This window comes from Sphaerodactylus townsendi, linkage group LG02 (assembly GCF_021028975.2).
Source record: "Sphaerodactylus townsendi isolate TG3544 linkage group LG02, MPM_Stown_v2.3, whole genome shotgun sequence".
NCBI lineage: Eukaryota > Metazoa > Chordata > Lepidosauria > Squamata > Sphaerodactylidae > Sphaerodactylus > Sphaerodactylus townsendi.
Window position 1 is genome coordinate 12,195,204 of NC_059426.1, and position 286,599 is coordinate 12,481,802.

A 286,599-nucleotide genomic window follows, 5' to 3' on the forward strand; every position below is an offset into this window, starting at 1 on the left:
ACTCCTCCATGTGAGCAGCCAACACTTACCTGGTGAAAATAAACAAATGGAGAGGTCCATTAATAGAAAACGCTATTCATGCTGGAATGGACCAGCCTTCATTGACCTCTCCTATTAGCAAATCTATTTTTATCTCCTTTTGTCTTCAGAGTTTCCTCATTTCCTTTCCCTGGCAAAACCTGGCATGGCCAAGCTGTACCCAGTTGCCCAGTAGGAAACCCAGCATGGTTAACAGCGATGGACTCTTATCTGAAGAACTGGGTTTGTTTCCCCACTCCTCCACATGAAGCCTGCTGGGTGTCCTTGGGCTGAGAGAGCTCCAAAAAGCTGTGAATCACTGAAGGTCACCCAGCGCCTGTTCACATCCCGACTGCAGCCAGGACTTTCCTTTGGCTCAGTTCTGCTCTTGCCAGCATGGTCTAGCGGTTAAGAGCGGGCAACTCTCATCTGGAGAACTGGGTTTGAATCCCTACTCCTTCACCTGAGTGAGGGACTCTTATCTGGTGAACTGAGTTTTTCCTTGTTCCTACACATGAAACCTGCTGGGGTGACCTTGGGCCAGTTCTTCCAGAACTCAAGTGTTTTCAGAACTCTCTCAACCCCACCTACTTCACAAGGCATCTGTTGTGGGGAGAGGAAGGGAAGGAGTTTGTAAGCTGCTTTGAGACCCCTTACGGTTGTAAAAAGCACGGTATAAAACCCAAACTCTTCTTTTTGCTCAGTGCAGCACATGGGAGAGCTCTGCTTCTGCTGACCTCCAAGGTAGGTAGAAGAGATTGATGGTTGGGAAGCACAAGAGGTCCTCACCTCCAATTGTCCTCCCCTTTGACCTGCCTGAACAAAACACGATTTAAGAAGGTGTGGGGGGGGGGGGACCTGACCTCGTTAGGGTTGGAGGGTGAGGAGAGAGTTGCACTGCTATGGATCAAGACCTACTACTTGGGAGGCTAGATGCAGAAGGTTGGCCAAAGGTCCAAATGCAAAGTCTTGCCATGTGCCAACCGCAGAGGGTGCCGGAGCGGCTGCCGTCTCAGTTTTGAATGCAGCTGCCTGAATGGGGCAAGTCACCTCAACAGCTTCAGCCTTGTGCAGTCAGGGTCAACTAGTTTCACAGGAGAGGTGAAACATCTACAGAGTGCCTTGCCCAGACCTTGCAAATCGAGAAATCACGGCTTTCTTGACTGAGTCAATCCATCTCCTGTTGAGTCTCTCTTCCTGCTGCCTTCAACTTTTCCTAGCATTATTGTCTTTTCCAGTGATTCTTGCATCCTCTTCCTGCTGCCTTCAACTTTTCCTAGCATTATTGTCTTCCAGTGATTCTTGCCTTCTCATTATGTGACCAAAGGATGGCAGCCTCAGTCGAAACAGATTCAATGGTTTTAAACTAAAGTGTGTGGAAGACAAGGGTGTAGGGACTACAGATGTTTCGTCAGGCTGTAGGGAGATGAAGCAGGAATACAGGCTGCAAGCACAGCGCAAGCTGCTTCCTGTGTCATCTTTCAAAACCATTTCAAGACACTCACGTACGGAGTTGCCTTATACGGAATGAAACACTTGGTCCCTCAAGGCCAATACTGTCTGCTCAGACGAGTTGCCTCCTCTCCAGAGGTCTTTCACGTCAGTTCCTGCCTGATGCTTTTAACTGGAGATGCCAGGAATTGAACCTGGGACCTTCCGTAGGCCAAACGGAGCTTCTACCACTGAGCCACAGCCCCTCCACACCGTTGGTTCACCTAGGTCGATTCTGCACTTGCTATCGACTCCAAGTTCGAAGCTGCACGTTCGACCTAAATTGCTCGCGCTTTACAACCACTGGGATCGAAGCGTGGTTTTGTACCATTACCGCTCAGTAACGGTCCAATTTCCGACTCCAGTTGGGAACTACTACTTTTTCAGGGAACCACGCTCGAACTCAGTTCGATTCCAGTAAAGTGCGGAACCTCTGGTGCCAGGAGTCCCCCATTCAGCCAATCACAGCTGAGTGTTTCGGGCATGCGTGCAGCTGGCCAATCAAAAAACACCACCTTCGTCCCTCCATTCCTGAGGTAGTTTTTTTTATAACATGTGTGGGAATAGACGGAACATGGCCGTAGAACAGCAGCCAATCGGAACGGAGCGGCGAAGAGGCCCAGGATGATTCCGCCCTCTGAGCTGGGATCAAGCTGGTTGCAGTGGGGAACAACAATGGCTTCCACCTAGGCCAGTACCCTTCTCAGGGAACTGGGTCGAACCTATTTTACTCATGTGCAGAATCGCCCCTAGATCAGTCTTGTCTGCTCAGACTGGCTGCTGCTCTCCAGGGTCTCAGGCGGAGGTCTTTCGCATCCCTTCCTGCCTGATGCTTTTATCTGGAGGTGCCGGGGATTGGACCTGGGCCCTGCTGCAGGCCAAGCAGAGGCTCTTCCACTGAGCTGTGGGCTCCTCACTTCCTCAGCAGGCATCACTGACCAATCTGAGCCACGTGAAGCAACAGCCACCGGAGGGGGGGGAGAAACCCACAGATCAATACATCAGTCAAAAGGTGAGAACTCTCCCCAGTGACGTACTGGGCCTAAATGGCGCTCGGGGGCATGACCGCCTCCCTGCCCCCCCCCCCCGGCCTGGCTCCCTGCACCCCACTTACAGCAGGGAGGTTGTGGGAGGGCGGGGCTCGGGGGTGGGTCAGACAAGTGCTGTGGTGTCCTGCCCTCCCAGCCTCCCTGCAGGCCGGCTTCTGCCCTCCCCAGGGCCTTGGGAGGGCAGGAGCCAGCCTGTAGGGAGGTCGGGAAGGGGGCGGGGTCCGGCAGTGTGCAGCTCGGATACACGCCGTTTTGTCACATGGCCCCCCCAGGCGCACAAGGCACCCCCCACGTGACAAAACAGCATGTGCCCGGGGACATGGGATACCCCATGTCCCCATTAGCGGTACGCCACTGACTCTCCCCCTCCCAGCTACTGCTATTGTCTTATGCTACTCCCAGGAAGAAGCTATTGTCGCGGCTACGAGCCACGGGCTTTTTAATCCCCATCCCCCATAGGATAGCTTGCAGACCTCATATCTCAGACTCCTCTGTGTGTTATGTACATACACTGTGCCAACAGCACTCTGATTTCCAAAAATTCAGATACGCAACTGGTGCTCCTAACAAGCACCATGTGACACAGCTCAACTTGCAGTAAGGAACCTCACGCCAGCCACCTCGAATAAAAAGAAATATTTCTTTTTAATTGTAAAACTTTGGCATTGAAAATGACCGCATCAGATAGAGGCAAGATTCAAGTGCAATTCGCTGGACAAGTAAATTAAAAAAAAGAAAAGAAAAGAGGAAGAAGTTAAAACCAACATTTGCAGTAAACTACAATCTAACATAGGCTGTAGTGCTGAAATGCAACGGAACGTTTCCCCAACGTTCAGTGCGCCTCCCTTGCTTATGGGGAGGGTCACACAAATTGGGTTGTCAACCCAGTATATCTGACTTCTGGGCATGATGCCGCAGAAAAGCAATGATGCTTTCTTAAGTGCCTTCAACTGTGCCTCACAGAAGAGCCACCCCCTTTGCAGCAGTGGGGGGCTATTTTGAATGGGCATCACTGAGAATGGATTGCAATCTTGTGCCACAATTTGGGCGCCATCGTCTACACTGTCTCTAGAGGATGCAAATAACATTCCAGGAATCTGGAGTACGTCAATAACTTGGTTTTCTTTACATTTAGGAAATTGCTTTGTCTGTAATGTTGACTTGCTACACTTTTACTTCTATGTTATGTACTGCCAGGTACTCACGCCGCTCAGCTGTAACCAAGTGCACAGTTTTACGTCTGTGCAGTGCTTGGGGGAAAAAGGATTTTAAATAAGTTGAGGCTCCCTCAATAACTTGTAGTTGAAGGTGAGCGATCAAAATATTTTAAATTTAAAATATATTTTCAGAGAGTGGCCCCAGCAGCGTAGGATTTGGATTTCCCGGTCCTTTCCATTGTGAAAAAAAGAACAATGAACATTTAAATCGATTTCCTGCGTCGTCGTGTGAAATGTTTAGGTTTCCCTGAGTGGGAGAACTCAATAACTACAGCACGTTTCAAATATGCAGAGACTGATTCCTCACCGGGTTAAAAGGCCTACGAACACCCCTGCCACAGCGCCAGGTAGCTTTTCTGAGACTAGTTGAAATTGTTGCTTTGCTAGGTTTAAAAAGCATATTCCGTTACCCTGTACATGTGTTTGAATATCTGACACAACTAGTTTAAGATGCTGCAGTACGTGGATGATGTCGTTTTAAGATCATCCCTTTCTGAAGCACGGGAAGTTAGATTTCCAGACGGGGAAGTTTTTTTTCCTTGGAGCTCAGGATGAAAGAAATTGCCTTTGTGATCTCATTCCACCTGTCGAAAATAAAGACAAAACATACCTGCAGTAAATATCTGCATTACGAGTAAATATCCGTATTACGAGTCAAACTGCTACTGCTCGTGTGAGCATAAAAATATTTTACCTTGCGCATCCTTCACCCAAACGGGCTCCTTCATTGGCCGCTTCCTTTTCTGTCACCTCTGCTTCCTCGTGCCGCCGATTCCCGAGACAACTTGGTTGCAATCCGCCAGCTCTTCGGCAGACCTCTTCTTGTGGACTGCCTCGTGGTTTGGCAAACAGAAGGCAGCGGGCGAAGCACAGTCCGAGCCACTGCAGGGAGGCGCAGCTAAACTTTCTAGTTGTGCTGGCAGCTGCTCCTGGCCTATTAACGCTTCTGCTTCTTTTTCCTTGAGCGGAAAAATGCGACATTCCCACGAATCAGACTGAAGGGAACAAAAGAGAGACACTTAAGCTATTTAACAGGTAGGAAATGGCTGTCACTCACTATTGCTGAAAAAGGTTGTCAAATGTCATTGGGAGGAGAACAGCTTGCAGTGGGGCTTAACAATAGAACATAGTTTAACGGTCACATTCCTATCCACCCTTTCTCTAAAGAGGCTCACAGTTCTTGTCCCCTCTATTTCATCCTCACAACAGCCCTGCGAGATTGGGCTGAGAGAGGGGGACGAGCCCAAGGTCACCCAGTGAACTTCACAGCAGAGCAGAGATCAGTACTTGGAAAAAGTTTGAACAGATGGAGCTGGGTGGGGAAGGCTGTGGCTGAAATTCCCACAGCTGCTCAGGGGCTCTGCTAGACCCCCTTTGCTTCCATATGCTCAAAGGCCTTTTAAGGACAACAGAGAAATGGCTGTGTAGGTTCCTTGAAATGTCATGAGTGCAGGGCCTGTGGCTTCCCCTGCACTATTTTCCTGCTGTGGATTTCCCTTCCTTGCTGGAGAGGTTCTAGAGACCAGTGGTAGGGCACTTTGCACCAGGCATCTTCACAGAAAGGGCTCAGGGTTTTGGAAAGACCTTTCTCTTCCTTAACCCGTTCACACTTGCAGTGAAATCAGAGCAAATCAGGGGCTGGCAACTTATCTTTTTGGCTCAAGCACCAAAAGAAACACAGTGTCTGCTTGGGAAGGTGACAGTGTGCCGGCAAACAAAATGGTGGTGGGAATCTCCCAGTTCCAGTTCGACAGTCCCCATCAGGAAATCATCAATTGCTCACTCTGAAACCATCCACTCTAAGCGGAATCTGCTGTAGCACTTAAGTGGTGGAGCCAAATGCAGTGCATTCTTTAGGGCCAAACTAGATATCACGATATCCTCATGGCCGCCACAGCCATTTTAAAGTCACTTAAAAATGCTGTCAGGCCCTGATCCTCATCAGGCCTGCAGCGAAGTGCCCCATATCTTTTCAAGTTGCAAAATAGCCATGACATTTGACTAGCTCCTCTCCTTTCTGAGGTGACAGAACTTAATGAAGAATAAAAGTTTGCACTTATATCCCCCCTTTCTCTCCTGTAAGGAGACTCAAAGGGGCTTACAATTTCTCCCCCCCCCCACTCCCCGAACAAACACCCTGTGAGGTAGGTGGAGCTCAGAGAGCTCCAAAAAACTGTGACTAGCCCAAGGTCACCCAGCTGGAATGTGTTGCAGTGCGCAAGCTAATCTGGTTCACCAGATAAGCCTCCACAGCTCAAGTGGCAGAGTGGGGAGTCAAGCTTGGTTCTCCAGATTAGACTGCACCAGCTCTTGAACTGTAAACAGTAACACTTAACAGTAAATATTAACTTTCATGGGAAAACGATATGCTTACAACCCCACGCTGTAGAACTCAACGGAAAAGAGCCAGACAAGAATTTAAATGAAATTATTTGTTTTGCTAGTGACAAGAGGAACCTCAGCTGTTCCCATAAACGTCTCTATTGCAAAAAATATATTTCCACCCTTACTTCTTGGCTTTGTTCTAATGAACGTGGTACGCTCCAGTAGACAGAACTGTCGGATTCTGAAGTATCAGCGGTATTTTCGCCAAAATGGTACGCAAGATCAGAGTTGTCGTGCTTCAGCGATGTATCGTATCCCTCGGAATTTCTGCTGTATGTTCTAGAACGAAACAAAATAGAGCCTCTTGTCTCTTCCAAACCAGACATTGGATGGAAAGTAAGACGCTTCCTCTGTTTTAAGAGGATGAATTAGGATTTTTACGAGTCTGAAAGAGAAACCAAATACTGAAAGTTCCCATCAAAGAACGGAAAGCAAGTCTCTGTATTTCTGTGAGAACATAAAACGGAAAGCATTTGTGGAGGAGGGTATTCTGGCAAGGATTGCTCCAACTGGGTTGCACCACAGCAGGAGGCCCAGATCTTCAGCCAACTGCGATAACAGTTAATGATACCAAAGGTACCCCTGGCAAAATAAACTGAAGGAATGTTCCCTGAGAGTTTGCACTGGCAAAGTGGTAGGCCAAGCAGCTCACAGTTCAGAGGACCTGAATATTTGTCCTTGAAGGAACAAAACAACACCTGACAGTTATGCCAATCTGAAATGCCACCTGCCTGTTTCTTTTGGGCCACTGGCACTGTTCCCAGAGCGACCACCGAGCCCTCTCCTTCTCTTCGTACTTTGCATGCCGTGAAGAATAGGCTTCGTCAGACAGATCTTCCACCTACGTTTTTAGGGGAAGCGCGGTTATTTTTTAATTGTTTTTAATAAGATAAACAGGGAAGTAAAACTGAAAAGAAAACTGAAGCAACAACTACAATTATAACAAAAACTAGGAAAAAGTGTAACTATGATATTACAAACCATAATCAGATAATCAATAAAGAAGAAGTATTTGGATTGATACTCTGCTTTTCTCAACCGCAAGGAGGCTCAAAGCGGCTTACAAACCCCTTTCCCTTCCTCTCCCCACAGCAGACATCTTGTGAGGTAGGTGGGGCTGAGAGAGCTTTGAGAGAACTGTGACTGGCCCAAGGTCACCCAGCAAGGTCACTCATGTGGAAGAGCAGAGAATCAAAGATGGTTCTCCAGATTAGAATCCACCTCTCTTAACCACGATGGTGAAGTTAAAAACTATAAAGTATAATATAACATGGAATAGTAATTATAGCAATAATCTAACAAAAATAATAAAAATAAATAATAAAATAAAATAACTTATACAATATCTGATATAGCTGATGACATTAAACAGTTCTATATGATGGATTATAACACGATAAAATAGGTAATAAAAGTGATATTAATCATTATCATACACCTCTAAAGATATTGTTCCCAATTTTTTTAAAAAATCATATTTATTATTATAATTTGTTTGTAATATGTTCAAATGTTTTCAGACCCCCTTTCAAAATGTCTTATCCAGAGGATTAACAACAATTTATATATATATATATGTGTGTGTGTGTGTGTGTGTGTGTGTGTGTGTGTATATGTATGTATATATGTGTATGTGTATGTGTATGTGTATGTGTGTGTGTATATATATATATATATATATATATATATATATATATATATATATATATATATATATATATATATATATATATATATATATATATATATATATATATATATATATATATATATATATCCTTTCATGAACCTCCTTTTTGACTCCCCATTTTTAAGAATAATATAAATAATACGCTTTACATTTATCTTGGAATTCTTTCATTGGTCTATTCACAAAATTTGTTAGTTTGGGGGCAAACATTACTAAGACTGAAAAAGCAGTTTAAAAAAAATCACTTACCGGTAGGTGTCATATGCATACATGATATAACATTAATATTAGGACAACATACACAGTACCGTCAAAGGCTTTCATGGCCGGAATCACTGGAGTGTTGTGTGGCTTCCGCCCTGTTTGACTGTGTTCTAGTAGCATTTTGATGCCCCCATTTCTTGATGCCCCCATCTGGTTATGTCATCACCGACAATCTGTTGGTCCCCTCTCGGGAGTAGGACCGGAAGCAGTCAAATAACAAATCATAATTATATATGGGGTACTGCTGCTACTGGGTTTTTAGTGAATTTTAATGGATTTTAATGTATTATTTGATTATGTTACCGTATATACTCATGTATAAGTCGAGTTTTTCAGCACATTTTTTTGTGCTGAAAAAGCCTCCCTCGACTTATACACGAGTCAGGTGTATTTTAAAAAATATTTTAGGGTTTTTACTTTTTCGGCCGCCAGGGGGCACAATTTTTAAGCTAGCGGCACCAAAATTTCATGATACCAGCCAAATTTGGTAAAGTTTGGTTCAGTTTGGTTCCATAACTTTGGACCCCCAAAGTGGGTGCCCCATCCCCTGTTGTTTCCAATGGGAGCTAATAGTAGATGGAGCTACATTTTGAGGGTCCATAACTTTGGACCCGTTGAACCAAACTTCACCAAACCTGGGTGGTATCATCAGGAGGGTCTCCTAAAGATACTCTGAAATGTTGGTACTGCTAACATAAACAATCCTCTCCTGACAGGTTGTGTGAATGTTCCTTCCAAAATGACACCTGCCATGTGCAATTTAAAAAATATGTACACTAAAAATAACAAACTATTCTTTTAAAAAGCAGGGTTGTTTTGAGTCACAGTGAACAGGCATGTTCATTCCAGTTTTTATTGTAAGATCCATTGTTTAAAACCCTTCCTTACAAAACGAAGGTTTTTGTACTTTTAAAGTTATTGTTGGTACCATATAGTTCTTGTTGACCCTCTTTTCCACTTACAGAGATGGTTTACTGTTTCTCTTTGAAATAAATATTCAAAAACATTTAACCTACTGATGTCTCAATTAATGTAATTTTATTGGTATCTATTTTTATTTTTGAAATTTACCAGTAGTTGCTGCATTTCCCACCCTTGACTTATACACGAGTCAATAAGTTTTCCCAGTTTTTTGTGGTAAAATTAGGTGCCTCGACTTATATGCGGGTCGACTTATACACGAGTATATACAGTACTTGTTTTATGCTTGTTGTACGCCACTCAGAGCCCTTTGGGGGTAGAGCGGTATACCAAATCAAATAAATAATAATAATAACTTTCTCCTGGCGTTTTGCCTGCATCTGTGGCTGGCATCTTCAGAGGATCCTCTGAAGATGCCAGCCACAGATGCAGGCGAAACGTCAGGAGAAAATGCTACAGAACACAGTCATACAGCCCGGAAACCACACAACACTCCATACACAGTACTTATAATGTACGTATGCTTGGAAGTTATAATACAGAAACATCCTCTAAACAATCACATTTCTCATGCTAAGGTACTTTATTAACAGGCTGAGTAGCTCAAACTGGCCTGACTTTGTCAAAGACTGAAAGCTAAACAATGTCAGCTGGGGTTAGTACTTTGGTGGGAGACCACCGAGGAAGATAACAGTTGCAATGCAGAGGTAGACAATGGTCAACCACCTCTCCTCAACACTTGCCTTGGAAACCCCACGGCAGTGGCGTAGCGCCCACAGGGCGGCAGGGGGTACAAAGCCCTGGGTGCGTGCTGGTGCAGGGCATGTGCGTTGCGAGGCAGGGTGGGGGTGGGCAGCGCCACGGCAGGGGCGCAAGGGGTGCGTGTCTCCAGGCTCAGTTCCCCCTTGCTCTACCCCTGCCTCATGGTCATGGGATCAGCATGAGTTGGTTGTGACTTGACAGCCCGCAATCATCATTAAAGCACAAACTGACGACAAAGCAGAAGCAATATTACAATCCATCTGACGGGGGGCTGGGAATACAGCCTACCTTTTCTTCACCTTCATGGAGACTTCCCAAAGGCACAAAACTAACTGTTCTCCAGCTGTTGGTGAGAAAAGCGTCCTTGGTGAAGAGGATCTGAACAAAACTCATGTTCCTTTCACAGTACGAAAAACAATTTCCCTCAACCAATGCCCCTCTTCAGCAAATGAATTAATTAAAGCCACTTTTGTGGCTGACCATGAGAAAGAGCCTGCTGGATCAGACCAGAGTCCATCTAGTCCAGCACTGTGCTACTCGCAGTGGCCCACCAGATGCCTTTGAGAGCTCGCAAGCAGGATATGAAAGCAATGGCCTTCTGCTGCTGCTGCTCCCGAGCACCTGGTCTGCTAAGGAATTTGCACTCTCAGATCAAAGAGGATCAAGATTGGTAGCCAGAGATCGACTTCTTCATAAATCTGTCCAAGCCCCTTTTAAAGCTATCCAGGTTAGTGGCCATCACCACCTCCTGTGCCAGCATATTCCAAACCTGTGTAATTCAGAGCTGTGGGCCTAAGAACATAAGAACAAGCCAGCTGGATCAGACCAGAGTCCATCTAGTCCAGCTCTCTGCTACTCGCAGTGGCCCACCAGGTGCCTTTGGGAGCTAAAGGGAACTAAAGGGCCTAAAGGGAACATGATCTTCTCTCGGGTTTCTAGTGAGACAGCATTTTGCTTGGATGCAGGTGTACTTGTGATTTAACTGGATGAGTTGGTAGATGATGTCTTTGGGGGCCTTCCCCAAAAGGAGGGATGACCAAACACAGTTCCTTCGGGCTGTCACATATACCTCCCCCTTAACAACAACACTGAGACCACTGGAGTGGCAGTCATCAAAGCATATGGGGCTTTTTTCCAGAGTTGGGAAAGGCTTTATGATGTTCCTTCCCTTGCCTTGCCCTGCTCACCTTTACTTTAAAAGTGAATGTGTTCCTTGCACAACACAATTAGTCCAGAGAATGGGAATTAAACAACCGCACAAAAAGTACCTCGGAGTGAGAATCTCTTTATACTGCAACTTCTCCAGTTTCGATGGCGCAACCAGCGACATCGGGATCACGAAGTTATCGATGTCGTAGGAGCTCTCACTTCTCAGCCTCCGCCTTGCATTGAGCTATTTAAAAATGAGTGGAGATTTCCTGAGCTCGTGGCATGAAGACGGTGAAAAGGATATTCGATTGTCACAAAACTAGCCAATAAACCAGCTTTTTAAATGGTGAAATAAATTTGTTCATTTGTTATTTGTTAAAACATTTATCTCCTGCCTTTCCTTGTGGTTCAAGGCAGCTGTGCAAATCAATAAGCTGCTTTAGTTACAGTACAATATAATAAATCTCTTTTTAAGAATTATCTACGTGTTCTTTTTCTGTGAAGCTTTAACATCAGTTACTAGATTGTTTCCTAAAATGTGACCCTTTTAAACTGTTTTTAATGCTGCTATTATCACCATTTTTGCTTCATCTCAAAGCTTTGCAGTAAGCTTTCCCCACTTTTTTTGTTTAAGCTGGATTCTTCTGCTGCGAAGTATCCCCAGTCAAGATGATATGCCATTTCACTTCCTCGTTCTCTTCGTGCAACCTCCCATCCAGGGAGGTTGCTCTCTGCAGCCTTGTGTGGAGGTGTATGTGTGTGCTGTCTTGGGTCTAACATGATTTTGCTAGATCATATAAATTTCACGTAGATTCCACTTGTCTATTCCTGCAGCAATGGTGTTAAAGTGATTAAAAAAGAAAGCTCTTCTGATAGTTCTGAATGGCTGTCCTGAACAGTGGGAGGAACTGCTGTCAGTTGGGCAGGGGAAGGCAGGGAACAGAGAGAAAACCCAATGCAAGCCATTTGCATGCAGTCACCCTTCACTTTCCCTGCAAAGCGAGGGGGGAAAGTCACACTTTCAGAGGCGTCAGAAACCATTGAGATTCTCTGATCTGAAGCGTGGTGCGTTCGGGAGAAGGGAAAACGTGTTACAGAGAATCGAACCAAAAGAGAATGTAACACTTTGGACCATTTCTCAAAAAATCTGTGCTTTTTCACAACGCCACGACTTATGGCAGAAGCTTGCCTTCTCCTTAGAACAAAACTATTTATTTATTTATTTAGGCTTTTATACCGCCCTATCCCCGAGGGGCTCCGAGCGGTGCACAACACGTAAGCATGATACAATCATAAGATAGTTAAAAACCTTTAAAAGCAGCGATAAAAGCAATAAAAGCTAAGTATAATAAATATAATAAATACAGGTATAAATATATATAAGTGGCATCCAACAGCTCCATTTTCAAAGTCCTCTCCCCAAGAGGGAGGGAAGGCGAGTCCTATTAGGTGACAAACGGCCCAGATGTAAGGGGCCAAAAGGGGGGGGGGGCACCATCAGCGGCCGGTTCCTCCAAAGGCCCGGCGGAACAGCTCCGTCTTACAGGCCCTGCGGAACTCACCAAGGTCCCGCAGGGCCTGGACAGCTGGAGGGAGAGCGTTCCACCAGGCCAGGGCCAGAGCCGTGAAGGCCCTGGCACCGTGTAATGAGGCCAGTCAAGATCACCGAGGGGCCAGGGACCACTAGTAGGTTGGCCTCAACTGATCGAAGAGGCCGCACAGGGACATATGGGGTGATGCGGTCTCGAAGATACAATGGTCCCAGGCCGCGCAAGGCCTTAAAGGTCAACACCAACACCTTGAAGATGATCCGGAACTCTACTGGAAGCCAGTGCAGCTGACGCAACACACACTAGCAGCTGTATTACAATAAACTCAGATTTTAAAAACATCTTTTTAGGGCGAACAGTCTTCCTCATTTGCACTAACCTTACTGATTTAAACTACCTTGGCTGCTTAGCACCAGAACCATTCATAGATAGGCTTAGTCATTTTGCCCTGCCAAAAACACCCCTGGGTCAAGGGATCAATCAAATAGTCAAACCGTCAAGTATTGAAGCCAACTGAAGCCAATACTTGACTAGAAGTGTAACAAAAGAAATATTGGAACTATAAGGATAGCTTTAACAGCAAAAAAAAAAAAAAAAGGAAGAAAAGAAAGTGGAATGAGATAAACAAATCACGCCTGGGAATTATAAAAGACAAAGTCAACTATAGTTACTAGAAGGCAAGACAAGGAGTTTCTGGCTCTAAATAGTGTCTTTGCATTTCTCATCTGGAAGGGCTCAGAAATCAAAAGTCCTTATTCTTTCCTGAATTTGCTGTTAGATATCACCCTAATACACTAACGCAGGCTGCCACCTATGCCAAATGCATTCTTGACACAGACTCTTTGTCCATACCGTCAACCCAATAACATCCCAAATCCTGGTAGGATTCTGACAAACGTAAACACATCTATCACTTAGTCCTTGTTCTGAAGAATTTTTTGTTTAAGCGTCTAGACATTGTCTGGATGTTTCATCCATGCAGATAAAAGGTCAGTTTTATACACACAGGGGGCTATGGCTGTTTTTAAGGAAAATTATCTTTTTCATTCAGATGTGATCTCATCCATTTAAGGAAAATAAATATTGCACAGTACAGTAGCAAAACTGAATGTGGATTTTTTTGATGGCCTTTCTTGTGGCGGAAGCATTTTGAACAGCAGCGGGGCCCCACGTTGAAGCATTTTCGTGCTTATACTCCGAGGTTTAGACCAGTGATGGCGAACCTATGGCACGGGTGCCAGAGGTGGCACTCGGAGCCCTCTCTGTGGGCACGTGCACACAGAGTTTGTAATGTGGGGGGTGGAAAATCACCCCCCCCCCCAACACACACGCATCTAGGCTGGCCTGGGCTACTGAGCACGACATGCACGCACTGCGGTGAGGAAGGAGGACTCAGCTGGCGGGCCTGGTGCCTGTGCTCCAGGTGGCTGCTGCCCGAGGGAGGAGGGTGCAGAGGAGACAGAGATGCTAGAGAGGCACGGAGTGGTGCGCACGGGACTTGTTGGAGGCTAGAGCAGGCTGACCCCTGCTCGAGCAGGTAGGGTGGAAGGAGCCAACCGTTTTTTTCTAAACTAAAATTTAAATTGCTGGGTTGGCACTTTGCGATAAATAAGTGGGGTTTGGGTTGCAATTTGAGCATTCGGTCTCAAAAAGGTTCGCCATCACTGGTTTAGACGAAGGGCCGAGGGAAAACAAACTTGTATCATTTCTGCTGCAGCCACTGTGTATTTTAAACACTGATACAACTCCTCCTGGCAGTACTGGGAAAAACACAAAACTGGTCAAAGGCAATGCTGGGGTTGTCAGAGACCTAGGAAACCCATCTTAAAGTACAATTCTATGCAGATTGCATGCAGACTCTTACTAAAGTCTATTCGGGGGAAACAGTGTAGTCATGGACAAAGCTTGCGCATAAGGGGTGGAGGGGGAAGCCAGGCTGAAGGGGCAGAATGTTCGGCCCCCATGTGCCAGAGTTAGCAAACTGGCTTAGCTGTGGGCCTTGAGACCACGCTTTGCGCCACCTCACTGCCAATCCCCTGGTGCATTAAGAACATAAGAACATAAGAACAAGCCAGCTGGATCAGACCAGAGTCCATCTAGTCCAGCTCTCTGCTACTCGCAGTGGCCCACCAGATGCCTTTGGGAGCTCACATGCAGGAGGTGAAAGCAATGGCCTTCTGCGGCTGTTGCTCCCGAGCACCTGGACTGTTAAGGCATTTGCAATCTCAGATCAAAGAGGATCAAGATTGGTAGCCATAAATCGACTTCTTTTCCATAAATCTGTCCAAGCCCCTTTTAAAGCTATCCAGGTGAGTGGCCATCACCACCTCCTGTGGCAGCATATTCCAAATACCAATCGCATATTGCGTGAAGAAGTGTTTCCTTTTATTAGTCCTAATTCTTCCCCCCAGCATTTTCAATGGATGCCCCCTGGTTCTAGTATTGTGAGAAAGAGAGAAAAATTTCTCTCTGTCAACATTTTCAATCCCATGCATAATTTTATAGACTTCAATCATATCCCCCCTCAGACGTCTCCTCTCCAAACTAAAGAGTCCCAAACGCTGCAGCCTCTCCTCATAAGGAAGGTGCTCCAATCCCTCAATCTCCTCGTTGCCCTTCTCTGCACTTTTTCTATCTCTTTCGAGCATCCTTTTTTGAGATGTGGGCGACCATGGTGAACTGAACACAGCACTCCAAGTGCAGTCGCACCATGGCTTTATATAAGGGCATGACAATCTTTGCAGTTTTATTCTCAATTCCTTTCCTAATTATCCCCAGCATAGAGTTTGCCTTTTTCACAGCTGCCATGCATTGAGTTGACATTCCCATGGAACTATCAACTAAGACGTCCAAATCCCTTTCCTGGTCTGTGACTGATAGCACTGACCCCTGTAGCATACCTGTGATGATGCATTGTCACTAGCTCTAGACAGGTTGCCATTGGCAGCTCCTGGAAAATGGTTATGGGGTTCCTGTTCTTCTTGTTGGAAGGAAAAGGCTTCAAATCTGTTGTTGTTCTCTCCTGCCACTAGAGAGAGAGAGGGAGAGAGAGGGAGGGAGGGAGGGAGGGAGAGAGAGAGAGAGGAAGGAAGGGAGGGAGGGAGGGAGGGAGGGAGGGGGGAGGGAGGAAGGGAGGGAGGGAGGGAGAGAGAGAGAGGAAGGGAGGGAGAGAAGGAGGGAGAGAGGAAGGAAGGGAGGGAGGGAGAGAGGAAGGAAGGAAGGAAGGGAGAGAGGGAGAGAGGAAGGGAGGGAGGGAGGGAGAAAGGGAGGGAGGGAAGGAGAGAGAGAGAGGGAGGGAGGGAGGGAGGAAGGGAGGGAGGGAGGAAGACTTTTTATATTGGTAAATAACATTTTAAGCAACCAGTACAATAATATATGTTAAAACACATGGATGAGAGGATCTGAGAGACCCAGGTTTGAGCCCTGTCATGGAAGTTTGCTTGGTGACCTTGAATCAGCCACTCTCTCACAACATTGCTGTTGTGAGCATAAAACGTAGAAGAGAATAATAATAATGTAAATAGCTTTGGGTCCCCGTCGGGGAGAAAAACACAGTATAAATAACTATACAAATAAATGAAAATGGAATGATTTTCAGGTCTTGCAAACTATTATGTCATACATATTTGGCTGGAACACTGGGATCATCCGTTTCAAGTGGGCAGCCATGTTTGTAGTAGCAGAGTATAGTAGCAGAGTATTGTAGCACCTTGGAGCCAAACAAAACTTTTCAGGGTTGATGTTTTCGTTATTCGCTTTGTCTGATACTAAGTCAGTATTGTGCTTGGAGGCAGTAATGAATTGGTGAACAAGCTGAGACTTTATATGGAGCAGCAGTGGCGTAGGAGGTTAAGAGCTCGTGTATCTAATCTGGAGGAACCGGGTTTGATTCCCCGCTCTGCCGCCTGAGCTGTGGAGGCATATCTGGGGAATTCAGATTAGCCTGTGCACTCCCACACACGCCAGCTGGGTGACCTTGGGCTAGTCACAGCTTTTCGGAGCTCTCTCAGCCCCACCTACCTCACAGGGTGTTTGTTGTGAGGGGGGAAGGGCAAGGAGATTGTAAGCCCCCTTGAGACTCCTGCAGGAGAGAAAGGGGGGATATAAATCCAAACTCTTCTTCTTCTTCTTCTTCTTCTTCTTCTAACTGTGACAAGACAGAAGTTCTCTGAGTTACTAGAAAGGCAGACAAAGGACATCAGGTTTCTTCTGTTTTGTGTGGGGTTGTACGCTCCTTGAAAGGCCAGGTTTACAGTTAGGAAGTGCTAATCAGCAGAGCGGTCACCTTAGGAAACCAGGGAGCTGCGGTGGTCTGGAATGCTTTTGCCCAGCTTCAGTTGGTGTACCAACTGCATCTATCCCTGGGTTAGTCAGATCTAGCCATAGGGATCTAGCCTTTGTGACATCTAGACTGGAATTTTGAAATGAACTCTACTTGGGGCTGCCTTTGAAGAGTATTCAGAAGCTGCAGCTGATGCAGAATGCTGAGGCCAGACAATTGGTCAAGGACAGCTGCTGGAAGCGAGTCTTCAATACTACAGCAAACACTGGCTACGGGTGTTTGCTCAAGCCCAATTCAAAATGCTGGTTTTGTCCTTTAAAGACCTATATGGCTTCAGACTGGGGTATCTCAAAAACCATCTTTGTCCATAATTCCTGCCTGGGAATTAAGATTGCGGGGTGGCGCCCTTCTGACGCAGCCCAAGGAGAACTAAGAATACATCTGTGAGGATGACAAGCAGGGTCTCCTTGGAGAGAAGATTGGGGTACGAAGTTCTACCCTCCCATTCCCACCACACCACACAGTGAGTAGTATTCTAGATACAGGTGAGGGAGGGAAGGAGAAAAGGAGGCAGGGAAAGGGGAGGACATGGGGGCTGCCAGGAAAAGGAAACCGGGAAATAACGGGGAAGGGGGTATTGGGGAAATCGAGGTGCCTCGTCCAAGACCTTGAAGAGGAGAAAGTGTTGGTTTTATACCCCGCTATTCTCTATCTTTAAGGGGGCTCAAAGTGGCTTTGCCTTTCCTTCCTCTCCCCACAACAGACACCTTGTGAGATAGGAGGGGCTAAGAGAGGGCGTTTTCCCACTTACCTTTTGCTGCGCGCAAGTAGCACGGGGTCCCCCGCGCCTCCCCACTACAGGGGCGGTGACAACGTAGCCGCCCCGACGCTGCTGCTGTCGTGTCCCCTCAGCGCGCGTCACTCCAGGAGCCCTTTGCAACAGCGCCTTTTGATGACCCTGCACAGAGCACAGGGTCGCGGGGAAGCCGGGGCGCACGCCTGGAATGACGCGCGCTGAGAGAAGCACACAGCAAAGCGTAGGCGATGTAAGTGGGAAAACGCCCAGAGTTCTGAGAGCACTGTGATTGGACCAAGCTCACCCAGCAGGCTGCATGTGAAGGAGTGGAGAATCAAACCTGGTTCTCCAGATTTAGAGTCCATCGCTCTTAACCACTACATCAAGCTGGGTGTCCCACTCCGCAACTGGGCCCAGCTTGGCAATAGGTACCATGCAGAGTTTTCCCAGAGAAAGGGAATGAGGAAACTCTGAAGACAAGGGCAGATAAAGTAGGTTGGATGGTGGGGCAGGCAAATGAAAGTTGGCTCAATCCAGTATGAATAGTGTTTTGTATTACCTCCCCTTTATTCCTTTTATTATTTAGGGGGAAAAGCTCACCAATTGCTGTCTCGCTTAAATGTCTTTTCTTTCTTCCTTCTGGTAGCGGCACAGGCATTTCGCACAAAAGCCGATGGTTGGAACCGGACTGGTGGCCACAGCTCCACTGCTGCGCAGAAGCCTGGTACTGGCGACGTTCTGCAAGAAAAGAAGCGTTCTTTTATTACTGTTTCTTTCCTGTTAAAAATAAATACACGAGGAGGCTAAGAACAGGTTTTGTGAAGCCTCAAGCTACCTGCAACCAGAAATACAAACCCACTAACGCAGGGGTGTCGGAACTCATTTGTTAGGAGGGCTGGATATAACATAAATGTGACTTGGTTGGGTCGGGCCTTGGGAGGAGGAATGGCCTCCAGCAAGCTTGCCAGTCCAGATCAGAACTCCTTGAGAGGGCTTATCAGCTCTGAGAACCAGCTCTGTTCCAGATCAGAAGCGGGGCGGGGGGGGGGGATGCCTCAGCTGGCTCATGGGCCTGATCAGCCTTCTCAAGGGGCCAGTTCCACCTCCCAGACGGCATGTTCAACACCCCTGCAGTAAAGTATGTGTGGCATGGATAGACATCCATTCTCTGGGCGACCCCCTCCCGCTACACCTGAGGCGGGGCCCACCCCCAGCCCCACCCCCCAGCCCTGCTCCCTTCCGGCTGCCGGCTCCGAGCCGGTAGCTGGCAGTCCCTTCTGCCCTCCCCTCTGGGGAGGAGAAGCAACTGGAAGGCTCCGTGCTGGGGCCTTTGCTTTTATAAGCTCGGGGGTAGGGCCACACTCGTACGACTGCAAATTTCTGGGCTGGACAACTGCAACATACTATATGCAGAGCTGTCCCAGGAGACGAATTGGAAGCTCCAACCCATGAAGATTACAGCTGCCATTCTTTTAATGGGGGTGAGTGGCTGTGAACAGAAAACATTTGATTCGGAAATCTTCCGTGGTTGCCTGTAGGCTTTAAGGCTCGGCTTAAGTTGTTTACAGCCCTTCATGTTCTGGGACCTAGATACTTAAGGATAACATCTTCCCCTATATATGAACTGGGTGCCAATTAAGCTGCTACAGTCATTTCTTGCTGACAGCACCCTCTTCTGGACCTTGTGGTCTCCTCTGTTCAGTTCTGCTTCCTGGGCCCTCTGCCAGATAGAAGAGGTTAGGCAAGTCCCATTGGTGCCAGTTTCTAAAAAGGATTCCACAGCTGTTCTATTTCAAAGGGCCGTTGGCTAAGGAAGTTGCATGTTTAGATTCTGGCAACTGCATGGGATTGGTAAGAATGTTTATGAATTCTGTCATGCACTCAGGGGCGTAACAAGGCAAACTGTAGCCCTGGGCAAAACCTGAGTTGGATGCCCCCCCCCCCCCCCCCCCATGGGCAGCCACTCTACTATGACCAATTTATTTTGCACCAAGACATTGGTGCCTGCAGGGGGTGCATTTTTCGACATATCAGCACCAAAATTTCATCGTATCATCAGGAGACTGTCCTTATGCTACTCCCTAAGTTTGGTGAGGTTTGGTTCAAGGAGTCCAAAGTTATGGACTCCCAAAGGGGGTGCCCCATCCCCCATTGTTTCCAATGGAAGCTAATAGGAGATGGGGGCTACAGTTTTGCGGGTCCATAACTTTGGCCCCCCTGAACCAAGCTGCACCAAACCTGGGGGGGTATCATCAGGGCAGTCTCCTGATGAGACCCTGAAAGTTTTGAGACTGTGCCTTCAGAAATGTGCCCCCCCCCCCCCCAGCCTGCAACCCCCATTGACAGCAATATAGAAAACTCAATTCTTTGCTAAGGAGATGGGGGCTACCCTTTTGAGGGTCCAATAACTTTGGACCCCCTGAACCAAACTGCACCAAACTTGGGGGGTTCCATAATGACAGTCTCCAGATGATACCCTGAAATTTTGGTGATGATACATCCAAAAATGCACCCCCTCCAGGAACATCCCAGAAATTTGCCCAAGAATAGGATAAAACATTTTAATGTTAAAAAATACAGCTTTTTTAACGTTAATATTGACAGTCACTGAAAATCTTGGTATTCTGCAAAACTAAGGGGGGTGGGATGAGTTTTGGATATTTGTTTCAGCTGCAGTTTTTACTCTATCTCCAGAAACAAAATCTTTCTTTTAATAATACATGCTGCTTGTTATCTACATGTTATGTGCCCCATAAATTTTCATCAGTTCAGAACGTCCATGCGTGGGAAAGCGACAGCATACAAGGGGAAATGGAGAGATTGCACAGCATACCATTAGATGGAGACATTTCAAACTCCAAGCCAAGGGCAGAAGTTTCAAAAGGGTCATTTCTGATGTCACTTTTCCGAAGCAACGTTTTCAAGTGTACATGAAAAGGAGTATCTGAAAAAGACGGAGCGACGTTAAGTCGACAGAAATAAAATTTCATGCCAAATTCTACTTATATAGTAAATTGTACATGCTCTGAATATGTTATTTCATGGCTTTTCCCAAGGATTAACCCACAAATTGCCCTAACCTGGATGGTCCAGGCTAGTTTGATCCAGCCAGATCTCGGAAGCTAAGCAGATTTAGCCCTGGTTAATACTCAGACAGAGACCACCAAGGAAGCCCAGCCTTGGCTGAGACCAGACAAACTTCTGACAAAAACTTTGCCACTATAAGGCAACAATGAAAATTCTGACAATTTAAAAGCATGACTACTTTATCTGATTCAGTATAATCAATCAAGGGGTCTATAACTTGGGATAACAAACTGGATCGGAGTTCTTGGTATAATAAGCAGTTCAGGAGAATGTGTGGGATGGAAGCCAGCTGTCCTATGCTTCAGGGACAAAACCTTTTGTCGCTTGGAAGACCTTTAAATCTTCCTCTGTGTAGCGGAGATGGCATGATGTTAAATCTAGCCAGCATATAGGCTCTCCTGTGTATGAGGTTTGTGAGCGCTGTAATATAATAGGCTGGGTATCCCTGCATGAAAGGAATTGACATATTCGATGGCGAACAAGATTTATTTGCCAAGCTCTGCAGTTGTTGATAGTCCATTGCTAACAACCTCTCAAAAGTTTCAGTGAAGGTTAAGAAAAGCAAAAGTTTCAGTGAAGGTTAAGAACATAAGAACGAGCCTGCTGGATCAGACCAGAGTCCATCTAGTCCAGCACTCTGCTACTCGCAGTGGCCCACCAGGTGCCTTTGGGAGCTCACATGCAGGATGTGAAAGCAATGGCCTTCTGCTGCTGCTGCTCCCGAGCACCTGGACTGTTAAGGCATTTGCAATCTCAGATCAAAGAGGATCAAGATTGGTAGCCATAAATCGACTTCTCCTCCATAAATCTGTCCAAGCCCCCTTTAAAGCTATCCAGGTTAGTGGCCATCACCACCTCCTGTGGCAGCATATTCCAAACACCAATCACACGTTGCGTGAAGAAGGTTAGCATATTGAAAGAGTCACTGTCGTAACCCAGTCTTACTTTTCACTTTTTAACTGGAATTGTATTTTATACTACCATGTTATATGCCAGTAAAGGCTTATTGAAATTGAAATTGGCTGAGACCAAAGGGATCTCCACCATCTGACACTAAGAGCGCAGTCCAAGGGGAGGGAGGCCGAATGGAGCCTTGGAAGCGGCACAGGGTTGTGCCAACACGGGTGCCCACTCCACTGGCATAAGGTGCAAATACACCGACAGAACGGCTATTATGCCAGTGGCAGGGTGCTGCACCCAGAAGCTGCTGTCTGTGGCCCTCTACCACAGGAGCCCATGCTGGTGTGGGCGGGGCAATCAGTTGGTGTTCTCTGGGGTGGAGCCGACTTTAGAAACACCCCCTTTTTGTGGTGCAGACCTGCACCACCAAAAATGGTGGTGTAAGTCATTTTTGACAATAAGCTCCTCAGGAGAGCAGAAGTTCTTCTCCCTCACTGCCCATCACCGATTGCTTCTTTGAAGAAGAAGAAGAAGAGGAGGAGGAGGAGGAGGAGTTTGGATTTATATCCCCCCTTTCTCTCCTGCAGGAGACTCAAAGGGGCTGACAATCTCCTTGCCCTTCCCCCCTCACAACAAACACCCTGTGAGGTAGGTGGGGCTGAGAGAGCTCAGAAGAGCTGTGACTAGCCCAAGGTCACCCAGCTGGCGTGTGTGGGAGTGCACAGGCTAATCTGAATCCCCCAGATAAGCCTCCACAGCTCAGGCGGCAGAGCTGGGAATCAAACCTGGTTCCTCCAGATCAGAGTGCACCTGCTCTTAGCCACTGCTCTTAACCACTACGCCACTGCTGCTCCCCATCCCTGACTGCAGCTCTACTCTCCCTCCCTTTGAATTGGGCTGTAGGAGGTCTCGTTAACACGAAAGAGGGGATAAACATTTCTGATCAGCTGCTAGTAAACTTTTTGCACCAGGCTCTGGGTGGGAGGTTGGAGATTTCCTGGAATTGCCACTGATAGGCCACAACCCATTGTCATGAACAGATCCTATATACAGAAAAGATCCATTTTACCTGATGGAAATGATAAGATGGGATGGAACGAGGAGTCAAGTTCTAACAGAAGCTGTCTTCTGCACTGCTCATAGCTATAACAAGTGCCGGCTGGAGCAACCTTCTCTGTGTTAGAATGAAGCAAGGCGTCTCTCAGTGTCGCAGCCTGCAAGAAGACACACCGATTTAATTTTAAACCATGCCAGATTTTATTTACATATATATGTGTGTGTGTGTATGAAGAGAAATATGAAGTCTATTTTCATTATAAGAGCTGGTAATTTGGTCAAGGGAACATTTCATCACACCCTTTCTGGGGCTCCGGACTAAGCCATAACAAATTCTGCTGGTAACATTTTCAAATTCTCCTCAGAATGAAGAAATTATCAAACCATCTGGAGCAGGGGTCTGCAACCTGTGGCTCTCCAGATGTTCATGGACTACAATTCCCATCAGGCCCTGCCAGCATGGCCAATTGGTCGTGCTGGCAGGGGCTGATGGGATTAGTAGTCCATGAACATCTGGAGAGCCGAAGGTTGCAGACTCCTGATTCTGGAGAGAGAGAGAGAGAGAAAGAGAGAGAGAGAGAGAGGAAGAAGAAGAGTTTGGATTTATATCCCCCCCTTTCTCTCCTGCAGGAGACTCAAAAGAGGCTGACAATCTCCTTGCCCTTCCCCCCTCACAACAAACACCCTGTGAGGTAGGTGGGGCTGAGAGAGCGCCGAGAAGCTGTGACTAGCCCAAGGTCACCCAGCTGGCGTGTGTGGGAGTGCACAGGCTAATCTGAATCCCCCAGATTAGCCTCCACAGCTCAGGCGGCAGAGCGGGGAATCAAACCCGGTTCCTCCAGATTAGATACACGAGCTCTTAACCTCCCACGCCACTGCTGCTCCCCCCCCCCCCCAATAACCAATATGGTTGCTGTGACTCCAGCAAATGGTTGATTATGTTGACTCTTCAGGTCTCTAATTCTAAGCACAGAGAAGTCTCTTTCAACTGCTCATCTCCTGTGCTACAGAGGACTCTTCTGCAGAGAGCAAGCAATCTTACTATGGTTCCCAACGACCTCCTGGCCCTTCTCTGCAACCAGAACCCAGAATTTAAATTTTAAGAAACATGCTAGTGCATTAATTTCATATATAAACTATCGTCAGAAATTATACATACCAATTCAATTTCAATCCAATTTCAATAAGCCTTTCTTGGCATATACACGATAGTATAAAATTGCAGTTCCAGTTAAAAAGTGAATAGTAAAAAACTTCGCGTTTGTCATACATTCAGTTTACAAACTTCTGACAAAAACTTTGCCATTATAAGGCAACAATTTTAAATCCTGACAATTTAAAAGCATAACTACTTTATCTGATTCAGTATAATCAATCATAGGGTCTATAGCTTGGGATAACAGGCTGGATCGGAGTTCTTGGTATAATAAGCAGTTCAGGAGAATGTGTGGGATGGAATCCAGCTGTCCTATGCTACAGGGACAGAACCTCATCGCTTGGAAGACCTTTAAGTCTTCCTCTATGTGGCGGAGATGGCATGATGTTAAATCTAGCCAGCATATAGGCTCTCCTGTGAATGGGATTTGTGAGCGCTGTAATATAATAGGCTGGATATCCCTGCGTGAAAGGAACTGACATATTTGTTGGTGAGCAAGATTTATTTGCCAAGCTCTGCAGTTGTTGATAGTCCATTGCTAACAGCCTCTCTTTAATGAGGGCAAAAGTTTCAGTAAAGGTTAGCATATTGAAGGAGTCACTGTCATAACCCAGTTCCCCGATCTTTGCTGTAATTATTGTGCACCATTTTGCACCAATGTGAGCAACTGAATTTTGCATTTAAGCGGCTAGCCTTTAAGCTTAATTACCTGGCCCAATGGCTATCATCATCTAGTAAATTCCAAATTAATCTATTTGAGACTACACCGATTAAGGTATGAGAATTCAGACGCATTATTCCTCAGAGGCTACCATGACTTTGACTACTATGTCAAAAATATTCTGAGATTTCAGCACTCAAATCTAGCATATGTGGTGTCATACAGAATCAATTTTTCTGACGAACGAGAAATGCTGCGATTCAGAAGCAACACAACTTAAGAGATGAAGAGGAACAGTCCAAGAATGTGTTATTACAGAGTCTTCAGGGTTCCAGTTGGCTAGCTGCTGTTCTTAGTTCAAATAGAATTGGGATTTTCTGCAGATTCTCTAACCATGTTATCGCATTTGAAAATATCTAAATGCTTTAAAAAGAGAATTTTAGCACTGGAATTCCAAAAGTTATCCATCGCAGCGAATAAAACTTGCTCTCCCCTGAATGTAATGATCCCCAAAGAACAAGGACGTCTAGCTGCATATCTAAAAATCTTAACAGCGTTTACTTAAAGCAAGAACTTGAGCTAGAAAAATTCAACTGCATTCCTCGTGATCCCAGCTTTTTTATATTATCTGCGCTATGAAGCTATCGCTGTGACTGGATCTACACAAGCTGAAAACATGAATGCACACTGATGTTGAGGGAAGGAGAAATGCTGGCTGGGAAGGGGAGAAGACTTTCACCCATCTCGGAAAAACGCTTCAGTTTAGTGACAAACGTTCTACACGCCAGACAGAGTTGTAAACAACGCCTGCAGACAGTTTGAATGGTTTGGAAATAAACCGCTCGAGCCGGCATGTTGTACAGCAAAAGGCCACCGACGTGCTAACAGCGCCAAAGATTCTTACAAGCCCTTCAAAAGAGAAAAGCGGTGACCCTCTCAGTGCGGGCACGCCATTTTCCTTCTTTTGAATAGGGAACTGTTTGTGGTGGAAAGTGCAAATGAGTCACAGCAGATTTATGACCATTTATGGCACAGGTGTCAAACTCACGGCCCTCCAGATGTTCTGGACTACAGTTCCCATCATCCCCTGCCAGCACGATGCTGTGCTTTATGGTTTTCAAGGCAAGAGACCTACAGAGGTGGTTTGCCATTGCCTGCCTCTAAGTAACAGCCCTGGACTTCCTTGGTCCCATCCAACTAACCAAGCTTGATAATCTCAGGTTAGCCGGTGCCTGCCTACTATTGTATCCCCACAATCTCTTGTTGGGCTATGCAAGATTATGCACCATGGCAAGAACTCCCTGTCTAGGCAGGAAAAATACTGGCTAAAATGGATGCCAAGCCTGGACAGGAAGTGATGAAATTCTGTTTCCTGCCTCCCTGAAAAGGGGTGGAGAATCACCCACCAAGATGCCCTGAGCCTGCAAGAGAATGCCCAGAGAGTTGATGCCAGGTTTATTATAAACTGTATATCGTGTGAATTTTTTTTTTAATCTGAAGGAGAATTCAGCGGCCTTAAGGCTAAAAAGATAAATATGCACCTCTGATTTAGTCAGTTTCACGACATTTAAGACACAATGTTTATTATTTGACACCAGCTTCATTCAGCATGCTCAGGGCTAACCCATTTCTGAAGGAATTGTTCCACTCATGGCTATGATGAAAAGGGGGGGCACGTTGAACTAAGACAGCCAAGATTAACTTTAGCTGGAAAAAAAAGTTTAGATATACCGTAACAGGAGAAGGAAGAAGAAGGAAAGTTCTTCAGAGATTTCTGGAGACTAATTATTTTAAGCCTTTGTAAACTATGGAATTGCGTGGTTCCTGAATAAAACTGTGGAATGAAAACCATTATTTGGCAGGAAAGTGGTAAAGGTTTTGCATTGACATGTACATTTATGTGAAACTTTACAAAAGGTATTTCAGCTGCTACTTAGAAAAAAAAACAATCGACCTCTACGTTTGCTTATTTTTACTGCAGAAAATTCCAGACAGTTGAACTCTATTCACATCACATCCAAGTGACTATAGAGGGGGGCTTTTTATTGCCAGACATCAAAAACGGAAGGACTGCCACATCCAAGAAAGAAGCCGATCCACATTTAGAGACTCCTTTTTCATCCAAAACAGATTATTTAAACGATGTTCCCCAAGGCAAGTTACTGCTGTGCTGAAAACGATCAGCTTGATGAGCTTTGCAATTCTAGCGGAAGTTTTAACATATGGTAAGCTGAATGAGCATCTCACTGCAATTTTAAGGTGAAAAGAAAAAGTATACGTTGCTGCAATGAAGCTAAATACAAATTCAGCCGGAAACTACGATACTTTCCCATCATATATGCTCAACTCTGCTAAATTCAGGGAAACAATGGAGAATCTTCAAAAGGTGCCTTCAAGTAACCAGAGTTACAGATAAAAAGATAAAAAGGCTGTCCTTTCTCACCCAGTGGTCTGTATTAGTTCTGTACAACCCGTGACCCACCAAGCAAAATGCTGACCACATATTGTGGCTTGAGGGGCTAGATAGCTGCCAACTCCGGGGGGTGGGGGCAATGGTCCAAAAACAGGTTCCCTCGCCAGCCCCCCCTTAGCAAAGGGGGCAGAGGCGTGCCTAGGCAAACCTGAGCCCTGGGCAAAACCTGAGTTGGATGCCCCCCCTGGGCAGCCACCCCACCACGACCCAATTTTTTTTTTTTGCACCAGGTCATTTCTAAATCATTATCACATTATAGAAAATGCCCCAACTCACAAATCTGAACGCAGCAATGGTGAAACACACAGGTTCTTTGATAGAGACTGGTGAGATAAAAGGTACGAAAGGCTGAGAATCAAAGAATTGCAGTACCTGAAAGGGATTAACCCAGTTCAGGGAGTTACATTATTAGTCACAATTGCTATATGGAACCTTCACATTCAAAGGCAGTATGCCTCTCGGGGAGGCGAGGGCGTGGAGATGGAAAAGCGGACCCAATTAGTAACCCCCTCTTGGCACACACAAATAATTAGTAACCCACTCTCGGGAACTGGTGAGGACCTGCTGGATCCCACCTCTGGGTGGGGGGAGGAATTTCTGGAGATTTTGGAGTAGTGCCTGGGAGACCTAGGTCTGGGGAGGGGTGGGATTTCAGTAGGGTATAATGCCACAGAGTTCACTGTCCAAAGCAGTCATTTTTCCCCCAGGGAAACTGATATCTATCATCCGGAGACCAGCCAAAATTCTGGGAGAACTCCAGGCCCTGCCCGTAAATTGCCAATCCCATTTTCCAAATTTTTGTAATTCCAGCAAAAGCTCTTGTGGATTGCAAACAGCTGGGTGCAACACTGAATGCCTAGATCTCATTTACTTCACAATGCAGTGCTCTGTATATAACAAAAACCCAGGCTGAACACAGAAACTACCGTATATACTCGCAGCATAAGCTGAGTTTTTCAGCCCTGTTTAAAGGCTGAGAAAAGCCCCCTCGGCTTATACTCGAGTCACCATTTTCTATTAATCACAAGGAGGCTGGGAGCAGGGCCAGGACAACCTCCCTGCCCCCGGAAGCCGCTTGTTGCTGCCCTCATCGAGGGTGAAGGGGGAACCCCGAGGCACCCTGGCTGGCTGGGCTTCGTCAAACCCCGGGAGGCAGAGGGAGCTCCTTATTTGGGCAGTGACATCAGGGGGAGTCACTGCCCAAAGAAGGGGCTTTGTCAAACCCAGCCGGCAGGCAAAGGGAGCTCCTTCTTTGGGCAGTGACTCCCCCTGATGTCACTGCCCAAATAAGGAGCTCCCTCTGCCTCCCGGCTTCCCACCCTCGGCTTATACCCGAGTCAATAAGTTTTCCCAGGTTTGGGCAGTAAAATTAGGTGCCTCGGCTTATACACGGGTCGGCTTATACACAAGTATATACGGTATTTGTCTGGACATGCTAGAAATCAGGAAGTAAAGCAGGGAGGGCAGTTCAGGGTATGCCTGTAGTACTGGACAATAACTTGCAAAGAATCAAGTACAATCACACCATAGTTGTTTAGAGTATGAAACTTATAAAAACATGGCGGCTCTGGATATATAAAGTTAACCGGGCTTTCTCCTTAGTCATTTCCAGTGAGTGAGAGGCAGATGGTACAGCCATTTACATACTAAGGAAAGGTGCATATAAAGAAGAATGACAAATGCAGATTTCTTTAGCTTGGTATTTGAACCGGATCTGAATGATGAGTTAGTGTAAACCATAGGTGTCAAACTCACGGCCCTCCAGATGTTATGGACTACAGTTCCCATCATCCCCTGCCAGCATCATGCTGGAAGGGATAATGGGAACTGTAGTCCATAACATCTGGAGGGCCATGAGTTTGACACCTGTGGTGTAAACCTTTAACCTTGTTTTGCTAATCAAAACTTCCATGCTGGCACATTAAATGAGAAAAAAGGGTCCTCTTTGTTCCCACTGTCTGTAATCTGGGAGAGTGCCACTGGGGAACAAGACAGGGTCTTAAGCACGGATTAATAATCCAACTCCAGATTTGACTTTACAGATCAGCCCTTACGTAACAATTGGCAGCGCTGAGACCTGCAGTCCGCGGTTAGTCAGCTAGCCCAAGATTTTGTGTGATGTCTAAACTAAATCAATCTTTCTTTCACACGCAGTAGTCCAGTTGCATCGAATGCTAACACAGCGTCGGCATCACACAGCCCCAGGGATAGCTGATTCTGAGATATGAAATTATTTGCAAAGAGACTGCCTCGTCCAAAAAGAGACACTTCAAACACTATGCTCTGCCATACAGGCTTTCCATATAAAGTAAGGGCTTTTGGCCTGATCCCAAAAATGGCTAGCGACGTTAAGAGCAATCCTCATGGGATGCTTTCTTAAATATTATAATAATAAAACAGTGATGGCGAACCTTTTCGAGACCAAGTGCCCAAATTGCAACCCAAAACCCACTTATTTATCGCAAAGTGCCAATATGGCAATTTAACCTGAATACTGAGGTTTTCGTTTAGAAAAAACGGTTGGCTCCGAGGCATGCGTTACTCGGGAGTAAGGTTGGTGGTAGTCGGTGACTTTGCTTTGAAGCAACCGTGCAACTCTTCCAACGGGTGAATCATGACCCTAGGAGGGTTTACTCAGAAGCAAGCCCCATAGCCAGCAACCGAGCTTGCTCCCAGGTAAAGGATCACGCTTTAGTTCTTCTCATGAAAATCAGTGAGGCTTAACAGGGTGACCTATACTGCTCCCCCAAAACTAGGTCTTAGGTTTAATGCTAATAATCAAGCCCAGTGGCCCAGGCCAGCCTAGACGTGTGTGTGTGGGGGTGGGGGTGGTGACTCTGTTTGTGTGTGCCCACAGAGAGGGCTCTGAGTGCCACCTCTGGCACCCGTGCCATAGGTTTGCCACCACTGTAATAAAAGAACTCATCCAGCCAAACTGTTCAGCCATTTGCAATATACAGTGAAGTAAATTAAATGCTAGATATATTGGAGTTCAATATATTAATTGAAGATACAGTTAAATGGAAAAAAAACCTTTTTCTTGGATGAAGATGTAAGACGTAACTCTTTTACGAGATGGAATACTTTTGTATCGTCAGCCACTGGCTGAATCTGACTCTGGGGTCTGGCTGTAGGATATTGTTCATGTTGGTTTCAAGGGAAAGTAATTCTTATTCTAATCACAATTTGGGTAAATGAAGACCAGACCGGTGAAATTATACTGAGGTGGCATATGTATTCCTACGTTGGTAAAGCAAGAAGTTTGTGTTCCCCCCTTCCATTTTGATATTGTACCTGGGACATGTCGAATAGCCGACTATTTAAATATTCTCTCTGACCACAAGCTGAGATGAGTGGTCACCAGGGCTAGAACCAACACGCTTCCTCTCACGTTACCTCTAGAGAGGTTTCTGAAACTCGCACATCAGAAACGCGCTTACACTTACTGCCTAACTCTCGAAGAGTCGCTTGAGCGTACCCTGTTTGTTTGCCCGAAATTTATGGAATTCAGACCCAACTTTTTTCTTATGGCCTTTATCCTGGCAGGCCCTTGCTCTCGCAATTCTCAGTTGAACTCTCTCTTGAACAACCAGGATCCTAAGATATTGGAAATGGTGGCCAATTTTCTGCTTAATACTTTGAATTAATCATTTGGAGAGGGGTTTTTTTCCTGTTTATATTACCCTTATGAATGTTGGATTTTTTTTCCAGCTACTTGGTTCCCTGTTTGTCTCTGTCTTGCTGATTTTCTTTTTTGATGCCTAATAAAGGTTTCTGGTAAACAAATATGTTCCTATATATGTTGAGCCTATGTTCTTTATTTCATTTTTGGCCCCTTCCGCACACGCAGAATAATGCGTTTTCAAACCACTTTCACAACTGTTTGCAAGTGGATTTTGCCATTCCGCACAGCTTCAAAGAGCATTGAAAGCAGTTTGAAAGTGCATTATTCTGCATGTGCGAAAGGGCCCATGGACAGCCCAATCCAGATTGGGGCGGGGGGGGGGGAGAAGCTCTTTGGCGGCTGGGGACAATGCAGCGAAGGCGGTTCTGCACCACCTCCGAAGGGAAGTGCAGGAAGGAGGGAAAAACCTTCTTGCCATCTGAATAGTCCCATAGAGCAAAGAGGCTTATGACATGCTTTCCGGCGGTGTGCATCTGTACTGTGCTGCTGTAGCTTCAGAGAACCAGGCTCTTCTGAGTTAGGATACTGTGGAGCTGAGTTGTGCCCGCCTGTTGGCATCTTTGCACTATCCAGTGGTATAGGAACCATTTGTGCTGGTATGGGTGGGCAAACAGGCCAGCATGAGTCTGTGCTCCTCCCAGACTCGTTTTGCCCTCCCCCCCCAATTGGGCTGTTAGCATTGACTGCTTTTGCTTTATGCATATTGTACGAGGTTCTATTTTTTGTTCTATTTTTTTTTTAAATAGAGCAGCAGTGGCGTAGTGGTTAAGAGCAGGTTACTCTAATCTGGAGGAACCGGTTTTGATTCCCCGCTCTGCCACTTGAGCTGTGGAGGCTTATCTGGGAAATTCAGATTAGCCTGTGCACTCCAACACATGCCAGCTGGGAGACCTTGGGCTAGTCACAGTTCTTCTGAGCTCTCTCACAGGGGGTTTGTTGTGAGGGGGGAAGGGAAAGGAGTTTGTAAGCCCCTTTGAGTCTCCTTACAGGAGAGAAAGGGGGGATATAAATCCAACTCCTCCTCCTCCTCCTTAAGTAGGAGGTATTTGTAGTAACAGCAGAAAACAATAGTTTCCCAAATCCAATATTCAATTCAGTTTGGGTAATGCACAGCTGTTTATTCTGGGAAGAATTTTCACTTAGGGCGCAGTCTCTTAAAAGCACTGTGAAGACTTCAAAGAAGAAAGCTAAGCTAGTTTGGAACAACAAAAATGAGGGAAAGGATTACAGTATAGTATTTCAATTTCCCTCAAACGCAGAACTGCCAGCTGGGTAAGCTCTTCCAGTTAGACAAATATTAAGCGATTTTTTTAAAAAAAGAGTCAAAAATAAATAGAACTATGTGGTAACATATTTCCCCAGAAAGAAGTGTTTACAAAATCCTTTGCATTCTCCTCCCCTTCCTTAAATTCCAGAATGACGGTAAAACAAGGAACAAGAATGTTAATTGGACAACCAATATTTTTGCGGTTTAGGAGCTTCGGGCTTTTGACTTTTCTCCAAATGAAACAGATCAGCCCAGATTTGAGGTCTATGTTCAATTCAGCGAGGTTGGGGAAGGCAAACCCACAGACATTCCCTCAAAGACCAAATAATCACAAGTGAATACAGCTAATAAACCTCTCTTCCGGGGCAAGAAAAAGGCAATCTCTCTCTTTTAAAAAAAAAAATCTTGAGGAGGAGGAAGCGGAGGTCTCTCTCTCTGACGACCAAAGCTACTGCTTTGGTCCTGATCCCCTGTACCAATACCAGGGAGAAGCTCTCCTCCTCAACTATGTCAGCGATGAGGGAGCATCTGGCTTCCTGGAGCCATTCCTGGGTCTGAGTGGAACTCCCTGTGGTCCTCAATATGGGTGCATGTGTGTGAAAGAGAGAGATATGAATACCATACAAGCACATGCACACACAGCACCTTCTGGTCTTTTTTCACTCCTATACCCTGAGTTGGGATGCCACAGTGGTGGGATCCAAAAATTTTAGTAACAGGTTCCCGTGGTGGTGGGATTCAAACTGTGGCATAACACCAATGGGGCTGGGCAGGGCACGACGGGGGCGTGGCCAGGTATTCTGGGGGCGGGGCATTCCTGGGCGGGGCTGTGGCAAGGACGCAGTCGCTGTGCCGGTCCTTGGGCGGGAAACGAATGCACGCAGGCGCAGGCTGCCACGCACGCCGGTGCACCTCCTGCTAGACTGCTTCAAGTTCTGCGCACTACTGCTGAGAGGAGGGGCATAACTAAGGCAAAAATCACGTGGCAAAATCACCAATTAGTAACCCCCTCTCGGCACGCACAAATAATTAGTAACCTATTCTCGGGAACCTGTGAGAACCTGCTGGATCCCACCTCTGATGGACAGATGCTGGCTGGGTTGAATAATCGCAGAGAGATGGGCTTACCCTGGGCTCTGCCTTGTGAGGCAACCTACTCTTTGTGTGTGACTGTGCTAAGGTCTTAGCAAACTGTCAGGAACAGAGCCTGGTGTATGTAACTTGATTGATATGTAAAAGGGGCTTTCTCGTTTCCTTCCTTTCTCTTCTGAGCTTTATGGCTTTAACATGGATTGCAGATAAGTAGGCTACATGACCCTGGTGAACCATCCCCCAAGAGAAACAGGAAGTGCCTACTGCCCTAAGGGGAGGCTAACCAGGTGGCTGGATTTATCTCTATGCCACCTAAGCCTCTAAATAACTCTCTTCACACTTTGTCTGGGAAACAAGGAGGGGTGGGGTGGGGATCGATTGGGGAGAAAGGGCTCCCAGAAAGTCAGGTCTGGCACAACTGGCTTTCTCAAGCTAGGGACCTCGCTGCCTTTCAATAAAGGCTACTGATCAACAATCCAGTCAGGGAGGGGCAAAACCTTCCCAGAGCTCAAAGAGGTCCTGACTAGTGTTTGGGATTGCACTATCTTTCCCTTACCTTCTGTAGCTCCAGGGCAGCTGTGATGTTCTCGAGAAGTGAGTGTTCCGGGCTGTGTGGTAGTTTTTGCTCTGAATGCGTCACCCGAATCTACGCCTTGCATCTTCAGAGGCACGTCACGGTAAGATGTGTTTCTCTCTATGGTACATGCCTCTGAAGATGCCAGCCACAGATGCAGGCAAAACGTTAGGAGCTACAACTGCCAGATCACGGCTACACAGCCTAGAAAACCCACATCAGCCACTTGATTCTGGCCATGAAAGCCTTTGACATTACATCTCTCAGGAGAGCTCATGGGCTCATTTTTCCCTCGCTCCAGTAGCCAACTTAACACCCAATTCAGATAGTTTCCCCCAAAACATGGGCTATTAGAAGGAGGAGGAGGAGGAGGAGGAGGAGGAGGAGGTGGTGGTGGTGGTAATGGTTAGATTTATACCCCACCTTTCGCAAGCTGGCTTACAAACTCCTTTTCCTTCCTCTCCCCACAACAGACACCTTGTGAGGCAGGTGGGGCAGAGAGAGTCCCGAAGAACTGTGGCTAGCCCAAAGTCACCCAGCAGGAATGTAGGAGTGCGGAAACACATCTGGTTCACCGGACAAGCCTCTGCCACTCAGGTGGAAGAGTGGGGAATCAAACCCTGTCCTCCAGATTAGAATCCATCTGCTCTTAACGACTACCCCACGCTGGCGCTCAATATTTGGAATATTGCTTTGTCCTTACCACAAATCCAGTGACCCACCATCAGACAATGTTAGGAATGGCTTATCACTCCCACCTGTGTATTTTTCAAGAGGCATTCACAGCTCTTGACACAGAGTGTCCAGACTGAGGTTAGGGGTCAGTGGAAGATGGGAATAAAAAGATACCAAAAACTAGGACTCCCTTTCAATGCTCTAAAGTGCAAGTTAGTGTTCAGACATTATACTACATTTATAAATAAGAGGTTATTTACTACATTTATAAATAAGAGGTATAAAGAAGAATCTGATTTGGAAATGTTCAGCAGGCAGACTAACTCTTCAACTCAAAGCATTTAATTTAAAAAATTATAGCAGAGCACAAAATTATAGCAGGAGCACAGAAGTAAGTGCTTCAAGAACTCGGGGCAATACATTTTTAAGCCTATGATGGGCACATCAATCAACAATAGTGGCTTCTCAAAACTGACTACCTATGCCTTTTCCTCCATCAATTGTTTATTTGTTCATAGATTAACACTGTAGATTCCAGTGCTTTTAGCTTTTTTTTCTCATTATTTCAGGAAAATGTACAAAAAAGCTATTCTAAGAAAAAAAAATTGGCAACTGGCACAATATATTTACAACAAAACATTAAATAGGGTGATCCCTGGCCCCTCAATGATGTGGCTGGCCTCCACTCGGGCCAGGGCCTTTACAGCCCTGGCTCTGCTGGTGGAACTCTCTCCCTCTAGCTGTCCGGGCCCTGTAGGGTCTTGGTGAGTTCCACAGGGCCTGTAAGACTGAGTTGTTCCACCGGGCTTTTGGAGAGACTGGCCGCTGATGCAGCCCCTCCCCCCTTTTGGGGATCTCCCCTCTCTGATGGTCCTCATAACATCTGAGGGACCTACCATTCCCCTCTCGGGAGGGTTTTAACTGCCGGACGCGAGGCAATATATACTGTAACGCTGTGTTTTAACAGAGGTTTTAACTATTTAATCCTATAGAGCCATATATATGCTATTATAGTTGTATTTGTTATGTTTTAAACTGTGCTCTACTTCAATTTATATTTTGTGCACCGCCCAGACCCCTTCGGAGGAGGGCGGTATATAAAACTATAAATAAATAAATAAATAAATAAATAAATAAATAAATAAATAAATAAATAAATAAAATATTATATTATTAAAGTGTGGATTAATGTCACCATCTCTCTATATAAAAATCTATCAGTGCGTTTTCTGCTGACAGGTAATCTCCCAAATTACTGGACCATTTGCTTTGAAATTTTCACACGTCGCATTCGCCAGGTTTCCATACTGTTTCCACACCTCCTGTTGTGTACATGTCACAACTGTGCCAGTTATTGTGTACATGCCACACCTGTGACAGTTGGAACCACAGTTCTGTTCCGCAACAGCGCCATCTGCTGACCATCAAAGCAACACCCTCTGATACAAGGGAAACAACCATGCCTTCTTTGAAAACTGCTGCCATCTGGAATAAAAGGGATGGTCTTGCCATCTGGACATGGGCCACCCACCCTAACAGAGGAAGGGGAACATTAGGGAGGGGCGGGGTGCCATGCAAGGGAACGGGAGAGAGGGAGGGGAGCGAGTGGCCCCTTGCCCCTCCCCTCCCTTGCAAGTGTTGTTCAATTACACATGTTCGAACCATTTGCCTTCCCTTTTCTTTCTTTTCTATTTCACCAGACTGAAGCCACAGCAACGCGTGGCCGAGCACGCTAGTATATGTAGTTAATTAGTTACCATGTAATATTTCAAGAGCATAACATCTGTACTGTCTTGAGCTCCTCAGAGGAACGGCTGGATAAAAATGCCTCTCGGTCACATGGCTCTGAAGATGCCAGCCACACACGCAGGTGAAAAGTCAGGAGCAAAAACTACCAGACCACGGCCACTTAGCCTGGAACACCCACAGCAGCCAGTTGAATCTGGCCGGGGAAGCTTTCAGCATTGTATAGGTAACCCCTAGCAATCTATGACTAGCAGAACTTTTCTGATCTAAAATACCTGGCTGGAAGATTTGGATGCTGCGATTGACAGACAGTTTTGGGTTGCTGCAGTAATGAGATTTTAGACTACAGTTTTTATTTTCGTACTTTTTGAAGTCTATCAAAGGGGACCACTTCCACTGTGAGAGGAGCCACTAAAGTTGAAGGAAGGCCCTTTGATATGGAGGGATAATGTCAGACTTTGCATAATGGAGTCACAAGATACAGACCAGGGAGTTAGTAACAATATGCCGAGTCAATGATCTACATACAATTCTGTTTCAAGTGCAAAATCTTCACCCCAAGGATTATGTAAGGGAACATATATTCAACATGGTTTTTCACACTCCTTAAAACTTTGATACAGACAGTAAACCCAGAACCGCAGCAAAATCTGCCTTGGGGAAAGTGTTTGGACAAGCCATATAAACCATTTTTCATTCTTGAAATCACATTTAAAATTGCATTAATGGAACTGTCTGTAACAATTAACCTCTTCTCCTCTTATTTACCTGCTTCCCTCTTCTTCTCCTCTTCTCAACCAAAAGGGCAGATCCAAAAGATAAATGTAGGGTTGCCATCTAACCCCAGTGTCTTGGACAAAAAAGGTAACACAGAGCTATTAAGTCTAGGTTTCAATGGGGAAGATAACGATACAAGGAACAGTAATCCTGACACTGAAGGAATGGAGGCAGTTAATGGTTAGCAAGACCTCATCTTGGTCCCTGCTGTGCATCTGACCAGCGTCTAGTGCCTTTCTACTCAGACTACCGTCCCTCTTTTAGGATTTCACAGAACAGGAGTAGGGACACGTGGTGGCAACAGTCTTTTTAAGAAATAAGAGAAACGAGCTTTCACCTGCTGATCCAAATCAAATGCAGTCTTCATTTTGTACAGTTTTCTCCTCTGGAAACTCTGAGCCGGCCTGGTGCGAGCGGACGTGCTCCCCGCCGAAACGGAGGAAGCTTTCGGCCTTGGCTTGTCTTTCCTTTTCCTCTTCAGGTGCTGCTGGTCGAGCAGCCAACTGCTGGAAGAGGAAAGGTCCTCGCTCGTCTCTGCGCCTCTGAAATGCGCCAAACGATAAAAAATTATTGCGAGACGTCAAGAATGATTTAAAAAAACTAGCACCTTACATATGTAGGAATATCCTAGATCAGGAGTCCCCAAACTTTTTGAGCCTCTGGACACCTCTGGGATTTTGATACAGGGTAGTGGGCACGATCACAAAGTGGTCACTGCAGGAAACAAAAATACACCGGGAAAAGAGGAGAAAGAGAACAAAAAGCAATACTGCTGTGGCAGTTGCTGCCAGGAGATAGTCCTGTGGTGGCGAACCTTTTGGCACTCCAGATGTTATAAACTACAATTCCCATCAGCCCCTGCCAGCATGGTCAATTGGCCATGCTGGCAGGGGCTGATGGGAATTGTAGTCCATAACATCTGGAGTGCCAAGGGTTCACCACCACTGCGATAGTCGTTTCCATCTGCATATCCAATCAGATCTGCAGTGACTAGTCAGCAACCTAGATGGGCAAGTGCCTCACCTGGCCACGCCCACTTTCGAGAAGCACATGGCAGCACCAGGAAAGGTGTCAACGGGTACCACAGCGCCCACATGCACCATGTTGGGGACCCCTGCCCTGAATAATAGCAGTCACAGATATCAGCAAAAGCTAAAAAGCACATGTAAAAATTAAGATTGATCCTCTTTGAGTAACTATTTGATTAATTTTGACGTCAGAAGACTGGTAGTTGTAGTCAGGAAGGACTTTTGTGAGCCCACAGTGTTTGTCCCCTGACTTAGATGGCCCTGGTTAGCCTGATCTCATCAGGTCTGAAATGTAACCAGGGTCAGTCCCAGCGAGTACCTGGACGGGAGACCGCCATGGAATACCAGGGTCAAAACACAGCGGCAGGCAATGGCAAACCACCTCTGTTCCCAATAAACTGAAAAGAAACCTACCACACCAGCAGTAGCTTGCTTTATTTATTTATTTATTTATTTATTTATTTATTTATTCATTCATTCATTCATTCATTCATTCATTCATTCATTCATTCATTCATTCATTCATTCATTCATTCCACTTATATACCGCCCTCCCCCAAAGGGCTCAGGGCGGTTTACAACATGAAACAGACAAGTGGAAAGATAAAATACAATACTAAATATTAAGTTATTAAAATGCAGTGCTTAAATTCCTTAATCATTTAAAATGCAGATGGCGAATAACCATTAAAACTCCTCTGGGAGGGGAACAGCGGGCCTTTGTTGTTAACGGGCATATCAGCAGCCGGCCTCCCCAAAAGCCCGGCGGAATAGCTCGGTCTTACATGCCCTGCGGTACTCATTCAGGTCTCGCAGGGCCCGGACAGCTGGAGGAAGAGCATTCCACCAGGCAGGGGCCAGGGCCGTAAAAGCCGTTTCAGGTTATTGTTTCAGGTTATTGTTCCTGTTAGTCTCTTGCCTTGAAAACCTTACTGCACAGGTGTCAAACTCGTGGCCCTCCAGATGTTATGGACTTCAGTTCCCATCATCCCCTGCCAGCATCATGTTGGTAGGGGATGATGGGAACTGTAGTCCATAACATCTGGAGGGCCGCGAGTTTGACACCTATGCCTTACTGGGTTGCCACAAGTCAGTTGCAATTTGACGGCACTTTTTATGCGTAGTTTTTCAGTACGCATCCATTTACCTGTTAGTTCACTTCTTCCTTTTTAAAAAAAAACCCAGATTTAGTGGCAAAGGTGTCTGTCTCTTTTTCACAGCTCTGTGGCGTTTACCGATGTCATGACACTTTGTCAGTCGCTATTTTAATGGGGAAGATACTGGACTGCTGTTTGAGATGCAAAGATTTAAAAAAGACTAAGAGCATCACTTGTACTGTCTTTTTTTATTACATCCCTCAAATGCTAATAAGCTGCCGTTATCCTGAAGGACACCACAGTGTCACCTACAAGGTTGCCAACCTCCTGGTGGAAACTCGAGATCTTCTGGTGTTGCAACTGATCTTTAGATGACCAAGATCCATTCCCCTGGAGAAAATGACTGCTTTGGAAGGCGGACTCTAGGGCATAGGTGTCAAACTCGCGGCCCTCCAGATGTTAGGGACTACAGTTCCCATCATCCCCTGCCAGCATCATGATGGAAGGGGATGACGGGAACTGTAGTCCATAACATCTGGAGGGCCGCGAGTTTGATACCTGTGCTCTGTGGCAGTGATAGTGAACCTTTTCGAGACCGGGTGCCCAAATTGCAACCCAAAACCCACTTATTTATCGCAAAGTGCCAACACAGCAATTTAACCTGAATACTGAGGTTTTAGTTTAGAAAAAATGGTTGGCTTACTCGGGAGTAAGCTTGGTGGTAGTCAGTGGCTTTGTTTTGAAGCAACCGTGCAATTCTTCCAAAGGGTGAATCACGACCCTAGGTGGGTTTACTCAGAAGCAAGCCCTATTGCCAGCAACCGAGCTTACTCCCAGGTAAAGGATCGTGCTGTAGTTCTTCACATGAAAATCAGTGGGGTTTAACAGCGCTTCACAGGGTTACCTACACTGCTTCCCCAAAACTAGGTATTAGGTTTAATGCTAATAATTGAGCCCAGTGGCCCAGGCCAGCCTAGATGTGTGGGGGTAGGGGCTCTGCACGTGCCCACAGAGAGGGCTCTGAGTGCCACCTCTGGCACCCGCTCCATAGGTTCGCCACCACTGCTCTATGGTATCCTACTCCTGCCGAGACCCCTCCTCTACCCAAACCCTCCCCCTTTCCAGGTTCCACCCACAAAATCTCCAGGCATTTTCCGACACGCAGCTGGCCATTCCAGTCTCCTACCTGAGAGAGATGCCATTGACCGTGTCCTTCTGTTTACAGGCCTTTGAGGACAGAGGAGAGGATGTGGGAGAAAGGCTGAACGGAGCCATCAGACTGCTGATTATTTCGCTCAGCTGAGCACTCTGAAACAGTTTGATAGGGTAAACAGTTTTTACGTTTACAGCTTTTGATCATCCTCATCTGAAGAATCAAATTTGCCCTCGTGATTAAACAAAATTTGACCCGTCATCTTTCCCTTGCCATCAGGCCCGTGCCGCAAATGCTTACACTTACACCAAGGTAATATTACGTTGGTACCAGGTCATGGACTGAGGGAGCTACGGATAACAACGGAACTTCGCTCCTCCCCAGGTATGCCCACAGCACTAACCAGTTCTGGCCTCTAGACCAGTGTTTCCCAACCTTTTTGAGGTCAGGGTACCCTTGACCTCACTCTTCATATCTCACGGTACCCCTGCCGCCACCCTCCACCTTCCCCTCCCATTGCCCCTGCTTGCCACACCCCCCCACCTTCCCCTCCCAGGGTGAAGGGAAGCACTGGGGGGGGGGGTGACCTTGTGGCTGCTGACCTTGTGGCCTCCATGTCCTTGCTGGTGCCGGTGGGAGACACCACAAAATGAGGGGGGGGCGGTAGTGTTGCCGCGGTACCCCTGGGACATGCTCACGGCACCCCAGGGTACCACGGTACCCTGGTTGAGAATGGCTGCCCTAGACCAACACAGGTGCAGTGGCTCTATGCCCGTATGGAACAGGTGGAGACGCTATGCCAACGCAGCTCCACATTACGCCAGAATGAGGCTTAGCTGCTACTCTAAGTACCTTCACAGAATATGGCCTCTCAGTTACACTGTAAGGATGTGTGTGGCTTTCAAAGAACATGAGACAAAGAAAGTTCTCTTTTTAGCTCAATTTAGAAAGATGTTTCTTTTTATGATCTGTATAACCCAAGGATTTGAAAACAACTTTTTTTTTATTGTGCTTTCAGAGCTTTCTCGGCTTGCTGACATACATGTAGGTTTTTGTATCCTATACATGGCTGATACATTTAGATCCGGGTCCTATCGGAGACACACAGACAACTTTACATTTCTCAAGGACAGATATAAATGCCCAACTGGGCTACTGAACTTAGGATTTTTGAATTTGAACAGAAAACTGACTGAGGGCGCCGAGTTAGGAATTTAGTTAAAACAAAACATCTTGCCCCTTACTGGAATTCCGCACCACTGTCTTTTCTACTGTTCAGTTTTGAAACCAGTACTTCCAGATAGTCAAGGGAATCCAAAGAAAATCCCCCCCACCCATTTAATACAATTTTTAAGGCCAAACAAAAAAATGTGCAAGCTTTTGAGTTCTCGAAGGCCTGTTTCTGAGGTTGGATGTTTTTCACCCAGTCCTTGAGAACTCAAAACCTTGTACGGTGTTTTGTGTAATTTGGTCAGTCTTAAGGAATCACATAGATTTTGCATTTTAAACATGGAACAGCTACTTGATCCATTTAATTTTGCACTAGTTGAGGTGACATTTTATACACAAACACAGCAATAGTTGGTAGATAATACGTATTAAAATATACCAAGGAGAGAGAGCAGCCTGATATTGTTAGAAAGCTGACCTGCCATGCATTTTCCACCCCAGCAGTAACTATCCCAGTTACATAAACGCTGTTAGTGGAGATGTCAACAGAAACCCAATACTTTCATACTCCAGAGCAGGAGGTGAAAATCTGATTATGCAAAATGAAGAAACATCAATGTTAATGGCAATATATTTTGAACGCTAATGCGTAAATTTATTCACGATTTAATCAGCAAAATAATTGCCACAAAATAATGGCCTTCCCATTTCCCTCTTCTTGCTGGTGAATGAGTGGGTTCTGGTTTTATGGTGAGTTATTGCTTATTATTCTGATCTTTGACATTGTTTTATCCCCCTTGGCTGATATGAATGGCACAGGGATGTTGATGGGAACCCACTATTTGTTGATTTTATTTTTTTTATTGCAATTGACTGCTGTAAGCAGCCCTGAAGACAGGTCTATAGATCAAATCAAATAAATAGAAACAATGATTCAGAGAGTTCCTGACCAAGGGGACACAGTGGCTCATTCCGCACATGCAGAATAATGTACTTTCAAACTGCTTTCAGTGCTCTTTGAAGCTGTGCAGAATAGCAAAATCCACTTGCAAACAGTTGTGAAAGTGGTTTGAAAACGCATTATTTTGTGTGTGCGGAAGGGGCCAGTGACTCCTACAAAAGTACACTCATTAGTGCAGTGATTCCATTAAGAAAACAGAGTACCAGTCGTTTCAGCGCACACAGCTACACAGAAATATCAGGGAGGAGTGAGAGATTAGGACCCATGTGCGGAATTCTCATTCACTTCGAGGCTATACTAACTGGCTTTTTGTTTTGATTGATTCCTATTATTTGCAGTAGAAGCTTTATTATCTGGGGCTTGACTACCCAAAAAGCTGAGTAAGCTGGCATCGCCCAAAAAGCATGCGTCTTTCCATCAGCCACCATATGGCTGCGTCGTCAGGTGTGCCCAAATTGGACAATGAGGGCAAATGTCAGAATCCTTCTTCCTGATCAGGTGAATGTGTCCTACCTCATATTTGTTTCTACCCCCAAGAGAAGCTGAAACCACTGATCCCTCTCATCCATTATGTATTAGCGTACTGAATACCTGACATGGCCCACCTGCGGATACTTAAATCCATGGATGGCTGGGCTACACCAGAGGTCTGCAACCTGCGGCTCTCCAATTGGCCATCTTGGCAGGGACTGATGGGAACTGTAGTCCATGAACATCTGGACAGTCGCAGGTTGCAGACTCCTGGGCTACACTAAGAGAGAGGATCCCCCAGGTCTGCAGAAAAATCCCAAACGCCCAAAAAAAAAAGGGTGTAAATAAAACTCAAAACAACACTGACTGCCCCTCTGCCTCCTTTTCTCTGGCCCACGAAGCAGGTGGTGCTGCTGGACATGAGTGGGTAAGCAAGAAAGAACAGGATGTGCTGCAGATCCTCCCCCCAACATACCCAATCCAACCCTCTTCCCTTCCTTACCAAGGATCCCCAACAGCACCTCTACTCTGCCACCGAATTGCAACAAGAGCTTTCACGGCCCCCCACAGCTGATAAACCATTGGACTCACCAGAATGACAGGAGCCACTACGATGGCATGATCCAGATGGCCAGCCAGCTGGGTCAAGAAGAGGGAGGCATGCAGCCAGGGGGAAGGACAAGCTAAATTCCCCTTCTGCAAGCTTCATAGGTTCCCCCTTTTAACTACTAAGTCCGTTTTAGTTCCTTTCACAGACATTTACACTCAGATATTTTGTGACTGGATTTACACAGACCCTCTCTCCCATCCACCCCCCTTCCCTCACCTGTGTAATTTTCCAGCACAGTGAAGTAGATAAGAGTGACGGACTCTAATCTGCAGAAGCGGATTTGATTCCCCAACATGAGCGGTGGACTCTAATCTGGTGAACCTGATTTGTTTCCCTATTTCTACCCATGAAGCCTGCTGGGTGATCTTGGGCTAGTCACAGTTCTTCCTCTGAACTCTCACAGCCCCACCGACCAGACGAGGTGCCTCTTGTAGGGAAAGGAAGGGAAGGAATTTGAGAAGAGAAGAAGAGTTTTGGATTTATATCCCCCCTTTCTCTCCTGCAGGAGACTCAAAGGGGCTTACAATCTCCTTGCTTCCCCCCCCCCCCACAACAAACACCCTGTGAGGTAGGTGCTTTGTGGCTTTGCTGCTTTGAGACTCCTCATGATTGAGAAAAGTAGGGTATAAATCCAAAGTATTTCCAAAATGACTTCCTTTCCACATGTCTGAAGAAATAAGCTCTGACTCACAAAAACTCATACTAAGGTAAAGGTTTGCTTTTAAGAGGCCACTGTACTTAATTTTTTCTACAGCAGATGAACACAGCTCCCCCCCGCCACAAGCCTTGCCCCTCCTTTTATGTCTTGCTGCCAGGAGCTGGTTCTTTTGCAGGGCATCTCAGCAATTGGCCCTCTTATCTGCCTACAGCATAGGATGGCTCCATAACTTGGTGGGGATGGGTCCCGCTAGGAGGGGGGTGCTGTTTCCATACCTGTCCCAACAGGATGGGGTTTGGTCCCTGTAGGGGCGGGGCAGAGCAGTAAGCCTGAATATCCACTGTTTGATTAATTGGGAACCTTCAAGCCCTATGACTGCTGGATAAAGTTGTTGCTGCATGACCCAACAAAAATAACATGCCAGTTAACCACGAAGGTTATTACAATTTATTCTCAGTACAACCCCACAAAGTATATCAGAGAAAGCAAAAGGCGCGAGCAAATTTCACAAGCAGGTATTAGTACCAGGACTTCCTTGTAAATGCCCTACACAATCTTTACCCACGATTTGGGAATGTGTTCCCACTTACTTGGGAAAGACACAGCAGGTTCTCTACTGCAATTCATGTTGATCTTGCTCCCCGAAATGAAAACTGTTGTTATGATATTAATGAATTAGTACACATTTTTCAAATCTCACATAAACAACTCCTGTTCCCCTCTGAATACCTGTTTCTCTATGTTTCGGAGAAGCAGAGTCGGACTGCTTGGTGATATTTCAAAATCGTTTTCTGGCCAGGCGCCCTGCCTTTCGAGATGGGCTTGAGAATGCCCTGCGGTGTGAACCAACGCTTCTCCGCCTGTCAATTGTGTCGGTTTCTTCGGGATGTCTTTTGGAGTTGGCATTTCTTCCAAGATCACCATTCCCTAGGCAACAGCGATTGAACACAGTCAGCGACAACGGATTAACTGGCCCAAGTCAGCAATTTGCCTGAGTCAGCTGTAAATCTCAGAACACACAATTGAAGCTTCCCGGAAAACTTTAATAAGCAGCTCAGCACTCTGAGCATCAGCTGTGCTCAGACAATAGCTGGATAATCTCATCTAAAATTAAAGTGTTACATTCGTGTGGGGGTTTTTTTGCAAGAAGCTAACACTACAGTAACTGCCCACCCAAGTACAATACCTGGCATGCAGTCTTTGCTCTGTCTTCTTTAAAAAATTTAAGTAAACAACAGAAGCACAACTGAAACACAGCATACACATGTTGCCCAAACTAAAGTACTTTACTGATCAGGAGCAGGCAACAGGATTATGCAATATCTTCCTCACTTCTCTCCCTCGGTGCTCGAATTCTCTGAGCTCCCATTAAGAAGAAGAAGAAAAAGAAGAGTTTGGATTTATATCCCCCTTTATCTCCTGAAAGGAGACTCAGAGTGGTTTACAATCTCCTTTCCCTTCCCCCACTCACAACAAACACCCTGTGAGGTAGGTGGGACCCGAGAGAGCTCCAAAGAACTGTGACTAGCCCAAGGTCACCCAGCTGGCATGTGTTGGAGTGCCCAGTCTAATCTAGTTCATCAGATAAACCTCTACAGCTCAAATGGCAGAGCAGGGATTCTAACCCGGTTTCCCAGATTAGTGTGCACCTGCTCTTAACCACTACACCACGCTGGCTTAACCACGTCTGACAACTGATATCCTTATTTTGGAAACCAGGTTTTGACCACAAGAGGGGCAATCCCACTGTTTTGGGTGGCGTAAGCCCATTGTGCCCAACAGAGGACTTTTTGGAAATGGGAAGGTTTTCCTTCATGTTTTGCATCCCCACGCTGCCAAAAAGCCCTCTGGAGGCGACACGGTGGCACCACAGTAGCACCAGCACCGGGGCTCTGGATTGGGCTGTTAGCTATTCAAAGAAAAGAACTTAATGAAGTTTACTAAGAATTGGGAACCCTTGATAGAGTGTTTAGACAAAACAAAGAAAAAGATGGTTAGTTGTTTTGAAGGTTAAGGATTGTTCAAATGAGAACCCATAGAGAAAAGTGAGACTTTTATTAATAATGGTGCTAAAGATTTAATTTTATCTGGATGTTTAATCAACCAAGTACTAAAAATTGTTTTTAGGGTTTAAGGGTTAATATTTGTTGCAGAAGAAACTGGGCGTCTTTATGGAATCAGTGCTTTATAATTTGGTGAACTGTTCAACTCCGTTGCGTTTTGGACATTGGTAAGATTCTGAAGTGCAAATACAAAATTGTTACACAGAAACCAGAGAAAGCCAGCGTGGAATAGTAGTTAAGAGCGGGTGGACTCTAATCAGGAGAACCAGGTTTGATTCCCTACTCCTTCATTCCTGCTAGATGATCTTGGGCTAGTCCCAGTTCTCTCAGAACTCTCTCAGCCCCACCTACCTTCCAAGGTGTCTGTTGTGGGGAGAGGAAGGAAAAGGAGTTTGAAAACCACCTTGAGTCTCCTTACAGGGGAGAAAGGCGGGGTATAGACTCCTCTTCTTCTAGGGAACCTTGGAAAATAGAAACTATTGGATTACATCAACTACATCTATTGGGTTGGATCAACTACCCTGTTTCCCCAAATGTAAGACATCCCCTGAAAATAAGACAGTAGAGGTTTTGCTGAAGTGCGAAATATAAGGCATCCCCTGAAAGTAAGACATAGCAAAGTTTTTGTTTGGAAGCATGCCCGACGAACGGAACACAGAAAAATAAGACATCCCCTGAAAATAAGACATAGCGCATCTTTGGGAGCAAAAATTAATATAAGACACTGTCTTATTTTCGGGGAAACACAGTACATCTTCCACCTGTGAAAATGGGAGGAGTGGATCCCCTTTACCTCCCAAATGGCTATGGGGAGGCCCATATGTAACAAGGAAGGAGAAATGTAGTAAGAAAAACAAAAGGAATGAGATTGAGCAAAAAAAGCTCTCCTATTTGAAAAACCTTTTCTCCCCCATTTCTCAGAGACAATACCTTGGTGGCATGGATCTGTCTGTGAAGGTCCGTGAGCTGTTGGATTTTGTACTCCATCTCCGAAATCTGAGCTTGAAGCCATGTCCAGCGGCAGCCAATTTTAGCTCTGTCCACCAGCCATTGCCAGTCAGATCTATAATTACTGGAAAGAACACAGAACTCTGATTTGCCAACAACAACAAAAAGTATACCCACCTTCACAAAGGCAACTTCAATGTCTTCAGTGCCTACTTGTATCCCAGGAAATCTGGCATGGCATTCGGGTAATTCGCCAATACCTCAGCTCTAAGCAGAACAATTACTTTCCCCTCTAAGTAGCATACTCAACACATTCCCCAGGTCAGTTGGAACTAGTTCCATTTTTCACTTTAAATAAACTCAGTAATATTAGTGAAATCTGGAGTATGATAATGTTTTGCCACTAGCATAACCAAATGTGCTTCATGCTTTGGTCAAGTCTTGTTAATCCCACCCCATCACAAACCACTTTCCCTCACTAGCTATTTCAATTTGATGGGAAATCCAACAAGGAACTGTGAACAAATACTCTGAAAAATATCGTCTTGTAATTAATTAATATATTTAATGTTTAAAGGGGGGGGGGTCAGGGTAACTAAAATTTAGGATCATAGAATTATAGAGCTGGAAGAGACCACAAGGGCCATCAAGTCCAACCCCCTACAATGCAGGCACACACAATCAAAGCACTCCTGACATATGTTCACCCAGCCTCTGTATAAAAACCTCCAAATAAGGAGACGCCACCACTCTCCGAGGCAGCGAATTCCACTGTCGAACAGCCCTGACAGTCAGAAAGTTCTTCCTAATGTTTAGGTGGAATCTCTTTTCCTGCACCTTGAATCCATTACTCCGTGTCCTAGTCTCTGAGGCAGCAGAAAACAAGCTTTCTCCCTCTTCCACTTGACATTGCTTCAAATATTTAAACATAGCTATCAAGTCCAGTGGTGGGATCCAAAAATTTTAGTAACAGGTTCCCATGGTGGTGGGATTCAAACAGTGGCATAGCGCCGATGAGGCTGGGTGGGGCGCGACGGGGGCGTGGCCGGGCATTCCAGGGGTGGGGCATTAATAATTTCTCTGTTACTGTAAAAAACTCTTACTGTAAAAAAAAAGTTCCCAATTTCCAGCTGGCATCTTTTCTGTCCATAATTTAAACTCATTATAGCAAGTCCTATCGTCTACTGCCAACAGAAACAACTACTTCTCCTTTAATTGACTGCCTGTCAAATACTTAATACTTTCAAATACTTAATTTTGTTTCTAGAAATCAAAAGAAGGATACTTTCCTTAAACCAGGAACTTTACCATATTTCTAAAACATGTTTTTAAAACAGCCCAACAGGGAGAATTATCCCGTTTTCTACCTTCGCTAACCAGCCACATAGGAAACAACAGGACTTTATGATTTTTGGACCTAATGGAAAAGCAGACCCAATTTGTAACCCCCTCTCGGCACACACAAATAATTAGTAACCCACTCTCGGGAACTGGTGAGAACCTGCTGGATCCCACCTCTGATCATGTCCCCCTTTAACCTTCACTTCTCCAGACTAAACATCTCCAGTTCCCCAAGTCTCTCTTCGTAGGGCATAGATTCCAGAACATTTACCATTTTTGGTTGCCCTCCTCTGGACACGGTCCAATATCCTTCTTAAATTGCAGGGCCCAGAACTGAACACAGTAATCTAGGAGAGGTCTGAGGAAAGGCAGAATATCCACCCAGAAAATGTAAGGCAGAAAACGTAAACGACACTCTCAGCCTCCACCCTGGTAAGTATTTGGATGGGAGACCTCTGAGGAACACCAGGGGCATCGTGCAGAGGCAGGTGATGGGCAAACCACTTCTGAACATCTGTCGCTTTGAAAACCCTACAGGGCAGCCATTGAATTCCTGACGAGATCACTGGGCATGCCCTTGGGGTTTCTGAGCTCAGATTTCACCGCTGATAAAACAAAAGCTTGGAAGATTTATGCTTGTAAAGCTTGGCGTATATTGAAGTGGGAACTGTGCTGGAGCTCTTCTATCTCAAAACAAAACCAAGTTATTCATACTTTCAAGTGTATTAAATACTAATGATTGCAGACCACATGTTGCTGTAGGTTGTGTGAGTGAGATAGGAGGAATTTTAGTAGCAACAAATCAATTGCAAAGGCCAGAATTGTGATGCGATGCTCATGGAAGCATGCACCCTGATACTGTCACCGATGTCACTGATGTGTGTGCCCGCATTCCTTGGGGGGGGGGGGGGGGAGGGAAAGGCCCCCCTCCCACACATCTAGGCTGGCTGGTCACGATCCTTTACCTGGGAGTAAGTTTGGTTGGTGACAATGGGTGTCGCATCTGAGTAAACCCTCTGAGGGGCGGGACGCAGCCATTCAAAGTATGTCACGGTTGTTGTACTGAGCTTACTCCTGAGTGACGCGTGCCTGGTTTTTGGAACTGTAACCGCAGTATTCAGGGAATGTAGGCTGGCTGGCCCCTCCCTCCCCTCCCTTGCATGCCATCCCTCACTCTCTCCCCTTCCGCACTTCTCTTCCCTTGCATGCCTCCCCCTCTGTCCCTTCCATCTCCCTCCCTCTGTTCCCTTGCATGCCACCCCTCCCTCCTTTCCCTCTCCCTCCGCTAGGGTGGGTGGGTCATATCCAGATGCTGGGCCCCCTCCCTTGAATGCCACCCTTCACTCTCTCCCCTCCCTCAGTTCTCTTCCCTTGCATGCCTCCCCCTCTGTCCCTTCCATCTCCCTCCCTCTGTTCCCTTGCATGCCACCCCTCCCCCTCTGTCCCTTCCCTATCCCTCCCTCCAGCTGTCTTTTACATTCAAGCTTGTTCCATATGGGCGTGGAATATGGGTGAGGAAGTAGTTAAGTGGTGGTTGGATGTGAGAGAGGGCAGAGTGAGGAGTGTGAGGATGAGCTGAATGTGTATGAGAGTAGGTGTGTTGTGTGGTAGTAGTGGGTGAGGAACAGAGAGTGAAAGGTACCTGCATGTTGGGGGGGACCCCACCTGACGTCTCACAAGGCAACGTGTGTATGTTTCACTTCCAATTGAGGTATTACCTATGTACTGTTTTCACTGCTCATATCTGGCCATCTGAGCAAACATTCTAAGGGCACAAACATTCTAAGGGTGACAGTTACACATAGCCAGCTTCACGTCCTTCACCATGAAATGCCAGGAAAAAGGCATTTTACCTGGGCCAGGTGTGAAATTTCAGGTATGTGAACATCTAAAAGCACTCTCGCCTGGCTGACTGCAGTGGCTGGAAATTTTCAGAGGAATTGGCCCAGCAGTTCCTGTGCTAGACCATCAGGAACAAACTCACGGTTTGCTTTTTATGTATATAGAAGATGGCAAGTTGCTGCACTTTATAATGTTAACAAAGATATGTTGTGGTTTTTTTAAGCAGTAAAATAAGTTGTGGTTCGGGAAATCTTGCTTCTACTTCAGTTTCTCAGCTAATTCCTATTATTTTCCTGAACAAAAACTTTGTGGCTGGTGTGGGGTGGGGGGGAGGTTCCTCCAGATGGCAAACTGTACATATCTACACTACAAAGCAAGATGTTTGTCAGTTATGAATTCCAATGGGCTCCTGGGAGTGAGCAGCATTTAATAAAAAGGAACTGACCGGATAAACAATCCAGCTTTTCAGTTCCCGTCCAGTGACCACGATGCTCAAATCAAACATGACAGGTCTTAGAACACAAGCAAAACACACCCTTGCACAGACCTCACCTTCTTCAGTCAAACTCATTTTCAACATTCTTCAAGTCTTTCAAAGCCAAACCTGAAAATTTCACAGCCACAGAGTTAAACGCAGGGGTCACCTTGGCCAAGCCCTGCATGCAGCGCTACTGGTGATCCACTGCCTCTGAGGCTTTCTTGGGTTTTAGAGACAGAAGTTGTGTGCAGGGGGTGGGTGGCAGTGGTGGGATCCAAAAATTTTAGTAACAGGTTCCCATGGTGGTGGGATTCAAACTGTGGCGTAGCGCCAATGGGACTGGGCGGGGGGGCCACTGACAGAGGGCATGGCGAGACATTTCAAGTGAGGCATTCCTGGGCAAGGGCTGTAGCAAGGGCTTGCCCAGCCGCTTCATGGTCCTTGGGCGTGAAGCTGTGAATGCACGCATGGTATACACTGCCACACACGTCGGTGCACCTCCTGCTAGACTGCTTCAAGTTCTGCGCGCTACTGCTGAGAGGAGGGGTGTAACTAAGGCAAAAATCACGTGGCAAAATCACCAATTAGTAACCTCCTCTCGGCACACAGAAATAATTAGTAACCTACTCTCGGGAACCTGTGAGAACCTGCTGGATCCCACCTCTGGTGGGTGGCCCAAACTCTCCACGCAGCTCTCCTGGCTGTCCCACTGAATCTAAGATTTTGAGGTGCTGCGAGACCAGCCTGCTTGCCAGGGCTTTTGAGCGGTTTTGAATCGCAGGCCTCTTTTAAAGGAGAGGCATTTGGGGCATCTAATTATATCTTTGGTTTTAGCTAGGGATGTTGCTGGCCTGAACGGTACCACGCAAGCCGGTGCCTTTATGTGTTGACCTACTGCTAAGCCAGTAATGAACAGCCTTCCTGCTCATTGTCTCAGCGATTTCCCTTCACACAGCCCAGCAGAGGTGGCATCCAGCTCTCAAGAGCGCTATGCTAATGTTGCACTGCGTTGTCCGTAACAGCAGCCCAGCACGAACTTGGCGCAGTAGGGGGCACCCTACTGGGCACCCTTCAGCCAGGTTGGGATACAGAAGATTCACAGTCAGAATCTTTCTGACTCCAACAGGGGCAGCCGGAAACTGGGAAGGGATACTTTGAGAGATGCTGACCTGATCAAAAACATCCCTCTCAGCTAGCTAGTTTCACTCAGAGCTAAAGAAGAAGACATACTCGTTACGGTAGAGGCCGGGCACTCCCTCCCCCACCCCCCGGCCCCTGACGAAATGGTACCCAGTTTTGTCTGTCTTATTTGGAACCTGAGCATATGTCATATGTCACATGTCATTACACGCAACGCGTGATTGGTGTTTGGAATATGCTGCCGCAGGAGGTGGTGATGGCCACTAACCTGGATAGCTTTAAAAGGGGCTTGGACAGATTTATGGAGGAGAAGTCGATCTATGGCTACCCATCTTGATCCTCCTTGATCTGAGATGGCAAATGTCTTAGCACACAGGTGTCAAACTCACGGCCCTCCAGATGTTATGGACTACAATTCCCATCATCCCCTGCCAGCATCATGATGGCAGGGGATGATGGGAACTGTAGTCCATAACATCTGGAGGGCCGCGAGTTTGACACCTGTGCCTTAGCAGACCAGGTGCTCGGGAGCAGCAGCAGCAGCAGCAGCAGAAGGCCATTGCTTTCACATCCTTCAGGTGAGCTCCCAAAGGCACCTGGTGGGCCACTGCGAGTAGCAGAGTGCTGGACTAGATGGACTCTGGTCTGATCCAGCTGGCTTGTTCTTATGTTCTTATTACAGGATTGACAAACAGAAATGCCAACATTCGTTAACACTTACAGCGCCACAACTCTTCTGGAAATTTCCTCCTCCTCGTCTTCACTGGAGCTGCTGCAAGTAGCGTCAGAATCCAAACTCTTTTCCACGTGAGACAGTAACCCAGTCGCAGAGCGAGCAAATAACTGGACTTCCCCCCGGGCAACGGTGAAATCACGCTGCAGATGTTTATTCACCCTCGCCTCAAGATTAATGTTTTCTGGGCAGATTTCGGCATATCTTAGACAACTGCCGCCCGACATTCTGCTGGGATTGTGAAACGTTTTCATTCTCTGCAGCTGATGCTTCACAAAATATTGGATCTGCTGGTTGTAGTGCTTGACGACATGCTTTGCCAAGAGTATCTGCAAATGTTTCTGAGCCCTTTTGGCCCGGCTTAGCAAGGCCTGTTGCTTGTTGACACATTGGCATAATCGAAAATTCAACTCCTGCTCTTTACTGCTGGGATTGCAGCCCGTTTTTCTTTCCGGGGCGTTGTGATGAGCTTGGTGGAACACGTTTCCTTCTTTCTTCTCAGCAGTGACAAATAAAGACTTGCTTAAAAAGCCATTCTTCCAATGCCATTTACAGTTAGAGAGCTGCTTTTCTTCTACACTACTGGATTCAATTATACGTGGCTCCAGTGGCTTCCCCATTCCTGAAGAGCTGTGTGTGGTCACTGCTAATAAATTCTCCCCTTCGACCTGCTCTCTAGATGCTGGATTAATAATCTGATTGAAGTGTGCATTAGTGCTGTTACCCAAAGGATTCCTTGTCTTGGAACAATTTTGCTCTTCCAAGCTCCTCTGCATACAATGTTTATGGTATACACTGAAAGAAGAAGCGGGGTTTGTTAATACGGGATAATGTTTGGAAGACTGCGAGCCAAAGTACTTTAAATTAAAGAGATTGCTTTGGAGATGGGATGGTTGGGTGGGAAACCCCAACACGGAGTATGTTATCTGTGTCACAGAATCCTCCTTTGTCTTCTCTTTGATGGTTTTGGCATTTCCCAGGCCCAACGTTTCGCTGGACTCCATAGCTTCAGAAGGCAAGGAAGAGGAGAAACAGAGACCATGACCTTTCATGACTTTCTCTCGGAGAGCAGGTGTCATAGCTGCTCTAAGCAGTTTACGCTAAATCTGTGAAGAAAAACAAACAGCAGTTTTGAATGTAATATTCCAATTCCGTTTCAAGGGTATCATACAAGTTGGACATAATTTTAAATAATATTGTAAAAAAAATTGTTATCCAGCACTCCATTATCCAGAACAGCGATTCCTAACCAGGGTTCTGTGGTCCCCTGGGGTGCCGTGAGTATGTCCCAGGGGTACCACGGCAATGCTGCCGACCCCTCTCACTTTTGTGGTGTCTCCCGCCGGTGCCAGCAAGGACATGGAGCTGGCCTAGGAGGCAGGGCCTGCCGCAAGGTCAGCAGCCAATGCCCGTGCTTCCCTTCACTCTGGGAGGGGAAAGTGGGAGTGTGTGTGTGGCAGAAGCAGGGGGGGGCACCTCGGGAGGGGAAGGTAGGGGGGGGGATGGCAAGGAGTAACGTGAGATAATGAGAAGGGAGGTGAAGGGTCAAAGGGCGTACCGTGGGTGTTGAAAAGGTTGGGGAGACACACATCCAGGAACCTTAGATTAATCCAAAGTGGTAGGCCCTCCAGATGTTATGGACTACAGTTACCATCATCTGATGGGAACTGTAGTCCATAACATCTGGAGGGCCACGACTTTGACACCTGTGATCCAGAATGTTCATTTAACAGCTACAACAAAGATGGCAAGCGCCTTCCCCCACACAGCATGCCCCAGCTTCTTCAGGTATACGTGAGCCCCACTCTGTCTCAACAGCTGGCCTCTATTAAAGGAGCAGAACATTTTTTCCCTCCAACCCTACTCCTAATCAACAGTACTCAATGCAGCTTATGTCAAATAGAAAAGGGGAAAAAATCTCACATCAACAGCAATGCACAGATAAGAAAGCAATCCACAGCCACCACTCCCGGGTCACCAAGCATTCATCAGGAAAGCTCTGGTGTGCAAAGTCTGGGCCTGGCTCACGTTCATGGGCAGCCCGTTCAATACCACCTGGGCAACCGCTGAAAAAGCTTCAGTCCAGACAATAACAGTTCTAATTGAGTGGAGAAACTATTAGCAATTCCTCATCTGATGATCAGAGCTGCCTTGGGACCTGTATGGGTAGAGGTGGTCAAGAAGATATGGAAGTCACCGGTCATGAGGAGCTTTCAAGACTAATAACAGAATCTTGAACTGAACATGGGATCAGATTGGCAGTGGTCTAAACGTCAGATATGTTCGGAACACGTAACCCCTATAAACAGTCTAGTTCAGTGATGGCGAACCTTTTTGAGACCGAGTGTCCAAATTGCAACCCAAACCCCACATATTTATCCCAAAGTGCCAACCTGGCAATTTAACCTGAATGCTGAGGTTTTAATTTAGAAAAAACTGGTTGGCTCCCTCTTCCTCCGCCCCACCCGCTCAAGCAGGGGCCAGCCTGCTCTAGCCTCCAGCAAGTCCCACACACACCGCTCTGTGCCTCCCCAGCATCTCTGCCTCCTCTGCGCCCCGCCCCCCCACTCGGGCAGCAGCCCCCCGGAACACAGGCACCAGGCCCGCCAGCTGAGTCCTCCCTGCTCATCATGGTGCGCACACGTCGTGCTCAGTGGCCCAGGTCAGCCTAGGTGTATGTGTGTGTGTGTGTGTGGGGGGGGTAATTTTCTGCCCCCCACATGACGAACTCTCTGTGTGTGTTTGCCCACAGAGAGGGCTCCAAGTGCCACCTCTGGCACCCGTGCCATAGGTTCACCATCACTGGTCTAGTTACACAATTCTGAACCAATTAGAGTTCCCATGGTGTCTTCAAGGGCAGCCCCATGTGGCATGTATCATGGTAGTCCAGTCCTGAAATTACTGTAGTGTGTATTAGCGTGCCTTTGTCAGCTGAGCCCAAGAGAGGGGGCCGTTTCCATGTCACATGAAGTTGAAAAATATATTTGTGACTACCAGATTTAACTGTCTCTCTAGCAAAAGAACTGGATCTAATAGAACCCCCAGGCTTCTTACTAGCAGTGCATGTTTATGTAGTTCTGTATTTAGAAGGACACAATTCAATTTAGGATTACAGTCTAGGTCAATCTTGCCGTTCACATTGTAGCTAACATCCTGTAAAATCTCAGCTTTTCCAAGTAAACCTTTGCATGAAATTAGTAGGGCATATATGATTACTGATCGGATGGCATGGCTCGTGGCATTGTTTTCAGACTATTGTAGCTTTTGCATTGGATTTTGTGAACTGTTTCTTTCACAATTGGTTGAACTTTTGAATGGTGTAATATACATTTTAAATAAACAAATGTTAAGCACTATTGTTAATTAAATTACAATGTTCATTATCAGGTTTTATAAAGCAAAATGTTAGCTCTGATACAACACAAATATAAACTGTGGATTATAAAACTTAAGCCCTTAACAAGAGTAATGATGTTACATCACCTTTAAAACAAACTATTGGAGAAAGATCTGGAATGTACCTCATTTTTTATCTGACTCATCTTTTAATATATGTTTATCCCATTCATTTAGAAAAGAGCTACTATGTGGGAGATATGAAGGAAGAGAACTTTGACTTCATTTGCAAGTTTTGAAAGTCTTCTTCTGTTATTAGGAAATAATCCTTTCAATTACTGTAATCAAAGAAAAAAAAACCCAAGATAGCAATGATGCAATACCTTTTTGTTAGGACCAACCAATAAAGATGCTGAACTTTATTTACAATCAAGGAGTATCACATATAATTTCCACCATTCAACATCCTGATGACTGGTGTCCTTTTGTTTCAGGGCACCTCTTGCCTGGCTTCACTCTGGGCTAGCTGAGGCACAATAAGGCTGGTGAACAGTAGCACAGTAGTGGCTGGCTTTGCCATGATGGCAAACCTCTATCAAATAAGATGATGGCATGCGGACAGGATGGGGGCCTGACCAGAGGCATAGCTGCAAGGGGGCCAGGGGATGTGCATTGCACCAGCAAAAATTTCAGGTTTGTTTTTTGTATTTTTTAGTGTTCTTCAGTTTTTGGCCTGCAAAGGGTGGGGGGGCAGTTTTTAGGCTAGCAGCACCAAATTTCAGGGAGTTTTCGGGGGACTCTCCTGATGATACCACCCAAGTTAGGTGAGGTTTGGTTCAGGGGGTCCAAAGTTATGGACTCCCAAAGGGGGTGACTCCATCCCCCATTGTTTCCAATGGGAGCTAATAGGAGATGGGGGCTACACCTTTGAGAGTTCATAACTTTGGACCCCCTGAACCAAACTTCATCAAACCTGGATGGTATCATCGGGATAATCTCCTAAAACACCATGACATTTTGATGCTGCTAGCCCAAAAACTGCACCCCCTGCAGGCCTAAAACTGAAAAAAACACTAAAAAATACAAAAAACACAAATGAACATGGGGGAGGGGGAGCGCCAGCAAAACTCAGATTTTGCACAAGGCTCCATTTTCCCTAGCTACGCCTCTGGGCCTGACTTTTTTCCAGGGCTGTTTGGCCTCCCTGTCTCTCCTGATTGAAATGGAGGATATTACCCAATACAGTCCTATCAAACCAAGCCACAGATCAGCACAAGTGTGGTACTTATTAATGAAGTTAATCAGTGCACATCCGAAGCTAGAAACTGGAACGAGGTAAAAGCCGGAACAGGCCAGAGCGAGCATTAAACAAACAGTGGAAAGCAGTAAAGACATTCCAGGACAATATTTTAGAAATCATAACGCAGAAAGAGCATGCATTATTAACCCTTTCGAGGCCAAAAACGCTCCCAGAACACCACTGAACTGCCTAGAATGGGCACTGAGCTATTGTTTGCATTAAGCACTGTTTGCATTAAGCAAACAATAGAACCGCAAAAAAAAAAAAAAAAAACCAGTGGCATGCATTAAAGAAACTCCAGAACAAGATTTTTGACAGCGTGTCATCAGGCTGTTTAATATGATGGATATGTTTGTATCAATGACTTATTATTCATATATATCCAAGGTACATAAATTGTGGACTTTAAAAGGGGCAGTATTTTTCTATATAAGATTAAAGCACATTGACTGGTTCCAGGATACATGTTGTACTAATTTCTATGTGCTATATGTGATAGCCTGGTTACAGTTTGTTTTTTCTGGTGGTGTTTTTAACATGTCACTGTGTGTGTGTGTGTGTATGTGTGTGTGTGTGTGTGTGTTTGCCATACTGCTGTTTGTTGAATGCCTGTCTTGGCCCATTCTGGCTTTTACCCCACCCCTAGAAACTCCTCACCAGGACTTATCCTTAGCTGCATTACGAAAGACGAAATACAGATGCGAACAGGACTGGAACAGAATCCAATGAGACAACCCCCCACCCCCGTCATTCAGAGTCCTCACAAGATGCATGTGTTGCAACGGGATGACACTCGATGCTGTGATTTTATTATCAGGATTGCTGATCTTTATCAAGTGTGGTTTACTGTATCGATTTACTTAATTTATATTCCAGTGGGGACCCACAGCAGCTTACACAATTCCTCTTGCCTGCTTTTTATCCTGACAAGATCCCTGTGAAGTCGGTCAGGCTAAACCCGGGTAACTGGCCCGAGGTGACTCATCAAGAGTAGGGATCTGAACCCGTGTCTTCCCTATCTAACCACTACTATCTCTCCAGGGAAGGTGGGGGCCGCCGAACGAACAGCAGAGAAGAAATCGGAAGCCCCTTTCCCAAGAGTCGATTCCAACATTTACAAAACAAACTCTGGGCTCTATTATATAGGGTAAACTGCGTTCACACGTGCACTGTCAGATCTAGTTGACAGTTCTGCCTGTGGAGCTCACCCAGCATCGTCGTGGGCTAAACGTCAATCCCTGCGAGGAAATGGCTGAGGCAAGCATGTGCGCGCGTCACGAACGAAAGCTGTTCCCATGACACGTGTCACGAATCAACGCACCCCCCCCCCCTCCCGCGCGCGCGGGAGCAACAACAACTTCTCCGCTCCCCGGCCAGCCCCCGTCTTTTCCCCTTCACGTCACAGTCACGCCCCTCATCGGCCACCCAATCAGGAGCGCGTGCGGGGCCAGGCGCTTTTCCTCACCAACCCGCCCTCGATAGCCACGCCCCCTCCGGGTGCCCCGCCTTCCTCTGCCCCCTCTCGCCGCCGTTAAAACCCTGAGGGGGGGGGGGAGGGGAGCGAGCCAACTGTGTCCCCCCATTCCAATTTGTTGAGGGGGGGGGGCTGTCCCGCCAAGGGCGGCGGAAGCGGCCGCGCCAAACTTGCCTGCTGCCCCGCTGCGGTTGCCGCCCCCTTCTGCGCGGCGGCGTCCCGCTATTTCTTCACCCGCTTTCTTCGCCGCTCCTTCAACAGTCGCTCGGCTCCCAAACAGCCGCCTCAGCTGCCAAGGGGGGCGGGGCCGCCCCTGGACTCCCCCGACCAATCGCGGGACGAGAGGCGGGGTTATGCAAAAGAGGCGCTTCGGACTCCGCCTCGGAAGCTCGGATGGGTGGGGTCCGGGCTGCCTTTTCTCGGAACGTTCTGCGATTGGCCTCCCAAGGTGGAGAGGTGGAGCCATGCAAAGAGGCTTTCGGACTCTGCTTGAGAAGTTTAGATGGGCGGAGCCGGGACCTTCCGAGTCTGATCGCAGGATGAGGGGCGGAGTTATGCAAAAGAGGTCGGTGGAACTCCGCCTGAGAATCCCGGGTGGGCTGGCCGCTCGCGGGACTGTGTGCGACCTCGTGTGACCTGTGCCCCCTTTGGGCGCTCGCCAGCCTCCCCAGCCCGGTGCCCCAGCCTGTAGTAGCGCTTTATCTGGAAAACCCAAGCGTTTGCACTGTTCTTGTAATACAGATGCAGCGGAGAGACACTCCCCCCCTTCTGCCCCCCACCCCACCCACGTGTGATGAAAGGTGTTTAAATGTACCCAACAGTTCCAGATCGGGAAATTCCTGGAGATTTGGGGGCCTGGGGGAGGGGGTTTAATGTCATAGAGCCCTTTTCTCCAGGGGAACCGAGCTCTGTCTCTGGTGGGAGATCAGTTCTAGTTTCAGATTTCCAGCCACTGCCTGGAGGTTGGCAACTCACTAACGTGTGATCAGCACCACCTGAGCACTCAAAGTTCAGCCACCAAATCCCGTCTGTTCCTCCTGGAAAAATGCGGCTGTGCCTTACTGCATTTTCTAAATAGGGTATATTCATTTGCTGCCAAGTGGCAGCTGAGTTATGGTGACCCTGCAGAATTTTCCAGGTAAAGCGACAGTCAGAAGTCATCCAAATACTAACCAGTGCCCACCCTGCTTAACTTCCCAGACATGATGAGATCAAAATATGTGGGACAGGGCATAGCTACACCTCTTTTTACACCTGGCACTCTCATAGAAGCCTTCCAAAATCTCAGCTGCAAATCTCACTACGTTCATTCCTTTAACTGGAAATACTATTTATTGAACCGGAGGTTGTCACTGTACCAAGCACATTGCTTATTAGAGGTCTGATCCCGTTGAGTGCATCAGCTTACTTCATGTAATCCATCTTGAGTCTTGGTGAGAATGGCAGAGGGGCTATAAACAAAGTAAATAAAGGACACAAGAAGAACTGGGTCCCATACAGGGACTCAGCTTTAGCATACCAACTACTGACTCGTATCTTAGTACATCATCCCTTGTCTTTTCTGGGCCCAATGGCCTTTAGCACCTCTCTTGGCTCAAGATCCCCATGAGGGCTGGATGGGCTCTAGCCACAAAGAGAGAGTACGTGGCCACCCAAAGAACCTCAGCATTCTGCCGGTGATGTCAAAGGTGTCTGGTGTAAGGTCGAACACACTCAGACAAAGCTAACTTTAGAAAAGGAACCCTGTCCCCTTCTCTTTGCTACACATGGGTCCCTTAACATCATTGGGACCCACCATCTCTCCCCCCCCCTCCTTTTCTGGGAGGGTTAAGTTTAAGTTTAAGTAAGGGTTTTTTGTGGGATGCCTATGTTAGGAAATAATCGCTGTTTTAAATGGGATTAATTTTATAGTGATGGAGCTTGGATATTAATTATAATTATTTATTTGCTCCTCTAGTGATGATGTATCTATGATGTTTTTATGCATGATGTTTTATGTTGTACACCGCCCAGAACCCTTCGGGGATAGGGCGGTATATTAAATCAAATAAACAACAACAACAACAACAACAACAACAACAATAATAATAGCGTCTATGGCACTAACCAGCTGAGGTAGTCCCAGTGGTAATCGGCACACTGGGCGCCATCCCAAAAACACTAGGGCAGCACTTAAAACATCTTCGAATTGACAAAATTAACATCTGTCAAATTCAGAAGGCAGCCCTGATGGGATCCGCGCGAATACTACGCCGATACATTACAATTTCCTAGGCCTCTGAGTGAGGCTCAAATTGTAATGAAGGCCAACAACCAGCTAAAGATCTGGCAGCTGTGAAATCTACAATAATAATAATAATAATAATAATAATAATAATAATAATAATAATAATAATAATAATAATAATAAATTGATCTATGTCGCCCTAACTACAGAGTGCTGGAACTGAGGATTCGTGTCCTCAGTTCCAGTATTTATTTTATTTCTGAACTCAACAACAACCAATCAGCTTTCTTCCCCGCCCCTCCCCCCCGCCCAGTCTCTGGCCTCTCATTGGCCGTGAAGCTCCGGTGGGATGTAGCTTCTCAGTTTGCTTTCCCACTCTTTTTGGGAAAAGGTGGGAGCCGGTGCATGCTGGGAGTTGCAGTCCTGACATCTGGAAGAGGACAAAGAATTGGGCCTCTGACCCTTTTACATATATGCCACAGCTGACTTCTGGGGAACCTGCAGGGTTTTTAAGGCAAGGGACGTTCAGAGGTGTTTTGCCTCCACGTCATACTCCTGGTATTCTGGAGAGGTCTCCCATCCAAATGCTTGTAGGGTCAAGGCTCAGTGTGTGTGACGGGCCAAGAGCGGAGGAAGAGTCAAACCTGGGTTCCTCCAGATCTTAGTCCTGTGGTGGCGAATCTTTGGCACTCCAGATGTTATGGACTACAATTCCCATCAGCCCCTGCCAGCATGGTCAATTGGCCATGCTGGCAGGGGCTGATGGGAATTGTAGTCCATAACATCTGGAGTGCCAAAGGTTTGCCACCACTAGTCCGACACCTTATCCACTACACCACACTAGCTCTCTGTCCTTATATATTAAACATTGTTAATACACCAACTGTCCTTACCAGGATGAGATCTGAGAAGGCAATCAGGATGTCGGGATGAGGTCGCAACACAGGCAGGCAACCACCTCCGAACATTTCCTGCCTTGAAAACCCCATGGGGTTATTTTGAGTTGGCTGCAGCTTGACAGCTAATTGTGTTTGGGAAGTGGTGTCAAGTGCCAACATCTTGTGGTGACCTCAGCAAGGGACCTTCAAGGCAAGTGAGAAGGAGAGGGTTTTTTGCCACTGCCTTCCTCTGAGGAGTCTTGAAGGGGGAGTGTCTCCTTGAAGGTCCCCATTCCAAGTACTGACCTTGCTTAGCTCCTGGCGTCACGCTATACCAGTGGTGGCGAACCTTTGGCACTCCAGATGTTATGGACCACAATTCCCATCAGCCCCTGCCAGCATGGCCAATTGGCCATGCTGGAAGGGGCTTATGGGAATTGTGGTCCATAACATCTGGATTGCCAAAGGTTCGCCACCACGGCGCTATACCTTCCCAGACAGCCAAATGTACGTCCTGACCTGGATGGGCCAAGCTAGTCGGATCTGGTCAGACCTCAGAAGCTAAGTAGAGTTGACCCTGGCTAGTATTTAGACGGGAGACAGACAAGGAATACCAGGGTTGTTACGCAGAGGAAGGCATTGCAAACCACATCTGTTAGTCTCTTGCCTTGGAAACCCTACCGGGTTGCCATGAGTTGATTGGGTCCCCTCTATACTTTGGGATCACACCCCCGAAATCTAGCCCTGCTGTATATTTAGAACAGCTTGTTAATTATAAGTGCAGATGGGTCATGACCAGAGCAAGGTGCAACTCGTTCCCCTCTGTCTGTAGTCGACCCACGTGGTCAGCGCAAGAACGAGACGAGACGCAGAGATAACATCTGGTGGAGATCGCCAGCAGCGGGAGCGCGGAGGTCCGTGTTCCTAGCGAATCTCCTGCATGCTGGTTCCTGGCACCTTTTATTATTCTAATGGGGGCGTGTAGAGGGGCGGGACGGGAGAGTCCGGGAGAGCGGGAGAGCGGGAGATCATCATGTGATGCATGATCTCACCTGGCTGCTACGTGCGGAGAAGAGCGTAAGCGTCTGGGCCTAATCCTCACCTGGGGGCAGATCATTGTCCCTTTGTCTGGGACGCCCGGTGACTGAGCCAGATAGTTCATGACCCGCGACTCATACGGGTTGAGGGAGTGGGGGTGCGGTGCGACCAGAAGGCCGTAGGTCCGTTGGTGTGCCAACGTTCTACCACGGTGCTGCTGGGTCAGCAGTGCATTACTACATCTCCTCCTTTACATTTTAGAAGGGGGACCGAAATGCTAGGGGGTGATTTAAAGCGGACGCTTGTCTCCTCCACCGCCTGCTCAAGCGGACCGAGCTGCTTGTGTAACACTAGAACTCGGTTGCGGGGTAAGGGAAATTCGAGGGGCTTCTTACACCCGCTACAGGCAACATTAGACACACACTGAACGAAACAAGATCCGATAATCCAGGCATACAATTAAACCAATGCAGAGCTGCACAATAGCACTCAACCATCCTCCCGGCAGCCAGCTCCAGAGGGCTGACCACCAATGTGGCAAAACATCATATTTCAGATTAGATACAACTTCTTGCAGCTCACGTACTTTCATATGAATCAATTGGGAATTGTCAGAGAGGTTAAAGCAACACATATTATGTACATTTTCACAACCTTGGTGATGCAACAACAGCAAGTAATCAATAGCGGCACGATTATCTAAGGTCGCTGACGAAATTCCTGCTGCTCGGAGGCCAGGGCATCCAGAGCGTGGAGGTAGAGTTGATAGACTTCGCAAGGGCGCAGGCCAGCCGCCGATAGTCTTAGCGTTGTAGGAGGCGAGTCCGGGGACTCCCACTAAGGAAGTCGCAAGGGAGACAAACTCCGCTTTGGAGAGGGCGACCGCGTCGCTCCGACAGGAGGGATCGAAAGGCAGAGCCGAGCTGGCGGCGGCGGCGTCCGGTCTCCTGGGGTGGAGCCTGGGGTAGGACGATGGTGAGGCGACTGAGGCAACAAAGAGTCCCGGCAGAGAGTCGGGCGGGAATGTAATTAAACGCTCTCTCCCCGCAGGTCCAGAACCAGCCCCTGGGGAGCAGGATGTTTCCGAACACGGGGAATGTCCTCCATGTGTGTGAAGTTCCAATTGGCCGAGCCGATGAATGGGCCCGGGTCGGTTCCCCGTTTGGCTGCGCCGGTGATGCGGGCGCAGGTGTTGGATTCGTGGTTAGCGACAGTCTTGTTGACAAGGGAGAGATCTCCAGCCGGGAGGGTTTGGACGACGTATCCCCAGTCTGCGCTCATAGAGTACCTGATGGATGAGGCATTCATGAAGGGCTTAACCCAGACTCCGGCTAGGAAGTCTCCGGGCGCTTTGCAGACGGGGAGCAGGCAGGAGCTTAGCAAGCTCCCGACTTCTAGGTACTGGCCCAGGCAAAGGATCTAGACGCTGGCAGCGGCGGCGAATTGCTCCCAGATGTTGGTCTGGTAAAAGCTCATCAGGGGGTGGCCGATTGCCGTTGGCAGGAGGCAGCAGAGCAGGCAAAGGATGGTGGCCGCTGAGTTGGCAGTGATGATTGCAAAGAGAGCGCACAGAGGTTCTCGGTGTCTCAGGGTGGCCTTGCTGGCGCAGCAGCTCTTGAGCTTGGCTGGCGGTCGCCTTTGACGCCTCCCCAGGTCATTCGGGTCTTTGGGCGTTGGCGACGGCGTTCCTGTTGAGACCGCTGGGCGGGATCCTTTAGAGAGATGTGTTCCATCTCCGGGATGGGGTTGGTTTCCTCCTGGCGCCATTCCATGGGCTGGCCTGTCATGGCTTAATCGGAGTCCACAGGACCTGTAGGAAGAGGGACTGAAACACACCCCCTTTCCCCAGGTTATGGGGGCGGGTCCCGCCAGGCTCGGTTCTAGAGCGATGGCGGAGATCAAGATCGAAGTTTTTTGTTTGAGTTGGGGTTTAGAGTTTAATATAAGAAGGCTTTGTTTTGCAGCCTGCGGAAGGTTGCTTTTAATGCAATCCTACTGGGGCCTACTCCTCTTTCTTTAATTGTTTGACAGGGAGGGCAGGAGGTAGGCGACCCTGGTGGGAATTGGCTTCAGAGCGTCATCAGGGTGCGTCAAGGCGAGGGTCCGAGCCTCGAGGGGGGAGGGGACAGGCGGGTCCTGGGGGGATTGTGGGTATGCATGCTTAATCAGTAGCACGTAAGGGGCTTTCGGAGCTCTTTTGGGGGGATGGGTGCTTCAGGGGAACACGGCATTCAGGCGGTTGAAGGCAGAGGATTCCACATGCAGAGGGGGGGTTTTCCTTGTAAGGGAAATGTACTTTCCGTGATCTTGGTGGCCAACGCAGGGGGGCTGGATGGTGCTAAAATTTTGTGATTGAATTATCTTGGGGGAATGCAGCCCGCCAAAACCACTCCTTAAGGGCTGCTGTTTCGCCTGCCAAGCGTCTTAGAAGTGATGATGGTGCTATGATACCATCACCACTGGAGGCGCCCAAGCTGGTTTGTAAGTGAATTTGGTGCGGCAGCCTCCTTTTTATACTGGGGCCTGTCCTGGCAGTGATGCGGTATCAGGACGGGCCCAGATTTTAATCCAGGGAGGGCCAGTCAGCCAATTGGCCCTCCCGCCTACTGGTTGAAAGACAGAGGGAAAGGAAAGGAGAGAAAAGGGGGTAGTTTCCCTGCGGAAGTTCGAAGGCAGTTCGGAGGTACAATCGGGATTAGTGATCTGTGTGATGGATTTATCCATCCCAGACTAAGGTCGCTTTGACCTGGCTCATGAGGTCTCGGCCCCAAAGATTAACATGGATGTCCAAGATGATGGGATCGCACCGTGAGTTGTCGCCTCCAGTCCTGGGCTGTGGATCGTGAGCGGGCGGACGCCCGCTCGCGGTCTGTTTCCCCACCCCCCAGATGTGCGGGCAAGCCTCGGTCGGCCACTGGTCAGGCCACTCGGCTGCCCTGATGACAGTCACATCAGCCGGTGTCCACCAGGCCCTTAAACATGCATCCCTCTATGGCGAGCTCCAGGTATGGGCGGGAGCTTCCGATGGGTGTTTCCACCGCTGCGATGGTGGTGCTGGCTGCGCCCATGTTGGCTGCCGGGCTTGTCGCCTTTATTGGGTCGGCAGCGGGCAGCGCATGGGGCAGGAGGATCAGCTGTGCGCAGCTGGTTCCGGTGGGCAACTCCTGCGGATGTTCGTCCAGATTTGGAGATGGATGGGTCCCTGGTGCGTGGAGTCGATTACTCCGGAATGATGAACACTCCCTGCTCAGCGGCGGAGGCCTTAGGCAGCACCAGCCCAATAGTCCCGGTAGGGATGGGGTCGCCGTACTGGGTTGGGGCGACAAGCGACCTCGTGGGGAACTTGAAGGAGATGGGCTGGGTGCACGTGAGCGAGATACCACGAGTGGGGGGCGGTTTGGGCGTGGGCCTTGGTGTCTGGGTCTGCTCTAATATTCTCCCTCCTTGGTCCTGGGCTGGGGAGACGCCCGGCGCCGGAGTTTCCCGACGGGCAGTCGCTTCTCCAATGGAAGCCTCTCTGGCATCGTGGGCACCGGGTCTTGGGCGGCCTTCTCCTCCTGGGGAGGACCCTCCTCCATCGGGGTTGTAGGCCCCCCCCGCCGGGCTGCCTGCACTCCCTCCGGAAGTGTCCTGACCTGCCGCAGTTAAAGCAATCCTCCTGGGGCTGTCCCCTGGTGGTGGAGAGTGCTGCGGCGAGGAGGTTAGCTTGGTGAGCGGAGGATCCGATGTCCTGGCAAGCTTTTAAGCATGTCGCCAGTTCAGGATCCTGCCCAGGCCCGTGATTGCTCTTGCGCACTCAGTGGAGGCGTTCTTCTTTAGCTGCAGGGCGCATGAGGAGCTCATTCTGGGCCTCTTCGCTATCCACCTGCCTTTTGAGAGCTTCCCTGGAGCCTGTTCACAAACTCGGCATAGGGCTCTTGGGGTTTTTGCCGGATGGTGGAGAAACTCTGGGTTGGCTGGCCGGCATTGGGGACTTTGATAAAATGCCTTATAGGCGCACTCAGAGGCTTAATCGTAAGGGTGGCCTCAGGCAGGACAATCTGATCGCTGGGGCTGGCGAAAAGCATCGAAACCGTGAAAGCTGAGCGGCTGTGTAGGCGCCACCGGAGGCGTACCCCTGTTGATGCATTGCTGGCGGAACTCGCTTTCCCAGATCACAAATTGTGCAGGGCTCAGGAGCATGCGAAGGTGGTTTTCCAGTCGTCCGAACCATTAGGTGATTCCTCGCGATTGCCTCCAGCATGCCTCTCACGTAGGGGCTAGTGATTCCTACGTCCCGCATGGCTTTGCGGAGCTCGGTGAGGATATTATAGCTGAAGAGGCGGTAATTAACAACCCGTCAACTATGCCATCCTCCCCCTCGGTATCTGTGAAGTGGATGGGGCACAATGCGAGGATATCAGCATCGCCTTCCGTCAGGGTTTCCTTCTTTAGCAGATCGCGATTAATGATGCTGCTTCAAGAGGGTCTTGAAACCCGTGCCATTACGTATGCTTCGACGGAGGTGCGGTGGCTTCGAAAAATGAAGGCGGAGCAGAGGGGGCGGCCGAGCCCAAGGAGAATTTGAAGGAGGCGGAGGAGCAAGGCAGAAGGAGGACAGGCTTCAATTTAGTGGATAGAGAAAAAATTCGGGCTGAAATTGAAGGTGAAAGATCGAAAAGGAGGGCGGCCTATAGCAAGCGGAGCCACAGGTCTGCAGGCTGATGGCGACAAACCATTGTCTCCACGTCAGTAGCAGCTACATCGGCGCGCGAGGATCTGTGCGAAGAGTGCGCCCGATGTTTTCCCAGTCCTTAAGATTCAATGTCCTCGGGGTACCATGGACACTGAGCTTCAATCTTCAACCAGTTTGGCGCAGCTCCCCTCTCTTTATGGAGACTCCTGCCGCATTTCGCTAACGCTTTCAGTTCGTTAACGGCTTTGTCATAAGCCCTGCTTTTGCAAGCTCCCATACTCACCGGTGTTCCGTCGGACGAGAGAGTGTCCTAGGACGAAGTCTCTGGATGCGCCGATCCAGAGGACAGGCGATACCGAAACGGTGGTCCCTGGATGCTACCGATCCAGCCGGACTTCGGTATCGCTGCCCTTTCCCAGGCGACGGTGAGCAGGGTGGAGGTTCGAGGATTCCCGGGTTTACGCACCAGCTTGTAGTCGTAATCTCCACGGTCAGCGCAAGAACGAGACGAGACGCCGAGATAACATCTGGTGGAGATCGCCAGCAGCTGAGCTGCCGAGGTCCGCGGCAGGTTCCTAGCTTAATCTCCCGCTGCTGGTTCCCGGCACCTTTATTATGATTCTAATGGGGGCGTAGAGGGGCGGACGGAGAGTCCGGGAGAGCGGGAGAGCGGGAGATCATCATGTGATGCATGATCTCACCTGGCTGCTACGTGCGGAGAAGAGCGTAAGCGTCTGGGCCTAATCCTCACCTGGGGGCAGATCATTGTCCCTTTGTCTGGGACGCCCGGTGACTGAGCCAGATAGTTCATGACCCGTGACTCATACGGGGTTGAGGAGTGGGGGTGCGGTGCGACCAGAAGGCCGTAGGTCCGTTGGTGTGCCAACGTTCTACCACGGTGCTGCTGGGTCAGCAGTGCATTACTACACTGTCTATCTCCAAGGTCGTTTCCTTAACATCCCACAAAGTGAGCGTTGTTGTCGGTACTGTCCCAATGCTATGGACTCAGTCCCTCATATCCTGCTTTACTGTTCGAGGTATAATGATATTAGAACCGATCTGGGAGCTTTACTACCTCTAGAATTTATGTTTCTCTCAGACAAACTAAAAATGTCTAAGCTATTGAACAGCCCTAATGTAGACATTTCTGAAGCAGTTGCTACATTTTTAATCCGTGTTCTACATGATATATAACAATGATCCTGTTTTTGTACTTGGAATGTATGGTACTTCTGGTTTATGCCCAATAAAGGTTTTTGGATTGGAGTGGAGTTGATTGGGACTTGACGGCACTTTATACAATTACATTCACTCCTATGGCGCTCAGCTTGCAAGGCAACTGTTGCTTCTCTTCTGGCATTAGGGATGATTTGGGTGGTTGCTGGATTTCAGGGAGAGAACAAAGAATCAGGCACACGGATGGAACGCAGCTTCCCAGAGACCTTGTTGGAACTCCGCAGTGAAGGGAAGCTAATTGCTTGCTCGCCTCGAGCAGACGATCCGACCTTTAGATTGTGGGCTGAGAAATCTAATCTTTGAAAAGCCTCGTCACGTTTGGCCTAACGGAGAGTTCCGGGCAGCTGGAAAGCTTCCTTAATGTTTGTACCGTTTGTGTTGGCACCTAATAAAAGGGGAGCCATGGATTTTGTTCAGAGTTTAGAGCCCCTGCTTCCAGGCATGGCCTGTTGCCTGAATGCCTCTTGTTTTACCACCGTATTAAAAAAAAAACAGTGTCACACACTGAATTTACTTAACTACCCTGTTTCCCCGAATATAAGACATCCTCTGAAAATAAGACATAGTAGAGGTTTTGCTGAAGTGTGAAACATAAGGCATCCCCCAACAGTAAGACGTAGCAAAGTTTTTGTTTGCAAGCATGCCCGACGAACAGAACACAGAAAAATAAGACATCCCCTGAAAATAAGACATAGCGCATCTTTGGGAGCAGAAATTAATATAAGACACTGTCTTCTTTTCGGGGAAACACGGTATGTAAGCCTGAACGGTTCCTAGGAGCTTAGATGACCAAACTGGGACTATTGCTAATGGGGATCCATGGGATATTCCGTGTCCCTGGGTGCACGCTGTTTCGTCACGTGATGAAATGACATGCACCCGAGCTGCCTGCCGCCGAGTCCTGCCCCCTCCTGGCCTCCCTGCAGGCTCCTGTGCCAGTCTGCAGGGAGGCCAGGGGCGCAGGGCTCAGCGGTGGGCGGCCCTGTGGCACCCATCCAAGCCGCCCCCCGATCCCTGACCCCCCCTAGCCTCCCTGCTGGCTCTCGTAAGTGAGGCGCAGAAAGGCATGGGGCGCAGGGAGGCAGTCATGGCCCAGTACGCCACTTTGGTCGATTCCCCACCCACCATTAGATGCGCACTCCTCACGCCAAATGCCCTGGGGTCCTGCAGCACTCCCCCCCTACACCAGCAGTGACAACGCAGCAACAACGCAGTCACCCCGATTCTGCCGCTCCTCCCACCCCTCAGCGCGCGTCATTTCGGTTCCTGGTCGGAAATACACCTTTTTGAAACCGCGCGCCCAACACGGAGCAGGGGTCCCCCCCCCCACTTTCACTTTTGAAGTGGGGAAAGCGCCTTTGATCACATTATGAGAAGACAAGAGTCACTCGAAGAGACATAAATATAAGGAAAGTTTGAAGGTAGCAGGAACAGAGAAAGAAGAAGAAGAGTTTGGATTTATATCCCCCCTTTCTCTCCTGCAGGAGACTCAAAGGGGCTTACAATCTCCTTGCCCTTCCCCCCTCACAACAAACACCCTGTGAGGTAGGTGGGGCTGAGAGAGCTCCGAGAAGCTGTGACTAGCCCAAGGTCACCCAGCTGGCATGTGTGGGACTGCACAGGCTAATCTGAATTCCCCAGATAAGCCTCCACAGCTCAGGCGGCAGAGCTGGGAATCAAACCCGGTTCCTCCAGATTAGATACACGAGCTCTTAACCTCCTATGCCACTGCTGCTCACTAATCAGAGCTGAAGTTGCTTAGCTTCCACAGGCTAGCCTGGCCCATCTAGGTCAGCTCCCTGACCCATATTATTACTACTATGTATAGCACTAGGAGTAGTTCACTTTTGGCGTCAAACTGCAAACTCTTGTAAAATTTCATTTCTGCCGACGGGGAAGGTCAGTTCCTTTTAGAAGCTTTTAATTTTGCCTTCATGCTGTTTCTGGGGGAACTTTGGTCCGCAGAGGTGGGGGAAGCAGGGAGAGAAAGTTGTGCTACAGCAATGAAAATCTTTTTATCAGTGGCCAGATCCGATCGCTGGTCTCCCAGAAGTAACACCTGCTGGCAACTGGATTTCCGCCAGTCATAAGCCTACCTAGAAAGTGATCTGAAAGGGAAAGATGATGAAATCTTTGCCCCCCGGGGGAGGGGGGGCTTTAAAACCCCACGGAGATTTATCTATCTGCCTATACCAGTGTCTTTTGCCAGCAGGTGAAGGGATTTTCTTTTGCATAGCATTCTCCCCCATAATAGTTATTGGACCTTCTTCTGGGGCAGTTTATTGGCGTGTTTCAACTGAATTATTTTTGTCGTTTTAACTTTGTTGGGACAATTTCATGCATTTTACATTCGTCAGCTTGGGGACCCTGACTAGGTGGGAAGGCAGCAAACAATATTTTAAAGAAATAAAATAAATGAAATCGAAGCACAGTAAATTAATAAAACAGTGCTGAGGGATGCACAACGTGCGATGTATTCTGAACTTTTATTCTTAGGTTATGAGAGTACTTGAGAAGGAAGAACTGAAGAGTCAGTGGGGCAGGAGAAGTATTTACTACGGCTCATTCCGCACATGCAGAATAATGCACTTTCAAACTGCTTTCAGTGCTCTTTGAAGCTGTGCGGAATGGCAAAATCCACTTGCAAACAGTTGTGAAAGTGGTTTGAAAACGCATTATTTTGCGTGTGCAGAAGGGGCCTTCCTTTGTATGTTGTGTTTCCATTCACCAATTCAAGGCATTTTATGGTTTTTTAAAAATGGTAATATAACCTTGTAGGAAAACAAGAGAGAAGGGATTTACCATCTGTATGCAATTGGCCACACGTTTCCTCTATTCCCTTTGCAAGACGGAATGTTGAGTTTTCCATGTAATTCCATCAAAATTTGGGTAGTGCTAAAAAACAAAGTAGCTGGGTTGGGGGCGAGCGTGTGATCATCTGTAAGTGCCGGATAAACGAAACAAGGGATCCAAATTCACGGATCTGGGGAGAAGCTGCCGCTCTCAACTTACACAAGAATTCCCTTTACAGTTTTTGCTGTTCAGAGGAAAATGTGTAAAGATAAATGCATGAAACTGTGGTTAAAATGTACACTGTGATTTTTTTTTTTTGCTTCTACAAATGCCACGAAGTTTACAAAACACCTAGAGGGCAGGCGACCTATTACTGAAACAGATGCTCTAAAAACAGCCGGTTCCAACCAGCCTGGTTCCCTGTAATTCTGTGTGCATCCAATAATTCAGACAAAAAACAGGATTGCTTTCCAGCACTGTTGCATCATGCCAGCAAGCCTTCCGAAATTTAGATTGCTAAAAAGCAAAACGATCCAATCCCTACTTCGCATGCAAAAATAATTCCCATTTTGAAATAAGACCCATTCCAGTTTGACACTGGTCCACCATAAAGGGAGAGGGAGTCCATATGCTTCAATAAGAACATAAGAACTAGCCTGCTGGATCAGACCAGAGTCCATCTAGTCCAGCACTCTGCTACTCACAGTGGCCCACCAGGTGCCTTTGGGAACTCACATGCAGGATGTGAAAGCAATGGCCTTCTGCTGCTGCTGCTGTTCCCGAGCACCTGGTCTGAATGAAACACTGAACATCTAAACTGCTACCTGCCCACCAGTTCACAAACAGCTCTTTACAAACTTAATCAAATAAGAAGAACATAAGAAAGAGCCTGCTGGATCAGACCAGAGTCCATCTAGTCCAGCACTCTGCTACTCGCAGTGGCCCACCAGGTGCCTTTGGGAGCTCACGTGCAGGATGTGAAAGCAATGGCCTTCTGCTGCTGCTGCTGCTCCCGAGCACCTGGATAAAAAGCACCTTCATAGATACTATGAACACAGTCAACAGGTACCACCGTTTACATCCAGCTTGCATCAGGAATGTTAATGGCACCTTTTGTATTTCCAGAAAGGCATTTAAAAGTGGATAGATATCAAAGACCAGGAAAAAATATTACTGGATTGTTCTTTCACGTTTAACTACTCTCTTTTATTTATAGTTCCATGTGACATAGATAGAAGTTGGGATAAGGCTTTTTTTAATCTTATGTAAACTTTACTAACATTCCTGTGCAACTGTTAATTGGCTCATTTCTCAGTTCTGATGAATATTTTTCTGTGTTCATACAGATACATAAAGGTTGTTAGAAGAGCTGTACTTATTTTTATTAGGGTGGGTCAAGAGACAGGCCGGCCTCTCACTAGTTCCAAGGATTTTCCATTACAGAATCTTTCCAGCTCACAGCAGTTTCCTCTTTTCAATAACAATAATTTTTCCAACATGTGTATATTTGATTCTAATGCTTAGGGCTGGGCTCAGTTACACAAGAATAAAAGAATTCGAGTTCAGATAATATCCAGAATTCAGTTTGTTTTGCCTGTTCATACTATCACATAGTTTCTTGGGGGGAAATAATGTATGTCAAATCACACTTCTTTTGAATGGCAGCATTGCAAATCAACAAAACAAAAACCGCACGTTTCTAAGGGAGGGGGGGTTAAAAGTATTTTTAATAATTGTGTTTCCTGTTCTTCAGCTAGACAAAGTGTCTTCCTCCATATTCATTTCCATGTACAATTGAGTTCCATGTCAACAGTAATTGGATTCCGGAGCCAGGCCAATCCCAGACTTATTTATCACTTACAATGTCTCTGGCAATTAGCTCTTTCATTATTTCATTGGTACCCCCATAGATTGGCTGAACACGAGAATCTACAAAAGATCTGGAGAAAAGAAAAGACAGAGTGAGCCGACTGGAAGACATACCAGAAGTACTCCTGAATACAGGAGTATTTAGTAACAATTTTTTTTGTTTGTCTAGCCTCCCTCACAAGATTGTTGTGAGAACCATGTTGTGAGAACCAAGCTCCTTAGGAAAAGCGCAGGATAAAAATGCACTAGATAGAAAGTTCTGCCAGAAAAACCCACAAAACCAGTAATCTAGAACTTCTAAGATAAAGCCTATATATCTTAAAAGCTTCGACGTCTGGCGGGTTTAGTTTGTTTTCAGCCTATATTTTGTGTATGTTACAGGATCATACCCAAAGATGCTGCCCGCTTTTAGCTAAGAGAATTAAACAGATTCAGCCATAAGGCAACTTTAAATTAATCAGTAAAGGGAAAATATGGTCATTCATAAAAACGCAGCAGATACAGCTTTCTTGCTTTATTTGTTAGAACCTACTTTCAAGCAGTGACCTGAGACCGGGGAATTTGAAGGACCATCTTCTCCCATACATTCCTGCCTGGGAATTAAGGCCACAGGAAGAGGCCCTTCTGACTGTCCCACGAAGAAAAGGAGGAGGAAGTGTTTGGATTTATACCCTGCCTTTGTCTCCGGGACGGAGACTAAAAAGGGCTTAAAAACTCCTTTCCTTTCCTCTCTCCACAGTCGACATCTTGTGAGGTAGGTGGGGCTGAGAGAATTCCGAAGAACTGGGACTAGCCCAAGGTCACCCAGCAGGCTTCATGTGTAGGAGTGGGGAAATAAATCCAGTTCACCAGCTAAGACTCTGCTGCTCAGGTGGAGGAGTGGGGAATCAAACCCGGTTCTCCAGATTTGAGTCCACCTGCTCTTAACCACTACACCACGCTGGCTCTAATCAAAGGAACTTGTCTGGTGGATACATAAGAGGGCCTTTTCAATGGCAGCCCCACAATTATGAAACAACTTCACTAGGGAGGTGTTCCTAGCACCCCCACTTTTGATCTTCAGGAATAATCAAAGAGTTTTATTTACGGACTGCCTTTGACTAGTTTTTATTTATTGGCTGCCCGAATTGGAGATTGTCAGCTGTGGTCTTTTATGTGTTCTTGATCATTGTTTTCCTTTCATACGCTGCCTTGGGTTCCGCAAGTTAGAAAGGCAGCTGATAAACATTTAAAATAAGTAAAACAATTAAAGAACAGACTATGTATTGTCGAAGGCTTTCACGGCCGGAATATTGGTGTGCTGTTTCGGTTAAGGCCATATTCTAGCAGCATTTCAGGATGCCGCTTTCGTATCTGTGACTGGCATCTTCAGAGGATCTCCTCTGAAGATGCCAGCCACAGATGCAGGCGAAACGTCAGGAGAGAATGCTGCTAGAACACAGCCACACAGCCCGGAAACCACACAGCACCCCAAAGAACAGACTATCAGAACGGTCTCACTTCTGGGGAAGGGCACAACTCTTCGCATGGAACTATTTTATCTGTACTGCGGATGATCCGAATTGGTCAAAGAAGGCAGCAGAATCCATTAAGAAGACTTACTTGGCAATTGGATATTCCCACATATAGCCCCATCCGCCGTGGAGCTGGACGCACTGGGTAGCCACACTGTTTTGGAGATCAGAAGCCCTGTAAAGAAAGGAGTCCAGTACATTGCTAAAAACTACCGAGCTTTTATGCACCAGAAGGCAGTGGCGAACAGCTAATGGGAACATGGGGTATTCCATGTTCCGGGATGCCGCTGAGCCGCCCCCCCCCCCCCACCCCGGCCCCTGCAGGCCAGCTCCGGTCGTCCCCAGGGTCTCAGAAGGGGAGGACAAGAGCAGGCCTGAAGGGAGGTTGGGGCGGCACGGCTCGGCGGCAGGCAACCCAGGAGCAGGCCTGCCACCACAGCAGCTGTCCGAGCCCTGCCCATCTGAGCTCCACCCTCCCCCAGCCTCCCTACTGGCTCCCGTAAGTGGGGCACGGGGTGGTCACGGGGAACTGGGGAGGGGCGGGGTATGACACTGCCAGAAGGCAACCGCGGTTGTTTTTTAAAGGGGAAACATTCTGTTTTCGATGGGACCCCCGATGCTTCAGTGGCCAACGTCCCGCCCAGTTTCAACAAAACTCTGCGCGTGGCTGTGATGTTTCAGCATGTAAGAAAAATGAGAAAGAAAGACTGTGGATCGCAAATCTTGAACCGACAGCTTGTAACAGTCAAACGTGTGTATTGAATGCAGAGCTTCTATGAAAGAAAGGTTTCAAACACAACACAGGACATACACTACTCATGACCCCTTGACTTGATGTAATACTTCCCCAGAGCTCTATGCAGAGAATTCTTCTTGGCTGGGACTGAACCAACCAGCGCTTAACCCTGAAACTTGCTATACTTACTTCTAAACATCTTCAATTCTTATTTAGAAAAAAAAACACACACAAGTCCTCTGAGACTAGTTAGGTTTTTCCCTTAGCAATAAAAACAGAATGTATGTCAATTCAGCAAGCAGGAAAGTCACACAGAGAAGTGATCTATCTCTCTTTAAGATAAAGAGATAATGTCAGAACTATAGAAGAAGAAATTATGTGAATTTGACAGATTGAAATACAAAGTTAACATAGATGTAATAACGCTTAAGATTTCTGCAAATATGTATTGTGGAAGGCCAGGGGTGGAGCAAGGGGAAACTGCGCCCGGCCTGCTTGCATCATCCACCCCTGCCGCGCCCCCGCACCGGCGTGCGCCCGGTGCATTGTGCCCCGCCCTGCTCCCTTGGCGCTATGCCACTGTTGAAGGCCTTCACAGCCGGAAGCAACTGGGTGTTGTGGGTTTTCCAGATTGCGTGGCCATGGTCTGGTAATTTTTGCTCCTAACGTTTCACCTGCATCTACGGCCATGCAGCCTGGAAAACCCACAACACTCATGCTTCATATAGCCGAGTAAGAATATAAAATTTTAACAGACAGTGGCAATTTCCACCGCTTACAGGCTGAAGCTAACCGCCCCTCCCCCCACCCCCACCCCCCACCCCCCCGCTTTTTGTGGAAATATTCCTGCTGGCCTCTATTTGTCTTTGGCATATCTAATTTTCTCTATAGGCTTAGATTTTCTCTATAAGTTTGGCATATCTTGTTTTCTCTGTAGGTTTTCTAAAAGTATGTGCCAAAAAATAAATAAAAGGTATTCTCTCTTTTCCTGATCTCACGTTTGATTTCTTTCACCCATGGAGTTAAACTAGTCTGGCATCAGTACAAACTATTACCTTAGAGGTTTTCACTTGTCTAACTCTGGTGTTAATGTATAACTGTAATAGCAGCCCGGGTTTTTTTTTCTAGTTAATGAAAAATGGAACTGTACAAAGCAGCCCACGTTAGGACTTGTGATAAGCCATCAGGAGGTAATATTTTCACCCTGAAGTTAGACTGATTTAATAAACACCCAGTCTGTGCTTAGAAAGTAAGCTGTGATGACCTCGACTACCTTCAGGGCCTCTATAATACAGTCCAGTTACGGTCTTCTTTCACTCTAGTTAAACATTCCTATAAAACTAGCTGTTGGTACATACCTGACAGTAGTGATCTCCCTAAAATGTTGTCGATTTATAAGAAACTGTATAGACCCAATGTATTGTCGAAGGCTGTCACGGCCAGATTCAACTGGTTCTGGTGGGTTTTCCGGGCTGTGTGGCCGTGGTCTGGTGGATCTTGTTCCTAACGTTTCGCCTGCATCTGTGGCTGGCATCTTCAGAGGTGTATCACACAGGGAGGTCTGTTACACACTGTGTGTACACAGTTACACACTGTGCGTACACTGTCACCCAGTGTAACAGACTTCCCTCTGTAATACACTCCTGAAGATGCCAGTCACAGATGCAGGCGAAACGTTAGGAACAAGAGACTAGGACAAGGAGTAATGGATTCAAAGTACAGGAAAAGAGGATTCCACCTAAACATTAGGAAGAGCTTCCTGACGGTAAGGGCTGTTTGACAGTGGAATACTCTGCCTTGGAGTGTGGTGGAGTCTCCTTCTTTGGAGACTCCGCCTTCCTGGCATCAGCCACTTTGGAGACTCCGCCTTCCTGGCATCAGCCACTGAGGTGCCCTTAGGCATTGGGCTTCACACCTGCGAGTGGGGGCCTGGGTTCCACTGGATGTATGCTTGACAGTGTGTAGAGCAAGAGGAACTCTCTGCTACTGCGTGGATTCTGATTTGGTTAATGTAAAGCACTCCGAGCCAAAAAAAAAAAGATTTTATTTATTGTGAGGTAAAACATTCCTCAAGAAACAATAAATGGATGTATGCTTGACAGTGTAACCTGCTTTTTGAGATGTTAATGGATCTTCACTCTGTTTGATCTGGGCTTGTAAATGTAGGTAACCCTGCTGAAGCTCAGGGAGGGGGAAGGAGGAAGTAGTGAACACAGAAGGAGGCTATCTGACTATCGCTGTCTCTGCCTCGCTTTCAAAAACATTCCTGTTCACACTTTACTTTCTCACATTCTCTGGGGAAACGGGAGGGGGACTTCTGGGGAGCAAACCTTGGGGGATAAACGTGAATGGAGAAGACAGTTCAGCAGAACTGGCTTCTTGGGAGTTTAGAGTGCCTGTTGCCAACTCAATAAAGACTACTGATTCTATATCCGGAGTCCACTTATTGCTTGTTGGTTCAAGACCTAACAGGTTGAAACTGAGGCTGGATGGCCAACTGCCATGATGGTGTATTCCCGCATGGCAGGGGGTTGGACTTGATGGCTCTTGTAGTCTCTTCCAACTCCATGATTCTATGCTTCTAAGCTGACCCTGCTTAGCTTCTGAAATTGGAGAAGCAGAGGTGGTTTGCCATTGCCTTCCTCTGCAGAGTCTGCCTTGACCCTTCCAAGTACTCTGCTTAGCTGCTATACCAGGCCATCTTTCCTCCACCACAGACATTGATATAGTCAGACCGGCCCAGGGGATGTCTGCTGAGATCAGCTCCAGTGCCCTACGTCATAATCTTGATAACATGCACAGCTCCGCGTCATGGAGCAGAGCAAAGGGAAGAAGGAGAAGGAGAAGGAGAAGGAGAAGGAGAAGGAGAAGGAGAAGAAGAAGAAGAAGAAGAAGAAGAAGAAGAAGAAGAAGAAGAAGAAGAAGAAGGGAAGAAGAAGAGAAGTTTGGATTTATATCCCCCCTTTCTCTCCTGAAGGAGACTCAAAGGGGCTTGCAATCTCCTTGCCCTTCCCCCCTCACAACAAACACCTGGCGTGTGTGGGAGCGCACAGGCTAATCTGAATTCCCCAGATAAGCCTCCACAACTCAAGCGGCAGAGCGGGGAATCAAACCCGGTTCCTCCAGATCAGAGTGCACCTGCTCTTAGCCACTACGCCACTGCTGCTCCCAATGCTGCTCTCACTGCTGCCAATCTTCATTTAAGGATTTGATATGAAGAGGATCTTCCTTGCCACATGACATCATTCCCTCCCCTTCTGACTTAAGAAGGACATTCATTTGTGGGGCTAATTCATTTGCTCCAGATTAAAAGATCCTATGACTGAGGCGTTCTTATGGTCGCCATTTAGCTGTTAAGCTGTAAATGAAGAAATGTCCCATTCTGTGCTCCCAAACCGCTGGAGTCCTCATCCAGAGTCACATTTATATGATCACACAACATACAGCTATGAACAGTAGCTACAAAACTGACTGGGGAAAAGGATAAAGGAGGCATCAGATGCCCGTCTAGCAACTCCATGATCCACAGGCGTCAAACTCACGGCCCTCCAGATGTTCATGAACTACAATTCCCATCAATCCCTCCCAACATGAGCATTGGCTATACTGGCAAGGGCTGATGGGAGTTGTAGTTCATGAACATCTGGAGGGCCGTGAGTTTGACACCTGTGAACCAAGGGCTGGGTTTCCCCACCAAGAGCTCTGTTCAACATGGCTGTTCACATCCGGGGCGGAGCGAGGGGGAACTGTGCCCGGGGTACACGTGCGCCCTGCGCCCTTCCATGCCCCCATCTCGCAACACCCCCGCAAAGCCCGCAGGGGCGCATGCCCGGTGCGTTGCGCCCCTGCCCCACCCCCTGGTGCTACACCACTGCCCGGAAAGATCCTACTGAGGAAGAGATGTTGGTTTGGCATGCCTACCAGTACTTGGCCATCGAAGCCGTGGCAGAGTCCAAGCGTTTCACTGAGTGAAGTTGGAGACAGCTATCCAAAAATGACCGGCCTACACAAATCTCTGTTTTCAGTTCCGCAAGCTTGTGCTGTACTGTCTTTCAATTTGCAAAGATAAAAAAAAAGGCAGGTCAATGAAAAAGAGGCAGTGTTATAAGATGACACATTTGAGTTCTGTGAGATCTGAATGTGGTAGATCCTGTAGAATGTCTGTCCTGTCCCATTTTGGGGGACAGGCAGAGGGAGACCCTCTCTACAAGGTTGGTGTGCTGTGCTCAATCCAAAAATGTCACTGTCTCCAAGTTTATTTTTAGATATTTCGAAATCTTTTATAGAAACTTATGTGTGGATCTACTACCACTGTTTTTTTCCCACCATATACTTTCCCCTCCTTTCCCCTTTTTAAAATTATTGCTAGACTTTAAGTTCTCTTTCTTTTCTTCTTTTCTGCTGTTTTGGAAATAATCAATTAATTAAAATGTCCAAATTTTTCCGTAAAATTATGGGCCTGCCAAATTGTGTACCGTATGCGGCCCTCTGTTTAGAACTGGGCCAAAATTCATTAGTTTATAGGGCTTGGTTGAGAGCTTTTAAATTTTGGCTTCGCCTGCATTTCTCGCATGATGAGCACTCGCTGATTCACCTACTTTTGTCTGATACTCAGGCTAATCCATGGTTCTCTCTGATCGAAAGAAAGATTGAATCACTTGGTATATCTCTCGACTCGCTTTTCTCGCTATCTAGTTCAGAATCCTACAACTTGTTAAAACAAAAATTGTTGGAAAGCGAATGGATTAATTTATTTAGGGCTGCTATGAAAACTTGTTCACCCTTACATTTTTCAATAATTCCTATATCAAAACAGGATGGCTCCTTATTTGTATTTTTTGATCAATCCAATGCAGAGAAGAGTCCTCACACTTGCTCGCCTCAATGTTTTCCCCTCCGCTTTATTAAGTGGTAGATTTAACAACCTGGAAATTTGCTTCAGCGGGTATGCTCTTGTGGTGAACAACAAATTGAAAAATTGGCACATCACCTGCTTTGCTGCCCTAAATCTGCTAATATCAGATCAAAATATTCCAACATTCTTTCTAGGATACCTAGTGAAATGGAAACAACTAAGTAGACTTCCTTTTCTTCTGGACAATTCTGACAATGAAACTTGTGAATTGGTTGCACAATTTTTACTGGAGGTGATGCACAATCAATAATTTATATTTTATCTTAAACCTTTGTATTTGTATACCTTTTATCTCAGGTTTTTTATTGTGTTATGATTATTGTTATGCCAAATAAAGGCTTATTATTATTATTATTATTAATTAAAATGATTCGAGCGGAAGTTGATAATAAACATCAGTGTACCAAATTCTGCTCACTTTTCAAAAATAATTTATGTTGCTGTCGAAATCTGGCCAGCATCTTTCTCTTCTCGTCCCCACGGGCAAGGATATCTCTTTTGCTGTTTACCTCCACCTCTCGTTATTACAATTAAAACTGGCTTGGCTCACAAGAAGAGAAAAAGAAGAGTCTGGATTTTTATCTGCCCTTTTTCTCCTGTAGGAGACTCAAAGAGGCCTACAAGCTCCTTTCCCTTCCCCCACCCCACAACAAACTGTCAGGGAATTAAAAAAATGCGGTGTGCATCTTGTGAGCAGACAGATCAATGCGATCTAGGTGACAGCACTTGTCAGACAAAAACACCTGTCAAAACCTGATGTATCTGTACAGAACCGGTTCAAACCTGATCACTGACCTTTACTGTGATAGGCTAACAGAAGTATAAAGGTAGAGCATGTTCAACTGTACTGTGTCTAGTTGCTGCGGAGCGTGCTGTCCAATTGTTTGCTGATACTGTCTACACTGTAAATAACCTGCACCTAAAGATAAAGTCTTCTTTGGAAGTGAAACTACTTTATGGTGTTGTGTTGTTTCTTCTGCCGTGCCAAGCCTATTGCAGCCGCCCTTATCCTGCCTCGGTAACGCAGTTTCCGCAGTAAAAGCTCTACTCTGTCACAAACACCCTGTGAGGTCGATGGAGCTGAGAGAGCTCAGTAGAGCTGTGACTAGCCCAAGGTCACCCAGCTGGCGTGTGTTGGAGTGCACAGGCTAATCTAGTTCTCCAGATAAGCCTCTACAGGTCAAGTGTCAGAGCGGGGAATCAAACCCGGTTTTCCAGATTAGAGTGCACCTGCTCTTAACCACTACGCCACTGCTGCTCCTAATAGAATAGCTCATTTAAAAGGGATGCCCAGGAGTAAAACAATTTTTTTCTAGTTCTCTTTGCATAAGAGCATCAGGGGCCTGCAAACTGAAGACTAGTCTGCCTGATGGGTTTCTCAGCTACATCAATATCTACATACTTCTTTTGTGCATATATGTATATAAAATATTTTAAACAAATGTTAATTTGAAAAGGCATCCCGTTAAACAGAACTTCTGCCTGAAACATGGATGAGCTACTATGCATCACTTTACTCCTTGACAGGATGTAATTAGCCCCACCTTCTCCGGCGGGCATTTGTGATTATTTCTACCACCCTGTGTCGGAATCCCAAAAGAACCCAGGGGCAACCCTGCATTCTGGATGCTATTTAGGGTGCACATCACCCAAGGAGAAGATTCTATTCATATGCTTACGGCCACGGAAATTTACCATCATCTAAAGATCAGACTGTACGACCAGGAATACCAATCTCTCCTGAGTGCTGCACAAAGCTCCTGTTCCCCTCTATACTTTGGGATCACACCCCCGAAATCTAGCCCTGCTGTATACTTAGAACAGCTTATTAATTATAAGTGCAGATGGGTCATGACAAGAGCAAGGTGCAACTCATTCCCCTCTGTCTATCTTCAAGGTCGTTTCCGTAACATCCCACAAAGTGAGCGTTGCTGTCGGTACTGTCCCAATGCTATAGACGCAATCCCTCATATCCTGCTTTACTGTTCATAAGAACATAAGAACTAGCCTGCTGGATCAGACCAGAGTCCATCCAGTCCAGCATTCTGCTACTCGCAGTGGCCCACCAGGTGCCTTTGGGAGCTCACATGAAGGATGTGAAAGCAACGGCCTTCTGCTGCTGCTGCTCCTGAGCACCTGGTCTGCTAAGGCATTTGCAATCTGAGATCAAGGAGGATCAAGATTGGTAGCCATAGAGGTATAATGATATTAGAACCGATCTGGGAGCTTTACTACCTCTAGAATTTATGTTTCTCTCAGGCAAACTAAAAATGTGTAAGCTATTGAACAGCCCTAATGTAGAAATTTCTGAAGCAGTTGCTACATTTTTGATCCGGGTTCTACATGACATGTAACAATGATCCTGTTTTTGTATTTGGAATGTACGGTACTTCTGGTTTATGCCTAATAAAGGTTTTTGGATTGGATTGAATTGGTGCACATCACCATCCCAAGTGGGTCTAAATTACATGCACCCTCTAGCTGGGTTGATCTGGAGATTCAGATGCTGTAGTTCAAGCTAAGGGTTACCGGAGACCATCTACCATTTCCATAAAGAAAGCGCTTCTGGTTCTTTTGTCAGCCTGCAGGTCAGAAGGAAGCCCGTTTCCAGATGCATATATTAGTCACTTCCTCTCTGCACAGATTCGCAGACAGCGGTGCTAGGAATCTCCAACAGTGAATTCTCACCAAATTCCCATTTCCAAACTAGCAAGAACCAGTGTGTATGTTGATAACATACCGTATATACTCGTGTATAAGTCGACCCGCATATAAGTCGAGGCACCTAATTTTACCACAAAAAGCTGGGAAAACTTATTGACTCGCGTATAAGTCGAGGGTGGGAAATGCAGCAGCTGCTGGTAAATTTGAAAAATAAAAATAGATGCCAATAAAATTACATCAATTGAGGCATCAGTAGGTTAAATGTTTTTGAATATTTATTTCAAAGAAAAACAGTAAACTGGCTCTGTAAGTGGAAAAGAGGGTCAACAAGAACAATATGGTATCAACAATAACTTTAAAAGTACAAAAACCTTAGCTCAACCAGCAACCAAGCTAAAACACAAGAGTTAAAATCCTTCAAAACTGGATTCCTCATCATCATCTGTATGTCCAAATGTAACCCAACTTAGATTTGAAGAGGGTGAGTTGACTATCAGAAATGGGAAATCTACTATTAGCTTCCATTGTAAACAATGGGGGATGGGGCATCCCCTTTGGGGATCAAAAACTTTGGATCCCCTGACCCAAACTTCACCAAACCTGACCGGTATCATAAGGAGACTCTCCTGATGAGACCAGCCAGGTTTGGTGAAGTTTTGGTTCAGAGGGTCCAAAGTTATGGACCCTCAAAAGGGTAGCCCCGCTTACTAATAGCTCCTATTGAAAACAATGGGGAATGGGGTTATTCTCCTTTGGGGGTCCATAACTTTGGGACCCCTGAACCAAACTTTACCAAATCTGGCTGGTAATGTCATCTAGAGTGTCTTCTGAGGGTGCCCTGAAATTTTGGTGCCGCTAGCATAAAAACTGCACCCCCTGCTGGCCGGCAAAGTAAAAACACACAAAAATTTTAATGACCCGCATATAAGTCGAGGGGAGCTTTTTCAGCATTGAAAATGTGCTGAAAAATTCGACTTATACATGAGTATATACAGTAGCTGTTATTCATGTGACTGATCAACAGAACATTGTACGCCAAAAACATATTGTCTTTCTTCATTCATCTTCCACCCTGTTTTCAAGATCCCCCAAAATCATCTGTCTATTCTTTAATGCAGTTTAAGAATGTGACAATTGTCTTTCTGAGTTGGGCCAAAGAATCACATAGCATCGATCGCTTTGTTTTCATCCCCAGCCAATTCTGAGGTCCCTCCAAAGACCCTAAATTGAAATCAACACGTGTGCGATGTGAAATAGAACCTGAGAAAAGGAAAAATGTGTAGCACACCGGCTGGCTGGTAATAAACACTTATGGTTTGTAGGATTTCTTAACCACAAACTATCTTACTGACGTAAGTTCTAAACTCTAAATGCATATACCTATATTACAATTCTGAAATTACATCACAATTTTACGAATACAAAAAGTGCAGTCTATAAGATGCGATATTACAGGCAGTCAACCGCAAAGACCTGTTTGCAGAAAGCGTTGGCGCTGCGGCACTGGCAAGCTGTATATTGTTCAAAAGTTCAAAGTGTTGCTCCGCCAGATCACAGATAACTGGCAGCACTCAGAGATAAAGCATGTGAGACACAGGCAAGCATCAATGAACAACCCAAGGCAAGCAAACATTCTTAAAATAGTCACCTGCAAATGTGCAATCGTTTTTCCAAAAGCTTTCCTTTGTTTAACGTAGCTTCTCGTCTCCTCGAACATGAATTCGCAGCTGGCGATTGCCATATCAGCTATCAATAGCCTTTCCTGAAGAGGAAGGAGAGAAAAAATGCACTCGGATGAGTTGATATACCAAGCTAGAAAACCTCTCTTACTATTTCCCTACATACAGAATGCTGTGATTGGTACACCTTGACGCCAACGCTGTTCATCCCTCTACCCTTCAGAGACAGGTCTGGGTTTGAATTATGTCACTCTTCTCTATGTCCCAACTTCCCCTGTCCGACCTCTCGTATGCACCATTCTCTAGAACTCTGGAAAAATGGAGGACACAGAATGTGTATTCATGGCCGCTGCAGTCGACTGCGGCAGAACTGCTGGTGATCCCTGGCCCTGCGACGATGCAGCTGGCCTCGACCCGGGCCAGGGCCTTTACAGCTCTGGCCCCTGCCTGGTGGAATGCTCTACCTCCAGCTGTCCGGGCCCTGTGGGACCTTGGTGAATTCCGCAGGGCCTGTAAGACAGAGCTATTCCACCAGGCTTTTGGAGGGGCTGGCGGCGGTTCTATTGCCCCCCATTGAAACCGGAACTAAGCTGCCTTTTCCATCTTGGTAGGGCCCTGATTCCATCCTGGGCCCTGCCTCTCCTCCCTTCTCCTTTGGCCTTTAGACCGGGCGCCTGTGTGTGTGTTTTTACACAACCTTTGTTGTTTAATCTGTATTTATTGTTTTAATTGCTGCTGAATTTTAATGAGTAAGATTTTATGTTATATTGATTTACTGTTCTGGAAACAGTCATGTGGTGAGTCACTTCGAGTCTCTTTCGGGATGAGTATGCCTATTAAGTAATTATTACAATTAATTAATTAATTACTAATAACAATTGTAATTAATTAATTAATTAAATAAATAAATAAATAAATAAATGAATGAATGTAGGCCCCCATGTAGAGGTTCTACTCACAGCTTAGAGGTCAGGGAGAGTTGCTTGTTTGACGCTCGGAATATGTTCCTACCACTAAGGCTAGTTTTTTAAAATATATATATTTAATTCCAGAAGTGACTTTGGAGGTTTGTACATGGGAGGGCTGGCATGCCAGAGAAAGCACTGTTGTACAGAGAAGGGTAGAGACACTTTGAAGAAGAGTTGCTTTTTATACCCTGCTTTTTTTTAACCTTTAAGGAGTCTCGAAGCAGCTTACAAACCCCTTCCCTTCCTCTCCTCACAACAGACACCTTGGGACGTAGGTGGGGCTGAAAGAGTTCCAGAGAACTGTGACTAGCCCAGCAGGCTTCATCTGGAGGAGTGGGGAATCGATCCTGGTTCTCAGATTACAGTCCATTCCTCTTAACCACTATACCACTTGGTCTCTTGACAATATGAGAGAAAATGTGGCTATAGAACTTAAGGCCTGGTGGGACAATCGACAGAAAGGCAAGATATAAATCCGAACAACCCTAATTGCAGACCTACAAAGGATGGTCACAAATACAAACAGCTAGGCTTTAAGCAGCCTAGAAAGAATTACACTTGAAAATTTGTGGCAACATTCGAAGGAAGTCAACATTTTTCATCGTCTACTCTGCTACAGCAGCTGAGAAAATCAGGTGCAGCTTGATCGAGTTTAATCTAAAAGTTACAGATTAAGTTTTAGCCAGTCCATAAAGAGTTTAAAGGTGTCAAGGGAGAATAGATCACTACCTCCTAAGGTACCCTAGCTGATCTCTTAATCCCTCAGTTTAATCAGCACCCTCAGTTTAATCAGCACCTCTCTCCTCTTTTATAACATCTGTGGACCCTGCCGTTCCCCCCCGCCCCTTCTCCTCCCCTTTTTCTTTTTAGGGGATTGCTAGTAGGTCGCCATCGTTAATTTTGATATTAGGATGCTGCATTTTAATGGGGTTTATTTTAGCATATAGAGCTATATTTAACTTTGATTTTATTTGTGCTCTATTTGTTTGTTCTGTTCGTTGCCCTGAGCCCTTCGGGGGAGGGCGGTTTATAAATACAATAAATAAATAAATAAATAAATATAGTCCAATTACTGTAGTAGCTGACTTGAGCATCGTGTTTTATGAGGAGCTTTAGGCTTTATACAAGCTGCTTTATTGCTAGGTTCCAATTACTAGATTGGCTACATTAAGAGAGATGGTGGCTGACATAACAATATTTTGAGGACTAGCAGATAAGTACAGCGTTTGGGTCTCTTTAGTTTGGAGAGGAGACATCTGAAGGGGAATATAATAAAATCCAAACAACAACAACAACAACTCTTCTTCTTGTTCTACATTACAGCTAAATCTACAGGGACCAAAGGGTTTGTTATCATTGCCATGGGAACTATATTGGCCATGCCAGAGACACTAATACAATCAACCCATTTGTAACTCGACTAGTTTCTTTCATTAACGCTTCAACCTTTAGAACAGCAAAGAGTCTAGCATAAGATTCCAGACATAGACTGATGCTGAGCGGGGTTTGCGGATACCCCGCACCAGAGACCAAGTCTTGTGACACAGAATCGGCGGCCATCCATGTGGAAATCGTGCCTTCACCCCATTTCAAATCTGTCCTACCTGAGGTAGCTCGGCCATGAGGTAATAGAATCCTTTGTTCGCTTCCCCGAGCAACGCACTGGCAGGGAGACGGACGTCTTCGAAGAAGAGTTCTGCTGTGTCCTAATGTTCAACAGAATGTATGGGGGAGGGATTTGTTAGAGAAGCGCCATAGAGAATTGTCCAAGCACAGCACAGCCTGATGGGAGTTTTACATGCACTGAACAGCTAATAAATTCCCCAGAAATAATGGCAGTGCTAAGATTCACAACAGCGGTTCTCAGCCTTCCTAATGCCGCGACCCTTTAATACGGTTCCTCATGTTGTGGTGACCCCCAACCCTGACATTTATCCATTTTACAGATGGAGAACACTGATGCAGAGAGTCTCAGGTGACCCCTGTGAAAGGGTCGTTCGACCCCCAAAGGGGTCCCGACCCCCAGGTTGAGAACCACTGATTTACAAGAAAGCTGATAAAAGGGTCAAAGACCCTGCGAAAGGAGAATTATTCATGAATGACCAGCAATCTCGTTCTCCAGTCCTTCAAACTGACCACTATACTACTGAAGGATTTTTTCGGGACCTCCTTTCAAGTATACTAAAGGATTGGAAGAGGGCTGTACTTTCTGTATTTTTGTAAGCTGTTTCTTCTTTATCTTTCCTGTTCTGTTAAAGGAGTGGAAACATTGTAAAAAGTTAATCTAGTATAAAAAATCAAGCTAGTATGTGATATTTGATTTGATTTTTGAGATGTGTTATAACGATTGGTTGAAGCCCAAACTGATTGATGTAGATCGAGTTAACAGATTAAGACAATCCCCAAATAGGGGAATTGAATAAGTAAATCTTTCAAATGTTTTTATTTAAAAACAAAAACAAAACGCAAATATTCTTTCATTTGTGTATGATATGGAAAATTCATTAAACACTATTTATTAAAAAAAAACCTACCACTATACTTTACTATCTGTGATACTCTTTGACACAGATGATCTCAGAACCTAGCGATCCACGTCATTTTGTATTTCACGTCTCTAGTCACTGAGAATAGCCCAAATGTTATTTGTTTGTGGCTGCACAGGAGATCACAGTGTGAGGGTGTACAATTTGTGTATTAAAATGTGCAAGTCTTTATTCCGGTTTGTGCTGTGCAGAGGTTGCCAGCAATGAAAGATGAATCGCTTGAGATGAGGACCACAGAAGGCCAAATCAGAAGCACCTCAACCCCACTCACCTGTAAAGCACCTGGTGTCTTTAGGAATATTTCTGGTGATTCTGACCCCAAGGGGCCTACAAGGTGACGGGACCTAAGTGCCCCAACCCTCTTCCTCCTGCTTCTAGCTAGTCTGGCTGGGAGAGTTTAGGAGGTCAACCACAACTGGGAGAAAGGGAGAAAGTTCAGTTCCCCTCTGCCCTGGCCTGGATTGCCCAGGCTAGCTCAATCTTGGCATATCTTGTCAAATAAATGAGGTTGGCTCTGGTTATTTCTTCCACATCGCTGGGGTTAGGGGTGCGACTGCTATCTGGAAATGGGCCTAAACTTTTTGACCCTCCCTTCGTACCAAAGAATAAGTCCGATGTTTTTTCTTTCTCCTTTATTTTAACTTTTAAAAAGAAATTGTGTCTATTTATGGTATTAAAAGATAAACATTATTGATATTACAATACTGTACATATATTTTATGCATTTCTGAGTTTCTAAACTTTTTCTGGGACGTCTGCTGGGCTTCGCATATCATCTACAACTTCCTGCAAAACTCACCCAAAATTCCCACTCATTTTCTTATGCGACCCATTAGCAACAACAATAACCTTTATTAGGCATTTAAAACAGGCTCTAGAGCGTTACCAGACATTTATGAAGTACAAATCAGGAGTGGATTCAAAATGCAGACAGAAAGACTGTGTGTGTGTGTGTGTGTTTATAATTTTTTATTGTATCATTTGAATATTTCATTTTATATTAATGCTTTTCTTTATTCGTTTTCAAACAATACATTTTCCCCCTTTTCCCCCTCCCCGCTATATTTTTTCATAGTTTTTTTCAAACAAACAGCAGTAAGTTCATTCTTTGTAATCTTTTCTCCCATTTCTCCTCATTGACTCCCAGAAAGACTGTATATAGCCGTATACATTACTTAGAAAGTTCTGTCACTTGCAAAAGAAATGTTGCTATTTTTTCCAAGAGCCCGACATCTGTATTGTTTAACAGAAGCTCCACAACAGAACTGTCAGAGTCTCTTTCAGATTTGTCTAGGGCCAGCCTGGAAGAGAAATTCCTAATGCCCACATATCTCGGACAGAATAATGTGAGCAAGAGTCTCCACTTGGTTTTTACAGTGTGGACAAACCCGAATCTGGAGAGGGATGGATAAGTAACGACCCTTTGTAACGGCCGATGGGAAAGTATTAGATCTGGCCCTTGTGATAATCCATCTCTGTTGGGGTATAATGTAGCCGCTGCTGGACCTTTATGGGCTAACAAGTCTTGATTCATATAAGGCAGTATTATGGGGGTTCATCTCCTCCCACAAATGTGTCTTCTTAATGGCTTGCTTTTTACATTGTCATATTGTTTTAATTGTGTGCTGCCTTCAGCAGGACTTTGAAGAGGCAGCAAAGAAGCGTTCTAAATAGGTAAACAGACAAACCTGCCCTTCAATGGTCCCCTATATTCCAAGTGTCACCAAAGAAGGACTGAGAATCTGCCCAGCCCGCATGAAGGCGGGGTCCGTGCCCAGGTCTCTAGGGACTCACCTGTGCCTTCAGGCCGATTTTCTCCAGTTTGCGTCCTTTGACGAAGCCCTTCATTCCATTTTCCACGAGGAAAAGGCTGATGCCGTGAGCGGGGGACCGGGCCTCGCGGTTGGTCACAGCCACGACAATCACCAAATCGCTCATCCAACCGTTGGTGATGAATACCTGCCAAGAGGGCAGGAAAAAAAAGTTGAGGCCTGTTTGGATTATATGCTTTCTCTCGGCTGGGCAGCTCTGTTCAGGCACTCCAGGAAAGAAGCTGCTGTGGCACGTCACAACCAATACTGAAACCCATCTCAGAATATCTATATCTATCTATCTATCTATCTATCTATCTATCTATCTATCTATCTATCTATCTATCTATCTATCTATCTATCTATCTATCTATCTATCTATCTATCTATCTATCTATCTATCTATCTATCTATCTATCTATCTATCTGCCCTGCCTGCACTGCCTGCCTGCCACCGCACCTGCCTACCTGCCTGCCTGCCTGCCACCACCTGCCCACCACCACCTGCCTGCACCTGCCTGCCTGCCACCACCTATCTATCTATCTATCTATTCTGCCATTCATCTATTCATGCCTATCTATCTATCTATCTATCTATCTATCTATCTATCTATCTATCTATCTATCTATCTATCTATCTATCTATCTATCTACCTACCTACCTACCTACCTACCTACCTAAGAACATAAGAACATAAGAACTAGCCTGCTGGATCAGACCAGAGTCCATCTAGTCCAGCATTCTGCTACTCGCAGTGGCCCACCAGGTGCCTTTGGGAGCTCACGTGCAGGAGGTGAAAGCAATGGCCTTCTGCTGCTGCTCCTGAGCACCTGGTCTGCTAAGGCATTTGCAATCTGAGATCAAGGAGGATCAAGATTGGTAGCCAGAGATCGACTTCTCCTCCTCCATAAATCTGTCCAAGCCCCTTTTAAAGGCTATCCAGGGTTAGGTGGCCATCACCACCTCCTGTAAGTAAGCATGGTATTCCAAACACCAGTCACACGTTGCGTGAAGAAGTGTTTCCTTTTATTAGTCCTAATTCTTCCCCCCAGCATTTTCAATGAATGCCCCCTGGTTCTAGTACTGAAAGAAAGAGAGAAAAATACCTACCTACCTACCTACCTACCTACCTACCTACCTACCTACCTACCTACCTACGCCGCGCCGCACTGCGCCGCGCCTTGCCCGGCGCCCGCGCGCGCCGCCACCTACCTACCTACCTACCTACCTACCTATTCGATTTGATAAACCACCCTACCCCCGAAGGGCTCAGGGCGGTGTACAACAGACAACAACACAATAAAAACAGAATAAAAACATAAGAGCTGGAAGAGAAACCGAGGGTCATCTAGTCCACACCCTGCAAGACGCAGGGACTTCAAAACTACCGCCCCGACTCTGCACTCTCCCAGTGATGCCTGCTCTATGCCCAGTTATGGGGAAAAGTGCAACACTTTCATTTTGCACTTTCCAGTTGGCGGATGAAAAACTTCGCAGATTCAAAACTTCCTCTCTTTTATTCACTGCGTTGTACAGTGCGAGAATATCGTAAGTAACATTCAATTATTGTGCTTGCCTGGTAGCTTGCAGTGTACACCAGTCAATAAAAATAAATTTTGAATCGGCACGGTATTTTCATCCTTTAGCTTTTAGGTGCAGAGTGCTATGCCTGGAGAAAGACAACAAAATAACAACCTCCACAATCCCTGGTAAATCTAGCCTAGAGGGAAAATTCCTTCCTGGCGCCAAAGTGGTGATCGGCATTAGAAGAAGAAGAAGAGTTGGATTTATATCCCCCCTTTCTCACCTGTAAGGGGAGGACTCAAAAGGCTTTACAATCTCCCTTTCAAGCAACAAACACCCTGTGAGGTTGGAAGGGGCTGAGAGAGTTCAAAAGCTGTGACTTGCCCAAAGGTCACCCAGCTGGTATATTATTGGGAGTGCACAGGCTAATCTGAATTCCCCAGATAAGCCTCCACAGCTCAAGCAGCAGAGCCGGGAATCAAACCTGGTTCCTCCAGATAGAGTGCACCTACTCTTAACCACGACGCCACTGCTGCTCCTGCTCCAAAGGACAGCCTGCCACCTCCCAAGGAAGCATGTCCACTGAGGAGTTGCTCTGTAACGAAGTTCTTCCTAAAGTTTAGCCGAAAACTCTTTGGATTTAATTTCAACCAGTCGGTTCTGGTGGCGAACCTTTGGCACTCCAGATGTTATGGACTACAATTCCCATCAGCCCCTGCCAACTGGCCATGTTGGCATAGGGCTGAGGTAAGAGAATTGCAGTCCATAATATCTGGAATGCCAAAGGTTCGCTACCACTGTTAGGGTAACAGAAAACAGCTCCAACCTCTTCAGAGAGGAATGTCACAGCGCCTCTCAGACATCTCGTCTCCAGGCGAAACATACAGGCAATGCAGAACTGGTGTTTCCCGATATTCTGGTGCTTCTCTTCCCTCCCGAGAATTTCTTTTCTTTTTTTAAGTTCTGTTGCCATTTTCTGTACCCAACTTTTTATTAAAGGATCTTAACAGCAGCAGATTTAAGCTATCTCGCTTTTCTCCTCACAACCGTGAGATTGTGATTCAGTTGGTTAACAGACAGCGTCGCCTCGTGGTTCTCTTCCAAAAGCATGCCCTCAGGAGGAGGGGCAGAGGAGGGACCTAGTTTAATTAAATACCTCAGAAAACAAACTGCCAAGCAACAGGATTCCCTTGTTACGGGCAGCTGCCACCCAAAGTGTGACATTTTCCTTGCACCTTCACAAGACGGTCCACGGGAAATTAAGCTTGTGTTTTGTTTTGGATTGATGGCTTCAAGTTCTTTGTCCGTCACCCCAGTTCCACTGGGCGATTTCATACCGAGCAGCGATTTCGGCTGCCAGTTCTTTTGAGAACGCTTTCTTAACATTTAGAGTCCTTTTGGTTACTTCAGCTACATGAGACGCATCAGGTAAGGGGACAAATTCTTCTGGTGCTCTTTATATCCTCCCCAGACAAAAGCCGGGGAGAAAAGCCCCTTCCAAGAGGCCTGAATTCCAAGCCGCCAGCAACGGTAGCTATGAGATTGTGGTAGCGTACACAATCAGCTTGGCCCAAAGTCAAGGCAAAACAGTAAAACACAAAACTTGAGTTGCTGACCGAAAGGACAAGTGAGTGCGTGATAAATCTGGCACGCCTGTCACTGCCAGGAGGTGAAAGCTCTTCTGCTTCCTCGCATCTTTGCTGCCGCTTAGAATCCGTAGTCGCCTCCTATCCGGCTAATGACTTGGCAAACGATCCGCATCACTTCTGCAAAATCACTTCGGTATGTGGGAAAACAAATCTTGAGAGCTCAAGAAAAATCTGAGGGGTTTAAAAACAACAGGGGAAGAGGGAAGAGATGGAACTTTCCTCCTTCCAAAAGGCCAGAACGTAAAAGTTGCCTCGTGAATCTGAACGGCATCACTTTCAGAACAGACAAAAGGAAACACAAAAGTATAATTCACTTCTACTGCGTGTAGTGCAGCAGGGCAAATCCACTCCTCTCCCACAACAGACACCCTTGTGAAGCATGGTGGGGCTGAAGGAGAGTTCTTGGAACAAGCTCGAAGGTCACTCTCCAGAAGGAATGGGGAATGTAGGAGCGGGAAAGTAAATCTGGTTCATCATTCCGTATATCTAATCTGAAGGAACCGGGTTTGATTCCCTGCTCTGCCGCCTGAGCTGTGGAGGCTTATCTGGGGAATTCAGATTAGCCTGTACACTCCCACGCACCAGCTGGGTGACTCTTGGGCCAGTCACAGCTTCCCGAGCTCCTCCTCAGCCCCCACCTACTTCACAGGGTGTTTGTTGTGAGGGGGGAAGGGCAAGTGAGATTGTAAGCCCCCTTTGAGTCTCACTGCAGGAGAGAAAGGGGATGCAACCCAAACTCTTCTTCTTCTTCCTTCTTCAGATAAGAGTCAGGCTCGCCTCTTCATGTGTGGAGCGAGTGGAATCAAACCCAGTTTTTTCAGATTCGAAGTCCATTGCTCTTTAACCATCACTACACCTTTGCTGGACTCTGGTAGTGGTGGAGAGCAGCATGGCGAACTTTACTCTGGAGAATCGGTTTGATTCCCCACTCCTCTACATGAAGCCTGCTGGGTGGCTGTGGGCTAGACGCAAGACTTTTGTGCATTTACATCCACAGCATGGCTGGGTGCTTCGTTGTGAGGTTTTCCAGGCGGCTCTCTATTTAAAGAGAGTCTTCCTCCTTCCTCTTTTGGCATTTTGTCTGCCCATTACTTCCTGCTCGCCTCCTCTAGGAGGTCACAAAACGCCAGGAAAGAGTTATGCTTTTTCATTGTCTGATTAGCTTCGCATGGAAAGGGAAGCTATATTTTGATTGATTGATTGATTGATTGATTGATTGATTGATTGATTGATTGATTGATTGATTGATTGATCATTTGATTGATTGATTTGATTTGTAAACTCCCCATCCCGGGGGATACATAGGCTCCGCGTGCACCCATTATCAACATGTGTACAATATATCATAGAAGTTCACAATAAGTGACCATACATAACAAATCAGCATTACATTTGCTAAAAATCCCCTTAAAATCCATTAAAAAACAGCTGTCAGTACAAAAATATCAGGCCCCATAATCCAATTCTATTAAAAGCCCCTAAAAGGAGGGAATGGGCCTGACTCCCTCCCTAGGAGGGTAAAACATAGATGAAAACAGAAATAAGATGGTAAAATAAATGCGGTATAAGGGGCTATGGCGGCCTCTACTCCAGCCGGTAATTGAGCACTCCAAAGCACCAAGCGTGAACAATCCCAGTCTTGCAGGCCTCTGTGGAATTCACCGGAACTCCGGGCAAGGTGCTCGACAGCTGGAGCCGGAAGAGTGTTCCACCAGGCCGGGAACCGAGGGCTGTAAAGGTCCCTGGGCCCGCGGTGAGTGCCAGCCGCATCACTGAGTGGCTAGGAACCAACGCAGCAAATAGGAAAGATCGTTTTATTGTCACGTATTTGACGGAGAAACTGGGCAGCTTCTCTGATTCATGCGGTGCATGTGTGCTTTGGAAGAGGCTAAGAAAAAATGCAGAGGAAATGAAAGGCTATGGCGGTGAAGTGCAAAGGCATGTTATCGAGGCTGTTCTTTCAAGACATGCAGAATAAAGCATTTTCAACTGGCTTTCAATGCATCTTTGAAGTTGGCTTTTTTACTGTCAGCAGAATAGCAAAAATCCACTTGCAAACAATTGTGAAAGTGGGTACTGAAAGTGCTTAATCCCCTGCTGTGTCAGCGGAAGCGGGCCTGAGAGGCATGCAACGAACCAAGATATGTGGCCCCAGTTCTCCTCAGAATCCTCTCTGGCCTCACACCTGCCTCCTGCCAAGAGGCCTCGTTGAGGGGAAGGGGAAGGAGTTCATAAGCTGATCTGAGACTCCTTAAAGGTAGGGGGAAAAATGGGGTATGAACATTTATTCTCCTCTTTGTGTAGAAGTCATTCGTCTCAATGAGAAGTGAGGGGAATTATTCTTTTGTGCGCAAGTTATTAGCCTCAGTGGTGTAGAGGTTAAGAGTGGTGACCAGTGGTGGGATCCAAAAAATTTAGTTAACAGGTTCCCATGGTGGTGGGATTCAAACAGTGGCGTAAGCTCAATGGGGCTGGTGAGACGCGGCACTCCACGCGTGGCGGTCACATTCGAGGGGCGGGACGGGCATTGCTGTTGGCGGCTGTAGGTGCGCACGCAGTCGCTGCACTAGTCCTTGGGCAGGAAACTAATCCATCGCACGCGCTAGGCGCAGGCTGCCACGCGACTTCAAAGTGCACCACCTGCCAGACTGCTTCAACTTCACAATGTGCTTACTGCTGAGGAGCCGAGGAGGGGCGGTGCAGAACTCAAGGCAAAAATCACATGGCAAAACCACCAATTAGCAACCCCCTCTCGGCACACACAAATAATTAGTAACCTACTCTCGGGAACCTGTGAGCACCGGCTGGATCCCACCTCTGGTGGTGACCTCTAGTCTGGAGAACTGGGTCCGATTGTCTTCTCCTACACACAAAGCACAGTCCTCTCAGAACTCTCTCAGCCCATGCAGAGGCAGGCAAACCACCTCTGAATGTCTCTTACCTTGAAAACTCTACGGGGTTGCCACAACTCAGCTCTGACTTGACTGCACACACACATGCATAATATACTTGCTGGGTGTTTATTTCCAGCTTTTACTCCGCCACAAACCTTCTATAAGCAGCAGTGGCGTAGGAGGTTAAGAGTGTAGGAGCAGCAGTGGCGAGTAGGAGGTTAAGAGAGTTTAGGTATCTATTCCTAGAGTGAACTGGGTTTGATTCTGTTTCCAGCTCTTGCCTGAGCTGTGGGAGGCTTATCTGGGGAATTCAGATTAGCCTGCGCACTCCCACACACGCCAGCTGGGTGACCTTAGGCTGAGTTCACGAAAAGCTTTCTCCGGAGTTTCTTCCTCTAGCCCCACCTACCACCTCACAGGGTGTTTGCTTGTGAGGGGGAAGGGCAAGGGAGATTGTAAGCCCTTTGAGTCTCCCTGCAGGAGAGAAAGGGGATTATAAATCCAAACTCTTCTTCTTCTTCTTCTATAAAGGGCAACTTTGCTATAATTTCTACCTTGTACATAGAAACAAAGATATTTGCAACATTACAACATCCACATATTCAGACTTTAATGAGAACATGATTCCAAAAAACTGCATTCAGAACGACAGCCTTAAGCCCTTTTTTGGGTCAACGCCCTTCCTGGCTCACCTTCCGGCCCCTGGCTCGGTCATGGCTATTGCTCCGATGCATTTCCCTGCTGCCATCGCCGGAATGAATCTTTCAATCTGCTCTTGGGAACCGTAGTTCGCAATGTAAGGCATGACAATGTCGGAGTGCAGGCTGATCCGGGGCCCGTGCAGTTTACGTACATTCTGGGAAGGGGACGGGAGAAAGAGACTGTTCAGAAGGCAACTCTGCAACGGTGTCCGAAACACCCAGGGAAGCACCTTAAACAACACATTTTAAAGTTTGTGAAAATAATGTTGTGATGGAATAGTACTGTAAAACTAGCAAAATCACACATGACTGTGAAAAGCATCTTTTGCCTCTTTGATCTCCTGGAGGGGGACAGGAAGCCACAATAAAGGTGCCAGGATGAAACTTCAAAGCGCCTAAGTTACTCCGCAGGGTTCTGAACAGTTTTCCTGAGAAGGGAAAAACAAAGGTTTTTGGAATTCCATCTTGAGACGTGGTCGGAGAAGCATCTCTGGGCCATGGGTTCTACCTGGAACGGGGCAAAGAACCAAAAAGTGAATGTAAACCAGCTGAGCAACCTCCTGCGGCATTTAAGTTTCTTTATTTCTTTTGATTTCTGCTTTTCAATAAAAATCATTGAGACCCTACAGCTGGTTGGAGTTATTGGAGAAAAGGACCCAGAATTTTACTGAAACAAGCATTGGCTCTCCCAGGCTTGCTTTCATGATAAATGTATTGTTGAAGGCTTTCCCGGCTGGAATCAATGGGCTGTTGTGGGTTTTCCGGGTTGTGTGGCTGTGGTCTGGTAGTTTTTGCACGATTTACTCACGTGGTCTGGTAGTTTTTGCATATTTTGCCCACAGGGTCTGGTAGTCTTTGCACGTTTCACCCACCTGGTCTGGTAGTTTTTGCATGTTTCACCCATGTGTTCTGGTAGTTTTTGTATGTTTTGCCCATGTGGTCAGGTAGTTTTTGCATGTTTCACCTGCATGTCCTGGTAGTTTTTGCATGTTTCACCTGCATCTATGGTTGGCATCTTCAGAGAAATGTCACAGTAAGATGTATTTCTCTCCGTGACACAGCTTTAAAAGAATACTGATTTCAATACTGAGAAGCTTTTGAAAGATGTTGCTTTTGGACTTCATTGTGGACTTTAACTTGTGATTTAACTTAATAAGGGCTTTCAAAGTTTTTAATTGAAGCAGTTTATTTCTTTAAGAGAGAAATTAACTCTGGTTTATAATTGTTTCTTGTATTTGGCTTTTAACAATAATAACAGAATAATTACAGGAAATCTTTTCTTTATTGTTGACCCTGCTTTTGTTTGGATTTATATCCTCCTTTCTCTCCTGTAAAGAGACTCAAAGGGGCTTACAATCTCCTTTCCCTTCTCCCCCCCCCCCCCACAACAAACACCCTGTGTGGTGGGTGGGGCTGAGAGGGCTCCAAAGAGATGTGACTAGCCCAAGGTCACCCAGCTGGCATGTGTTGGAGTGCACAGGGTAATCTGAATTCCCCAGATAAGCCTCCACAGCTCAAGTGGCAGAGCGGGGAATCCAACCCGGTAATCCAGATTAGAGTGCACCTGCTCTTAACCACTACCGCCAAGCGTTCCTTTTTTCACGTAGATCCTCTGCTATTCTGTGCAATTTTTATGCTTTGAGCATGTTCTCTGAAGAGATGCCACGCCACCGGACGCAAGGTAAAAAACATCAGGTGCAAAAACCACCAGACCACGGCCACACAGCCCTGAAAACCCACAACAGCTATTTGTGAAAATAAGTGTTAGATATTTTAAGTCACCAAATCGGGCTTAATTAAAAGGGCATCATGATAAAGACAACTTAAAAGGAAGAAAATTCATGCAGAAGCACTACCACATGCTGGCACTTCAACTAAAGCCAGGCTGTCCGTTCCAAGCTCAGGAGTATCAGCTTTGAGGCAGAAGATCACAGGCCAGAGAGGAAAAGGTCCCTTCTAGCCAAGTTATCTCTGCGATGGTCAGTCTGAAGATGGGCTTCTCCATTTCAGGTTCTGACTTGGGAAACTGGAGGAGATTTGAGGGGGTTCATTGAGCCTAGAGAAGGAAGGGTTTAGAGTTGTGGTTCTCAACCTGGGGGTCGGGACCCCTTTGGGTCGTGAATCCAATCTCTTCAGCACAGGTCGCCAAGACTCTTCTGGCAGACCAAAGTGCTCTCCATCTGTAAAATGGATAAATGTGAGGGTTGGGGGTCACCACGACATGAGGAACTGTATTAAAGGGTCGCGGCATTAGGAAGGTTGCGGCTCCAAGCGGATCTTGGCAGGAATTCAAGCAGGGCTCCAAAACAGTTCTCTGTTCCAACCGGCCTTCCTTTGGTGAGGCCAGCCAATGGATTCCCCCCCCTCTAGGGATGTCTCCTTGTAAGTTAAGGCGGCCATCAATATTGGCACGCTTCGATATACTATCTTAATCAGTACTGTCCTCCCTATCCTTTGGGATCGGCCATATATGATTGCTGCTGCTGTGTTTTATGGTTATAGACTTGTAAATTGTTTTACATTACCTTAGCTTTTATGTGTAAAATGTTGTTTTAGCCTGCTGTGTTTAATGTTATTATGTATTAAGCTTGCAGGCCTCGCTGTACGCTGTGATTCCTTCTCGGGATGGGAGGTTTAAAAATCCAATATACAAATAAATAAATAAAATAGCAAGTTGAGAACCACTGGTTTAGGAGAGATAGGGGTAAATACCCAGGAATGAGAGACTATCACAGACCTTTCATTGAGTGGCAGCCATTTTTACCCAAGGAACTGGTCCCCGTAATCTTAGAGATATATAAGGTAGGTTTCCGGGAAATCTCCAGGCTTCAGATAGGAGATCCTGCAACTGTATATTCTTCTGTATCAAAACAAACACCACACAGAACACTGTGAAGCCAGGGGAAAGGAACTAATCTAGGCTTTTCCCCAGCATCCACCTTGTCTACTAGACAGTTTCTTTCAACGAAAGAACTCGGAAATGGGAAAATCAAAAACGAGAATACAGAAGGCAAGAAGGGTTCTTCCGAGCTGGAAAGGCCGACTTACTGTTCTTCCCAGACGACGGCTGCAGAGAAGAGATCGCCGCCTATGCCACCACGTTCTTCCGAAATGTTGATTCCTAGGAGCCCCTGCTGGCCAGCTTTTTCCCAGAGTTCTCTGCTGACCTGCCCAGCCTTCTCCCATCTGCAGATAAAACAGGATTGTGAAAAAAGGCAATGCCATCTTTTTACAATCTGTATCCAGTCTTCCATCTTGATAATTTACTTAGTAAGAACGCAAGTCGAAAGGTTTGAAAAAGTGGACTATGTGAGTCCACTGCTCTTAACTACACCATGCTAATTACTGATAATTAAACATCCACACGGCATCACCCCCCAATTGCCCTGTTTCTGTGTTTCCACTGTAAGCTGACAGACAGAACGGTGTAGTGGTTAGGAGTAGGTAGAATCCATCTCCAAGGTCGCTTCTCTAATATCCCACTAAAATGAGCTGCCATGTTTCCTATTCTGGTCCTGATACAACTGATTTTCACTTTCTCATATTCCTGCTTCAATTGTTCAAAATACAACAACAACATCAGAACTGGATTTGAGAACTGTACTACCAACAGGATTTATGCTTTTTTCTGATAGCAGGTAAAATGGCTAAGTTTCTAAATAACTCTAATGCTGAAATCCTCTGAAGCTGTTGCTACATTTTTACTCTGTGTACTGCAAGTTGTGCAATAATGATCTTTTTACTGTATTTGGAATTCATGACACACACCGGTTTTATGCCTAATAAAGGTTTTGGATTTGGATTTGGAGGTAGAATCTAATCTGGAGAACAGGGTTTGATTCCACACTTCTAAACATGAGCAGCAGACACTCATCTGGTGAACTGCATTTGTTTCCTCATTCCTACATACTGAGCTTGCGGGATGACCTTGGGCCTCCGAACTCTCTCAGCCCCACCTACCTCACAAGGTATCTGGTTTGGTACAATCTATTAGGAAAGACTGCAGTCAATGCACCTCTGGGTGCTGTGTGAATAAGAGGGTTTCATTGTTGCAAGTCACAGTGCCATTTGCCTCCCCTTGGCTTCCACGGCTGCCCCCCCCCCCCCACACACACACACCCCTGAAGGGCTGGAATGTTACAGTGCTGTAGCCTAGATCAGCTGACCCGGTCAATGTTGGACTAAGATCTGGAACAGCCAGGTTTGAATCCCCACTGCCACGGAAGCTTATTGGGTAGCTTATAACTATTCACTCTCTCAGCCTAAACCGAACTCACAGGGTTGTTGCAGGATAAAATGGAGGATAGAAGCATGTTGTCAGCTGACAGACAGTGTGGTGTAGTGACTAGGGGCAGGTAGAGTCTAATCTGGTGAACTGGATTTGTTTCCTCACTCCTACGTACGAAGCCTGTTGGGCGACCTTGAGCCAGGCGCAGTACCCTCAGAATTCTCTCAGCCCCACCTACCTCACAAGGTATCTGCCATGGGGAGAGGAAGGGAAAGAAGTTTGTAAGCCACCTTGAGTCTCCTTACAGGAGAGAAATGCGGGGTATAAATCCAAACACTTCTTCTACTTTTAGTGCCCACTGAAGAGAAAAGTGGGCTATAAATGAAGGAAATAAATATTTGTTTTGCTTTCCAGCCACGCATTCTAGAGAGAAAAGAGGGAACTCTTGTGTGCCGTCAATTCCCAAGAGTGTTTACTTAGAAGGTACCATCTTTAGTCTAGTGTTAATTGACTAAGCTATGTAAGTTTACATTAAGAACATAAGAACTAGCCTGCTGGATCAGACCAGAGTCCATCTAGTCCAGCACTCTGCTACTCGCAGTGGCCCACCAGGTGCCTTTGGGAGCTCACATACAGGAGGTGAAAGCAATGGCCTTCTGCGGCTGCTGCTCCTGAGCACCTGGTCTGCTAAGGCATTTGCAATCTGAGATCAAAGGAGGATCAAGATTGGTAGCCATAGATCGACTTCTCCTCCATAAATCTGTTCAAGCCCTTTTTAAAGCTATCCAGGTTAGTGGCCATCACCACCTCCTGTGGCTGCTATTATTCCAAAACACCAATCACACGCTATGAAGAAAGTGTTTCCTTTTATTAGTCCTAATTCTTCCCCCTAGCATTTTCTATGAATGCCCCCTGGTTTTAGTATTGTGAGAACTTTAATTTCGTTAATTTCACGGGTCTATTGCTCCAGCTATAGACCCTCAACATGAAAATTAAACAAGACAAAACAGCCCTTTTCATCCTTCTGAAGTGGTGACCGGAAGAGCAGGAGAAACTGATGTTGTGTGGGTAGACGAAGGCAGGGAGGAGCAAGAAAGCCTGAAGAAAATGAAACACATGCTGATTGCCTTCGCTTTCCCTGCGAAGGGGGAGGAAAAGTCACACTCTCAGAGCTTTCTGAAACTGAGGAGAATCTCTGGGGAGATTCCCTGAAGAGGGGAAAACGGACGTAAAACTGAGAATCCAACCCAAAAGGGAATCTACGCTCAATGCAAAGGAGCTCACAAGTGTCTAAATGGCCTGGGTTTCCAAATAACGTAGGAGACTTGTTATCAGGAACCTGGTCAATATCCTAGGAATGCTGCTAATGCTTAGGTTTGCCTACATGTACCAAATTGAAAAGTGAAATGCCAGTGACTTAATTGAGCATTTTAGTGACTTAATCAGTGCCAGTGACTTAATGCCAGTGACTTAATCAGCATTTTAAGACTAAACTAACATCAAGCAAAACAGAAATATGCTGCAGTCCTCAAGCAGTAGAAGATCTTCCGGCCATTCACTCACTCTGCATGAAATGGAACCACCGCCTCCTGGAAGAATTTTCTGACGCTTTCCCGGAAGATGTCGTGGTCCGAAGAGAAAATCCTCCGAGTTCCGATGTCTGTCAAAGTTTTTGCAGAGGAGGTTTCCAAACGTGCCGTGTCTTGATTTTCAGTGTGGACGTACCTTTAAAAAGAAGAGGAAACTAAGCACTTACGGGGAAAATACCATGATACATATATTTTTTTCAAGAACAGGCTCATCCAGTGGTGGGATCCAAAAATTTTAGTAACAGGTTCCCTCGCCAGCCCCCCCTCAGCAAAGGGGGCACAGGCATACCTAGGCAAACCTGAGCCCTGGGCAAAACCTGAGTTGGATGCCCCCCCCCCCCATGGGCAGCCACCCCACCACGACCCCAGAAATTTTTTTTGCACCAGGTCATTTCTAAATCATCATCACATTATAGAAAATGCCCCAACTCACAAATCTGAACACAGCAATGGTGAAACACACAGGTTCTTTGATAGAGACTGGTGATAAAGGTACGAAAGGCTGAGAATCAATGAATTGCAGTACCTGAAAGGGATTAACCTGTCTGTGGAGTGCCATACTAGTCACAATTGCTATATGGAACCTTCATCGCTCAAAGGCAGTCTGTTTCTCGGGAGTAATGCAGGGCGTGAGGTGGAAAAGCTGGACCCAATTATAACCCCTTCGCAATAATACAAATAATTAGTAACCCACTCTCGAATCAGTGAGAACTCTGCTGATCCCCCCACCTCTGGGCTTATCACAGTGAAGTTATTGAGGGGTTTTAATTTTTGTTGGCTTTTGTTTAGGTTGCTGGCCCTTTCAGGTTCAGATCTCCAGCGAGGATGAAATTTTATAAAATTGCTGTCGTTGAAAAGATGCCAGGGATTAAGACGCCAGGCTATGCTGATAAATGTAACTCCGGGAACTGATGAGATCTGGGGAAAATGTTTGTCAGACTCCTGTAGCTAATCAAATCGATTGGTTATGCCACATGGTCTGCCAAGATACATTAAAATAAAGCAAAATAAGAAGCAAGTCTTACTTTGTTTTATTTTACTGGATCCAGTTTTATTCCAGGTTTCTTTTAAAGATTTGTGTGTTTTTTAAATCTGCCTCAAGTTTCAGCAAGAAAAGTTAGAAGTATAGAACAGATAATAAATGAAATTATTTCTTTTCCTTATAGTGAAGCAAGATATTTACTATTGTATTCATGATTTATAAAATGGCTAGCCGTCTTGAAAAAGAGGCTATTTGGTTAAAATAAACAAAGTGACCATTACAAAAGACACATAACTGTGGCTGAAAATGATAATCAAGTAGGGCAAGGGTCACAAGAATAGTGCCGGCAGGTACCATGGTCCCTGCTGAAACCTTTTTTGGTTCCCACAAAGTAAAGCTTTATAAAAGCAAGTGGTTTTCTGCCAGCCTTTGCACAGAAGTCTTTTGACTAGCCACTGGAGATTTGATTGGCTATGCAAATTTTAAAAAAACGTTGGTTAAGGAAAGCTGCAGCCGCCATTTTGTAACTGGTTTCACCCCCTGTGGGTGCCATTTTGTGACACACCCATCACACCTGAGCTGTGGAGGCTTATCTGGGGAATTCAGATTAGCCTGTACACTCCCACACACGCCAGCTGGGTGACCTTGGGCTAGTCACAGCTTCTCGGAGCTCTCTCAGCCCCACCTACCTCACAGGGTGTTTGTTGTGAAGGGGGAAGGGCAAGGAGATTGTGAGCCCCTTTGAGTCTCCTGCAGGAGAGAAAGGGGGGATATAAATCCAAACTCCTCCTCCTCCTCCTCCTTCTTCTTTTTCTTCTTCTTCTTCTTCTTCTTCTTCTTCTTCTCCTCCTCCTCTTCAGATTAAACAGAATTTATCCCCTTAGTTAACACGGATTTCTTCATAACCCAATTTGTGTATTCTCCTATGCTGCTTTAATTAGGAATGAAATATTTCTCCGGCTGCCTTTGGCACCAGGACTGTCTCGAAGTCTGTCTGGGAACCTTTGGGTTGCTAACTCTTATGCTGGGAAATTCTCATTGAAGTGGGGGTGAAGCCTGGGGAAGGCAGAGCTTAGGGAAGAGGAGGAACGCCAATGGGGCATAATGTCATAGAGTTCAGTTTCCAAATCAGCCATTTTCTCCAGGGCAGAGGTCTGCAACCTGCGGCTCTCCAGATGTTCACGGACTACAATTCCCATCAGCCCCTGCCACCATGGCCAATTGGCAGGGCTGATGGGAATTGTAGTCCGTGAACATCTGGAGAGCCGCAGGTTGCAGACCCCTGCTCCAGGGGAACTGATTGCCATAGTGCAGAGATTACTTGTAATTCTGGGAAATCTCCATTCCTCACCTGGAGGAGTGCAACCATAGGAAACCTCCTAGAATCTAGACCTTTTTATCGAGATAAGATGAAAGGCATATGAGAGGGTTTAAACAGGGGCAGACTGAGGGAGAACTGCGCCTGGGACATACGCGCGCCCCGTGCCCCTGCCACGCCTCACCCCCAACCGCCCGTAGCCATGTTCTTGCATTGTGGGCGCGACACCTCGCTGCCGTATTCCACTCCCGCCCCATTGGTGCTACGCCACTGGGTTTAAAGGAAGAACTTGGATTTTTATCTGTAAAGGTCTGAGGAAAGGTCTACGTTTGACTTTTCCCTTTTGGTGGACAGAGATACTTTCAACACAGCGAATGTATAACGGGTTGCATTCGGGATAAAGTAACCCCTTTTCCTGTTTTCGCATTCGCATGCATCCATGCAGGCATAATTGGAGTCTAAGGAGCCCAGGGAAACAATCCAGGTTGCCCAGGGAAACAAACCCACCCATGCATAGCTATGCAGAAATGCACAAATGAATCCCCATAGCCTTGCTGATGTCTCACGATACAACCGTCTGCACCTGCGTAGCTACGCAGATGGAAGCCATGAAATTTTTAAATGGTCTAAATCAAAACTATAGTACAGTGATAGCGAACCTTTTCGAGACCGAGTGCCCAAACTGCAACCCAAAACCCACTTATTTATCACAAAGTGCCAACACGGCAATTTAAGCTGAATACTGAGGTTTTAGTTTAGAAAAAAACAGTTGGCTTCGAGTTACTGAGGAGTAAGCTTGGTGGTAGTCGGTGGCTTTGCTTTGAAGCAATCGTGCAACTCTTCAAACGGGTGAATCATGACCCTAGGAGGGTTTACTCAGAAGCAAGCCCCATTGCCAGCAACTGAGCTTACTCCCAGGTAAAGGATCGTGCTGTAGTTCTTCGCATGAAAATCAGTCAGGTTTAACAGCGCTTAACAGGGTTACCTACACTGCTTCCCCAAAACTAGGTCTTAGGTTTAATGCTAATAGAGCCCAGCGGCCCAGGCCAGCCTAGATGTGTTGGGGTGGGGGTGGCACGTGCCCACAGAGAGGGCTCTGAGTGCCACCTCTGGCACTCGTGCCATAGGTTCACCACCACTGCTATAGTAGATGTGGCAAAATTCTGTCTTGCAGTTTGTTGTCAAAAGTTTTCGAAAAGGGGTGTATGGCTGTTAAAAACATTAAGTAAACTATGAACTTTTCCAAAATCACTGTCTCCTTCCTACACATGCCTGAAACTAGTTAGATCTTTCCAAGTCCCTCCCTTCGTATCCTCTCCTCTTTCACCCGTCCTTGTTCACCTAGCGAGGATCAAACAATCTCTAGCTAGGACCAAGTCCATTTGAGGATTTCCGTGCTTACTGTTATAGGAGGAGAGATTTATGCAGCTGGGTACGTTCAGTCCAGAGAAGAGAAAGTTAAGGGGTAACATGATCACCACGTTTCATATTTGAAGAGCTGTCATGTTGAAGAGGGAGCAAGCTTGTTTTATTCTGCTCCTCATACTAGGACATGGAGTAATGGGGGCAAACTATGAGAAAAGAGATTCCACCTGAACATTAGGAAGAATTTCCTGACGGTAAGGGCTGTTCAAGAGTGGAATACGCTGCCTCAGAGCGTGGCGGGGTCTCCTTCTTTGGAGGTTTTTCAAACAGATGCTGGATGGCCATTTGTCAAGGGTACTTAGTATTTCTGCAAGTCTTCCAAGCGAAGGTGAGAGCCCAGCTACTCTATGGAGCTCCTATTTGGCTAATTCCGAATAACAGCATTATCAAATCATTCCACTCCAAATTCTTGCACAAATTATTTGGCGTGCCAAACTGTGTCCCGTACGCAGTCTTAGGTTTAGAATCTGGCCAATATTCTATAGAGGCCACTATCTGGCTAAGCATTATAAAATTCTGGTTAAATATTCACTACCGAAGCTCCAGAAACTCATTGACCCAACTTACCTTGAGTGAACTCCACCATTCAAAATGGTGCACAATAGCTACAGCAAAGATCGGGGAACTGGGTTATGACAGTGACTCCTTCAATATGCTAACCTTTACTGAAACTTTTGCCCTCATTATAGAGAGGCTGTTAGCAATGAACTATCAACAACTGCAGAGAGCTTTGGCAAAATAAATCTTGCTCACCAACTAAATCCATCAGTCAATTCCTTTCGGGCTGCAGGGATACTCCAGCCTATTATATTACAGCCACAAACTCCGTATAATACTATGAGAGATTTCCTATATGCTGGCTAGATTTAACACCATGCCATCTCCGCCACATAGAGGAAGACTTAAAGGTCTTCCAAGCGATAAGAGGTTCTGTCCCTGTAGCATAGGACAGCTGGATTCCATCCCACACATTCTCCTGAACTGTTTATTATACCAAGAATGATCCAGTTTGTTATCCCAAGTTATAGACTCTATGATTGATTATACTGAATCAGATGAAGTAGTTATGCTTTTAAATTGTCAGGATTTTCATTGTTGCCTCATAATGGCAAAGTTTTTGTCAGAAGTTTGTAAACTGAATGTATGACAAACGCGAAGTTTTTTACTATTCACTTTTTAACTGGAACTGTATTTTTATACTATCGTGTATATGCCAATAAAGGCTTATTGAATTGGTATTTCTGCATGGCAGGGGGCTGGACTGGATGGCCCTTGGGGTCTCTTCCAACTCTATGATTCTAGTACAGACTAGATTACACAGAAGAAGTAATTCCGTTCCCCATTATTACAAAGCAAGCTCTCAAAGTATAAACAAAATTAAGCAGAGGTCCGCTCTATTTATTCCAGCGTGGGCTTTTGTGAGCCAGAGTACGCCCTGAGCCAAGCTCTGACTTCACAGAACATTAATAAGGAGAAAGCTTTACAGAAGATCAATTCGCCTGCAACGAAGATTAAGATGTTAGTCTTCCGGTGCCACCAGACCCTGTTTAATTTTGGGGCAGCAAACGTGGCCACCCCTCTGGTTTTCTTTTTCCCGGGTACTCCGGCTCTCGAAGGCAGGGTAACCCGGTAGGACAGTGATGGCGAACCTTTTTGAGACCCGAGTGCCCAAATTGCAACCCAAAACCCACTTATTTATCGCAAAGTGCCAACAACGGCAATTTAACCTGAATACTGAGGTTTTAGTTTAGAAAAACAAGCATGTGTTACTCTGAGGCATGTGTTACTCGGGAGTAAGCTTGGTGGTAGTTAAGAACATAAGAACTAGCCTGCTGGATCAGACCAGAGTCCATCTAGACCAGCACTCCGCTATTCGCAGTGGCCCATCAGGTGCCTTTCGGAGCTCACGTGCAGGAGGTGAAAGCAATGGCCTTCTGCTGCTGCTGCTCCTGAGCACCTGGTCTGCTAAGGCATTTGCCATCTCAGATCAAGGAGGATCAAGATTGGTAGCCATAGATCGACTTCTCCTCCATAAATCTGTCCAAGCCCTTTTTAAACCTATCCAGGTTAGTGGCCATCACCACCTCCTGTGGCAGCATATTCCAAACACCAATCACATGTTGGGTGAAGAATGGCTAGTTGATGGCTTTGCTTTGACGCAATCGTGCAACTCTTCCAACAGGTGAATCGCGACCCTAGGAGGGTTTACTCAGGAGCAAGCCCCATTGCCAGCAACCGAGCTTACTCCCAGGTAAAGGATCGTACTTTAGTTCTTCGCATGAAAATCAGTGGGGTTTAACAGCGGTTAACAGGGTTACCCACACTGCCTCCCCAAAACTAGGTCTTAGGTTTAATGCTAATACTTGAGCCCAGCAGCCCAGGCCAGCCTAGATGTGTGGGGGGAAGGGCACTCTGTTTGCACGTGCCCACAGAGAGGGCTCTGAGTGCCACCTCTGGCACCCGTGCCATAGGTTCGTCCCCATCGCGGTATGGCCTTCCCCCAGTCTCACAGTTTACAGATCTTCCAAGTCAGCACCAGAAAGCCCCCCGCCTCATCATAGCCGCAACACAAGTCCTGTCACGTTGAGACGAAAGGCTGGCCTGCGCTGGAACTAGGGTAAAGTTCACCATCCCTGACGAAATAGCTGGCAGATCCAGTCTGAAGGTTAGGGCGTAGCAGACCTTTGCTCCCCCCGCCAGCAGTGGTGGCTTTCATTCTGTCGTAAACATGCCGCCGTGACTCTTCCTTTGCAAACCCTTTCCTTTGCAAGCAGCAGTGGCGTGGGAGGTTAAGAGCTCGTGTATCTAATCTGGAGGAAACGGGTTTGATTCCCAGCTCAGCCGCCCGAGCTGTGGAGGCTTATCTGGGGAATTCAGATTAGCCTGTGCACTCCCACACACGCCAGCTGGGTGACCTTGGGCTAGTCACAGCTTCTCGGAGCTCTCTCAGCCCCACCCACCTCACAGGGTGTTTGTTGTGAAGGGGGAAGGGCAAGGAGATTGTCAGCCCCTTTGAGTCTCCTGCAGGAGAGAAAGGGGGGATATAAATCCAAACTCTTCTTCTTCTTCTTCTCTAGGAAGCGGGGCTGTCATCTCATTTCGGGAGGGGGCCGGAGCCTTTCAGCAGCAGAATGAACACAAGCATACAAAGGTGGAGTTTTAACCCCACCACAAAGATGTGGAAACAACAGCCACAGGAACCTTGCAAAAAAAAGTTGTGATTATTATTCTATTTAAGTTATTTAATTAATCTACACTCACTTTTATAGTACAGATGGGGTATACGTTGTTCTCCTCTCCGCAATTTTATTCCCAAAACAACCCTGCAAAGCCTTTTTGTTGGGAATCATAGGAGAGGATGTCCAAAGTTATGGACCCTCAAAGATGTAGCCTTCATCTTCTACTAGGTCCCATTGAAAACAATGGAGGATGGGGCACTCCCTTTGGGAGTCCATAGCTTTGGACCCCCTGCACCAAACTTCACAAAACATGGGTGGTATCAATAAGAGATTATCCTGATAACGCATCCCTGGTTTGGTGAAGTTTGGTCCAGGGGGTCCAAAGTTATGGACCCTCAAAGGTGTAGCCCCCATCTTCTTTTAGCTCCCATTGGAAACAATGGAGGATGGGGGCATCCCCTTTGGGAGTCCATAACTTTGGACCCCCTGAACCAAACCTCACCAAATCTGGGTAGTATCATCAGGAGAGTCCCCCAAACAATCCCTGAAAGTTTGGTGCTGCTAGCCCAAACAATGCGCCCCCTGCAGGCCAAAAACCGAAAAAGCACTAAAATGTTTTAAAAACCCACAGAGGGGCGGAGCTTCGGACATGAATGGGGGGGGTTCAAACCCGAGAAAAAAACCCCTTACCTACGTCCACGGAGAGGACTTTCCTAAGCAATACTTGAACTCTGCCATGTATTCTAAGACCTATTTATAATTTCTGCGAGTAAAAATGGAGAACTTGCATTAAGATACCAACAGAATCTAGATTCTTAAAGTTGGTATGTAGGAATACTCAGAAATGGCAAAGCTGGTGACACTATTAAGAGATAACACTTTGGACAGTTTTTCAGAAAACTGGAAACTTTTCACGCCATATCTTTTGAAAACCTATCAAATACAGCGGCAGGGGCAGGGTGTGGAATCTAAAGAAAACAATTAGATTGAAAACAGTAGAATACACTTCAGAAATAACTTCTGAACCAATGTCTTAATTATATGCAAGAACCTAGAGTTAACTTTTAATCAAAGGTGGGATAGTTGGAAGTCAGTGTATATGATGTGTAATGGAGATTTTGTGTGTTTTTAATGTATGTATCTTTTGTTTGTTTTATGTGTGAAATAATACACACACACACACACACACACACACACACACACACACACACACATGCTGCAAGGTCGGTTAGACTGAGAGTGTGTGACTGGCTTGCGGTCACCCAGTCAGCTACAACAGCAAAGTGAGGATTCGAACCTGGTTCTCCCAAATCCTAGTCCAGTGATGGCGAGCCTTTTCGAGACCGAGTGCGGAAGCGCTCCAACCGTAAAACCAATTATTTAATTTTAGTGCTTAATACAGCAACGCAACCCGAACACGGAGGTTTTGAAGCTGGTTTAGTTCGAAATGAGGGTTATTGCCGAGATAGTTTGTTACTGATCGCGGAGTTTTGCAATTGCCACCGTATTTAAGGGTTATTGTATATATGTGATTTATGTTACCCACTGGTGAGTCTCTCTCTGGGGTAAGCGGTATGTCCCAATAATAAATAAATATTAAATAAATAAAAACGGTTGGCTCCGAGGCACGCGTTACTCAGGAGTAAACTAACTGAAGCAACCGTGCAACGCTTCAAATGGGTGAATCACGATCCTAGGAGGGTTTACCCCATTGCCAGCAACTGAGCTTACTCCCAGGTAAAGGATCATGCCCAGGCCAGCCTAAGGTGTGTGTGTGTGTGGCACATGATGAACTCTGTGCACCACTGTCCTAGTCTGACACTTTTAACTTCTACACAATACTGGGACCAGACATGGTTTCTAGTTACTTATACCGCAGGTAGTAAACCATAGAAAGAGGCTACTGTATCGGACACGGTCACTCAGCTCAGTTATTTTTGACCTTGTAAATAGGCGCTGACACTTTCTGTCCCAGGACAACAATTTCACGGGGCTGCAGCTTTTCTGTGCCCCCAAAACACGGCTACACCTTCCTAGGTCTACTGAGATTATCGTCAGGGTGGCTCTACAGGGACAATGCAAGAATCGTGCTGGATATTTACGTGGCAAAAAGCTGAAATTGTCCCCAGGATACACTCAAGCAATCGGAGTTGCCAACTCCGGGTTCAGAAATACCTGGAGATATAGGGGGTTGAGCATGAGGATGTTGGGGTTTGGGATGCAACTCAGTGGGGTGTAATGCTACAGAGCCCACCTTTTAAAGCAGCCCTTTCCTCCCGGGAAACTGATCTCGGTAGCCTGGGGATGAGTTGTAATTCCAGGGTCCCACCTGGAGGCTGGCATCCCAAGGAGTGGGGCCCTTTACTGGGGTCCTCCGATGCCACAGAGCCCACCCTCCCATTGGCTCCGGGGAAAATCATCTCTGTAGTTGGGAGATCAGTTGTAATCCACAGAATCGCCAGGCTCCGCTGGCAGGTTGGCACCTTTGCAATGCAAAAGCCTTGCAGAAAACTTCCCCGGGGCGTTGGACGCTGCCAGTTCCGGTGTGTGGCACCGTAAGTCTTCCTTCCACTTTTCTCCCTCTCCTGCCCAGTTCTGCTTTCATTGCATTCCCATGATGCTAAAAAAGTCAAAGAAAAGGGGGGGGGGGATCTGGAGCCCCCTCCTCCGATTGGCAGCTTGCAATTCAGGATCATGGGCCACCCTTTTCTATTAGTCTCCTCCTTTCTTTGCCCGGAATCCGGAGCCGCTTGGGGAGCTTCTGCAACAGGGCGCCCCCGCCCACCCCTCCTACAAGGAAGGCGCCCCCGTCCCCTGCAGCCGGACCCCGCTCGGGAGGGTCACCCACCTGGCAGCCGCCCCCTCGCCTCGCAGTCCGGCCAGCCCCCGCAGGGCTCGCCTCGCCAGCAGCCGCCCCGCAGCCATGCCGAGGACGTCGCCCGGGCCTTGCCAGGAAGCGGGGGCAGAGGTCGCCCAGTGGCGCCCCCTGGCGCTCTGCAGCCGCCCTGCGCCGTCAGGTCCTGCGCCAGGGGACAAGGCAAGGGGTGGCTCCTGCGCACGCCCCTGTCCTTTTGGGGCGGGGGGGGGGGGGGGGGGGTTTCCAAAAGTGCCGCCTGCTGAAAGTGGGCAGATGCAGGAAAGGACGGAGAATAAGTTGTGCTGGAGCATTATTGTCCAGTGCAACCAGTGCTTTTTAAGAAGAAGAAGAGTTTGGATTTATATCCCCCCCCCCCCTTTCTCTCCTGTAGGAGACTCAAAGGGGCTGACAATCTCCTTGCCCTTCCCCCCTCACAACAAACACCCTGCGAGGTGGGTGGGGCTGAGAGAGCTCCGAGAAGCTGTGACTAGCCCAAGGTCACCCAGCTGGCGTGTGAGAAGCCGCGACAAGCCAATCCCAATTCACTGGGACAAGCCTCCACAGCTCAGGCAGCAGAGTGGGGAATCAAACCCAGTTCCTCCAGATTAGAATGCACCTGCTCTTAACCGCTACGCCACTGCTGCTCCAAGTCCTTAGCCATGTTTTTGCACCAATGCGGTGCCACGGAGCGTGGGATGAGTGATCGTTTTGTTCAGACATTTGGCTAAGGGCTTGAACTGTGACACGCTGGTGATTTTAGGGTGACCAAGTGAAAAAATCACAAGGATCCCTGAGGATCCATGCTTTTAAACCATGTTTTTGCGCCACTGTGGCGCGACGGAGCGTGGGATGCCTGATTGTTGTGTTCAGACATGTGGCTAAGGGCTTGGGCTGTGATGTGATTTAGGGGGGACTTAGTGCAGAAATCACGAGGATCCATGTTTTTCAAGCAGGTTTTTGGGCCACTGCGGCGCCACAGAGCGTGGGATGCGTGATTGTTTTGGTGCTGCCTGTAGACTAAGACGTGCTCTGTAGCCTCATGGTGGTTTCATTTCAATCCAATGGAAAAAATCATATGAATTCATGAGGATCCGTTTAAAATCACCTGGATCCGGCTTTTACCCAGACCCGTGGAGTATTATCCAGTACAACTGGGCATTTCATGATCGAGTGGACTGGAAATGTATACCCAGGTATCTGAAGGAAAAACATTTTTCTGTTTCCTGGCCTTGAATTTGTGCTTGGTTTTATTATTTCCAGAAATAACTACTTTAGTTTTACTAGGTCTGATTTTTAGTTCATTCATCTTGCAGTAGTGAATGACAGAAGAGCTATTTCATCGACATGCAGTAACACGGACATTTTCCTACCGGCCAATGAAGGAGGAAAATGCTCATTATGGGAATCCATAAATTGGACACAGTCATTAATATAAAAATTAAAGAGACAAGGGGGCTAAGCAGCCTTGTTTAACTCCCTTCTTCAGAGGAATAGGGCAGGGGTAGGGAACCTTTAACACTCAAAGTGACATTATCGAATCCGTTTGCCATGGCGGTGCGAGTGACTGGGAGCCACAAACAATTTTTAACATTTAAAATACAGCATCACACGGTATCTTTTGGGGCGTTTTACCTTTTACTCCGCTCATTCTGAGAACCGCGATGGGATGCTGCTTCGTCCTTGCCGCCTGCAGGGTGGGCAAGGAAGAGGCTGAAGTGCCTCGGCCTCGCCGGGCTAAGCCGGAAAGCGTTAATCCGCCCTGCCCGCAACGTGGGCAGGCGAGAGGGGAGTCACTGCGTGGCGCGGCCCAGCCAGCCGCGGGCAGTTGGTGCGCCCGCCCTGCTGCCTGCAGGGCGGGCAAGGATGGGGCCGGCGGCTCGGCTCGTGGAGCCGCAGTGCAAGGGCAGAAGAGCCGCATGCGGCTCTTGAGCCGCAGGTTCCCTACCCCTGGAATAGGGTCTGTAAGGAAACCTCCACTCCCTGCCCTTATTCTAGTTGTAAGATCTGTATGGAGTTCTCTCAAGAGCCTGAATAACCTTCTGTCAATGTTTGTATTGTCCAGTTTTGCCCAGTTTTCATCTGTCCACTGAATCAAAGGCAGTGGAGAGGTCAACAAATAAAAGAGTAACGTTCTCCTGGTGTGTAATGTGTAAAGTATCTGATCTGCTGTAGATTGTGAAGAAGGCTGGAAATGTGGACACTAGATACTATTTTAGGTGTAAACTCCATACTGGGTAGGTTGACTGCTGAGTGAAAATGAGAGAAGGAAGCATGAAAAAGGGGAGAGGCTGGGAGAGATTTCAGGAAAGGAGAAGAAGAAATAGTGGGAAATGATTTTCCCATCCCCCGCCCCCCCCAAGTCCTTACAGGTCCCCTGCTTGCATTGCTTATCAGGCCAAACATGTTAGGTCAAGCAGAGGATGGAGTGCCCAGGACACAGGTCAGACATTGCTGGATTTTCAAGGGTTCCGCTGTATAAATGGTATGCAAGAAAGATGGCTCATTGACCACCAATTCAATCTTAGTTCACAACAATATTCATTAATTGACCGCAATGATATCCATGCCTTTCCACATATCTGGACATATGATTACCGTATATACTCGAGTATAAGCTGACCCGAATATAAGTCGAGGAGGGGCTTTTTCAGCATTAAAAATGTGCTGGAAAAGTCGGCTTATACACGAGTATATATGGTATATCATCTATAGCAGGTTATTGTTGGACATTGTGGTGGACCTGCAAGACCATAGGTGGTGTGCTGTTAAAAACAACGTATAAGCAGGAATCAGTGTCTGATTCAGTGCCCAGTGGAAGTCATAGAATGAGCAAACAAACTGCAACGAGTGACTAAACATTATCAATGTGAACAGTTCTTTCTGGGGGAGGATGTAAAGATTCGGCCAGCCTCTTACAACAGAAACAAAACTAAAAAGTCATCTCAGATTTCATGGCTATATTTTAGAAAAACTGGCTCGTGACAGCCATGAGAAAAGGCGAGACATTAATATTTGTAATTAAATACACTAAACAACACAAGTGCTTGCACAAAACAGTCCTTTATTTATAACATGGACATTCAAGATAAAAATCAGTTAAAACACTGAACAAAGTTCCAAGGGGGCAGGGGGTTACTGGGTCTTGCAATCAGGATTGCCCTCTTTTTTTAGTTTTTCCTTTGCTTTTTCGATCCAGGGTCTCAGGGTATTTTCTGGAACTGTTCTTTCTTTAGAATCGCCACCTGCAAAACTTACACCTGTTGAAGATAAAGAACGTGCAAGTTACCTGAAATAAAAGAAATCTGCCCTGAAATTATTATAGTTTCACATGCAACCAGAGGATAAAACGTTGTTCAGAAAAAAGCAAACTGGGGCAGATATGCTCACGTCTCTTAGGGCGTTTCCCCACTTGCCACGCCGCCGCCCCCGCGCTCTCAGTGCGCATCATTTCTGGCGCGCAAAATTGAAAGCCTTTACCACTCCCGTTGCTCTGCACTGGTCATCCAAAGGCGCCGGTTGGAAAGGTTTAGAAATGACGCGGCACTGAGGGGAAGCGATGTGGCAGGCTGCCAGGGTTGCTGCTGCGGCTAACGCCGCTTCCGTAGTGGGGAGTGTCAGACCCCGCGCTACGCATTGCCTGATGTAGCGCGGGGCAGAAGGTACGTGGGAAAACGCCCTTAGACGGTCCCCCTAAGGTCCATTCAGCACACTACCAGTAATTCTTGCATGCAGTTTGACATTTATAAAATATATCTGTAGAAAAAGGCAAGGATTTAACCGTATCAGTACAATAGGTCACAAAAAAGTACAGAGTGCAAACCACGTGCAGTTGAAGACGAGCTACATTTTGGAAAGGGGTGTTTAAGAGCTAACCTTGCTTTATTTTCTCCTAAAGAGAGTGTTTTGTGCTAATTTTAGGTTTTTCTATGAGCAAGGGTACTGTTAGCGTACCAAGCCTGTTAGAACCCAGAGTGCATATCCATTAGCCAGAATACCATCTGAAATATGAGGAACGATACCATTATAGGAAACATCTTATTACTATCTAAGGTTACTGAAATTGAACAAACTTATTTAAGTCTGTGCCTGAAAACTGCTGGTTCTCTGCCAAAGATCTCTATTGTAACTGTTTCTGCTGCCTCCTTCATTCCTTCATGCAAGTTACTTATTTCCCATTTCCAGCTCCCTCTGTTAAATAAATATTTTATTCTGTTTAAATGATCGCTGCCTCAGTAGTGTTATTATTTGTGCTTTACAAGAGGTTTGCTGAGAAAGGTTTTGAAATAGTGGACTTCCTTCACCTTTCCCCCACACAGGGCTAGAGGAAAATCCTTCTTATCACCAAATGCTACTGTAACCCCCACGCTCAGAATGGGTTGACCCAGTAAGGGGTGGAGACTCAAAGCAGCACGAGGTTGCAGAGCTCATGTAGTTTGGAGGAGACAAGGCTACCAGACTCGGACCTTGATTTCTATAAGCCCTTAACACCTTGTTAAGGGGTCTTTTTGTGGTTGTAATGGGTGAGAGTTCTCCTGGAAACCATCATGTTGAATCCTGTTCATCAAGCCCTGGGAGTCTTATATTTGTTCCAACTCACTGGTGTGCCAGAAGAATTGGACTTGGCAATATCAGAAGACTGTAAAGATAAGGACTTGAAAATGCAACCTGAACAGGATCTTGAAGTGTGATGTTAAATGTTGATGTTATCTGTTAAGAAAGTAAACCATTTTGTTTTTAAAATTTGTTGTTGCAAACTCATTCCAAGTTCTGCCCCACAGAACCCACAGATAGAGGGGGACATCAGGGCATCAGGGGGGACAATCAGGGGGGACATACCGTATTAGAAGTTCAGCCCCTGAGGCGAAAAAGGCAGGGAAAATCTGTGAAGCCTGATCAGTGAGTGGTTTCCTTGCACGGGGGATTTCCGGAAGGTGTGGGGGTCGATCGCCAAACACTTTGATGAAGCAAAGCAGGCATGAAGTGCGTACTAAGTTACCTACCGCTGAAGGCCCCCAAACGTGGCGGTTCACGAAACACTGGAGGAGGTCGAACAGAGCGTTCCTTAGAAGGAGAGGAAGATGGCCCTGCCAATAAGGGAGGGGCTGTTTTCCTTGGAGATGTCACTCTCTGTTCTTCGCTAGTGACTCCCGATTGTTCTCTCATCTTCAGCGCTCGCTCCTTCCATTTCTTAACTTCCTCTTTCAAATGGAGTTCATTTCTTAACGAGACAGACACAGGCGTGTGAGCATTCAGAGTTCAGCTGAACTCTACAAAGACCATTATTTTTAATAAAGGGAAACAGGTTTTGTGTTAAAGCCAGAGGTGGGATCCAGCAGGTTCTCACAGAGGGTTCCTTGGTAGAGTCGGGTGACCACTATTTGTGTGTGCCGCAGAGGGGGGGGCTAGCCACTGGTGATTTTGCCACGTAATTTTTGCCTAAGTTACTCCCCTCCTCTCAGCAGTAGCGCGCAGAACTTGAAGCAGTCTAGCAGGAGGGGCACCGGCATGCGTGGCAGTCTGCGCCTGCGTGCATTCGTTTCCCGCCCAAGGACCGGCGGAGCGGCCGCGTCCTTGCCACAACTCCACCCAGGAATTCCCCACCCCCGTCGTGCCCCGCCCAGCCCCATTGGCGCTACACCACAGTTTGAATCCCACCACCATGGGAACCTGTTACTAAAATTTTTGGATCCCACCACTGGTTCCCCCCCCCCCCCCACCCGCCCCCTCCCCCCCCCCCCCCCCCCCCTGCCCCCCCCTCCCCCCCCCCCCCCCCCCACCCCCCCCTTCCCCTTCCCCCCCCCCCCCAAGGTCCCCCTTTCCCCTCCCCACCCCCCCCCCCCCCCACCCCTCCACACCCCCCCCCCACCCCCCCCCCCCCCCACCCCCCCCCCCCCCCACCCCCCCCCCCCCCCACCCCCCCCCCCCCCCACCCCCCCCCCCCCCCACCCCCCCCCCCCCCCACCCCCCCCCCCCCCCACCCCCCCCCCCCCCCACCCCCCCCCCCCCCCACCCCCCCCCCCCCCCACCCCCCCCCCCCCCCACCCCCCCCCCCCCCCACCCCCCCCCCCCCCCACCCCCCCCCCCCCCCACCCCCCCCCCCCCCCACCCCCCCCCCCCCCCACCCCCCCCCCCCCCCACCCCCCCCCCCCCCCACCCCCCCCCCCCCCCACCCCCCCCCCCCCCCACCCCCCCCCCCCCCCACCCCCCCCCCCCCCCACCCCCCCCCCCCCCCACCCCCCCCCCCCCCCACCCCCCCCCCCCCCCACCCCCCCCCCCCCCCACCCCCCCCCCCCCCCACCCCCCCCCCCCCCCACCCCCCCCCCCCCCCACCCCCCCCCCCCCCCACCCCCCCCCCCCCCCACCCCCCCCCCCCCCCACCCCCCCCCCCCCCCACCCCCCCCCCCCCCCACCCCCCCCCCCCCCCACCCCCCCCCCCCCCCACCCCCCCCCCCCCCCACCCCCCCCCCCCCCCACCCCCCCCCCCCCCCACCCCCCCCCCCCCCCACCCCCCCCCCCCCCCACCCCCCCCCCCCCCCACCCCCCCCCCCCCCCACCCCCCCCCCCCCCCACCCCCCCCCCCCCCCACCCCCCCCCCCCCCCACCCCCCCCCCCCCCCACCCCCCCCCCCCCCCACCCCCCCCCCCCCCCACCCCCCCCCCCCCCCACCCCCCCCCCCCCCCACCCCCCCCCCCCCCCACCCCCCCCCCCCCCCACCCCCCCCCCCCCCCACCCCCCCCCCCCCCCACCCCCCCCCCCCCCCACCCCCCCCCCCCCCCACCCCCCCCCCCCCCCACCCCCCCCCCCCCCCACCCCCCCCCCCCCCCACCCCCCCCCCCCCCCACCCCCCCCCCCCCCCACCCCCCCCCCCCCCCACCCCCCCCCCCCCCCACCCCCCCCCCCCCCCACCCCCCCCCCCCCCCACCCCCCCCCCCCCCCACCCCCCCCCCCCCCCACCCCCCCCCCCCCCCACCCCCCCCCCCCCCCACCCCCCCCCCCCCCCACCCCCCCCCCCCCCCACCCCCCCCCCCCCCCACCCCCCCCCCCCCCCACCCCCCCCCCCCCCCACCCCCCCCCCCCCCCACCCCCCCCCCCCCCCACCCCCCCCCCCCCCCACCCCCCCCCCCCCCCACCCCCCCCCCCCCCCACCCCCCCCCCCCCCCACCCCCCCCCCCCCCCACCCCCCCCCCCCCCCACCCCCCCCCCCCCCCACCCCCCCCCCCCCCCACCCCCCCCCCCCCCCACCCCCCCCCCCCCCCACCCCCCCCCCCCCCCACCCCCCCCCCCCCCCACCCCCCCCCCCCCCCACCCCCCCCCCCCCCCACCCCCCCCCCCCCCCACCCCCCCCCCCCCCCACCCCCCCCCCCCCCCACCCCCCCCCCCCCCCACCCCCCCCCCCCCCCACCCCCCCCCCCCCCCACCCCCCCCCCCCCCCACCCCCCCCCCCCCCCACCCCCCCCCCCCCCCACCCCCCCCCCCCCCCACCCCCCCCCCCCCCCACCCCCCCCCCCCCCCACCCCCCCCCCCCCCCACCCCCCCCCCCCCCCACCCCCCCCCCCCCCCACCCCCCCCCCCCCCCACCCCCCCCCCCCCCCACCCCCCCCCCCCCCCACCCCCCCCCCCCCCCACCCCCCCCCCCCCCCACCCCCCCCCCCCCCCACCCCCCCCCCCCCCCACCCCCCCCCCCCCCCACCCCCCCCCCCCCCCACCCCCCCCCCCCCCCACCCCCCCCCCCCCCCACCCCCCCCCCCCCCCACCCCCCCCCCCCCCCACCCCCCCCCCCCCCCACCCCCCCCCCCCCCCACCCCCCCCCCCCCCCACCCCCCCCCCCCCCCACCCCCCCCCCCCCCCACCCCCCCCCCCCCCCACCCCCCCCCCCCCCCACCCCCCCCCCCCCCCACCCCCCCCCCCCCCCACCCCCCCCCCCCCCCACCCCCCCCCCCCCCCACCCCCCCCCCCCCCCACCCCCCCCCCCCCCCACCCCCCCCCCCCCCCACCCCCCCCCCCCCCCACCCCCCCCCCCCCCCACCCCCCCCCCCCCCCACCCCCCCCCCCCCCCACCCCCCCCCCCCCCCACCCCCCCCCCCCCCCACCCCCCCCCCCCCCCACCCCCCCCCCCCCCCACCCCCCCCCCCCCCCACCCCCCCCCCCCCCCACCCCCCCCCCCCCCCACCCCCCCCCCCCCCCACCCCCCCCCCCCCCCACCCCCCCCCCCCCCCACCCCCCCCCCCCCCCACCCCCCCCCCCCCCCACCCCCCCCCCCCCCCACCCCCCCCCCCCCCCACCCCCCCCCCCCCCCACCCCCCCCCCCCCCCACCCCCCCCCCCCCCCACCCCCCCCCCCCCCCACCCCCCCCCCCCCCCACCCCCCCCCCCCCCCACCCCCCCCCCCCCCCACCCCCCCCCCCCCCCACCCCCCCCCCCCCCCACCCCCCCCCCCCCCCACCCCCCCCCCCCCCCACCCCCCCCCCCCCCCACCCCCCCCCCCCCCCACCCCCCCCCCCCCCCACCCCCCCCCCCCCCCACCCCCCCCCCCCCCCACCCCCCCCCCCCCCCACCCCCCCCCCCCCCCACCCCCCCCCCCCCCCACCCCCCCCCCCCCCCACCCCCCCCCCCCCCCACCCCCCCCCCCCCCCACCCCCCCCCCCCCCCACCCCCCCCCCCCCCCACCCCCCCCCCCCCCCACCCCCCCCCCCCCCCACCCCCCCCCCCCCCCACCCCCCCCCCCCCCCACCCCCCCCCCCCCCCACCCCCCCCCCCCCCCACCCCCCCCCCCCCCCACCCCCCCCCCCCCCCACCCCCCCCCCCCCCCACCCCCCCCCCCCCCCACCCCCCCCCCCCCCCACCCCCCCCCCCCCCCACCCCCCCCCCCCCCCACCCCCCCCCCCCCCCACCCCCCCCCCCCCCCACCCCCCCCCCCCCCCACCCCCCCCCCCCCCCACCCCCCCCCCCCCCCACCCCCCCCCCCCCCCACCCCCCCCCCCCCCCACCCCCCCCCCCCCCCACCCCCCCCCCCCCCCACCCCCCCCCCCCCCCACCCCCCCCCCCCCCCACCCCCCCCCCCCCCCACCCCCCCCCCCCCCCACCCCCCCCCCCCCCCACCCCCCCCCCCCCCCACCCCCCCCCCCCCCCACCCCCCCCCCCCCCCACCCCCCCCCCCCCCCACCCCCCCCCCCCCCCACCCCCCCCCCCCCCCACCCCCCCCCCCCCCCACCCCCCCCCCCCCCCACCCCCCCCCCCCCCCACCCCCCCCCCCCCCCACCCCCCCCCCCCCCCACCCCCCCCCCCCCCCACCCCCCCCCCCCCCCACCCCCCCCCCCCCCCACCCCCCCCCCCCCCCACCCCCCCCCCCCCCCACCCCCCCCCCCCCCCACCCCCCCCCCCCCCCACCCCCCCCCCCCCCCACCCCCCCCCCCCCCCACCCCCCCCCCCCCCCACCCCCCCCCCCCCCCACCCCCCCCCCCCCCCACCCCCCCCCCCCCCCACCCCCCCCCCCCCCCACCCCCCCCCCCCCCCACCCCCCCCCCCCCCCACCCCCCCCCCCCCCCACCCCCCCCCCCCCCCACCCCCCCCCCCCCCCACCCCCCCCCCCCCCCACCCCCCCCCCCCCCCACCCCCCCCCCCCCCCACCCCCCCCCCCCCCCACCCCCCCCCCCCCCCACCCCCCCCCCCCCCCACCCCCCCCCCCCCCCACCCCCCCCCCCCCCCACCCCCCCCCCCCCCCACCCCCCCCCCCCCCCACCCCCCCCCCCCCCCACCCCCCCCCCCCCCCACCCCCCCCCCCCCCCACCCCCCCCCCCCCCCACCCCCCCCCCCCCCCACCCCCCCCCCCCCCCACCCCCCCCCCCCCCCACCCCCCCCCCCCCCCACCCCCCCCCCCCCCCACCCCCCCCCCCCCCCACCCCCCCCCCCCCCCACCCCCCCCCCCCCCCACCCCCCCCCCCCCCCACCCCCCCCCCCCCCCACCCCCCCCCCCCCCCACCCCCCCCCCCCCCCACCCCCCCCCCCCCCCACCCCCCCCCCCCCCCACCCCCCCCCCCCCCCACCCCCCCCCCCCCCCACCCCCCCCCCCCCCCACCCCCCCCCCCCCCCACCCCCCCCCCCCCCCACCCCCCCCCCCCCCCACCCCCCCCCCCCCCCACCCCCCCCCCCCCCCACCCCCCCCCCCCCCCACCCCCCCCCCCCCCCACCCCCCCCCCCCCCCACCCCCCCCCCCCCCCACCCCCCCCCCCCCCCACCCCCCCCCCCCCCCACCCCCCCCCCCCCCCACCCCCCCCCCCCCCCACCCCCCCCCCCCCCCACCCCCCCCCCCCCCCACCCCCCCCCCCCCCCACCCCCCCCCCCCCCCACCCCCCCCCCCCCCCACCCCCCCCCCCCCCCACCCCCCCCCCCCCCCACCCCCCCCCCCCCCCACCCCCCCCCCCCCCCACCCCCCCCCCCCCCCACCCCCCCCCCCCCCCACCCCCCCCCCCCCCCACCCCCCCCCCCCCCCACCCCCCCCCCCCCCCACCCCCCCCCCCCCCCACCCCCCCCCCCCCCCACCCCCCCCCCCCCCCACCCCCCCCCCCCCCCACCCCCCCCCCCCCCCACCCCCCCCCCCCCCCACCCCCCCCCCCCCCCACCCCCCCCCCCCCCCACCCCCCCCCCCCCCCACCCCCCCCCCCCCCCACCCCCCCCCCCCCCCACCCCCCCCCCCCCCCACCCCCCCCCCCCCCCACCCCCCCCCCCCCCCACCCCCCCCCCCCCCCACCCCCCCCCCCCCCCACCCCCCCCCCCCCCCACCCCCCCCCCCCCCCACCCCCCCCCCCCCCCACCCCCCCCCCCCCCCACCCCCCCCCCCCCCCACCCCCCCCCCCCCCCACCCCCCCCCCCCCCCACCCCCCCCCCCCCCCACCCCCCCCCCCCCCCACCCCCCCCCCCCCCCACCCCCCCCCCCCCCCACCCCCCCCCCCCCCCACCCCCCCCCCCCCCCACCCCCCCCCCCCCCCACCCCCCCCCCCCCCCACCCCCCCCCCCCCCCACCCCCCCCCCCCCCCACCCCCCCCCCCCCCCACCCCCCCCCCCCCCCACCCCCCCCCCCCCCCACCCCCCCCCCCCCCCACCCCCCCCCCCCCCCACCCCCCCCCCCCCCCACCCCCCCCCCCCCCCACCCCCCCCCCCCCCCACCCCCCCCCCCCCCCACCCCCCCCCCCCCCCACCCCCCCCCCCCCCCACCCCCCCCCCCCCCCACCCCCCCCCCCCCCCACCCCCCCCCCCCCCCACCCCCCCCCCCCCCCACCCCCCCCCCCCCCCACCCCCCCCCCCCCCCACCCCCCCCCCCCCCCACCCCCCCCCCCCCCCACCCCCCCCCCCCCCCACCCCCCCCCCCCCCCACCCCCCCCCCCCCCCACCCCCCCCCCCCCCCACCCCCCCCCCCCCCCACCCCCCCCCCCCCCCACCCCCCCCCCCCCCCACCCCCCCCCCCCCCCACCCCCCCCCCCCCCCACCCCCCCCCCCCCCCACCCCCCCCCCCCCCCACCCCCCCCCCCCCCCACCCCCCCCCCCCCCCACCCCCCCCCCCCCCCACCCCCCCCCCCCCCCACCCCCCCCCCCCCCCACCCCCCCCCCCCCCCACCCCCCCCCCCCCCCACCCCCCCCCCCCCCCACCCCCCCCCCCCCCCACCCCCCCCCCCCCCCACCCCCCCCCCCCCCCACCCCCCCCCCCCCCCACCCCCCCCCCCCCCCACCCCCCCCCCCCCCCACCCCCCCCCCCCCCCACCCCCCCCCCCCCCCACCCCCCCCCCCCCCCACCCCCCCCCCCCCCCACCCCCCCCCCCCCCCACCCCCCCCCCCCCCCACCCCCCCCCCCCCCCACCCCCCCCCCCCCCCACCCCCCCCCCCCCCCACCCCCCCCCCCCCCCACCCCCCCCCCCCCCCACCCCCCCCCCCCCCCACCCCCCCCCCCCCCCACCCCCCCCCCCCCCCACCCCCCCCCCCCCCCACCCCCCCCCCCCCCCACCCCCCCCCCCCCCCACCCCCCCCCCCCCCCACCCCCCCCCCCCCCCACCCCCCCCCCCCCCCACCCCCCCCCCCCCCCACCCCCCCCCCCCCCCACCCCCCCCCCCCCCCACCCCCCCCCCCCCCCACCCCCCCCCCCCCCCACCCCCCCCCCCCCCCACCCCCCCCCCCCCCCACCCCCCCCCCCCCCCACCCCCCCCCCCCCCCACCCCCCCCCCCCCCCACCCCCCCCCCCCCCCACCCCCCCCCCCCCCCACCCCCCCCCCCCCCCACCCCCCCCCCCCCCCACCCCCCCCCCCCCCCACCCCCCCCCCCCCCCACCCCCCCCCCCCCCCACCCCCCCCCCCCCCCACCCCCCCCCCCCCCCACCCCCCCCCCCCCCCACCCCCCCCCCCCCCCACCCCCCCCCCCCCCCACCCCCCCCCCCCCCCACCCCCCCCCCCCCCCACCCCCCCCCCCCCCCACCCCCCCCCCCCCCCACCCCCCCCCCCCCCCACCCCCCCCCCCCCCCACCCCCCCCCCCCCCCACCCCCCCCCCCCCCCACCCCCCCCCCCCCCCACCCCCCCCCCCCCCCACCCCCCCCCCCCCCCACCCCCCCCCCCCCCCACCCCCCCCCCCCCCCACCCCCCCCCCCCCCCACCCCCCCCCCCCCCCACCCCCCCCCCCCCCCACCCCCCCCCCCCCCCACCCCCCCCCCCCCCCACCCCCCCCCCCCCCCACCCCCCCCCCCCCCCACCCCCCCCCCCCCCCACCCCCCCCCCCCCCCACCCCCCCCCCCCCCCACCCCCCCCCCCCCCCACCCCCCCCCCCCCCCACCCCCCCCCCCCCCCACCCCCCCCCCCCCCCACCCCCCCCCCCCCCCACCCCCCCCCCCCCCCACCCCCCCCCCCCCCCACCCCCCCCCCCCCCCACCCCCCCCCCCCCCCACCCCCCCCCCCCCCCACCCCCCCCCCCCCCCACCCCCCCCCCCCCCCACCCCCCCCCCCCCCCACCCCCCCCCCCCCCCACCCCCCCCCCCCCCCACCCCCCCCCCCCCCCACCCCCCCCCCCCCCCACCCCCCCCCCCCCCCACCCCCCCCCCCCCCCACCCCCCCCCCCCCCCACCCCCCCCCCCCCCCACCCCCCCCCCCCCCCACCCCCCCCCCCCCCCACCCCCCCCCCCCCCCACCCCCCCCCCCCCCCACCCCCCCCCCCCCCCACCCCCCCCCCCCCCCACCCCCCCCCCCCCCCACCCCCCCCCCCCCCCACCCCCCCCCCCCCCCACCCCCCCCCCCCCCCACCCCCCCCCCCCCCCACCCCCCCCCCCCCCCACCCCCCCCCCCCCCCACCCCCCCCCCCCCCCACCCCCCCCCCCCCCCACCCCCCCCCCCCCCCACCCCCCCCCCCCCCCACCCCCCCCCCCCCCCACCCCCCCCCCCCCCCACCCCCCCCCCCCCCCACCCCCCCCCCCCCCCACCCCCCCCCCCCCCCACCCCCCCCCCCCCCCACCCCCCCCCCCCCCCACCCCCCCCCCCCCCCACCCCCCCCCCCCCCCACCCCCCCCCCCCCCCACCCCCCCCCCCCCCCACCCCCCCCCCCCCCCACCCCCCCCCCCCCCCACCCCCCCCCCCCCCCACCCCCCCCCCCCCCCACCCCCCCCCCCCCCCACCCCCCCCCCCCCCCACCCCCCCCCCCCCCCACCCCCCCCCCCCCCCACCCCCCCCCCCCCCCACCCCCCCCCCCCCCCACCCCCCCCCCCCCCCACCCCCCCCCCCCCCCACCCCCCCCCCCCCCCACCCCCCCCCCCCCCCACCCCCCCCCCCCCCCACCCCCCCCCCCCCCCACCCCCCCCCCCCCCCACCCCCCCCCCCCCCCACCCCCCCCCCCCCCCACCCCCCCCCCCCCCCACCCCCCCCCCCCCCCACCCCCCCCCCCCCCCACCCCCCCCCCCCCCCACCCCCCCCCCCCCCCACCCCCCCCCCCCCCCACCCCCCCCCCCCCCCACCCCCCCCCCCCCCCACCCCCCCCCCCCCCCACCCCCCCCCCCCCCCACCCCCCCCCCCCCCCACCCCCCCCCCCCCCCACCCCCCCCCCCCCCCACCCCCCCCCCCCCCCACCCCCCCCCCCCCCCACCCCCCCCCCCCCCCACCCCCCCCCCCCCCCACCCCCCCCCCCCCCCACCCCCCCCCCCCCCCACCCCCCCCCCCCCCCACCCCCCCCCCCCCCCACCCCCCCCCCCCCCCACCCCCCCCCCCCCCCACCCCCCCCCCCCCCCACCCCCCCCCCCCCCCACCCCCCCCCCCCCCCACCCCCCCCCCCCCCCACCCCCCCCCCCCCCCACCCCCCCCCCCCCCCACCCCCCCCCCCCCCCACCCCCCCCCCCCCCCACCCCCCCCCCCCCCCACCCCCCCCCCCCCCCACCCCCCCCCCCCCCCACCCCCCCCCCCCCCCACCCCCCCCCCCCCCCACCCCCCCCCCCCCCCACCCCCCCCCCCCCCCACCCCCCCCCCCCCCCACCCCCCCCCCCCCCCACCCCCCCCCCCCCCCACCCCCCCCCCCCCCCACCCCCCCCCCCCCCCACCCCCCCCCCCCCCCACCCCCCCCCCCCCCCACCCCCCCCCCCCCCCACCCCCCCCCCCCCCCACCCCCCCCCCCCCCCACCCCCCCCCCCCCCCACCCCCCCCCCCCCCCACCCCCCCCCCCCCCCACCCCCCCCCCCCCCCACCCCCCCCCCCCCCCACCCCCCCCCCCCCCCACCCCCCCCCCCCCCCACCCCCCCCCCCCCCCACCCCCCCCCCCCCCCACCCCCCCCCCCCCCCACCCCCCCCCCCCCCCACCCCCCCCCCCCCCCACCCCCCCCCCCCCCCACCCCCCCCCCCCCCCACCCCCCCCCCCCCCCACCCCCCCCCCCCCCCACCCCCCCCCCCCCCCACCCCCCCCCCCCCCCACCCCCCCCCCCCCCCACCCCCCCCCCCCCCCACCCCCCCCCCCCCCCACCCCCCCCCCCCCCCACCCCCCCCCCCCCCCACCCCCCCCCCCCCCCACCCCCCCCCCCCCCCACCCCCCCCCCCCCCCACCCCCCCCCCCCCCCACCCCCCCCCCCCCCCACCCCCCCCCCCCCCCACCCCCCCCCCCCCCCACCCCCCCCCCCCCCCACCCCCCCCCCCCCCCACCCCCCCCCCCCCCCACCCCCCCCCCCCCCCACCCCCCCCCCCCCCCACCCCCCCCCCCCCCCACCCCCCCCCCCCCCCACCCCCCCCCCCCCCCACCCCCCCCCCCCCCCACCCCCCCCCCCCCCCACCCCCCCCCCCCCCCACCCCCCCCCCCCCCCACCCCCCCCCCCCCCCACCCCCCCCCCCCCCCACCCCCCCCCCCCCCCACCCCCCCCCCCCCCCACCCCCCCCCCCCCCCACCCCCCCCCCCCCCCACCCCCCCCCCCCCCCACCCCCCCCCCCCCCCACCCCCCCCCCCCCCCACCCCCCCCCCCCCCCACCCCCCCCCCCCCCCACCCCCCCCCCCCCCCACCCCCCCCCCCCCCCACCCCCCCCCCCCCCCACCCCCCCCCCCCCCCACCCCCCCCCCCCCCCACCCCCCCCCCCCCCCACCCCCCCCCCCCCCCACCCCCCCCCCCCCCCACCCCCCCCCCCCCCCACCCCCCCCCCCCCCCACCCCCCCCCCCCCCCACCCCCCCCCCCCCCCACCCCCCCCCCCCCCCACCCCCCCCCCCCCCCACCCCCCCCCCCCCCCACCCCCCCCCCCCCCCACCCCCCCCCCCCCCCACCCCCCCCCCCCCCCACCCCCCCCCCCCCCCACCCCCCCCCCCCCCCACCCCCCCCCCCCCCCACCCCCCCCCCCCCCCACCCCCCCCCCCCCCCACCCCCCCCCCCCCCCACCCCCCCCCCCCCCCACCCCCCCCCCCCCCCACCCCCCCCCCCCCCCACCCCCCCCCCCCCCCACCCCCCCCCCCCCCCACCCCCCCCCCCCCCCACCCCCCCCCCCCCCCACCCCCCCCCCCCCCCACCCCCCCCCCCCCCCACCCCCCCCCCCCCCCACCCCCCCCCCCCCCCACCCCCCCCCCCCCCCACCCCCCCCCCCCCCCACCCCCCCCCCCCCCCACCCCCCCCCCCCCCCACCCCCCCCCCCCCCCACCCCCCCCCCCCCCCACCCCCCCCCCCCCCCACCCCCCCCCCCCCCCACCCCCCCCCCCCCCCACCCCCCCCCCCCCCCACCCCCCCCCCCCCCCACCCCCCCCCCCCCCCACCCCCCCCCCCCCCCACCCCCCCCCCCCCCCACCCCCCCCCCCCCCCACCCCCCCCCCCCCCCACCCCCCCCCCCCCCCACCCCCCCCCCCCCCCACCCCCCCCCCCCCCCACCCCCCCCCCCCCCCACCCCCCCCCCCCCCCACCCCCCCCCCCCCCCACCCCCCCCCCCCCCCACCCCCCCCCCCCCCCACCCCCCCCCCCCCCCACCCCCCCCCCCCCCCACCCCCCCCCCCCCCCACCCCCCCCCCCCCCCACCCCCCCCCCCCCCCACCCCCCCCCCCCCCCACCCCCCCCCCCCCCCACCCCCCCCCCCCCCCACCCCCCCCCCCCCCCACCCCCCCCCCCCCCCACCCCCCCCCCCCCCCACCCCCCCCCCCCCCCACCCCCCCCCCCCCCCACCCCCCCCCCCCCCCACCCCCCCCCCCCCCCACCCCCCCCCCCCCCCACCCCCCCCCCCCCCCACCCCCCCCCCCCCCCACCCCCCCCCCCCCCCACCCCCCCCCCCCCCCACCCCCCCCCCCCCCCACCCCCCCCCCCCCCCACCCCCCCCCCCCCCCACCCCCCCCCCCCCCCACCCCCCCCCCCCCCCACCCCCCCCCCCCCCCACCCCCCCCCCCCCCCACCCCCCCCCCCCCCCACCCCCCCCCCCCCCCACCCCCCCCCCCCCCCACCCCCCCCCCCCCCCACCCCCCCCCCCCCCCACCCCCCCCCCCCCCCACCCCCCCCCCCCCCCACCCCCCCCCCCCCCCACCCCCCCCCCCCCCCACCCCCCCCCCCCCCCACCCCCCCCCCCCCCCACCCCCCCCCCCCCCCACCCCCCCCCCCCCCCACCCCCCCCCCCCCCCACCCCCCCCCCCCCCCACCCCCCCCCCCCCCCACCCCCCCCCCCCCCCACCCCCCCCCCCCCCCACCCCCCCCCCCCCCCACCCCCCCCCCCCCCCACCCCCCCCCCCCCCCACCCCCCCCCCCCCCCACCCCCCCCCCCCCCCACCCCCCCCCCCCCCCACCCCCCCCCCCCCCCACCCCCCCCCCCCCCCACCCCCCCCCCCCCCCACCCCCCCCCCCCCCCACCCCCCCCCCCCCCCACCCCCCCCCCCCCCCACCCCCCCCCCCCCCCACCCCCCCCCCCCCCCACCCCCCCCCCCCCCCACCCCCCCCCCCCCCCACCCCCCCCCCCCCCCACCCCCCCCCCCCCCCACCCCCCCCCCCCCCCACCCCCCCCCCCCCCCACCCCCCCCCCCCCCCACCCCCCCCCCCCCCCACCCCCCCCCCCCCCCACCCCCCCCCCCCCCCACCCCCCCCCCCCCCCACCCCCCCCCCCCCCCACCCCCCCCCCCCCCCACCCCCCCCCCCCCCCACCCCCCCCCCCCCCCACCCCCCCCCCCCCCCACCCCCCCCCCCCCCCACCCCCCCCCCCCCCCACCCCCCCCCCCCCCCACCCCCCCCCCCCCCCACCCCCCCCCCCCCCCACCCCCCCCCCCCCCCACCCCCCCCCCCCCCCACCCCCCCCCCCCCCCACCCCCCCCCCCCCCCACCCCCCCCCCCCCCCACCCCCCCCCCCCCCCACCCCCCCCCCCCCCCACCCCCCCCCCCCCCCACCCCCCCCCCCCCCCACCCCCCCCCCCCCCCACCCCCCCCCCCCCCCACCCCCCCCCCCCCCCACCCCCCCCCCCCCCCACCCCCCCCCCCCCCCACCCCCCCCCCCCCCCACCCCCCCCCCCCCCCACCCCCCCCCCCCCCCACCCCCCCCCCCCCCCACCCCCCCCCCCCCCCACCCCCCCCCCCCCCCACCCCCCCCCCCCCCCACCCCCCCCCCCCCCCACCCCCCCCCCCCCCCACCCCCCCCCCCCCCCACCCCCCCCCCCCCCCACCCCCCCCCCCCCCCACCCCCCCCCCCCCCCACCCCCCCCCCCCCCCACCCCCCCCCCCCCCCACCCCCCCCCCCCCCCACCCCCCCCCCCCCCCACCCCCCCCCCCCCCCACCCCCCCCCCCCCCCACCCCCCCCCCCCCCCACCCCCCCCCCCCCCCACCCCCCCCCCCCCCCACCCCCCCCCCCCCCCACCCCCCCCCCCCCCCACCCCCCCCCCCCCCCACCCCCCCCCCCCCCCACCCCCCCCCCCCCCCACCCCCCCCCCCCCCCACCCCCCCCCCCCCCCACCCCCCCCCCCCCCCACCCCCCCCCCCCCCCACCCCCCCCCCCCCCCACCCCCCCCCCCCCCCACCCCCCCCCCCCCCCACCCCCCCCCCCCCCCACCCCCCCCCCCCCCCACCCCCCCCCCCCCCCACCCCCCCCCCCCCCCACCCCCCCCCCCCCCCACCCCCCCCCCCCCCCACCCCCCCCCCCCCCCACCCCCCCCCCCCCCCACCCCCCCCCCCCCCCACCCCCCCCCCCCCCCACCCCCCCCCCCCCCCACCCCCCCCCCCCCCCACCCCCCCCCCCCCCCACCCCCCCCCCCCCCCACCCCCCCCCCCCCCCACCCCCCCCCCCCCCCACCCCCCCCCCCCCCCACCCCCCCCCCCCCCCACCCCCCCCCCCCCCCACCCCCCCCCCCCCCCACCCCCCCCCCCCCCCACCCCCCCCCCCCCCCACCCCCCCCCCCCCCCACCCCCCCCCCCCCCCACCCCCCCCCCCCCCCACCCCCCCCCCCCCCCACCCCCCCCCCCCCCCACCCCCCCCCCCCCCCACCCCCCCCCCCCCCCACCCCCCCCCCCCCCCACCCCCCCCCCCCCCCACCCCCCCCCCCCCCCACCCCCCCCCCCCCCCACCCCCCCCCCCCCCCACCCCCCCCCCCCCCCACCCCCCCCCCCCCCCACCCCCCCCCCCCCCCACCCCCCCCCCCCCCCACCCCCCCCCCCCCCCACCCCCCCCCCCCCCCACCCCCCCCCCCCCCCACCCCCCCCCCCCCCCACCCCCCCCCCCCCCCACCCCCCCCCCCCCCCACCCCCCCCCCCCCCCACCCCCCCCCCCCCCCACCCCCCCCCCCCCCCACCCCCCCCCCCCCCCACCCCCCCCCCCCCCCACCCCCCCCCCCCCCCACCCCCCCCCCCCCCCACCCCCCCCCCCCCCCACCCCCCCCCCCCCCCACCCCCCCCCCCCCCCACCCCCCCCCCCCCCCACCCCCCCCCCCCCCCACCCCCCCCCCCCCCCACCCCCCCCCCCCCCCACCCCCCCCCCCCCCCACCCCCCCCCCCCCCCACCCCCCCCCCCCCCCACCCCCCCCCCCCCCCACCCCCCCCCCCCCCCACCCCCCCCCCCCCCCACCCCCCCCCCCCCCCACCCCCCCCCCCCCCCACCCCCCCCCCCCCCCACCCCCCCCCCCCCCCACCCCCCCCCCCCCCCACCCCCCCCCCCCCCCACCCCCCCCCCCCCCCACCCCCCCCCCCCCCCACCCCCCCCCCCCCCCACCCCCCCCCCCCCCCACCCCCCCCCCCCCCCACCCCCCCCCCCCCCCACCCCCCCCCCCCCCCACCCCCCCCCCCCCCCACCCCCCCCCCCCCCCACCCCCCCCCCCCCCCACCCCCCCCCCCCCCCACCCCCCCCCCCCCCCACCCCCCCCCCCCCCCACCCCCCCCCCCCCCCACCCCCCCCCCCCCCCACCCCCCCCCCCCCCCACCCCCCCCCCCCCCCACCCCCCCCCCCCCCCACCCCCCCCCCCCCCCACCCCCCCCCCCCCCCACCCCCCCCCCCCCCCACCCCCCCCCCCCCCCACCCCCCCCCCCCCCCACCCCCCCCCCCCCCCACCCCCCCCCCCCCCCACCCCCCCCCCCCCCCACCCCCCCCCCCCCCCACCCCCCCCCCCCCCCACCCCCCCCCCCCCCCACCCCCCCCCCCCCCCACCCCCCCCCCCCCCCACCCCCCCCCCCCCCCACCCCCCCCCCCCCCCACCCCCCCCCCCCCCCACCCCCCCCCCCCCCCACCCCCCCCCCCCCCCACCCCCCCCCCCCCCCACCCCCCCCCCCCCCCACCCCCCCCCCCCCCCACCCCCCCCCCCCCCCACCCCCCCCCCCCCCCACCCCCCCCCCCCCCCACCCCCCCCCCCCCCCACCCCCCCCCCCCCCCACCCCCCCCCCCCCCCACCCCCCCCCCCCCCCACCCCCCCCCCCCCCCACCCCCCCCCCCCCCCACCCCCCCCCCCCCCCACCCCCCCCCCCCCCCACCCCCCCCCCCCCCCACCCCCCCCCCCCCCCACCCCCCCCCCCCCCCACCCCCCCCCCCCCCCACCCCCCCCCCCCCCCACCCCCCCCCCCCCCCACCCCCCCCCCCCCCCACCCCCCCCCCCCCCCACCCCCCCCCCCCCCCACCCCCCCCCCCCCCCACCCCCCCCCCCCCCCACCCCCCCCCCCCCCCACCCCCCCCCCCCCCCTCCCCCCCCGCCCCCCACCCCCCCCCCACCCCACCCCACCCCCCCACCACCACCCCCCACCCCTCCCCCCCCCCCCCCCCCCCCCCCCCCACCCCACCCCCCCCAGCGCCCCCCGTGCGAATGGCGGCCTGGAGACGGCGTTTTTACCGTCTCCAGGCCGCCATTCATTGCCCGTGCGGAAACGGCCTAGGAGTTGATGTTCCTGGTCGAATAGCCGTTCCTTGATACAGTGGCGCAGATCACTGGGGGGGAAGCATAAGGAGCTGGTCCCAAGAGAAACCCAGGGAGGAGATCTTAAGCTTGATGTGGGCCCACCAGGCAGATGACTGGAGGTCGGGGAGGGAGCAGTGAATGAGGCTGTTAGGATCACTGAAAAAACAAAGCCGGATCCAGAATTTAAGGGTGATCCACCATGCCCTTGTTTCCAAGAGATGTTGTCCTGCCTCTAGGCAGAGGGCCGCGTAGGGTACACAGTGGGGGACCCCGAAAAGCTTGTATAGACATTTCGATTGTATTCGCTCCAGAGATATATGCCAAGCTTCAATCCACAGGGGAACCCCGTAGAGAAGTTGTTGGGACACCTTCGCATTAAATACCCTTAGGGCAGCCGGAATAAACTTGCCACCCTTGGAGAAAAAAAAAAACCTTTCCACAGCTGTGGAAGTGATTTGGCAGCCCTTAACAACAGTTTCCCTATGGTGGCTGCCAGTTCTTGGGGGCCTGAACTTTCTTTTCACGTTTGCTCTTTTACTCCCAAGGCTGCGGACGCTCAAGCAGAGGTGGAGAAGCTGCTGGAGAAAACCAGATCTCAAGAGCAGCAGGTCGTTCAGCAAGAGAGCCTGATCGTCTTGCGAGAGGAGCAGCTTCGGAAACGGGAAGCGGAACTCGGAGAAGAAATGACGCAGCTGAAGGAAAAGGTACCCAAATGACTGACAGGTGGCTGTGATACGTTAACCTTTTTAAGCGATTCTGAAACACTGGCTGGAGTTTCAGAACTGAGAGAGAAGGGGTGGATCACCATAGGAAGAAGGATTCTAGTTCCTGCCTGTCTGGAAAGGGGTGGGTAACCAATGGTTGTTTCATATTTACTGCCAAGTTGTGGACACTCAAGCAGAGGTGGAGATGCTACTGGAGAAAACCAGATCTCAAGAGCAGCAGGCAGAGCAGCTTAAAAGGACCAGGTGGTCGGTGATGTGAAAGAACTCTGCCTGAAATCCTGGAGAGCCGCTGCCAGATTGAGGAGACCACGCTGACCTTTATGGACCAATATAAGGCAGCTTCATATGCATTAAGCCGCGTTTGAGCCCATCAGTATTGATGCTGTCTTGACCTGATGTTGAAATGCATGATAGAAGAAGCTAGGACTAGTCACAGTGGCAGTGGCGTAGGAGGTTAAGAGCTCGTGCATCTTATCTGGAGGAACCGGGTTTGATTCCCAGCTCTGCCGCCTGAGCTGTAGAGGTTTATCTGGGGAATTCAGATTAGCCTGTGCACTCCCACACACGCCAGCTGGGTGACCTTGGGCTAGTCACAGCTTCTCGGAGCTCTCTCAGCCCCACCCACCTCACAGGGTGTTTGTTGTGAGGGGGAAGGGCAAGGAGATTGTAAGCCCCTTTGAGTCTCCTGCAGGAGAGAAAGGGGGGGATATAAATCCAAACTCTTCTTCTTCTTCTTCTTCTTCTTCTTCTTCTTCTTCTTCTTCTTCTGCGGCGTCTTTTGGCAGTGCTGATAAAAAAGATAGTTTGAGTACAGTTGTAAATTCATCCGGTTTCAAATTTTCTCAGGCCAGTTCAGTTCCTAATGAGCAGTTGTGTGGACAGAAGCGTAGCCATCAGTTTGAGACACTGCGGTCTAACTTTGAAAAACAAGACTGTAAGATGAGCATTATGTGACTATTGAAACCCATTTTGAGTATTGGGAAGTTGGCAGCATCCTATCACTTCAAAAACAGTGCTGGTTGGTGCCATATTTGGATTGTTCTGGCTTCGTCTGTCGTCTTGGCTAGATTTGAGTCCAGTAGCGCCATTTTGTTTTGCTTCTGCTATCGAGTCACAGCTGAATCATGGCGACCCTGTTGGGTTTCCAAGGCAAGGGATGTTCGGAGGTCCTTTTGTCATGCCTTCCTCCGCATCACACCCCTGGAGATCTCCCATCCAGATACTTGCCAGGGTTGTGGCTGAGTGTGTGTGACTGGCCCAAGGTCACCAGCAAGCCTCCAGGGCGGAGTGGGGATTCGAACCAGGGTTTTCCCAGATCGTAGTCTGACATCTTAACCGCTACACCGTGAAACTGACAAATTGAAAAGCGTTCAAAAGTGAAAGCTCCCTTGGTCAGATCTGGACTCAAAACTCGCTGTTCGGCTGCAGACCCAACATGACTGTCCTCTGACACTGGCTTGTGAAGAGGATGCTTACACAACAAGTGCATTACATTGAACCCTCAGGAACTAGCTAACCTGTAGTCAAGGGACTAAGCCAAAGGAAATGTTTATGGCACTATTGGAGAAAAAAGGAAGCATATTCTCACCCATATGTGGATAGATATGTAAAATTAATTAAAAAAAAAAAATTTTTGAGAATGTTTTGAATCCTATGTGCGGCAGTTCGTAAAAGTAAAAATTGATGTAAACAATGATTTATTAATTGTGGGGATAATAAGATGATATCTAGTGAACAGAAATTTGGAGACCAATGTATAATATAAAGTAATCAGAGCAGCACACGCAGTGTTGGTGTTAGACTGGAAAGACTAACAAGAAATGGACGATCTCAAAATAGTTGGGAATATGTCTTTGGAACAAATTCAGTTAGAGATTTTAGAGGAAGTAGCAAAAAAAATACACTATGGCAAGAGAAACTGGAAGATATTATGAAGCTATGGACATTGTATGAAAAATGGATGGAAGAAGCCGGATTTAATGAAGAACTATGGAATAAGAGAATAAGAAGAATGAACCTTCTGCTGCTTGCTTGAAATAATCAATGGAAAAGAGGGGGGGGAGGGGGGTGAAAAAGGAAAAAATGTATAGTTGGAACAAACATATTGAAGGTAACAAATATAATAATATTCTATACAATAATTTTTTTTAAAAAAATACAAGTGCATTATAACCTGCTTTAGAATCGTGGAGGAAAGCAGAATATAAATGCAACTGTGGAGGGGCAAGTCCGGACTGACCCCTGCTCCATGAAAGAGGACCTCACAGCACCATTTCTTGAAGCAGACTTCCAAGTGGTTCCTAGAGACAGTCTCCTCTGGAAAAATTAACTACCACAGTGCCTAAAAAGTGGGGAATTGAAAGGAGGTCATTGAATCGAATCCCGCTTACATGTTTATAGTTACTTACAGTGAAGTGTTCAACTAAATTGGGTTTCCATTTAAATTCACAGAGCATCAAAGGTTTTTGTATGTGTGTGTGTGTGTTTCTAATGAATCTGGGACAGACATAAAATGGAGCCGCAAAAGTCCTTGCATATGGCACATTGTCTGCTTCAGCTAGTAGCTCGTTGTCCTTTTAAATACATGTTCTGTGTTTTTAGTTCTCCAAAACAAATGCGGAACTGCAGAAGGATTTGCACGAACTGAGAGGGCAACTGGCAAAAGCCACTGAAGGAAAGACACCAGAGGACAAAGAACGGGAAGACCTTGAAATACTTCAAGCAAAAGTCTCAAAAATAGAGGTGAACAGCATTTACATGGCATTAATTAATCTGTTTTCATGACCTGGGAGTGCATTTAGGTGCTAGAGAGTAGGGGTGAGCAGTTTTTTCCCTTCATACATTTTTGGTTTTTAAAAACTAGAATTTTTTCTGTTCCACCTGGCCTTTGGTGAGGCCAGCCACGGATTCCCCCTCTAGGATGCCCTTGTGTTGCGTGCCATCATTGGCACGCCTGATATACTATCTAATCAGCACTGTCCCCTCCCGTCCTTGGGATCGGGCGCCATATATGATTGCTGCTGCTGTGTTTTATGGTTGTAGATTTGTACATTGTTTTAAATTAGCCTAGTTTTTATGTGTAAAATGTTGTTTTTAGCCTGCTGTATGTTGTTATGCCTGCTGCTTAATGTTATTATGTATTGTTGTTGCAGGCCTGCTGTATGCCGCCCAGAGCCCTGCGGGGATGGGCGGTTTAAAATCTAATAAATAAATAAATAGCTTGGGAGCGTGGAAGTTGGGACCTCCATACCTTAACGAACCCACGTGCAAGGAGAGCCCTTACCATTGCACGTTTTGCGATTATACCCTCTGCCCTCAGTAAAGGAATTGGAGTTCAACAATTTAAGATAAATACTGAGTTGTGGTTATAGGCTTTTCCAAACTTAATGTGGATTTGAAACCCTGACTCACTAACTCTTGCACTGCACTGGAACTGATAGCAGCATCAGATCTAAATGTACAACCCTACATTTTTTCAAACGATGCGGGCTGCCTGATCTGACTAGTTATCTCTATTGTTAAACAACTCGGACCCCAGTCTTTGTGAAGAGATCGCCAATTTCATTGCGGAGATAGTTGAGAGTTCTGACCTGGAAGTGCATGACCTGGAGTTCATGACCTGGAAGTGCATTTAGGTGCTAGAGAGTAGGGGTGAGCAGTTTTTTCCCTTGATAAATTTTTGGTTTTTAAAAACTAGAAATTTTTTTGTAAAGGCAAATAAAGCCGATCCCCATTGGCTTTAGCCAGCTTTTTGCTGAAATTTGTCAGGCTTTACAACCCAAACCTGGAATTTACCAGATCTCCCCACCGTGGCTTCTCAAGTGCACATCGGCAGCAGGGAGAACTGGTAAATTTTGGGGTTTAAAACCCCAAACCCCTATGTCAGACCTCAGGTCTGGAAACAACGGAAACTGTAGATTTGTTCTAAAGCCTTTATTTCAGAACGTGGGTAACATTGTCAAAGAGGAATCTGGCGATTCCCGCGCAAACCCACCGACTATATCCCGTTGCCTCCTCCCACCGAGCCAAACGGCTCCTACTATCCCCACTACAAACTACAAAGCATTTACTACAAAGCGTTGTGAGCCTGTGAACAGTTCACACTTTCCTGTGATGAGATCTGTGTCTGGGATGTCCTGGCGTGGCGAGGGGAGGACACCGGACCTCTGCCCAGTATCAAGGAATGGTAAACTGCCTGAGCCTCAGCTCACTGACAGGCTCAGTGTCTGACACCCTATTAGAGAGCATTTGTTTTGTATTACCCATTTATTCCAGGAGACAGCTGCTTATTGATGCCTCCTGCAATTCTCTTTGGTCTGATTCTAAGGGCGATTCCGCACATGAGTAAAATAGGTTCGACCCACTTCCCTGAGAAGGGTACTAACCTAGGTCGAAGCCATTGTTGTTCCCCACTGCAATCAGCTTGATCCCATCTCGGAGGGTGGAATCATCCTGTGCCTCTTCGCCGCTCCGTTCCGATTGGCTACTGTTCTACGGCCATGTTCCGTCTATCCCCACACACGTTATAAAAAAAAAACTGCCACAGGAATGGAGGGACGAAGGTGGCGTTTTTTGATTGGCCAGCTGTACGCATACCAGAAACACTCAGCTGTGATTGAGACTGAATGGGGGACTCACTGCTTTCAGAGAATTCCGCAGTTTACTGGAATAGACACGGGATTGAGCGTGGTTTCCCTAGAAAAAGTAGTGGTTTTCCCAACTGGAGTCGGAAATTTGGCGTTGCACGAGGCGAAGCTGGTACATTTCGTCGTCGATCCCAGTGGTTGTGCTGAGTACCAGGTGAAACGCCTTTCGAACTTAGGTTGATTAACTTAGTGTGAGATACGACCAAAGAAGAGGGTTGACGTTTCTGTGCTGTTTCCCAGATCTGAATGCTTCTAGATGGGTTTGCTGGCATTTACACAACTTCCGAGCTAGGCGACTGAATGCTTTCCTTGCAGCTGTATCCACTTGCTTCTCCAGAGATAAAGCTGGATCCAGAATGGCCCTAGCCTTTGTGAGTGGTCAAAGGGCTCCTTGTTCCTTTTTCACCAGTAGACAAGCTGGCCGAATTGTCAGAACCACCGTGAACCAAACAATTGAAACAGTTGCGATGAACAATGATTTCTTTATTGTAGGTCAGATGAATCCTGAACACGGTCCAAGATGTTACTGGCTTGATCAGCCTTAATCAGGGGTCGGGAACCTTTTCCGCTCAAAGAGCCATTTGGCTCACTTGCCCGCCCGCCCCGCTCGCCCGCCCCCACTCCCCCACCCGCTTGCCCACTCGCTGCCCGTTTGCTTGCCCCCGCTTGCTTGCTCGCCCCCCGCTCGCTCGCCTTCCCCCCTGCTTGTTTGCTCACCCCCCACTCACTTGCCCGCTCGCTCGCTCCCCCGCCCACTCGGCGCCCGTTCACTTGCCTGCCCGCCCGCTTGCTCGGCCCCCCCGCTCATTTGCCTGACCGCCCGCTCGCTCCCCCGCCCACTCGCTTGCCCCCCTGCCCGCTCGCCCCCACTCTCCCACCCACTTTCCCGCCCACTCGCCACCCACTTGCTTGCCCCCCCGCCCGCTCCCCCGGCCCCCACTCGCTCCCCCGCTCACCTGCTTGCCTGGGAAGGGGCAGCCATGCTGGGAGCCGCACAAGAAGCAGCGAAGAGCCACGGGTTCCCGACCCTTGGCCTTGATCATAAGCACCCAGACAATACTCCCCGCCGCCCCCTGTACAGATTCCCAGCCTCACTACAGAGAACCAAACCGTTGGACAGTTTGGCCTTCACTAGGAGAGAGAAGAGATAAGCGGAGACCGAGAGCAGGAGAAAACACAGTTTCACACAGCAGAAGCACAGCAGACAGGAATTCCATCCCTCAACAAGTCAGCTATCCTGACATTCATTCTGCTTCTTTTGTTTTAGGAGGCTCTGCAGAAATTTCCAGCGATAGAACAGAGATACGAATATCTTGGAAGAGTTGCTTGGAATCTGATGACTGAAGTGAACAGTGAAAAAGAACTAGTGACGAAAGCTCTTGAAGATGTTTCCCACGAGAACGCGAGACAGATCAGAAGGCTCCAAATGGAACACGAGCTAGTAAGCAACGGTCTCCAGAGACTGCTGAACAAAACACAGGTGCCCGTTTTTGACGCTTCACGTATGTCCTGTCACGTTCTGCACTATATGCAATATAAACTTGAAGAGAGCAGCATCTTTCTGTTTGGTTGTGTAATGCACAAAAGTGTAGAATAGAATAGAATAGAATAGAATAGAATAGAATCTTTATTGGCCAAGTGTGATTGGACACACAAGGAATTTGTCTCCGGTGCATATGCTCTCAGTGTACATAAAAGAAAATACATTTGTCAAGAATCATAAGGTACAGCACTTAATGATTGTCATCCAGAATGGCTTTCCCCCAAACTGGCTGTGTAGCTGCCCCCAAACTGTTGGTTCTTGCTTTCTGCCTTTCTGTCATGATGGGGCCGTGGGGACGGCTTGCTTTCGCTTTTGCAGGTGCAGTTCTGTCACTTCTAGCTATGGCCTTGGGAGTTCTGCGGCTAGGAAGAGACTCCAGGCTGGACAATGCGAACTGTCTGCTTCTCGGGGGGGTGGGGGGTGGGGATCTTACACTCATATTATCGAGAGTCTGGTGCGTTTTTTGCCAGAACTCTCTTTCTAGGTTCCTGACATGTCTTCAATAAAAGCCTTGAACGCAAGTGATTTATTGCCCAGAGTTCAAAGTTTCCGCAGGGCCTGTAAAATGGACCTGTTCCGCCAGGCTTTTGGCCAGCCGGGATAGCCGTGTCATCCAGGCCCCCTGTGGATGGGGTTGGGGGGAGGGAACTGTCGCCATTGATTGTTTTAAATTACAGATGGAACTACTGTTTTATATTTTATTGTATGTTTTAATTATGATGTACACCGCCCTGAGCCTACTGGGGAGGACGGTCTAAAAATAGGAAGGATGGATGGATGGATGGATGGATGGATGGATGGATGGATGGATGGATGGATGGATGGATGGATGGATGGATGGATGGATGGATGGATGGATGGATGGGTGGGTGGGTGGGTGGGTGGGTGGGGAATCTGACGCTTTCCGCATTTGTCTGCCTGCCCCAAAAGCCTTCTGCAGGTGCAGGGGTGTTTTCCTGATGCCCATTTCAGTTTATTTTATTTTATTTATACCCCTCCCCTTCCTGGCTGAGGTCAGGCTCAGGGTGGCAGTGGTATGAGTGGTGTGTTCCAAATGAAACATAAAACCTATCTCTCTTTCTCTCCGAACGTTTGTGGCCAAAATCAACTCCTGGTGGAACAGTCCTCGACACAAGACACAATCTCAACTTCCCTTTTATGTGGTTGCTACTGGTGTGATCAGCCTTTGTTCTGTCTTATGCGTGTGTGTGTGTGTTGTTCTTTCTTTGCTGCACTCAATTGGTATGGGCTTGTAATATCCCTGTTAGAAAATTCTAAAAAGCCTATTATACCGTGTTCCCCCGAAAATAAGACAGTGTCTTATATTAATTTTTGCTCCCAAAGATGCGCTATGTCTTATTTTCAGGGGATGTCTTATTTTTCTGTCTTCTGTTCGTCAGGCATGCTTCCAAACAAAAACTTTGCTGCGTCTTACTTTCGGGGGATGCCTTATATTTCGCACTTCAGCAAATCCTCTACTACGTCTTATTTTCAGAGGATGTCTTATATTCGGGGAAACAGGGTAATTGCTGGGGTGGGCAAGGATTGGGAGGAAAGATATCGATTTCTCTTTTTCTTCACACCAACTCAGATCAGCCTTCCCTAAATTTTCGTTCTTGATGCCTCAAACCATTCCTCTGTCCCTGGTGACCTTCTTTCCATTTCTTACAGTTCCTTTCGGTCCGACTGTGCCAGAGGGAGGCCGAATACTACGGCAACATCTGCAGCTACACCGCGGAGCTGCTTGGAGAGAGGAGGATACAAAAGGAGCTTCTCACTCAGATTCGAAGCCTGAAGGAGCCTTGCCGCAGCTCGCCTGCAGCTATATCTCAGCAGCTCTGCCTCCCTGAGCTGAGCCAGAACCTGGATTCCCACGCAGAGGTAATATTTGGATGCAACTCCCTGGGGACCTTATTCATTTATTCATTTATTAATTAATTTATTCATTCATTCATTCATTCATTCATTCATTCATTCATTCATTCATTCATTCATTTCAACCAACTTATATACCGCCCAACCCCCGAAGGGCTCTGGGCGGTGAACAACATAAAATTCAAATACAGATAAACATAAAAATCAAATATAAGTTAATCTCTAAATAATATAAATTGAAATGCAGCAATTAATACATAACATAACAATGCCCGTTAAAATCCTTTTTAAACCCTCCCAAGAGGAGAGAAGAAAGGGTGGGTTCTGTAGATGATAATGAACCCAAATTTCCATAGGGATGGAACACTCCAGCAGCTGGACACTCCAAAAGCCCGGCGGAACAACTCCGTCTTGCAGGCCCTGCGGAAATCGCCAAGATCCCGCAGGGCCCGAACAGCTGGAGGAAGAGTGTTCCACCAAGCAGGGGCCAGGGCTGTAAAGGTCCTGGCCCGAGTGGAGGCCAGCCGCATCATGGAGGGGCCAGGGACTGTCAGCAAATTGGCCTCTGCTGAACGCAGAGGCCTAGTAGGGACATATGGGGTAATACGGTCCCAAAGGTCCCGAAGGGACATATGGGGTAATACGGTCCCTTAAGCTCTTATGGTCAGATGGCCCTTTAAGGTAGAAAATGTGACTTACGGGGAACAAGGCTAAAGTTGGCCATTGCTGCCTGAGCAGTGCAAGTGTCCTGAGCAGAGACTCTGCAGTAAAAATACCAAACAAATGAAGTAGGTTGACAACTCTAGAGGGTGGCGTGCTCAGCTTCTGCCTTTTCCTTCGGGAGTGCAAGTCAGTCGCCCTGCTGTGGTTGACTTTGGCTTGGATCCCATAGATCAGTGATGGCGAACCTACGGCATGGGTGCCAGAGGTGGCACTCGGAGCCATAGATCCTCCATAAATCTGTCCAAGCCCTTTTGTTAAATTATTTGAATTCCCATCACCGGAACCAGTTGCTAAATTACTCGAATCCCACCACTGGGCCAATCCCAGTTCTTTCGGGGAGGGGGGGCAGTGGCAAACCACCTCTATTTGACTTTATTGCCGAGGCAGTCATGAACTATGGAGGTGGAGTGCAAGAAAGGAGAAATGTGTGTGTTCAAACACTGCGAAGAATGCCGAGAGGGTACAGCTGAAAGGATACTTTGGCATGCATGCAATCCAATTTTGGGAATGCTGATCGTCCAAGCGTTATGTAACGAGTGTTGCTTTCAGACTTTTGACCTAACCATGAGAACCAGAAGTTTGAATTCTGAAAAGGGCTAGCGGGCACATGAAAGACTAGAAACAAAATCCCTTGCTAGATTCTGTGTTGCCAAGGCTCACTTGAGAGTGTGGCCATGACCTTAACAGCTTTTGTTACTTCTAATGCAGCAAATCTGGAAAGCTGTGTCACAAATGGAGGAAGAAATTCACAACATAGAAGTGATGTTGCAACAACTGGAGAACGATGGCAGAAGAAAAAAGCGGAAGAGGCTGTTCGAAAACTCCTTTCGAAGTCGATACAGAAGACTTTGAGACGGGCAGTAAAAGCCAGACAGCGAGGCTTTTCCCAGTGTCATGGTAGATTCTTGAAACCCAAATCTCGGCCTCTCATCGAAGCTAAAGAGGAGCTGGAGTCCAGAAATATGAATTACTGCAGAGAAACCGTAGCTGCTCTGAAGGCATGCAGAGAGAGGACGAGGGAATTGCGTCTGGCACTTCAGGAGGCAAAGGGACCGCAAACACCCAGCGGTCCTGCGGGTCTTAATCTAGAAGAAGAAAATTGCAGGCTGGAGATCAAATTAAAAGCCCAAGATGAAGGCCTGAAGGTACAAATTGTTTATACGTCGTAATAAAACACAGATATCTGCGTGCCTTCTCTCCTGCTGACTGTTGAGACACGTCAGTGAGAGGAGGTGTTTTAGTCATAATCCTAATGGGGCTTTCAAGTTTATCACTGAGGTGCTGTGTGTGTGTGAGAGAGAGTGAAGAGCCGTCAAGTCACAGCCGACTTAGGGAGACCTCGTAAGGTTTTCAAGGCAAAAGACTAACAGAGGGGGCTCCCCGTTGCCTGCCTCTACACAGCGACCCTGGAATTCCTCCATGGTTTCCCACCAGGAGTCCCGTGGCACAGAGTGGTAAAGTGCAGTACTGTAGTCACAACTCTGCCCACAATCAGAGTTCAATCCCAGCGGAAGTCGGTTTCAGGTAGCTGGTTCCAGTTTTCACATCCTTCCAAAGTAGGTAAAAGAAGTACCCACTTTGCTGGGGGTAAAGTCAGAGGTGGGATCCAGCAGCTTCTCACAGGTTCCTGAGAGTAGGTTACTAATTATTTGTGTGTGCCGAGAGGGGGTTACTAATTGGTGATTTTGCCACGTGATTTTTGCCTTAGTTACGCCCCTCCTCTCAGCAGTAGCGTGCAGAACTTGAAGCAGTCTAGCAGGAGGTGCGCCGGCATGCGTGGCAGCCTGTGCCTGCGTGCATTTACGTTTTCCTGCCCATGGGCCATGAAGGCCGCTTGGCTTCAGTCTGCCTGCCACAAGCCCTTGCCCAGGAATGCCCCTGGGCCCCTGGAATGCCCGGCCATCACCCCATCAGGTTCACTTCAGCCCCATTGGCGCTATGCCACAGTTTGAATCCCACCACCATGGGAACCTGTTACTAAAATTTTTGGATCCCACCACTGGGTAAAGTGTAGATGCCTGGGAAAGGCAGTGGCAAACCACCCTGTATATAGTCTGCCTAGTAAACCTTGTGATGCAAGATCACCTCTGTAAGACCTCAGTCCCGGAATAAAGCAACCTGTAGATTTTAATCTATAGACTTTATTGGTGATCAAGGCATAACGAAAGATAGACGATTTCTTAGGACACATGGGAAGGGATAGATCTTAAAAGCCCACAGCCTTGGGCCCGCCCCCACCGGCCCAAGGTGTTGCAACTGCAACATGGAAAACAAAGGAAACAATACAGTGATTCAATTACAAAACGTAAACACAAAAGGCAGGAACCACCACACCTAGGAGGGCCGTGGCCCTTCCTGGTTATCATTCTGGTGCTAAGGGAGGGAGGGGGGAGTAGACGAGCTGGTGACTAGCCCAAGGCCGATGGCCCTGTGAATGGGGGGTGGGTTCACCTCCTCCAAACACCGGTCAGGGCCCGTCCTGACAACTTCATGGGTCAGTAACAACATGGTGCTTTCCAAGGGATGTACCCTTCCTTTCCCACCTTCTTAGCTTCTGAGACTGGTGAGATGGAGCTAGCCTGGGCCAACCAGGTTAGTGCAGTGAAAAACTAGGCAGTTGTTAAAGATGGGGGTCCAGGTTACTGGAACTAGATGTCAAGGAGGACAGGTAGCTCTTGCTGAAAATAGTCCGGAATCTCCTTCATTCTTCCCACTGAAACCTAGGCTCATTCCGCACATGCAGAATAATGCACTTTCAAACTGCTTTCAGTGCTCTTTGAAGCTGTGCAGAATAGCAAAATCCACTTGCAAACAGTTGTGAAAGTGGTTTGAAAACACATTATTTTGCGTGTGCGGAAGGGGACCTAGTGATGAAAAATGCACTGCCTTGACATTTCTTGGTTTCTCTGCCCTCTTCTATCTTGGCTGTTGCTAATGTAGTTGAGAAGCCAAATGCCTTGCCCCCGTGTTAACTTACCATTAGACAGCCTGAAGACACCAGAGATATTGGGGCTTTCCCCACTACAGAAGGGAGCTAAGGTCGACTCGGTTCCCTTCAGTGGAGGGCGATTCCAGGCTGTCCCCACAGCAACTGAGTTGGCCCCCTGGAACCGAGCTAAGTGGGCGGGATCATCTTGGTGCCTGCTTTAAACCTCGATGCATTGATTGGCGCTTGTGCTCACGGCGGAAAACGGGAGCGTTCTTTTTTTTTACAGTTTACAGTTACATGCGCTTCCTACCCACCACGACTCTCCCGTTCTGCGCATGCCACAAAAGCGGCTCATGATTGGTTGAATGGATGAGGTGTCGTTTCGATGCTTCCCCACCGAGCTTCGAAGCGGGTATGGACCCAAGTGTTCCGGCAAGAAAAGAGTGTAGTTCATAACCATCTGACAAGGATACTGTCATGAAGTTCTGGGGGGGCGGGGGGGACTGAGACAAAACAATGTTGAGCTCAGTGGCAGTGGGGATTCACTGAGGCGAACCTAAGTAGAAACCAGTACAACTCTGTCAGTGCGGAAAGCCCCATAGAGTGAAAGAGTTGTAGAACTGCTGGTTTTCAGCCGCCGCCGCCACCGTTTTCATATATCTCTACAAGTGTGTACTGTTTCTCGTATCCCTCAATCCACATTACTTGGTTCTCAGCTAACAAACAGGGGAAGATTGAACTTATTGGATGCCAGGTGGGGGCGTCACTACTTCATTTCACACACTGTTGACAGTGACAGCATGTCTGGGTGCTTAAAAACGGAACCAGTACCGGAAGCTTCCTGTAATGGGTAGAGGTGGCATCCCCATACAGCGTGCGCCATTTTGGAAAGGGTGCTGAGGAGAATCTGTGGTGACTGCAAGTTGCTTTCTAGGTAAAAGGTGTACAGAAGTAATTAGCATAAGGTTTAAGCGCTTCAGTATCCTTTCTAGGCAACACTCAGCGCTGGTGTTGCAGCATCAAGAACTGGGTGGGATCTACATTATCACTGCTCTTTCCAGTACATATATTAAATTGCTCTTTTAAAAAGCTTCTCAGTCTGAAAAACAGGGTTGCCAAAACCATCTTCCAGGTTCTGAGCCACTGCAGTTTAGGACAAGCTGTCGCCAATAGCCAGGGGCGTAATGCCCATTGGGCAGGGTGGGCAGCTGCCCAGGGCACCACCTTGTGGGGGGCATCAAAATGCAGGGTTCGTTTTGGGGTATTTTAGTGGTTTTCCATTTTTGGCCTGCATGGGTAGCCCCCATCTCCTTAGCAAAGAATGGGGGATGGGGCACCCCCTTTGAGGGTCCATAACTTTGGACCCCCCTAAACCAAAATCCTTCGTGTAACCAAATCTTAGGGTCCCATAAGGACAGTTTCCACATGATACCCTGAAATGTTGGTGCTGATACATCCAAAAATGCATCCCCTGCAGTAACATCCCAGAAATTTGCCCAAGAATCTTCTGCATTGAGTTTTCTGCATTATTGTCAATGGGGGTTGCAGGCTGGGGGGGGGGGGGCATTTCTGAAGGCACAGTCTCAAATCTCTTTCAGGGTCTCGATCCTTGAAAAGGACGTTTGAAGGCCCTAATGATACTCCCCAGGTTTGGTGCAGTTTGGTTCAGGGGGGCCAAAGTTATGGACCCTCAAAACTGTAGCCCCCATCTCCTATTAACTCCCATTGGAAACAATGGGGGATAGGGGCACCCCCTTTGGGAGTCCATAACTTTGGACTCCTTGAACCAAACCTCACCAAACTTGGGGAGTAGCATAAGGACAGTCTCCTGATGATACGCTGAAATTTTGGTGCTGATATGTCGAAAAATGCACCCCCTGCAGGCACCAATGTCCTGGTGCAAAAATAAATTGGTCGTAGTGGAGTGGCCACCCATGGGGGCGGGGGGGCATCCAACTCAGATTTTGCCTAGAGCTACAGTTTGCCTTGTTACACCCTTGCCAATAGCAAAAGCACATGGATTCCACTGGTGTCTCTGTTTGTCGCGGATGATGCCAACTTCGGGCGGCTTGACCATTCAGATAACGGCCTGTGCTTGTTCCAAGGCTCTGAAGCTGATAATCCAAGGACAGGAAACAGCAGCAAATGAAGCAAAGCAAAACCTTCTGGAAAAGGAGAGGCGAATAGCGGTGCTGGAAATGGAGCTCAAAGTGAGAGCCTCCAGGAGTGAAGTTGTCCGACTTCGAGCTGCGTTGGAGGAGAAAGAGACTGTCCTAACTAATACGCTAACGGAGAACCAGACTCTCAAGGTATGTGTGACCTGGTTAATAAAGCTGCCTTCCTATTTCCCATTATGGACAGGCGACCAGCATTCTCAAAGAAGAAGAAGAGTTTGGATTTATATCCCCCCTTTCTCTCCTGCAGGAGACTCAAAGGGGCTTTACAATCTCCTTTCCCTTCCCCCCTCACAACAAACACCGTGTGAGGTGGGTGGGGCTGAGAGAGCTCCGAGAAGCTGTGACTAGCCCAAGGTCACCCAGCTGGCGTGTGGGAGTGCACAGGCTAATCTGAATTCCCCAGATAAGCCTCCACAACTCAGGTGGCAGAGCGGGGAATCAAACCCGGTTCCTCCAGATTAGATACATGAGCTCTTAACCTCTACGCCATATGAACTTGCAGAGTGTTGCATTACTCTTATTTTTTCAAGCCAAATTCAAGGAGGTGGTATTGACCTTTACAGTCCCTTTAGAACCCTATACAGCTTGAGACCAAACTCAGGACCCATGCGATCCTACCTGAACTTTAGTCATCTTCAGGTCATCTCTGTTTCATAACCCCCGTCATCAAAGGTGAGATTGGTGGCAAAATGTGAATGAGCCTTCTTGGTCACAGCACCAAAACTGACCTTTCCTCTCCAGGACAGTCTCCTTTGATCACTGTCTTCCGCCAGCAGGTGAACATGTAACTGTTTTGCTTGGCGTTCCCTCAGTGGCCCTCTTTTCTGTGGCAGTGGAAGAAAGTGCCACTGAGTCATAGCTGACATAACGGCAAGACCATAGGACAAAGGTGTCCAACTCTGGTGCTTCAGATGTTCATGGATTACAATGCCCATCAGCCCCTGCTGGCCTGCAGCAGGGGCTGATGGGAATTATAGTCCATGAACATCTGAAGCACCAGAGTTGGTCACCCCTCCCATAGGGTTTTCAAGGCAAGAGACGTTTGGAGGTGGCTTTCCATTGCCTGCCTCCGGATGGGCTGAGAGAGTTGGGAGAGAACTTGTGACTGGCCCAAGGTCAACCAACAGGCTTCATGTGGAGGAGTAGGGAACTCAAGCCTGGTTTTCCAGATTAGAGTCTGCCACTCTTAACTACTTCACCACACTTGGCTGTTCTCTTTCTTGCGTGTGTAATTTAATTTGTGTATATCGGGTGCTTTAATATTTTTGTTTTTATACTAGGTATGTATTTTTAAAAGTGTTTGGGTTGTTTGCTGCTCTGGGTACACTATGCTGTGTGAAAGGCAGCATAAAAGTGTTTTCAAGAGGCTTTTTAGTATTCATTTGCTGTAGCAAGTGGAGCCTTATGCTACAGGACTAGCAGCGTTTTCGTGCCTGGTGGTTTAAAAATCCAAGGGCTTCTAAATCACTAATCTGTTACTGTACAGATGAGTAAATAGTAGGATTTTCCTCCCATGTGTGACCTTTTTGTCCTGTTTGCCCCATTTAGGCCCAGCTTAACAAAGGGGCTGAACTGTACAAGGAGGAGATCGAGGACCTCAAAACTCAGCTGGCTAAAGCTGATATGGCACAAATCAAGGAGTCCAAACGTTTTGGCTGGGAGTAAGTTCCACATTTCTTGCTGGTGGTTTTTTCAAAAGTTTGCTAGCTGAGATTCCAACAATCGGTTTGTTGAAATATTGTAATTTTTGAGTGCCTGGGATAGCATGTTCCCTTGGTGCTCTTACCAGCTCCTTTCCTGCAGTGTTCCTGTTTTGCTTGGCGTTCCCTCGGTGGCCCTCTTTTCTGTGGCAGTGGTGGAAAGTGCCACTGAGTCATAGCTGACTTAACGGCAATACCATAGGGCAGAGGTGTCCAATTCTGGTGCTTCAGATGTTCATGGATTACAATACCCATCAGCCCCTGCTGGTCTGCAGGAGGGGCTGATGGGAATTATAGTCCATGAACATCTGTGCAGCACACGGTAGCAACATTTTCCATTCTCCCGTTTTGTATTTGATCAGTATCTTTCTGGCCTTGTATCTCAAACCATGGATGGAGAAAGATGGCCCCACTTTGGTCCCTTTGGGTCAGAGGTGGGATCCAGCAGATTCTCACAGGTTCCCGAGAGTAGGTTACTTTCACTATTTGTGTGCGCCAGAGGGGGGGTTATTTTTCACCTCGGCGGGATTTTGCCACGCGGATTTTGCCTTAGTTACGCCCCTCCTCTTCAGCAGTAGCGCGCAGAACTTGAAGCAGTCTAGGAGGAGGTGCACCGACGTGCGTGGCAGCCTGCGCCTGCGTGCATTCATTTCCTGCCCAAGGACCAGCACAGCAGATGTGTCCTTGCCACAGCCCTGCCCAGGAATGCCCCACCCCCGGAATGCCCGGCCACGCCCTTGTCGCGGCTCTACCAGCCACATTGGAAGCAAGTGCCATGCTCTGAATTCCACTCACCCGGGAAACCTGTTACTAAAATTTTTGGATCCCACCACTGCTTTGGGTCTTGCATCCCCTTTCAGAGGGGATCAAGCAGCTTCACTTCATATTTATATGCGGCTTAAAGTATAGTACTGAATTCAACTTAATTGAGACTAAATCAATAGGGAACCAAGGCCGGGCCATTCTGTGTTGCAGCCGGCTGCTGTAGTTTCTGCTGAAAAGTGAAGGTCTTATTTCTAAAACCCCTGCAGTGCAATTCTAAGTCTTTTGAAACCAGTGATTTAGAACAGGATTGTACAGTCGGTTCTGGTCGACCCTGGGTTTAATCACGAATGCTGCTGTTAAACTTTTTAAATTGGCTATTCTGCACGTTTTTAGGCTTGGATAGGAATTACTCTTGAATGCTTACAAAAAAGCTACTGTTGGGAGCACTTTAGTTCTTGTCATTGCATCTCAAAAAGGATACTGCAAAGCTGCAAAAATAGAAAACAAAGCAACCAAAGATGATTGTTCACTCAACGTGTGATTGGTGTTTGGAATATGCTGCCACAGGAGGTGGTGATGGCCACTAACCTGGATAGCTTTAAAAGAGACCTGGACAGATTTATGGAGGAGTCGATCTCTGGCTATCAATCTTGATTCTCCTTGATCTGAGATTGCAAATGCCTTAGCAGACCAGGTGCTCGGGAGCAGCAGCAGCAGCCGCAGAAGGCCATTGCTTTCACATCCTGCATGTGAGCTCCCAAAGGCACTTGGTGGGCCACTGCGAGTAGCATAGAGCTGGATTAGATGGACTCTGGTCTGATCCAGCAGGCTCGTTCTTATGTTCTTAAGGAGGCCACATCAAAGTTTTTTGCTTATTTGACTAATGTGACAAGTCACCTTCAGCTTGTTGATGGCCCTTTGGGGCTGGCCGCTGGGTGAAAGTATGTTGCTGTACTTGACATATCTCTGGTATGATTCAGCTCTTATGATTTTTTTAGAAGTACTGATTGAGTTTGGCATTTCACATAAGTTTGGCATTTCTTACTAGATTGGCAAATGCAAAAGCTCTGGTGGAGCAAAGGGATGAACAATTAAGAAAAGTAAAAGAAGAGTTGCGCAGCGTTCAACTTGAGCAGGATGTAACAGGTGAGTACAAAATAAGCATCTGGGCATATCAAGTTATGCAAAGTGTGGGTGTCTACAAGAAGAAGATGTGACCTTCAAGTGGGTAATTGAAAGAAGAGAGCTTACTGGGAAACCGACTTTCCTCCCAATTAATGCTCAAAGAGTAGCCAGGATTCTTAAAAATAGTCGCTGCATCTGCACTAAAGGTCCTTGCGGGCAAAATTCCCATTTGAAATTCTGGAGAAGCGTTTTCGTGATTTGTTCAGGGGTGTGCAACTTGGTACTTATACTTGCATCAGAACTGATCCATGGGCAACCGATCCAGAAGCCTGTTTGAAGGTCTAGAATTCTCTAATTAAAATTCAAGCCCTGCAACCTGGAAATGCACATTTGTTATTTAGATTTTTTTAAAAAACAAACGGGTTTTTTCTCTCCCATTTGAACGGGGCACTTGGCACACTACCTGTACTGCTAAATAAACCCTGCTCAAAGGAGAGCCATAATGCTCGCTAGGTTTAATGTTATGCCTTCTGCCTTGTTACATGGCAGATTTAATAAGCAAGAGAAGGCTAAAAGATTGTGCCCATGTAACGATGGCTCAGTTGAATCTCTGGCCCACCAATTACTACACTGCCTCAGATTCAAGGAAATCAGATCCAAGTATGTGAATCTTACTCCTTTACATTTACCCCATCTCCCCGATTTAATTAGTTTACACTACTTGTTGGACAATCCTGATCCTTCTCTCTGTATGATAGTGGCAGACTTTCTCCTGGAAATTACTGAACGCCCGTAGATTTCCTTCGACCTAACATTTATTTTCTGTATTGTATATGTAAGGAATTCCATAGACGCAGAAATAAAAGGCTTTGGGAGTAAAAGTCCATTTATTAAGACATCTTAGAAAGCTCAAGTACACGCAGTGGCAGGAATGACACTTCCCGCCAGAAGCACAGGTTATAATACCAGTCACCCCATCCCCCCCTTCCTGCTTCCCATGGGAACAGAGTCTTCATCTCCTCACAAGAAGATAAAGTCTCCTCACGATGTATCTGGCTCCATCGCCTCGGCTGTGGAATGTACTCGCTAAGTTACTTCACTATCAACACCATTGAATCCTTTTTACACTCTGCCTCTAAAGAAGACCCTTCCCCCCAGGCTTATGAAAGGCTGTGAAAAGCAGAAATAAGGGTGGGGCTTCAATGTTTTCGAATAAACCCATTGGATTATACCCAGAGGAATATCCCACCCAAGAAACTAAATATTGCAAGCGCTTACATTAAAGTTTGGTGGAGTCCAGGATAGCCAATTTCGTGAAGTGCTTGTGGCCATCAATAGTCGGTGGGGCCTCTCCTCGGGCGGTCGTACAGGCATCGGAAGCTGGAGCCTCCTGATGTTGAATGGAAGACAGGATGGATGTTACTAAGAGAGTTAGCAAATCTGCCGGAAGCAGTGACATCATTAATCACTTTAGTAATCTGGAAAAGGTCCCACAAATCTCTTTGCCAAGTTTGGAATATTTATGCACGTCTCTGAGATTTTTTTTTGTAGATAAATACACCCAGGAGCCCACACGAGAGGAAATCTGAGTGGTGTTTATCCTTGCAGTTTTTGGGAGTCCTTTGTTGTTGTGGGCGAACAACCGAATTTCCATCCCTCGGCAGAAGGAAATCCATTGTTGAAATTCCCGGGGTCCAAAGCATGCGGTAGCGTTGTGGCAACGGCGAAGGAGCCATCAGACACACCAAAGGGGTTTCTTGTACTACTATGAACCGCGACAGCCAGTAGGCGTATTCGCGAACGGAATAAGCTCGCGACCAATTGCTCGGTGGTAGTTGGTGTAACAACGTGAAATACTGCTCTCTTAGGGTTCTGTTCTCTGCTCTTCCTCGCCGCCACTTTGAACGCGGGTAGGGCGGCGATGCCGGGCCGCCCCCAAATAACCCCAAAAAAACGCTTTCTAGAACTTTGAGATGAATTGGGGCCGCTGGTCGGAGACCACCCTTAACGGGCGGAATGGAGACGGTAAACATGTTGGAATAAACAGCCGCAAGCAATTTAGGAGCCGAGGGGATTGAAGACATGAATAAAATGGGCTTGCTTAGAGAATAAGTCTAACACCACCCATAAAACCGTGATAAGCCAGCGACTTTCGGCAAATCTGTAATGAAATCCATGGAGATGACTCTCCCTGGGCGCTAAAGCTACCGAGAGGCTCTAATAGTCCGGGCTTTCTCGATGGTTTTGGCTTCTGCACAAACCGAAAGCAGCCCTAATGTATGCCTCATCGTCTTTATGATTGCGCCACCAGAACCGCCGCTGGCTAAGTGCAGAGTTTTCAAAAGCCAAAATGTCCAGCCGAACGGCATCGTGGCAAGCTTCAAGAACCTGCTTATGGAGGGGAGGCACGCATCAACATCTCCCTCGCCAAACTCCATTCTCCAAACGCCACTGGGAGTCTCCTCGCTGAGTACTATGCAGCCCCGCTTCCTCCAATTCCCCGGCGAAAGGAGAGACGAGTGGGGAACGGGGGGTGGAGGAGAAGTGGACGCTTTGAGATCGGTGACAGCCGCTAACCCAACTGGGAGGGGTAAGAACAGTGCGGAATATCTCTCGTGAAGGCAGCCCCACCTCCTTCGGTAGGGCGCCGAGCTGCCAGCCAATTTGTTGGTTTTCCCAGGGAAAAAATGGACTGTAAAGAGAACGAGAAAGAAATCGCCTAACGGTTGTTTTTATGGACATCTTGAGGGGGGTGGAAAGAGCTGCCAGGTTTTATGATCCGACCAAACTTGAAAGGGGTGCTTTTATTCTTCCAGCCAGTGGCTACCAAGTGGAGAGTGCTGCTTTGATGGTCAGAGTCTCTCTTTGTCTCCACAGTCCAGTTGAGTTCGGCACCAGAGAATTTTAGACAAATAAGCACACGGAACCAGTCTACCATCTTTATTTTTCTGCAACAGGCTGCCCTAAGTGCTTTTGTCCGAAGGCCCACTTGAACCACAACGGAGATCCGTCAGGGTGCTTTTAGGATAGGTTCGTGGTAAACGCAGAGATTTTAATAGTTGAAAGGCTGCTTGACATTCCTCAGACCAGTGCTGGGGCCCCGGGCTTGGCGGACAGCGGATCTACCCTTAGTCGCATTAAGAGGTCTTCCGTGAGAGGGAGAGTCAGTTCAGCAAATTGGGGTATAAAATCCGCGATAGAAATTAGCAAAACCAAGGAACCACTGGAGTTCTTCTTGGTTGGCTATGAGGGCCGGAGGCCATTGGAGGACTCAAGGTCAATTTTAGCTTAGGATCCATTTTAGAAGCCCTCAGGCGAGATCCGGTAGCCCAAGTAGTCAATGGAAGTCTGATGAAAACAGCATTTGGAGAGCTTGGCAAAGAGAGAGTTGTCAAACGAAAGCGTTTCCAATACCTCTCGAACCAATATTTCGTAACAACTATATGGTTTGCAGTAAATTAAGGCGTCATCTAAGTATACAACCATACCTTGTACAGGTGATCATGGAGAACTTAAGTTGATAAGGGCCATGGCAAAGCTCGAGGCCCAATTTATAACCCGAATGGCATTATTAAATATTCAAACTGTCCAAACTTTGTGTTAAGCGCTGATCGGGTATGTTCATAACCTTCAGCAATTCTGACTCTGTAGTAAGCTTCTCTCAAGTCCAATTCTAGTAAAATCGTGCGGAATGCGCATCTAAAAAAGGTCCTTGATCAAAGGCAAAGGATGTTATTGGACAAGGGGAGACCGCGTGAGACCTCGATAATCTGTGCAAAGCCGTGAAGAACCCATCTTTCTTTTGACAAACAAAGCGGGGAGCAGCGTGTGTGTTTGGTAGCCCGCCGATATAAACCCAGCGAAAGCAAGGTTCTTGGCTAAGAAGGCGAAGTTCCTTCTCCTCATTGGGACTCCATCGCGCGTTAGATTCTACCCTTGGAGTGGTTGTGCCCCTAAGTGCATGACAATTTGCCCAGTCCAGTGTCTCTGTGGGGTGGCAACTGATAGCATTCCTGCTCCTGAAAAACTCTGGCTAGATCCTGAATATGCGGGTGGGATGCCCGGCGAATGGGAGCAATCACTGACCGAGGAAGCCAGAGAGGGGTGTGTGTCAGGAGGCGTTGGGTTTTCTTCCCAATTCGTAATGTGTTCACCGCAGGGAGGGTCAGTGGTCTAGGATCCTTTCTTTCCAAATGAATTTTGGTTCATGTAACAATAACCAAGGCATGCCCAAAACTATGGAGTGTTTGGCCACTGGTAAAATGAAACTAATTTTCTCCCAATGATTACGACAGCGAGGAGGAGAACGGCTGTGTGTTTTGGCGCTGGGCAGTCCTTGCCGCTTCCTCGAGGGGCTGCCGTCCATTTGGGTGAATAATGAGTATGGGCTTAGCCAAGGGGAATTAGGTCTAGACCAAAGCTCCTCTGCCACGCAGGGCGCATTAAGCAGTGGGAGCAGCGAGTCCACAAGGGCGCTACGGCTATAATGCGAGTGTGTTTAAGCGGGGTTGGCCAGAAATGCTTGAACAGTAATGGGGCGCTGCCTTCACTCACAGCGTCGGGAATTAGTTATGTCATAAGGGGGGCTGAAGAAAGGCAAACAGCTGCTTCCCTCCTCTGGGTGCTTCGGGTCACCGCTTTAGGCGAGCCAGTGGGAGGTAACCCCTGACCTGCGTGTGGTGGTTTGGCAGGCCAGTCGCGTAGACTGGAAGCGGTTGGTTTTGCTTCTTGGGACAGTTGGCTAGAATGGCCTGGCCCTCCGCGAGTAAAGACACAATCCGTCAAGTCGGGCGTTCAGAGAATTAGTTTCATTAGGAGCCGCTGGGCTTTGATTTGGTGGACGTACAGTAGTGGTGGTTTTGCAGAGGCGTGGGCGGCCTCCTTGACGAAGCGAGCTTCAAGCGGAGGCGCCACCTCGAGACCCCAACTGGATCCAATCTGCAATGGTAACGAGGAACCCAGATTAAAAACACCCGTTTCCGCGTAGTTTGCTGTCCACCGCGATCTGAGAAGTATTAAGCATTTCATGCGCGTTCAGGCCAATTCCTCAGGAGGAAGTTCGAGCATACGCCCGCCTGACGAATTCCACCGGACAAATTCTGCAAGCGGGCGTGTTGCCTTTAAGCTGGATGGTTTGATGAATGCCCGGATAGCTTCATTCGGCGCCTGGATCTTGAAAGCGGCTCTCTAAAGCTTGGAGGAATCACGCGGCACTGTTGCGAAGTCCTCATCCTGCACAAATCCAAAACAGTCACCGGAATCCGAAGTCGGCTGCTGCCCCATCCAGGACTGAGCCGATGTCCCGTATGTTGTACCGGCGTTCAGAACCCGGTATAGATCATCATAGTCTTCCAAGTGGGCATTGAGTTGCAAGATGAAGTAGGGAAGTTTAGGCGCGTCCCGTCCAAAACGCGGGCTGGTATCGGGGGCGATAGTAGGCCCGTTCGGCCGACGCACCAGCCTGCCATGGGGAGGGTGGTTCAGCTGGTTGAGCAGGTGGCTGGGCAGGCAGCTGTTATGCGGGGGGGGCTGAATCGCAGCTGGGCGGTAGCAGCTGGCGTTTGGGTAAGCGGGACCCGGAATGCAGGTTATGCCCCCCCTGGCACCCGGCATAATGATCAGTAACAGCATAGGCTCCAGCTTAAAGGGCTGGTCTGCTGCCTCCTTAGTTCCCTCTCCAACGCCAGCCAGCTCCCTCTCCTTCATGAAACCAATGCATCTTGAGTGCGCATGCAAAGCAGCTTTCTCGTTCTAGCTTAACCAGTTTAGTCCGTTTAAAGTGCTTCAGTGAGTTCACTTTGCGTTGGCGCAGAGCCTGAACGCGGCGTTGTCGTTATGAAATCCAGTCTGGACTGTTCCGCAGGACTTTATCATGGACTGACAGATTCTGGGCATATTGGCAATGGATTGGGCTGCGTCTTTGTACCAGTCCAACTTCGAAAGCTGGACTTCTTTGGCGTTGCTGTTCCGGTCCCTCTGCAGGTTTTAGCCATCTGCTGCAACTGTACCCGTTCGCTCTCTCCCATAGCTGGCGTTCCGCGGTTCCATGCCGCTTGGCATCTGAAGTCGCCCACTTCCTCATCCCCAGTCTTCTCGATGGGAGAGAAGCCGGTCGGCACAGAATGCAGGCTTTCTTCAGACTCTTAGTCATCAGGAAGCGAGCCATCGAACACCGTAAACGCCGTAAGGCCACGGTGGCTCCCCGAGGCACCTCGGAGTGCGCGTCAGCCCGGACCGGATGGGGAGTCCGATTGGGGGGCGATGCGGATAATTCCCTACAATTCAGGTTGAGTCCCGTGTGTCTGGGCCGGGCCTTCCAGTGCTGTGCCCGCGGTGGTTCCTTGGGAGCATCACCAAAATCACGTAGTCCAGGAATGCGTTCAATGGATTCCTGGGTTGCCGCGATGAAAGGTGGTTAAACCCGTCTCCTCCATGACAGGTTGCATCTGAGGTTTGTAATCCACACGAGCGGGTAGAGATCCGATTCACTGGCTTTCGATCCATGGACGAAGCGCCCCAAGCGACTCATGGAAGTCCCCATTGTCGATGCGTCGTCCCTCGTTCCAACGCGGAGTAAAGGAAGACTACCGTGCTGATACGAGGGGCCGAAAGAGCAACCAGCCAGGCCCGTTCTCCTGCCGGTTTCTCCAGATCCAGAAGGAAAGGTCAGACCCTCTTTGGGGCTACGCGCGAGCTAACAGTAACATTCAACCTCTCCGTACAAGACAAGAGGTCCACTGCACAAGAGGCCGAATATAGATGAATTAGGATTCCTGCCACAATGTAAGGGAATTCCATGGACGCCAGAAATAAAAGGCTTTGGGAGTAAAAAAGTCCATTTATTAAGACATCATAGAAAGCTCAAGTACACGCAGTGGCAGGAATGACACTTCCCGCCAGAAGCACAGGTTATAATACCATTCACCCCATCCCCCCCTTCCTGCTTCCCATGGGAACAGAGTCTTCATCTCCCGCGCAAAGATAAAGTCTCCGCCGATGCATCTGGCCCATCGCCCGGGCTGTGGAATGTACTCAAGGTTACTTCACTATCAACACCATTGAATCCTTTACAGTATATGCTTTTTAATCCGTTTTTTATTATTGTTGTACTGTTGTCTAGGCCAATAAAGGCTTGCTACAAAAACAAAAACGGAGACACGTCTATGTGGTTGGGCACTGTTGATGGTCTTCAGCATTTGGGATAATCCTCTTCCCAGGCTACTATGACAGTTACATAGGCCGGCAAAAGGGAATATTTCCTCACTTGCACCTCTTCTACCATTCCTGGGGTTTTGTGCATTTATTAAAACATTTATATCCTACCTTCAAGGCAGTTCAAGGCAGTTTACAATAATAGTTAAAAACGTGTTCCATTTACAAATTTAAAAAAATAACAAACCCTCAAATTTCTTCCCTCTCCACCCTGAAAAGATGTCTGCCCTTCAAACCCCCTTGAAAGCCCTTGCAAACAGACAGGCTTTGCTGCACATTGTGAAGATCACCAGGGCGGGGGAGGGGGGGATGCCTCACCTCACCTCTTGAGAGAGCCCATTCCACAGAGCTGGAGCTGTGTTGGGAAAGGCCCAGGCCCTGGTGGATGCCAGATGGGCTACCCCGAGTAGCTGAATCGCCAAGATGGCTGCCTGATACCTGCAGCTGGTGTGCAAGGATATATAGGGGGGAAAGAGTCCTCTGGAAATTGCTCATCCAGAGACGGCTACTCAGCCACGGTGCATTTGATGCTTCGGTTTCTCATACAGACTCTGGTGAATTCTTTTCCAGTCGTGCACGGCCAGGACGTTCCTCAGCCCCCCCTGCCCATCACTTGTGGTGGCGGAAGCGGAATTGTGCAGAGTACCCAGATGCTTGTGCTAAATGCCGAGCGGGCCAAACTGGCGAGGGAAGTCGGCCGACTCAAGACTGAAAACGAACTGCTGCTCACGTGAGTCTTAAGAACGATCTGGAATTGTTTGGCACCCATTTATCGTTTCCTGCCTTTTTAAAGCATAGACTACAGAAAGAGTGGGACGGCCACAACGTGGGCTGGAGCTGAGAGATCCATTCCACTATTTGGGGTTAGGGGCTTCCTCTGGCAGGAGGCGGCTTCCCTGATGCAAAAGCCTAGCCGACAAGGCTTCTTACACTAGAGCAGGGGTAGGGAACCTGCGGCTCTCCAGATGTTCAGGAACTACAATTCCCATCAGCCCCTACCAGCATGGCCAATTGGCCATGCTGACAGAGGCTGATGGGAATTGTAGTTCCTGAACATCTGGAGAGCCGCAGTCCCCCCCTCACCCCCCCCCCCCCCCACCCCCCTCCCCCCCCACCCCCCCCCCCCCCCACCCCCCCCCCCCCCCACCCCCCCCCCCCCCCACCCCCCCCCACCCCCCCACCCACAACAAACACCCTGTGAAGTGGGTGGGGCTGAGAGAGCTCCAAAGAACTGTGACTAGCTCAAGGTCACCCAGCTGGCATGTGTTGGAGTGCGCAGGCTAATCTAGTTCACAGAGACTTACCTGGGCCAAATGGCGCCTGGAGATGAAAAACCCTCTGGGCACGGCCCCCCATGTGGAGCCCTGCTTACTTGTGAGTAAGCGAGGCTTACTTGCAAGTAAGCCACACTTACTCACAAGTTGGGCTCCATCCCTTCTTCGCTGCCTACAAACGGGGCGCGAGGGAAACTTGCGAACTGTCTGCTTCTTGTGTGGGGGTGGGGATCTTACACTCATATTATTGAGAGTTTGGCCCATTTTTCACCAGAACTCTCTTTTTTGTAACAACATTTAGCTCTAAAGTGTTCTTTGAAAAACTGGGACTTCCTTCGGGTTGACTGAGCTTATCAGTTTTCAAGGGTACAAACAAACAATACAGAAAACAGTGATATCTTATTCATTCATGTAGCTAAACATAGAGTTTGGCTATATGAATGAATAAGATATCATTGTTTTCTGTATATCAGGCTATAATATAAACTTAAACGTGCAACATAAACTGGTACTGTGAATACAAAATTAACTTTAAATTTCTTAACTATATCCAACTTAAAACTATAACGTTATATCAAAACTTGGGTTGAAAACTTTAAGCAGGAAGATTTATAATGCACATCTGGCGCCTGTAATCTGAAGGCAATTCACAACACCCATTCAGTCCAAGAGAATTATCTTTAGACACAACGGAAGAATTATAAATTAGTTCCCACTGAGCACGGATGTTTTGTTAACCTTGGCTACGTGCAGTGTGTTCTTCCCGCCGGCTCTTAGTGTGAAGCTGAAACTTTGGTCAAGAGACAGAGGTCCCTATAATAAGGCTGTCTGATCTTATAATTATTTTTCGTTCCCAGGCTTAAGGGGTCTGCAACCTGCGGCTCTCCAGATGTTTATGGACTACAAATCTTAAATGGCCATGCTGGCAGGGGCTGATGGGAATTGTAATCCATGAGCATCTGGAGAGCCGCAGGTTGCGGACCCCTGCCTTAACCCTGAAGAATTATTTCTCTAGAAATCTAAACTGTAACATGACTAGCCTGGATTCTTAGAGCCAGAGAGTGTAATTCATAACTCTAGGATGCTGATGGACTACAATTCCCATGGTTTGTAGGATGATTTGTTTCCAATTGGCCATGCTGGCAGGGGCTGATGGGAATTGTAGTTTATAACATCTGGAGTGCCAAAGGTTTGCCACCACTGCTTTAGAGTAATGAGAATGTGAGCCTGGATACTTGTCAGATTCCCCGTTCAGACAATAAATCACTTGATTGGTTCAAGGCTTTTATTGAAGACATGATGTATGCAAAGGCTGCATATAGCTTTAAACAACACCAGTCGGAGGACGGTCTGTCTATTTCCTCTGAAGGAAAGCAGCTGGGGCTAATTAAGGAAAGAGATAAGATAAAGGAAAAGTAAAGAGAGAAGGGTTTTTTTGTGAGCAACTCACTTGGCATACAGCCTGGATCTTCGTTCAGTATATTGAAACCAATCCTTACTGTTTGTGTTGCTTGGAACTGTTTGAAGTTTGGTTTCTTTCCTGTGATTTTAAACGACCGTGAATGAAAAAGCTTTGGACTTCTTTATAGTCAGGAGTTGGCTTTCCTTTCTTCTGATCTCTGCTCGCCGAAGTGAAAGTGGTTGCAGAGAATATTGATGTGGAGGAGGCTGGATTAAAGCTTGTGGAGAACTTGTGAGCTGGCCAACAAGGCTGTGAGAAGGTCAGGGTGGGACCGGCAGCTCATACACGTGTCAGGAACATAAAAAGAGAGTTCTGGTGAAAAATGGGCCAAACTCTCGATAATATGAGTGTAAGATCCCTCCCCCCCACACGAGAAGCAGACAGTTCGCATTGTCCAGCCTGGAGTCTCTACCCAGCCGCAGAACTCCAAGGCCCCAGCTAGAAGTGACAACACTGCACCTGCAAAAGCGAAAGCAAACCCCCCCCCCCCCCCCATGGCACCATCATGACAATACTAACTAAACTGCCAAAGGGACGTCCAACAAACAACCGGACCCCTCCTCCTTTCATCTGATTTCTTTGCAGAACAGGATAAGCAATCTTTGCTTTCCATCTTGCTCTGCTCCCCATTATTTTCCAAACCACACTTGCACCGCGCACGCAGAGCCGGCAGTTTGGTCCTGTCTGCTCTGTACGTCTCTGTTCCAATTGTTTTCATTTTTCCTCTCCTATTCCCCATTTTGCACACCCCCATTCTTAGCTCAAAGACTAACTCGTGATCCAAACTGCACTAGCTCTGCTGCATGTTTGGTTGTTGTGGCTGTCTTAACTGGGATCAGGAGCGTGTCTGTGCTTTGGTTTCTTGTGTGTGCCATCAGGTCACAGCTAACATGGCGATCCCATCGGATTTTCAAGGCAGAGGTGGTTTGCCATGGCCTACTTCCACCTTGGCTGGTAGTTCTGGGACAGTGTTTCCCAACCTTTTCGACATCGTGGTACCCTTGACCTCGCTCTTCATATCTCAGGGTACCCCTGAGGTTCATTTGATTTTTTTTTTGCATTTTTTAGGTTTTTTTCCGTTTTTGGCCTGTAGGTGGGGGAGCAGGGGGGGGAAGGGAAAGCAGCATTGACAGCCACGTTGTTTGTTTGCCTAAATTCGACATGGATTGGGGGGATTTAAAGGGAGAGCTCCCTTTAAATCTACCCCCCCCAATCCACACCGAATTTAGGCAAATAAAACAATGCTGTTTTTCAGTGTTGTTTAAAGGGAGCCCATGAAGCTTCCAACCCCCCCCCCCCTTCAAAATCCATTTGATTCCGGTGGGGGGGGCAGGCAGTAGCATTGTCATGGTTCCCCTGGGACATGCTCATGGTGCCCCAGGGTACCACGGAACCCTGGTTGAGAATCACTGTTCTGGGAGAACTGACTGGTCACCCAGCCGAGGTCACGTGGAGGCATGGGGAATTGAACCCAGTTTTCCAAATTAGCTCCTTAACCCCAACACCACACTGCCTCCTTTAGTTTTGTACCGTTAGTATTTGCTTAGGAGAAGCACCTCAAATTCCTTGATAAACTGTGTTCCTTTTAAGTCACATATCTCTTGTCCTTTCCTACTGAAGACTTGCTCCTCAACAGCCGCTCCTTGAGATAAAAGTTCCTGGTTTTCTGCATCTCGCACTGACATACAAACTGATTCGCCTTGTTAATCTGAATGCATTTTCACATGTTTATTGGGGAGGGGTCACAGGCAGAGGTGGGGTCCAGCAGGTTCTCACCAGTTCCCGAGAGTGGGTTACTAATTATTTGTGTGTGCCGAGAGGGGGTTACTAATTGGGTCCGCTTTTCCATCTCCACGCCCTCGCCTCCCCGAGAGGCATACTGCCTTTGAACGTGAAGGTTCCATATAGCAATTGCGACTAATAATGTAACTCCCTGAACTGGGTTAATCCCTTCCAGGTACTGCAATTCATTGATTCTCAGCCTTTCGTACCTTTTATCCCACCAGTCTCTATCAAAGAACCTGTGTGTTTCACCATTGCTGTGTTCAGATTTGTGAGTTGGGGCATTTTCTATAATGTGTTAATGATTTAGAAATGACCTGGTGCAAAAAAATTTTGGGGGGTCGTGGTGGGGTGGCTGCCCACGCGGGGGGGGGGCATCCAACTCAGGTTTTGCCCAGGGCTCAGGTTTGCCTAGGTACGCCTCTGCCCCCTTTGCTGAGGCGGGGGGGCTGGCGACGGAACTGTTACTAAAATTTTTGGATCCCACCACTGGTCACAGGGGATGTGGTTCAGAGGGAGAACATCTGCCTCCCGTTCCGAAGGTACCAGGTTCCATTCCCCTGAATCTCCAGCAAAGGTGATGTGAAAGGCTTCAATCCAAGACTGTGGAAAGACTACCCGTCTGAGCGGACAGTGCAGACCACGATGGACCAAGGGGCCGATTCAGTGTCAAGTGGTTTCCGTGGGTGGTTGTGAAAGCTGCGGGCAGTTTTCTGTCTGATCAGCCAGAAGATGGGATAGCTCCTTCCCCACCCCTACTGCTGAAATAATATAAACACTGTAAATGTGTCTGTTTCTTAAGGGAGAAAGCGGAGGCGGGGGATAAATCTCTTCCCTGGAAAAGCGATAGATATAGCATCTCTCAGGCGGACGGAGTAAAAACCTTTCAGTTTGGTAAGCTCTTAATGGACCTTAAAACACCCAAGAGGGAGGGAGGCGGGCGGGCAGGAGAAAGAAGAACTGCAGTGTTGGCAAGGATGATCTTTTCAAGGCCTTCCCCTACCCCAGTGGTGGCGAACCTTTTCGAGACCAAGTGCCCAAATTGCAACCCAAAACCCACTTATTTATCTAGTGCCACGATCGCAATTTAACTCCACCTGAATACCGTAGGCCTTTAGCTTAGGAAAAGTGGTTGGTCTCCCCAGGTGTGTGTTTACTCAGAAGCAAGCCCCATTGCCAGCAAACTGAGCCATCTCCCAGTGTATAGGATCGTAAGTTTTAGTTCTTTTGCATGAAAAATCAGTGAGGTTTAACAGCACCCTAACAGGGTCACCTACACTGCTTCCCCAAAACTAGGTCTTAGGGCTTCCAATGTCAGATAATCGGGCCCAGCTTTGGCCGAGTGGGCCAGCCTATAGATGTGTGTGGGGAGGGCTTAATTTGCTCATGCGCAGGCCCACAGAGAGGGCTCTGAGTGCCACCTCTGGCACCCGTGCCATAGGTTCGCCACCACTGCCCTACCCTGTTCAAGTGGGAAGGAAAAGGGGCGACAAAGGCTTTCTGTATAGAAAATCTTTCCGTTATCCTTACTTGGTATCTCCCAATGAGAATTGGCTTAGGGAAATGCTGTATTATTTCACACTGATCAAGGAAGAAGAGGAGGAGGGGGAGTTTGGATTTATATCCCCCCTTTCTCTCCTGTAAGGAGACTCAAAGGGGCTTACAAACGCCTTTCCCTTCCCGCCCTCACAACAAACACCCTGTGAGGTAGGTGGGGCTGAGAGAGCTCAGAAGAACTGTGACTAGCCCAAGGTCACCCAGCTGGCATGTGTTGGGAATGCACAAGCGAATCTAGTTCCCCAGAGAAGCCTCCACAGCTCAAGTGGCAGAGCGGGGAATCAAACCCAGTTCTCCAGATTAGAGTACACCTGCTCTTCACCACTACACCACACTCACTGGCTCTCTCCTTTTAACAGTTTTTTAACTTTGAACAGTGTTAAAAGTTCGACCCTTGGACAAAAGGCTGGGTGAACGGAAGCCTCTTGGCCTACTCCCTATGAGAGGCATTGAGAGCATGGCTCGGGTGGCGGATCTTAACTGGCAGGTTGCTCATGGGAAGAGGCCTGTCCCCAGACTCCCTGGCCTCAACCCAAGCCATTCATCCCCTGGCCGCTGTGGAGCAGCAACAATTGGGAGATTCATTTCTCTTTCTGGGACACTGAACACCGACTGTTAGTCAGAAGAGTCCGCTCCAGGGCAGATGGGTTAAGAACATAAGAACAAGCCAGCTGGATCAGACCAGAGTCCATCTAGTCCAGCACTCTGTTACTCGCAGTGGCCCACCAGGTGCCTTTGGGAGCTCACATGCAGGATGTGAAAGCAATGGCCTTCTGCGGCTGTTGCTCCCGAGCACCTGGACTGTTAAGGCATTTGCAATCTCAGATCGAAGAGGATCAAGATTGGTAGCCATCAATCGATTTCTCCTCCATAAATCTATCCAAGCCCCTTTTAAAGCTATCCAGGTTAGTGGCCGTCACCACCTCCTGGGGCAGCATATTCCAAACACCAATCTCACGTTGCATGAAGAAGTATTTCCTTTGATTAGTCCTAATTCTTCCCCCCAGCATTTTCGATGAATGCCCCCTGGTTCTAGTATTGTGAGAAAGAGAGAAAAATTTATCTCTGTCAACATTTTCTACCCCATGCATAATTTGATAGACTTCAATCATATCCCCCTACAGTCATTGGCTAAGTAAGTAGAATTACAGCAATTGGCAGTCTTTTTGGCCTTGAAGACTCAGGGGAGGGGGTTGTGATGTCTTTGGCATATATTGGCACTGTATACAGTTAATTCTCAGTAGTCAGAAGATGTATTTAGTTGAAACTGATCCTTATTGGCTAAGAAGGATGCCGCTTGTGGAAACAATATCTGTGCATAGTTAAACACCTTGTAAAGTGACGCAAAGTAGTAGCTTTACAGTGTGAGGTACAGTTGAGAACCAGTATGGTATAATGGCTGCTTTGTCAGGTTAGGTTCTGGGATCTCCAGGTATGAAACCTCACTCTGCTACCGTGTAGATCAGGGGTCTTCAAACTATGGCCCTCCAGATGTTAATGGACTACAATTCCCATCAGCCCCTGCCAGCATGGCCAAGTGGTAGGGCTCATGGGAATTGTAGTCTATGAACATTTGGAGGGCCATAGTTTGAAGACCCCTGGTGTAGATGCTGCTGGGTGACGAGATTAACCCCCTTGCCTCGGCGCACTCGCTCTTTGCAGCACGCCGAGAGAAGAGGCAAGTTGAGGCAAGATTTCTTGTCCCAATACAGTTCCTCTTTCCACGCGCCTGCTCGTTGCTTTCCGTGGGGAAAGTGAGAGTACGTCTGGCATGACTTTTCATGCCAGAGCAGGGCAAAGGCATGGGGAGAACAGCCCGTGGCGGGTGGTAATCGCCTAGTATTGGTGGTAAACAATTTGTTCTCTCCAGATAAATTCATGAATCCACAATTCCCATCAGCCCTTGCCAGTATAGCCCAGGCTCATGTTGGGAAGGACTGATGGGAATTGTAGTTCACGAACATCTGGAGGGCTGTGAGTTTGATGTCCCTACTGGTTTGTTGCAAAGATGACATAGAGGAAAAGAGAGCGATGTAAACTAATTTGTGCCCCCACTGAGAAGAAAGGCAGAGTACAAAAGAAGTGAATAATAATAAAATCAGTTTGCTTCACAACTGGCCATTTAGCGACACGGGGCTAGAATCTACTTTTTCTGCGGACTGATCCTTTCTCTCTCCCTCTCTCAAAGATCGAGTCTTTCAGGCAGAAGAAAACACCTCTGCCGTTTATAACGAAGTGGCCGATCCGATAATCAAGTCTGCCATTCAAGGCTATCATGGTATCTTTTAAAATATGGGCTCGTGGGCAGAATTGCAGCTGGCGTGCGTATTGGTCTGAGCTAACTGAGTTGTGCATCCTCTCCAGGCACGATTTTTGCTTACGGCCAGACTGCTTCGGGCAAGACCCATACAATGCTGGGAACGGAGAGTTCTCCTGGGATTTTACGCATGGGGATTGAAGACGTCTTCAGGACCATCTGTGGCGTAGGTCCTTGAGCTAAATTTGATCTTTCAGGTGCCGAAAGCGTGTTGTGAGTGGAGTTCATTTACACGTCAGTCTGCTCTGACTGTTCTAGGCCAGTGGTGGCAAACCTTTGGCACTCCAGATGTTATGGACTACAATTCCCATCAGCCCCTGCCAGCATGGCCAATTGGCCATGCTGGCAAGGGCTGATGGGAATTGTAGTCCATAACATCTGGAGTGCCATAGGTTCACCAACAGGGTTCTAGGCTTTCCTCCCGAGTGTAGTCGTGGAAACACCTTTCCTTCCTGCTGATCTCTCTTCCTCTCCTGTAACTACCCACTCCTGTGGGACATGGAGGCTGCTGTTCTATTGGCTTGCTTATCTAAAACAAGTTTCTTTAGAACCAAGGAGATATGAAACCAAAGTTGAATACGACTGGCCAGAATGGCCTTGCTGGAGCATCCCGTCGCAGGTGTGACGTTTGAAGTCTGAGTAGTGGCCGACGCCCTCTTGATTTCTCCTTTTCTTTTGTAAGACGCCGGATCGGGAGTTCTTGCTTCGCATCTCCTACATGGAAATCTACAACGAGACCATAAAAGACCTGCTGTGCAATGACATCACCAAGAAGAAACCTCTCGTGGTCCGGGAAGACATCAATGTAAGTAAACGAAGGTGTGAAACGCCTGGATTGCAGGAAAAATCATTTATATTCCAAAAGCTTTGTGGGTTGGAAGGCAAGGTGCCGGTCTTGCGCATGTACAGCTGTGTATCTTTCAGGCCGAGTAGTCCAGGCTCCTGTGCTTGAAACTTGTGTTTTTAAAAATGACAGAATTGTGCATGCCCAAAACGTCTCTTCGGGATCCCAGCTGCAGGTCTCAGTGCTTTCCTAGCAGAATAGGAATCTTTCAAAGTTACCTGTTTGTAGACACCAAGTCCCACTACATTTTTAAAAAAGATGCTTCCCTAACATTCAGCCGCTACCCCTTCTAGATGCTGCAAATCAGTGATAAAGCGAAGAAGAAGAGTTTGGATTTATATCCCCCCTTTCTCTCCTGCAGGAGACTCAGAGGGGCTTACAATGTCCTTGCCCTTCCCCCCTCACAACAAACACCCTGTGAGGTGGGTGGGGCTGAGAGAGCTCTGAGAAGCTGTGACTAGCCCAAGGTCACCCAGCTGGCATGTATGGAAGTGTACAGGATAATCTGAATTCCCCAGATAAGCCTCCACAGCTCAGGCGGCAGAGCTGGGAATCAAACCCGGTTCCTCCAGATTAGATACACGAGCTCTTAACCTCCTACGCCACTGCTGCTCTTTTAAAAAAAAAAAAAAAAAAAAAAAAACAAAAAAAAAAAAAAAAAAAAAAAAAAAAAAAAAAAAAAAAAAAAAAAAAAAAAAAAAAAAAAAAAAAAAAAAAAAAAAAAAAAAAAAAAAAAAAAAAAAAAAAAGCAAAAAGAATAAATGTAATGCAAGAACATTCTGACTTCTCTTGCAGAGGACTGTCTATGTGGAAGATCTGATCGAAGAGGTGGTGGTTTCTCCGGAGGAAGCCATGAGGTGGCTGCAGAAAGGCGAAAGTAAGTTTTTGGGCCTCGAGTGGTAGGACACAGTTCCAACACCCATTTATACCAGTTTTGTGCCAATTAGCAAACCTGTTCCTATGTGTAATTTTGTTTCTTTTAAACAGAAAACAGACACTATGGAGAGACCAAAATGAGTGCAAAAAGCAGCCGTTCACATACGATCTTCCGAATGGTAACTGGTCATGGCTTTTGTTCAGCATGTTGTGTGTGTGTGTAGAAGGAGAGAAAGAGAAAGAAAGAAAGAAAGAAAGAAAGAAAGAAAGAAAGAAAGAAAGAAAGAAAGAAAGAAAGAAAGAAAGAAAGAAAGAAAGAAAGAAATTGCCAAGTAGGAATCAAGGTGGGGGTATACAGACTGGGACTTGCTTGAGTCTCATAGGCTCCCAATGAATTCTAGCATGGCTAGGGTCTGCAACCTGCGGCTCTCCAGATGTTCAGTGACTACAATTCCCATCAGCCCCTGCCACTGGCCAGGGGCTGATGGGAATTGTGGTCCATGGACATCTGGAGAGCCTCAGGTTGCAGACCCCTGCAGCGCTAGCAGGAAAAAAGGCACTACTCAATCCTGGTTCCTTATACTTTAGGGCAAGTTCCCCAACGAGATGCCCGTGAACACTGCTTTTACAAAGTGTTAGAGCCAAGTGGGGCTTTTGCCTAGCAGGTCTTCTGACTGGCTGTGCAGATATATAATTTTTTTAAAAACCTACCCTAGTTCAGGCATCTTCACTGCATTGCTGAAGTGCGTATGCAAGAATATATTTCAAACTAGATGTTCGTTCTAAAAGGTATACTGTTAAACAGAGCTTCTGCTTGAAATGATAGGTTTACCATTAGAGTTATGCCTGACCTCACTCCCTGACATTTTGTTGTTGCAGGCAGTATTCTGTCAGGTGTCCAGAGATCCCTGTGGACTCGAGAAGGTTGGGGACCCCTCCTCTGGGGTCCTTGTGAAGCTAGTTTGACTTTCTTCCCAGTGGTGGCTGAATACTGCCCGCGTGATGCCCTGTAATTTAATTGTGGGAGGTGGGACAGTTCTGAACTTGGTGACATTGGGCCTTTCCCCACTTACCTTAAGCCCCACGCTACTCTCCGAAAGTACCACGGGGTCCCCCAGCACTCCCCATGACAGGGACAGCAACAACGCAGCCGCCCCAACGCTGCCGCTGTCGCGCCCCCTCAGCGTTCGGCAACCTTGGCGCTCTTTTAAACGGCGCCTTGTGATGACCCTGCGCAGAGCGCGGGGTCGTGGGGACGCCCGGGCTCGCACCAGCATGGGGGGGGGGGGATTAAGGTAAGTGGGGAAAGGCCCATAGTTGCACAGAGTACCCCATTGACTTTCAGTAGGGAATTAGAAGGGTGTGCATATACATTACAGTTCTTGCAGTGCGAAGCCCCCTGCTCCCACCTCTGCTTTTGTAGCTAGGTCTTCCGCTGTAACCCTGAGTCATTGCTCTGTTGTGTTTCTTTTGAAGATTATCGAAAGCAAAGAGGACGATTCTTCCAGTTCCGATGGTGATGGGGCCGTCATGGTGTCACACTTAGTGAGTTTTGGAAAGATACCATAGAGATTCTAAGTGGGTTTGAGTATGACAGCAGGTAATCATTTGGATGCTGCAGTATTGCTGAAAGATCCCACTCGGCCGCTTTTGAATTCGATCTCGGACAATCAGAGCCCAACATCTGCTTCAAATATAGAAGAGAGAAAGTCTGCTGACCTATAATCTAGGAATGGTTCAGCTAGGAATCTTGTGTGTATCTGTGAATGTTGATGTGGGTCGCAGTTAGTCTGACACACCGGTTCTAATTATGTTCACATCAGAGAAACTTGTCTCTGAATTAAGTGTGCCTTGGAGTTCAGACATATCTACATTTCAAGAGTGGTTTGTTGAAAACTCCACAACCTCTTTTATTTTTTGGTCACTTCAGCACAGCACTTAAGATTACTTAGTTCAGTTTAGCTTAGATGTATCGTAGATGCTTTCCAGTTTGTACAGTTCCTTTGCTTAGATGTTTTGGCTTATGACTATTCACTTACAGGGTCCAAACACTGGTTTGGTACTTTTCCACTGTACCCTCACACAGCCCTCACAGTTCGGTAAAGACCTCAAAAACAAAACCTCTTTGCTGAGGTCAACTTAAAGCAAATCTCTATGCCTCAGACCCACTGGTACAGTAGGACTCTCCGCTCTTTAGGAACAGTTCTAATCCACGTTTATATAGCCTTCAATTTGGCTGTCCAGTAAACCTAACCCCACCAATATGTGTATGGTTGCTTTCACACAGCGCTCAGGCTGATAACCAGTAGAATCAGTCACTGTCTTGGCTTATCGACTCCCCTCGGAGTTTAGTCTTTCACACAATTAAGGCAGACGGCGCTTAATATCAGGAATGTTTCCGACCAAAAACCTCTCAGAATGTACTGACGAGGAGTTTAACCTCCTCCCTTGCTGCATCATGCAGTTACTTGCCCAATCAGAGTGCAGGAGAGCACAGCCAATCGGGTGGCTCCTCCGTCCTGTGCTTCACTCTGAACAATATTTCCTCTAAACCATATTTTCCTTAAAACAGAACTGCGCTGTAAAAAACATATTTCTACTGCAGGCGGTCACAGTAGCTTTCTCCCTGTTTTGCGATTTAAGCTTTTGCTTGGGGTTCCTTTCCCTTCTAGGCCATCTCGCTCCTGGAACTTCCTTGTTGGTGAAACAGAGAGGGGTGCCACCTAGGTACAGGGCCAGGGGTGGCTAACCTGTGGCACCCCAGATATTCATGGACTACAATTCCCATCAGCCCCTGCCAGCATGGCCAGTCAGCAGTCCATGAACATCTGGAGTGCCATAGATTGGGCCCCCCTGGGCCATCTGAGCAGGGGTGAGAAGAAGACTGGAGGAAGTTTCCAAACTGCTCATAGGAACAAAAAAAGTCCAAAACGTACAATTTGAACTTCTGGTACTCAATTGAAAACCACTGTTAGCAATTGTCTCTGAGTGCAGAGTGGCATTTCCCCTACGGGGGAAGGACGGGATATAAGTTAAAATAAATATGTTGAAATACTTTCACTTGGAATGTAGGCCGTTTCTGCACGACCACCCAGGGACCGTTCACACAACGCCGACCCCCCAGGGACCGTTCACACAAACGGTCCCGGGAAGGGCAGGGAAGACGGCGCAGCACTGCGCCGTCGCCCGATCAACGTGTCTTCCCTGCGACCTTCGGGTGTGTTGGCCAGGCCAGGGAACATACCCCCTGCCCTGCGCGACAGCTCTGGAGTCGCAGGGTGGGGTGTGTGTCCCCCCAGGCCTGGGCGACGTGCTGGAAGGTCGCAGGGAAGGTACGTCGATCAGGAAAGGGGAGGGGGGATGGCGCCTTCTAGCCGCTGCCGTTCGCATGGCAACGGCTGGAAGTCGCTGTTTCCATAAAACCTCACTCAGGGAGCGAGGTTTGGAAACAGCAGCTTCGCGCCGCTGGGGGGGAGCGAGGGCGGCACGACTGCGATGCAGCTGCGCCCCCCATGCGAACAGCTGCCTAGGGACGGCGTTTTTGCCGTCCCTAGGGTGCTGTAAATGGCCCGTGCGGAAAGGGCCGTAGAGTGAACCCCAGTTCAGTTTTATACTGAAGGCAACTATTATAGCTGGGTTAAGATTCTCTCCCTTGGTTCCACACAACCAATTAGGGCTGAGCTGTTGTGTCCCCGGAAACAGTTTCTGGCTAGCACTCTTGATGTGCTCTAGAAGCTAGTTTATTAACAGCAGCAATAGCTCCATAAGCTGCTGTCTCTTAAAACAGGGGAGTAGATTCTGTGCCCTTGAGCTGGAGAGCCCTTGTCTCCAATCCTAGAAAATGGTCTGCTTTTTTTTTTTTGCTAGCCGGATGCCATTTGACCTTTCAAAGGACTTCTGGACCCCTTTTGGTGTACCCTTTCAGATCTCCAGGGGTCTCCAGGCTCCAGTTTGGAAGACATTATGTTACTGTATAATTCCTTGGGTTTGATTTCTCTTCTGTCACTGGCTGACATCTATTTAGAACAGTGGTGGCGAACCTTTGGCACTCCAGATGTTATGGACTCCCCCCCCCCCCCCCACCCCCCCCCCCCCCCACCCCCCCCCCCCCCCACCCCCCCCCCCCCCCACCCCCCCCCCCCCCCACCCCCCCCCCCCCCCACCCCCCCCCCCCCCCACCCCCCCCCCCCCCCACCCCCCCCCCCCCCCACCCCCCCCCCCCCCCACCCCCCCCCCCCCCCACCCCCCCCCCCCCCCACCCCCCCCCCCCCCCACCCCCCCCCCCCCCCACCCCCCCCCCCCCCCACCCCCCCCCCCCCCCACCCCCCCCCCCCCCCACCCCCCCCCCCCCCCACCCCCCCCCCCCCCCACCCCCCCCCCCCCCCACCCCCCCCCCCCCCCACCCCCCCCCCCCCCCACCCCCCCCCCCCCCCACCCCCCCCCCCCCCCACCCCCCCCCCCCCCCACCCCCCCCCCCCCCCACCCCCCCCCCCCCCCACCCCCCCCCCCCCCCACCCCCCCCCCCCCCCACCCCCCCCCCCCCCCACCCCCCCCCCCCCCCACCCCCCCCCCCCCCCACCCCCCCCCCCCCCCACCCCCCCCCCCCCCCACCCCCCCCCCCCCCCACCCCCCCCCCCCCCCACCCCCCCCCCCCCCCACCCCCCCCCCCCCCCACCCCCCCCCCCCCCCACCCCCCCCCCCCCCCACCCCCCCCCCCCCCCACCCCCCCCCCCCCCCACCCCCCCCCCCCCCCACCCCCCCCCCCCCCCACCCCCCCCCCCCCCCACCCCCCCCCCCCCCCACCCCCCCCCCCCCCCACCCCCCCCCCCCCCCACCCCCCCCCCCCCCCACCCCCCCCCCCCCCCACCCCCCCCCCCCCCCACCCCCCCCCCCCCCCACCCCCCCCCCCCCCCACCCCCCCCCCCCCCCACCCCCCCCCCCCCCCACCCCCCCCCCCCCCCACCCCCCCCCCCCCCCACCCCCCCCCCCCCCCACCCCCCCCCCCCCCCACCCCCCCCCCCCCCCACCCCCCCCCCCCCCCACCCCCCCCCCCCCCCACCCCCCCCCCCCCCCACCCCCCCCCCCCCCCACCCCCCCCCCCCCCCACCCCCCCCCCCCCCCACCCCCCCCCCCCCCCACCCCCCCCCCCCCCCACCCCCCCCCCCCCCCACCCCCCCCCCCCCCCACCCCCCCCCCCCCCCACCCCCCCCCCCCCCCACCCCCCCCCCCCCCCACCCCCCCCCCCCCCCACCCCCCCCCCCCCCCACCCCCCCCCCCCCCCACCCCCCCCCCCCCCCACCCCCCCCCCCCCCCACCCCCCCCCCCCCCCACCCCCCCCCCCCCCCACCCCCCCCCCCCCCCACCCCCCCCCCCCCCCACCCCCCCCCCCCCCCACCCCCCCCCCCCCCCACCCCCCCCCCCCCCCACCCCCCCCCCCCCCCACCCCCCCCCCCCCCCACCCCCCCCCCCCCCCACCCCCCCCCCCCCCCACCCCCCCCCCCCCCCACCCCCCCCCCCCCCCACCCCCCCCCCCCCCCACCCCCCCCCCCCCCCACCCCCCCCCCCCCCCACCCCCCCCCCCCCCCACCCCCCCCCCCCCCCACCCCCCCCCCCCCCCACCCCCCCCCCCCCCCACCCCCCCCCCCCCCCACCCCCCCCCCCCCCCACCCCCCCCCCCCCCCACCCCCCCCCCCCCCCACCCCCCCCCCCCCCCACCCCCCCCCCCCCCCACCCCCCCCCCCCCCCACCCCCCCCCCCCCCCACCCCCCCCCCCCCCCACCCCCCCCCCCCCCCACCCCCCCCCCCCCCCACCCCCCCCCCCCCCCACCCCCCCCCCCCCCCACCCCCCCCCCCCCCCACCCCCCCCCCCCCCCACCCCCCCCCCCCCCCACCCCCCCCCCCCCCCACCCCCCCCCCCCCCCACCCCCCCCCCCCCCCACCCCCCCCCCCCCCCACCCCCCCCCCCCCCCACCCCCCCCCCCCCCCACCCCCCCCCCCCCCCACCCCCCCCCCCCCCCACCCCCCCCCCCCCCCACCCCCCCCCCCCCCCACCCCCCCCCCCCCCCACCCCCCCCCCCCCCCACCCCCCCCCCCCCCCACCCCCCCCCCCCCCCACCCCCCCCCCCCCCCACCCCCCCCCCCCCCCACCCCCCCCCCCCCCCACCCCCCCCCCCCCCCACCCCCCCCCCCCCCCACCCCCCCCCCCCCCCACCCCCCCCCCCCCCCACCCCCCCCCCCCCCCACCCCCCCCCCCCCCCACCCCCCCCCCCCCCCACCCCCCCCCCCCCCCACCCCCCCCCCCCCCCACCCCCCCCCCCCCCCACCCCCCCCCCCCCCCACCCCCCCCCCCCCCCACCCCCCCCCCCCCCCACCCCCCCCCCCCCCCACCCCCCCCCCCCCCCACCCCCCCCCCCCCCCACCCCCCCCCCCCCCCACCCCCCCCCCCCCCCACCCCCCCCCCCCCCCACCCCCCCCCCCCCCCACCCCCCCCCCCCCCCACCCCCCCCCCCCCCCACCCCCCCCCCCCCCCACCCCCCCCCCCCCCCACCCCCCCCCCCCCCCACCCCCCCCCCCCCCCACCCCCCCCCCCCCCCACCCCCCCCCCCCCCCACCCCCCCCCCCCCCCACCCCCCCCCCCCCCCACCCCCCCCCCCCCCCACCCCCCCCCCCCCCCACCCCCCCCCCCCCCCACCCCCCCCCCCCCCCACCCCCCCCCCCCCCCACCCCCCCCCCCCCCCACCCCCCCCCCCCCCCACCCCCCCCCCCCCCCACCCCCCCCCCCCCCCACCCCCCCCCCCCCCCACCCCCCCCCCCCCCCACCCCCCCCCCCCCCCACCCCCCCCCCCCCCCACCCCCCCCCCCCCCCACCCCCCCCCCCCCCCACCCCCCCCCCCCCCCACCCCCCCCCCCCCCCACCCCCCCCCCCCCCCACCCCCCCCCCCCCCCACCCCCCCCCCCCCCCACCCCCCCCCCCCCCCACCCCCCCCCCCCCCCACCCCCCCCCCCCCCCACCCCCCCCCCCCCCCACCCCCCCCCCCCCCCACCCCCCCCCCCCCCCACCCCCCCCCCCCCCCACCCCCCCCCCCCCCCACCCCCCCCCCCCCCCACCCCCCCCCCCCCCCACCCCCCCCCCCCCCCACCCCCCCCCCCCCCCACCCCCCCCCCCCCCCACCCCCCCCCCCCCCCACCCCCCCCCCCCCCCACCCCCCCCCCCCCCCACCCCCCCCCCCCCCCACCCCCCCCCCCCCCCACCCCCCCCCCCCCCCACCCCCCCCCCCCCCCACCCCCCCCCCCCCCCACCCCCCCCCCCCCCCACCCCCCCCCCCCCCCACCCCCCCCCCCCCCCACCCCCCCCCCCCCCCACCCCCCCCCCCCCCCACCCCCCCCCCCCCCCACCCCCCCCCCCCCCCACCCCCCCCCCCCCCCACCCCCCCCCCCCCCCACCCCCCCCCCCCCCCACCCCCCCCCCCCCCCACCCCCCCCCCCCCCCACCCCCCCCCCCCCCCACCCCCCCCCCCCCCCACCCCCCCCCCCCCCCACCCCCCCCCCCCCCCACCCCCCCCCCCCCCCACCCCCCCCCCCCCCCACCCCCCCCCCCCCCCACCCCCCCCCCCCCCCACCCCCCCCCCCCCCCACCCCCCCCCCCCCCCACCCCCCCCCCCCCCCACCCCCCCCCCCCCCCACCCCCCCCCCCCCCCACCCCCCCCCCCCCCCACCCCCCCCCCCCCCCACCCCCCCCCCCCCCCACCCCCCCCCCCCCCCACCCCCCCCCCCCCCCACCCCCCCCCCCCCCCACCCCCCCCCCCCCCCACCCCCCCCCCCCCCCACCCCCCCCCCCCCCCACCCCCCCCCCCCCCCACCCCCCCCCCCCCCCACCCCCCCCCCCCCCCACCCCCCCCCCCCCCCACCCCCCCCCCCCCCCACCCCCCCCCCCCCCCACCCCCCCCCCCCCCCACCCCCCCCCCCCCCCACCCCCCCCCCCCCCCACCCCCCCCCCCCCCCACCCCCCCCCCCCCCCACCCCCCCCCCCCCCCACCCCCCCCCCCCCCCACCCCCCCCCCCCCCCACCCCCCCCCCCCCCCACCCCCCCCCCCCCCCACCCCCCCCCCCCCCCACCCCCCCCCCCCCCCACCCCCCCCCCCCCCCACCCCCCCCCCCCCCCACCCCCCCCCCCCCCCACCCCCCCCCCCCCCCACCCCCCCCCCCCCCCACCCCCCCCCCCCCCCACCCCCCCCCCCCCCCACCCCCCCCCCCCCCCACCCCCCCCCCCCCCCACCCCCCCCCCCCCCCACCCCCCCCCCCCCCCACCCCCCCCCCCCCCCACCCCCCCCCCCCCCCACCCCCCCCCCCCCCCACCCCCCCCCCCCCCCACCCCCCCCCCCCCCCACCCCCCCCCCCCCCCACCCCCCCCCCCCCCCACCCCCCCCCCCCCCCACCCCCCCCCCCCCCCACCCCCCCCCCCCCCCACCCCCCCCCCCCCCCACCCCCCCCCCCCCCCACCCCCCCCCCCCCCCACCCCCCCCCCCCCCCACCCCCCCCCCCCCCCACCCCCCCCCCCCCCCACCCCCCCCCCCCCCCACCCCCCCCCCCCCCCACCCCCCCCCCCCCCCACCCCCCCCCCCCCCCACCCCCCCCCCCCCCCACCCCCCCCCCCCCCCACCCCCCCCCCCCCCCACCCCCCCCCCCCCCCACCCCCCCCCCCCCCCACCCCCCCCCCCCCCCACCCCCCCCCCCCCCCACCCCCCCCCCCCCCCACCCCCCCCCCCCCCCACCCCCCCCCCCCCCCACCCCCCCCCCCCCCCACCCCCCCCCCCCCCCACCCCCCCCCCCCCCCACCCCCCCCCCCCCCCACCCCCCCCCCCCCCCACCCCCCCCCCCCCCCACCCCCCCCCCCCCCCACCCCCCCCCCCCCCCACCCCCCCCCCCCCCCACCCCCCCCCCCCCCCACCCCCCCCCCCCCCCACCCCCCCCCCCCCCCACCCCCCCCCCCCCCCACCCCCCCCCCCCCCCACCCCCCCCCCCCCCCACCCCCCCCCCCCCCCACCCCCCCCCCCCCCCACCCCCCCAGTTTGTTGTGAGGGGGGAAGGGCAAGGAGATTGTAAGCCCCTTTGAGTCTCCTGCAGGAAAGGGGAGATATAAATCCAAACTCCTCCTCCTCCTCTTCTTTGATCAATGTGAAATAATACAGCATTTCCCTAAGCCAATTCCTTTCAGGAACGCAACATTTAAGTGTGGGAAGCTGGCACTGCACCTGCGCAGGGCAGGAATTCGACTTAAAAGGAAAGTAGGTTCGCCCTCTCCATACATAAACGCATAATTAGACGTATTGAACGTAGGACAATATTGAGCACGTGCAGAGCCAGTAACTCAGTAGGCAAATCCCGTTGACTAAGTTGTTAAAGAAACACCCAGCAATGCACAAACTGCAGTTCGGGGAGGGAGGGAGGGAGGGGGGGGTGTCACATGCGTACAAGCAAGCAAGTTTGCGCAACAAGTCTGGTCCCAAAAAGCGGCGTCCCAAACGCAAGAGCGGCTGCAAGGGAGGCTGAACCCAGGGTTTGCCCGATGCCCGTGGACCACGCCCCCTCAGCAGGCAACCTAACGGGACCCCCTTCCCACAACCAGACAGGCACCTGTCGCTCAGCGGCCGCACCCGCACGCACACCCTCACTGCATCCTCGCTGGCCATCGCAGCAGCCGCTCGCGAGCCTCCCTCTTGCAGCGCTGCAGTCCCAGCGTTTGAATCCGTTCTTATTGGCCGCGCTTCTTACGTCCCGCCTCCTCGGTGGACTGTACTACTATTGTGGCCGGGAGAGGGAGAACGGGCGGGCTCATTTGAGGATACCGCCTGTCAAACTCACAGCCCTCCAGACTCATGTTGGGAGGGACTGATGGGAATTGTAGTTCATGAACATCTGGAGGGGTGCGAGTTTGACACTCCTGGGCTATGCTGAGGATAATGGGACCTGCGAAAACCTATATGAGATGGGGGCTGTCGTCTTTCAAGACAAGTTGGAACTTGGAAGCAGAGGTAGTTTGCCATTGCCTTCTTCTGCAGAGTCTTCTTTGGCGGTGTCCCTCCCAAGTTCCAACCAGAGGTGGGATCCAGCAGGTTCTCACAGATTCCCGAGAGTAGGTTACTAATTATTTGTGTGTGCCGAGAGGGGGTTACTAATTGGTGATTTTGCCACGTGATTTTTGCCTTAGTTACGCCCCTCCTCCGCTCCTCAGCAGTAGCGGGCAGAACTTGAAGCAGTCTAGCAGGAGGTGCACCGTGCGTGGCAGCCTGCGCCTGCGTGCATTCGTTTCCTGATAGTTCTTGATGCAAACAAAATTGGGAGTCTTCACAGTAAATGGTGATTTTTCTGTCTTTTTTTGTAGCGTCAAGCTGCAACGTCTAACACAGTTTCTACTATCTGACTGAGATAATAGAATCGGAGGGAAGATTTTCTGGGCGATAATAAAATACAGACTGGATTGTTAGGAAATGAAATAAATCATAGTGACATTTACTACACTCATGGTATGCTGCAAAGGAACCTTGAGTTAAGATAAGGAAAAGGTCAAGAATTGATAGGCACAGGGCAAAGGCCCTGTCCACAGAGCAAAAGCTCTGACCGGTTACAAAAATAACCCTCCAACAGCTTATTCAGTGTTCAGAGATTTATTGTTTTCTTTCAATTCTGCGCAGAAGAGGGAACTCTCCTCTGTTAGCAACAGGGAGGAGGTTCAAGGGGCTGTTGCTTGCGTAACATAATTTATATACCCTCTTACAAACATCCCTCCTTGTCTTCTGACCATTGGTTTGAGTCAAGAAGACGTACAGACTCTCATCCCACCTTTTACCACACCTTGCCCATTCCCATATTTGGTGAAACTTAAGTCAAAAACACCTTGCGTAAAAGGTTTCTATAACAACTACTGGTTTCTATTTTACCTTTATCTGTATTTGTGAGCTTCTGCTAATTCCTTATCTCCTTGGTGGGGCCCTGTTTTCCCAAACCACCTGAAAAACTCAGTGTCAGGCTGCCCCATGAGTTTCATTTCTTTCAACGAAAGTAAGTTTCTGAAGTGCTTGGTGCCCAGTGAATTACTCTCATATAACTTGTATGATTAAATACAATGGCTTAAAACATCATAAACTATATGTCCATATCAGCATGACGTCAGCATCCTGGTGCAAGGAAAGTGTACTGTGCCCTGGCATTGGGCCATACCTGTATGAAAGTGACATGTGACCAAATGTGGTGAGTGAGAGGAGAACTTGTATTGGTGAAAGTCTGTTAGAGGGGGCCAGTGGTGGGATTCAGCAGGTTTGCATCACTCCGGCAGAACCGGTTGTTAAAATGGTGCTTGTAAACAACCAGTTGTTAAATTATTTGAATCCCACCACCAGAACCGGTTGTTAAATGATTTGAATCTCACCATTGGAGGGGGGCTTGTATATTCTGTGCAGTAGTTTTTTGTTTTGTGCCTGTGAGGCAACATGATAAAAAAAGCCTTCCTACTGGAAAGAAAACAACAGACTGCTTCTTGTTGCGCCTTATCAGACCTGGGTTGGGGTGCTTTGTGAATGCGCTGACATGGATTAATAATTCTGGGATTATATTTCAGTGGTGGGATCCAAAAATTTTAGTAACAGGCTCCCATGGTGGTGGGATTCAAACAGTGGCGAAGCGCTAATGGAGCTGGATGGGGCACAATGGGGGCGTGGCCGGGCATTCTGGGGGCAGGGCATTAATAATTTCTCTGTTACTGTAAAAAACTCTTACTGTAAAAAAAAGTTCCTAATTTCCAGCTGGTATCTTTCTGTCCATAATTTAAACTCATTATAGCAAGTCCTATTGTCTACTGCCAACAGAAACAACTACTTCTCCTCTAATTGACTGCCTGTCAAATACTCAAAACTTTCAAATACTTAATTTTGTTTCTAGAAATCAAAAGAAGGATACTTTCCTTAAAATAGGAACTTTACCATATTTCTAAAACATGTTATTAAAACAGCCCAACAGGGAGAATTATCCCGTTTTCCACCTTCGCTAACCAGCCACATAGGAAACAACAGGACTTGATGATGTTTGGACCTAATGGAATTTCTAAAGGAAAAGCAGACCCAATTAGTAGCCCCCTCTCGGCACACACAAATCATTAGTAACCCACTCTCGGGAACTGGTGAGAACCTGCTGGATCCCACCTCTGATTATATTACTATGATGCTGCTGGTGACCAGTGGGCCGTAATAAGGCCATACCATTTAAGTAAGTAATAAAGTTTACTTAAACAAATGGAAGGAAAGGCTACAAATAAAAACGCTTGCTTGTTTGTTCATGCAAAAGTTTGTTTTTCTTTCTTTGTCATCAATATAAACCCATTTTCTCGCTAGGAGACCGCGCTAGGAATCTCATCTCTACGATGAAAATGGCGACCGCTCCCTCAGAAGTGCGCTCTCTATGATCAAAAGGGCGCCCGCACACTCCCAAGCGCTCTCCTCGGAGGAAGTGATGTCTCCCACCCGGAAGCGGGAGCGAGCGGCGCGTCCGCTGCATTTGAAAGCCCGGCGAGGAAGGCTTTCCGCGCGAGGGGCGCATGGCTGCCTTCCCCATGGAGCTGCCACTCACTCCCTCCGTGGGTGAGTCGCCTTCTCAGCGGCGCGAGGCCGTTTTCGGGGCTGCGGTCCCGGCCATCCTCCCTCGCTTTCTCACAGCCATCGAGGAGCGGTTGCGGCGCCCAGCCGCCGTAACTTCCACCGAGGTTCCAGGGCGTGCGCATGCGCGGGGGGGATTGGGGGAGACCCCCCCCAGCTTTGGAAAGATGGGGCGGGGGGCACGACAGCTCCTTTGTTAATTTGGTGTTTAACTTTCAAACAGTTCTGTGCCCTCTCTCCATACTAACTATAACAGCACACAGACATTCCAAAGAGTCTGCTTTAATATGTTTATTTATATTTTATATAGTACAGTTCTCCCAAAGGGACTCGAGGCGCCTGACATAAAACATATAATAACATAGTAGAATTATATAAAAATAGTATGAAGATTTAAACATTTAAATTTTTAATAATTTAATATGTGTTATGTGATATGCTGTAAGCTGCCACCAACCTGACCGTGGTTGGGAGGGGGGGAGGAATATGAATTTAATAAAATAAAACAAATATATAGGCTGCTCTTCCCCAGCGGGCTCAGAAGATCTTGCACCGTATATCAGTATAACAGACATGCCCCCGTCTACTGAAACTTGAGAGGAATTTAGTGCTTCAGAAGGAATAGCATCCTTCAGGTGCTTTTTGCATTTTTGCATACACCTTCCAAGTGAGAATTGGAAGGAGAGCTGTAGACACCCCCCCCCCCCTCCAAAGTATTCCTGGAAGGCTGTCACACAGTATCCCCCTTTTTTGGCAACTTGCTGCGGCCTTGGTCTCATTTTATGTATTCTTACCCAAAAAGAGAGTCTGCCCTGCCTTCTCGCCATGCTGTTTAAATACATTTTGCTCTCTTTTTTTTCACAGTCTTTGAGTACAGTCGCACTTCTCAACATTTATTCCAGCCCAAGTTAAAGTCAGCACTCAGAGATGCACTAGGAAATGAGCGCTGATTCAGCGCTGGATGTAGAAATAAATGTTGTTAGCCTTCAAAGTGCTACTGCACTCCAGTTTAGCCTTGGTTAGCCTTCAAAGTGCTACTGCACTCCAGTTTAGCCTTGGTAATAAGGCTGCCTATTACTGTTGTTGTTGTTGTTGTTATTATTTTTATTTATTTATTTATTCGATTTAATATACCGCCCTATCCCTGAGGGGCTCACTTTCTTGGGAAAAGAAAGTTCCACCGGGTGTTAAAAATACTACAGATTGTGAGAGAGCAGCAGCCATCAAAACTGATAGGTTGATGGGCGTTGTTTGAAGGTTTGAGAGGAAGTGGTTGTTTTAACCTCGTGCCCAAAGAGGTATCTGTTTGGGAAGCTGGTCAATGCAAATAGTAAGTTGGTCTTGAACTGGGGAATTTTGCATACCCATCTGTGTTTCTCTACGAAACTCACTAATTAATCTTGGACTAGTCCAAATCTTTCAACCCATACTGTTGGTATATAAGGAACGTCAGTGTGGTGTAGTGGTTAAGACCGTTGGAGCTGGGAGACCCAGACGCAAACCTCCACTCGTGCCACGGAAGCTTGTTGGGTGACCTTGGACTGATTATACTCTCTCAGCCTAACCTACCACACAGAGTTATTGAGAGGGTAAAATTAAGGAGAGGAGAGTGATGTAAGCTTCTCTGGGTCCCCGTTGGGGAGAAAGGTGGACTATAAAGGAATCATATAAGTAAGTGGAGCACCTTCAGTTGCATGGCACTTGTCACTTTTAAAGGGGAGGGTTTACTTGCGTGGTACCTTGGGCAGACCGTGTAAGAGTATTCTGACAAATGCTGTTTTCTGACATATAGGTGCTGAGCCAATGATGCTCGGTTCCCCTACTTCTCCAAAGCCAGGTGCCGGAGCTCAGTTTCTTCCTGGATTTTTGATGGGTGACCTGCCAACTCCTGTGACACCACAGCCTCGCTCTTTAACTGGCCCTTCTGTTGGGATAATGGAAATGAGGTCTCCTTTGCTTGTTGGTAAGCATTCTAAATTGAAACTTGCATTGTGGGAAGAGTGTCTGCCCAGGCCAAACTTTGGGTTGTCTTGATCTTCCCAGGGTTATCTCTAAGTTCACTGCAGGCCTGCTGTTTTCATTCTAGGCGGTTGGCCTAATGTGGTAAAGTGTGTTGCGTTTGGCTAATTTTGAAAGCCTGGTGATATTGTTGTGATTGTCCAGTAACTCCCACAAAGACCACTGAAATCTAGAATTTATGTTTCTCTCAGACAAACTAAAATGTCTAAGCTATTGAACAGACCTAGAAATTTCTGAAGCAGTTGCTACATTTTTAATCCATGTTCTGCATGATATATAACAATGATCCTGTTTTTGTACTTGGAATGTATGGTACTTCTGGTTTATGCCTAATAAAGGTTTTTGGATTGGATAGATTGGACCACTGAAATCTTAGAGGTCAATATTTTGGGGGGTTTTTTAACTCTTTGATGTATTTTTAAGATTGCAAAGCTCACGCTTTCCTTCAGTTTATAGAAAGATCAGTTTCATCTGTTTTTTTAAATAGTCACAAGCCTTTATTGGCATAAAATAAACATACAAAATCAGCATACAAAATTTGCCCATTATTGCTCACAATTATAGACGCTGGTACTAAAATACTAAATACTAAAATATATACATGGTCCTTCTGTAACTATAGGACATTCCTTCAGCTAAGTTAACTCACTTAAACGTCATCGGATACTGACAGAAGCTAGCAAAATTACTGCTGGCTATATGTGGTCATAATACATAGACATTGGTTGGTATTCATCTAGACTTACGTCTATTATTGTTAGCAGAAATTTTGCTACATTCTCACACACTGTGGGATCCATGTTGTTCAAAAGCATAGGTATCTTAAGAGCATCAGTTAGATTGTTATACAGAAATGGGATAAGTGCAGATTGTGACATTCTGATTTTTGCAAACCTTACACAATGAAAGAGGGTATGATCGAGTGTCTCCACCTGACCCATATTGCATGGACATAGCCTCCTCTGTTTATCAATTTGTTGATATCTGCCATAGAGCAGCATAGAAGGCATTAGATTGAATCTGGCCAGTGTTAAAGCTCTTCTTAATTTAGGGTTGGTGATCCACTGTAAATAATTGGCCATGTGTCCTTGTTCAATTGGAATAAGCAGGGTCAGGGGGGAACACGTTTTCCTCGCAGCTGTTATCATATCCCGATACTCTTGTTCTAATAGCTTAGTTTTCAAGCAGCTATATGCTTCTGATAGGGAAAGAGGGACTAACGACTCTAATGAAAAGCCAAGAGTGTTGATTTTTCCCTCAACTAGTTTCAGCCACCTAGAATTTGCATAGTCGGAAAGCATGAGGTGTAACAAACTGGAGTGATCCTGCAGATAGTGGATACGTAGCCAGTATCTGACAGTTCTCAGCCAGGCCATCGTGGCATATGATATTTGCCCGAGTTCTAAACATAGGGCTGCATATGAAGCACAATTTGGTAAGCCCATAATTTTGTGGAAGAAACGGGACTGGGCTGTGTTTATATTTTTGTTTATAGCTCCGATCCAAATAGGTGCTCCATAGAGGAGCTGAGAGCCGCATTTAGCATTGAACACCTTCAGTGCGGATGGTATATACTGGTGGCCCACAGTGAAAAAGAAACGCTGAATTGCTAGGGCACTGTTGTTAGCTGCAGCGAGTGCTAATTTCCTATGTACTGCCCAATTAAGGTTGCTAGTAAGAGTTATGCCCAAATATTTGAACTGGTTAACTTGTTCTAGTTTCATCTGTTAATGGCTCCCATCTCTGAATTTAAGTATTCATAAAGTCCTGTTAAGAATTCGATACACTGATGGCAGATTTATAAATGTAAAAAACAACAACAACCTTGCACTTAATTGTGATTTTTAAAAATAACTTCGTGCCAAACAGGTATTTAAAAGGTTAAATTATGTATAAATGCAAATGTACTTCTTTAGGATATAAGCTTGTGTGGTGTGTAGATGTGCAGCGAAGGGACTGTTGTTTTTTGTCCTGTTTTGAACTTCAGAGCAATGGTGAATCCTAGTTTTCTATGGTGAGTGGTAAATTCTTGGTATTTTTTCACATCCAAGGAGCAGACTAGTAAGACTTCAGTTATATGCAGAGTTACTGCAGTCTAAACTCACTGACTATATTGGGCTTATCTAGGAGTAACTGTGTAGGGGATTGTACGGTTAATCTGCCTGTTCACTTAGTAAGACCTGGGTAGCCCAATCCTCAGCCCAAGGCTGCTGGGGACTTTCCACGGCGGAAAGCACGGGGGAGGCAGAACCCCCCCCCCCAACCCTGCAGCCGCCAGAAAGCCCTTCTTAGGGCTGAGTGAACTTATGCCACCTGAAAACGAAAGTCCAAGCCTTGCATGGCATAAACTCAAGTCCTGGACTACAGTGCAACTGCCCACAAACTTGGGGTAGATGCCATTGCCAGAAATGCCCCTGCCCTCTCCCACTGACATCCAGTTTGGCACAGCACAGTTCTGTGGCAGCTCCAACTTGCACTGGCATAAAGAGCCAATGCGGTGTCACAGCTCCGCACTGTCTCTGTGATGCACTCCACCACCACCCCAAATAGGATTGAGCTGTAGAAGAAGAAAAAGAGTTTGGATTTATATCCCACCTTTCTCTCCTGTAAGGAGACTCAAAGTGGCTTACAAGCTCCTTTGCCTTCCGCTCCCCACAACAGACACCTTGTGCGGTAGGTGGGGCTGAGAGGGTTCCAAAGAACTGTGACTAGCCCAAGGTCACGCAGCAGGAATGTAGGAGTCTGGAAGCACATCTGGTTCACCAGATAAGTCTCCGCCACTCAGGTGGAGGACCAGGGAATCAAACCCAGTTCTCTGGATTAGAGTCCACCTGTTCTTAACCACTACACCATGCTGGCTCTCACCACGCTGTAATATCTCATCTGGTGTGTTGGAATCCCACATTAAGCCTCATACTGGCTTGCAACCTCAGAGGCCCCTGGGCAAGCCACCTAGCAATGGAGTCGATACTGGTGAGCAAATGACATCACCTATGAAGACTTGGTTGTCTCACCTGTAAAATAGAAATTAGAGTGTGATCCTGGTAAAGTGGGAGGATCGCTTAGCACAGGTGTCTACAACCTACGGTTCTCCAGATGTCCATGGACTACAATTCCCATCAGCCCCTGCCAGCATGGCCAATTGGTCATGCTGGCATGGGCTGATGGGATTTGTAGTCCATGGACATCTGGAGAGCCGCAGGTTGCAGACCCCTGGCTTAGCACATTTTACAGTGTTTTTAAATGGAATAATTTATCCCTTGCCAATCTGTAACATTAGCAAAAAAGTTCTCACCATTTTACTACACCAGTGATGGCGAACCTTTTCGAGACCAAGTGCCCAAACTGCAACCCAAAACCCACTTATTTATTGCAAAGTGCCAATGTGGCAATTTAACCTGAATAACCCCCTCGAGCAGGGGCCAGCCTGCTGTAGCCTCCAGCAAGTCCCACATGTGCCGCTCTGCACCTCTCTAGCATCTCTGCCCCCTCTGCGCTCCCGCTGGGCAGCAGCCACCTGGAGCACAGGCACCAGGCCCGCCAGCCAAGTCCTCCCTGCTTGCTGAGGTGCACGCACATCAAGTCCAGCAGCCCAGGCCAGCCTAAATGTGTGTGGAGGGAGGCGATCCCCCCCCCCTTGAAGAACTCTGTGCATGAGTGCCACCTCTGGCACCTGTGCCGTAGGTTCGCCACCACTGTACTACACCATTGGGATTGGCTGTCAAATCCACGTCTGTCCTGCTGTCTTCTAATCCAGATGCAGCTGTGGGTTATTTTGTTTCATTATGCTGCTGTTTTAGTAAATATGGGAGAGATCTGTAAATACAGGAGAGCTGTTGTTCATTTTTGTACACATGGGCTAAGTAAGGTAGTAATTGTCTACTGTGTCTTTCACGAGGCGTTGTTTTATTTATTAGTAAGGTTTAGCATATGTGAATAAAAATATGTGTATTTATTGGTATTCAAACCACAATCATTAGATGTTTTAATTCCAAGGATGCAGATTTGCAAGTGACTCAGATTTTGACTGGGTGGAGGAATATGGTATGGATAAAAAAGAAACACCACTGAGAAGCTCTAATGCCTTCGTCGTTGTTCTGTCTTCACTTAGGCGGATCTCCTCCACAGCCAGTAGTTCCAACGCACAAAGATAAAGGAGGGGCTCCACCAGTTAGAAGCATATACGATGATGTAGCTAGCCCAGGTCTTGGATCCACGCCCTTAACTTCAAGAAGACCTGTAAGTGACTAAGAACAAGTTGGAAAGTTACACTGTAATATTGCAGCTGATGTTGAATTCTCTCTCTCTCTTGATCTGAAGAACTATGACTAGCCCAAGGTCACCCAGCTGGCATGTGTTGAAGTGCATAAACTAATCTGGTTCACCAGATAAGCCTCCACAGCTCAAGTGCCAGAGTGGGGAATCAACCCCTGTTCTCCAGATTAGAGTGCACCTGCTCTTAACTACTACGCCACACACAAAGCATACAAGGACCAATGAAGAGAAAGGGGATGGGAATGGGACCGGGTTTCAGGGATGGGTGGTGGTTACCACTCTTAAAGGGATGTCCAGGGAAAGCAATTCTGAAGGGGAAAAGGACCAGGGTTTCCAGGAGCTAAGGAAAGAGCTCACAAGCAAATGGGGGGTGCTCTCATGCATCCAAAACACACACACAATAGTATGAATGGCCAAAGGACCAATATTTATACCCCAAAATGGGTCCTGAGATGGCTTTTCCGGGTTCCAAGAATAAGATAGAAGAGAGGCTTGATGAGTTGTCAGGACCCAAGAGAATGCTGGGACTATCCTTTTGAATACAGATTGATTGCTGGGATGGGTGCAGATAGGGTAAGTCATGCTCTGCTTGGAGCACTGATTGAATCACCTTCAGGTGACACCATGGGGATTAGTTAACCCCATTGTCCTGCCAGAAACATCTTAAGACCAGGCGGAACATTCAGCAGCCAACGGCCCTCCTTCACAGCCTTGACGCACAAGATGGGACCCAAAACTCTCTGAGAGGCATCTGTTTTGTGTGGAGCGGTGTCTTGCTCCTACACCAGGCCCCTTGCCTTTGTGGCACCTCTGTGTGGGAGGAGGGGTTTGGCTGCTCACAATAAACATCTGTACTGATTATGCCGCAGGGATAAGGGGAAAAGCCGCTAGCTGCTGGCTCTCTCTAGTTTAGTTTGAAAGCAGCTCTGAGGCTGGATTACGAATCCAGATGTATAAATGAAGCACGCCTTACAACTGCTCAGGGACTGAAGCCTGCCAGTGCCCAGATGTCTTACTGTATAAGAATTGCAAATGTTTTCCTGTTACTGCTTTTCTGTTTCCCTCTTCCCCTCCTGGCAACTCCCTGGCGCCAGCTCTCCTGCCAGAAGGTGTGAACGGTTCCCAGGTTCTTTGAAGCTCTGTAGTGCAAATGTTGTAGAAATTGTAAGGGACATTTGGTGTGGGACAAGTGGGGCGTTGGGGTTTTGAAGGATATAATCTCTGGATCTAAGCTGGAGAGCTTAGATTCAGCTTTCCATTGTTACTCTACGCGTTGTTAGAAATAAACTGCTTTAGGACTTTCCTACGGTCTCTGTTATTTCCACGTTCAAGAGCCTGACAGTAACAACCATTGGTGCTGAGGAGCTGGTGGGAGGTCACTGCACACATGAAGTCCCACCTCCCAGTTCTTGTTGCAGCTCGCTGTGTTGTCTGAAATGCTGCTTTTGAAGATTGGGGGTGGAGCAGAATTCCTATAGGACAGTGGTGGCGAACCCTTGGCACTCCAGATGTTATGGACTACAATTCCCAATTGGCCATGCTGGCCGGGGCTGATGGGAATTGTAGTCCATAACATCTGGAGTGCCAAAGGTTCACCACCACAGCTATAGGGTGTAACATAGAGTATGAAATGGAGCAGAATGAAGGCAAAAAATTGGCACATCTTCTCCCTTCTCTTCTGCACACACCCCTCTTCAGAAGGTCCTTTCTGTTTCTACAGACCCGAGAAGTCTACATGCCAAGCGCTTTTGTCCCGAAAGGCGGAATGATTTGTTGAAACCGTTTTGCTTATTCTGTCAATTACTCCAGTTTTTTGTATGGCGAAAGCTTCGTGAAATTTGGTTGGATTCTATAACGGTTCAGAGTTGGTTCTCTTTTCCCTCATTCATTCCTGTTAATCCATTCCTAGTCTTTTATTTGTTTATTTTGTGGCTTACTGCAACAGTTTTAATTTTGTTGTCTTCCCTCGGTGCCGTTGTGGCAGCAGAGCAAGGTAAACATTCCTTGTAATTGTTTTTCCTTAATCAGAGTAGACTGCGGTGTTGATGAAGATGCGGAATTGCTAACAATGCTTGCAACTTCTTTACAAAGCAAAAAAATACAATCAGCACCGACTTGACTTCCATTTTCAGGAATCTCTTTCAAAGCTGAGCTTTGAAGGTTACAGAGGAAAAAGAGAATATAGGAAATTCAAATAGGCTAAGAATGTTCAACATTAGTTGCATTTTGAGCCAGATTATTTTGAAAGGTGACATACACTCCTGTAGTGTTACTTTTCCATGTGTGAAATAAAATGTTGAGGAATCTCCTAATCTAAATGTAGGGCTTTCTTGGGCTGGACCTGTGTATACGCTGAGTAGCCCAGCTATTTCTCATTCCCAACGGTAGTCTGGCTTGAGCCAAAAATCAGACTCTCTCTGTGGACTGGGATAAATACTTGCTGTGAAACAGAGTTCTAAAGTAGCAGTTGTGCAATGATAAATGTTTTTCTAGCATTTTCCAAATAGCCTGAGGAAAGGGAGAAACAGTCTATGTTAAGCACGATCTCCTTACAGGAATAAAGGCCAGGATAAAAAAATGTACTTTAATAAAACCAAAATGGTTATACAGTGGTTTACATGTTTTCAAGCTACCTATAGGGGTTAAGAGCAGTAGACTTTAATCTGGAGAACCAGGTTCAATTCCCTACTCCTCCACATGAAGGCTGCTGGGTGCCTTTGGCCAGTCACAGTCCTCTCAGAACTCTAACGGAGACCAGTAATGGGCAAACCACCTCTGAACGTCTCTTGCTATAAGTCACCTGTGACTCGGCGACACCTTCCACCACCAGAATTGGCTCACGTCATTCACATCTATGCTGCATCCTTCCAACAAGTACTGGACACCTAGCAAAGTTAAAAATTGTCTCAGCAAGTCAGAATCTGTTGCATAACCAATAGCTAAATTCTCCCCGTATCAAACTTTTTAAAGGATAACCTGAACTATTGCTGTATTAAGCTATGAAAATTAGAAGTTTCCACAACTTCCTATGTTTTCAGTCTTGTGCCTGGGGTGGTAGGTATTCCATTTGTTTTCCCTTGCTCTTCGCTCTCAGAGTGTATAAGCCTTGACTAGCCTATCATAATGTTGTAAAAGAATGGAGCATCCTCTGTGGCTGGATATGGCTGCCAGAAAGGCAGAGGATGCAAATTGCATTTTGGATTAGCCATGCAAGCAAATACTATAGTTTCCTTGCAGCGACTTATGTGCCAGAGGGACATGTGGGGTCACAGGTCCCCAGGTGGCACCCATTTGATCACTTGGGGGGTGGGGGGGGGGCGCAAAATCACACCTCACGTGATCAAGCTGTGGTCAAGGGTTGCACGTCCCTCTGGCGGGCGCACCCTCCGATGGAGGAGGGGGGCTGGCAGCAGCTGATGCTGGGCCAGGAGCCTGCCGAGGGGCACCCCTCGACGGGCCCGTGGCAGGCTCCCGACCTGCTGCTGCCTGCTGCCCCCCCCCCCCCCACCAATGGGGGGCACAAAGGCACATGGGGTGGGGGTGGGTGGTGCCCCATGCGCTATTTATTGCAGGTATGCCTCTGTTTTCTTGCAATATCATTCCCTTTTTGTTTAGCCCTTGGATAATAAAACAGTTTGTCCTTCTTTCCAGCAAGGTGCGCTGGCTGCCCTCCGTCTGTTTTTCCTAGCAACTGCTTAGGTTCACACGAATGTTTTCACAACGGCGTTGTTCTCTGGCTTGCTACAGAAATGCTACTTTACAGTATTGAATCACTTTCCTTCCCTAGTTTGAAAAAAAGCAATTTGAATGGCATCTTCTGTCCTTCTATGCAGGCCAGCTTCTCAGTAACGCAGAGTCCAACGGCTGGATCCATACCAACAACCCCCGGCACAGGTAGGACATTTCATCAAGAATACTCTGCTCCAAGGAATGCTTATGGCAGGGGAGGCAAATCGTGGGTTCTAGACGTGTGGGCTTGGTGTAGTGCAGTTGCAACTGACTAAAATGAGGTGGAGGCACAGCTATCTCACAGCACAAACCTATGCAAGTTTACTCAAAATTCCCTTGTTCTCAGAGGGGCTTACTCCCAGGTAAATGTGTAGGATAGGAGTCTCCTACCTCTTTGACCTTGTGAGTACCTTTGGAATTCCGACAGAGTGTGAGGGACGCAGCCACAAAATGGCTGCCGTAGGAGGCATGGCCAGCCACAAAATGGCTTACCGTACTTTCCATCACACTTGTGCTATTCTGGCAGCTTCTGTCAAAGCAGTGCCTTAACAATCTGGACAGGCCATCTTCAGTGGCCAGTCAGAAGTCTTTTTGAGCGGAAGCCCCACCTAGCTACACCCATTGTTTAAAAAGATTTGGTGAGTGCCAGGAAAGATATCTTAAACAGAAACAGAAAGCCTTTATTGGCATGTTAAAAGAACACCGCAACTACAAAACAAAACAAACAAACATCCACAGGAAAGGTATCAATAGGCGCTATGGTGCCCAAGGGTCCAGCAGCAGTGGCGTAGGAGGTTAATTGCTTGTGTATCTAATCTGGAGGAACCGGGTTTGATTCCCAGCTCTGCCGCCTGAGCTGTGGAGGCTTATCTGGGGAATTCAGATTAGCCTGGACACTCCCACACACGCCAGCTGGGTGACCTTGGGCTAGTCACAGCTTCTCGGAGCTCTCTCAGCCCCACCTACCTCACAGGGTGTTTGTTGTGGGGGGGGGAAGGGCAAGGAGATTGTCAGCCCCTTTGAGTCTCCTGCAGGAGAGAAAGGGGGGATATAAATCCAAACTCTTCTTCTTCTTCATGTGGGGGGGGGGACCCGTGTTCTCTGGTAGGGCGTTAATAGGTAGCAAAACATCACTCATAGGTCATGATAATGTATTTTGTCACTCTGGATTGAAAATTCCAGTTTTCTGTTTTGCTGGCATTATTTGTGCTGCTTTTGCTAACTGCTGACCTCTGGTCGGTGTGTTGCCCCCCAGCCTCTCTCTTCCAAAGCTTTTCAAACACTTATCACCATCAGCAACGTTAATTTAAGCACTCCCGGGCAGGTTTTACATTGCCGCAATGGTGTCTGCTTTTTCTTTCAATTAGTGTCTAGTTCATTTTCTTTTTAAAAAAAATTTTATTGTATCATTTGAACATTCCATTTTATATTCAGTCAGTTTTATTACGGCCATTAGGCCAGCAAAAAAGAGTAGAGAAGAACAAGAAAAAGGAAGAACAGTAAACAAAAGAAAAGTCGAATTTGTACAGAAATCCATGGTATAAGTCTATACCCAAAAAATATCACCAGCTTGTAGCATTATTACGGTCACCTTCATGTGGTCTGGCTCTTGGTTTCCATTTTATATTAATATTCTTCATTCGTTTTCAAACAATACATTTTCCCCTTTTTTCCCCTCCCCCCCTTGTATTTTCTTCATAATTTTATCAAACAGCAGTAAGTTCATTCTTTGTAATCTCTTCTCCCATATCTCCTCATTGACTCCAGCTTCTTTCATCCAGTCCGCATATATTGTCCATATCTTCAAAATTTCGCTCTGTTTATCTTGTCACAGTTTATTTTTTGTCTAGTTCATTTTCTGCTGCTGCTCCCCCTTGGAAAGGTTCAGTCCCCTCAAGGCCATTAGCGGCGTTGGGCCTACATATCTGAGGGACCACATCTCCCCGTACTGCTCTACTAGGGCCCTCCGCTCTACGGAGGAGCGCCTGCTGGAAATCCCCGGCCCAAAAAAGATCCGGCTGGCCTCGACAAGGGCCAGGGCCTTTACTGCCCTGGCCCCCACCTGGTGGAACAGGCTCCCGAAGGACACCAGGGCCCTGCAGAACCTACAGAGCTTCCGCAGGGCCTGTAAAACGGACCTGTTCCACCAGGCTTTTGGCCAGCCGGGGTGACCATCAGACCATCATACCACCTAGGAGGTCTCCCAAGGGCGGGAGTGGGGTTGGGATAAGTCGCCATCAATTGTCATAGGGAATTGTTGAACTGTGGATTTTAAATTGTTATTCGGTTGTTTTTACTGTTGTTTATTATTATCTGACATGGATGTACGCCGCCCTGAGCCCTTTGGGGAAGGGCAGTCTAAAAATGGAAATGAATGAATGAATGAATGAATAAATAAATAAATAAATAAATAAATAAATAACTTGACAGTTACAGGTGTGTTCAGTCCGGCAAGTCTTACCCAACCCAGGAAGACAACCATGTCTCCAGCTCAGCTAGATCCGTTCTACACCCAAGGGGACGCCTTAACATCCGAAGATCATCTGGACGACACTTGGGTAACTGTGTTTGGGTAGGTGGCGCGTGTGTCGTTCTGCATTACACTTGTGGCGATGGATCTGTGTGGGCATTTAAGCATGAGCCTTTAGTTAACTTTTTTTGTATATGTGGGAAAGGCTCCGTGAAGGAGCAGTATACAAATGTAACAAAAAAGGTTGTGGGGTGGGGGGGGAGGCAAAGGTAGAAAGGACATCTGCTAGGTCTCGATCCTTGAATCGATAGAAGAAGAAAAAGAAGAAGAATAGAAGAGTTTGGATTTATATCCCCCCCTTTCTCTCCTGTAGGAGACTCAAAGGGGCTGACAATCTCCTTGCCCTTCCCCTCTCACAACAAACACCCTGTGAGGTGGGTGGGGCTGAGAGAGCTCCGAGAAGCTGTGACTAGCCCATGGTCACCCAGCTGGCGTGTGTGGGAGTGCACAGGCTAATCTGAATTCCCCAGATAAGCCTCCACAGCTCAGGCGGCAGGGCTGGGAATCAAACCCGGTTCCTCCAGATTAGATACACGAGCTCTTAACCTCCTACGCCACTGCTGCTCCTGGATCTGGACTGTTGATCTGTAGCGTGTATTGGAAAGATAACGGAAGCACCCAGCTTGCAAGAAGCCAGTTCTGCCTGACCTGGCTTTTGCGACCCCCTTTATCCAGAATCAGTCCCCCCTCCCGTTGAGAAAGAGTTACAGCAGAGCCCAAACATGCCAGTGACAGATACAGATAAAGCCACCTGGCCTCCTGCCCCTGCAGAACAGCATTCCAATTCCCATGGGAGTAGTATAGTTCAGGACAAGCCTAGTTATCTACCAAGCGTGTGAAACCAGGAAAGGAAGATCAGGAAAAGAATGTTCCATTGACACGGTGGTTACATTGAACAGGCAGAGTGCATATATCTAACGACAGTTACCTTGACAGAGTTGCATCTCAATCAGCTAGATACAGTCACCGTCTACTGTTTATAAAGCACCGGTGCCACATTAAGGATGGACTTCATCAATCAGGTGTTGTCACTGCCTGTCAGGAGGCCTGTATTTTGGTATTCTGCTTATGCTGCTGTTTCATTGCACTGGGTGGAGGATGGTATGGGTTAACTGCATTTCTAACTGTCTTTTCGCTGTTGCTGTAGAATGTGGAGTAGCATCAGGTGGTGTTATGTTATCTTCCTAACACTTACTTTTAGGTGCGCTTTCCAGGCTGGGGCGGGGGGAGGGGGGGTGCCAGTTGTTTTAACTACTGGAGTTTGCGCAGGTTTTGCTCAGTCTTGGCTTTGGCCAGGGAAGATCCTAAACCATTAAAGCTGCTGTTCTTCAACAAGAGTTTGTGTGTATTTTTGGGATTCTGACACTGACACAGTCAACAGTATTCTTAAGCTGTACAGTTTTTTTCCATCTTGCTTTCCTTAATTGCCGTCCTACGTCTGATCAAAAAAGAAAGAAGTAAAGCTATGGTTGCTTTTAAAAGAAATAAGCGTTCGCCGGCATCTGATTATTTGACACTCAACTTGCACTCTGGGAAAGAAGCTATTTTTAGGACAGAGTTTGGAGAAACAGAATGGTTTCCAATTGGCAAAGGCGTCAAGACACGAATGTATTTTATCCCCCTATCTTCTCACTCTGTATGCAAAACATATATCACAAGGAAAGCGGGATTAGATTTACATGATGGTGGTGTAAAAAATTGAGAGAATTAATATTAAAAATTGGAGACATGCAGAGAACACCACATTATTGGCAGAAGACGGTGCAGACTTGAAGTGACTACTGATGAAGGTTAACACAGAAAACGCCAGAGCAGGATTACCACTGAACATCAAGAAGACAAAAGTAATGACTTCTGGAGAGTGACACAACTTTAAGGCTGATGAGGAAGAAATTGAAATTGTTAAAAGATTTTCTGTTCTTTGGCTCAATCGTGAACCAAAGAGAGGCCAAAAAATCAGGAGGAGGCAGCCATGAAAAGTTCTGAAGTGTGAGACTGTTGCTGGCAGCCAAGATAAAGATTATTCAAACTGCATATTGTTCCCTATGACTATTGATGGTTGATGAAGCTCGACGGTGATGAAAGCTTCCAGGAAGCAAGTTCATTCATGAGAAATGTATTGGGAGGAGAGTTTTAGGGATGCTGTGGACAGCCAAAAAGACAAATCACTGGGTTCTAGATCAAGCCTAAACTCTCCCTAGAAGCTGATAAGACCACACTGTGAGGCTCTTATATATTGGTCACATTATGAAAAAAAATCACTGGAAAAGACAATAATGCTAGGAAAAGTTGAAGGCAGGAAAAAAAGAAGATCCAACATGAGATGGATTGACTTTAACAAGGAAGCCACGGTCCTCAGTTTGCAAGACCTGAGCAAAACTGTAAACAGTTCGAAGATCATTAATTCACAGGGTTGCTTGACAGCATTTAACACACACAATTATGGTCCGGCATTTTCAGCACTTCCTTCTGAAGCTAAGCTACTTCCCTCTCTTTGTTTGAAACCTGTTCGCTGGTATGTGAAAGTTTGACTTCTTGCTTCTAACTCCCATGGCCGTAATCTAGAATGTATCTTCTAGTCTAATAGCTAGCTGTTTGCATATGAGTCCTGTTCTGCTGAGAAAGAAGTTCTTTCATAATCCACAATCGGCTGTCCATCCAAAGGGATAGCATGCTTCTTCACCACAGTTTGAAGAGTTGCACCTTATGATTGGCTGTCTTGTCACTTTCCTCTGATTGGCTAGCAAGCGTGATCTTTACCCAATCAAAATGTACTGTTTCATTCTACCTCAAAGACACAGATTTGGGTCAGTTGGGGGGTCGACTTATACTCGTGTATAAGTCGACCCGCATATAAGTCGAGGCACCTAATTTTACCACAAAAAACTGGGAAAACTTATTGACTCATGTATAAGTCTAGGGTGGGAAATGCAGCAGCTACCGGTACATTTCAAAAAATAAAAATAGATACCAATAAAAAATGTTTTTCAATATTTATGTCAAAGAAAAACAGTCTGGTATCAACAATAACGTTAAACGTTCTGAAGTGGAATATATAACTATCACAGACAGTATCTCTTCAGAGTTTCACAGGGAAGATACTCAACAAGATCCCCCTTTTAAAAGTCCCTCCAGGTTCTCCTTCGACATGGATAGCTTATCATGACACAGTGAAGATGCTTGCGTGGTGATGGCAGCCGCTGCCCCAAAGCAAGTCTTTTTTTCAGGTCTGCAAGCTCAGCCGTTCACTCGCATATAAGACGAAGGGGGCTTTTTGCAGCACAAAAAATGTGCTGAAAAAGTAGACTTATACGTGAGTATATACGGTAAGCAGCATTGAGAATGAGCCGTAGTTTTCCTGGGTAGAGGTTGCCCAGGCAAGCAAAGGTGGGAAATGCCAAAGTCATGAGCAGGTCAAGATAGGCTGGTCGGGGCATGGAAAATGGATGATAAATTTTCAGGGATGGACAAAGGGGAAGACAGATCTTTGCAGGTTTCCATTTGTGCAACATGTGAAGAGCTGTAGGCTGAACTATATTGTGTGTAGCTCTATCTCCTAAGTGCTCTCGTCTTCCCTGGCTGAGATATCTTGTAATGCTGAGGCTAAAATCTAAGGATATTGGCTTGGTGACAGGGCTGGCCTACATAGTGATTGTGACGGCCTTTGAAGACTCCCGGGGAACGTTGCCAAGGGCATAGTTAGATTTAATACGGAGGGTTTTAAATTTTATTTGTGATACTTAAACAGTAACGTGAGGTTTTTTTCCTGTCACCTTTTCAGATTTCCCCAAGGGTCTGCTTCATATATCCTGCTGCAATTCGCACAGTATGGAAACATATTGAAGCACGTGGTGAGCATTCAGGTTGCGACTTATTTTTCGGTAATCGCCTGCTCCGTTCATTTTGGCCTCTGAAAACCGTTTCTCACTCATCCGTACAGATGTCCAACACGGGAAACTGGATGCACATCCATTACCAGTCAAAACTGCAGGCCCGGAAAGCCTTGAGCAAAGATGGAAGAATTTTTGGCGAATCCATCATGATTGGAGTGAAACCTTGTATAGATAAAGTGAGTTAACGTCTGTGTGATGTTGCAGAATGAAATATGGGCTCACTGAATGGCTCAGATTCATATATATTGCCATCTAGAACGGGTCTGCAACCTGCGGCTCTCCAGATGTTCATGGACTACAATTCCCATCAGCCCTGCCACTTGGCCATGCTGGCAGGGGCTGGTGGGAATTGTAGTCCACGAACATCTGGAGAGCCGCAGGTTGCAGACCCCTGATCTAGAAGCGTGCAGTAGAAAAACTGCCACAATTGTGCCTTTTTACTCCTGATTTAATTGCAGTTACAAAATCATTGCCTTCGGTTGAGTGAGATCACCGTAGTGTCTGTTTTGACTGCCGAGGGTTTCCAAGGTCTTTCGCATTACATGCTAACTGATTCTTTTAACTGGAGATTGTACCTGAGTCCTCATTCATACACAGTGGATGAATGGATGCTGAACGACTGAGGGCACTTTCGCCCACGCAGAACAATGCACTTTCAGTCCACTTTCACATTTGTTTGCAAGTGGATTCTGCTATTGTGCACTGTAAAATCCAGCTGCAAAGTACATTGGAAGTGGATCGGAAGAGCATTATTCTGCATGAGCAGTAAGTTATGGCCCTATGCTGATTCTACCACCTGTCTAATGCGAGAAGAAGCTCTTAACGCCTTTGTCACAAAAGGTTGGGTCCTATGAGTGGCACTTTTGGTTGAGGATTTTTCTTACCTCCCCCTCAACAGGTTACCAAGTAATGGCGCCTCCTTGCATTGGCCAAAATTACATTGGTGAAAAAGGAGTAATTATAATATTCAGTTCACGTGAATACCCCCTTTGTATATACCACAGACTACGTATTACCTTTGATCTGTGTTTCTAGTGCTTTTTTTCCCCCCGTACACATAAAGTCTATGCAAATGGTACCGTGAAACTGATGTACTTTTGTTCTGTTGTACTGGTCTTTGACTGTAAATAAATGATTGATTGAGTGCTGCCAGATACCTCATTTTTACAGCACTGCCCTCCTCCCAGCCCACTGAATACCATTCAGAAAGGACTTCTGCAACTCTACAGTTCAACTCTCGAGAGGTCTTAGGCTGTTAGGAGATTATAGAGAACTGTAAATGCAAGAGCGTTCACGGTTTATAGGATCCAATCTTGAGAGCCAGTGTGATATAGTGATTAACAGCGGTGAACTCTAATCTGGAGAACCAGGTTTGATTCCCCACTCTCCACATGAGTGGCGGACTCTTATTTGGTGAACTGGATTTGTTTCTCCACTCCTACATATGAAGCCTGGTGAGTGACCTTGAGCTAGTCACAGTTCTCTTATAACTCTCTCAGTTGCACCAGCCTTACAAGGTGTCTATGGAGGGAAGGGGAAGGGAAGGGTCTCCTTACGGTTGAGAAAAGTGGGATACGAATCCAAACTCTTATCTTCTTGGGCTGTCAAGAACTGCTTGGGTGATTTCAGCCATTAATAGCAGCATCTGTAGAACGCTCCAGTGTTCACTGCGGCACACTGATAAAAAGTGCAGGGCTAGTATGTTATGATCTGAAAATTGCCATCCTAAACAAAGTGAGAAATACAAACTTGTCCAAGTGAGATTCTAAGTCCACCCCCCTCACTCCCGTTCTGCTCACATCGGCCCTCCGGAATTAGTACAATCTGGCTCAGGGAAGCGTTCAGAAGGGCAGCATTCCACCTGCTAAATTTCTGTTTGTTTTTGTGTTCTGGTCAGATGTATCCATTAGAATTCTAGTTTAGTACACAATCAGATATGGTAATAAAACAGTGTTACGACTAATACGGGAAACAGGATATGAATGGGAATAACAGTGCAGAGAATTAACGAGGCCAGAAGGCTCTTGGTACTATATGTAGCATTTTACTTTCATCCCGGAATGGCAAAGTGATCTAGCGGCTGAGAGGCCTTTCTCAATTGAGTGTCAACTGAACAACAGTCTGCTTTAAATAATAAATCGTTTTTGTTTTGGGTGAAATAGCAGAGTTCTAATAACATGGCAGGAGGCGCGTGGCGTAGTGGTTAAGTGCTTGCACTGCCACTCACACAGTTAGGAGTTCGAACCCCCTGTGGGTCAGATATCCTGGCAGCTAGCTCATGGTCAACTCAGCCGTCCATCCATTCCTTGGTCGGTAAATGAGTACCTAGCACATAGCTAGGGGGTAAAGAATAGCCAGGGAAAGCAATGGCAAAGTACCCCACAAAAACGGCTCACCTATAAAATCACTGCTTGCAGTGGTACCCCAGGGTCAGACATGACTGAAGGGGAAACTTTACCTGATAACGTGGCATATTTTTACAAAATAAACACTGTTAATTATTTGCCCTTAAACATACAAATATCATAAAAGCATCCCAATCTGGGGAGAGGGCAAATCCCCCTCTGGAGGCGGTGCAGGCTTACACCAGCAGATTTGCCCCCCCCTTCTGCACTTACAGTGGCAGAGGGGCAAATCTGTTGGCGCCTAGCCGCTGTGGGGCACTGCAAAGCCTGACTGCAAAGCCTAGCTTCACACTGGTGCTCCCACAGTGTCCCAAGCTACGCCAGCGTTCTGAAGGCATGCCGGGCTGGGGAGAGTGTGTGTGAGGGCCTCAGAGCCTGCTTCATCCCTCTACGCTGGCAGAGCTGCTAGTGGAGATATGCCACAATTTTCACAGCGTATCTCTATTCCCCCACTATGGGGGATTCTTGACTTTTTTTCTGTTTCGACTTTTGAGGGCGTCCTGAGCTTTGGCAAAGCCCTCTGGAAGTGGTAGGGTAGTGCTGGAGCGTCGTCGTCTCCACCTGCCCGACAGCTCTGGATTGAAGAAGAAGAAAATGAAGAAGAGTTTGGATTTATATCCCCCCTTTCTCTCCTGCAGGAGACTCAAAGGAGCTTACAATCTCCTTGCCCTTCCCCCCTCACAACAAACACCCTGTGAGGTGGGTGGGGCTGAGAGAGCTCCGAGAAGCTGTGACTAGCCCAAGGTCACCCAGCTGGCATGTGTGGCAGTGTACAGGCTAATCTGAATTCTCCAGATAAGCCTCCACAGCTCAGGCGGCAGAGCTGGGAATCAAACCTGGTTCCTCTAGATTATATACACCAGCTCTTAACCTTCTACACCCCTGCTGCGCCACTGAGTTTTTAATGGGTCAACAGACATTTTAAAAAACCTCCATAATGCCTAGCATCACTTCCCTTTTTCTCTCGGCCGTGTCTGCATTTGGCAGGTTGCTTGTGAGACACATGTGTTGATGCTGGCCATTTTCAGTGCCGGTGTCAAGTAGCCTGACCAATGTTTGGATTGGATGTTCAGTAGTTGACTCAAGGTGCTAGGAGCAAAGGGCTTTCGTGGGTGCCATCTTTACTGGGAAAACAGAACCTCTCAGACAAAATGCAAAAAAACAATCTTGCTGAGCTTTGGAAACTTGGATGCGGTTTTTGAACGGAACGTTTTGTATCCGCTTGCAGAGCGTGATGGAGAGTACAGACAGAAGTTCGATTTCACCCCCTTCTTCAGTCTTCACGCCACCAGTGAAAATGCCCGGTACCCCTGTCCAGCCTTCAAATACTCAGAGGATTTCTACAATGAGGCCCCTTGCTACAGCTTATAAGGCTTCCACTAGTGACTACCAGGTATGTAGGAATTTAGTGCGGAGATTGTCACAGTCCCCTTAGCACTGGCTGAAAAGGCTCCAGGTATGGGCTAAAACAATGGTGGCGAATCTTTGGCACTCCAGATGTTATGGACTACAATCCCCATCAGGCCCTGCCAATTGACCATGCTGGCAGGGGCTGATGGGAATTGTAGTCCATAACATCTGGAGTGCCAAAGGTTTGCCACCACTGGGCTAAAAGAACAATGAACAAATATCTAGCCGAATAAAAGAATATAATCTCTTGCTTACTATGGTTAGCACTTGATTCCTGCTTTTTCTGTATGCGCCCGAGTCTCTTATGTTTAGAATCTGGCCAATATTCTATAGAGGCCACTATTTGGCTAATCATTATAAAATTCTGGTTAAATATTCACTACCGAAGCTCCAGAAACTCATTGACCCAACTTACCTTGAGTGAACTCCACCATTCAAAATGGTGCACAATAGTTACAGCAAAGATTGGGAACTTCTGGGTTATGACAGTGAAAACTCACTTCCAGCAAAGCTTTGCCTAACCTTGCTACTACGAAACTTTTGCCCTCATTAAAGAGAGGCTGTTAGCAATGAACTATCAACAACAGAGCTTGGCAAATAAATCTTGTTCACCAACAAATACATCAGTTCCTTTCATGCAGGGATATCCAGCCTATTATATTACAGCGCTCACAAATCCCATACACAGGAGAGCCTATATGCTGGCTAGATTTAACATCATGCCATCTCTGCTACAAAGAAGGAAGACTTAAAGGTCTTCCAAGCGATAAGAGGTTCTGTACCTGTAGCCTAGGACAGCTGGATTCCATCCCACACATTCTCCTGAACTGCTTATTATAACAAGAACTCCGATCCAGCCTGTTATCCCAAGCTATAGACCAGTGATGGCAAACCTTTTCGAGACCGAGTGCCCAAACTGCAACCCAAAACCCACTTATTTATCGCAAAGTGCCAACACGGCAATTTAACCTGAATACTGAGGTTTTAGTTAAGAAAAAACGGTTGGCTCCGAGGCATGCATTACTCGGGAGTAGGCTTGGTAGTAGTTGTTGGCTTTGCTTTGAAGCAATTGTGCAACTCTTTGAACGGGTGAATCACGACCCTAGGAGGGTTTACTCAGAAGCAAGCCCCCTTGCCAGCAACTGAGCTTACTCCCAGGTAAAGGATCACGCTTTAGTTCTTTGCATGAAAATCAGTGGGGTTTAACAGCGCTTAACAGGGTTACCTACACTGCTTCCCCAAAACTAGGTCTTCGGTTTAATGCTAATAAACCTAGCAGCCCAGGCCAGCCTAGATGTGGGGCGGAGGGGTGATTTTCCACCCCCGACATGATGAACTCTGTTTGTGTGTGCCCACAGAGAGGGCTCTGAGTGCCACCTCTGGCACCCGTGCCATAGGTTTGCCATCACTGCTATAGACTCTATGATTGATTATACTGAATCAGATAAAGTAGTTACGCTTCTAAATTGTCAGGATTTTCATTGTTGCCTTATGGTGGCAAAGTTTTTGTCAGAAGTTTGTAAACTGAATGTATGACAAATGCGAAGTTTTTCACTATTCTCTTTGGAACTGGAACTGTATTTTTATACTATCGTGTTATATGCCAATAAAGTCTTATTGAAATTGAAATTGACTCTCTTTTCTAGGTGGTTTCTGACAGACTCACTCCTAGGAAAGACGAAAGCATCGTTTCCAAAGCTATGGAGTACATGTTCGGCTGGTAGCACAAGACCCTGCAATAAACTTTGCTGGAAGATGCAACAGGACCGCTGGTTAACTGTGTGTCTGCTTATGGCAGCATTTTTGATTCTCTGCCTTTGAAAAAAGAACTCGGCACTCATGTGTTTTGCACTTTAAGCAGTGGCTGGTATATACCACTTTTAAGCTGTTGATCCATTGCAGCTGGTGTTTGACAGTTTGCCTTCACCCATGAGCCTTGCTTTCAAAACTTTGTAACATACTTCATAGTTGCCCAGTTGTCTTTCTCCTTCCGAAAAATGTGTGTGGGGGGGAGGGGGGGGGTTTGCCGCAGCCCGATGTTGATATTGTGTAAAGAGACACTAAAAGGCTTTACCCGTTTTGAACCAAATATTTTAATTTGAATGCCCTTCCACTATGTGGAAGAATATGACCAGGGTTCATATAAACTTTGGCTAGGTCTGTTCTAAACCATCAGATGTCCTAAAAGGGTTTTTTAAACAATCTTAATTAAAATTCCGGTGCTACAAACTTGAACTACTTCTTGATTTCTGTGAATCGTTTAAATACACAGCGACTCTGTACAAATATCGGTGTAATTGGAAACCCCTGAATAGTTGTTGAAAACTCCTTCCGAATTCTGCCACACAGAACCCATAAGCTGAGATTCCACGAGGTCATCCAGGGAGGGAGAGAAGAAGAAGAGTTTGCGTTTATACCCCGCTATTCTCAACTATAAAGCACTTTTCAAACTCCATCCCTTCATCTCCCCGCAACAAACACCTGGTGAAGTAGGCGGGGCTGAGAGAGTTCAGAGAGAACTGTGCCTAGCAGGTTTCATGCGGAGGAATGGGGAATCAAACACGGTTCGTTAGATTAGAGTCCACCACTTTGCCACGCTGGTTCTTGTGTGGTTTTTGTGCGTGGCTGCCCTTCAAATCCTCATCACCTTGTACAGCTTTTTTGATACGTTGTTGAGGTCATAACCCTTCCCAATAAGTGACTATGATGTCATCTGCATGCAATTTAGCATGTCCCACACGGGCACCTAAGCCAGGGGTGGCAAACCTTTTGGGCTCGGTGTGTCAAAAAATTGGAAAATGCCTGACCATGCTGGCGTGTCTCTTCACCACCTCCTTGAACAAAAGAGCAGTGATTCTTTACAGAGGTGATTAGTTCATATCTGATGCTCACTCTTTTATTTCTTTGTAAATAAATACAACAGGGGCAAAATAATAATGTTCATTTATTCCTTTCCGTATCTATATGTCGCTGCCACTAGGAATTTCCAGGCCCCTTTTTATTTCCTCCTAAAGTAGAATGTCTGAGCTTTAAAGCAATTTCAAAAGGCTACGCAGTTTGAGGAAATTACTAGTGCGGCATTCCAGGTTGCGTTGAACAAATTGAAATTTTATTTATATGTGTTCTTTAGCTTAAAGGGTGCAAGAAATAATTTACAATAAATAAAACAATCTGAGGCAATAACTTCTGGCCGAGATGGCTTTCACTTTACATCAATCCACTTTCTGACTCCTTTACATCTCTGAGACCATACTGACTCAATTTCTAGTCTCTCAATATTTCTACTTATTTATTTAGCAATTCTGCACTTTATATAACACTGTAGGTTTAGCACATTCTTAACAGTCACTCTCCAGTGACAACCCATCTCTCTCGCATTCCCCTTTCGTCCCCCTTCCTTCTACAACTTATCTCACATTTTTAAAGAAACACACACAACATTTTAAATCATCATAACCGGTGTGTCACTGCCCCCCCCCCGCAACAAAAGAGCAGCAATTCTTCTAAATATTATTTTTTTAAAATACAATCCTGTCATGTGGTGCTATGCATTATATTATTTATTTATTTTTATTTATTTATTATTCCGATTTTTATACCGCCCTATCCCCGCGGGGCTCCGGGCGGTGTACAACAAAATTAATACAAACAAGTTAGGGGCAAACCATACAAATAAAACAACAGCAGCCCATAAGAACTCCAACATTAAAACATACTAAATTTAATTAAAACAGCGGTAATATAATAAAGGCACCCGGGAATCCTTTCCTTTAAAACCCTCCCCTAGGGGGCAATCGGACTCCTCCATAGGAGGATAATCTTGATGGAATCGAACAGGGGCGCCATACTCAGCGGCTGGTTGCTCCAAAGGCCCGGCGGAACAACTTGGTCTTACAGGCCCTGCGGAACTCACCGAGATCCCGCAGGGCCCGGACAGCTGGAGGGAGAGTGTTCCACCAGGCTGGGGCCAGGGTCGTAAAGGCCCTGGCCCGCGTGGAGGCCAGCCGCATCACGGAGGGGCTAGGGACTACCAGTAAATTTCCCTTTGCTGAACGCAGAGGGCGAGTAGGGACATATGGGGTAATGCGGTCCCGTGAGTAGGGACATATGGGGTAATGCGGTATTAGTACACAGGCAAGCAATAAAATCAGCACGACGTGAACACACTCCTGGAATATAGACCAGGGGTGGCCAACCTATGGCATTCCAGATGTTCATGGACTAAACAACACAACACAAGCCTTTATTGGCATATAAAACAGGACAAAATTTTAAAACAAAACAAGGTTAAGAAATACAGTTAAAATTACTAATTTCCAGTATAAAATTTGCAACAGTTTCACAAAAGAGTACATCAGAGCTGTTCAGGAGATTGGGTATCTTATAACACTCATGCCACTGAGAACATTGCAAGAAAATAGAATTCACTGTACTATTGTCCGTATGCATTATCTTACTCATATTTAGGTGCATACAAACAGAATGGGTCTAAGTGTGTTTCAACTGTAACCAGATCACAAGGACAACAAACCCTTTTAGAACGTTCTATATTCTTAAATCTTCCCTCCAGGAGAGCTGATGGCAGCACATTACATCTTGCAGTAGCCAAGGCTCTCCTCTGGGTGGGATTAATCAGCAGACGAAGATATGCTGCCATAATTCCACGCTCACATGGGATTAATAATGTAGTCGGAGAACAGGTTGTCAGATGTTCATGGACTACAATTCCCATGAGCAGGCAGAGGCTCATGGGAATTGTAGTCCACGAACATCTGGAGCACTATAGGATCGGCCATCCCTGATTATAGACAGCTGTGAGGGGATAGGTCTGCAATGGACAAGGAATAGATGGAGAGAGGCAATAAAAGTGATAGTCACCTGATCACGCAGCGGACTGGTCCGACGAACAGAACTGAGTGACCCACACTTAGTTCTGGAAGAACAGTGCTTGGAACAGTGTCACAGACAAAGAGCTGTCCAGAGATACTGAACCTATGTATTATATAAAGAAATGTCAAATTACAAAAAAAGACTCCAACAGGAATAATAGCTGTTGTCAGGTATTGGGGAGTCCTGGCATGTCACCAAAAAGTCATGGTGCATCATAGAATCATAGAGTTGGAAGAGACCACAAAGGCCATCAAGTCCAACCCCCTGCAATGCAGGAACATACATTCAAAGCACTCCCGACACATGCTGATCCAGCCCCTGTTTAAAAACCTCCAAAGAAGGAGACTCCACCACTCTCCCAGGCAGTGAATTCCACTGCATGGAACGAAGCCCTGACGGTCAGGAAGTTCTTCCTAACGTTTAGGTGGAATCTCTTTTCCTTCACCTTGAGAGATCCAATTACTCCCGTGTCCCTACATAGTCTCTGAGGGCAGCAGAAAACAAGCTCGCTTCAACATGACATCCCTTCAAATATTTAAACATGGTTATCCTGTCACCCCTCAACCTACGCTTCTCCAGACTAAACATCCCCAGCTCCCTAAGCCTCTCTTCGTAGGGCATGGACTCCAGACCCTTTACCATTTTGGTTGCCCTCCTCTGGACCCACTCCAGCCGGTCAGTATCCCTCCTGAACTGCGGTGCCCAGAAATGTACACAATATTCCAGGTGAGGTCTAACCAATGCAGAATAGAGAGGTACAATTACATCCCTCGATCTTGACACTATACTCCTATTGATACAACCCAGAATCGCATTGGCTTTCTTGGCTGCCGCATCACACTGCTGACTCACATTTAGTTTATGGTCTACGTGCATGTCACAGGTTCGCCATTACCGACCTAGGCAGTTTGTTCCAGCATTAGAAATGTTGAAGACCAATGTTTTTTTAAAGATGGTGCCACCCAAGTCAGATCGTGTCATGTCAGTGATCTTATCCGCAAAGAATCTTGCAGAAACATTTAGACTAAAGCCACATTGCGATTTCCAATTGCCCACCCACTGTCCCGGTCGTAGGAAGCATCTAATTATGGGCTGCCATGGATAATTTAGCTGCATGGGACTCAGCCATCACAAACGATAGTTTGTTATTGCTGTCACCCCGGAGTTGAACTCTGTCTAATTCTGCATGAATCTTCTACCTGCGGTCCTCACGATACCAAGGCTGAGATTCTCACATTTGAGGAGGATGGTTTCCAAATCACTTGTCTGTGGATATTAGTTGGCACCGGATTTCACGAGGATGCTCAGCAACACAGCGATGACATAGTGCTGACACATTCCTGGCTCAGGTTTTTGATACGTCACCCCTTGGCATATTTGTAACTTGCTCACAGACCAAATCAGTTTGCATCAGCTACCGCTGTTGCCATTAAAATGTATTTACTATTTTAAAGACTTGTTTTAAATATTTATTCGACTTTTAAAGTACAACTCAAAGCACCAGAGTTGCAGTCTTGGCTGAAGAGTGTGTATGTTAATTTTTATTTGGATGCAACTTCCAGTGTGTGTGTGTGTGTGTGTGTGTGAAGTCAGTGGTGGGATCCAAAAATTTTAGTAACAGGTTCCCCTGGTGGTGGGATTCAAACTGTGGAGTAGCGCCAATGGGGCTGGGCGGGGCATGAGGCTTAGTGGCTGGGCATTCTGGGGGGCAGGGGGAACATTCCCTAGGCGGGCGGGGGGCTGTGGCAAGAGCCTTGGCAGCTGCACCGGTCCTTAGGTGGGAGAGCGAAAGCGATACGCGAGAGCAATAAGCTGCCACCTGCGCCTGTGCACCTCCTGCTAGACTGCTTCAAGTTCTGCATGCTACTGCTGAGAGGAAGGATGTAACTAAGGCAAAAATCACGTGGCAAAATCACCAATTAGTAACCCCCTCTCGGCACACACAAATAATGAGTAACCTACTCTCGGGAACCTGTGAGAACCTGCTGGATCCCACCTCTGTGTAAAGTGCTGTCAAGTCACAACCAAATTGTAACTACTCTGTAGAGCTTTCAAGGCAAGAGACAAACAGAAGTGCTTTACCACTGCCTGCATGATAGGTCAGAAGGGGCTACAGTGGAACCTCGGTTTTCGTTGGTAATCTGTCCGAAAAGAATTGATGAAAACCGAAACCGATGAAAACCGAGGCAAACTTTTCCATAGGAATCAATGTAAATCCAATTAATCCGTTCCGGGCACTCAAAAAAAAAATACCAAAACCACATTTTTTGGTGAATAAACATAGTGTTTAATGCTGAAAACAGTAACAAACAATAACACCAGGACCAGCTTCAGAGCCAGTGGACCAATGTGGCCCCAGAAAGCTGTCCCAAGAGGTCTGTTTCTGACGCCTCTTTAAGATTTGTCTGAAATGGGGCAAGACATTGTCATTAAACAAGTTGCAGACATGGCTTGCAACAGCTTTGTCCGGGTGATTTTTCTCCACAAACCCCTGCACCTTACTGCAAATCGATGAAAACCGAGGCAAATTGATGAAAACAGAGACAATTGTTTCACTGAAAAAATCGATGAAAACCGAAGGCAATGAAAACCGAGGTTCCACTGTATATAGAGTATTCCTTGGTGGTCTCCCATGTAAATACTAACCAGGGCCAACTATGCTTAGTTTCTGAGATCAGATATGATCGGACTAGCCTGAGCCATCCAGGTCAAGGCCTAATTTCCATTAAGCCCTTATAAAGCCCATTAATCATTAATCACTAATCATTAAATCCCAAGCTCAAAATGCATTTTGCTCAGGGATGCATCTGTATCAGTAGTATTTTTAATGGCAATGCTGATGCAATTATGTAAGCGAAGTAGCGAGTTATGATGCTGCTTAGCAGTATGATCTTATAATGACTACTCATTAAGATTGTAGTTGAACTTTAATAGGCGGAAGTAATAATGTATTGGCTTCCCCCGCTCCCCCCCCCCGATCTTAAAAGGTATGTTATTAATATTAAACTTGAACCAGTCATAATAGACAAAAACAATTATTAGGTGTGAGCTGAGTTTTGTTTTCAGCCACCAAATATAATTTGGATGTCTATATTATTAACAGTGTAGTTTTAAAATCAACCTATATCACTACATAGTTGAGAGTCCACAGCTTTGTGATATTTCTCGTTCCTTTTCATTTAGAAATGCCAATCATCAAATTTTCATTGTATTACTAATATGTAAATCTCTAACAGCAGAAACAACAAGCAGCACCTGAACAGTACGGAAAAGATAACTATTTCTTTAATAATAAAGCCCATTTGTTGACACTGATTTAGAGAAATGAGCTATATTGGAAGAAGAGATGGTTTTAAGTGGGGAAAACGACTCATGTTCTTTTCTTCTGTAAAAGGCTACGTAACCTTTGCCAAAGGACAATCTGCAAACAGGAATTGTGCATAAGGAAAGGTCCCTTTCCCACACCCTCAAAAAGTTCTCCTTCACATATGCTGTGTATGGTAGATGATGACTGCCACCTTGTGGCGTTCAACTGAAAATGTTCAACTGTGCAAGAACCTGACTTAATTGTAATTGGTTGGTTGCATCGCCCGCTTGCTGTTGCTGTCAATCAAGAGATGGTGAAATCTGCGTAAGAGGAGCCGCGCTTAATCGTTCCAGCCGTCGAATAGATGGCTGATATGCATACGGAGAGTGTATTCTGAGAAAATCCTGTTTAATTTTGCATTCCATATCAGCTAGTTATTTTGGGCTTTGATTGCCGAAGATGAGGCCGGGAGGCTGATTGCTGAAGTTTTCGAAATGCCTCCCGGCTCCCGAGCTTTTGCAAGATGCAAAAATGAGACGCGAATGCTGAAAGAGATTTGGTGGCTGTGTCGCCGTTCGTCACCCTGCAGACTGGGTCTTCAGTGATGCTGGCATCTTGTACCGTTGACCAGACATGTGTGCGAACAAGATCTAGGGGTACAGGTGGATGGTCAGTTCAAAATGAAGGCCATTGCTTTCACATCCTGCATGTGAGCTCCCAAAGGCACCTGGTGGGCCACTGTGAGTAGCAGAGAGCTGGACTAGATGGACTCTGGTCTGATCCAGCTGGCTTGTTCTTAGGTTCTTAAAATGATCCGTAGCTGTGATGCAGCCACAAAAAAGGCTAATGTGATCTTGGGGTGTATCAACAGAGGCATGTCATTCAAATGGCAAGCTGTCATAGTTGTGCTGTACTCTGCGTTGGTCAGGCCTCACCTGAAGTACTGTGTGCAGTTCTGGAGGCCCCACTTCAGAAAGCTTGTGGGTGCAGAGGAGAGAGATGAAGAGGATCAGGGGCCTGGACACCAAGCCCTATGTCACAGGGGTCTGCAACCTGGGGCTCCCCAGAGGTTCATGGACTACAATTCCCATCAGCCCCTGCCACCATGGCCAATTGGGATTTGTAGTCCATGAACATCTGGAGAGCCGCAGGTTGCAGACCCCTGCCAATGAGAACAGGCTGAGGGACTTGGGAATGTTTAGTCTGAAGAAGAGGGGGGACATGGTTGCTCTCTTTAAGTATTTAAAGGGCTGTCACTTCGAGGAGGGCAGGGAGCTGTTCCTGTTCCAGGCAGCAGAAGAAAGGACTCCAGCAGAAAGTCTCCAACAGGATATTAGGAAAAGAAATTATGCTGAGAGTAGTTCAGCGGTGGAATCGGCTGCCTGGGGAGATCATGACCTCCTCCTCACTGGCAGTCTTTAAGCAGTGGCTGGACAAACACTCGTCTGGGATGCTCTAGGCCAGTGGTGGCGAACCTATGGCACTCCAGATGTTCATGGACTGCAATTCCCATCAGCCCCTGCCAGCGTGGCCAATTGGGGCTGATGGGAATTGTAGTCCATGGACATCTGGAGTGCCATAGGTTTGCCACCACTGCTAGGCTGATCCTGCATTGAGCTTGGGGTTGGACTAGATAACCTGCATGACCCCTTCCAACTCTGTGATTCTATCATTCTAAGAGGATTAAATAATACAAATTGCCGACAGAAAAGTCAAATAGGTGCGATGCTGGGGGAAAAAACCTACAGGATTTCCCCCTTGGGCCGGGAGAGACTTATCAAGCTGGCCGAATTAACGGACCGCAGTGAAAAAAAAAATCTATTTACATTCTTGTGTCATCGTCCCTCCCAAGGAACTCAGAATGGAGTTTGCAGATTTTGCCTCTTCCACAGTGTCCTCACAGCGGCCCTGTGAGATAGATTGGTCAAAGAGAGAATGACTGGACTTGGACGTCTACAATGTACAAACATTTAACCACCGGTGCCACTAGAGGTCAGAAAGGAGCTACAGATAGAGTCCTTTTGAATTTAGCCTACTTTTATTTATTTGGGGGGGGGGGGGGATTTGTCAAGCTGCTGCTTTTCCAGACTTTTTGCTCTTTGTCCTGTAATCTTTAATGAATACTCTGCTGTGGGGAAGATTACGTTTCTACTAAACAATTCCGCCTCCGAGATTTTAACTTTGGTAGCTAGGTTCCTTATAGAAACTTTGAAATGATTACCTGCGATGGTTCTCGTGTATGGGATACTTGTTTGGACAATGTTGGCTGTTATATGGATTCTATGCCAAATAAAGGTTTATCTATCTATCTATCTATCTATCTATCTATCTATCTATCTATCTATCTATCTATCTATCTATCTATCTATCTATCTATCTATCTGTCTGTCTGTCTGTCTGTCTGTCTGTCTGTCTGTCTGTCTGTCTGTCTGTCTGTCTGTCTGTCTGTCTGTCTGTCTGTCTGTCTGTCTGTCTGTCTGTCTGTCTGTCTGTCTGTCTGTCTATCTATCTATCTATCTATCTATCTATCTATCTATCTATCTATCTATCTGTCTGTCTGTCTGTCTGTCTGTCTGTCTGTCTGTCTGTCTGTCTGTCTGTCTGTCTGTCTGTCTGTCTGTCTGTCTGTCTGTCTGTCTGTCTGTCTGTCTGTCTGTCTATCTATCTATCTATCTATCTATCTGTCTGTCTGTCTGTCTGTCTGTCTGTCTGTCTGTCTGTCTGTCTGTCTGTCTGTCTGTCTGTCTGTCTGTCTGTCTGTCTGTCTGTCTGTCTATCTATCTGTCTATCTATCTATCTATCTATCTATCTATCTATCTGTCTGTCTGTCTGTCTGTCTGTCTGTCTGTCTGTCTGTCTGTCTGTCTGTCTGTCTGTCTGTCTGTCTGTCTATCTATCTATCTGTCTGTCTGTCTGTCTATCTATCTATCTATCTATCTATCTATCTATCTATCTATCTATCTATCTATCTATCTATCTATCTATCTATCTATCTATCTATCTAGCTAGCTAGCTAGCTAGCTAGCTAGCTAGCTACTGCTTTTCATCCAAGCCTATTGTAGTCAGTACATTTTTTTTAGCAAAGGGGTTTCCCACCAGCTTTAATAGTTAGTAAGGCTCGGGTGAGAATGACCACCGTGCATGGAGGTCATAGTTCATTTAAAACACACACACACACACACACACACACACACACACACACACACACACACACACACACACACACATTTCATTTACAATCAGTCATTACAGACAAGAAAAACCATGACCCTTTCCTCACAAGATACCTAAAACATTTGCAGAATGTTTTCAATTCCCCCCCCTTTACCATGATGTTTGTTTGCACTCATGCCCCCCCCGCCCGCAAACATTTCATGACTGCTATTTGGGGTTTCCCCCTCTTTTGTAAGGCTATTTGTCAAAACGATGCTTCGTAGAGTCATTGATTCACTGTAGCAATGGTGGGTTTGCTCACAAATACATTGACCAGCATGCAAGAGAAACCACAAGCGGAAAACTGGCACTGTGTGTAATCGTGGGCTTACTCGTGAGTAAATTTGCCCACGCGAAAGAGAAAATGCCAAGGCAAAATGCCATTTTGCCTACAGATTCTCCATTATTTGGAAGAAATTTTCCAGCTCCTTGGGCAAAATGGCTTCCACCTGCAGGACTCAGGCACGAGCTTTGCCTCCTTCAATGATCCAGCCAGAAGATTGCTCCCTCTCTGCCTCCCAAGAGTTTTATCAGTTTCCAGTCTCTACCCCTAGTGGTGGAATTCAACTGGTTCACACCGGTTCAGCAGAACCAGTTCCTAATTGGCGAACTGGTTGTTAAAGACCATCATTCCCTCTTCCAGGGGAGGGGGAGCGAGGGGGCTTTCAGAGCAGCAGGGGCAAGGCCCCGTAGCCCCCTCTCCACTCTCACAAAAAGTTCCTCCACAGCAGGTAAGTAGGGGGCAGGGGGGGGGCACGAGGGGCAGAATCGGTGGGATCCAAGGAGAATTTTAGTAACAGGTTCCCATGGTTGGCCGGGATTCAAACTTGTGGCATTACGTAGCGCCGATGGGGCTGGGTGGGTCATGACGGGCGTGTGGCCGGGCATTCGGGGGGTAAGAACGGGCATTCCTGGGCGGGGCTGTGGCAAGGGACACAGCTACTGCTGTGAGTCCTTGGGCGAGGGAGAAGCGAGATGCAGGCACTTGGAGGTTGCCACGCATGCCGGTGTACCTCCTGCTAGACTGCTTCTGCTGAGAGGAGGGGCGTAACGAAGGCAAAAATCACGTGGCAAAATCACCAATTAGTAACCCCCTCTCGGCACACACAAATAATTAGTAACCTACTACAGTGGCGTAGGAGGTTAAGAGCTCATGTATCTAATCTGGAGGAACCAGGTTTGGTTCCCAGCTCTGCTGCCTGAGCTGTGGAGGCTTATCTGGGGAATTCAGATTAGCCTGTGCACTCCCACACACGCCAGCTGGGTGACCTTGGGCCCCTAGTCACAGCTTCTCGGAGCTCCTCCTCAGACCCCACCCTACCTCACAGGGTCATTGTTTGTTGTGTGAGGGGGGAAGGAGCAAAGGAGATTGTAGAAGCCCCTTTGCCCAGGTCCTCCTGCAGCTTGCGGGAGAGAGGGGGGATATAAATCCAAACTCCTCCTCCTCCTCCCTCCTCCTCCTCCTTCTTCTTCTTCTTGGCAGGAACCTGTGAGAGCCTGCTGGATCCCACCTCTGGGCGGGTACATTGTGTGTGTGTGTGGGGGGGGGTGTTGTAGTGCAAACTGGTTGTTAAATTATTAGAATCCCACTACTGCCTACCCCCTCGATCTGGTCCGTCTGGATCAAGGAGTCTTTTCCTGCTACACACAGGTATTCTCTTCCTGACGTCCTTCTGTCGTGTTAAGTCCTTCAAATCTTGGAGAAAGGGGGAGGGGACCCATTGTCTCCCATTACCTGTATTATCATCTTGAAAGTGTGGCTGGGGGGGAGGGGGCTGGCAGTCTGCTCAGAGAAAAGGAAAAGATGTTTAAAATGTTCCCTTTGAGCCTTGGGAGGGGGTGGGGAGCCATTTCTTCACACAGCCAATGCATGAAGAAAGAACATAACTTTCCATGAAGCACTGATGAGTGATTGAAGAGCGTCATTCCAGAGCCAAGCCACTGTCTGTTCCTCCAGAGTGCTTTTCAAGGGAGATCAATGACGCTAATTATTTTCCCTATAATGGGGGAAGAGGTTCAGAAAGGTTGAAAAAATATTATTCAGCTATGTGTGTATAGCGCATGCGAGTGCATCAGCCCACCGATGCACATAAGTGCTTCTCTAGTCAGTTTTAACATTGGTCGTGCGACCATTTGAGCCTGAAAATAGTCTTGAAGACACAGAAATTCTGGACAACAACAGCTACTATTTCAGACTACATCGAGAAGCCATGGGAATCCACAAAAGGATAGTTTCAACAAAAAAAAGGAAGAGAGTATGAAAATCAACAAAATCTGGCTACCAGCAGTGGCGTACTGTCAATGGGAACATGGGGTATCCCATGTCCCTGGGCGAACACCATTCTGTCATGTGGGGGGGGGGGGCCCAGCCGGGTCTCCGCACCATGAAGAACCCGGCTGGCGTCTGGTGACTCCCCCCATGCCAGCAGGCACCGCTTACTGGCCGAGTTGTGTGCCGTGGCTGCTGACTGGCTCCTGCCCCTCCCAGGGCAGATGTGACCTCCAATGAAGGGGGGGAAGGCTGGCAGCAGCCAGCACCAGTCCTGCAGCACACATCAGACTCCCATCCCGACTGCTGCCGGCCCCACCTCTATTGGAGGCTGCAAGGAGGCGTGATCTACGATAGAGGTGTGTGTGGGGGGGGGGGGTGGCAGCAGCCGGCGCCAAGCCGGAAGCCTGTTACAGGCAAGGCCTTGTTTTTGCCCCCCCCCTCCATGTCTATCGGAGGCCGGGGTGGGGGTGGGGGGGAAGCAAGGCCTTGTCCCCGGGCGCGGTTTTATGCTGCTACACCTCTGACTACCAGTACTAAAAAACACCAAAACCAAAAAACATGAACATTCGAATGCAACTGCAAATGAACTCCACCCGAACACATGCAAATGTGCCTCACTCCCTCACTTGTGTGGCAGACTAAACATACACACTACCACACCATCACTCCATACTGTGGCACGGAGAGAAATACATCTTACCGTGACCTGCCGCTGAAGATGCCAGCCCTGCGGGCGAAACTTTAGGGGCAAAAAATATCAGACTGCAGCCCCGCTGCCCAGAAAACTCACAACAGCTAGTACTGCTGGTGGTGATTCTATGCTGTTTAGTGTGGAACATGGGAATTAATGGGCCCTTCCTGCATTGTCGGAGTCGACCTTAGATTGACTTGAGAGTCCGACCCGAGTCCTCCGCACAGACGTAGCAATATGCAACTTATCCTTGAAATCAGGCTCCATCCCTGAAGACTGGAAGATGGCCAATGTCACACCAATCTTTAAGAAAGGATCTAGGGGGGACCCGGGAAATTACAGGCCAGTCAGTTTGACATCTGTTCCTGGTAAATTAGTAGAATCTGTCATTAAAGAGATAAATTACTCACAAACATGCAGAAAAAGCAGAGACCTGCTGAGAAAAGAGTCAGCAATAATGTGGCTTTTGCAGAGAGCAAATCACTGTCTTACAAACTTACTAGAGTTCTTTGAGGGATGTAAACAGGCATGTGGATAAGGGGGAACCAGTGGACATTGTCTACTTGGATTTCCAAAGAGCTTTTGACAAAAGTTCCTCACCAGAGACTATTGAGAAAACTCAGCAATGGAAAGGAATAAGAGGGGAAGTCCTCCTATGGATTAAAAACTGGATTTGAGAAACAGGAAGCAAAAGAGTGGGTGTAAAATGGGAGAGTTCTCACAATGGAGTAGATGTAGCGAGTGGTGTCCCCCAAGGATCCGTTTTGGGGACCAGTGCTCTTTAACTGTATTCATAAATGACCTGGAAGTAGGGGTGGGTGGCCGTGGTGTAGCCAAGTTTGCAGATGATACCAAATTATGTAGGGTGGTGAGGGAACCACGAAAGGATTGCGAGGGAGCTCCAAAGCCGACCTTGATAAATTAGGTGAGTGGGCTAAGAAATGGCAAATGCAGGTTCAATGTAGCAACAAATGCAAAAGTGATGCACTTTATAGGGGCAAAAAAATCCAAACTTCTTACATACATGCTACAGGGTGGTCAGTGCTATCAGTCACAGCAGACCAGGAAAGGGATTTGGGCGTCTTAGTTGATAGTTCCATGGGAATGTCAACTCTCAATGTATGGCAGCTGTGAAAAAAGGCAAGAACTCTATGCTGGGGATAATTAGGAAAGGAATTGAGAATACAAAACTGCAAAAGATTGTCATGCCCTTTATATATAAAGCTGTGAAGATGCGAAACCAAGCGCTTGGAGTACGTGTGTTCAGTTCTGGTAAGCCCCATCTCAAAAAGGATATTGAAGAGATAGAAAAGAAGTGCAGAGAAGTGGCGAAGAGGATGATTGAGGGACTGCGGCTCCTTCCTTATGGGGAAAGGCTGCAGCGTTTGGAGACTCTTTAGTTTGAGAGAGGAGACGTCTGAGGGGGGATATGATTGAAGTCTATAAAATTATGCATGGGGTAGAAAATGATGTTGACAGAGAGAAATTTTTCTCTCTTTCTCCTGGCAATACTAGAACCAGGGGGCATTCATTGTTAAGAAAATGCTGGGGGGAAGAATTAGAACTAATAAAAAAAGGAAACACTATGCTTCACGCATAGCGTGTGATTGGTGTTTGGAATATGCTGCCACAGGGGAGGTGGTGATGGCCACTAACCTGGATAGCTTTAAAAGCTGGGCTTGGACGTGAGATTTATGGAGGAGAAGTCGATTTTATGAGCTACCAATCTTGATCCTCTTTGATCTGAGATTGCAAATGCCCTGCTAACCAGTCCAGGTGCTTCGGGGAGCAACAGCCACAGAAGGCCATTGCTTTCAACATCCCCTACATGTGAACTCCCCAAAAGGCACCTGGTGGGCCACTGCGAGTAGCAGAGAGCTGGACTAGATGGACTCTGGTCTGATCCAGCTGGCTTGTTCTTATGTTCTTATGTTCTTATGTAGCGTCGGACTTCGGGTGGTTCTGAGCTCTCGCTAACTCACCCTCCCTCTCCATCCATTGAATTTCTACGACTCTTACTGGGGGGAGCTTGGAGTCGGACCTGGCGACTTTCGGGATTTAGCGCTCGAGGCAGAAGCTCACGGAGTGCCGGAGATCTCTCGCTCACTACCGACTCTGCCATGTAGCCAATCACAGGTACCGTAGTATTTCGCCCGTGCGCAGAAGGGGGGAGACTTCGTGGCGCGCCTTGAAAAGCTTTACTGGGCATAACACCGCCGAGTGGGGGACTCAGCAAACCAATCCAGAACGCAGCTTAGGCGGCGCAGGAGGTGGTCCCGCCCTCTGAGCTCAGCTCCGGAGACATGAGTAGGCTGCTGTGCGGAGGAACGGGAAGACTTGAGTTGAGGTACGACTCTGCCGACATGAGTCGAACCTGAGTTGCCTCATGTGTCCGGAAGGGGCCAATGTGTACTTATTCTCATGACCTGCTCGGAAACTCCACAGCCTTTAGCCTTATCGATTCTGCACCAGTTCTAGGGCTTTTTTTTTAGATTCTGAGAATTCAGCCTGCTATAGAGAATCAGGCGCTCGAAAGTGAATCTCTAGCCTGCGACATCATCAGGAGTTTCGCTCTGGTGCTGGAGAACTTCCAAACTCACAGCTCCGACTTATATTTCAGCGGGCTAAATAGAGTCGAAATGACCTATCATAGCAACACTGTAATAGGCTATTGATTTCAGGCACCATTTTCTATTCCTTTGTAATTGAATTGCACATACAAATGTAAGAACATGTTCATTTGTAGGCTGAAGATGATAAAAAGAAAGCAATAGGCAAGGTCAGATTGATGACCGGCATACCGGGGCGTAGCGCAATAAACATTAATTTTCCTGTTGTTTTCCGAGTGACTGTCAAAAAATGGTATTTTTGTACATTTTAAAGGGCATATTCTTTCACTTGCTAATCTTAACTTAGACCAGGGGTAGGGAACCTGCGGCTCTCCAGATGTTCAGGAACTACAATTCCCATCAGCCTCTGTCAGCATGGCCAATTGGCCATGCTGGTAGGGGCTGATGGGAATTGTAGTTCCTGAACATCTGGAGAGCCGCAGGTTCCCTACCCCTGACTTAGACAATGTTGTACAGTTGTTTTAAACACAGCAATTTATTTTGGGGGGGGCTTTTATATATATATACATGTTTCAATTTCTTCTGAGTAGTATTGCTTTTTCCAGCGTGTGTAATTTTCACTTAGGATCAGATAATATCAGCCTTTGAGATCTGAATATTTTCTGGGCTTTCCCCTTCCCCCACTGGTTGAATTTTGTGCGCTAAAAGAAATCAAGACTGTGGCTGACTCAAAAAGGTTGGGATACTTACCAGCCTCCCTAAACATCCTGCAAACTTTTAACATGGCAGAATCTCCTAAAATCATTTAGGTAAAAAAATTAGAAAAGATCTAGTTTGGAGAGGAGGCGGCTGAGGGGGGATATGATTGAAGTCTACAAAATTATGCATGGGGTAGAAAATGTTGACAGAGAGGAATTTTGCTCTCTTTCTCACAATACTAGAACCAGGGGGCATCCATTGAAAATGCTGGGGGGGAAGAATTAGGACTAATAAAAGGAAACACTTCTTCACGCAACGTGTGATTGGTGTTTGGAATATGCTGCCACAGGAGGTGGTGATGGCCGCTAACCTGGATAGCTTTAAAAGGGGCTTGGATAGATTTATGGAGGAGAAGTCGATCTATGGCTATCAATCTTGATCCTCCTTGATCTTAGATTGCAAATGCCTTAGCAGACCAGGTGCTCGGGAGCAACAGCTGCAGAAGGCCATTGCTTTCACATCCTGCATGTGAGCTCCCAATGGCACCTGGTGGGCCACTGCGAGTAGCAGAGAGCTGGACTAGATGGACTCTGGTCTGATCCAGCTGGCTTGTTCTTATGTTCTTATGTTCTTATGTTCTTATATAAGAAAGCCTTGGAAAAACAGAGATTTGCGTTCGGCCAGGAAGTGAATTCACAGTGGACGTGACATCCGAACTGAGCAAAATACACAAAAGGAACTTGTAAGTAATATTTTGATCGAGTTCTGTTTAGAGATGAAAACAAAACATGTTGTATAACAAAGCTGTATGTTATATTGGCCAATAATAATAATAATAATAGTTCCAGAATTCAACATGTTATGGTTGTCCAGGCGTTAACAAAGCCCCCTTCTCCTCCCTGTGTAGGAGAAATAACTTTATCCTGACTCAAAAGAATAAATAGACACAAATCTGACATTCAGAAATTAGTGGGTGAGTATGTTCATCTCTCAGTACATGCTGTTGGTGATCTAAAAGGCACAATTTCCCAGTTAAACAACTTCAGAAGGAGACACTGAACCTACTGAATTAGATCTCAAGACATGTGATACCATCTTAAACAGGAACTGTGACTCTCAGTCATTACAGATGTTAAATTTAGAAGAGGTGTTTGGATTTATACCCCACTTTTCTCAACTGTAAGGAGTCTCAAAGTGGCTTACAAACTCCTTCCCTTCCTCCCCCCACAACAGACATCTTATGGGGTAGGTGGGGCTGAGAAAGAGCTGAAAAAACTGTGACTAGCCCAAGGTCACCCAGCAGGAACGCAGGAGTGGGGAAACAAATCTGGTTCACAAGATTAGAGTCCACTGCTCATGTGGAGGAGTGGGGAATCACCCCCAATTCTCCAGATTAGAGTCTGCCACTCACGTTCAGCCACTACACCACGTCAGCTCCCTTACGGATTGAATGAAAAGTTATCATAGTTGTCATCTGCCGAGAGTCCCAGCAAGAAAGGTTGGCTATAAATCAAAGTAAGTGTAACCCCCATGCTCAGAATGGGTTGACCCAGAAAGGGGTGGAGACTCAAAGCAGCAGGAGGCTGCAGAGCTCATGTAGTTTGGAGGAGACAAGGCTACCAGACTTGGACCTTGATTTGTATAAGCCCGTAACACCTTGTTAAGGTAACTGCAATGTTGTTGGGAACTAGTGGGAAGGGAGTTGTTTATTTTTGCTATGTTGTAAATGTTGGAGTTTATTGTTTCGGGGTTTCTTTTTGTGGTTGTAATGGGTGAGAGTTCTCCTGGAAACCTTCATCATGTTGAATCCTGTTCACCAAGCCCTTGGAGTCTTCAGGAGCCAACCCACTTGCAAAGAAGAATTGGACTTGGCAATATCAGAAGACTGTAACTAGAAGGACTTGAAATGAAACCTGAACAGGACCTTGAAGTGTGATGTTAAATGTTGATGTTTGATGTTATATGTTAAGAAAGTAAACCTTTTTGTTTTTTAAAATTTGTTGTTGCAAACTCATTCCAAGTTCTGCCCCACAGAACCCACAGATAGAGGTTACGTAAGCACCTAGAAGAACCCCCACTGTGAAATTTACTGAATACATTTGCACGTCACCATCCTTCAGTCATCAAACTCAAAGCAGTGAACATAAGTGTCCCACAAAGCCTGATCTGCAAACATTGACCACAGACAGAACTGTTAAGCTACAGCAAGGCTGCTCACTCATACTGCTCTTAAGCAGGCATTGTGTGCTGGAAGTATGTTGAGTGAGCGAGTGTGGGGTAGTGGTTAAGAGCAGGTGGACTCTAATCTGGAGAACTGGGTTTGATTCCCCACTCCTCCGCCTGAGTGGAGGACTCTAATCTGATGAACCAGGTTTGTTTCCCGAGTCCTCCACATGAAGCCTGCTAGGTGACACAGGGCCAGTCACAGTTCTCTCAGAACTCTCTCAGCCCCACCTACCTCACAAGGTGTCTGATGTGGGGAGAGGAAGGGAAAGGAGTTTGCAAGCAGCATTGAGACTCCTTGTGGATGAGAAAATCAGGGTATAAATCCAAACTCCTCCTCTTTTAGTTACTTCGACCAGCACAAAATACAAAGTCTTCTGTTTGCTGCAATATATTAACAATCCCTTGAAATTCTGTCATGATATATATAAAAATGAGTGAAAGTTCACAAAGAGGTCATCTTCTGAGTTAGCAAAGGTTTGCGAACCCAAAGGCCGGAGACAGTCAGTCTAGGGGCAAGAGGTAGTAAACAGTGACCTTCAACATGATTGGTTAGTTCAACTGTGATTCTAGACCAATGAGAGGCTGTTGCGTGGGCGGGGAAAAGTATCCCTGATGTATGCATTGTATATGCTGAGTTGAGACAGAGTTCTGAGTATGTTGAACTTTGTTCTTGCTGAAGAGTTCTGTATAGTCTTGTAGTCTTGTACAGAATAGACTTGTGTAACCTTGCAACTGCTAAAGTAAAAGCCTTCCTATGGAAAGAACATCTTGAGTGGAGAGTATTCTTTTCCAAGAGTGCTAGAAGGTTGCAGTGAGTGCAAGAAGACTACTTTGATCGTGCACCTGTCTTTAATTTTGCTTGCTCTTAACTTTGTTATTTAAATTTTAAGAAACTGCTGCTGTGGAAATTTGTTTTAATGGGGTTAAGTTTTAGTTAAGTATTTTATGTGCTGTTATTGGAACAGCTGTATTGTGAGCCACCTCGAGCCCTTTGGGGGTGAGGCGGCCTATAAATCTAATAAATAAAAATAATAATAATGATACTAAACATTCTCATCTTACTGGAGCGACTCCGCTTTATACTCTGCTGATAAATTCATTGCTTCTTGCTCCCTTGTAGCTACATTTGGGGAAAGGGGCAAGTCCCTCCTCACCCCCACCGCTGCCTCTCACCAAAGGGACCTCACCAAAGGCACCCCCCCCCCCAAAGGAGACTTTCATTCTGCAGAGCTGGCAGAGAAAACTGCGTGAGCTCCCGACCTTCGCGTTTTGATGCTGTGCCGGCAGCTGATTTGGATGTTGACCAAAAAAATTAGAGTAATGGAGCCTTGAAGTGACTTTTGCAAATGGGCAAGGTCGCCGGGAGTTTTACGGGAGGGGGTGGCTATTTGGTTTTGAACTCGGGAAGCCAGGACAGGAGAAGTGCAAGTGTTGCTGAGCTGGAACGAGGGGCTTTATTGAAAACAAAGAGAGAGACTGCAATTGGAAGGTACGTTGCAATGTGCCAAAAGGTGGCTGCGTTGGAAACGAACGCAGTGGGAGCTGAGCAGCGTTATGACAATCCTCCGCACTGCTTTCTAGCAGATAAGGAAGTCAGTGCGGTTGCAGCAATCAAGGGAGCTGGCACAGAACTAGCAGGGGGTGAGCAGATGAAGGGCAGTGCAGCTGAACTTTCATCCCTGCATGGGAGAAGTACCTCATCTCTATGATTTATTTCTTTGTTTAATTAATACAAAAAAAATTATACCCTGCCTTCCTACAGCCATATTCAAGGCAGCTTCTAAAATGAAACAAAATGCAACAACAATAAAACCAGGAACAATGAAACTGAATACAATACACTGTTATAAAATGTGTTTTTCCTCTAGGAATTACGGTTGCCAGGTTCCCTCTGCTCAGCGGCGAGGGGTGGGGGAGGTAGGCAGCAGTGGGATCCAAAAATTTTAGTAACAGGTTCCCATGGGGGTGGGATTCAAACTGTGGCGTAGCGCCAATGGGGCTGGGCGGGGCACGACGGGGGCATGGCCGGGCATTCCAGGGGCGGGGCATTCCTGGGCGGGGCTGTGGCAAGGACGCAGCCACTGCGCCGGTCCTTGGGTGGGAAACGAATGCACGCAGGCGCAGGCTGCCACGCACGCCGGTGCACCTCCTGCTGGACTGCCTCAAGTTCTGCACGCTACTGCTGAGAGGAGGGGCATAACTAAGGCAAAAATCACATGGCAAAATCACCAATCAGTAACCCCCTCTCGGCACACACAAATAATTAGTAACCTACTCTCGGGAACCTGTGAGAACCTGCTGGATCCCACCTCTGGAGGTAGGGTTGCAGCATTCAAGTTGGGAAACTCATGGAGATTTGGAGATGAAACCTTGGAGGAGGGACAGGGACCTCAGTGGGGTACAGTGTCAAACAATCCACCCTCCAAAGCAGCCATTTTCTCCAGGGAAACTGATCTCTGCAGTCTGAAGATGGCTTGTAATACCAAGTGATTTCTTGGTCCCACCTGGAGGCTGGCATCGCTACTCAGAATAGCTTTATTTGGGGCTTTCCCCACCACAGAAGGGAGCTAAGGTCGACTCGGTTCCCTTCAGTGGAGGGCGATTCCAGGCTGTCCCCACAGCAACTGAGTTGCCCCCCTGGAACCAAGCTAAGTGGGCGGGATCATCTTGGTGCCTGCTTCGCTCCTCGATCGTGATTGGCGCTTGAGTTACGGCGGGAAACGGGAGCGTTCTTTTTTTAAAACAGTTTTTACAGTTTACAGTTACACACCTGCCACGACCGTTCCGTTCTGCGCATGCCACAAAAGCGGCTCGTGATTGGTTGAACGGATGAGGTGTCGTTTCGATGCTTCCCCACTTCGAAGCTTTGAAGCGGTATCGACCTTGTTCTGGCAGAAAAGTGTAGTTCGTAACTGCGACAAGGATGTCGCAGTTCTGAGGGGGGGGGGACCTGAGACAAAACAATGTTGAGCGTGGTGGCAGTGGGGATTCACTGAGGCGAACCTAGGTAGAAACCAGTTCAATTCTGTCAGTGGGGAAAGCCCCTTTATGTACTTTATAGGCCATTCTGCAAGGTCAAAATATCCCTGGGTAGAACCAGGATCTTATACACCAGGGCTATTTTATCCTGGTGTCTGCCTCTGCACGGCTCCCCGCTTGTTCCCAGGAGCTGAGGTAGTACCAGGAGGTAATACTCCAGTTTGTTCCACACGGGCCCCTCTCTTCCTTGCCAGCCTGCTAGTCGCGACAGGGTGGGGGTGGAGGGGGGGAGTGTGCCCAGCCGTGCCACGTATGTGTGTTTTGGCATGAAAATGCTTCGGGAAAGGGGAGAAAGAAAGGGGTCTTCAAAACTTAAAACAAAAGGCACTAGCTAGGTGCCCTTCAATTGGCTTTGAAGTTCAGAAGGAACCTGTTGAAGATGCCTTTGAAAAGAAAGCGAATGGGAAGGGAAGCAGTACTGAAATAGGAAGATGTAAGGAAATGTCCCTGAAAGCATGCATAGTAAACTGCTAGTTGCAGCTGGGGGTGGGGAGGGGGAGGGTGCAGGAAAAATATACCGGGTCTGTTCCTGTGCTGTTTGCATGGCAGTGAGGTCACCCTATGATCTCTTTTAAAAGGGGATTCCTTTAAAACATTTCAGGGGGCATTTTCCCACTTACCTTTTGCTGCGCGCAAGTAGCGCGGGGTCCCCCGCGCCTCCCCACTACAGGGGCGGCGACTATGCAGCTGCCCCGACGCGGCTGCTGTCGCGCCCCCTCAGCGCGCGTCATTCCAGGCGCTCATTGCAACGGCGCCTTTTGATGACCCCACGCTCTGCATGGGGAAGCCGGGGCGTGCGCCTGGAATGAAGCGCGCCAAGAGAAGCGCGCAGCAAAGCGGAGGGGAGGTAGGTGGGAAAACGCCCAAGGCTGGCAATAAATGCTTAGGAGTAAAAACAATGTGGAACCCCATGGAGGAAACATTTCGCTTCCTGCCTCAAAATGTGTCAAAAGGTTTGTGCGGAAAGGGCCGGTTAGACGAAGCTGGGGCCGGGATTTTTTCTTGTTCTCCCCCTTTTGGATGCTTGGACCTAATTACTAATAGCACTATCCTCAGAATTTTTTTAAAAGGCATATAATAGGATTATTTTTTCCCCTCTCAGGTGAGGTCTCTAACAGGAACCTTCCAATCTACTGAGTCGTTATTCATTAGTTCTAACATTTGGGAAGCTGAGTGCCACCTGCATAAGAATGCATTACCTGATTTTTCTGCAGCGCTGTCTATCTTGCTAGAATGCTGACTCTGTTATTCTTGCCGCTAATGTATTCCACTTGGCATGGCTGCGGAAGGCATAATTTTCATTACATGTGCTAAGCCAGGCAGCAAGGGAAACAGCCCTGACTAAATCCTTGGATTTCACCCAACAGCGCAGGAAACTAATGTTGGTTTTTGCAAAAGAAAACTATAGCCGGATTTCTCGTTCAGAGGACTCCGGAGGTTAAGCACATTTAAATGCCCCCCGCGTGAATGGCGAGGCGCTTTTCAGTCGTTTCACCTGCGTTCGAATTCTGGAAAGCTTAAGGGAAGGTCTGCGAGAACAATAAGGCGGCTGGTCGTCGGCCTTGTTGGAGAAGTTGTGAAACTGTAAACCGACGGACGTCTTGCGTGACAGCTTTATTTTGAGTTGATGCATTGCTTGGCAGCGGCAAACAATGAAAACCGGCAGAACTTTTTGGGGAAGGGAACTCATCCAAAGAACACTCGAGTCGGGTTTTTTTTTTGCAGACTAAGCATTGCAAGCAAAGAAAGTTGTAATCAGCAGAGTTCCAATTGCCCTTGAGAGAGCAATGCAGACTGGGAATGACTCCGGTGCGCACATTACGGTCTTACCTCTCGGTCGCTGCAACCTAACAGGTATACGTTACCTCTGGGCAGTTGTAAATCTGACTCCTGTTGTACAGTTTGCACAGAATGAGGAAGAAAACTTCTTCACACAAATTGTATACTGTATTGCCTCACACCGCTGCTGGCTTTTATATATTGATTTTTTAAAAAAACAAAAAACATACAACATACAGACCACAAACAAAAATATAGAAATAGACATCCTTAAAAGTGATAACGACACCTGATGGTACCAGTCTTGTCCTTTAAAAATTATTGAGCTAAACTTTACAGCTACATTTTTACATACATACATACATAAGCCTTTATTGGCATAGTCAGAAAGAAATACATAAATCAGGAGCAAATGCATGAATACACAATAGATAAAAAGGCCCCACGGGGAGCATAACAAGTACGTTCTACTGAGAACTCTCAACGATCTCCGCAATGAAATTGGCGACCTCTTCACAAAGACCAGGGTCCGAGTTGTTTAACAATAGAGATAACCTAGTCAGATCAGGCAGCCCAGACTGGAAGAAAAAATGTAAGTTGGTATATTTAGATCTGATGTTATCAAATCTGGTGCAGTGCAAGAGTTGGTGAGTCAGGGTTTCAACCACATGAAGTTTGCAACTGCATAGCCTTGCAGATTTGTCTAAATGGCTGAACCTACCCTTTAATAGGGCAGAGGGCATAACGTTAAAACGCACAATGGTAAGGGCTCTCCTTGCGTGTGGGTTCGTTAAGGTATGGAGGTAGTAGGCCATATGTCTCTGCTCAAATGGAATTAGGAGTTGTGTTGGAGAGTAGGTTCGTTTGGCTGCTAGATGTAAATTTGCAAATTCTAGATCTAAAAGCCGATCTCTGAGCCTATTGTACGCTTCTGAATAGGACATTAGGTAGAGTGATTCAATAGGCAGGCCGATGGAAACAATCTTTCTCTCGATTAGAGAAAACCAGGGGTTAGCCTGCGTGTCCTGTAGTGTCAATGAGACAAGGGAGCGTTCGGATGGCAGGTAGTGAAGGCGGAGCCAAAATCTGAAGGCTCTAAGCCAAGCCTTATGCTCCAGGGTGTTTTGCCCCAGTTCTAGACACAGGGTTACATTTTTAACAACATATATCTGTTAAAATATTGCCAATCTTGGCAACACCCATGCCAGTTGGCACATTCAGAAACATAAAGGTGACTTCCTGTCCTGTCTGCGAGAAAAAAACAATTTAATAAAAAATTCCCATATCATCGTATCTTCTTATTGTTTATCTTAATAATTGGCATCTATTATGTAAGAGCCCATCTACCCCTATAATTTAATTATCTTATCAATGCAGGGCATACCACTTATCTTATCAATGCAGGGCATACCACTTTTGACCTCTTCCTTATATAAGAAGAAACATCCCTGAAAACTGAAAATGCGAGGTGGTTTTTGGAAGGAGAATAGAGGGCATTTCCCCACTTATCTGGGTGAGTGGTTGCTGCGCGCTACTCCCAGTACGCGTCATTTCTGGCGCGTTCCCGGGCTTCCTCAGGACCCTGCACAGAGCGCAGAGTCATCAAAAGGCGCCATTTGGAGGAGTGCCAGGAATGACGCGCACTGAGGGGGCGCGACAGTGGCAGCGTCGGGGCGGCTGCGTTGTCGCCACCCCTGTAGTGGGGAGTGCCGGGGGACCCCGCACTACTTGCGGAGAGTAGCATGCAGCAGCAAGTAAGTGGGGAAACGACCAGACATATTCATGGAGGATAGGCCCATCCATGCCAATTAACTCCAGTGACTAAATCAAATCTTACCTCTGTATTCAGATTTCTATGTCCTGGCTTCTTCAAGATGTTTCCTCACTGTGTGAAACAGGAATGCTGGACGAATGGACCACTGATTTGACTCAGTACTGATTTGAAATTAAGGAAGAAAGCTCTTTCTTGGAAAATCAAGGCCCTTGTTACACGACCTCATGCAGCAAACCTCCAAAATCTTCTGTTATTAAGATGTAGCCATTATAACTCTGGTGCCTTCCGCACATGCAGAATAATGCACTTTCAATCCACTTTCACAATTGCTTGCAAGTGGATTCTGCTATTCCGCACATTACGGCTCTGGCCCCTGCCTGGTGGAACGCTCTTCCTCCAGCGGTCCGGGCCCTGCAGGACCTTGGTGAGTTCTGCAGGGCCTGTAAGACGGAGCTGTTCCACCGGGCCTTTGGCGAGACTGGCCGCGGATTTACTGCCCCCCAATGAGGCTGCCATTTCCATTCTGGCAGGGCCGTGATTTTGTTTTGGATCCTGCCTTTTTTGATCCGGCGCTGTTCTTTTGTTTGATGTTCTGCTGTTTTATTCCTGTTTTATTCATTTTAATGTAATTGCTGATGCATCTTTGTTTTAATGGGGTTAGTCTATGTTTAGATGCTGCAGCACTGGTTATTGCCGAACCTGTGAACCGCCTCGAGCCCTTTGGGGGTGAGGCAGTCTACAAATAGAATGAATGAATGAATGAATGAATGAATGAATGAATGAATGAATGAATGAATGAATGAATGAATGAATAAATAAATAAATAAATAAAATCCAGCTGCAAAGTTCATTGAAAGTGGATTGAAAGTGCATTATTCTGCATTACTAACTACCATCTTTGTGCTGAATGCCCATTCATTTTCAGATGGGTTGAGTATTATTATTATTTTATGAAATTACAGCTGCTAGGTCTTTAGGTGGTTGTTGTTCATATTGTTGTTGTTGTTGTTTTATAAAGTCACAGCCATCAGATCTTCAGCCAGTATTGGCCTTCGTACGCATTGGGTTTTTCCCAAGAATCTTGGATGGCATAATATATTGGCATAACATCTATGTGAATCCAAGCAATGGGACCTTTTGTAATTGAAAGATGACGATTTTATCAAAATAACTCAAGTGTCATCCAGTGGTGTTTTTGGTGTGGCACCGTATGCCTATAATCACTGAGACCACAACTAAGAACATAAGAACATAAGAACATAAGAACAAGCCAGCTGGATCAGACCAAAGTCCATCTAGTCCAGCTCTCTGCTACTCGCAGTGGCCCACCAGGTGCCTTTGGGAGCTCACATGTAGGATGTGAACGCAATGGTCTTCTGCGGCTGTTGCTCCCGATCACCTGGTCTGTTAAGGCATTTGCAATCTCAGATCAAAGAGGATCAAGATTGGTAGCCATAAATCGACTTCTCCTCCATAAATCTGTCCAAGCCCCTTTTAAAGCTATAAAGGTTAGTGGCCATCACCACCTCCTGTGGCAGCATATTCCAAACTCCACTCACACGTTGCGTGAAGCAGTGTTTCCTTCTATTAGTCCTAATTACTTCCCAGCATTTTCATAAATGAATGCCCCTGGTTCTAGTATTGTGAGAAAGAGAGAAAAATTTCTCTCTGTCAAAGCATTTCTACCCCATGCATAATTTTGTAGACTTCAATCATAATCCCCCTCAGCCGCCTCCTCTCCAAACTAAAGAGTCCCAAACGCTGCAGCCTCTCCTCATAGGGAAGGTGCTCCAGTCCCTCAATCATCCTTGTTGCCCTCTCTCTGCGCTTTTTCTATCTCCTCAATATCCTTTTTTGAGATCGCGGTGACTCAAGAGACTGGACACAAGTACTCCAAAGTCTTGATTGCGCACCACCGTTGCTTTACTATCAAAGAGGCATGACAATCTTTGCAGTTTATTATCAATTCCTTTTCCTAATGATCCCCAGCATAGAGTTTGCCTTTTTCACAGCTGCCATGCACTGGGTTGACATTCCCATGGAACTATCAACTAAAGGCCTAAATCCCTTTCCTGGTCTGTGACTGATAGCACTGACCCCTGTAGCGTGTATGTGAAGTTTGGATTTTTTGCCCCTATGTGCATCACTTTACATTTTGCTACATTGAACTGCATTTGCCATTTCTGAGCCCACTCATCTAATTTATCAAGGTCCGCTTGGTATCATCTGCAAACTTGGCCACCACGCTACCCACCCCTACTTCCAGGTCATTTATGAATAGGTTAAAGAGCACTGGTCCCAAAACGGATCCTTGGGGGACACCACTCCTGACATCTCTCCATTGTGAGAACTTCCCATTTACACCCACTCTTTGTTTCCTGTTTCTCAACCAGTTTTTAATCCATAGGAGGACTTCCCCTCTTATTCCTTCATTGCTGAGTTTTCTCAACAGTCTCTGGTGAGGAACTTTGTCAAAAGCCTTTTGGAAATCCAAGTAGACAGTGTCCACCGGTTCACCCCTGTCCACAAGCCTGTTTACACCCTCAAAAGAACTCCTAGTAAAGGTTTGTAAGGACAGGATTTGCCTCTGCAAAAGCCATGCTGACTCTCTTCTCAGCAGGTCTTTGCTTTTCTACATGTTTTATAATTTTATGCTTTTAATGAAAGATTCTACTAATTTACCAGGAACAGATGTCAAACTGACTTTGGCCTGTAATTTCCGGGTCCCCCCTTGTGATCCTTTCTTAAAGATTGGTGTGACATTGGCCATCTTTCCAGTCTTCAGGGGATAGAGCCTGATTTCAGGGATAAGTTGCATATTAAAGTGAGAAGATCAGCAATTTCATGCTTGAGCTCTTTAAGAACTCTTGGGTGAATGCAATCTGGGCCAGGGGATTTGGTAACATTTAGTTTATCAATGGCTGCCAGAACTTCTTCCTTGTCTACCACTATCTTCCTTCTAAGTAGTCCTCAGATTCGCCTCCCTAAGAAGCTTGGTTCCAGGTGCAGGAATGTTTCTCACTTACTCCCTCTTGGGTGAAGACAGATGCAAAGAAATTCATTCAGCTTCTCTGCAATCTCCCTGCCATCTTTTAGCACACCCTTTGTTCCTTTGTCATCTAACTTGGGCCTTACCCGGCTTCCCTTGCTGGCTTCCTGCTTTTGATATACTTGTTTATTGTTATTGTTTATTGTTTATTGTTATTGTTTTCACATGGTGAACCTCATCCTTCTTTTGCAAATGCTCCTTTTTGTAATATCCATGTGGGATTCGATATTTGGGCTGGTGGAGCGGAGCTTCGTTTCCAGGTTTGTTCTAGCAGAGATTTGGCAAGAGGTTCAGCATGTAAGCAAACTACTGGTTTGTCGTTGTAGTTGCTTGGTGTTGCTTACCTGAGATGATCCATGCTTAATTTATCTACAACTTTTTTATCCTCACCATTCGTTTAAATAGACTCTTGAGGTGGCTCAAACTTTTCGAAAATGATAAACCAATAATTCATAAGAGAGGAGGCATCCGCGTTAGATCCTTCCTGAGTGTTATGTGGAGCTGAGGATCCCCCGCTGTGCTTGAAACTTCATTTTGGAACCTGTACAGAGGAAATAACTGAACTTCCACTGGATTTTATATCAAAGCCGCAGAAAATTCTCTGCTGGGTCTCCGATAGTTCTTGTTCACTGAGTTCTCCTGCTAATTCAAATGGCTGCAGATGTGGAGAAGATGAAGGTGATCTTACTCTCCTGTAACATTCTGGGAAATGTTTTGGTCACAGGTGCCTAAGCCAGTTAATTTCACAGTGAAGTCTTCCTGCTCTTTGGAATTCACCGACTTAATAATTGGCTGTACTCCGTGACTGTGGCCTCTCGGAAAGTTCGTTGATGTGCTTACATGCTGAACCTCTTGCCAAATCTCTGCTAGAACAAACCTGGAAATGAAGCTCCGCTCCACCAGCCCAAATATCGAATCCCACATGGATATTACAAAAAGGAGCATTTGCAAAAGAAGGATGAGGTTCACCATGTGAAAACAATAACAATAAACAATAAAGAACCTTTCTTGGCATAACAACATTATATACACAGATCCACTTAACCAAGTAGGGGGAAACTAAAATAAATGTACAGGGAGAGAAGGCTGATGTTCAGGATTTGCCCCTAAAGCGCTGTTATCTGGCCATGCTACCATCTAAAGAGACTTTCCAACTTCTGAAGAGAAGGCTGTTTGACCAGGAACATCAGATCCTACTCGAAAAGGCTTCCAGGACTTGTTCTCCTTTAGCTCTAGGTATCACCTACGTTGGTAATATGGGGGCTCAATACCTACACCAGATAACCGTGCCCAGGCTCCGTAGAGCAATGATGTCGGCCCGTTGCAATGCCCTCCCATCAGCCGTATCAACAGGGAGATTCACTAAAACCCCTTACCGCCAAAGGCTATGCATATGCAACGGGAATTGTGTTGACTCTATAGACCATATTTTTACTTTTTTATTGTCTCAACTTTACACGAGGTACCCAGAGTCAAATACTCTTGTCACCCCTGCTACTCAAAAAAAAGAGCATGCATCTGACTTTGGGCAAAGATTACCTTTCTGTTGGGACAGCCCCAGTAGTGACGCAAACGATGCAGTCACCACATTTTTTGGATTTGTATATAAAACAGCGCTTTAGGAGCATGTGAAAACAAGCAAACCAGGATTCATTTTTGGAATGCTTTGAATCAGTTGACCGCAAGAGACCGTCTCAGCCACTCTGATTCAGCTTTTTTCCCCCCTCCTGGTTCAGCCTCTCAGGGCCCAGCATGGTGTAGTGGTTAAGAGCAGTGGACTCTGGAGAGATGGGTTTGATTCCCCACTCCTCCACAAGATGTCTGCTGGGTGATCTTGGACTAGTCACAGACACGGGGAGAATCATCCTGGGATTGAACCAGGACCATAAGATACGAGTACCTTTTGATCCCAGTCTGTCACTCCCCACGGCCGCCAAGTTCTCGTGTTGAAACCATGATCAGAGCCCAGGATCATCTCAGCACTTCTTCTGCTCCTCGTTCCCGATTGGCTGTTGCTTTAGGGCTACGGAGCTACGTCGTCACAAAGCAGTGCTCTATGTAGCTAGGAACAGCGCATAAACGGGCGCTCATTGGTTGCATGGTCATGGCTTCTTATGCAAGAAGAAAATTGTATTGTCGAAGGCTTTCACGGCCGGAATCACTGGGGTGCTGTGTGGTTTCCGGGCTGTATGGCCGTGTTCTAGCAGCATTCTCTCCTGACATTTCGCCTGCATCTGTGGCTGGCATCTTCAGAGGATCTGATGGTAGGAATGGAAAGCAAGTGGAGTATATATACTGTGAGGTCAAAAGGTGAGGCCATCACATACCAGGCTACTCTATTCAGATGGCCTCACCTTTTGACCTCACAGTATATATACTCCACTTGCTTTCCATTCCTACCATCAGATCCTCTGAAGATGCCAGCCACAGATGCAGGCGAAATGTCAGGAGAGAATGCTGCTAGAACACGACCATACAACCCGGAAACCACACAGCACCCAAGAAGAAAATTTGTTTTAAAGGCGTGCGTTCCTGCCGGCCCTGAGTCTCCCATTCAGCACATGCCTAGGACACTTAGCTGTGATTGGCTGCCAGAACGAACAGAAACTCAGGGCAGCCAGGAATGCACCAAACGATTCCCCACGATACCGGGCTTATGCCGTGTTTGCCAGAAAATGCCAGAAAAGGTGTCTCTTCCTGATGGTTTCTGAAAATCCCTGGTATCACAGGGCTGACATGGGACTGAGCTGAATTCAACCCAGGAGCCGTGGGGAGTTCTCCAGTTGTCCCAGGACAGCTACCAGATCTGTCACACCTTATTTCCCCCATGGGGAATCGACCTCAGAATTCTCTCAGCTTCACATCACTCACAATGTGTCTGTTGTGGGCAGAGGAAGGGAAGGGAATTGTAAGTCTCTTTGTGCCTTCTTAGGTAGAGAAAAGCAGAGTATAAAAACCAACTCTTCTTCTCCTTTTTCATTGGCTCATTCCGCACATGCAGAATAATGCACTTTCAAACTGCTTTCAGTGCTCTGTGAAGCTGTGCGGAATAGCAAAATCCACTTGCAAACAGTTGTGAAAGTGGTTTGAAAATGCATTATTTTGCGTGTGTGGAAGGGGCCCTAGTGTATGTACCTCTTTCTACCTCTTAAAATATGCACATTACTGATGTGAAAGATGTTCTTATGTAAGGAGAAAAGGACAGCCGGTGAATGAAAATGACAAAACTTATTTTGTTTATGGACTTCCTTTGGACCCTGCCTCTTTCTCCAAAGGAGATCCAAAATGAGCTGAAAATAACATACTCTTTCAATGTACTTTGTTAGAAATTGGGTGGTTATTTTTTGCAATAAGCGGAAGTGCTGTCAGAAGTTTATTTGGGGCTGTATTTTGATTTTTTTTTTAAAAAAAGGCAAAGAACACAAAGCAATTCACAGGAATAATATTTTGTATACTGTACATATTCATTTATTGTTTTGCTCCCCTTGAATTTGAACTGCAGTGAGCAGAGAGCATTCATTTACCTAGGAGGGTCATTATCTGGGCTGGAGAAAATGTGATTCTCACTCCCAGAATCCTTTGCAGTTATATTCAGTGCAGCCCTAACCAAATGAGATACCTTCAGACATGGGGGGAGGGATACTCCTTTTGCTTGTGGAAAGGACTGTCAAGTCACAGCTGACCTATGGTGATCCACAGTGTTTTCAAGGGAAGAGATGTTTGAAGGTGGTTTGTCATTCCCTACCTCTACATGGTCTGAGAGAGTTCTGAGAGAACTACAACCGTTCCAATTTCACTCAGCAGGCTTCATGAGGAAGAGTGGCGAACTGTATCCAGTTCTCCAACTTAGAGTCTGCCTCTCTTGAGTCTCCTGCAGGAGAGAAAGGGGGGATATAAATCCAAACTCCTCCTCCTCCCCTCCTCCTCCTCCTCCTCCTCCTCTTCTTCTTCTTCTTCTTCTTCTTCTTCTTCTTCTTCTTCTTCTTCTTCTTCTTCTTCTTCTTCTTCTTCTTCTTCTTCTTCTTCTTCTTCTTCTCCTTCTTCTTCTTCTTCTCCTTCTCCTTCTACTTCTCCTTCTCCTCCTCCTCCTCCTCCTCCTCCTCCTCCTCTTCCTCTTTCTCCTCCTCCTCCTCCTCCTCCTCCTCCTCCTCCTCCTCTCCTCTGCCTCCCTCCTCCTCCTCCCTCCTCCTCCTCCTCCTCTTAACCACTACAAATCATTTTTCAGCCCTTGAGGCTTTAAATGGAGACACAACACTTTCCCAGGACTGTGATACTTTATCCATGAGAAAATTGCTCTGCAATAGAGAGAGCCTGTCTTGACCTGGGAACTGATGTAAGGGGTGAGAATTAATTGCTGCAGGAATTATGGTCAAAATAAAGCTCATGCTAAGATTGGCTCCTAAACCTGCAATACCTCAATCGGCCAGCACTTGGTGGTGGCAGAGTAGTTCCACGGGCCGTTCGGAAAGCTAATAGCTGCCTTTGGTCCTGTTGAAGCATGCTAGTGTTTTGCTATTCACCTCTCTGCCAGTGTATTTGTGGTCTGGCATTCTTATTTGGAGCGCTGTCCCGCTGCTTCACAAAAGCAATTCCCAGCGATGCAGCTCAGCTTCTTCCATATCTTAAAAGCATTTTTTCCTTTGTCTTCCCGCCACCCCTTCCCTGTTCCTGCAGCCTGCAGACTGAATAGCTATTTATTAGAACGTACGACAGTTTAAATGGCTCTTGTCAACAATTGCCCATTTAAGAAAGTGGCAGCCTTCATTGATGGTGCCATAATGAAAACTGATCTTCGGAGAAAGCCTTTTTAAACTGCAGAGCAATATCTCTAATGCGTAGTAGGTGAGAGGTGGAAAACCACTGGGGGAGGGGGGGAATTGTGTTATATAAGAGGTTGGGCTTGAATGCAACACTTAGGTTTTCAATTTAGCCTTTCAAGAACACTCCCCAGCATTGCAGGTTAATGCAATGAGCAAGATTGCTAAGTTCTGTCGATTCTGTTCTTGAAATTTTGATCAGTGTTCGATTACCATTTTATAATTCAGTATGGACCTAGGAATTATACCCAGTCTGTTCTATGTTGCATGATTCTGTAGTAAAATGTCATGTATTAAAGGAAATAGAAAGGAATAGCAAGGCTCTCATAGAAGGGGATGAAAAGGAAGGTCCTCAAGTAAGCAATTCTTACCTTCTTCAGGAAACATTCTGAAGGGTTTAAATCTGACTATCTCTGGCTCATTCCGCACATGCAAAATAATGCACTTTCGAACTGCTTTCAGTGCTCTTTGAAGCTGTGCGGAATGGCAAAATCCACTTGCAAACAGTTGTGAAAGTGGTTTGAAAATGCATTATTTTGCATGTGCGGAAGGGGCCTCTGTGCTAGATGAATTTCTTTTGTGCTGTCAAGTGACCCTATAAGGCATAGGTGTCAAACTCGCGCCCCTCCAGATGTTATGGACTACAGTTCCCACCATCCCCTGCCAGCATCATGCTGGCAGGGGATGATGGGAACTGTAGTCCATAACATCTGGAAGGCTGCGAGTTTGACACCTGTGCTATAAGGGTTTGAAGCAAGAGACATTTGGAGGTGGTTTTGCCATTGTCTGCCTCCATGTCACGACCTTGGTTTTGGAGGGCTCGTATCCAAATACTGGCCCTCAGCAACCCTGCTTAGCGTTGGAGATCTGATGAAATATGGCTAAGCTGGGGATTTCTGGATCAGGGCTGTTTAGTGCCATTAGCAGGGCATAATTGTTGCCATTATATTCATTAGCTATATAGTAATGTTTCAGATATTTGCTGAACCACCTCTCTAACCACTTCTCTGATAAGGCAAGAGAGGCATCATGGGAAAGCGGAGAGAGAGAGGAAGTTGGTAAATGGGGATAATTTCTGTACTGGAATAGGTGTGTGTGTGATTTCCCCATTGTTATGGGAAAGCTTCGTTGTTGCTGTATTGCATTGGCCACTCCCTGCAAATTCTCTGCCCCAGTCTCCCAGAAATGGCTATCCTCACTCTTCTTCTATCTATTCTATATCAATCAATAAGTGTAACAAGATCCTTCCTTCCTTCCTTCCTTCCTTCCTTCCTTCCTTCCTTCCTTCCTTCAACTTTTCCTGTTAAAGAGAGATGTCTTTCCTCTTACATTTCTGCAACAGAAAGGGCATAGATCCTAAAAAAAAAAAAAGGATGAAACCCGGAAACCTATAGAACCTGCCACATTTGTTTTACTATGTGGAATTACATGCCAAAAGTGTTAGTATGTCGTATGCTGAGGTTTTAATTGGATTTCATTGGAATGATGGTTTTATTATTGTTACAGTATTGCTATGTTGTTACTGCCCCCAGCCCCATTCTGATTAAAAAATTAAATAAATATGGAATGGATGGTTTTAAAAAACAAGCCTCAGGTGGTGGTGGTGGTGGTGGGGTAAAGGTCCAGGGATAATGGCTGCCCCACAGGTGGGAAAATCCAACCTTTCCCACCTAAACGGCCATCATCCCAGCTTTACTGTGATCCTTCCCAAAACTTCAGAGTTTGAGGAGACTTCAGACATTTTGGACATCAGTCCTGTCTATGTATCACTGGAAACTCTTCGTCAATCACTGGAAACATAGAGTTTCCAGCAATTCCAAAGGAGGGCTGCCGTCACTTCTAAGTTTTGCCCAGAAGGGATGTCACTGCATTGCTGATAATGTTCCCCCCACACCTGTCCCCACACCTGTCTGGTTTCATATGGTTGTGTAAACTTTAAAGGCACAGAAGATCTGCCTAGAAAAAAAAGATGATGGCCTTAGAGGGACCAGATGCCAACAGAAAAGAAGTCCGGCCATGTACATACTTGTGATCTCCTTTGCAATGAGTGTACATTCCCTTCAGGTTTGATTCTGAGCTATGCACACATTTCCCCGGAAGGGGAGGGGCGGCCTATGAAATGCAATACATCAAATTGAACTGAACTGAGTTCTCCTCTGGAACTCACCACTCTCTTAAGTCAGAGAATTCCTGCAGTTTCCAAAACATGCTAAAGTAGGACCCCCTTCCCTTTGCAGGGAAAATGAAAGAGGCCATTTCCCCACTCGCCTTTTGTTGTTCGCTACTCGCTCCAAGTAACGCAGGTTCCAGCGGCACTCCTCACTACCAGAGCGGCAACAACGCAGCCGCCCCGATTCTGCCGCCCTTGCGACCCCTCAGCGCGCGTCATTTCTGTTCCTCTTTGGAACAGCACCTTTTGGGTAACCCCGCGTGACTACCTGCAGTGGGGAGCGTGACTGCGCACTCAAAAACACCCATCTCTCTGTCCTTCCTTGCTCTGCTGCATACCGTTTTGCACTGGGAGGGCTTTTTTTACCGACTCCTGCTCATCCTCTTGAGCTTGAGGATGTGGCAGGAAAAGGATGCCTGCAACTAAGCCTTCCGTTCTAGGATTTTTTGGGGAGGGCCAGGTCTAATTGTCTTCTCTTTGGCTGCTGTGCAGCTCTGTCCACTCTTCAATTAAAAAAAACCACCTGCCTGCAAAAAACCCCACGTTCTTTGGGCAATCATTTAATACAAGTAGATATTGGTGGGAGGACCAGGAAAATACCAGTCGATTTCGATTTCGAATACCTTTAATGGCATATAGATTATTTAAGATTAGCTTAGCAAGATAATAACAGCCTTTACAACTTTACAATTTCTGACGAGTTAAAATAACACCATTTAAAAATTTAGCCACCGCTTCCAACAGCTCGTAGTTGTGGCTGTTTAAAAGATATATAACCTTCTGTTTATCTGTAATGCCTTCACTTCCATGCAGGAAGGGGATTATGTGCTTCTTCCTACCTATCTCATAAAAGGGACAATCCAACAGCATATGAGATACTGTTTCCACAGAACCCATGCCACACGGGCATTTCCTTTCTTTATGTGGGATTCCAAGGTGGCGTCCAAGGCTAAAGGAAGAAGGCAGGGCATTACACCTAGCTAAGGTGATTGCTCTACGCCACCGGGCCTCAACCAGGAGATAAAGGTACTGGGCTGCAATTAGTCTATCCATAGGTATTCCCAGAGAGATCGGGGAACAGGTTTTATTAGCTTCCTCTAGCATCTGTTGAAACTCTCTGTCAAAAGTCTCTTCTTGATAGCCCCATAGACCTCCTGCTCTGTTAGCATTAGCAGGTCCTCCAAGGAAATGCCCAACTCATTAAGTTTGGCTTCGATTTTAACCCACCACTGGGTTGTGTGGAGGATGGAGCGCCCCTGGGATGTATAGTCCAGTTCATCTCGATTAAAACAAATCCTGGCCCAAAACTTGAATGTACGGCACCAGGCCAGAGTTTCCAGCCGATGCTGGCCTGTTTCTAAGCACAGGGCCGCATAGGGAACAGAATGGGGCAAGCCAAGGATTTTATACAGAAAGTATGACTGGACCCTTTCAACCTCTCTGCTCCATGCCCCTATCCAGATGGGGATCCCATAAAGGATTTGTTGACTCACTTTGGCATTAAATGCTCTCAACGCTGCAGGGATGTATCCTCGGCCTTTCCCATAGAGGAAGCGTATAATGGCTGAGGCACTTAATTTAGCGGCGGAGATGGCCCGATTCCTATGTAGTGTCCAGGAGGCCCTATGATGGTAGGTAAGCCCTAGGTATTTATATGACTGCACCTGCTCGAAACTACTGTGGCCTATCCACCAATTGGTGGCTTTCCATTTATGGGTAAATACCACAATTTTGGATTTATCTAAGTTAAGTTGCAAATCGTTGAGTGTGCAGTATTCTATACAACACTCTAAAGCTCTCCTTAGTCCGACTCGTGAGCGGGAAAGTACAACTGCGTCATCAGCAAACAGAAGCAGGGGTATGGAAGTTGAGTCCAGAGTTGGACTATGTACTTGGGCCTCACTTAGTGTGGAAGCGAAAATACCAGTCACCAAGCCATAATGCTCGCCAGGTTTAATGTTATGCCTTCTGCCTTGTTACATGGCAGAGTTAATAAGCAAGAAAAGGCTAAAAGATTGTGCCCATGTAACGATGGCTCAGTTGAATCTCTGGCCCACCAATTACTTCACTGTCTCAGATTCAAGGAAATCAGATCCAAGTATGTGAATCTCACTCCTTTACATTTACCCGATCTCCCCGATTTATTTAGATTACACTACTTGTTGGACAACCCTGATCCTTCTCTCTGTATGATAGTGGCAAACTTTCTCCTGGAAACTACTAAATGCCAGTAGATTTCCTTCGTCCTAACATGTATATCCTGTATTGTATATGCTTTTTAATCTGTTTTTATTATTGTTGTACTGCTGTCTATGCCAATGTACTGCTGTCTATGCCAATCACGTGTGAACACAACTTGTTGTATATAGGAGAAACATCTAGGGAAATACGTGTTAGAATTTTGGAGCATCTGTCAAGAATACGCAACAAAGTACAAGGAGCTCCTCCGGTGGACCACTTTTGGGCAAACAATCACTCACCTGAATCCCTGAAATTTACAGTAATAGAAACAGTTGCTACGGGGGATTGTTCAATGGATATAAGAAGAAAATTAAAACAAAGAGAGGCCAGGGTGATTTTTGAATTAGGAACAACATTCCCACAAGGACTCAATTCTGCAATTGACTACTCAGCATTTTTGTAATTACAGCTGGTACAACAGCTGGGAACAATTAACCAGTATATACCATGGAAACTTCCTTGTATTGTGCTCTCACATGAGATCCTGATATCCAGAGAGAAGGACTATTTAGTAAGTGTACTTACATATTTGGAAAGGCAATTGATTACTTTTGAACAAGCTTAGAACAAATATATTTTGAATTTATTCCTCATCTTTTTTTCTCTCTTCCCCCCTTTTGTTTGCTCTTACAGAAGAAGAGCCATTGAAGTGAAATTTGAAATTCAGTTTGGAAACTATGTAGGTGAATTTTTACAATGAAAAGTGTTGTATTATCGTTTATATGAATATTTAGGTTTAATATTGAATAATATGAATGTTTTGTTTTTTATGTAGCGTAAGAAAAAACAGTTGTGCTCCCAGAGGAGTAAGGAAAAAGAATACTTTGTACAACAATTGTAAGTGCATATGGGAGGGTTCTTTGGGTTTTTGTTAATTATATGAAAATGAAAGGATTAGATAGACTTTTATATATTGACACCTGTATTTGTACATTTCAGATTGGGTTGACAAAGGACTGCTGAAATAAAAACCTAATCTAGAGGTTTTTTAGCCATACCTGACGGTGTACTTACCAGTGAAATTTTTTGGTATATTTGTGATAGAAAGATAATGTTGAAATGATACTCACCTAGTGAGTTGGGGTACGCATGGGTGTAATATTTGTGACAGAAGCAGAAGATTAGGCAGAGGCCTTATTTGTACAGGTGTTTAAGGAGACCCTGGCAGCAAAATGCCCAAGAAGAATGCTACCCTGTTTCCCCTAATATAAGACATCCCCGAAAAATAAGACATAGTAGAGGTTTTGCTGAAGTGCGAAATATAAGGCATCCCCCAAAAGTAAGACATAGCAAAGTTTTTGTTTGGAAGCATGCCAGACGAACAGAACACAGAAAAATAAGACATCCCCTGAAAATAAGACATAGCGCATCTTTGGGAGCAAAAATTAATATAAGACACCTTGGAGCAATCATATTAGCATTTTCTTTGCCTCAGAGGCAATTAGACCAGGGCTGTAGGTAGAAATTGGCTTCCACAGCAGAAGGTATTGTTTTTGCCTTAATCCCTTTAGGAGGGAGAGGCAGGCTATGGGTGAGGGCCAATCCAGGAATATAAGACACTGTCTTATATTCGGGGAAACACGGTATTATTCAAAATGCTGGGGTCTGTCCTTTTTAGTGTGGGGGAATTAGCAAAGGGCAGACCTGGCTGATAGCAGAATTTGAGCGGGGCTACTTAGAGTAGAACTAGTGGTCTTGTACAGCAACACTCCCACCTTCACGAAGTAAACTCCACACAGCTTTATCATTCAGAAGAAGGCATTTATCATTCAGTTGCTCTATGTACAAGTAACTATATACAACGAAGAATATTCAGTAGACTATCAAAGTGCTTCGCCTAACACCTGTTTCCCAAAGGAACACTGAACCAGTATAATACAAGTGCTTTTATACAAGACTCAACCAATCATGTTAAAGGTCACTTGGAACAGGTAAGAACCGGTTTGTCAGCTCAGTCTCATGCTGACTCATGCTGGATAGGATATGGACACTTTAACTATCATGACACCCCTTCTCATATCCTAGGAAGCAGTCATTACATACAATTACAAATATTTACAAAGAAAAGCTACATATGAACATTGACAATACCTAACAAAGGCAACATACGTTCAAATTTCAGTTCTGGTACTGCTTTAGTAAACAAGTCAGCTTGATTGTTTTCACTTTCAATATAAGACAAAGAAATTGTTTTATTTTGCACCATTTGCTTTACATTTTGATACCTAACACCAATGTATTTTGTTCTTGTTCTCATGCTTTCTGTTTCAGCTAAACTTATACAAGTTTGTGAATCATCTTGAATGACTACAGGTTCTACACATTGCACCTTTAAGTCAGATAGCAATTGCTTCATCCATTGCAACTCTGTGCATGTCTCAGATAACGCACAATACTCTGCCTCAGATGTTGACAAGGCAGTTGTTGTCTGTTTTCTCGATCTCCATACAACAAGAACATCAGCATATTTAATAAGATAACCTGTGCAGGACTTATTTTCAGAATCATCTGCAAAAGAACTATCTGCTGCAGCTGTTAACACTTGGGTTTTGTTTGGAGCTATCACCAAGCAAAAATGCTGTGTACCTTTTAAATAACGAACGACACGTTTCACTCCTTGCCTTTTTCAACTGCATATCCAGGTGCTGGTTTCATGTACACATCCTCTGCCAGAGGAGCGTGTAAATATGCACACTGGAAGTCAAAGTGACGCATTTTCCATTCCCTTTGCATTGCTATAGCTAGCACCAGTCTCATAGACTCAGCCTTAGCAGTAGGCGAATATGTTTGCTCATAATTTTCTAGATAGGTTTGCCCGTAGCCCTGGGCAACCAAACGAGCTTTGTACAAGCTATCCCCATTGGGCAATGATTTCTTCTTGTACACCCAACGTGATCCAACCACTTTCTGATCTTGTGGCAAGTCTACAATTTCAAAAACATTTTGCTTCACTAAGGATTCAAATTCATCATCCATAGCAGCATTCCACAATTCTTGTTCCTCAGGAGGTCTAGTTACCATCTCCTGGAAACTTTGTGGCTCTACCCATGTTTGACAGATCCTAACAACCTGAGTAACACCAAACCTTTGTGGCGGCACTCCTTTATTTTCTCTGTTGGACCTGCGGGGAAAATCAACACACTTGCGTTTTTCCTCTTCTTTCTCTGAGTCTGAACTACTGCTGTCCTCTCTCTCTCTCTTCACTCTAGGAATGTGACCTTGAGTAGAGGAGGATGGTGCGCTCTGGCTACTGATTGCTGCACCTGCAGGCTGTTCAGTTAAGGCAGGCAGAAAAACTTCTGAATTAGAATGAACATGCTCCCAACCTGTGTGTCTCTCAAAGTTGGCACTTCTAGAGACCACAATTCTGCCAAAATTCAGACTAAATCTATAACCTTTAGTGTTTTCTGAATAACCTGTAAATCTTAATCTTTGATACCTGGGTTTACCTTTAGTTCTTTGTGCACCTGGTATCAAGACATTGGCAAAGCTCCCAAACCTTCTCAGGTGTTTCAATGAGGGTTTCTTGCCAAACAACATGTAATGGGGTGTTTCCTGAATACTGGAACTCCAGAGACGATTAATTACATGAGTGGCAGCACAGACAGCCTCTCCCCAATAGTGAAAGGGTAGTTTTGCATCCTCAAGCATGCAGTCACGCATCACCTGCAAAACTCCCAAGCGTCTCTGATACCCCGTTCTCCTGAGGCGTAAAAGGGTTAGTTGTCCTGTGCACAATCCCCTTCTTTGCCAACCAGGATTGAAAGGCTTTACTCATGTACTCTCCCCCGCGATCTGTTTGTAGCCTCGCTACCTTATAGGGGTGGTTTCTTTCAACCATGGCAACCCAATCCTGGAACCTCTCACAGGCTTCTGCTTTGGATTTTAACAGTAGACAATAAGAGTACCTACTATAATCATCCACAATCAACATGATGTAACGTGCACCCCCTTGGCTGGCTGGGAAAGGTCCAGCAAGGTCAGAATGGACCAAAGCAAAAGGTCTGTCTGTTTGTCTGTTGCTTGCTTTAGCAACAGGAAAGGCTTTGACTTTGCAGCCACTACAAACAGAACACTCCAGGTAATGTTTACAGGGTTTTACTTGTATGTCACACACTTTAGCTAACTGCTTTATAGTAGACCACCCTGCATGACCTAGTACACGGTGTAACTCGTGCACACAGTTGTCGTGTAAAGGCTTATTAGACAGACTGGATAGTTGTTTTACACTCCCACTAGTACCTTTGGGAATCATGTGGTACAACATATCCCTTTAGTTGTCCCTTTGCACACAACACATTATTTCTGTTCACATAGCACATGTCATTATTAAATGTGACTTTATACCCCTCCTGAACAAGGCATGGAACACTTAACAAATTAAAGTCTAGGTGGGGGACTAGTAACACATTTTGAATATTTAGTCCAAAAGCAGGTACATACACAGTTCCTTGTAAAGACACCTCTGATGATGAACCATCAGCAAGGCTTACGTGGGAAATGGTAGCAGCAGTTTCATCACGAAGCAAACTTCTGTCGTTTACACAATGTGCCGTGCAGGCACTATCCATCAACCAGCTGCTTTGCTTTTTTCTCCACAGCACTAGACACCAACATAGCTGCGTCATACCGGTCAGGCTTGTTCTGGGCTGTAAATCTTCCGTTTCGCCCCTTCTGTCCTTTCATCTGCCATTTATTGCCGGCGTCTGGACAGTTTCTGGCGATGTGATTTACGGACCCACAGCAGTAACATCTCCGGACAGAATAGGCTTTCACAGGCACCGTCTCTGATGAAACCTTCACCTCAGAGCGTTGTCGTCTCATAGGGGCAGCTCCAACAGCACGGCTCTCCTGCTGGAATTCCCTCTGTTGCTGACCTTCAAGCAGCTTAGCAGTCACGAAGGAAAGAGTGAGGTCTGCTTCTTTCACACTTTGTAAACTGTAAACCAGCTGATCCCAACCTTGATCAAGTGATGATAAGATGATATAAGATTTATGGGACTCTGGAAAAACCATCCCACAGTCTTCCAATTGGATGAATAGGGACCTCATTAGCTGCAAATGAGTAGAAACGCACTCACCAGCTTTCAGCTTGCAGTTATATAGCCGCCTCGCTTATCAGCATTTTAGACCCGGCTGTATCGTGCTGGTATATGGCGTTGAGGGCCTCCGAACATTCTTTCGCGTTCACAGTGTCCCGAACAGACAGAAGCTGGGAGTTCTCCACGGCTAGAATTATGGAGGCACGGGCTTTTTGATCAGCGCGTCGACCCGCTGCGTCGGCAGCAGCCGGGGTTGTCTCCACCACAGACCACAAATCTTCCCGAATAAGATAGGACTGCATCTTACACGCCCACGACAAGTAGTTGTCCTCATTAAGACGTTCAAACGGCATGCCGGCTGCTGTGACCGCCATCGTAGACTCTGTACTGGACAGCCACACCACAGCTCACAGGAACACACAGGAACACACAGGAACCACCACCTTACTCACAGGTAGACCACACCGCCTGGGCCCATAACCTGATAGCTGAATTTGAGCGGGGCTACTTAGAGTAGAACTAGTGGTCTTGTACAGCAACACTCCCACCTTCACGAAGTAAACTCCACACAGCTTTATCATTCAGAAGAAGGCATTTATCATTCAGTTGCTCTATGTACAAGTAACTATATACAACGAAGAATATTCAGTAGACTATCAAAGTGCTTTGCCTAACACCTGTTTCCCAAAGGAACACTGAACCAGTATAATACAAGTGCTTTTATACAAGACTCAACCAATCATGTTAAAGGTCACTTGGAACAGGTAAGAACCGGTTTGTCAGCTCAGTCTCATGCTGACTCATGCTGGATAGGATATGGACACTTTAACTATCATGACACTGGCTTAATGAGAAATTGGGCCAACTCAGAATCTTTGTTGCCAGAGTTTACAGGAGAGTTGCTTCTGCAAGAAATCTGCAAGAGAGCACAATGAAATTCAACACTTTTGTTAAAGGGATCAATAAAATAATAAATGTACATGCACACAATAATCAAAGCAGCAGAACACACACAATCCTAAAATATAGATAGTGTTGAGTGGATAGAGTTGGAAAAGTGAAGGGATTTGGGGACTTTTAGGGGTGATACTTTACCAGATCCTGAAGAGACTTTGGGTCCAAGAAGCAAAGTCCAGCAACCCATACTGGGCTCCAAGGAAGAAAGCAGATGGTACACAGCCCAATGAATCCAAGGGTGGCTCAGATGTACTAGGCACTGAGTGTTGGGTGAGGGGCTAATTAACAGGGAAGGTTTGGCCCTCTAGCCATGCTAAGAGAGCTTAATCTTCCTGGACAAAGGAGGGTCCTTGTCTTCCCAAGAAAGACCAAGAACATTACTCTTAAATGTTGGGTAGTTAATCTAATCTAATCTAATCTGAACATTTGGCTTAAGTGACTAAACCAGGGAGTGCCTGAAGGTGGCAGGGAGCTGATTCAATCTCGATTGTAGAACAATGGTAGTGCAAATAAGGGTGATCTTGGAGAGAAATTAGTCAGAGGAAGAAACTAAGATTAGTATCAGGCTTGGCAGGAACACCTTAGAGCAATCATATTAGCATTTTTTTTGTCTTAGAGGCAGTTAGACCAGGGCTGTAGGTAGAAATTGGCTTCCACAGCAGAAGGTATTGTTTTTGCCTTAATCCCTTTAAGAGGGAGAGGCAGGCTATGGGTGAGGGCCAATCCAGACAAGATTTCTGTCCCTGTGGATACACTGAGCCAATGCAGAAAATAGTACGTTGGCACTGCATTGCTAGGCATTCCAAAGATTGGCAGGATGGGCAGAGACAGGGTTCCCCCAATCCACCACGGGGCTGTCTAGTAACAATGCCCTCTGAACTTTTGCAGATCTCCCAGCAGTAGTTCATCACTGTTGGCAGATTACCCCACAGTAAAGGTGTCGACACACTGATTTAAGGATTAAAAGGTGAATGTTTATTGGGGGAACTACATTTCAGATAGGAAAGAGGACAGACCGAGATCAGCCTGCTGCTACCTTTCTAGCTAGGGAACAGAAGGACATTTAACCTCCAAGAAGGAGGAGGAAATTAGACCAGAGAGTATCAGTCTAAAGGCAGACACGAGATGACAAGAGAACAGAGGGAGTCTCTAACCTTACTGAGGCCCTTTCCCCACTTACCTTAAGCCCCGCGCTACTCTCCTCAAGTAGCGCAGGGTCCCCCGGCACTCCCCACTACAGGGGCGGCGACAACGCAGCCGCCCCGACACTGCTGCTCTCGCGCCCCTCAGCACACAGCATCCCTGGCGCTCCTCGAAACGGCGCCTTTTGATGACCCCGCGGTCAGAGCGTGGGGTCGTGGGGATGCCTGGGTGCACGCCAGAGATGCCACGCGCTGAGAGTAGTGCGCAGCAAAGGGCAGCACAGGTAAGTGGGGAAACGCCCAGCCTTATCTAGCAGACTACTGGCCTTCCCTCCACTGGGTCTTCTTACTTGCTTTGCATGCTAGACAATGTCCCTTTCCACACTACACACATTTTTTTAGACAGGAAATAAAATGTTTCCTCTGTGGAATTCTATATGATTTTTGGCCCAAAACATTTTACTTCCAGCCTGAAAATGTTTTATTTGCATGGTGTTCCCTAGCGATTTTTTTTGGTGAAAACATTTTGAAAATGTTGAAGGTGTGGTCGCACCTCCTCTCTGAACAAAGTCTGCTCTGTCCAAGTTGTTCAGGTTCATGATATAATACCAAGAGTTAGCTTCTTTCCACTATGGAATGGGTCCCCAGTGGGTTAAATCAGAGTCTAGGCTGAGAGGGAGGGGCAGTTTTCACATGACATAGTCCTTGGATTTGTTGTACAATGACATGAGTACTTTGAATCAGACATTCAGTGGGGGTTTTATGCAGTGGCGGGATCCAAAAATTTTAGTAACAGGTTCCCTCGCCAGCCCCTTCCTCAGCAAAGGGGGCAGAGGTGTACCTAGGCAAACCTGAGCCCTGGGCAAAACCTGAGTTGGATGCCCCCCCCATGAGCAGCCACCCCACCACAACCCCCCAAAAATATATCCCGCCCTCCTCAACCATGTTGAGCTCAGGGCGGTGTACAAACATTTAAAAAATATTCACGAATACATACAATTTCTATGTATTCTATGTATCCATTTTTAAAACAGACGAAAACTCTAAAATCCAAGATGGCGGAACCAATCTAAGCCTATGAAAACCCCTGGTTCAGCTCAGGTACATCGTCTATCCGTATGGACCACAGTAGAAGGAGGACAACACGAGATAACTAAGCATTGTCTTTATAGTTTTTATGGTTTGTATATTGTCTGGCAATAGGCTTTTGAAATGGAGAGGTACCTCTCAAGCTGTTTGCATTAGAAGATAGGAACCATCTGTTCAAAGGGAGAGTCAAACAAATTGCCCTATAGGAATGTAAGAGTCCCTGTGTGAGCCCGAGCAGGTCTATGGATGCTGGCCAGCATTTCAAAATGGTGTTATCCTCGAGCCCTTGTGGTGATGTGGACAAATAAAGGGCTCTTTGGAGCGGTACTAAGCACTGTGGATTTCTTATGGAGAAGGCATTCTGTAGCCGGAGGCCTCTGTCAAATTAGAGAGAGACAGCAAGAGGAAAGCCCTGGAGCAGAAAGCCGTGTTCTGGCAGGAATAATTTATTTCCCAACAGTGGGGTCTGTGCTTCTTTCGGAAGGGGAGAAAAAGCTTGCAAACGGGCGTTTGAAAATGTCGGCTTCAAGCAACATGAATTAGAATGAGATGTACTTAGTCATAGTGGGTGTGAGGTAGAAGGTCATATTCCTATACTGTACTCCTAACCATTGTGAGGAAAGCATGTGTAACCTCTACCTGTGGGTTCTGTGGGCCAGAACTTGGAATGAGTTTGCAGCAACAAATTTTTTAAAACAAAATGGTTTACTTTCTTGACATATAACATCAAACATCAACATTTAACATCACACTTCAAGGTCCTGTTCAGGTTTCATTTCAAGTCCTTCTAGTTACAGTCTCCTGATATTTGCCAAGTCCAATTCTTCCTGCAAGTGGGTTGGCTCCTGAAGACTCCAAGGGCTTGGTGAACAGGATTCAACATGGTGAAGGTTTCCAGGAGAACTCTCACCCATTACAAACATAAAAAACCCTGAAACAATAAACTCCAACATTTACAACATAGCAAAAACAAACAACTACCTTCCCAGTAGTTCCCAACAACTTTGCAGTTACCTTAACTGCAGTGAGCAGCAGTGGCGTAGTGGCTAAGAGCAGTGGCTAAGAGCAGGTGCACTCTGATCTGGAGGAACCAGGTTTGATTCCCCACTCTGCCGCTTGAGTTGTGGAGGCTTATCTGGGGAATTCAGATTAGCCTGGGCACTCCCACACACGCCAGCTGGGTGACCTTGGGCTAGTCACAGCTCTTTGGAGCTCTCTCAGCCCCACCCACCTCACAGGGTGTTTGTTGTGAGGGGGGAAGGGCAAGGAGATTGTCAGCCCCTTTGAGTCTCCTGCAGGAGAGAAAGGGGGGGATATAAATCCAAACTCTTCTTCTTCTTCTTCTTCTTCTTCTTCTTCTTCTTCTTCTTCTTCTTCTTCTTCTTCTTCTTCTTCTTCTTCTTCTTCTTCTTCTTCTTCTTCTTCTTCTTCTTCTTCTTCTTCTTCTTCTTCTTCTTCTTCTTCTTCTTCTTCTTCTTCTTTTTCTTCTTAACAAGGTGTTAAGGGCTTATAGAAATCAAGGTCCGAGTCTGGTGTCTCCTCCAAACTACATGAGCTCTGCAGCCTTGTGCTGCTCTGAGTCTCCACCCCTTTCTGGGTCAACCCATTCTGAGCATGGGGGTTACACATGCCTGAGATGGAAAAAGAAGGAAACACTTCCTTGCCGACAGGGCTGCGTGCCTTCGTATCTTTTGTTACAACTAAGAGACGCTAGCTTTGAAGAGAGGCCTTGGGGAGAAAATGCTTCGGAATGATCTCGAGACTTTTTCTTTTTGCACCTTTTTCAGACTAAAGAAAGATCTCCGAGATAGTTTTCGTAAATAGTACATGAGGAACCACTTCTTTCCATTTCCCAACAAAGGTGGATAATCAGAATCCAATGATTTGCTTGCAGGAGTGCTTAGCGGGAGAATGGAAAGGAAGTCATGTTTGCCTCTTAGTCCAATTTGGGAGTGAAAAACATCATGGATTCATTTTGTGTCTGATGGGAGAGCGAGCGAGAGACGGCCTGCAGCTTCCTTCTCATTCTGTTGAAAATGACACAGTACTTGCAGAGAGTTCCTTAGGAAAGAGGACAATTACTGGCCATTGGGACCATTTATTATCCTGTCAGAGTGTATTTAAGGAGAAACTTACATAACGTCTCCATTGTTTTGGTCAGAAGCTATTCATGGCGGCAACAAAGAGGCCGCTTTGTATTGTTAGGTGAGGTGTCTCCTGTTTAGAGAAGGAGATAAATTCTAATTACTACTGAAATGGCTCAAAGCATTTTGGTACCTGAGGCAAAAACAAAACAAAACACCTCCCTAAAATGATACCCTGAAATTGAGGTTTTAAAGAAGAGATAATTATCAACATTTGCAGCTCTTTAACGGTATCTCAAATTTACTGCCTATGGCTGGCTACTTCACTTTCCTTCACAGAAGGATCAGTTTTGAAGCGTTCACATTGCTCTCTTCTTTTGTCTCTTTCAGATGCACCATAGCACAGGTTTGACACTTATCAAGGGCTTTCCTTGGGCCTTTCCCCATTTACCTTAAGCCCCGCGCTACTTGAGGAGAGTAGCGCGGGGTCCCCCGGCACTCCCCATGAGAGGGGCGGCGACAGCGCAGCTGCCCCGACGCTGCTGCTGTCATGCTCTCTCCGCGCTCGGCATCCCTGGTGCTCTTGCAAAGGGCGCCTTTTGATGTCCCCGCGCAGAGTGCGGGGTCGTGGGGATGCCCGGGCACACGCCTGGGATACCGCGCGCTGAGAGCAGTGCGCGGCATAGGGGGAATCAGGGTGAGTGGGGAAATGCCTCTTGAAATGTTCTGGGGTGGGTTCAAATGTCAACTTTTGCGAACAAATTTGTGCTTGTTCTGGTGGGTTTTCTGGGCTGTGTGGCTGAGGTCTGGTGGATCTTGTTCCTAACGTTTTGCCTGCATCTATGGCTGGCATCTTCAGAGGTGTATCACAGAGGGAAGTCTGTTACACACTGTGTCCAGAGAGAAAGACATGTTTGGCGGTATATATTGTCATTGTCCCAGAGTGGGGAACAAATCAGTGAGTGTTTGGGTGGAACTTGTTATGCAAAGATGTGGTTGATAGTATTGTGTTGAGGGTGGGACTTATCAGTCCAGGGAGTGATTCACATTTTCATGCCCTCCAGCAGCAGCAGTATTGGTGAATGCAAATCCTGTGTTTGGGTGGAGTCCATTGTTCGTGAACTTAGCATGCCCTTGGGGTTTGCTTTTGGTGTTTTTAAGTACTGGTAGCCAAGCTTTGCTAATTTTCAAAGTCTCTTCTTTCCTGTTGAAGTTGTCTTGGTGTTTGTTAATTTCAATGGCCTCCCTGTGCAGTCTGACAAAGTAACCTTCTGAATTGTCCGGAATTTCAATGTTTTCAAATAAAATGTTATGTCCAGTTTTGTTTAAGACATGTTCTGCAACTGCAGGTTTTCCAGGATGGTTAAGCCAACAGTGTCTTTCGTGCTCCTTAATACGAGTTTGAATTCTGCTTTTTGTGGTTTCTATGTAGACCTTTCCACAGCTGCAGGTTGTGCGATAGACTCCTGCAGAAGTGAGGGGGTCTTTCTTGTCCTTTGCTGAGCATAGCATCTGCTGTATTTTCCTGGTAAGTTTGAACAAGATCCACCAGACCACGGCCACACAGCCTTGAAAACCCACCAGAACCATTTGAATCTGGCTGTGAAAGCCTTCGACAATAAATTCGTGCTTGTTTCTTTTTCTTACCAGAGGCTAAATCCCATCCCATTCTTGGGGGTTCCTTCAACACTCAGAAATGGCTTAGGGGTGGGGGATTCAGAAGGCAGGGAGAGATCCATATTTTGAGAGAAGCATTCTTTGTCCTCAGAATCTAATCTTTGAAGTTGTCCTGCCTAATTCAGGGCTTCAGTTCTAACTGTGGCCCTTTCCGCACAGATCTTCTAAAATATTTGGAAACCATTTTCAATCCTCCCCCCTTTACCATGATATATGGTCGAATCCTCACTACTGTCTTAGCCAGGTTTCAGAACACAAACTAACCAGGTTTGAGGGACGACCTCCCCATTGCTTGTGTGGCAGATTCTGTTTCTGGCGCTCATTCTCCCTGTTAATCCGCGTTCCGGCAGTACCTGGTTGCAAGTGGCATAGACCCCATTAACATGATTCAGAGCTGATCTGAGGGGAGGGATGAGGGTTGAAACCCTGATTCGTTTCCCACCCTGGAGTGTGACACGGAATTCGGGCAACCAATCAGCGCTGCGATGCGTGCGCAGCCTTTCCTTGGTTTCGTTTCCGCTTTTGCGATTGGCCAGCAGAAGGGGACGCAAACGTTAAACGTGTAACTTTGAATCGTTCATGGTTTACACAGGTAACGATTAACTGTTTGCACAGTTAATTGTTAAACTTTCACACGTTGGTTTTTTTTTTATCACGCCCCTACAATGTATGTTTCTGCAGTGGGAAAAGGTCCCGCCCCATCAAGGCATGCCAGCCAATAGGGGAGACCGGCGAAGCGAGCTTGCCTAGTAGTGGGGATTGCTAAGAGTTCTGCAACCGGGTGTGTCTGCTGTGTGCTCGCTGCGGTGGGGAGGGAGAAACTCCAATGAAGAGGACACGGTTTCACAACGAACAGGTTTGGATCTGCATGCAAGTTTCAAGTGGGGATTCGACCATATGTCTGCACTTACCCCCTTGAAATGATGCCTGGCCTTCATTACATGTTTTTCCCCTTTTCAAAAGTTAGTTGATGAGTCGATACTTCCTCGCTTCACAGCTTCAAGTTGCAATTCTCCAAAACCTTGTATAATCGATTCCCCCCCCCCCACCCCATAAAGAAACTTACGGAAATGCTAAAAAAAAACCAGGTGAGGGGGAACGGAGAGTGTGCTCAGAAAATGGTACGAAGGAAGACGTTCAGGGAAGGCAGAGAGGCACGGGAAACGTATTAAACTGATCGCACAGCAGCGAAGCTGTTTTGAAAACATTTCAGCCTAAAGAATAGCTTTTAAAGGGGATTCACTGAAAACATTTTGAGGCTGGAAATAAAGCATTTTCCGAACCCAAAGGTGTGGGGAGGGACACAATGTGGAACAACGGAGGACATGTTTTATTTCCTGTCTCAAAACATTTTAAAAGGTTTGTACAGAAAGGGCCTATGTCAGTGGTGGCGAACCTTTGGCACTCCAGATGTTATGGACTACAATTCCCATCAGCCCCTGTCAGCATGGCCAATTGACCATGCTGGCAGGGGCTGATGGGAATTGTAGTCCATAACATCTGGAGTGCCAAAGGTTCACCAACACGGGCCTATGTTTTGTTTTCCAGAAGAAGAGCTAATGCAATTTTCCATATTCCCCTTTCCCCTGCAGATCTTTAATTCCCCCCATGCTGGTCTGAGCACTCCAGGAACTTTTGGGGATGCAATTTTTTAGGGGACACAATAGACTGCTTGAAAAAAAAGACAGGTCAGAGGGTTTCCTTTAGTTTCTCCCGCTCTGCTCTTGCTTGAACAGGTTTCAAACTCTTCATTGGGAGAGGTGAAAATACAATGGATTTTGTGCTATTGATGTCTGCACTGCATTATCATACTTGCTGTCGCATTTTTGAGTCCCTTAGCTCATTATTTCTTTTCTCGGCTTGTCCTTTTTGCACTGTTTCAGCAAAGTGTACAGATGTCTTTCTTACCGTGACCTTAAGACCCCATTTCTCATGTTGAGCACACTCTGGGTAATATGAAATGTTTCATATCTAGCTTACAGATTAGGGACAACTCTTTGTGGCCCTTCTGGAAAATCTGTGTGTGATTTTCCTAGGGAATTTCCTGGAGAATTGAGATCTGCAGTCTTGGCTACAAAGTGTTCTGCCGCTGAATCCAGGTAACGCGTGAATCGATTAAAGCTCGGTGAAACCACATTTGATCCATTGTATCACTGGATTAATTGTTGTTACTTACAGGATCCTGTTTTGTTCTTAAAGTAACTTTTAGCGCACTGTTTTGTTAAAGATATGTGTTGTTTAATGAATTTTTATAGTGCAACCCATAACCTCTTGGGTTATCCAATTCAGATTTGGGTTGGGTTTGCCCCCTTTTTGCTGCTGTTAGATTAAAACACAAGGGTTAAGTTGCAAAATTAAAAATAAACAAAACATTGATTCCAAAATGTACATAAATAGGTACATTTAAATCTTAAACACTGCTCAGGTTTGGATAACAAATTGCTAGCTTTACAAAAGCTGTAACAATGCTGAGATTGCAAATGCCTTAACAGACCAGGTGCTCAGGAGCAACAGCCGCAGAAGGCCATTGCTTTCACATCCTGCATGTGAGCTCCCAAAGGCACCTGGTGGGCCACTGCGAGTAGCAGAGAGCTAGACTAGATGGACTCTGGTCTGATCCAGCTAGCTTGTTCTTATGTTCTTAATGCTACATGCTTTATTGCAGTTATATCGATATTGTAGACCCTTTCCAAAAATAATCCCCTCCAAAATAAAGATGCAAAACAATTTCCTGGACCACATTCCATTGAAGAAGGAGACCATGTCCTAGAACTGATATTCTCCCCCTCTTCCTCACACACACATACACACACACACACACACACACACACACACACACACACACACACACACACACACACACACACAGTACAACCAGTACAAATGGGACTTGGAGATATTGTTTTTAGTATCTTCCCCTTAAATGGTTTTACGGTGTTCGTATCATTGAAATGAATAGATTTTAAAATGGGATTTTACTGTATTTATTATGTTGATGTTGTACAATGTCCTGTGCCCAAATGGGGAAGAGAGTCTGATAAATTGAATAAAATAAATAATTAAAATAAAGAACAAAAGACTGGAGGCTGGCCAGAAGTTCTCCAACATAATAGACCGTAGGGCTTTTTTTGCTTCAAAACAGGTCTAATCACTCTCTCGTTGAGCATGGATGGTATAGCTCCATTTTCAAGAGGGCATTTACCGCTCCCCTAACCCATTGAGCCAGCTCCCCTCTGGCAGTGGAACTTGAAAAGGGGCAAGAAAGGAGTGGAGAAGGGAACAGGAAATGGCTAGCTAGCAGGAAACTGGTTGGAAGCACATTAAGTCTTGCTTCTCTACATCACTTTCATACTCATTTGGACAACTGCTTGAATTAGATACATAATCTTCTTTAAACAGCCTGGAACCATGAAACCCCATTGAAGGCTCATGTATCTAATCTGGAGGAGCTGGGTTTGATTCCCAGCTCTGCCGCCTGAGCTGTGGAGGCTTATCTGGGGAATTCAGATTAGCCTGTACACTCCTACACACACCAGCTGGGTGACCTTGGGCTAGTCACAGCTTCTTGGAGCTCTCTCAGCCCCACCTACCTCACAGGGTGTTTGTTGTGAGGGGGGGAAGGGCAAGGAGATTGTCAGCCCCTTCGAGTCTCCTGCAGGAGAGAAAGGGGGGATATAAATCTAAACTCTTCTTCTTCTTCGTGGAAATCTTTTGAAGCTTTGTCGTATTTGTTTCCTTTGGCTGCAGTGGCACAAAGCCATTGTTTGCACTACTGTGCCGGAGACACATCTTGGCAGTAGCATACCGCCCATTGGGCAAAGTGGGCAGTTGCCCAAGGTGCAGAAATTTTTAGTCACGTGGGGGCGCCTGATTTCTAAGCCCCACCCACTCTGGCTAAGCCCCGCCCACTCTGTACGGTGACCCACAAGCCACCAGAGGCAGAGCGGGAGGATGGGGGAGCTCTGCCTCTGGTGAACTTGGGCTGCTGGGGCCGTCCGGGAAGGGGGAGTGCCACAGCCGGGCTGCTCCACCCATGGGAAGGGCATCAAACTCAGGTTTTGCCCAGGGCGCCAGTTTGCCTAGGTACGCCACTGCATCTTGGATGAGGAGGAGACACACGGCACTCAAGTGATTTAGAAAACACTAAATTAGTCTTTCGGGAAATTCACATGAGCAGCAGCACTGTGCTGGTATTGGGACCCCATTTCAGGGAGCTGCTGTTGTTGTATAAGAACTGAATACTTAGTGCGGATGTGTGGTGAGGGAATATAGTTCCCTGTTATGCCTTCGCTCCTTTGCTTGAACTGTCCTTGTCCTCAATGTATGCGAGTATCTGGAAAAATGCACGCACCATACCTATGCTATTTTTATGCCCACCTCCAGGTACCCTGTCGGTACACACAATTGAGTCACCTTGATCATTATGGTACAGTAAAAAGTTCAATGTAAGTAACTCATTTAGCTTTCTGTTTTCTTTCTACTACAAAAAAAAAAGGTTGGGCAACCATGATTTTAAAGTCACCTACCATCTAATTGGGCAGGTAAAGAGGTCCTACCTCAAAAGGCACTGTAACAACTCATATTTATTTCTCCAGCATCCCAAATGTGTGGCATATGTCAGGAGGGTGAAAGGGATTCGTCTTCCTACAGGCAGTTTCCTCGGATCACGTGAACACATGAAGATGTCTTTTCAGAATCACACCATCGGTCCATCAAAGTCAGTATTGTCTACTGTAGTTCTGTTACCCCCCTCCCCTATCTCCTGCCAAGCCCTTGCTCACTGGTCTGAGAGCCAATTGAGAGCTAGCATGGTGTCGTGGTCAAAAGCAGGTGGACTCTAATCTGCAGAACTGGGTTCAATTCCCCATTCCTCCACGTGAGCTGCAAACTCTTATCAGGTGAATTAGATTTGTTTCCCCACTCTTTCATTCCTGTTGGGTGACCTTGGTTAGTCACAGTTCTTCTGAGCTCTCTCACAAGGTATTTCTTGGGGTGGGTGGGAAGGGAAAGCAGTTTGTAAGCCCCTTTGAGTCTCCTACAGGAGAGAAAGGGGGAATATAAATCCAACTCTCCTCCTCCTCCTCCTCCTCCTCCTCCTCCTCCTCCTCCTCCTCCTCCTCCTCCTCCTCCTCCTCCTCCTCCTCCTCCTCCTCCTCCTCCAGAGCAGCTTCCGTGGCCTGGAGCATCCCTGCGGACTGGAGCAGGCTGCTCTTCTAACTTTTAAAGGTAAGTGAGGTGTGTGGGGGGGCAGGAGTGGGGGGGCACAGTGGGGGGCACAGGCACCATTTTGCCCTGGGCACCAGACCCCTCCCCCCGGCACTGTGTTGCCTGGAGATTTAAACGTGCATCCTCACTCTGGAAAGATTGAAGACCACTGCTCCAATAGATTTGGCAGCCCCTTCATCAAATTATGACTCTTAGGGGGAGTGGAAACCATGGTAGTATAAAGTGAATATTATTAGCATGTGGTGCAGAAGTAAATTAGCAGTATGTCCAACCTGTCTTGGTAACCTTGTTGACAGCTGATTTTTCACAAGGACCATATTTTGGCTCAGTGAAGGCAGGCAACAGATCTGCACAGTTCCTTGTGGACAGGTAGCCAACAATCTGGAGGGGAAAAAAGTCCCGTCACCTTAATGCATGCTTACTGGAATGTCATTGACTAGATGATGTTATTTACCTCCATGACATGAAAAGCTTCAAGCACTCATTTCCATACATTAAGTTTCTATTAAAGTGGCAGGACATATTTTTGTCCTGGAGGCTGTTGAAGGACAAGCAAAGGCCTCTTTAGCTTGACCTCCAACAAAGATCAAGCAAAGGACTCCTTTGTTCCCCTGTTTTTCAAAGTCAGCAGCCGGCTCACTTCAGGCACAGTTCTCCCCTTAATGCAATTCAGTTGCTGGTTGCGTTGGTGGAAACTTTGCTCAGAAGCAAGACGAAACAGCTGACGCCAATCAAGGGAAATCCCTCCCTGCAATTCTCTCGCCTCAGAAGGCCAAGGGGTTGAGACTCTGAGCTCAGGGAAAGAAACTGAAGTCCTTGGAGAGGGGCTGAATATCAGGTGGGAAGTCTCAGAGGACAGGATTTGGCACCCAGTGTTTCCCATTGGCCCCTGTTCTGCTCCAGTGAGTATTGCCAATAAGCAAGAGTCTGCCGTCATTTCCAGTGAACTTAGGGCAGTGGTGGCAAACCTATGGTACGCGTGCCAGAGGTGGCACTCAGAGCCCTCTTTGTGGGCGCGCCTGCTGTCGCCCTAGTTTGGCCGCTTGGCAGTGGCATAGCGCCAAAGGGGTGCGCGATGCACTGGGCACGTGCCCCTGTGGGGCGTGGCAAGGGCATTCCAGGGGTGTGACGAGGGTGTTTCAGAGCATTCCTGGGACGTTCCAGGGCAGGGCGGGGGCAGAAGGGGGCGTGGCAGAGGCGCAGGGCACGCGCATGCCCTGGACAGAGTTTCCCCTTGCTCTTCCCCCGGCACTCGGTCTCTAAAAGGTTTGCCATCACTGTATCAGGGTAACCAATTTGCTTTAGGAAACTATGGGGCTTTCCTCACTGACAGAGTTGTACTGGTTTCTATCTAGGTTCACCTCAGTGTATCCGCACTGCAACTGAGCTCAACGTTGTTTTGTCTCAGTTCCCCCTCCTCAGAACTGCGACATCCCTGTCGCAGTTATGAACTGCACCTTTCTACTGGAACAAGGTCAATACCGCTTCGAAGCTTCGAAGTGCGGATGCATCGAAACGATACCTCATCCATTCAACCAATCAGGAGCCGCTTTTGTGGCATGTGCAGAATGGGAGCGTTGTGGCAGGCATGTAACTGTAAACTGTAAACTGTAAAAACTGTAAAAAAAAGAATGCTCCCGTTTCCCATGGTAACACAAGCTCCAATCACGATCGAGGAGCGAAACAGGCACCAAGATGATCCCGCCCACTTAGCTCGGTTCCAGGGGGCCAAGTAAGTTGCTGTGTGGACAGCCTGGAATTGCCCCCCACTGAAGGGAACCGAGTCGACCTTAGCTCCCTTCTGTAGTGCGGAAAGCCCCGAAGTGACTGGAATCTCCCCACAGAACGCGTTAGCAAGCCAACAAAAAGCTGCATTCTCGGTTGAGACTGTTGCTGAAGCTTTTCGGGAGGCAAAACATGGACTCTTTCCCCTGCTCCTTGATGGCAGAGCCATAACACACGCCCGTTTATGCATTGCCTCTGTAAAAAAAACCACAAATACGATTCCAGAGTGGGAAACGAACAGCAAACGATTGTAATTCTCCTTCAGAGCGCACGTCCCATAGATCAGGTTTGTGATGTATCGCTATGCTGCAGGATTAGGAGCTCAGTACTCCTGAAGAGAGCCTCAATCTTATATTCATAAGTGCAGGAAAACTGCCAGTGTGCTCCCCCCCAGCCCCCGGTTTGTTTGTTTGCATTAACATTTGATCAACTCCACCGGGAGAGCTCGGGAGCACATATCGGTGTTTGCTCAGGATGTTTCCTTTAAAATGTGAAGGGTTCTCAACCTGTTTATTGAAAAGCTGCGTATTTGCGCAGTATAAGAACTCAGTAAATGCAGAAGCCGGAACTTTTGACAGCGCTCTGGCACCCGGGGGCCGTCTATCCTGGTATGGGCCCGTGAGGAAGCTGTATTCAGCCAAGATTGCTTTTGAGTGGTTGCAGCCCCTGCGAGGCGAATGCCTGTTCATAAGCTTCTTGGGCAGATGTCGTGGAATAGCCTTTCAGAGGGCAGGGGAAGCTCCACACCCGTTCTGCAGTTTTGGAGGGGAAGCTACAGCTTTGGCTTATAGGATGAGGGTCTTTTTTAACATTCTGGCTCTGAAGGGAAAATGTTCGGGCTGTTAAAAATGACATATTCACATGACTGGCCATTTTAATGGTTTGTTTTTGTTGGCCACCTAAGGTCCTGGTTCCTATGTGAAAGGTGGGTTCATGAATACTTTCATCATCATCATCATCATCATCATCATCATCATCATCATCATCATCATCATCATCATCATCATCATCATCATCATCATCATCATCATCATCATCATCATCATCATCATCATCATCATCATTATCATTATCATTATCTATCTTCTATCTATATATATAAAAAGCTAACCGTGTATGTGTTGATGACAGGGTACCTCAGTAACTGCTGGGCCAATTCCTCTGAAAATTCCCAGCCACTATAGTCAGTCAGGCGAGAGTGTTTTCAGATGTTCACATACCTGAAATTTCATACCTGGCCCAGGTAAAAACGCTTTTTTCCTGGCCCTCCCTGGTGAAGGACAGGGAGGGGCCTGTGTGTAACTGTCACCCTTAGAATGTTCGTGCCCTTAGAATGTTCACTCAGATGGCCAAAGATGAGCAGTGGAAACAGCACGTAGGCAGTAACTCGAGTGGAAGTGAAACACATGCACACACATACACACGAGGTAGAGGGGAGGAGGAGGAGGAGGAGGAGGAGAAGAAGAGGAAGAGGAGGAGGAGGAGTTTGGATTTATATCCCCCCTTTCTCTCCTGCAGGAGACTCAAAGGGGCTGACAAACTCCTTGCCCTTGCTCCCTCACAACAAACACCCTGTGAGGTAGGTGGGACTGAGAGAGCTCCGAGAAGCTGTGACTAGCCCAAGGTCACCCAGCTGACGTGTGTGGGAGTGTACAGGCTACTCTGAATTCCCCCAGATAAGCCTCCACAGCTCAGGCGGCAGAACGGAGAGAATCAAAACCCGGGTTCCTTTCCAGATTAGATACATCGAAGCTCTTAACCTCCACTGCCACTGAAAGGGAGGGGTGGCATCAGAGATGGGATCCAGCAGTTTCTCACAGGTTCCCGAGAGTAGGTTACTAATTATTTGTGTGTGCCGAGAGGGGGTTACTAATTGGTGATTTTGTCACGTGATTTTTGCCTTAGTTACGCCCCTTCTCTCAGAAGTAGCGCGCAGAACTTGAAGCAGTCTAGCAGGAGGTGCACTCTGAAGCAAGTGCGTGGCAGCTCATGGGCGCCTGGGCAAGTGCAAGGCCTCGCTTCCCACCCAAGCGACCGCACAGCAAGGTTAGCGCTTCTCTGCCACAGCCCTCGCCCAGTAATGCCCCGCCCCTGGAATGGCCGGGCCACGCCACCGTCGTAAGCCCCACCCAGCCCCATTGGCTTACAGCCACAGTTTGAATCCTGCACCTCACCATGGGAACCTGCCTGTTACTAAAATTTTTGGATCCCACCATACTGGGTGGTACATGCAAGGGAAGAGAGGGAGGGAGAGGAAAGGGACGGTGGGGGAGGCATGCAAGGGAAGAGAAGTGAGAGAGGGGAGACAGTGAGCTGTGGCATGTGCAAGGGAGGGGAGGCAGGGGGCCCTACATCTTGATATATATGACCCACCCACCCTAGCGGAGTGGAAAGGGAAGGAGGGAGGGAGAGGGGTGGCATGCAAGGGAAGAGGAGCGAGGGAGGGAAGAGAGTGAGAGGTGGCATGCAAGGGAGGGGAGGCAGGGGCTCCAGCATCTTGATATGACTCCACCCACCCTAGCGAGGGAAAGGGAAGGGAGGGAGGGGAGGGGTGGCATGCAAGTGGAAGAGAAGTGAGGGGAGGGGAGACAGTGAGGGGTTGCATGCAAGGGAGAGGGGAGACAGTGGCCCAGCATCTTGATATGACCCACCCACTCCTAGCCGGAGGGAAAGGGAAGGGAGGGAGGGAGGGGTGGGCATGCAAAGGAAGAGAAGGGAGGGAGGGAAGAGAGTGAGGGGCTTAACTCTGCAAGGGACGGGAGGGAGGGGCCAGGGCACCCTAGATTCCCCTGAATACCGCAGTTACAGTTAAGAAAAACCAGGCACGACATTACTCAGGAGTAAGTCTTCAAAGTACAGCAACCATGACATATCTCTTTGAATGGCTGCGTCGCGACCCGGACCAGAGGTGTTTCCTCACAGAAGCCAGCACCAATTGCCACCAACCAAACTTACTCCCAGGTAAAGGATCGTGACCAGCCAGCCTAGATGTGTGGGAGGGGTGCCTTTCCATTCCCCCACCCCAAGGAATGCGGGCAATAACACATCACTGACATCGCGACAGTATCAGGCTGCATGTTTGTGCATGAGCATGTACTGCTGGCCTCTCTGCAATTGATTTTGCTGCTACTGTTCCTTTTCCCATTTCACCACAATAAGTTGAGCAGCAACGCTGCGGGTACGGGCCACGCTAGTATATATATAAATCTATCAGTGCATTTTTCTGCTGACAGGTAATCTCCCAAACTACTGGACCAATTGCTTTGAAATTTTCACACAACATCGCATTTGCGTGCGGCCAGGTTTCCATACTGTTTCCACACCTCCTGTTGTGTACATGTCCGGCCGGGTTGAACGGGAGAGAGGGAGGGAAGCGAGGGGCCCCTTGCCCCTCCCCTCCCTTGCAATCATTGTGCAATGCCACATGTTCGAACCGTTCGCTTCCCCTTTCCTTTCTTTTCCACTTCACCAGACTCAGCCACAGCAACGCGTGGCCGGGCCCGCTAGTAGTAGTAGTAGTAGTAGTAGTAGTAGTAGTAGTAGTAGTAGTAGTAGTAGTAGTAGTAGTAGTAGTTGTGTTTGTTTGTTTGTTTGTTTATTTATTTAACTTAATATGCCGCCCCATCCCGAAGGGGCTCTGGGCAGTGTACAACATAAAACATAATACATAAAACATCATAGTATATTAGCTAGAGGAGCGAATCAAAATTATAATTAATATCTACGCTCCATCACTATAAAATCCCATTTAAAACATTTAAAACAACAAATGGTCTTGTTGGCAGTGCTACTGCTGAGGGGGATGCAGAGGCATTTCTCTCAAAAATGGCCCCAAGGGCTGGCCCCACCCCCATCTCCATACAGAGTTAAGAAAAGGGGCATGCCTCCTTGATACTGGGCTTGGCTTTCAGCCTGAAGTTTAAAGCTTGACCCAAGCAGGCCGAGCTCACCATCAAATTGAGAACTGGATCTAACAGGCTCCAGCTTTATACTGCTGGCCTCTCTACCAGCTCCACCTGACCTTTGGAAGTGAAACTTGGGGAGTTTAGCCAACAGTATAAAGCTAGAGCTGGTCAGACAGCAGGGCACAGTTGCTCCTAGAGGCTGCATGGTGTGGACTGACACCCCTTGACAGGTGGCACCCGGGGCACATGCCCTGCCTTTCCCCACCCTAGATACACCTCTGAAGGATGCTGTCTGACTACGGCTGAATGGGTCTTTGGGCCTGATATGAATCAGGCAGTGTAACAACAGAATATTATGAGCCTGAAAACCATCCAAGATCCTCCCAAACCTTATAATTTCTGAAGTCTGTTCAGTTAACTACTACTTGAGACAGGGCCTTTTTAGCGGAGGCCCTGGTCTTATAGAAAGAAAGATTTTTTTCTCTCTCTTTGTCACAATACTAGAACCAGGGGGCATACATTGAAAATGCTGGGGGCGGTGGGCTGAGAATTAGGACTAATAAAAGGAAACATTTCTTCACGCAATGCGCGATTGTTTGGAATATGCTGCCCCAGGAGGTGGTGATGGCCACTAACCTGGATAGCTGTAAAAGGGGCTTGGACAGATTTATGGAGGAGAAGTCGATCTTTGGCTATCAATCTTGATCCTCCTTGATCTGAGATTGCAAATGCCTTAGCAGACCAGGTGCTCGGGAGCAGCAGCAGCAGCAGCAGAAGGCCATTGCTTTCACATCCTGCATGTGAGCTCCCAAAGGCATCTGGTGGGCCACTGCGAGTAGCAAAGTGCTGGACTAGATGAACTCTGGTCTGATCCAGCAGGCTTTGGTCTGATCCAGCAGGCTAGTTCTTATGTTCTTATGTTCTTAAAGGCCCCCTTGAGAAAGGCTCCTGCATTTGATTGGAATGGCAACCATTGTTGTGTTAATCTGATAGTCTTTGAAAGGCATCAAGATCTTGTGCTGTTTGTGGATAACATGCTGGGGCATTTAGCCATTGTGTGTTCAGTTTTGATGCTATTTCCTCAAAAATACTGGCTTGGAGGCTGCCTTGAATCTCGAGAGATGATAAGTCATGAGAGGTGGAAATGTTTTAATTTTAAAAAACGCCTATGGAACTTCTCACCAAAGTCATGGGTGTGTGGCTTCCTGCCTGATGGGATAAGTGCTCCTGGAAGTTGGAGATTATCCCTATTCGTAGTTAGCAGAGCGGCACGGGTGGCTAGAACACAGCAGAAGCCTTACCCTCAGTTCCTCGTGCATAGCGTGCATGCAGCGTGATGGGATCCCAATGTGTGGCAGAAAGCTTACACAAAAGAAAGAAAGTTAAGGTCAGTCAGCTTGTAGCTTTCTAAATCGGGTTGCTAGATAAAAAGAGTATTTATTAGTGAACTCCATTCTGGATAGAAAGGTAGGTAGATAGAGTCACTATGCTATCCTAATCTAGCTGGATGGAGATGGATGCGAGGAGCATCCATCCTCTCTCTAGGCATGGTAGGAATAAGAAGAATGGAGAAGGGGTCGAGGAAGAAGCAGAAAGGAAGGAAGTCCCTGAGAGTATCAGTCTAACATCAAAGGGATAGAGCCAGCATGATAGAGTAAAGGTGTCAAATCCCTAGGTCCCTATCTAGCCACTAGCTCTCTAGTAAAACCCCCTCTGTAGGTTGAGGCAGGAAACAGCGTAACAGTGTAAAGTCCTTCACTTCCAACACTGCCCACCTGGCGGCTGAACTTTGGGCGGCTGCCTGTTAAGAAACAGTCTGATCCCAAGAGAGTAAGAATAAAAGGATGAAGTTGCTAGCCTGCTCAAAGAAGTCCAGCACTAGGGAATCGCCCGGTGGATTAGGAAGCTCTTTGAAAATGGCTCGGTTCCTGAACGATTAAGCATCCGTAGCCAGCATTAATTGACAAATGCATTTGTCCCGCAATGTTCCTCGCACTTAATCACTGCCCCCGGTGTGTCACCAAGCTGGGATTGTTTTGATAAATGGGTTTATTTTTCCCTAACAAGGCACAAATCCTCAATAAGTGCTTGAACAGGAGCAAATTGTTCTGATTTTTTTGAACTGAGAAAGGAACTGAAAGAAAACATTTCAGCAAGCGAGAGCGAGAGAGAGAATTTACCTTCCAGTGATGTTTGTTGAATTCAGTTCTTGACTCATAAAATATTCACGAGACAGGGCAAAGTCTGACGATCACTTGCCCGACTTTATTTTATGTTTATTTATTTTGCTTTCTGCATGCTCTACCTTCCTCCTCAACGAGGATGCCCTGACATTATTCTCCTCTATTTTATTCTCACAGCAACCCTGCGATGTAGGGTTAACTAGCCCAACATCATCCAACAAATGCCCGTGGCAGAGTAGGGATGGAAAGCTGGATATTCAAGAGTTTAGTCTCATACTGTAACCACTACAACATGCTGGCTCTCAGCTTATAAAGCATATACATTCTTTCTACAATCCTTATACCACTGATAGTAGAGTTGCCTAGGAAGTTTCTGAATGTGGGCGGGCATAAGCATAAGCATAAGCATTTTATTGTCATTGTGCACGCACAACAAAAATTACAGCAGCATTCCTCGATGCACACAATTTCAGACTCATACCCCATCCTCACTTTCCCCTTCCTCCACCCATCCCTACACAGCCCCAAACACATCAACACGAAGCCGCAGAGTTTAGCATAGCCACAGCTCTAGAGTAGAAGCTGTCTCCAAGCCTCTTTGTCCTAGTTTTGATAGGCCTGTATCGTCTGCTGGATGGTAACAGTTCAAAAAAGAGAGTGTGCTGGATGAGACGGGTCTCTCAGAATATTTTGGGCTTTTTTAAGGCTTCGGGAATTATAGAGTTCTTCCAAGGAGGGGAGAGGGCAGCTGATAATCCTCTGTGCAGTAGTGATCACCCTTTGGAGCGCCTTCCTATCTGCCACTGTGCAACTGGAGAACCATACACAGATGCAGTAGGTTAAGACACTCTCTATAGCACAGCGGTAAAAGGACACCAGGAGTTTTCCATTCAGTTGTTTCCTTAAAAGTCTCAGATAGTACAGTCTTTGGGCAGGTGGAACTTAAGGAAGGCAGGGTTTGGGGAATGGAAAGATCCCAGCAAGACATAATTCTCTTTCATTCATTCATTCATTCATTCATTCATTCATTCATTCATTCATTCATTCATTCATTCATTCATTCATTCATTCATTCATTCATTCATTCATTCATTCATTCATTCATTCATTCTCTCTCTCACACACATACACACCTCCCTGCCATTTTCTCCAAGGGAACTAATATCTGTTGCCTGGAGACCAATTGTAAATCTAGGAGATCTCCAGACCCCACCTTGAGGTCGGCAACTATAACTGATCCCTTTCACCAATACATAAAGACAGTAAATGTTGCTGGGTCTATGTGGGCCTGAAGCTAGTCTGACTACAGCAGACTTTCTGTCTTTTGCCTCCTGTTTCATACCCCATGTGACTATTCCTGAGGAGCATCTGAATTTAGGGTCATCTTGGTGGGTATTCACTGAGCAACTATGGTTCTAATTTTTTTTTAAAAGGCCTGTAAGTATACATAACAAGGGCATAAACCCCATTACTTAAACAAAGATCATTTGAAGCACTTGTGGTCTCCTTCACATGGAGTATTTGTTCCCTTTGGGTTGGATTCTCGGATATGCACACGTTTCCTCCTCTCCCATACTCCCTATGCCTTAGATCTGAGAATCTCCGTGGTTTCTGAAACCTATGAAAGTGCAACTTTCCCTCTCTCTTTGCTGGGAGAGTGAAGGGAAAACAGCGTGTGTTTTGTTTTCTTCAGGCTTTCTCACCCATCTCCACCTTCCCTTGTCTGTACAGCAATAGTTTCTCCCACTCCTTCTTGCTACTGCTTCAGAAGGATTGAAAGGGCTGTTTGCTTGTTTTTTAATTTTTTTAAAAAAAGAAAGTCTGCTGGAGTGATAGACCCTGAAATTGACATCAAACTTACTTAGCCACAGAAGTCACCCCTGCTAAAGGTGGCAGGCAACCTGCCCATACAAAGGCTACTGTCATGAGCCAGCTCCTGGGTACTTACCAGGAAGGACCTGACAACGGTGCAGACAGAGGTGGCTGCTCATGAGTAAGAGCAGGCAGCAGAGCCAACTCCCTGCTCTTCCCTGCCTCATGCTGTGCAGGTGGAAGAGCCTGCAGGTCTCCCTAAGGACCCCAGTGATGAGCCAGCTGTGCGCAGAAGGCAGAAGCAAAGGCAGGTGCTGCAGGAAAAAAAGGAGAAGTGCTCATCTTGCAGCAAGATATGGGAAGGGAGAAGTGTCTGCATCTGATGAGGATTAACTCCTTGCAGAATTCCAGCCCTGTGGGCAAGGCTCTGTATATAAGCCTTGTCTTGAGCTTGGGTCTGTGTTCAGTTTACTGTGTTCAGTTCTGGTCGCCACATCTCAAAAAGGATATCGAAGAGATAGAGAAAGTGCAGAGAAGGGCAACGAGGATGATTGAGGGATTGGAGCACCTTCCTTATGAGGAGAGGCTGCAGCGTTTGGGACTCTTTAGTTTGGAGAGGAGACGGCTGAGGGGGGATATGATTGAAGTCTATAAAATTATGCATGGGGTAGAAAATGTTGACAGAGAGTCATTTTTCTCTCTTTCTCACAATACTAGAACCAGGGGGCATCCGTTGAAAATGCTGGGGGGAAGAATTAGGACTAATAAAAGGAAACACTTCTTCACGCAACGTGTGATTGGTGTTTGGAATATGCTGCCCCAGGAGGTGGTGATGCCCACTAACCTGGATAGCTTTAAAAAGGGCTTGGACAGATTGATGGAGGAGAAGTCGATCTATGGCTACCAATCTTGATCTGAGATTGCAAATACCTTAGCAGACCAGGTCCTTGGGAGCAGCAGCAGCAGAAGGCCATTGCTTTCACCTCCTGCATGTGAGCTCCCAAAGGCACCTGGTGGGCCACTGCGAGTAGCAGAGTGCTGGACTAGATGGACTCTGGTCTGATCCAGCAGGCTGGTTCTTATGTTCTGATGTTCTTATGTCTGCCTGGGTGCTACAAGTGTAGCCTCTGCGTGCCTGGTTTACCTCTGATTCCCATCCTGTTCATTGGATCTCCTGTGCCGTGACCTGCGGACTGACTTTTGACTGCTTTTGCCTGCCGCCTTCCCTGACCCATTGGACTGTTATCTGACTACACTGTTGCCTGCCACCTGTTGGGCCCTGCGAGGCTGGACCTGAATACGTGCTGCCTGCTGGCAGCACAGTTACATGAAGAGAACAAGGAAGCAGAAGGCAGGCAAAATGGCAGATTGGTTCAAGGAGGGGTACTTTGCAGCAGGAGAATCCCGAGTGTAAACAAAAAGCCCTGGAAACCCACTGCGAAGCAAACAGCCTAGGACAGGGGTGGGCAATTATTTTTTTCCATGGGGCCGCATAAGAAACAGAAAATATTGTGGAGGGCCGGGCCAAAAGGCAGGGGGGTGAGGCGCTTCTGAAAGCCCTGCAGAAGCCGGCAGCCAAGGCAACCGGCTTCTGCAGAGCTTTCAAAGGCGCCTCGCTCCCCAGCACGGCAGAAGCTGGAAGTCAAGGCAACCAGCTTCTGCAGGGCTTTCAAAGGCGCCTTGCTCCCCAGCATGGCAGGGGGGCCAGTCAGGGTCATCCGGCGGGCCGGATATGGCCCGCGGGCCGTATAATGCCCAGGTCTGGCCTAGGAAGTAGTGCATGCATAGAGGGCAAAAACAGCACGTATTAGGCATGTAGTGGTGGTGGTGGTGGTGGTGGTGGTGGTGATGATGATGATGATGATGATGATGATGATGATGATGATGATGATGATGATGATGATGATGATGAAACCTTTCATGGCATATATATAAATTATACAATGGAAATTAAAATTGGCTGGTAAAAAAGTTAAAAAAAACAAGCACCACGAGAGCTGAAATATTAAGCCACTGAATTGGGATTGAGTCTGCTAAGCATTTGGGAACGTTCAGTGATGACAACACACAAGAATCTAGCAGTTTGTTTGATGGTAACAGTTGAGTTGCTGTCTAACAAGAACAACGTTTTGACAGCATCTGTAGTGTTGCCTGGAGCAGCTGAGAGAGGATTAAGTAGTTTTTCCCACTCTACAGCATATAGAGGACAATATAATAGTACATGATGGATGGTTTCTTCAAGACCAGGGTTGCAGGTGCAAGATCTATCAGAGGATGGAAGATGGTGCTCTCTGTTGTATCGTCTGGTAGAGGGAAGAACATTGCATCTGGCTAAGGTGACAGCGCGTCTCAGAGTGGGCTCATGTAGAAGATGTAGATAGTTAGCAGGAGTGGGAAAACGAGGCAAAATATGCATGTAGTGATAATGTTACTTTTTATACCTCGCAATAACTAAAGCAACTATAGCAAGTACACTGAAACTGGTCATCTAATCATGAATGTGTCCAAGAAGATGTCAGCATCTTTACCACCTCGTTTCTCAATTAGCACTAACATCTCAGTCCTTTCCAAATTTTAAAATTTATTTCAGAAGGCCTATGATTTGACAGAAGAAGCAAGCCTTTATTGGCATAGAACATGATTTGACAGGCTTCCAATAGGTCAGGACCCTTATCTTGTAAGTGTACATAAAATGTCCTCTGAAGAAAATAAATCGATGCTTCGCTGATGCATTGCTTTGAGAAGCCAGCGTGGTGTAGTGGTTAAGAGCAGGTGGATTCTAATCTGGAGAACCAGGTTTGATTCCCCACTCCTCTACCTGAGCGGTGGAGGCTTATCTGGTGAACCAGTTGTGTTTCTGCACTTCTGTATTCCTGTTGGGAGACCTTGGGCTAGTCACAGTTCTTTGGAACTCTCTCAGCCCCACAGGTGTCTGTTGTGTGGAGAGGAAGGGAAAGGAGTTTGTAAGCTGCTTTGAGTCTCCTTACAGGAGAGGAAGGCAGGATATAAATCTAACCTCCTCCTCCTTTGTCGGTAGCTCTGTTTAATCAATGCTTTGTTAATTCAGTCAAACAGTAAGAACACACACGAAATTGTGAACATAAAGAGTCGAGAGGGAAAGGAGTCAGGTCAGGGATATGAAAAAACGGCACCAAGAGAGAAGTTGGGTGATGTCACAGAGGCAAGAAAAATAGCAGCTGGAAAGATAAAACATTTTAAATACAACAGCAATGTGAGGGAGGCCGGCTTCGAAATGTTTCAGTGAAAAGAAATGTTGTAAAAAAGTTTTCGAGAACAATGGAGAAAAAAAATGTTTTGGAAACATTTCCCAAACCGGGGGGGGGGGGGGGGGGGGGAACCAATGTGGAACTCCACAGAGGAAATATTTTATTTCTAGCCTGAAAAACCTGAGTACCTAAGGTCCATAACTGGATTCTTTTCCACATGATTTTCCTTGCATTGAATGAAACATGACCAGCAGGTGGCAGAATTTACTTTGTTTATTGATGGGTACAGGAAGGTTTTCAGAGAACACAAACTGCTCAAAATATACAGAATGGCAGTTATTTCTGATTTTTCCTACCAGGCGATATTTTCCCCTCATTAAAAGTATCTCTTGTCAGCAGTTGTTAATAACTGAATGCAAGTGTCTTTAATAGCAGGCTGTCATTCATTTCTTATATGTCTGTATGTGAAACTTATACCTGCATTCCAAGGATTTAAACTATGGGAATCTTGTGTCAAATTGAAGTAAGTGATCCGAGTTCATCCAATCTTATTGATTTCAATAATAATACTCTACTTCTCCCACAAGGCCCTCCAAAGTAGCTTACAACATCATTATTCTTCCCTCCATTTTAGCTTCACAAGAAACCCTGGTTGATTCCCCACTGAGAAGTCGACTAGATTCGACCCGATTCCCTGAAAAGGAACTGACCTAGGTCGGCTCCATTGTTACTCCCCACAGCAGCCGAGTTCATGCCACCAGAGCTGAGCTCAGAGGGCGGGATCACCACAGCGCCTCTTCTGCTCTTTGTTCCCGATTGGCTGTTGTGTTGCCATGGGAACGTGAACGTGCATCCATTTTTTTTACATAACGGCAACATAGCCACCAATCAGTGCTCTATGTAGCTAAAAGCAGCATGTAAACATGTGCTGTTTATATGTATGGCCATCGCTTCATATACAAGAAGGATTTTTTTTAAAGGATGCGCTTTTCCCCGCCACGAGTCTTTCGTTCTGAGCATTCCCCAAACACTGAACTGTGATTGGCTGACCGGAGGGAACAGTTCCTCGATGATTCCCCACTTTACCTGCTTCGACCTGAGTTTGACCTAGGTTTGCTGAAAAAGTTGTACCTCCCTGATGGAGTTGGAATTTTACAGTTTGAGGGGGTGAAGCTGGGACGGAACCGTGTCAAACTCAGCGGCTGTGGGGAATACGTAAGTCAAACCTAGGTTGAACCTAGGTCAAACCTGCCAGTGGGGAATCGACCCCTGTGAGGCAAATTTGTCAGAGAGAGATTGACAAGCCCAAGGTCAGTCAGGATTTGAACCTGGGTCTCTCAGATCCTAGTCTGACACTGTAGCCAATTACGCTGTTGGCATTATTGTGAAAAATGGCAATCCTTCTCCCACTGTGAATATGATAAAAGATGTAATCCAGTGTAGCATAACTTGTGGGCCACAGAGCAGAACAGATGAGATCTGTCAAGCTATGGTAATCTTCCAGAGGGTCAATTAGGTTTCCCCCCTTCCATATTTTTGATGCCGATAGCAAAATCAGGGGGCTGTTAAGCGATGGGGATATGTTTGGCCCAAAATCTGTGCAATTGACTGAGCCATAGTTCAGTGGTAGCTTTAAAAAGGGCTTGGACAGCTTTAAAAAGATAGCTTTAAAAAGGGCTTGGACAGATTTATGGAGGAGAAGTCGATCTATGGCTCCCAATCTTGATCCTCCTTGATCTCAGATTGCAAATGCCTTAGCAGACCAGGTGCTCAGGAGCAGCAGCAGCAGCAGCAGCAGCAGCAGGCCATTGCTTTCACATCCTGCACGTGAGCTCCCAAAGGCACCTGGTGGGCCGCTGCGAGTAGCAGAGTGCTGGACTAGATGGACTCTGGTCTGATCCAGCAGGCTAGTTCTTATGTTCCTATGGTTTGAAGATTCCTTGATTTTAATGGGAGAATGAAGGTGCTGCTTCCATGTTGGCCGGTGAGACTGATGGAATATAAGGACTTTGAACTTTGGCCGGATCATGCCCTAACAGAACTATGAGCTTGCTGCTCTGGTAGGCATGTAAGTGTGGTTGAATCACGACTGACACATGGAGCCGTTGCCTCCCCTTGCGGAGTCTTCTTCAGTGGTCATCCATCCAAGTACTGACTCTGCTTAGCTTCCAAGGTCCAATGAGATCAGGCTAGATCATGCCATCTTCTTTCCCTTGCTTCTCTGTTTCAGTATCCAAAATCTAAAAGCTGGAGCAGGGTCTATACCGTTTGCACTACGCCTACCATGTATTTTCCATATTTGCAAGAAGTTCCTTGTAACTAAGTATTATTGAGAAACTGAAGAAAAATGTGCTGATGATTTGGATGATGTCTTGTCTAGCAGTTTTATTATTATTATTATTATTATTATTATTATTATTATTGAAGAAGAAGAAGAAGAAGAAGAAGAAGAAGAAGAAGAAAAGTTGGATTTATATCCCCCTTTCTCTCCTGTAAGGAGACTCAAAGGGGCTTACAATCCCCTTTCCTTTCCCCTTCCCCCAACAAACACCCTGTGAGGTGGGTGGGGCTGAGAGAGCTCCAAAGAACTGTGACTAGCCCAAGGTCACCCAGCTGGCATGTGCTGGAGTGCACAAGCTAATCTGGTTCACCAGATAAGCCTCCACAGCTCAAGTGGCAGAGCGGGGAATCAAACCTGGTTCTCCAGATTAGAATGCACCTGCTCTTAACCACAGTATCATGCTGGCTCCTATTTTGGCTTTTCACAAACTTCCTTTTTACTTTCTTTTCAAGCACGTCCGTGGATTTCCATTGAATATAATCAGTTCCTTGTGATCTTGATCAGTATTATTGTTAGGATTGCCAGGTACTCCCTGGAAATCCCTGGCACAGGTGGTGGGGGAATGGGGAGGATATTCTCACTCACAAATTGAGACCTACATAGTGGTGTGTAGAAGTACTGCTATTAATACAACTATGCAGAAGAGTATAATGCCTTCCAAAGCAGTCATTTTCTCCAGGGAATGTGATTTATTTTCCACCTTTCTCTCCTGTAAGGAGACTCAAGGTGGCTTATAAGCTCCTTTCCCTTCCTCTCCTCACAACAGACAACTTGGGAGGTAGGTGGGGCTGAGAGAGTTCAGAGAGAACTGTGACCAGCCCACCCAGCAGGAATGTAGGAGTGCAGAAACACATCTGGTTCACCAGATAAGTCTCAGTCACAGGTGGAGGGGTGGGGAATCAAACCCAGTTCTCCAGATTAGAATCCACCTGCTCTTAACCACTACACCATGCAGGCTCTCTGGTCAGTGGTTGTATTGCAGTGAATTTGCAGTGAATCAGTTGTTACATTGCAGTGAATTAGCAGAACAAAAGATAGGGCAGAGTGGAGATGTGAGTTATTTTGCAGAACTTTACTAGATAACAAATGAGTTTACACTAAATATAGGAATAGCAAACTCGATCTATGCAAGTGCTCAGTCTGGGTCTCTGCAGTCCATCTGTGTTTGTGTGTCTGCCTCTCCTCCTTTGCTGGAAGAAAAAGCAAAGAGGTCTTTCCAGAAGCTCATGTGATTCAAGGCATGTGACCTCAACTCTTGCTTGACTGAATGAAATAGAGTAGCCTGGTATGTGAGTCACAAAGAAGTCTGTAGCCTGGGAGTAACAATGAAGATGTATTGTCGAAGGCTACAGACTTCTTTGTGACTCACATACCAGGCTACTCTATTCAGAGGGCCTCACCCTTTTGACCTCACAGTATATATACTCCACTTGCTTTCCATTCCTACTATCAGATCCTCTGAAGATGCCAGCCACAGATGCAGGCGAAACGTCAGGAGAGAATGCTGCTAGAACACAGCCATAAAGCCCGGAAACCACACAGCACCTCAGTGATTCCGGCCGTGAAAGCCTTCGACAATACATTGAAATTAAAAGTGTTTGCAAACATTTGCAAGACATTTTCAATTTCTTGTGAGTAAAGGGCCATTCTGTTGGTAATGTACTTTTTCCATGCTATTAATTTTTCTGCAAGTGTGATTTATAATCAGTTCTTTTAACTAACAGTACAGCTTTAATTGTGGCCCCGAGAAAACTGTTCAGTTGTGGGAAAAAAGACTTTTTGCGCAAAATAGAGAGAATCGTCTGGAAGAGAAGTTTGTTTCATTAGTTTCCCTTAATTTTGAACCTTTGGAGATCTTTGGCAATCATTGGCTCCGAGGCCCAGGCAGAGAATTTCATTGATGGCTAGAGCGGCGATTCCAAACACTTAAAACCAAGCGAGGAAGTTTTGTTTCCCTCCACTCTAAACAGATGAGAAAAGTAGATCAGTGCCATCAGCACAGGTATCACTTTCCAAAGAACAAATTGCTTTGGGATATTGCGCAAAATTCTGTACACCCTGATAACTCTTCTGTGGTGACCGTTGTCACGGAACGGGAGGCGAGAAAGCGTTTCCCTAACCTACTGCCCCTACTGTCTCTTTCTAAAAAGAGATCTGAAAATTATTCATGTCATCTGAAAGCATCTGAAAGCCTCTTTAAAAATAACAGCCTTTGGGCAATAGGGTAAATGGGATCTATTAGAGTGATGCAAAGAGATAAAATCTGAAGACCTCATATTCAATTAAAAAAAATAAAATTGAATTTATCTGATATGATTTCCACTAACACTGAAATGTAAAAGGGGGAATATATTTCTCACACTGAAGAAGAAGAACAGTTTGGATTTATACCCTACTGTTCTTAACTGTAGAGTCTCAAAGTGGCTGCTTTATTATTATTATTATTATTATTATTATTATCATTATTATCATCATCATCATCATCATCATCATCATCATCATCATCATCATCATCATCATCATCATCATCATCATCATCATCATCATCACCACCACCATCATCATCATCATCATCATCATCATCATCATCATCATCATCATCATCATCATCATCATCATCGTTATTATTATCATTATCATTATCATTATTCATTGAAAATGCTGGGGGGAAGAATTAGGACTAATAAAAGGAAACACTTCTTCACACGTGTGATTGGGGTTTGGAATATGCTGCCACAGGAGGTGGTGATGGCCACTAACCTGGATAGCTTTAAAAAGGGCTTGGACAGATTTATGGAGGAGAAGTCGATGTATGGCTACCAATCTTGATCCTCCTTGATCTCAGATTGCAAATGCCTTAGCAGACCAGGTGCTCAGGAGCAGCAGCAGCAGCAGAAGGCCATTGCTTTCACATCCTGCACGTGAGCTCCCAAAGGCACCTAGTGGGCCACCTGGTGGGCCACTGCGAGTAGCAGAGTGCTAGACTAGATGGACTCTGGTCTGATCCAGCAGGCTAGTTCTTATGTTGTTGTTGTTGTTGTTGTTGTTCTTCTTCTTCTTCATTATTATTATTATTATTATTATTATTATTATTATTATTATTATTATTATTATTATTATTATTATTATTATTAATTCGATTTGATAAACCACCCTATTCCCGAAGGGCTCACACACTCCTTCCCTTCCTCTCCCCACAACACACACCTTGTGAGGTAGGTGGGGCTGAGAGAGTTTGGAGAGAACTGTGACAAGCCCATGGTCACCCAGCAAGCATCATGTGTAGGGGAAACAAATCCAGTGCACCAGATAAGACTCTGCTACTCATGTGGAAGAGTGGGGAATCCAACCCCGTTCTCCAGATTAGAGTCCACTGCTCTCAACCGCTGTAGCACGCTGGCTCAAAGAGTGTGTCACAAGAAGGGAAAAGGCACTATTTTGAAGACAAATATCTTTCACCGCTTGCTGATAGATGAGATTACGCTTATCAGGGTTTCCCAAATCTTCTGTGATTCCAATTCATTTGCTTTAAGAGGCCTGGGGACAGCTGTATCTCAGCTCCAAAATGAAGAAGAGAGCAGAAGCAAGAAGCTAGTTCACCATACGCCTGTTACAAGTGGAACTTCTGTATTCCTGGGATTGACCTCTTCAGTACATAGAGTGGTTCAAGAGGGGAAATGGATTACCAAGGCCCACCTAGTTGGAGCTGAGACAGTTTGTACCAGACTTTGGCCCTTTCCGCACAACCAAAATAAAACATCTTGAGGCAGGAAAGAAAATGTGGAGTCACGCGTAGCTCTTTCCCCCTATGTTTTATTTTCTGCCTGAAAACGTTTTAAATGAATTATCTCCTTTGGTGAATCTTTTGTGGAAGTGTTTTCACTTGCTGCGTGGATCGCTTTAAAACACTTCCCATATCGCTCGGCAGTTCCTGGACTTCCTCCTTCGCACTGTCGTCTTGCCTACTTATTTTTGCCGTTTAAGAAAAATTGGAGTAATCAAAGCCTCGTGAACACAACCTATGAGAATCGCAGAATGAGGCAGTGAAGTAACGTAGCATCAAATGCACAGAAAATTAAAAAAAAACAAATGAAAAAACAGAATGATCACAAAATGGCGGCCAGAAATCATTTCGAGAGGGTGAGTGTGGACGAATGGGGGGTGGGGATAGAAAATGTGTTCAGGGATCTGTGCAGAAAGGCAATCTGAGGAAGATGTACTCTAGAGAATAATCTTCATATTATGGTTAGTGTAAGGTGACCAGATGGTCACCTTTGCAAACCGGGACAGGCGGGCGGCTGCAGGAGTGCATGGCCTTCTGGGGTGCTCCTGTTTCCCACCCTGTCACAGGGCAGGAAACGGCAGCGCCCCAGAAGGCCGTGCGCTCCTGCGGCCGTGCGGGAGGCTGCTGCACTGCCTTGCGCCCCAGAAGGCAGTGCGGCAGCCTTCCAAAACCTGGGACATTTGAAAAAACCCGTGGGACGCGGGACAAGTTGTTTCAAGGTGGGACTGTCCTGCCAAAAGCGGGACTCTGGTCAGCCTAGGTTAGTGTGTCAGACTACGATTTGAGAAACCTGGAATTGAGTCCCCATGTTGCTGTGAAAGCTTGCTGTATGATCCTGGCACAGCCACTCTCTCCCAGCTTAATCTCACAGGGTTGTTGTGAAGATACAATGGAGACGGGGAGAAGAAGCTTGTAAATGGTGCCTTATCTAAATAAGAAAGAGAACCTGCCACTCACTCCACAGTCTCTATTCCTAAAACAATTGGAAATAAATAGTTTCAAGCCTGAGTAATAAATTAGTCTGAGGCAACTTATGGGAACACTTTGCGCCCGGCATGGTCATCTGGCAATAGTGAGGCGATTTCTCTAGAGTGCTCATAGGACACTTCAGACCTGGTTAGCATCACTTGATTTAACAGGGTGGATGTCAGTAGGATTTGAACGCTGCTAAGGGACAGACACTGCTGAGGGACAAGCGAGGAAGATAAGTCCACCCTGCCCTTGCTTGGTTGGCAATGTTAGCTTTCCACTCCTGTCAAGTTCTCCTAAAATCACACTGGTATCATGGCCACAACTTAAAGGGGCAGGGGGAAAGTATTTTGAGGATGTTTGCCAGTTTTGCTCTCCGGAACAGATGGCAGCATTCAGTAATACATAAGGTGCAGGCCGGATAAGAGCCCTTTTCGATGGCAAGCCCTGGATCTGGACCACTATCTGACTTGGTGATTATGATCAGAAATCTTTACTGGCAGACTTCAGCAAAGCCTTAGAAGAAGCCAGTACTCAACCCTGGCTCTTCCAGCACTCCTTCTTAATGCCCCAAAGAAAGCCCTCCTTCCTTCCATCCCCAGGAACACAGGGGTGTATCTGCAAGAGGGACATGGGGGATCACATGTCCCTGGGCGCACGCCATCTAATCACACAGGGGGCGCCAGGCTCTGGCCATGCTTGCCGGCTCCGGGCAGTAGACCTGGGCACCGGCTCCTGTTGCAATGGAAGCGAAGTCCAATGACAGAATGCTGGAAGAATCCTCAAAATGTAAGATGCTTCAAGCCAAGTGTCCTCCACTTGTGAGGGAGGCACTTATTCCCAAATAGGTTCTAGTAGGACTCAAAAAGCTTGCTGGAATTTCCAGCCTTGCTTTGCATGCAGCAGCAGCAACAGCAGCATGGAATTCTGGGAAGCTGCACGAACATTCTAAAGGTGATAGTTAGAATCCGTTGGTAGTGTTCTGTTCCCTCACCACACACACTAGGAGACTGCCTGACTGACTAACTGAAAGAAAGATGCTCTGTATACTGCTGTAAACCAAATGATATATAAAGTGCTCTGACTAGACTATAAGATATTGTAACACAACCAAACTGTAACTAACCATAGCCGTGCATGTAACTATTATATGTGATGCTAAGTATATAATGTATCTCTCTCTCTCAGGTTATGTAAAGTTCTGCTTATGTTTTATTATGAACTTCTGAGGTAAAATGGCTGGTCTTTTGAGATGGTCTTATGTGATGCTATGTATATAATGTATATCTCTCTCTCAGGTTATGTAAAGTTCTGCTTATGTTTTCATGAACTTCTGAGGTAAAACGGCTGGTCTTTTGAGAGATAAACTATTCTAATTTGATGTGCCGCACAATCCACATTTCTGCCCGTTACTTTGCTTGACAGGATTATATACCAAATATACCTCTTGCCCTTCAAAGCTGATGTCTCTTGAGATCTTCTGAAATACTTCCTGCTCCGGTAAAATGGAAGAAAGCCAAGACTGGATCTCTGCTGTGGGGAAGAAGCAAGTGGGTGCCACTAAATATGTTGGAAAGTTTCCTTGGTGCTTGTGGAAACAACCTTGAGAATCACTTTATTAGCTCAAGGTCACTGGCCCAGCGACCCTCATGGCATGTGCTCCTAAGTCTACCCCCACATTCTGACCACTAAACCCCACAGGCTGTATATAGCCCAAAGTACAGCTTGTTTCTGAGGCGAGTATTTGACTACTTTAAACCAACACTTAACGTAAGGGAATGATTTCATGTCTGTCTTCCCCAGTCCTCCTGGGATATTTGAATACTGACAACTGACACACATTGACTGACTTTGAGTGAAACTATATGTGACTTCTGCCTTGAGTCAGGTCAGGAGGAAACTAACAAGCATTTTGGAACCCTATTCAGCTTTGGCATATGGAGAGAAAGACTTCACTGATTTAATTTTGGAGAGTAAGAAAAAGAATTTGGGTTTGTACCACACCTTTGTCTCATGTGAAGAAGAAGAAGAAGAAGAAGAAGAAGAAGAAGAAGAAGAAGAAGAAGAAGAAGAAGAAGAAGAAGAAGAAGAAGAAGAAAAGTAGGAGTAGGAGTAGGAGTTTGGATTTATATCCCCCCTTTCTCTCCTGCAGGAGACTCAAAGGGGCTTACAATCTCCTTGCCCTTCCCCCCTCACAACCAACACCCTGTGAGGTAGGTGGGGCTGAGAGAGCTCCGAGAAGCTGTGACTCACCCAAGGTCACCCAACTGGCGTGTGTGGGAGTGTACAGGCTAATCTGAATTCCCCAGATAAGCCTCCACCGCTCAGGCGGCAGAGCTGGGAATCAAACCCGGTTCCTCCAGATTAGATACATGAGCTCTTAACCTCCTACGCCACTGCTGCTCCAGACTCAAGGGGCTTAAAAGAGGCTTAAAAACACCTTTTCCCTTTTTCTTTTCACACCTTGTGAGGAAGGTGGGGCTGAGAGGGCTCTGAGAGAACTGGGAGTAGGCCAAGGGCACCCAGAAGACTTCATGTGGAGGGGGTGGGGAAAGATACCCAGGTTCTCCAGGTTAGAGCCCACCACTCATGTGGAGGAGTTGGGAATCAAGCCTGGTCCTCCAGATTAGAGCCCGCTGCCCACATGGAGAAGTAGGGAATCATGACCAGTTCTCCAGATTAGAGTCTGCTGCTCAGGTAAAGGAGTGGGGAATCAAACCTCTCTAGGGGAAAGATGACACCATATAAGAATGTTAACCCCAGGATGAAATCGAGCTGTTGAGAATCGGTATACTGAGGAAGATACCTTCGAAAACACATTCAGACGCGTGCTGGGATTCTATACAGGATTCTCATTTTTCTATGCACCATCCATGAATGGACTCAAGGCACAGGACATATCAGCTCTGTTGTGAAGTTCCATTTGGGAATCACATAAAAATGGAGATACAAAACTTCCGTTGGAATTGAACAGTATGGTCTCATATGGACTTGTGAATAATTGTTTGCCGATACAGTTGGTGAAAATTTGTGAAGTTCCATTTTGAAACCATACAAAATATGGACATATTAAGAAATTTTTGGAACTCATTCGTTTGAAGTCTCATGTGGACCTTTGTCGACATACCTTGAATGAAATTATGAAATTGTACATTGATATGATTTATTGACCCTGGCACTTTATATATATTATGCACTTTAATTTTTTTTCATTATAGTATATTAGAATAGGGTTAGCATTAGCATGAGTGGATTTACAGGTGTGCAATAACAATGGAAAAATAACTTTGAACCAATGTTGCTTTGAATGATGTCTACATACACATCCAGGTCAGTGTGCCACTTTTGAATTTTCGAGTTGTTCGGTTCTATTGCATTAAAGCAGTTTTGGCAAGGATGGAGACTAAAAAGTACAAATGGGGAGATTTGTCTCTCACGGTGTCATTATTTAGTACCCACAGGTGCCCCAGAAAAGAGCCAGCTTGCTGCCAGGAGCTAGCCTGTTGTTGCGGCACCCGTCTGAACCACCTCTTTCCCTCCCCAGGCCCTCGGAGGCAGGGCTTGGGGGCGGGGGCCATTTGTACGGGCACCCCGGAGGCAGGCCCCATCCTGGCCCACTTACTGCAGTGCCCTGCCCCCCACCTCCCTGCAGACCTGCTTCTGTCCTCCCCAGGGGCTGGGGAGGGCAGGAGGTGGCCAGTAGGGAGGCGGGGAGGCAGTTTGAACGGGGCTCAGATGGGTGCTGCTGCGGTGCTCATTTGAGCTAACCCCATGCCGTGCCCCCGAGCATTGGGGGGTGGGCGGGTGGGTGGGCGAGAGTTTGGGGGTGCAGGGTCGGGGGGGGGGAAGCCTGGAGCAGGTATCATCCCCAGGCCTCATTTTCCCCGGTATGCCTCTGTTTTGCAATTCATTGAGCAGTTGATTGTACTATATTTTACTTTAAATAATTTCTTACTCCCTCCCCCTTTTAAAACAGCCATGCTTTCCAAATCTGTAGGCTCTTGGCTGCAGCATTCGTCTGGCTAAAGTGTTTCTGGGAGATCAGGAAATGTAATCAGACTCTGTTTACTACTGACGGTGCTTTCTGTCCCTGCTGGTTTTCAGTATATCACAAACACAAGGTCTTTGGCTTTGTTTTCTCTCCCCCGCCCCCGCCCCCCCCCCCCGAAATGTCGCCGTATCAGTCATAAATGTTCAAGCTGCAAAAATGGTTTCGGGGATTGCAGAGGCGGAATGGGCTGTCTTTGCAGCAGAAAACATCGTTTGTGTCTCTCTCCGATTCGCTTACTTTTGATGAGAAAAACAAGAGGGCTGGACTGCAGACTCACAATTTCTTCTGTATTTCTTTAAGCTATTCTTTTTCTTTTGTAAATGCCACCTTTGAGAGCATTCTATCAAGGAGGGGAACAGAGTGGAAAGCAGCTCCCCCCCCCCGGGGCAAAAATGCAGGTCCGTGTAAAATTTCCTCCAATCACTGTAAAAGCACCTGTGTATGTGTAACAAATGGTTAAAGTTTACCTCTTGACCCACATAATTTTCTTTCCTGATATACATGTGGATCTCCCCAGTGGGTCAAACAGGGCCTCATGAGATTGTTTCAATTTGGGGAAATGGTGGCCGTGCGTGCGTGCGTGCGTGCGTGCGTGCGTGCGTGCGTGCTGAAGGCCCTTCTCCCCATGTACCCCAGTCTTGCTCTGAGTTCGGAACTACACAAACAGGAAGTGAGGAGAATCTGTAACTCACTGTCTGCTACCCAAAGCCACAAGATGGGACCCTGGATCCAAGCTATATATTCCCCAGTGTATAAAGAGGTTGCCCACAGTTATGAAGTAAAACTCGGTAATTAGAGAATTAGCTAGCTGGGACATTATGCTGCAGGCAGGCTTCAGCTATCGTGCGCCGGACAGGCCAAGGTCAAGGTGGGTAGCAGGCAAATGCATACTCAGACAGTCCAGAGTTGAGCAAGTTTAGGAATTCAAGCAGGCAGGCAGGCTAGGCACAAACGTACAAGGCCTGGAGCAGGGAACCTGGTGTGTAGAGCTTTCCAGTGAAACACACTCATCGTACCCAGGCAGAACCAAACCCAAGACAGGGTTTATATAGGACATCCTGGCTCATGAAGCTAGAATCCTGCAAGGATTCAGACCTCCTTAGATGCAGATGCCTCCATTTCGCAGAGCCTTCTGCCATACCTAACAGCAATGTGAGCACTTCTCCTTTTAGCTTTTAGCTGCTGCCTTTGTCTTTGCCTTCCTCGTGCAGCTCAGCTCCCCTGAGGTAGTTGATGACTCTCTCAGCTGCATTACATCAGACTCTGTTGCTGGCTCTGCCTCAGCTGGCAGGGGTGGGGTTGGAACTGGCTCTGCCTTGGCTGGCTGGCAGGACAGGGCTTGGAGCTGACTCTGTTGCCTGCAGCTCCTGGTCTACAGTGTCTTCAGGCTCTTTGTCGGATTTCTTGTCTCCCAGGAACTGGTTCATGACAGACATGAAGAAATCTGGTCTTTGTTGGTAGTACAATGCATCCTTCCCTTCTGCTGAGCTAAATGTAGAGTCATCCTCTTCTATGAAAAGCTCCCCCCTTAGCTAAAGGCAGCGAGATGGGGCACCATCTGCATATTGCAAAGATTTTGTACCACTTGGGTGGGGGGAGTTTTCTGCCTCCCAGATGCATATTGGGTCTTTTTTGATGGCGACCAAAGCAGGCAGAGAGAAGCAGCATTAGCTCCTCCTCCTAACCCGTTTTCATGTCCTCAAATTGCTGGATGAAGTCACTGTTTACTTCATTGTAAAAATCTTATTACTTGCATGGTTCCATGTTATTTCACAACAGAGCCGTTGTAGACCCAAAGGGTCAGCAGTGGCGTAGGAGGTTAAGAGCTCGTGTATCTAATCTGGAGGAACCGGGTTTGATTCCCAGCTCTGCCGCCTGAGCTGTGGAGGCTTATCTGGGGAATTCAGATTAGCTTGTACACTCCCACACATGCCAGCTGGGTGACCTTGGGCTAGTCACAGCTTCTCGGAGCTCTCTCAGCCCCACCCACCTCACAGGGTGTTTGTTGTGAGGAGGGAAGGGCAAGGAGATTGTAAACCCCTTTGAGTCTCCTGCAGGAGAGAAAGGGGGGATATAAATCCAAACTCCTCCTCCTCCTCCTCCTCCTCCTCCTCCTCCTCCTCCTCCTCCTCCTCCTCCTCCTCCTCCCTCTTCTTCTTCTTCTTCTTCTTCTTCTTCTTCTTCTTCTTCTTCTTCTTCTTCTTCTTCTTCTTCTTCTTCTTCTTCTTCTTCTTCTTCTTCTTCTTCTTCTTCTTTTCTGCACGTTATTTCCTTGATTGTACGTTATTTCCTGCACATGTTAGTTCCCTGTTTGTGTAGACCCAGAGGATTTTTCTGCACATGTTATTTCCTTGCTTAGATACCCCTATTGCGTCTTTTTAAAATCTTTCCCACACATGTTTTGCTCCCTCTAGTGGTTGCTTCAATATTTTATCACCAATTTATTTACAAGCACTTTACACCAAAGTTAAAGATGAAATATCGACGTGACCACGAGAGGGAGAAAAGCACATGTAGAAAAGGGAAAAAAATATCCCCGATGCAGTAGGGGCACACAATGAAAATAAGAAGTGTGGAAGTTTGCATCTGGGAGACACAAAACTCCCTTTGTCCTTGTGATGCAAAGCCCTTGTGTTGTTCCTCAGCTAAAAAGGGCAATGTAATGGTTAGACGGACACTCTGGTATCTTTCATGTATCACTAGTAGGGGTGTTCCTGCAATTGCTGGGTGTCATTTGTGTCAGCATTGGTGGGCTGGTAGTACAGGGTTTCCCTGAAAATAAGACAGTGTCTTATATTAATTTTTGCTCCCCAAGATGCACTATGTCTTATTTTCAGGGGATGTCTCTTATTTTTCTTTTTTCTGTTTGTCGGACATGCTTCCAAACAAAAACTTTACTCGTCTTACTTCGAGAGGATGCCTTATATTTAACTAATAAAACTTCTACTATGTCTTATTTTCAGGGGATGTCTTATATTCGGGGAAACAGGGTAGAACAGGATGGGCAAATAGCTCTTCCAGTGTCCAGTGTTGAGTGTTTAACTTAATCCAACGTAATGTGGGAAGGGGGCACAGAGTTAATGGGGACAGAGAACTTCATTGTTTCACATGCAATCTATATACCCGTGGTGGCGAACCTTTGGCATTCCAGATGTTATGGACTACAATTCCCATCAGCCCCTGCCAGCATGGCCAAAGGTTCACCACCATGGGTATATACGCCACCACGGGTATATACAGTAGAGAGAAGGAAATTGACCTGTGGTTTTTAGGGAAGGCTGAATTTCTTCCTCCTCACCTCCCAAAACTGGGTGTCTGCATGGAGCTCTTGTACTACGCAAACATTCTCAATGGTGCTTGGTGAAATGCGCCCCATTGGTATATGGATCAGTCTGATTTGGATAATTCAGAGGGTTCTGAAGTGTCAAAAGTACTTCACAGAGATTTGAAATCCAGAAGTGTCACGTAGATGGGGCAACCCTGTGTTTCCCCATTGAGATGGCAATTAGTCCTTTAGTGCGGACAATTTAGGAGTATGTGAAGTGATTGTGATTTTCGGTGGTCTCCCAATGAAGTCTTGGCCACAAAAGAGAAGGAGAAACTCCACCTAAAGTGGGGGAAAGAGCTGATGTGATAATTGCATTGGTCTATTTTGCTGTTTTTACTCTTCCAAAGAGGTACAATTAGCCCCCTTTTTTGGGCCCAGTCTGTTCCCTGGATAATCGGCACCTGGTGTGACAAAGAAATCATGTACCTAAGAATGCTCAATGCTATAATTCTTTAAAAATCTCTCCCCTTTTCCTCCATGGCAACCCAGCAGGTAGGCTTTCTGACATAAAAGGTGCTCTAGAGGGATCCGAACAGCAAGCTTCCTGGTAGAGCTTGAAGGACAACTATTAATGAGCGAGGCCAAGAGGTAAAACGTGGTGCTCTGTTGCGAGAGGGCAGGATACTTTTTTTCCCCCCCTTGCATGGTATTTGCGAAATTTATTTTCAGTGTTTGGGGCTCTTTTTCTCCTGGCTTCATCAATGGAAAATTGTAAGGAAGAGGATGGTGTACAGGTGAGCAATACATTTGCAGTAACAAAGGAAGAGGAACCGTGTGTCCTGAGTTGCATACGGATGCTTGCTTTGGTTGGGCAGAGTGCACCGTTTCCTTTTTCTCATTCCCGTGGCACCAAGCTTGGTCCAGCACTGATAGCTTGATAACTGTACAGATGTCATGGAAGGCAGTTACGTTGTGGGAGAAAAATCCAGTTCTCTTTGGTTGAATCCCCACTTGAAATTTGCACGCAGATCCAAACCTGTTCGTTGTGAAACCGTGTCCTCTCCATCGGAGTTTCTGCCTCCCCACCGCAGCGAGCACACAGCAGACACACCCGGTTGCAGAACTCTTAGCAATCCCCACTACCAGACGAGCTCACTTCGCCAGTCTCCCCTGATTGGTTGGTGTGCCTTGATGGGGCGGGACCTTTTCCCACTGCGGAAACGTACATTGTAGGGGTGCGATCAAAAAACCAGCGTGTAAAAGTTTAACGTTTAACTGTTTCAACTGTGCAAACAGTTAATCGTTACCTATGTAAACCATTAACGATTCAAAGTTACACGTTTGACTGTTTAACGTTTGCATCCCCTTCTGCTGGTTGATCGCAAAAGCAGAAATGAAATCAAGGAAAGGCTGAGTTGCATAGCAGCGCTGATTGGTTGCCTGGATTCTGTGTCACACTCCAGGGTGGGAAACGAGTCAGGGTTTCAACCCTCATCCCTCCCCTTGGATCAGCTCTGAACCGTGTTAATGGGGTCTATGCCACTTGCAACCAGGTCTTGCCAGAACACGGATTAACAGGAAGAACAAGCGCCAGAAAAGGAATCTGCCACACAAGCAATGGGGAGATCGTCCCTCAAACCTGGTTAGC

At 49.8% G+C, this 286,599-nt stretch overlaps 6 protein-coding genes and 1 long non-coding RNA gene across 7 annotated transcripts; 4 read left to right on the forward strand and 3 right to left on the reverse strand.

Annotated features, from left to right (window-relative positions):
- Positions 1–3,184: 3,184 nt before the first annotated feature.
- KANSL1L (KAT8 regulatory NSL complex subunit 1 like) lies at positions 3,185–58,816 on the reverse strand. The gene is made up of 16 exons (XM_048485119.1): positions 58,701–58,816; positions 52,405–53,522; positions 46,865–47,006; positions 44,601–44,798; positions 40,035–40,156; positions 37,061–37,265; positions 22,631–22,775; positions 20,408–20,518; positions 18,175–18,312; positions 15,397–15,524; positions 11,066–11,190; positions 10,086–10,140; positions 6,892–7,001; positions 6,286–6,439; positions 4,470–4,770; positions 3,185–4,359 (listed from the first exon to the last, which is right to left on the reverse strand). The coding sequence occupies exons 2-15, from the start codon at positions 53,493–53,495 to the stop codon at positions 4,522–4,524; spliced, it is 2,973 nt and encodes a 990-aa protein (XP_048341076.1). The 5' UTR covers positions 53,496–53,522; positions 58,701–58,816; the 3' UTR covers positions 3,185–4,359; positions 4,470–4,521.
- A 14,257-nt stretch (positions 58,817–73,073) lies between these two features.
- Positions 73,074–112,563, reverse strand: LOC125426189 (long-chain specific acyl-CoA dehydrogenase, mitochondrial-like). Its single transcript, XM_048484444.1, is given in 13 exon segments — positions 73,074–73,313; positions 74,845–74,931; positions 79,414–79,541; positions 84,720–84,833; positions 87,323–87,424; positions 90,059–90,223; positions 92,427–92,602; positions 94,893–95,137; positions 96,836–96,971; positions 96,974–96,999; positions 99,893–100,030; positions 102,636–102,797; positions 112,414–112,563. Coding segments are annotated over 13 exon segments (1,650 nt in total). The 5' UTR covers positions 112,491–112,563; the 3' UTR covers positions 73,074–73,219.
- A 2,900-nt stretch (positions 112,564–115,463) lies between these two features.
- On the reverse strand, positions 115,464–117,746 carry LOC125427204. Its single transcript, XR_007243653.1, has 2 exons — positions 117,423–117,746; positions 115,464–115,679 (listed from the first exon to the last, which is right to left on the reverse strand). It is a non-coding gene; the product is annotated as an uncharacterized LOC125427204 (long non-coding RNA).
- A 15,688-nt stretch (positions 117,747–133,434) lies between these two features.
- On the forward strand, positions 133,435–143,615 carry LOC125426190 (golgin subfamily A member 6-like protein 7). The gene is made up of 6 exons (XM_048484445.1): positions 133,435–133,488; positions 133,781–133,939; positions 136,562–136,702; positions 139,874–140,086; positions 141,821–142,030; positions 143,456–143,615. The coding sequence occupies exons 1-6, from the start codon at positions 133,435–133,437 to the stop codon at positions 143,597–143,599; spliced, it is 921 nt and encodes a 306-aa protein (XP_048340402.1). The 3' UTR covers positions 143,600–143,615.
- LOC125427167 (centromere-associated protein E-like) lies at positions 143,610–159,389 on the forward strand. Its single transcript, XM_048486271.1, has 5 exons — positions 143,610–143,892; positions 147,782–147,985; positions 149,402–149,514; positions 151,367–151,464; positions 159,226–159,389. Exons 1-5 carry the CDS (start codon positions 143,710–143,712, stop codon positions 159,387–159,389), a joined length of 762 nt encoding a protein of 253 aa, XP_048342228.1. The 5' UTR covers positions 143,610–143,709.
- A 4,292-nt stretch (positions 159,390–163,681) lies between these two features.
- Positions 163,682–179,187, forward strand: LOC125426191 (centromere-associated protein E-like). Its single transcript, XM_048484446.1, has 10 exons — positions 163,682–164,067; positions 166,919–167,008; positions 167,095–167,213; positions 167,730–167,852; positions 168,687–168,768; positions 168,879–168,946; positions 170,244–170,312; positions 171,440–171,464; positions 178,393–178,559; positions 179,149–179,187. The coding sequence occupies exons 3-10, from the start codon at positions 167,142–167,144 to the stop codon at positions 179,185–179,187; spliced, it is 645 nt and encodes a 214-aa protein (XP_048340403.1). The 5' UTR covers positions 163,682–164,067; positions 166,919–167,008; positions 167,095–167,141.
- A 2,064-nt stretch (positions 179,188–181,251) lies between these two features.
- On the forward strand, positions 181,252–203,907 carry NUP35 (nucleoporin 35). The gene is made up of 9 exons (XM_048486870.1): positions 181,252–181,396; positions 183,204–183,374; positions 187,542–187,669; positions 191,539–191,599; positions 193,865–194,006; positions 197,746–197,815; positions 197,905–198,033; positions 201,491–201,655; positions 203,319–203,907. The coding sequence occupies exons 1-9, from the start codon at positions 181,354–181,356 to the stop codon at positions 203,394–203,396; spliced, it is 987 nt and encodes a 328-aa protein (XP_048342827.1). The 5' UTR covers positions 181,252–181,353; the 3' UTR covers positions 203,397–203,907.
- The last annotated feature ends 82,692 nt before the right edge of the window (positions 203,908–286,599 follow it).

Bases quoted from the DNA above. Each gene is read 5' to 3' on its own strand.
- KANSL1L (XM_048485119.1), bottom strand. From the start codon at position 53,495: ATGACACCTGCTCTCCGAGAGAAAGTCATGAAAGGTCATGGTCTCTGT. The intron at 15,525-18,174 runs GTGAGCTTTTCC...CTCTCTCTCTAG, and splicing joins TTTAAGCGAGACAGCAATTG to TGGCAGGAGAGAACAACAAC. The intron at 6,440-6,891 runs GCAGGTGGCATT...GTTTCGTTCTAG, and splicing joins CAGTGGCCCAAAAGAAACAG to AACATACAGCAGAAATTCCG.
- LOC125426190 (XM_048484445.1), top strand. From the start codon at position 133,435: ATGCCCTTGTTTCCAAGAGATGTTGTCCTGCCTCTAGGCAGAGGGCCG. The intron at 136,703-139,873 runs GTGAACAGCATT...CTTTTGTTTTAG, and splicing joins CAAAAGTCTCAAAAATAGAG to GAGGCTCTGCAGAAATTTCC. The intron at 142,031-143,455 runs GTAATATTTGGA...CTTCTAATGCAG, and splicing joins ACCTGGATTCCCACGCAGAG to CAAATCTGGAAAGCTGTGTC.
- LOC125427167 (XM_048486271.1), top strand. From the start codon at position 143,710: ATGAATTACTGCAGAGAAACCGTAGCTGCTCTGAAGGCATGCAGAGAG. The intron at 143,893-147,781 runs GTACAAATTGTT...GCTTGTTCCAAG, and splicing joins CCCAAGATGAAGGCCTGAAG to GCTCTGAAGCTGATAATCCA. The intron at 149,515-151,366 runs GTAAGTTCCACA...ATTTCTTACTAG, and splicing joins TCCAAACGTTTTGGCTGGGA to ATTGGCAAATGCAAAAGCTC.
- LOC125426191 (XM_048484446.1), top strand. From the start codon at position 167,142: ATGCTGGGAACGGAGAGTTCTCCTGGGATTTTACGCATGGGGATTGAA. The intron at 167,853-168,686 runs GTAAGTAAACGA...CTTCTCTTGCAG, and splicing joins TGGTCCGGGAAGACATCAAT to AGGACTGTCTATGTGGAAGA. The intron at 168,947-170,243 runs GTAACTGGTCAT...TTTCTTTTGAAG, and splicing joins CACATACGATCTTCCGAATG to ATTATCGAAAGCAAAGAGGA.
- NUP35 (XM_048486870.1), top strand. From the start codon at position 181,354: ATGGCTGCCTTCCCCATGGAGCTGCCACTCACTCCCTCCGTGG. The intron at 191,600-193,864 runs GTAGGACATTTC...ATAACTTGACAG, and splicing joins ACCAACAACCCCCGGCACAG to TTACAGGTGTGTTCAGTCCG. The intron at 201,656-203,318 runs GTATGTAGGAAT...TCTCTTTTCTAG, and splicing joins CTTCCACTAGTGACTACCAG to GTGGTTTCTGACAGACTCAC.